The following is a 229,662-nucleotide window of genomic DNA, read 5'->3' as shown; positions in this document are numbered from 1 at the left end:
AAAAGTAAAACGGCACTCCTTCTCTTCCAAGCTCTGCGGTGCACCCTAACAGTGGTTTACCCCCACATATTGGGTATCGATGTACTCAGGAGAAATTGCACTACAACTTTTGTGGTCTAATTTCTCCTGTTACCCTTGTGAAAATAAAAATTTGGGGGCAAAAAGATCATTTTTGTAGAAAAAATGCGATTTTTTTATTTTCACGGCTCAACTTTATAAACTTCTGTGAAGCACATGGGGGTTCAAAGTGCTCACCACACATCTAGATAAGTTCCTTAAGGGGTCTAGTTTCCAAAATGGTGTCACTTGTGGGGGGTTTCCACTGTTTAGGCACATCAGGGGCTCTCCAAACGCGACATGGCGTCCAATCTCAATTCCTGCCAATTCTACATTGAAAAAGTAAAACGGCGCTCCTTCACTTCCAAGCTCTGCGGTGCGCCCAAACAGTGGTTTACCCTCACATATGGGGTATCGACGTATTCAGGAGAAATCGCACAACAACTTTTGTGGTCTAATTTCTCCTGTTACCCTTGTGAAAATAAGAATTTGTGGGCGAAAAGATCATTTTTGTGTAAACAAATGCGATTTTTTATTTTCACGGCTCTACGTTATAAACGTCTGTGAAGCTCTTGGGGGTTCAAAGTGCTCACCACACATCTAGATAAGTTCCTTAAGGGGTCTAGTTTACAAAATGGTGTCACTTGTGGGGGGTTTCCACTGTTTAGGCACATCAGGGGCTCTCTAAACGTGACATGGCGTCCGATCTCAATTCCAGCCAATTCTGCATTGAAAAAGTCAAACGGCGCTCCTTCACTTCCAAGCTCTGCGGTGCGCCCAAACAGTGGTTTACCCCCACATATGGGGTATTGGCGTATTCAGGAGAAATTGCATAACAAAATTGATGGTTACTTTTCTGTTTTTACACTTGTGAAAATAAAAAAAATGGTTTTGAATTAAAATGTTTGCAAAAAAAAGTTAAATGTTCATTTTTTCCTTCCATCGTTTCAGTTTCTGTGAAGCACGTAAAGGGTTAATAAACTTCTTGAATGTGGTTTTGAGAACCTTGAGGGGTGTAGTTTTTAGAATGGTGTCACACTTCATTATTTTCTAACATATAGACCCCTCAAAATGACTTCAAATGTGATGTGGTCCCTAAAAAAAAAGGTGTTGTAAAAATGAGAAATTGCTGGTCAACTTTTAACCCTTATAACTCCCTAACAAAAAAAAATTTTGTTTCCAAAATTGTGCTGATGTAAAATAGACATGTGGGAAATGTTATTTATTAACTATTTTTTGTGACATATCTCTCTGATTTAAGGGCATAAAAATACAAAGTTTGAAAATTGCAAAATTTTAAAAATTTTCGCCATATTTCCGGTTTTTTCATAAATAATCGCAAGTAATATCGAAGAAATGTTACCACTAACATGAAGTACAATATGTCACGAAAAAACAACCTCAGAATCAGCGGGATCCGTTGAAGCGTTCCAGAGTTATAACCTCATAAAGTGACAGTGGTCAGAATTGCAAAAATTGGCTCGGTCATTAAGTACCAAATTGGCTCTGTCACTAAGGGGTTAAATATGAGTGTCTGAGCAAAGGGTCTGACCATGTGATATTTCGTTTTTTCTTTTTTATTAAACTTGCAAAAATTTCTACATTTATGTTTTTTTCAGTCAAGATGGGGGGCTAAGTGTACATTAATGTGAATTTACCAAATGGCTGTAATGAAACAGAGAGTGAAAAATTTAAAGGGGTCTGAATACTTTCCGTACGCACTGTATATGTGTGTGTTGCTATATACAGTTGAAAATAGAAGTGTACATACATTATACATACACCATGTTCCAAATTATTATGCAAATGACATTTTTCTCGGATTTTCCTAAATGGTCGGTGCAAATGACAGTCAGTCGAATAAAAGTCATCACCTGTTAGAGTATACATCACATTTTATTGAGGAAACCTCACAATAATAACAGTATAATCTCCAAAATGAATACAAACTCAAAATGCACAGTTCCAAATTATTAGGCACATTAGAATTTCTAAACATTTGATATGTTGTAAAGAACTGAAAATGCTCATTTGTGGAATTTGCTGCACTAGGAGGTCACATTCACTGAACAAAAAAAACTAACTCCAAAACATCCCAACAGGCCAAGTTATATGTTAACATAGGAACCCTTCTTTGATATCACCTTCACAATTCCTGCATCCATTGAGCTTGTGAGTTTTTGGAGAGTTTCTGCTTGTACGTCTTTGCATGAAGTCAGAATAGCCTCCCAGAACTGCTGTTTTGATGTGAACTGCCTCCCACCCTCATAGATCTTGTGCTGGATGATACTCCAAAGGTTCTCTATAGGGTTGAGGTCAGGTGAAGATGGTGGCCACACCATGAGTTTATCTAATTTTATGCCCATAGCAGCCAATGACTCAGAGGTATTCTTTGCAGCAGGAGATGGTGCATTGTCATGCATGAAGATGATTTTGGTCCTGAAGGCACGTTTCTGCTTTTTACACCATGGGAGAAAGTTGTCAGTCAGAAACTCTATATACTTTGCAGAGGTCATTTTCACGCCTTCAGGAAACTTAAAGGGCCCTACCAGCTGTTTCCCCATGATTCCGGCCCAAAACATGACTCCTCCACCTCCTTGCTGATGTCGCGGCCTTGTTGGGACATGGTGGCCATCCATCAACCATCCGCTACTCCATCCATCTGGACCATCCAGGGTTGCTCGACACTCATCAGTAAACAAGACTGTTTGCAAATTAGTCTTCATGTATGTCTGGGCCCACTGCAACCATTTCTGCTTGTGAACACTGTTTGGGGGTGGCCAAATAGTAGGTTTATGCACCACAGCAAGCCTTTGAAGGATCCTACACCTTGAGGTTCGAGGAACTCCAGAGGCACCAGCAGCTTAAAAAAACTGTTTGCTGCTTTGTAATGGTATTTTGGCAGCTGCTCTCTTAATCCAATGAATTTGTCTGGCAGAAACCTTCCTCATTATGCCTTTATCTGCATGAACTCTGTCCGTGCTCAGTTTCAGTCACAAATCTCGTCACAGTATGATGATCACTCTTAAATTTTCGGGAAATATCTAATGTTTTCATCCCTTGACCAAGGCATTGCACTATTTAACGCTTTTCAGCAGCAGAGAGATCCTTTTTATTTCCCAAATTGCTTGAAACCTGTGGCTTGCTTAATAATGTGGAACATCATTTTTTAGGTAGTTTTCCTTTAATTAGAATCACCTGGAAAACTAATTATCAATATTAGTGATCCATTGAGCCCTGAGACACAATAACATCCACGAGTTTATTTGAAAAACAAAACAATTTAATCTTTATGACACTTAAATACAATTTGCATAATAATTTGGAACACAGTGTATAGACACATTATGCATGTTTTTCTCAATAACTGACATGAAATCAGAACAAACCTTTCCCGTTTTAGGTCAGTTAGGATTACCATAATTATTAATATTTGGCAAATGCCAAAATAATGAGAGAGAGAGAGAGAGAGAATGTTTTAAGGCATGTTTTATTATTCTTACCGCAAAGTCAAAAGTTTACATACATTTCATTAGTATTTGGTACCATTGCCCCTAAACTCAATAACTTAGGTCAAAACGTTTGATATATCCTTGCAAAAGCTTATCACAATTGTTGGTCAGAATTAGGGCCCATTCCTCCTGACAAAACTGGTGTAACTGACTCAGGTTTGTAGGTCGCATTGCTCGCACATGACTTTACAGCTTTTCCCATACATTTTCAATAGGATTGAGATCAGGGCTTTGTGATGTCCACTAAAAAACATTGACTTTATTATCCACGGACCGAAACGTCGCCGCAGGAGGCAGAATAAAGAAAGGTACTGTCTGTCACTTCCTGGTGTGGCGCTATCCTTTTTATATTTCGATTGTGGACTCTTTTGCTGGGACGGACCCCCTGGTGTGGACGAGCGCCCTGATGTCCATGGAGACGGTGTCAGTATTGGGTGCGGTCTAACACATTTGTTGGACACTAAAAAACATTGACTTTATTATCCTTAAGCCACTTTGTTAAGGCAGAAACCTCAATTACGTCACTGCTAGTCACTGAGACTGCGCTCGCAGCAGCTAATACTTCAGTGGTTCTCAGCCTGGACGGTCGCATCTTGGCACCGTCCTGGTTGAAAACTGTTTATCCCCAGATATAGATTACGGCGTGGGACAGAATGACAGTCAGAAGAGGCATATGGTTGTTTTTATTTTTGTTTTATTACAGGTGACCATTGCTTCAGTAAAATGGGTGATGATGTGAGTATGGTTTAATTTAGATTCATTAAAGGAGTTTGTGTCATCCTTTCAATTAAATGACTTTATTCTAGTGGTGTTTTGTTTTCTTATATAATATGACTATGGGGTTAGTAATAGGGGCATCTTATAGACGCCTCTCCATTACTAACCTCTGGGTTTGATGTCACCTGACAATATAAAGGTAATATCAACCCTCAATTATTACCCCACTTGACACCGCACCAGGACAAGTGGGAAGAGTCGGGAAAAGCACCAGAATTGATCGAAATTCATACTGCTTCAAGTTCTTGACACTTTTTCATACACCAGGAAGCAAAGGCATACATAGCAATCATGGCACAACATGGCAAAAGTCCTAATTGGCCCCAGTCCAAAACAAAACAAAAAGTTGGCAGAGTAGGCTGGGTTGCAGCACATAGGCATAATCACAGAAGGGCATAGCTACAAATGTTTAAAGACAGAGCGAGATATATGTTGCAGCACTTTTTAGGGGTAAAGCAATTTTACTCCTATTAAAGCCTCTTAGTGTTCTCACCCACTGCGTTAAACCTTTCGTAACCCCCATAAAGCAAGATGGTAACATGAAAATCCCCCACACACAGTAAGAAACCCAAACAGTAAATTCCCCTGTAGTACCCTCTATATGCACGGTATGATGACCTCCATACCACCCCAACACAGTGATGTCCCCACATTTCCTACACACACACACACACATGCAGCGCCCCAGAGACCTGGTCGTTGCAGTATGGCGCTCTGCTAAGGGGAGCAAGCGGTACGTCTGATGGCACTAAGGAGTTCTCCTGACCAGGTATCACCAGAACACATTACACTTCACACTCCGGCCACTAGGGGGAGAAAAAGACTTTATTTATTGGGCCACTCCTCACACTGGTAAAACTAGGGGCTGGGGAGGAAGTTAGTCAGAAGCTGACTGGGTTGGATTCAGGCAACATCCCGTGGCAGGGGGTGTTGCAGGGAGAAGGCACAGGGGGGCCCCTGTCAGGCGTGGGAACCTGGCAGGTGCCTAGCGAACAGAACAGAACGTAACGGAACCGCGCCTGCACACCCTGCGGCGGTATCCTAAGAAAGAGACACGAAGGGAAGGATATTGTGGAACCGGGTAAACGAGATCAAGCACAAAGGAGAGCCAGTAAGAGTCATGCCGAGAGAGAGAGAGGCAACATCTTACTGAGGCGCGTAGTCGGTGGCCGGAACACCGTAGGAGTAACTGACTTCAGGCCTTACTTCAAACTCCGCTGGACAGTTAATCATAGGTTGGCTATCTACCTTACTACACCTACGAAGACATAGGGGGCAACATTGGGAGAGGGGCGTCTCTAGGGTCCCGGAAGACCTCCAAGCCTTCCCGTCATACGGGTGGCGTCCTAGCCATAACATACCTGGGGGACGTTAGAAACTAGTAACATCTGGAACCAAAGAACGAGAGAGAGAGCTGTAGAGAACGAGTGAACGAGAACAGCAGTTGTGAGGACTATTCCGAATGCTCAGCAGGATAGGACTACAACACACAGGCGCTATTGGTAGGCAACGATTTCCATCTGCGAAGGAAACTCTGGATGTGCCCATCGGACCGGCCGGTCTCTGAGAGCCCTGTTAAACGTACTCTGGATTGAGGATCCTGAAGCCTTCAGTAAAGAGGTAAAGAGACTGCAACCTTGTGTCCTCATTATTGACTGTACCTCACACCGTCACCATCCACCTTACTGGTAAGCCCTGGGGACATACTTCACCTGTGGGAAGGTATACCATCCAGCTGCCATTCCATCACCCCAGTGGACCCCATAGCAGCGTCGGTCACCCTGACCGAACACCACAGGTGGCGTCACGAACCCCTGACAGACTGCTTTACTACCATCATTGGATGCCCCTTAGCAGGGTCGTGGACCGGGCCTAGCCACCGTGACAGCCTCATAACCGAACCAGAGAGGCCCGGTACCGAAACGCGTGGCCCTGTGTCTGGGGGCGATCCACACACACACACACACACACACTTTAAGAGGACCACAGTGACCTTCAACACAGTATGATGACCCCCAAGGTCTCACAACACAGTTTGATGGCCCCCACTGTCCCACAAAACAGTATGATAGCTCCCACAGTCAGAAAACACAGTATGATGGCCACAACAGTCCCAAAACACAGTATGACACCCGCCACAGTCTCACAACAAAGTATCTTGGCCCCTCCAGTCCCCCAACACAGCATAAAGGCCCTCATACTGCTCTTCACACAGTATAATGGCACCCACACAGTCCTCCACACAATATAATAGACACACAGCCCTCCACACAGCGTAATGGTGCCCACAACACTCCTTACAGTATAATGGCTCCACACACAGCTCTCTACACAGTAAAATACACCCTACACAGCCCTCTACATAGTATGATGGACCCCACACATCATAATGACCCTCACACAGCCCTCCACCCATATATAATGGCCCCTAAAGCTCCCCACACTTTGTAAGGGTCCCACAGCCTCTTACACACAGTATGATGGGCCTCACACAGTCCTCCACACATATATGATGTCCCCTAAAGTTCCCCACACTTTGTAATGGTCCCACAGCCTCTTACACACAGTATGATGGCCCCATAATCATTGATAAAATAATAATGATAAAAAAGAAAATGACTTACATTTCCATTTTACCTCACTTCTCTGATCTCTGCAGCATATGTCCTGAAGCTCTGCACAATGGATATGATATAGTGATGTCATTGTGCCTGCTGCCTTGAGATGTCAGACCTCCGCTTCATAGAGATTGATGGAAGAGGGAGATAATGGCTCCCTGTTATAATATTGTCTTCACCAGTATCTGCATCCAGAATGCAAATACCATTGGTAGTGTGGGTGTGATGGTGGAGGAGGCCCTGACTTACAGGCCATATCTTGTTCTCTCACTATTAGGCTGGAGTCACACTCAGCGTAAGACAATACGGTCCATATATTACGGCCGTAATACGCTGAAAAGTCTCCAAAATAGTGGTCCGTAGCTCCTCCGTAGGCAGGGTGTGTCAGCGTTTTTTGCGCATGGCATCCTCCGTATGTAATCCGTATGGCATCCGTACTGCGTGTTTTTATCGCAGGCTTGCAAAACCGACATACGGCTATACAAGGGATCCATGTGTAAAAAAAACAAAAAAACATATATACTGTCTATATATATATATATATATATTGTGGCACCCCTAGGGGTATTTGCCACAAAATAGTTACTGACACTAGACACAAATACTAAAATAGCAAAACTGCACTACCACCTCCGGCCAGAAGGGGGAGCTCCAGAGACTCCCCTTAATCCATTCTGGTCTGAGAGAAGAAATGGCAGTTGGGCCAAGGAGCTGAAAGTGAGAGGTCATACAGTTGAATCTCTAACAGCCCTGTGACTGTTACCAGGCCTAAATCACCGGCCTGAGGAGAAGAGGGATAGAGAAAAAGGATATTGTGAGAACCGGGTAGCATTAATCACTACCCAGAACAGGCGCAAAGACGGATACCAGATCCGTGGCTGTATTCATTATATATAATACAGCAACCGGAAAAACGTGAGGTGATATCAGCTTCACTAGGGTCGGACGCAGCAACAGACACAGAGTTCAGCGGTACTCCCAGAGGGGGTAAACCGATAAAAGGACTCGGGTTGCCCGTCGAACCAGGACCCGGAGGGGACAGATTGGGCCGGTAGCCAGTTCACATACAGCAGCAGGGCCACACAGAAATTGCGCACAATAAGAGGCGAAGACCCCGGCAGGGTCAAAGTAACTCAGAGTTCCCATACAGACTCTGGTGACAGGACTGGTTGTAAATCCTTTTATGTTAAAGTAAACTGGTTAAACGTTTCAGTGCCTCAGTCTTTCATTTGGACAATAGCCATCTATCCAGGATCGGGATCGTCACCGCTGGGAGAACCTGCTGCTGATCAAGTAAGTGCCTGTCCCCTCATGATACCCCTTACACTGTGCATTGCCTGAGGCCACAGCACCGGGTCAAGCCACCCGTGACATCCCCCTCAAGAGACAGACTCCATTGGTCCGGTGCTGGGTATCCCGGTCTCCTGGGCGTCACAATTGGCGTCACGAACAGGATCTAGCCAGCCCGTGTACCGGGTATTGTGTGCCGTGATTGGAGCCCAAAACTGTGAAAACTGGGATGAAAAATGTTGAAAATTGACTTTATTAAAGAAAAATCCATTCCCCATTGAAAACTATTGAAAGTGACTTTTCCCCATTGGTTATAATGGAGTAAAGATGGCCGCCATCCCCTGAGGTAATCACTTCATAACCGTTAGGCACGAGACTGTTAATTGAGCTACGCCATCACCTGAGCCCCAGTCTAACTGAAAAACTTCAGAATCCGCCATTACAGAGCGCGCGGCGGGCGGGAGCAGCAGGGGGCGTGTCATTGTGGGCGGCACCAAGCTGAGCGCTCTGACTTCAGAGCAAGGGGAAAATCGATCCTGCTGCACAGCGGAACGAATCTACACTATCCCGACGGAAGCGGAGGACCGGAAGGGTCCGGATTAACTAAGGGGGCACAGTATGTCGCAGCACGGAGACGCCGCAGCACCCGGCAACGCTAATGCAGCTGAAAGACAGAGTGTCAATAGAGAGTCCGGCAGCGCAGCGGTGCAAGGAGTGGCGCCCATCATGCCGGTGCTGATGCCATATACCCCGGGTGGCCCATGGCTTCCAATGTATGAAGGTGAGCCTAATACCCTTGACGATTTCAGAGAAAAGATGCTGGCCCATTTTGACATGTTCCCTGTGGGTGAAGTTCAGCGTGTTAGTCTCCTGATGATGCAGTTAAGTGGCCATGCTAAGCGAGAAGTCACAGCATGGGCAGCTGATCTAAAAGGCACTGTTGAACGCATATTTGCTGGATTAAAAGCTACATTTGAAACCACGGCCAGCAGCAAAGCTAAAATACGATTCTTTAATTGCAAACAAAAAGCTAATGAGGGCGTGAGAGACTTTGCCTTAAACCTGCAGGAAGCCCTTAAATCACTTACACTGGCTGAACCCATTTTTAACACCGGAGCGGATAAACTGCTAAGAGATCAATTTATTGAGGGACTCTACACCCCTTCTCACCGGGGGCATGTGAGCATGCTTGTTTTTAAGAACCCTGAATTGACATTTGCCCAATTAAAGGAGAGCGCTATACGTCTCCAGCTGGCAGAGGCACCTCGGGATCAGGATCTTGCGCAACCCATGGCAGAGGCACCTCAACAACAGGGAGTGCCAGTGACATCAGCTATGTCTGGGGCCATTGCTAAGCCCCTGGGGCCCAGTACTAATGAGGCTCTTCAACAAAAGCTTGACTCTTTAGCTGATGTTGTTGCTTCAATGGCTAAAACCATGCAGGAGATGAGAGGACACAAGATGGAGTTGGCAAACTGTAGAGAGGATGTTCCATGGATGAGACCCCGGAGATACCCGACATGGAGAGGACGACCCCGCGACCGCTACCAACCGGATGGACAGCCCATTTGCCGCCGTTGCCAGCAGCCGGGCCACTTTGCACGAGATTGTGATTTAAACAGGAATCCCCTGGGAATGCGGGCCGCTTCGCAGGAATGAACTTTCAAGGCCCAACACCCTGGCACGACAGGTACATCGGAGGACGACCCATTATCCCTATCGTGCTGGACGGAATTCCCCTCAACGCTTTGCTGGACACAGGTTCCCAGATTTCATCTATACCGTATATCCTTTATAAGAGGTACTGGGCTGATGCAGATATTGATAAAGGGCCCTCTGATGTTGAACTAGATATATGGGCCAGTAATGGTAAGTTGGTACCGAAACTAGGATTCAGGGAGATGACCATAAAGATTGGTAAAGTACAACTGAAGAAACAGGGTATAATTGTTGTTGATGTTGACCGGCGGAACTGTGAACCAACTGTATTGATAGGAATGAATGTGTTAGAGAACTGCTTTTCCGAAGTCATTTCTGTCTTACAGCAAATTGCTGAAACTGCCCAATCCTGCCAGCAGAGAGTTCTCCGGAGGGAAATAAAAGTATTGATGTTAAGGCAACAGGTAGAAGTTGCAGGTGGAGAAATCGGCAGTGTGAGGGTAAGTGATCCAACGTCTATTGTAATCCCACCAAAAACAGAAATGCTGGTATGGTGTAGAGCAGCCATTGGTACTAAGGGACGAGATTATCAAGCCTTAAAGGGACTCTGTCAGCTGAATTTGGCGGGACTGGTTTTGGGTCATATGGGCGGAGTTTTCGGGTGTTTGATTCACCCTTTCCTTACCCGCTGGCTGCATGCTGGCTGCAATATTGGATTGAAGTTCATTCTCTGTCCTCCATAGTACATGCCTGCGCAAAGCAATCTTGCCTTGCGCAGGCGTGTACTATAGAGCAAGGGTCCCCAACTCCAGTCCTCAAGGCCCACCAACATGTCATGTTTTCAGGATTTCCTTAGTCTTGCCCAGGTAATAATTGCATCACCTGTGCAATGCAAAGGAAATCCTGAAAACATGACCTGTTGGTGGGCCTTGAGGACTGGAGTTGGGGACCTCTGCTATAGAGGACAGAGAATGAACTTCAATCCAATATTGCAGCCAGCATGCAGCCAGCAGGTAAGGAAAGGGTGAATCAAAAACCCGAAAACTCCGCCCATATAACCCAAAACCAGTCCCGCCAAATTCAGGTGACAGGTTCCCTTTAATAGAACCAGTGTACATCGACAGCAGGCCCACTATACTCACAGCACGAGGGATAGTCGAGGTACACCGGGGACGAGTGCCGGTATGACTTTTGAACTGTGGAGAGGAAGAGGTCACTTTGCCAAGGTATGCTACAATGGCAAAGCTATATACTGTTGACAACAATGCCATCACAACCATTGAGCCCTTAGAACCAACCTGTCAGGTGGAAGGCAATGGCTCAGATGGAGAAATGGAGGATTGGTGCCAACAGCTACACGTGGGCATAAATTCAACATCTACCCATCAAAAACAAGGGGTGTATAGGCTAGTGACGGAATATGAACAAGTCTTCAGTAAACACCCATTGGACTTCGGACGGATAGAAGGGGTAGAACACACAATCCCCACAGGTGACCATCCCCCAATAAAAGAAAGATATAGACCCATACCGCCCGCTCACTATCAATGTGCAAAATATATGCTGAGGGAAATGAAACAGGCCGGGGTAATAAGAGACAGCTGTAGCCCCTGGGCGGCCCCTCTAGTGATTGTCAAAAAAAAGGACGGAACCATGAGAATGTGCGTAGACTACCGGAAGATTAATAACATCACCCATAAAGACGCCTACCCCTTGCCTAGGATAGAAGAGTCCTTAACTGCTTTGAAATCTGCTAATTATTTTTCCACCTTAGACTTAACAAGCGGGTATTGGCAAGTCCCTGTGGCTGAGAGAGATAAGGAAAAGACGGCATTCACCACACCAATGGGTCTATGTGAATTTAATCGCATGCCGTTCGGACTCTGCAACGCATCCGGTACCTTCCAGCGGCTGATGGAATGCTGCCTCGGACACAAGAACTTCGAGACCGTCCTCCTGTACCTAGATGATGTGATCGTCTACTCAAAGACTTACGAACAACACTTAATAGACCTGGCAGAAGTGTTCGAAGCCTTATCCAGGTATGGCATGAAAGTCAAGCCATCCAAATGTCACCTTCTCAAGCCAAAGGTACAGTACCTGGGACACATCGTGAGTTCGGAGGGAGTAGCACCAGATCCCGAGAAAATAAGCGCCATAAGGGATTGGCCAAGACCTACCAGCGCAAAAGAAGTGAGACAATTCCTGGGATTGGTGGGTTACTATCGCAGATTTATAAAAGGATTTACCAAGTTGGCAGCACCCTTGCAAGACACCTTGGTAGGGCAGACGAAGAAATCTTCAAACCGAAACCCTCCTTTTCAGTGGAACGACGAAAGGGAAGACTCCTTTGAACAACTAAAGAAGGCACTAACCGGAGAAGAGGTTCTGGCATACCCAGATTACCATAAACCTTTCATCCTCTACACCGATGCCAGTAATGTGGGACTAGGAGCGGTGCTGTCACAAAAGCAAGAAGGTCGGGAGAAAGTCATCGCCTTTGCAAATAGAAAGCTCCGGCCTACTGAAAGAAATTCAGAAAATTACAGCTCCTTCAAATTGGAACTACTGGCAGTAGTTTGGGCTGTGACGGAACGTTTCAAACACTATCTGGCCGCTGCAGAATTTATTGTCTATACTGACAACAATCCGTTGACCCACCTGGATACAGCCAAATTAGGTGCGTTAGAACAGCGATGGATAGCCTGGTTATCTAATTACAACTTCAAGATCAAGTATCGAGCAGGTCGCAAGAATGGAAATGCCGATGCCCTATCCCGGATGCCACACTTGAGAGATGTAGAAGAAGAAACGGGGGAGCTTGAAGAAATTGAACTACCAGCCTTCCATCATCCCAAGGCAAAACATCATCAGTCAAGTACCTATCAGAAACAACAAGAGGCGCATTTTAATCCGTTAGCACACCATAGATGGGCTGACACCCAAGACAGCAATCCGGCTGTGAAGTTGGTGAAGGAACTGTTAACTGAGCAAAGTGCATATCCCGATGAGGATGCCCCAGAAGAGACGCATCAACTCTGGAAAGAGAGAGGCAAAATGTTCCTGTATCAAGGGAAGCTCTGTAGAAGGTACACCAATCCGAAAACACATGAATTGGTTTGGCAGATTATCGTGCCTAAACAAGATGTCAAGATGGTCCTCGAAGCTTACCATAATGGTGCTGGTCACTTTGGTTGGAAAAAGTTAGAAGTACTTCTAAGAGAAAGATTTTATTGGGTCGGGATGAGAAAATCAATCGAACAGTGGTGCAGAAATTGTGGCCCGTGCAACCTCAGAAGAAACGATCAAAAGAACCAAAGAGCACCACTGCAGCCCATAATCACCAAACAACCACTTGAACTTGTAGCCATAGACCACGTGAAGTTAATACCAAGCCGGTCCGGCTATGTCTATGCCTTGACCATCGTGGACCATTATTCACGCTTCTTGGTAGTAGTACCCGTAAAAGATCTGACAGCAAAAACAGCAGCCAAAGCGTTCCAAACGTACTTTTGTAGACCCCATGGATATCTGGAACAGGTTCTCACCGACCAAGGTACAGCCTTTGAATCAGAGATCTTCAGAGAATTCTGTAATATGTATGGTTGCAAAAAGATCAGGACGACGGCCTATCATCCACAAACAAACGGCTTATGCGAGAAGATGAACCATATAGTAATAGACCTACTAAAGACTTTACCTGAGACAGAAAGGAATCAATGGGCAGAGAAATTGCCTGACTTGGTGGATCTGTATAATCATGTCCCGGTGAGCTCCACCAACTGCACCCCAGCTTATCTTATGCGTGCAAGACCCGGCCAATTACCAATCGATCTAGAAATGGGAATTCTGAAACCAGACGCAGAAGTTCAAGACTCCAATTGGGATATCATACGGCAAAAGCAGTATCGCCAAGTGCAAGAGAGTGTGGAAAGAAGCCTTCAGCAAACTAGAGAAAGACAAGAGCGAACTTTCAACCAGAATGCTCTAGCGACCCCATTAAGACCGGGTGACCAAGTGCTCAAGAGAAATCGTCGAACCAATAAACTGGACAATCAGTGGGAAGCCGTACCCTACACAGTTTTACCAACAAGAGTGGATAATCCTAAAATGTGTCTCATTAGCAAAAACGGAGGCTTAACATCTGTACTAGTGTCAAGAGACAATATTAAATTATGTCCGGAAGCATTGAAAGAGCCAGACGTTGTCCAGCCAGAACCGGAAGTTATTCAACCCATACAGGTTCAACCAGTAAAGGAAAAAGAAGAGGAAGTGTATCACACCTGTATAGGAGACTTTCCCAAAACCCTACTAACATACCATGGTGCAGTAGTGGTTCCCATGGTGGCCTTTTATCCAACACCGAACCCAATACCAGAAGTCCCAAGACAGGAAGAGGCTGACCCCGTACTACAGGAGGTTCCAGGCCAGGAAGAACAGATTCCTGAAAAGAGTAATCCCATTCACGGTGGACTTGCCAACTCCATAGTTATGGAATTATCTTTAGCAGAGCGGGCAGATACTACATCCGCAGTAGACAGTAGTACTCCACATGAAGAGATACCGCTATTACGTAGATCACAGCGTAGTACCCAGGGTCAATTACCGGCCAGGTATGCAGATTACCAACTATAAAGCTCATAATGTGAATTGTATATATGTTATGCCGTATATAGTTAAACAGAAAATGTAGTATAGTCATTGTTATCAGTCTGCAACGTTTAAGCCCAGTACCTACAGAGACTTGTCTGTATGAACTTCTTGCATATTCTTGAACTTGTTATCAGCCCGGAGGCACTAAATCAAAGCTCCGGAAAGACTGCTTTTTGAACTTTGCTTTTTGCTCTTTTTGAACTTTCTTTAGACTTTATATTGAGTACCTTCAAGGGTAGAACTGTATTAATGGACGCTATTTGAAGTGACTTTTTACAGAACTCTATTTTTGTTTCCTTGAGTGGTTTTTGTAACTTTTCATTTTTAAGACTCTGTACATATTAATTGTTATTTCAAAATGTTATCGTCCCACAGTCCCGGAGTACTGTTCTTAACTAAGGGGGAATGTGGCACCCCTAGGGGTATTTGCCACAAAAATAGTTACTGACACTAGACACAAATACTAAAATAGCAAAACTGCACTACCACCTCCGGCCAGAAGGGGGAGCTCCAGAGACTCCCCTTAATCCATTCTGGTCTGAGAGAAGAAATGGCAGTTGGGCCAAGGAGCTGAAAGTGAGAGGTCATACAGTTGAATCTCTAACAGCCCTGTGACTGTTACCAGGCCTAAATCACCGGCCTGAGGAGAAGAGGGATAGAGAAAAAGGACATTGTGAGAACCGGGTAGCATTAATCACTACCCAGAACAGGTGCAAAGACGGATACCGGATCCGTGGCTGTATTCATTATATATAATACAGCAACCGGAAAAACGTGAGGTGATATCAGCTTCACTAGGGTCGGACGCAGCAACAGACACAGAGTTCAGCGGTACTCCCAGAGGGGGTAAACCGATAAAAGGACTCGGGTTGCCCGTCGAACCAGGACCCGGAGGGGACAGATTGGGCCGGTAGCCAGTTCACATACAGCAGCAGGGCCACACAGAAATTGCGCACAATAAGAGGCGAAGACCCCGGCAGGGTCAAAGTAACTCAGAGTTCCCATACAGACTCCAGTGACAGGACTGGTTGTAAATCCTTTTATGTTAAAGTAAACTGGTTAAACGTTTCAGTGCCTCAGTCTTTCATTTGGACAATAGCCATCTATCCAGGATCGGGATCGTCACCGCTGGGAGAACCTGCTGCTGATCAAGTAAGTGCCTGTCCCCTCATGATACCCCTTACACTGTGCATTGCCTGAGGCCACAGCACCGGGTCAAGCCACCCGTGACATCCCCCTCAAGAGACAGACTCCATTGGTCCGGTGCTGGGTATCCCGGTCTCCTGGGCGTCACAATATATATATATATATATATATGTCAGTAGACACATATATGTATATATATTATTACTTCATACAGCGCTAGATAGCTTTAAAGCCGGTAATTCAATTACCGGCTTTTGCTATCTCCTTCCTAAACCCGACATGATATGAGACATGGTTTACATACAGTAAACCATCTCATATCCCCATTTTTTGCATATTCCCCACTACTAATGTTAGTAGTGTGTATATGCAAAATTTGGCCGTTCTAGCTATTAAATTAAAGGGTTAAATGTCGGAAAAAATTGGCGTGGGCTCCCGCGCAATTTTCTCCGCCAGAGTAGTAAAGCCAATGACTGAGGGCAGATATTAATAGCCTGGAGAGGGTCCATGATTATTGCCCCCCCGGCTAAAAACATCTGCCCCCTATTCTGGCACTTGGCCACTCTCTTCCCATTCCCGTGTAGCGGTGGGATATGGGGTAATGAAGGGTTAATGCCACCTTGCTATTGTAAGGTGACATTAAGCCAAATTAATTATGGAGAGGCGTCAATTATGACACCTATCCATTATTAATCCAATAGTAGTAAAGGGTTAAAAAATACACAAACACATTATTAAAAAGTATTTTAATGAAAAAATCACAAAGGTTGTTGTAATATTTTATTCTACGCTCAATCCACTCACTGAAGACCCTCGATCTGTAACCAAAAAAAAAAACCAACAATATACATACCTTCCGAAGATCTGTAAAGTCCCACAATGTAAATCCATCTGAAGGGGTTAAAATATTTTGCAGCAAGGAGGTCTGCTAATGCAGCGCTGCTCTTTGCTGCAAAACCCCGGGGAATGAAGGTAAAGTAGGTCAATGACCTATATTTACCTTCATTTGCGGTTAGGCGCCCTCTGCTGGTTGTCCCTAGATCGTGGGAACTTTCCTAGAAAGCTCCCAGGCTCGAGTTCATATGAGGACAACCAGCAGAGGGCGCCTTTTATGAACTCGAGCCTGGGAGCTTTCTAGGAAAGTTCCCACGATCTAGGGACAACCAGCAGAGGGCGCCTCACCGCAAATGCAGGTAAATATAGGTCATTGACCTACTTTACCTTCATTCTCCGGGGTTTTGCAGCAAGGAGCAGCTGCATTAGCAGAGCTCCTGGCTGCAAAATATTTTAACCCCTTCAGATGGATTTACATCGTGGGACTTTACAGGTCTTCGGAAGGTATGTATATTGTTGGTTTATTATTTTGACTTTGTTACAGATCGAGGGTCTTCAGTGAGTGGATTGAGCGTAGAATAAATTATTACAACAACCTTTGTGATTTTTTTCATTAAAATAATTTTTAATAATGTGTGTGTCTTTTTTTTAACTCTTTATTAGTATTTAGTTTTTAGCCAGGGGGGGGGGGCCAATAACCGTGGACCCTCTCCAGGCTATTAATATCTGCCCTCAGTCACTGGCTTTACTACTCTGGCGGAGAAAATTGCGCGGGAGCCCACGCCAATTTTTTCCGCCATTTAACCCTTTAATTTAATAGCTAGAACGGCCAAATTTTGTATATACACACTATTAACATTAGTAGTGTGGAATATGCAAAAAAAATGGGGATATGAGATGGTTCACTGGATGTAAACCAGGTCTCATATCATGTCGGGTTTTAGGAAGGAGATAGCAAAAGCCGGTAATTGAATTACCGGCTTTCTGCTATATCGCGCTGGATGAAATATTAATATATATATATATATGTGTCTCACTGACATTATATATATATATATATATATATATATACGTATTCTATGTGTACACATTTATTATACCTATTCTATTGTAAGCTGTCAGTGTGATTTTACTGTACACCGCGCTGAATTGCCGGCTTTTCTCTCTAACAGCGCTGCGTATTTCTCGCAAGTCACACTGCTGGTCCGTGTGTAATCCGTATTTTTGGGGCTTCCATAGACTTTCATTGGCGTTTTATTTGCGGAATACGTTGACAAACGCAGCATGCTGCGATTTTCTACCGCCGTAGAAAGCCGTATAATACTGATCAGTAAAATACGGCAGATAGGAGCAGGGGCATAGAGAATAATTGGGACGTTTGTTTTGCGAGTTTTACGGACGTATTTTCTGCGCTCATACGTCCGTAAAACTCGCTAGTGTGACGCCGGCCTTAGTCATATACTCTTGTCAAGAAGCCAGAGTAAAAACATTCCCTTATAATATACTTCTTTTGTAGCAAGTTACATCATTTGGAGAAATGCAGTATGCAACTGTGTACATAGGAATGAATTTGGCGGTATTGTTCACTTGCTAAGAGTTAGCATAATATTACTGAATAATAAAACTGAATCATTTTCATTTAGACATAAAAAATATCTTTTACTTTTGCTGCTCTCTATGGACAGAAAGGGTTACTATACAGAGTACTCCGCCTAGTTGCAGGTTTTTTTTTCCCATTGTAGCCTTTTTATTTTCTATCACTTCCTGCTCTCATTCTTCCTTGTGTAGTATGACCGGAGTGTTCCTTACAACAAATTGCAGCAACCTGGAAAAATGGATCCTACTAAGGTTGAATGGACTTCAACTGAATTTAGTCTTCAAGGTTATGCGACCACCTTCCATAATGCGTTTCCCAACATCATCAAGATCACAGAGGGGTTCCTTGGAAAACAGGAGATAGACAGTGTCAGCTCCAGCACGGTGAGAACAGCATAGAATTATATACAGGTGTTATAACCTGCTGGGTATAGCTATATGGTAAAGCTGTCTGGATTTTCTGAACATTAGCTGAACCATGTATGGTTCTATGATCTTCTGTTTCATTGTTGGTGGATGTTCTCATATTATTTCTAATATTTGGGTATAATGTTTTACATTGTTGTTTGCTCACTGCTTCTTCTGTAATGTTTTGTGCTACATATGTGTTAGAGTAGGAGTTCCTCTAGGTAGATCGGTAATTGATGCTATCGGCTACAGACTGGAGTGGTTCTGTAGTCAGTAGAAGTCTGGAAAGCGCCATTATTAATATTATTATTAGTAGTATTTTTAGCAGTTGTTCAATGTTCCTTTTAGTAATCCCCTTTAAATCCCTGTTGTAGGTGTTATTGTATACTTATATTTTTAAGAAGGTTTTTCTTCTGCCTTTTTTTCCAAGAGGGTCCCTATACACATTAGATATTCCAAAATATGTTTGATGGTTATCAGCAGCTCTAAGGGAATCTGCCATCTAAGTTGAGATTATTAAATTAGGAAGCTGTAAATCTCATAAACGCCTTTGTAGATATCCTCCTGTTCATATGTCTACATCATACTCAACTGTTTGTTTCACATTGATACCTATTAATGTGCAATTAAAAACATTTTTTTCCGAGATTTTGATTTCTGTAAATGAGACAACTGTTGCCTTCTTCTAAAAAAGATAACAAATAAGCCTAATTGGCGACCCAATAATCTATTGTCATTGTAATATTGACATAATAATAATAATAATCTTTTATTTTTATATAGCGCTAACATATTCCGCAGCGCTTTACAGTTTGCACACATTGTTTGATGATTCATGTGCTAACTGTGCTGTAATGGTTTCTGGTTGTTTTATGATGTGCGCGGCCACACCTACCCTGCTTTTATCAGGGTTTGAGTGTGCACCTGTGTTGCTTCTACAGCCTATTGCTGAGGAGCAGCTCCTATATATACTTCCTCTTTGCTGCTGAGCGTGGCCCAGAGCATTGCATTGTGTTTCTGTGTCTTGCCCAGTGAGTTAGGTATGCAGCTCCCGTTCTGTCTGCAGTCTGTTCTGGGAGAGCTGATACATGTCTACCACCTGCTCTGGGGGCAGAATACCCATATCCGTTTCTATCTTGTTTTGTCTGCCTGTTCTGGGAGCAGAGTACCCAGATCCCGCCTGCTCTGGGGGCAGAATACCCAGATCCGTTAGTATCTTGTTTTGTCCGCCTGTTCTGGGAGCAGAGTACCCAGATCCACCTATCCTGGAGGCTGCATATCCAGTACCTGATCCTGTCTGAACTGTGTAATTTGTGCAATGTTCCTGTGTCCGATGTCCTGATGTCCTGAGGACCACCCTGTGACGACGTCCTTCTGGGATCGGTGTCTGATGTTCTCCTGCTGAGCCTGTGCTACGCCTGAGGCCTGAGAGAGAGGCCATCCTAGTAAGCCTGTGCCAGATGACCCTGGACTGCATCAACCCGTGTTGACTCCTGCCATCGTCTGACGTTTGTCCAAGGTGTTTTTTTTCCTGATGTCCTGCCTGTGTCCTGAGGTCCTGCCTGTGTCCTGATGTCTAGCCTGTGATCCGATGTTCCACCGGTTTCCCGGGGTTCACCCAGTGACGACGTTCTTCTGGGATCGCTGTCTGATGTTCTCCTGCTGAGCCTGTACTACACCTGAGGCCTGAGAGAGAGGCCATCCTAGTATACCCGTGCCAGTTGATCCTGGACTGCATCAACCCGTGATGACTCCTGCCATCGTCTGACGTCTGAGACGTGTACCCTTCCTTGATGTGTGGAATCGGGATCCTGACATCATTATGTTTTGTTATGTACTGTGCTTTCATTTAAGTAAACTTTGTTTCTTCATACCTGAAGTTGTGCAGTGTAGTCTAGTTCTGCATATTAACATCTTGTTCACATCCTCAGCTGCCACATACCCTGCTCGCTGCCCTTCCCTAGTCTGGGAAGGTCAAGGTTACTCTTTGTGGTCCAGTGGGTCCACATTGCATTCCTTTTTGGGATGCTCGCCCACGTCGTCATGGTCAGGCGACGAGGAGGCGTCGGCTTGGCCGCGTCTGCGGTCGTAGCCATAACAAAAGCAAGGCTGGAGTTTGCCAAAACTTACCTGAGAAAGCCTAAAACGTTTTGGAAGAATGTTCTCTGGTCAGATGAGACAAAAGTAGAGCTTTTTGGGCAAAGGCATCAACATAGAGTTTACAGGAGAAAAAAAGAGGCATTGAAAGAAAAGAACACGGTCCCTACAGTCAAACATGGCGGAGGTTCCCTGATGTTTTGGGGTTTCTTTGCTGCCTCTGGCACTGGACTGCTTGACCGTGTGCATGGCATTATGAAGTCTGAAGACTACCAACAAATTTTGCAGCATAATGTAGGGCCCAGTGTGAGAAAGCTGGGTCTCCCTCAGAGGTCATGGGTCATCCAGCAGGACAATGACCCAAAACACACTTCAAAAAGCACTAGAAAATGGTTTGAGAGAAAGCACTGGATACTTCTAAGGTGGGCAGCAATGAGTCCAGACCTGAATCCCATAGAAAACCTGTGGAGAGATCTAAAAATGGCAGTTTGGAGAAGGCACCCTTCAAATATCAGGGACCTGGAGCAGTTTGCCAAAGAAGAATGGTCTAAAATTCCAGCAGAGCATTGTAAGAAACTCATTGATGGTTACCGGAAGCAGTTGATCGCAGTTATTTTGGCTAAAGGTTGTGCAACCAAATATTAGGCTGAGGGTGCCAATACTTTTGTCTGGTCCATTTTTGGAGTTTTGTGTAAAATGATCAATGTTTTGCTTTTGCTTCACTCTCTTTTATGTTTTTTTCATTTAAGACAAATTAAATGAAGATAATGATACCAAAGAATTTGTGATTGCAATCATTTTCACAAAGAAACTGAGTATTATCTGACAGAATTGCAGGGGTGTCAATACTTTTGCCCATGACTGTAATAAGAGAGCAATGGATGACACCATATATAACAGTGAAGGACAGTATTTAAAAAAAGACAGTGCTATGCATAATAAGGCAGGACACTATGTAATAAGGGATGGCACTATACATAATAAAGGAGAACACTGTAATAATTGACATGCTATACACATTAAGAGGGTACACTATATAACAGTGGACAACACAGTTCATAATAAGAGAGGACACTGTCTAATAAGGGACAGTGCTATACATGATAAGCGTATAGATGGCACTAGCTTAATAAGAGAGATAGTTTAGATCCAAGACTTTAACTCCAATCATCTACCAGTATCTACCAGCTGAGCACATAAACCCATTCAATCGAATGGGGCTGTACTGAATTTCCTGCACAGCTACACAGACTCTCAACAACCATAATATTGTGGCATAACCAAGCGATATGCCATTATATGATCTGTCGAAAATTCCCCTTTAATTCCATACACAATGTTTAGAGAGTGCAACTTTATGATGTTTGACTTCATGATTTGTTTTGTGGTGATCTGCAGAGAACCTGCGTTGTCATTGCAGTCGCATGGTGATGCAAGAAGGTGTAAGAAAGCTGAGATTTATGGCACGTGTGTCATTGGTGCAGAGAGACTAGGAGAGACAGTGCTGGAGAATGTGTGCATGGTCTGTATATAAGGAGTAGTGGTCATGAAGGGAAGAAAACCTTCTGACTTTCTCAGCTGGTGAAAATCTCAGGACCATAAGTATGAGCTACTTGTATTCTTCGTATTGAGAGCCCCATGCCTCTATCTACAAAAGGTCACAAATTGCACTAATGATTGATCTGTAAAGATCACGTTAACCTCAAATAATATGTTCTGTTAAACTGAGTAAAACAATATGAAGCATGGGCTAAATCTGAACCGATGAATCTACTGTTGTCCCCTTATATGATCAAGTGCTTTCGTGTACAATGATGTCTTCCAGTCCTAGAATGCAAGATAACCTTAGGTCATAGCCCAGCCCTAAAGAGGATTGATGTAAATCCTATGTATGCCGCCATTTATTACTCTAAATCCCCCTCTGGTCGTGAAACGTGAAATTCTGACAATGCAATTCATGCAAAGGATTCTGTAGTGTAATTTTTAAAGGGGTTTTCCATAATCACAAAATATGTTACCCAATACTTGTATGCTTGTAAAAATACAAACACAGATGGTACACCCTCTCCAGGTCCAATGCTGGCTCTCCTGTCATTGATTACTGGTTGTAGTGGTGAAGTCACCACTTCAGTGTACATCACCATTACAGCTAATCAGTGGCTCGTTTTGTCTACATTGGAAGAACCAGTGAGTATATTGATTGGCTGCAGCAGCTATGTACATACTACTTGTGATATCACTTCTGCAACCAGTATATAAAGACTGGATTACTGTAAGGGAGCCGGCATTGGACCGGGGGAGGGTGACTACTATGTGTTGTTTTAGAAGTATGCATGTGCCTGGGCACATATTTTTTGATCATGGTAAACCCCTTTAAACAGGTTAAATCAAACCTTTCAACGAGGGGCAACATGAATCAGAGTCTGGGTGCACGATTGCAGCCAAGTAACTATTCCTCTCGAACTCTCCGGTGTTGTAGAAAAAGTATGCTTTAAAGAACCGGATGGGGGCAATAGCCAGAGATGAGACTAGTCGGGATTTGCCCCTGGCTAGCTTCTCCCTGGCATGCTAGAGTAGATTGACAGATCTCTCCCATAGCGAGAAACCTTTCAATCACCTGGAGCAGATATGTGAAGAGCCGGTCGGAGACCTGTCAACTTGTCACTTCTCTATATAGGGGATGTACTGCTCTTACCAGCCAGCAAGACAGTGGTCTCCAGCTGGCTTGTGACTTCTCCTTAGAGCCAGCAAGGAAGCCCACTGTCAGTGCACAATGAAACTAGCAGGAGGAACCATGGACACCATGCTGAGAAAATGCTCAGGATAGCAGAGACTAGCCTCAACCTCCCTGATGACTTCTCATTTGAGAATTCCCAATGTGTGTTGGAAGACTGAAATGAAACGTCATTGGAAATAAGAAGAAAAGCATAGATAGGAATTAGAGTAGAGAGAGAAGGGTAGGCATTTTTTTTATTAAAGTATATTGGAAAAATGATTATTTTTTACATTAAATAGATAGAGCATCATATTAAATGTAGATGCATTTCGCACAACCCCTGTAAGTCAATAAGTTATCACACTACAGGAAAAATTCAGGAACACAATTTAAGCTCTGCTGCGTCAAGTAATGCAGCTAAGTGTATGGGGCTGAATTCTTCCTGTGCTGAGATGACTGTCAGACATAGGACCCAACGGCAGCGTTACAGGCAGAACTACATACCATGCTATCACGAACTATGCTGAATAAACTCAGGACTGTGAGAAATGGTGGACGTAAAGAAACAAAGCAAAGTTTTATGAAGATATCTGCATATATGGACCCTGAAGAGTGCCACTGCTGTCCTGCATGCTGGGTTTAATACCCAGCATCTGCTCTAATTCTGAGTGTATAGAAAAAAAATGCATTAAAAATATAATTGTCCATAGGTTACTTTTCTCAGTTAACAAAATGTAAAGTAACATAGTAACATAGTTTTTAAGGTTGAAGGAAGACTTAAAGTCCATCTAGTTCAACCCATAGCCTAACCTAACATGCCCTAACATGTTGATCCAGAAGAAGGCAAAAAAACCCATGTGGCAAAGAGTAAGCTCCACATTGGGGGAAAAATTCCTTCCCGACTCCACATACAGCAATCAGACTAGTTCCCTGGATCAACACCCTATCAAGGAATCTAGTATATATAACATGTAACATTATACTTTTCCAGAAAGGTATCCAGTCCCCTCTTAAATTTTAGTACTGAATCACTCATTACAACATCTTACGGCAGAGAGTTCCATAGTCTCACTGCTCTTACAGTAAAGAATCCGCGTCTGTTATTCTGCTTAAACCTTTTTTCCTCCAGACGTAGAGGATGCCCCCTTGTCCCTGTCTCAGGTCTATGAGTAAAAAGATAATTAGAAAGGTCTTTGTAATGTCCCCTCATGTATTTATACATTGTAATAAGATCACCCCTTAGTCTTCGTTTTTCCAAACTAAATAACCCCAAGTGTAATAATCTGTCTTGGTATTGCAGACTCCCCAGTCCTCTAATAACCTTGGTCGCTCTTCTCTGCACCCGCTCTAGTTCAGCTATGTCTTTCTTATACACCGGAGACCAGAACTGTACACAGTATTCTAAGTGTGGTCGCACTAGTGACTTGTATAGAGGTAAAATGATGTTCTCCTCATGTGCATCTATGCCTCTTTTAATGCATCCCATTATTTTATTTGCCTTTGCAGCAGCTGCCTGACATTGGCCACTAAATGTGAGTCTGTCATCCACCCATACACTCAGGTCTTTTTCAGTGACAGTTTTGCCCAGTGTTTTACAATTAAGCACACACCATATATATTCGTGAATGAGCTGAGATTTTCAGCAGCGGCAGGAGCTGTCGGCTGTGACATCATACTCACCCTCCTCACGCTGTCGCTGAACGCCCCTGTATCTCCGTTGTCCAGTTGCAGCAGCTATTCCTGTGCTGAGCGGTCACGTGGTACCGCTCATTAAGATAATGAATATGCATGTGCCTCCACTCCCATGGCGCCCATATTCATTACCTTAAAGAGCAGTACCATGTGACCGCTCAGCAAAGGAAAAGAGAGCTGCCAGCGCCGGGACAACGGAGATGCAGGGATGTGCAGCGACCGCGTGAGGAGGGTGAGTAAACGGGGGAGGATGGGGGAAGCCCTGCCATGCATACAAGGACGGAGGAGGATGGGGGAAGCCCAGCCATGCATACAAGGACAGGGGAGGATGGGGGAAGCCCAGCCATGCATACAAGGACGAGGGGAGCCCAGCCATGCATAAAAGGATGGGGGAGGACAGGGGAAGCCCAGCCATGCATACAAGGACAGGGGAGGACAGGGAAGCCCAGCCATGCATACAAGGATGGGGGTAGCCCAGCCATGCATACAAGGATGGGATGGGGAGCCACACAGAGTAGGACAGGGATGAGGGGACAATGTATACCCGGCTTATACTTGGGTCAGTAAGCTTACCCAGTTTTCCGAGGCAAAATTAGGTGCCTCGGCTTATACCCGGGTCGGCTTATACTCGAGTATATACAGTAATTATACATCTTATTTTTTCTGCTCAAGTGCATGACCTTATATTTATCCCCATTAAAGCTCATTTGCCATTTATCAGCCCAAGTATCTAGTTTACATAAATCCTCCTGTAATATAACATTGTCCTCCTCTGTATTGATTACTCTGCAGAGTTTAGTGTCATCTGCAAATATTGAAATTCTGCTCTGAATGCCCCCTACAAGGCCACTAATAAATATGTTAAAAAGAAGAGGGCCCAATACTGACCCCTGTGGTACCCCACTGCTAACCGTGACCCAGTCCGTGTGTGCTCCATTAATAACCACCCTTTGTTTCCTGTCCCTGAGCCAGCTCTTAACCCACCTACACATATTTTCCCCTACCCCCATTATTCTCATTTTATGCATCAACCTTTTGTGTGGCACCGTATCAAAACCTTTTGAAAAGTCCATATACACTACGTCCACTGGGTTCCCTTGGTCCAGTCCGGAACTTACCTCTTCATAGAAATTGATCAGATTAGTCTGACAGGAACGGTCCCTAGTAAACCCATGTTTGTATTGGGTCATGAGGTTATTCCTCTTCAGATACTCCAGTATAGCATCCCTTAGAATGCCCTCCAGGATTTTACCCACAGTAGAGGTTAAGCTTACTGGCCTATAATTACCGAGTTCAGTTTTTGTCCCCTTTTTGAATATTGGCAAATTTGCTATACGCCAGTCCTGTGGTACAGACCCTGTTATTATGGAGTCTTTAAAGATTAAAAATAATGGTCTATCAATGACTGTACTTAATTCCTGCAGTACTCGAGGGTGTATCCCATCCGCGCCCGGAGATTTGTCAACTTTAGTGATTTTTAGACGCTGCCGTACTTCCTGCTGGGGCATTTGACATTTAATGGGGAATTTTTGTTATCATTGATCATGTTATCTGTCATGGAATTTTCCTATGTAAATACTGTTGAAAAAAGGTCATTTAGCATATTGGCTTTTTCCTCATCCTCATCCACCATTTCACCCAGACTATTTTTAAGGGGATAAATCAATACAAGAAAATCTACCAACCCAAATTGAAGTTATAGTTTTATTAATAATTCATTATAAAACCAGATATCAGACAAAATGACAACACACCAACACATACATAAAAAACAGGCTCATAGAACTCTATAGCTATCAAGCCCAAAATATAGCACAATATTTCCTTATTGCACTATCTATCAGCATAGTTGTGCAAGCTAAGTAGTGCCCATAATTGCATTTTATGCCACCAAATAAATCCTATATGTGCATACGCATAAACATATACTCTATGAAACAAAGATCCTGTAAAACAAATGCAACAATCTCACCCGGGTTTGTGTTCATCACTTCGTCACATACAGTGCCCCTGTCTTTGAGATGACTCCAAAGGTAATCCTGATGATTCGGGGGCGGGAAGTGGGTAAACAGGGGTAAATCATAGCCCACCACTCAGAATCTCCGGTATTGGACCATATCCCCAGTGCCTGCCAACGCGTTTCATTTTTCAAATCATCAGCGGAGGGAAAAATAATATTGAGGTTACGGGGGGAGAAGGCGTTCTCTTAAGGTACCATCACATTAAGCAACGCTGCAGCGATCTAGACAACGATCCCGATCGCTGCAGCGTCACTGTGTGGTCGCTGGAGAGCTGTCACACAGACAGCTCTCCAGCGACCAACTATGCGAAGTCCCCTGGTAACCAGGGTAAACATCGGGTTACTAAGCGCAGGGCCGCGCTTAGTAACCCGATGTTTACCCTGGTTACCAGCGTAAACGTAAAAAAAAACAAACACTACATACTTACATTCCGGTGACTGTCCTCTCCGGTGCTCTGCTTCTCTGCACTAAGCGCCGGCCGGAAAGCAGAGCACAGCGGTGACGTCACCGCTGTGCTTTCCGGCCGCTGCGCTTACACAGTGCAGAGAAGCACAGCGCCGGGGGACAGACACCGGAATGTAAGTATGTAGTGTTTGTTTTTTTTTACATTTACACTGGTAACCAGGGTAAACATCGGGTTACTAAGCGCGGCCCTGCGCTTAGTAACTCGATGTTTACCCTGGTTACCAGTGAAGACATCGCTGAATCGGCGTCACACACACCGATTCAGCGATGTCTGCGGGAGTCCAGCGACGAAATAAAGTTCTGGACTTTCTGCGCCGACCAACGATGGCACAGCAGGATCCTGATCGCTGCTGCCTGTCAAACTGAACGATATAGCTAGCCAGGACGCTGCATCGTCACGGATCGCTAGCGATATCGTTCAGTGTGACGGTACCTTTAGAAAAGAATGAACATCCTTCATGTGCAAAGTAATCCTACGGACTGCCGCCCCACATTGTCTCAACTGTTTAAATAAAGTATCCCAGTACCTTCAGAAGTGTCACTTCCTTTGACCCCTGAGGGTTGTGCATCTACCTCTATTGTTTTCAGGAATATGCTAGCACTACAAAACACATGCTGCATGTGTCAGCCGTAGACCAGAAATGCCCTTGTGACGTCTCATCTGCGCTCCAAGTTGGAACGCAGGAGTATATCCGGTATACGTGCCATAGCAACAAACATTCTGCGCTCCAGGCTGGAACGCAGATCACAACTTCCGGTGTATGCGTTCACATTGTCCGGGGACAAACACTCTCTTTATGTTCCAAGCTGTTATGCAGTCCAAAAAGGTGACTGCAACATCCGGCACTGCATCAACAAAATAGTACCCTGGAAAATAGTGAGCTATAGATGTATTCCCATGGAAATTTAGAGACCATACTTAAATAGATGCACCAAAATCCTCTATGAATGGACATTTAATCATTTTAATTCTGCATTCTTCCAGAAGTAAATATCCAATTCTCAAAGGTCCTAAAGAAGCACCCTTTTACTGGTTTTATTTCATTTATTCCTTTCCTACTACCTCAATTAACGAGGGAGGAAATAAAGAAATTATAGCGTGTGATAAATTCACTGGCCAAACGCACAAATAACATCGGGTAGCATGGATCTGGACCAACAGGGAGTGAAAACATCAGGGGTCAGTGGGATCAAAATGCTATTGAACCCTAACTTTTTCTATCTCTTTTACCTTCCTGACAGTGGAGGTTGGCACCCTAAACATACACGAGTTGGCGCCCCCACTCAACGACGGCTATACCCTAATTAACCCTATATTGCCCTAATATAGGAATTTCAAAGAAATTTATAGATAATGGAAGCAAAAGATAAGGATAAAGGATAAAGGAAGCAAAAGAACGGGAGATTTTGGAATTGAGCTAGAGGTAGTAACATATTCAAAAATTCCAAATGACCAAAGTGGGTGCCACAATATATGCCTATTAATTTTTCTAAGAAACACCAAATAATATCCCTAACAGGGTCATGAAGGGAATAACATAACACTACCGAAAAAGAACCTTCACACAATGACCAATAAGTAAAAAAACATATATAATCTTTATTGAAATAATCATTAAAAACATAAAAAATATATAATGCGACAGTAACCACTGATGCAGGACAAAAACAGTGGGACCCACGCAGGAACCAATCTCAAAAAAACAGTAGTACAATAAAGGTAACAGGCTAGGTATAAATCAATGAACATATAAGACTAAGTAAAGTGCACATGAATAGGTACAAGCCCTATATAAAAAATAGGCATGTGTATAACAATAAAAAGAAACACCTATGAGAATCTTTTATAACGCGATAAAGTGCAAATCTAAGGTAAACCCAGCCGGATGGTGGAAATACAGACAACTGCAAAAAAAAAAAAGGTAATATGAGGTATAGTTACCTAGAGGAGGAACCCAGGGACCCACCACACCTGATGCGCTGGAGCGGAGCATGTGGCCGCATAGCAATACATGGAGCCGCACGCTCCGCTTTGGAGTGCTGGTGCTAGAGCTTGGTTTTAACCTGCGAGACTCGGCCGTATCTCGCTGTGTGTGACTCCGGCCTAACTGTCACCCAGCTAGCTGCCTTACTTTCCTGCAGCTCCATACTACCATCCTCTCCCACATCTATCCAATTAAGCGTCTGCTCTGTGAGCAGCAGACTCCTTTCCATATAGCCTATCGATCTCAGTGTTGCCAGCTGCACATTTAGATTCAGTACCTGGGCTTCCAAATGCTCAACGTGCTCACATCTCGCACAGCAGTATGCACCCTCGACCAGCTGCTCAAGGATTGCATACATGTGGCAAGATGCACACTGGATGGCATTAACAATAGTGGAGCACATTTCCTAATGGGGATTGTACAGACAGAAAAGTTAAGTAAAAGGAAATGTAGAGTATTAATAAAATTCAAACAGCAATTCGGTAGTTCCTCCCTTGTAAACTCCCTGAATCCAAAGTCACCGAATAACAAGTCACACACTTATTTCCATTCACACTTACACTCCAGTCACACACAGCGTGTTCACACTCGCTAAGAAAGATTTAAAGAGATTTTTTTTCCTTTATCACCAACCCAACCAACAGCTCAATGCACTTCCAACGGAGTGTATGAACAAAAGAGAAATCTAAATCAAATCAATATTTAGTGTGACCACTATATACTGTACCTTCAAAACTGCATCAATTCTTCAATTTACACAGATTTTAAACTGAACTTGCAAGGAGGTTGCCCCAAACATCTTGGTGTTATGACTAAAGTTACCGTCACACATAACGATATCGATAACGATATCGTTGCTTTTTCTGACGTAGCAACGATATCGTTAAGGAAATCGTTATGTGTGACAGCGACCAACGATCAGGCCCCTGCTGGGAGATCGTTGGTCGCTGAGGAAAGTCCAGAACTTTATTTCGTCGCTGGATCTCCCGCTGACATCGCTGGATCGGCGTGTGTGACGCCGATCCAACGATGTCTTCACTGGTAACCAGGGTAAACATCGGGTTACTAAGCGCAGGGCTGCGCTTAGTAACCCGATGTTTACCCTGGTTACCAGCGTAAATGTTAAAAAAACAAACACTACATACTTACCTTCAGCTGTCTGTCCCCGGCGCTCTGCTTCTCTGCACTCCTCCTGCATCCTGTGTCAGCGCCAGCCAGCCGGAAAGCACAGCGGTGACGTCACCGCTCTGCTTTCCGGCTGACCGGCGCTGACAGTGCAGAGGAAAGCAGAGCGCCGGAGAACAGACAGCTGAAGGTAAGTATGTAGTGTTTGTTTTTTTAACGTTTACGCTGGTAACCAGGGTAAACATCGGGTTACTAAGCGCGGCCCTGCGCTTAGTAACCCGATGTTTACCCTGGTTACCGGGGACCTCGGTATCGTTGGTCGCTGGAGAGCTGTCTGTGTGACAGCTCTCCAGCGACCAAACAGCGACGCTGCAGCAATCGGCATCGTTGTCGGTATCGCTGCAGCGTCGCTGAGTGTGAAGGTACCTTAAGGCCTAACCACAGGTTTGCATTGATGTGAGCAGGTTACTTGGATGCAATAGCCTAGACAATGAGGAGACAGTGGTACGTAACTAACACTATTTGACTAACAAAATGAAATCTTATATTGGGGGTAACAGTAGCACAGCTCCCAACCATCCCGGATTCAGCGAAACTGTCCCGCTTCCAGTTTTTTTTGTTCCTATAAAACTAATAAACAATTACAAAAATGTAATTTTTCCTTTCTTTGTAAGTCTTCCCAGATCTTGAACACACAACGCTCAACATCACATGCAGGAGCTAAAGCTCCTGAACCACAAGCTCTGGTGATGTTAGGGTGAGAATTTTGTGTACTTGATCTGTATTGCAGGCTCTGACTACAGGCAGGTTATACTGATACATTATACACAGCAGAGTATTTCTATGTTTCTGTATTCTAGAGGGAGAATAAAAGTGATTTTTTTCTTCATATAAATTACTTAAAAATAATGAAAAACACTTAAAATATTGTCATTTTTATTGCGCTTTTTAAAAAAAAAAAAAATAATCATCAGAAATCAAATAACATTGACATATTTGGTGTCCCTGTAATCTTAACGACCAGCACAACACAGTGATCAGATTATATAAAGGGATCAGTAAATTACGTAAAAAATGGCATGATTGATATTTTTTCTCTATTAAACCCATAAAAAATGTATGAGGCTGTGTTCACATGTATAGTAAATGCTGCGTTTTTTCTCCCTGTTTTTCTTTCAGGACGTTTTCTGCAGGTGTCCTAACCACACAACACAATAACAATCTTTTCTGATTATTGTGTTTGCTGCATTTCTTTTATGCGTTTTGACCCTTCTTTGATGCAATTTTGCTAAAGATATGAAGCAGAGTTTTTAACACTTTTTTAATAATACAGAAAAGCTTTGATTCTGTATTTAAAAATCTGTGTTTTTTTCATGCTTTTTCTCAGAAGAAGCCAATAGAGAAAAAATGCAGTAAAACCGCAGAGTTCAGCTTTGATGGTGGAGATTTCATGGAATCACAACTACTTTGCTTGGACATTTATATCGTGTTCACATAAATGTTCACGTAAATGCTGCATTTTTTCTGTCTTTTTTGCACAGGAATTCTGCTGTGCTTAAAGGGACACTGTCACCTGAATTTAGAGGGAACAATCTTCAGCCACGGTGGCGGAGTTTTGGGGTTTTTGATTCACCCTTTCCTTACCCGCTGGCTGCAATATTGGATTGAAGTTCATTCTCTGTCCTCCGTAGTATATGCCTGCACAAGGCAATCTTGCCTTGCGCAGGGGTGTACTATGGAGGACAGAGAATGAACTTCAATCCAATATTGCAGCCAGCATGCAGCCAGCGGGTAAGGAAAGGGTGAATCAAAAACCCCAAAACTCCGCCACCGTGGCTGAAGATTGTTCCCTCCAAATTCAGGTGACAGTGTCCCTTTAAGGCATTCTATTGGTGCTGCTTATGCTCTTCTACTGGTGCAGCTTATGGTTTTTCTGGCTCTGGTCACAGATCTTCCTCACAGCACAAACCTTTTTTGGTATCTGACGGCACTCAGACCCTTCTGTGGCAATGGTGGCTGTAAGGCCATACGACCTGCCTGGTGCAGATTCTGGCACTGACTACCATCTTCTCGGCCCGCCCAAGCCTTTTATAATTAGTAACTATGATACAGGTGTCACCTGACCTGGCGTTGTCTTTAATCCCTTCACTGGGAACATGTACTTCCACTCTTGGGGTTCCTACTACTATAACACTGGGGAACACAATTTTTTAGGAGTTAGGTTAGACAACTGTTCTTAACTAATTTTTGGATGCTGAATCCAGAAATGATCTCAGTTTTTCTCTGTCACATCAAGTTTTTGAACTATAGGATTTTTGTCTTCTCAAAAATATGTAAACTACTGTACCTAAAAAGTGTTGTTTTTTTTTAAATAGTACAAATAGGCATTTACGACGAGAGGAACAAGGAGCAGACATGATCTGAAACAAAGGAAATATGTACATATGTAAATAAAACACTGAGATGGAAAGTTACAAGCTTTGAAAACTAACAAAGAAAAAAATCATAAAAGATATATAAATTACAACTAAGCGCCCAATGTAAAGAGAAAAGCTATCACAAATCCTATTTATTCCTACTATGATACATTTTTTTGTGTAAAGATATTAATAATTATGACGTATTGGGAGCTGCACACACCTCTCACCACACTGTCTCAGTTGTGACTACTCTTACAAGTTGCCACGTACCTCTATATGAGTCGAATTGTAATCAGATAACAAGTCTTATTACAGATATCAGTGCAATTGTGCTTCTCTGGCAGGTAAGTTGTGGAGGAAAAAACTTGACGTGCTAGAAAAAAACTGACTACATTTTTGGAATCAGCATGCCAATTTTAGTATAAATCAGCTCAAAAACCTAACTCAACAGAAATTTTTTTCCAAATTGTTCCCCAGTGTAATTTGTTCTTTACTTTGACTTTCGCCTTTGAACAGCAGATGGCGGTGTTCGCTTGCAGTTACTCAATTAGGCATCAACTGTACTCATTTTCTCTCTTGTTCACCTCCTTACTTGCAAAATAGGCAAGTCCCTAAACTTACCCTGATTTGTCCCTGCCTGACCGTAGAGGTTGGCACCCTAAAATTACTCAATGGCACCCCCACTCAACGTTAGCTGATGCTTTGTGTCCTGCACTCTCAACTATACACAGTGTAACCCAAAACCACAACAACAGAATGGAGTGCACACAGACAGAGGGCAAGACACGGGGCATGCTTGAAAGATGGAAGGTATATGTGAAAACTCCTGGACACTGAATGTAACAAAATCGGAAAAGAGCTGAGAAGGGGAATACGCAAACAAACTGCAGAGAGGTATTCGAGAAAACTTCAGCAAGATAATCCTTCACTAGGGAGCTGGGACTCCAAACATCCATCTAACTTGGAATATAGCCAGCACAGACTGCATGTGCCAGGAGAGTATTACTAGCCCCTTCCAAGATGTAGTAGGACAAACCAAAAGGAGGAAGTGAAAACACCTGCATAGAAGCAACACAGCAAAGCAAAGACAAGAGCATTATCAGCAGTTTGACAGGCACAACACTGTGGTCAGAGTGAGAAACCGATCCACAGCAGAGATCATTGGATTGAGTCCTAGAGTTGAGCCATGACAGAACGCCCCTTCTACGAGAGGCCACTGGACCTTCAGAAACCCCATCCTCTAAAAACTCTGATGGAGCTCTCTTATTAGGCGATCCGCATGTAGATTTTCCAAATTAACCAAAGAGTTACGGTATCTTCCAGAACATAATCCTGTCATTGACAAGATACTGACCCACCTGTATCCTAGTACTTGCTATATTTCATACTCCTGATCCCCCTCCAGATTCACCTCAATAATGTCTCAGAGACCAGGTGTCCCTTCAAATTTCTTTAAAAGGGTAGAATGGAAGAAGTTGTTGATTTTTCTAGCTACAGTGAGTTGAAGCTTAACCGTCACGAGATTCTGGATTTTGGTAATCCTGTAAGGGCCTACAAATTTTGGAGTAAACTTCCAAGAAGACACCTTAGGATATAAATTCATCAAAGATAACCAGAGAAACTCCCCCACCTTGAATACAGGCCTTTCTATGGCTACGTTCACATTGGCGTTCCGCCAATGTGCGTCGCTGTTGCGCCGGCGACGCAGCGGCGACGCAGCGGCGACGCGCCCCTATGTTTAACATAGGGGACGCATGCGTTTTTAGGGTGGCGTTTTTCGACACTTGCGTCGTTTCCGACGCTAGCGTCGGACGCAAGAAAATGCAACAAGTTGCATTTTCTGTGCGTCCGATTTTGGTCAAAAAACGACGCACGCGTCGCAAAACGCGCGCGTTTTTGCGCGCGTTTGCGCGCGTTTTTTCGTGCGTCGCGCGTTGCGTCGCCGACGCAGGGCGGCGCAACGCTAGTGTGAACGTAGCCTAAGTCTGCAATTTGCTCCCTTTTTGGCCCAGATACGAGTTATCAAATGAGCCCTTTCGACCTCCCTCCAGACTTATCAATCAGGAAGAAAATTTCTCCTTTTCTGGCACGGATGAACTGCAACCCTGAAAATTAACCAAATACCAGAAAAAAACCCTCACAACAATATAAGGCGAGGTACCAATAGTCATTGTCATGCTCACACCCTGACTCGTGGGTGTGAGCCAGGGGGTTTGTGGCCCCACTGTGCCATGAACCAAACTACCCAGGAAGGGGCGTGACTATTACAGCTGCCTTGGTCTTCTCTGGAACCTCTGATGGTGAGGTCAGACTTGTGCAGCAGGCAGCTGCCAGGTGCTACTCAAGGGTGGTGTCTGGCTGTGGCTGCTGATCCCACTTGGAGAACAGGAACACTAGGACATGTGCGGGCATCAGGCAGGACTGGCAGAAGAGCACGGCTGAAACTCAGACGAGTAGGCTGGCACAGCTGAGACTCGGGCTGGCAGTCATGGCTTAGACACAGGGCTGGCAGGCACGGCAGAGACACAGGGCTGGCAGAGATGGCAGAGACACAGGGCTGGTTGGTGTGGTGTAAGAAGGAGCAGGTAAGGACCTGTTCACACAGGAAGTGCAGATACGGATATGAAGTATGAAGGAACAGGTTGGGACCTGTTCACACATGAGGAGCAGGTACGGATACAAGCAGGAAGGAAAGAAGTATGAAGGAACAGGTTGAGACCTGTTCACACAGGATGAGAACCGCAAGGCTGCAGATAGGAGCGGTAGAGCAGCAAGAGATAGAGCAGCAACAGAAGCTAAGCAGAGCAGAACCGCAAGGAATGCGGAGAGGAGCTGCAGCAAGAGATTTCTGCAGCAGAAGTTAAGCAGAGCGGAACCGCAAGGAATGCGGAGAGGAGCTGCAGCAAGAGATTTCTGCAGCAGCAGGAGTGGAGCAGAGTAGAATGGAGCAGAACCGCAGGAGTGCGGAGCAGAGGTAAAGCTGCAAGAGAGCAGAGCACATGCAAAGCCACTAGAGCTGCAAGAGTGCGGAGCATAAGCAAACAGAGAGGACACAAGGAAAGACACAGCAGGGAAAGAAGCCACAGACAAGGAGACAGAAGTAGGACAAAGTTCAGACAAGGTAATCGGACAAGACAAGGCACAAGAACAAAGACCAGGATATTCTGCCTCCTGGAGGGCGGACAGACCAAAACAAGGCAAAGCAAGGACACAGACACTGAGACCAGGATATACAGCTTCCTGGAGGGCAGACCAACAAGAACAAGGCAAAACTAAGAGTAGAGCCTCCAGAGAAGGAGGAACACAGAGCAAGGCCTGGCAGCTCAGAAGCAAAACACTAACTGAGTTTAGACATTGCACAGGCCCAGTCCACAGGGTGGAGCTGTCCTAAATACTGGAGCCTCTTGGTAATTGGTCAGGAACAGATTAAAAAAGTATGCCCTGATTTCATGAGAACCAGATAGTTCTGGCACTGCCCCCCTACCCCTATGCACACAGCCAGGAAGCATGCAGAGAGCAGAGGCACAGAATATGGAGCCGGCAACAGACAGAACACAACATGACATGGAGCAGTGAGTAAATGGTGTGTGAGGGATGGGAGGCCATGTAGTGATGCCAGCAGAGTTGTTATAGTCATGAAGGTAGAGTTTTTTTAAAGCAAATTCAGCAAGGATCCGAAACTCTAAATAGTCTTCATGATTATAGCAATATTTGAGGTGTTTTGTTTGTTCTATCTCTTGGTTCATCCTTTCAGTCTTGGGACGATACCCTGAAGAAAACGACAATTTGATTCCCAACCTGAAGTTAAAACTATGCCAAATGCTAGCCAAAAACTGAACCACTCTATAGGAGTTCTTGGGAACACCAGTGTCTATATTCCTCAAAAGCTCTTTAAACTGCCTTAAGCTCACATTCACCAATATCATAATTGGGTTCGGCTTGAGAAAACTTCTGGTAGTAAAACGCACAGGGATGAAGGTAACCATCTTTTTTTTTTGCAAAAGCACAGTACCCATCCCGACAGCAGAAGTGTCTGCTTCAACTATGAAAGGCAGATCGATATCGGTTTGACATAGAGCAGGAGCTTTAGAAAAGGCTGTCTTGAGAGCAGAAAAACTGAACCTGTTGTACCTATGCGGCCCTCGCTTACATTATACGGCCCTAGCCCTGGCACTGAGGAATATTATTTAGCAGTAAAAAAAAAATTATAGGCTGCTACACAGGCAGGGCCAGCGTCAGCACCCGGCATACCCGGGCAAGTGCCGGGGCCCTGGCGAGACAGGGGGACCCATTCAGGGCCGGCGTTAGGGGCAGGCAGCTGCCTAGGGCCCCCACTCCCCCAGGGGCCCTCAGCTAGCGGCACATCACGCAGCCACTATGGGGCCTCTGTGAGGCAGGGGGGCCCACCTGTCGCCAGCGACAACTCCCCCGCCGCCGCATTGAACTATACCGGCGTCTGCCGGTAAAGTTCAAAGCAATGATGGAGGAGAGAGCGTCACCTGATGCTCCCTCTCCCATCATTCCCCACTCTGCCTCTGACACTGCCGCTGCGGGTGCGCGATGACGTCATCGCGCACTTGCTGTGTGTCAGGCAGTGCAGCGGCAGACGCCGAGATCGGAACAGGGAGCAGCGCGGGCATGATGAGAGGTGAGGAGTGTTTTTTCATTTTTTTGTAACTATAACAGTGAGTACTGGACTATGGGGCCATTCTTGGGGGGAGGTGGCCTGTGCTATATACTACATGTCTGTGCTATATACTACATGTCTGTGTTATATACTACGTGGGCTGTTATATGCTATGTGGGCTGTGCGATATACTACATGGCTGTTCTATATACTACATGGGCCGTGTTATATACTATGTGGCTGTGCTATATATTATATGGACTCTTATATGCTACGTGGGCTGTGCTATATACTACATGACTGTTCTATATACTACCTGGGCCGTGTTATATACTACGTGGGCTGTGCTATATACTACATGGCTGTTCTATATACTATGTGGGCCGTGTTATATACTACGTGGGCTGTGTTATATAATATGTGGGTGTGCTATATACTATATGGGCTGTTATATGCTACGTGGGCTGTGCTGTATACTACGTGGCTGTGTTATATGCGACGTGGGCTGCTATATACTACATGGCTGTGTTATATGCTACATGGCTGTTTATATACTACGTGGGCTGTGTTATATACTACATGGCTGTGTTATATGCGATCATGAATCGTGGAATGTGTTAAAGGGGGGCCACTGAGACGCTTTCGCCCGGGGCTCTCAAAAGCCTGGAGCCGGCCCTGTACACAGGAATATTATAGCACAACCAGGGAAAACTCAAACATAAGAGACCCAAAGGAGTATATAACAAATATTTATTAATTACAAAATAACAAAGCAGAATAAACACTACCAAGCAGGTAAGAGACAGATACAGGTGGTCCGCATAAATTACAATAGCCCAAACCCTGACCATATACTGAGAAAAAGGGAGAAAAAATTTAACTATACTGAAAAAATGACAAAATGGCAAAACCAACCAGGATTGGTATAATTGTGCAAATATCAAATATAAACTCTAAAGTGCAAATGCTAGCTAAAGTGCTGTAGTAATACAGGTGCTACACTAATTAAGCCACCCAGGCCCCACTCAAAACCTATACTGGGAGCACACCAATCCTTAATAGTATGCAAAGTGCAAGGAGTGCCAGGATAGGGAGAAATGGGATAAAGTGCACGCCATCTATATAAGGTCAGGGGATGCCAAGAATTATGAAAGAGTACGTTAAAGGGGAGAATACCTACATGCGGAAAACCATCTGAAGTCCTAGCCTGCCGCCTCAACGCGCGTTTCGCCGGTCTTCGTCAGGAGGCGTGGCTTAGGTACTGCTTCCAGAGCTCTAAATAGTTGAGGCTGACCAATGAGCGTGGGAGTCGCAAGGAAAGGGAAGTACAGGGAGTTACGTCGGCAGACAAGCGGCGCATGCGCCGGAACATCAGCAACCGTCTGGGCTCTTCCCGCGGCGTCCATGGAACGCACGCAATCCACCGTCGCTAAGCGATGGTGAACACGTGCAGGCCAGAAGGACGCGTCCGGAAGTCCCGGATGCCGTGGTCCCGCGCATGCGCACCAGCCGACACAAGGCCCAGGCGAGACCGTAAAAAAGGGGATAGGGATTCTAATGGACTAGAGACCCTGCCGTAAGCAAAACTGCATGCCTAACATATCCTAATAAGGGCAAAAAAAGGGCAAAAAAGGGGGGGCCCACACATATCATTCTAACATATAAACCTACCTATTCCAAAAACAATTTGTGCTGACGTCCAGCTGTGAAAAAAACCCATATATAACTGGGCTATCCTCATAGAATAGTGCACAGTCACCACAATATAATTGCAGTAACTATAATATAAATACATATATTTCCATGTCATAAAAACCTAATGATGACATATAAGTCACAGGAAAAAGGGGGGTGAAATATAAAATAATATTAACAATATACACAAATATTTAATTAATCAATAAGTGCTAGTGTGATATAATGTAAAAAGGCTAAAATTGATAATACATAAGGTAACCAGTCCATGCTTCATGATAATATGTAGAAGTTCCCTCCTTTCTCATCTTTTCTCTTTCTCCTCTAGATCCCTCATATATCTTTCGATCTCTTGTTAGAAATGTTCGTCCATAATAGATGCCAAGACTACAGTGATCATGCAGCCACACCAGACAAAATCCAAGGACAACAGGACTCCCAACGCCATTGGACATACACAAGGTATGAATTCTAAAAATAAGGATACAGAAAAATATTAAAAACACACAGTACCAACATAGAACCTAAAATTATTAAAAAAAACTAAAAAAGCCCAGAGTAATTAACACAGCTTATAGGAAGGCCCCAAACCCATGGTTTTCATTTAACCCATAGGGTACCAGAGTGTTGAGTCGGTATATCCACCGGCTCTCAACCTGCGATAATGTCTTAAATAAATTACCACCCCGTATACCTAATGTTACCTGATCGATGGCCATGATTTGCAAGCCACGTGCATCGGATCCATGTGCTGCCCTAAAATGTCTTGGGAGAGTTTTTAGTTGCTCCCCTTCCTTGGCTTCTCTTGATTTTTCTATGTCTCGCACATGTTCACGTATTCTTACACGTAGTTCTCTCGTTGTCATCCCAATATATAGCAAGTTACATGGGCATCGTGCTTGGTATATAACACCTTGGGTCGAACACGTCAAGTACTTTCTTATTGCAAATTTCTTAGAGCCATCAAAGTTCACAAATTCCTTGCTTTTAACGGTATTAGTGCATGCTTTGCATTTCTTACACGGAAAAAAGCCTTGCACTTCACCAAAGACATTCGTTTGAATTTTTTGTTGTTTGGGGCAATAGTGGCTCTTCACTAAAAGGTCAGATAAGTTCTTGGCCCTCTTTGCCGTAATTAAGGGTTTGGGAGAAAGTGTTCTCCTCAATATAGGGTCCACCAATAACACGTTCCATCGGTCATGTATAATTTGGACAAACTGCTTCCACTGATTGTTATATGGGGTAATAAGTCTAACATCAGTGTTCTCTGATTTTATTTTTCCACCTTTGTTGTGGTACAGTAGATGATTTCTGTTTGCATTTACTGCTCTATTGTAAGCCTGTCTAATCGGCCTATGCCCATAACCCCTTTCTCGGAATCTGGAATATAGATCTTTAGCTTGTTCTTGGAACGCTTGTTCAGTTGAGCAAATTCTTTTTGCTCTTAAGTATTGGCTAACCGGAATAGACCTGATTGTAGATGGTAAGTGGGAGGAGCTAGCATGTAAAATAACTGTTTTACATTTAAAGATCAAGTCTTTCTTCAAGTTCAGGGTACGGCTATGGGGGCAGCTTGTGCCCCCTCATATGCCAACCTTTTTTTAGGATTATGGGAACGTGATTTGTTTCAATGTTCTTCTATCCCCGGTATTGAAAAAATACATAACTGGCTAAGGTATATAGACGATATTATCTTTGTATGGGAGGGTACTGTTGATGAACTCAATCAGTTAATGACCCAATTAAACAACAATGATATGAACATTAATCTAACATATACCTATGGCCATAGAGTCACCTTCTTGGACATTGACATATCCGTGGATCTAGATGGATCAATTTCTACAACTATCTTTAGAAAACCAACAGCAACAAATTCCATTTTACATGCTAGCTCCTCCCACTTACCATCTACATGTAACTTGCTATATATTGGGATGACAACAAGAGAACTACGTGTAAGAATACGTGAACATGTGCGAGACATAGAAAAATCAAGAGAAGCCAAGGAAGGGGAGCAACTAAAAACTCTCCCAAGACATTTTAGGGCAGCACATGGATCCGATGCACGTGGCTTGCAAATCATGGCCATCGATCAGGTAACATTAGGTATACGGGGTGGTAATTTATTTAAGACATTATCGCAGGTTGAGAGCCGGTGGATATACCGACTCAACACTCTGGTACCCTATGGGTTAAATGAAAACCATGGGTTTGGGGCCTTCCTATAAGCTGTGTTAGTTACTCTGGGCTTTTTTAGTTTTTTTTAATAATTTTAGGTTCTATGTTGGTACTGTGTGTTTTTAATATTTTTCTGTATCCTTATTTTTAGAATTCATACCTTGTGTATGTCCAATGGCGTTGGGAGTCCTGTTGTCCTTGGATTTTGTCTGGTGTGGCTGCATGATCACTGTAGTCTTGGCATCTATTATGGACGAACATTTCTAACAAGAGATCGAAAGATATATGAGGGATCTAGAGGAGAAAGAGAAAAGATGAGAAAGGAGGGAACTTCTACATATTATCATGAAGCATGGACTGGTTACCTTATGTATTATCAATTTTAGCCTTTTTACATTATATCACACTAGCACTTATTGATTAATTAAATATTTGTGTATATTGTTAATATTATTTTATATTTCACCCCCCTTTTTCCTGTGACTTATATGTCATCATTAGGTTTTTATGACATGGAAATATATGTATTTATATTATAGTTACTGCAATTATATTGTGGTGACTGTGCACTATTCTATGAGGATAGCCCAGTTATATATGGGTTTTTTTCACAGCTGGACGTCAGCACAAATTGTTTTTGGAATAGGTAGGTTTATATGTTAGAATGATATGTGTGGGCCCCCCCTTTTTTGCCCTTATTAGGATATGTTAGGCATGCAGTTTTGCTTACGGCAGGGTCTCTAGTCCATTAGAATCCCTATCCCCTTTTACGGTCTCGCCTGGGCCTTGTGTCGGCTGGTGCGCATGCGCGGGACCACGGCATCCGGGACTTCCGGACGCGTCCTTCTGGCCTGCACGTGTTCACCATCGCTTAGCGACGGTGGATTGCGTGCGTTCCATGGACGCCGCGGGAAGAGCCCAGACGGTTGCCGATGTTCCGGCGCATGCGCCGCTTGTCTGCCGACGTAACTCCCTGTACTTCCCTTTCCTTGCGACTCCCACGCTCATTGGTCAGCCTCAACTATTTAGAGCTCTGGAAGCAGTACCTAAGCCACGCCTCCTGACGAAGACCGGCGAAACGCGCGTTGAGGCGGCAGGCTAGGACTTCATTTGGTTTTCCGCATGTAGGTATTCTCCCCTTTAACGTACTCTTTCATAATTCTTGGCATCCCCTGACCTTATATAGATGGCGTGCACTTTATCCCATTTCTCCCTATCCTGGCACTCCTTGCACTTTCATACTATTAAGGATTGGTGTGCTCCCAGTATAGGTTTTGAGTGGGGCCTGGGTGGCTTAATTAGTGTAGCACCTGTATTACTACAGCACTTTAGCTAGCATTTGCACTTTAGAGTTTATATTTGATATTTGCACAATTATACCAATCCTGGTTGGTTTTGTCATTTTGTCATTTTTTCAGTATAGTTAAATTTTTTCTCCCTTTTTCTCAGTATATGGTCAGGGTTTGGGCTATTGTAATTTATGCGGACCACCTGTATCTGTCTCTTACCTGCTTGGTAGTGTTTATTCTGTATGTTATTTTGTAATTAATAAATATTTGTTATATACTCCTTTGGGTCTCTTATGTTTGAGTTTTCCCTGGTTGTGCTATGTTATGTTTTGGAGTTTCTATTATTTTGATCCTGTGGTTTATCTTGTGTTTCTAGGAATATTATGTTGCTCCAAAGAAAATGGTTTTGTATATGCTGGTACTACCTAATATTATTTGCCTCTACAAATAGCTGATTTGTATATTTGGTAGTGGATGAAACCCTCCCTATTTCACCCTAATAACACAGTCTGTTCCTAAGGGCAGAGACAGACTGCTGGCCCGACACCTCTAACCTGAGCAAGACAGTATGATGTACTTCTATGCAGCTGTCAAGCTCAGGTCAAGAGAACTGACAGCCAGTATGAGGTTTACGATGCGAATCTTGCACGAGAAATAGGGCAGTCTGTTTCTGCCCTAATACTAACTATACAACTCACTGGAACATAGCAGAGATTTGCAGCATGTACATGCAATGATGATAAAACACTCAGTGTTCTGTCCTCACTAGCTGAGGCAGGCTCATACGTAGCTATACAGTCAGCTAAACCGCTATACCGGGGTCCAATAAGGAGACTGTGGTTGAGTCTGTGCTTTATTAAACGTAGTGGTATATTGATGCGGTGAAACTGTGAACAATGATATACATAGAATCAGTGCATGGCATAGAACAGATACATAATACACATGATATACATTATGCATAACATTTAGAAAGCTAGTGACTAAACTGGGAGTACAACTGGCTAGGCTAAGCTAATATAGAGCAGGAATATCTATAGGAAGCATAAAGACATACCGGCAATGCAATCGCAAGGGGGATGAAGTGAAGCGTCTTTCCTTGAAGGCAAACTGAAGAAAGTGAAAGGAAAAATGGAGGGAAATGGAGGCTGAGCTACCATAATGCATTGCAAAGGAGGAGGAGAATCAGACATGGAAAATACAAAAACAAGATTGAACTGCTAACATAACTCTGACCGCTAGAGGGAGCCAAAGCATCACAGATGAATAAAGGCATGAATATATCAATACTGTATACTGAGGAAACTGCAATTATGCAAGCAAATAATCAGGGTAACAATATTATATGCCGGAGACAGAACACTCCCCGTCTGGCATCAATGGATGTCACTACTCCTGTCTTCCGAAGGCAACAATAGGACCAGTTCAGATACCGGTCTGGAAAATGTCTTAGGTTCATTCCCTTTGGTCATCCTTAGCTCAACTTTGCGGATGTTGCCGTCCTTGCTCGGGAACGTTGCGGTAACTAGACCAAGTGGCCACTGGTTCCGGTGAATCTGACAGTCTTTCACAAGAACAAGGTCACCTATGTTCAGATTAGGTTTAGTAGATTGCCACTTCGTCCGTGGCTGCAGGGTAGACAAATATTGCTTGCGCCACCTATCCCAGAAAGTATTTGCAAGACTTTGTACCTGTCTCCATTGGCGCTTGTAGAGGTCCTTCGCGTCGAATCCTCCTGGAGGGGCACTGGACAGTCCTGTTTTCTGGGTAAGTAGAGTAGCTGGAGTCAATAACAAGGGCTCCTCCGGGTCGTTAGGAACTGGAACCAGGGGTCTTGCATTGATTATTGTTGCAGCTTCAGCCATGAAGGTGATTAGGCTTTCGTGAGTGAGCCTTGCTGCTCCTTTACATTTTTCCATGTCACGAGTTCTGGTGGTCCCGAATGAGCGAGCTATATGAGTCAGGCAGGTAATGGCTCGAGTAAGTGACTTCCAACTTGAGAATCTGTCGAACCTGCAAGATCCAAGCTGGATAACAGAGGTCATTGTATGTAGTGTAGACACCTGAGGGCGGATTTCAGCATCTGAGTCCTCTCCTACAAGTTCGAAGGTGTCTGGAAAACATTCCTCAATGTACAATAGTTTTGGTCCAGAGAGCCACGTTGTGCTTCCTAGTCGACTTGCGTCAACTGCTCTAGTTGCATGATCTGCAGGATTCTAGTCTGTGGGTATGTAATGCCACTGCTGTGGGTGAACTGATCTCCTGATTCGTAGCACTCTGTTATTGACATAAACGTAGAATTGCCTGGTTTCGTTGTGGATATATCCCAGGACTACTTTGCTGTCTGAGTAGAACTTGGCTTGTGTCAGGTCGATATCCATTTCGGATGCGATGAACTCCGCTAACTCAACGGCTAAGACTACGGCACAAAGCTCTAACCTGGGTATAGTGTGCTCTGGTTGTGGTGCGAGTTTGGCCTTTCCCATGACGAAACCAATGTGAACTGACATTTGGAGTCTACAGTTTTGAGGTAGGCAACAGCGGCAATTGCTTTGACAGAAGCATCTGCAAACACGTACAGTCTTTGGCTCTGTATCTCAGTAGATGGCACAGGGGTGTATGGTCTTGGCACATGCAGGTTGGAGAGTGCTGCTAACGAGTTCTTCCACTCTTCCCACTGGATCCTCTTATCAGGTGGCATAGGTGCATCCCAGTCAGATGTTTCCCTAGTTAAGTTTCTTAGTAGGGCCTTGCCTTGTATAGTAACAGGATCTGCGAAACCCAAGGGGTCGTACAGACTGTTGATGGTAGACAGGACGCCTCTACGTGTGAAAGGCCTTTCTTCCTGGCTGACCTGAAAGGTGAAAGTGTCTGATTGTAGATTCCAGAGAAGCCCGAGGCTGCGTTGCATTGGTGCGGGGTCTGACCCCAGGTCCAGGTCTCTGAGACCATTACATAGGTCTTGAGAAGGGAACGCTTCCATGAGTTCTTGGCTGTTTGAGGCTATTTTATGAAGCCTAAGGTTCGAGTAGGCAAGCATGTCCTGAGCTCTCCTGAGAAGACTGATGGCAGTCTCATTTGAAGGCATGGCTTTTAGACAGTCGTCGACATAAAAGTCCTTTTCTATGAATTGTCTGACATCTGCTCCGTATTCTGGTTCTCCTTCCTGAGCTGACCTTTTGAGTCCGTAAATGGCGACTGCAGGTGAAGGACTGTTGCCAAAGATGTGCACTCTCATGCGATACTCTGTGACTTCTTTAGTAGGATCATTGTCTCTGTACCAGAAGAATCTTAGGAAGTTCCTGTCTCTCTCTCTCACAAGGAAACAATGGAACATTTGCTGGATGTCAGCGATGAAGGCAATGGAATCCTTACGGAAGCGCATAAGTACACCCAGTAGTTTGTTATTGAGGTCTGGTCCTGTCAGCAGAACGTCATTCAGGGAGACATCATTAAATTTAGCACTGGAATCAAACACGACTCTGATCTGGCCTGGTTTCTTAGGGTGGTATACTCCGAACATGGGTAGGAACCAGCATTCTTCAGAGTCTTTGAGAGTGGGAGCTAGTTCTGCGTGACGGTTTTCAAAAATCTTTGACATGAAGGAGAAAAAGTGATCTTTCATCTCTGGTTTCTTTTGCAGATTACGAATGAGAGAGGAGAAACGTTGTAATGCCTGATTTCTGTTGTTCGGTAGACGTGGTCTGTGGGTTTTGAAGGGAAGAGGTGCGACCCAGCTGTTGGTCTCATCTTTAACGAGTCCCTTGTCCATTACCTCTAAGAACAACTTGTCCTCTACCGACATTGCCACTTGGTTGTCCTGCTTAGTTCTCTGGAAGACTGTGCACCCTAACTGATCCTCATAGCTTCCCGACACTATACTGCTGTCGTGAGTAAAGTCTATTAGATGGTCGGGCAGTTGGATGCTGTGTGGCAGTTCCCTGACATGGAACTCATTGTTACAAGGTTGAAACAGAGATGGACATCCTTTCTCCAATGTATTTGTCAGCATGCTTGTCACAGAAGATAGGGCGTGCATGCGTCCCAAGCATACGTAGCCAATTATGACCCATCCTAGGTCTAGCCTTTGGGCATAGGGAGCATTGTGGAGTCCATTGATATGACGTCTCACTTTGTGAACCTGCAGGATATCTCTCCCCAACAGCAGAATTATCTGGGCCTGATGGTCGAGTTCCGGTATAAGGTGCGCTATTCGTTTTAAATGAGCGTGATGGATTGCTACATCTGGTGTAGGGATTTCAGATCTGTTGTCTGGGATCTGGTTACATTCGATGATCGTAGGTAGCGGTAGGCAGAATTGTCCATCTAAAAACTCGATCTGGTAGTCAGTAGCTTTCCTGCCTGCTGTTGTCACAGTACCTGCACACGTCTTTAATGAGTAGGGAGTGCTTGGCCCTTTGATGTTGAATAGGTCAAAGAACGTTGATCTAGCCAAGGATCGATTACTTTGATCATCCAAGATAGCATACAGTCTTACAGCTTGGTCTCTATGGCCCTTCGGGTATACTTTGACGAGGCATATTTTTGAACAGGACCTACTGTCTATTGTCCCTTTGCAGACCTCGGTGCATTGTGAAGTGATCTCTGGCGTAGCTGTATCAGTGTTCCTTTCCTCCCCGCCATGCTCACTGTCAGCTGGCGTGTTTTGTGTACTCCATGGAGCTGGGCCAGGGTGTAGAGCGGTGTTATGGTCTGTGGTGCCACATTCTGTGCATTTTACACTGACCTTGCAGTCCTTGGTGAGATGAGCTGTGGACGAGCAGCACTTGTAGCAGATACCGTTTTCTTTCAGGAAGCTTCTGCGATCTGGCATAGATTTTCCTCTGAAGGCTTTGCATTTCAGGAGAGGATGAGGCTTCTGATGAAGTGGGCACTGCTTGTCAGGGTCCTGCACCTTTGTCTCTGAGTGGGAGCAGCCAGCAGACCTGTAATTAGAACCTGAAGAAGAAACATAAGTCTTGTGTACTGCCACAGATGTTCTGCGTGGATTTGCAGGTGGTGACGGTGTGGCATATGGTATTGCAAAGTCAAAGCTGGGATCGTTTCTAATTCTTGCTTGTTGGTGTATGAAGTCAACAAAAACGGAGAAGGGAGGGAATGGAACGCTGTGTTTGTATTTGTACGTGGAACCATGTGTGAGCCACCTCTCCTGTAGATTGTAGGGCAACTTCTGGACTATAGGGTTAACACCTCTGGCTGTGTCGAGAAATGCAAGTCCCTGTAGGTCGTCCTCGTATTTGGCAACTTGGACTTCCTTTAGCAAGTCGCTTAGCTCTCTAAGTTTCTGGAGACCTTTGTTAGATATTTTAGGAAAGTCATCGATTCTTTTGAACAAGGCTCTTTCTATTACTTCTGCTGAGCCGTAACACTCATCCAGCCTTTTCCAGATCTCTTTGAGGCCAGTCTCAGGGCGGTTTATATTAATGTCTCTGATCCTTACTGCGTGTTTGACTGACTCTTCTCCCAGGTATTTGACTAACAGGTCTATCTCTTCCCTGTGTTGTAGCCCCAAGTCTCTAATGACATTTTGGAAGGAAGCTTTCCAAGCTCTGTAACCTTCAGCTCGGTCAGTGAATTTCATGAGTCCCTTGACAACCAGTTCACGTCGTGTGAAGAAGTTGGCAAATTCTGTCGTGAACCGGTTGTCAGCAGAATATACTGGTGATGGGTCGCCCTGATAGTGATGTGAGGTGCGTTCGTACCTGTTAGAGTCCTCATGGTGGCGCCAGCCGGTGTCGTATTGCTTCGGCCTGATGTACGGTGCGTCAGCAGGGTGATCCACGTTGGTTACCTGATGAGGGGCAAGGTAGTCATTAGCAGAGTTGTTTTGCCTCACATTTTCGAGTTTGTTTCTGTCCTGAGCCTCGTGACGACTCTCGCTCACTTCGCTGGAGGTGTCGTATTCTGGTTTTGGTACTGGTTCAGGGTTATAGTTTGGATCAGGAAGGTCATTAACATACTGAGATGTGCGTTGTGGTGAGTCTTGCAGTGGAAACTCCAGACTCGACGTACTGCTTTGGCTATGCAGCTTGGGATTTTGCGCGGCTTCTAGCGATTCTGCTTCGGCGAGGGCTGCGGCAGCTTCCCTTTTTGCTGCTAGGCTTTCTAAGGCGGCATCCACACGTGCCTTCTCTAACTGCGTTCTTCTCTCTTGGTCGGCTCTCTCTAAGCGTGACCTTCTCTCTTGCTCGTCTCTCTCTAAGCGCGACCTTCTCTCTTGCTCGTCTCTCTCTAAGCGCGACCTTCTCTCTTCGTCATCTAGGCGTGCTTTTTCTAATTTAAGTTGCATCTCTTGGTCAGCAAAGCTCGCTCGTATTTTGGCGGCTTCAGCATTTACGCGGGCAATGGCGACCGCACTGCTGATGGATGTTGTCTTTGAGGAGACGGAAGTAACAGATCTTGTCCTATGTGATTTGTGAGACATGGTGTCTTGGGAAAGTGCTTGGCTGTGCAGATATTGCTACAGCTGTATTCAGTCTCTGTGTAGCCGGTGACTTGAATCCCACTAGTTGGATGGCTGCCGTTTCACTGTTGAATCCCACTAGTTGGATGATTGCCGTTTCACTGTTCTGTCCTCACTAGCTGAGGCAGGCTCATACGTAGCTATACAGTCAGCTAAACCGCTATACCGGGGTCCAATAAGGAGACTGTGGTTGAGTCTGTGCTTTATTAAACGTAGTGGTATATTGATGCGGTGAAACTGTGAACAATGATATACATAGAATCAGTGCATGGCATAGAACAGATACATAATACACATGATATACATTATGCATAACATTTAGAAAGCTAGTGACTAAACTGGGAGTACAACTGGCTAGGCTAAGCTAATATAGAGCAGGAATATCTATAGGAAGCATAAAGACATACCGGCAATGCAATCGCAAGGGGGATGAAGTGAAGCGTCTTTCCTTGAAGGCAAACTGAAGAAAGTGAAAGGAAAAATGGAGGGAAATGGAGGCTGAGCTACCATAATGCATTGCAAAGGAGGAGGAGAATCAGACATGGATAATACAAAAACAAGATTGAACTGCCAACATAACTCTGACCGCTAGAGGGAGCCAAAGCATCACAGATGAATAAAGGCATGAATATATCAATACTGTATACTGAGGAACCTGCAATTATGCAAGCAAATAATCAGGGTAACAATATTAGATGGCGGAGACAGAACAGTCAGGTGCTTGCCTTTTACTCTCCCTCCTATTAAATCTCTCCCTACGCTATCCCCACAGAACAAAGAACTAATCTTCACAATCTTCAGATCTTAAAAGAGCTTTATGGAATGAATAACGCTCCCTATAAGCTCCTATCACTCTCCCTACGCTCACACTATGCTCTCCCTACGCTGTTTTCAGCTGCAATATGCACAGGATGGTGGCCTTTAAATAACCCCTATGACGCTGTAAGGCAGGCCAATTACAGAAATGCCACACCAAATATGGCGCCTGCATTACTGTGATTGGCAAGCCAGCCCAGCATGTACATTGGCTGCAAATAAAGCGCCAAACATGCTGGGCTGGTCACTCGAATATACCGAGGCAAATACTTATTTACTTGCTGAGTAAAGAATAGCCCGATTAGCGTACTATTTGTGCTAGTAAGGAATAGTGCCGAATGTATTCACTCATCACTAATCTTTTTATCTATCTATTCAATGTGTCCAAGTGTCATGCAAGTTTTTTTATCACTCCCATTGACTTGCATTGCCGAGTCTCATCTGAGATACAAGGACAATTGTAGAATGCAGCGATTTTTTTTCTGAGTCCTATATGAGCTGAGAAAAAAAATTGCACATGAACAGGGACTCCTAAATTAACATTGGTCAAGGTGCTATCTGACTTTTTTTTATCAGATTGCACTTGTTCGTTTTCCTCGCAGATGAGTATGAGCTCTAACTCTTGGCTTACCATCGGACATCGGGTGAGTATATTGGGTTGATTTAAATGATTAAAGAATGTGTCTGTTTTATTTCAATTAAAGTGTTTGTGAGTGTTTGTAAGTGTGTGTGTGTGTGTGTGTGTGTAAAGAGGTGGAATGGACGCACTCAGCGCACTGGGTAAGCAGTGGATACTGCGTCCATTCCACCTCTTTACGTCTCCTGACCTGGTGTCACTGCAGCATTACCGGTCAACCCACTAGCATTGGGAATTCTCATATATGACCCTGAGACTTAAAAATAGCTATATGAGGTACATTGATGAAGGTCAAAACTGACCGAAACGTCTACTGTATGTACTTTTTACCTCATTAAATCTTACCGCATCTACGTTTTGTGTGTGCCAAGTTTATCTATCTAAAAGGCTGGAGTCACACTACAGCGAGAAACGGCCGAGTCTCGCAGGTTAAAAACAAGCTCTGGCACTCCAGAGCGGAGCGTGCAGCTCCATGTATTGCTATGCGGCCGCATGTTCCGCTCTGGAGTGCCGGTGCCAGAGCTTGGTTTTAACCTGCGAGACTCGGCCGTATCTTGCTGTGTGTGATCCCGGCCTTATACTTTCCCTCTGACTGTACCATTCCTGGTTTTGGCTTATAAATACTGATGTAAAATACTGACCAAATACTGAACGTGTGAACGTGGAAGTAAAGTGGTTTTCCTGTTTTGGAAAACACATCCCCTGGCTACAGTTCGTTATAAAGAGCAAACAAACTGTGCTGTACTCATACTCACTGAGTCTAGTGCTGTGTCTCGCTGCTGCTTCCAGTGTCTGTTATTGTGTGCAACGTTGACATCATGTTGATAGTTGTTAAAGATAACACCTGAGAGATCATGCAGATCCCACCAGTTTATAAAGGAGAACACCTGGGGATGGAGGTCACAAAGATCCCACCATTGCCACCAGTTGTCAAAGAGACGTAACTCTGGTGCCTCCAATCGCCTAGGACAATTATGCAATTGACTGACAAATGATGGACATGGTGGCAGCTGCTTCCATTACTAGGTCAATTATTGGGGAACTCACAGTGAGGGTATGGTATATACACCTCCAATATCAATGTAATGTGCTGCTGAAGTGCAGTATATAGCAACCTCCACCAGGGGGTGCTGGTTAAGGAAAATAGGTTGTACACACAGCGCAGCAACACTGAACAACAACACAGGTGTCACAGGTAATGAAAGGGACATCAGACAATCCAAGGTCATGCACGGAGATAGCAGCGTGGTTCAGAAGGGGCGAGGAGAGAATAGTCGGGGATAAATAAGCAAGTAGTCAGAGCCTACCGGGAACGTGGTAACCAAAACGTGAGACGTAAGACGGAGTCGGGGTACAAGCCAGAGGTCAGAATAAGTCATAAACGGGTGCAGGCAGACAGAGGCAAAAGGAACACTAGTACAAGTATCCAGGTCAGGTGCTCAAACCGTGCAGCATGAACAATAGCTGCCACTGGCCCACAGGCTGCAGCGGACTTAAATAGCTCAGCCAGCTTCAAAGTGAGGAAGAGGGGATTAACTCCCACATGACCAGACCAGAGATAAGACAGCTGAACATAAACTCAGAACTGGATCATGACAATCAGCTCATGCAATATATATATATACAGTACAGAGCAAAGTTTGGACACACCTTCTCATTTAAAGATTTTTCTGTATTTTCATGACTATGAAAATTGTAAATTAACACTGAAGGCATCAAAACTATGAATTAACACGTGGAATTATATACTTAACAAAAAAGTGTGAAACAACTGAAAATATGTCTTATATTCTAGGTTCTTCAAAGTAGTCACCTTTTGCTTTGATGACTGCTTTGCACACTCTTGGCATTCTCTTGATGAGCTTCCAGAGGTAGTCATCGGAAATGGTCCTCCAACAATCTTGAAGGAGTTCCCAGAGATGCTTAGCACTTGTTGGCCCTTTTGCCTTCACTCTGCGGTCCAGCTCACCCCAAACCATCTCGATTAGGTTCAGGTCTGGTGTCTGTGGAGGCCAGGTCATCTGGCATAGCATCCCATCACTCTCCTTCTTGGTCAAATAGCCCTTACACAGCCTGGAGGTCTGTTTGGGGTCATTGTCCTGTTGAAAAATAAATGATGGTCCAACTAAAACGCAAACCGGATGGAATAGCATGCCCCTGCAAGATGCTGTGGTAGCCATGCTGGTTCTGTATGCCTTCAATTTTGAATAAATCCCCAACAGTGTCACCAGCAAAGCACCCCCACACCATCACACCTCCTCCATGCTTCATCGTGGGAACCAGGCATGTAGAGTCCATCCGTTCACCTTTTCTGCGTTGCACAAAGACATGGTGGTTGGAACCAATCATCTCAAATTTGGACTCATCAGACAAAAGCACAGATTTCCACTGGTCTAATGTCCATTCCCTGTGTTCTTTAGTCCAAACAAGTCTCTTCTGCTTGTTGCCTGTCCTTAGCAGTGGTTTCCTAGCAGCTATTTTGCCATGTAGGCCTGCTGCACAAAGTCTCCTCTTAACAGTTGTTGTAGAGATGTGTCTGCTGCTAGAACTCTGTGTGGCATTGACCTGGTCTCTAATCTGAGCTGCTATTAACCTACGATTTCTGAGGCTGGTGACTCGGATAAACTTATCCTCAGAAGCAGAGGTGACTCTTGGTCTTCCTTTCCTGGGGCGGTCCTCAAGTGAGCCAGTTTCTTTGTAGTGCTTGATGGTTTTTGCAACTGCACTTGGGGACACTTTCAAAGGTTTCCCAATTTTTCGGACTGACTGACCTTCATTTCTTAAAGTAATGATGGCCACTCGTTTTTTCTTTACTTAGCTGCTTTTTTCTTGCCATAATACAAATTCTAACAGTTTATTCAGTAGGACTATCAGCTGTGTATGCACCAGACTTCTGCTCAACACAACTGATGGTCCCAACCCCGTTTATAAGGCAAGAAATTCCACTTATTAAACTTGACAGGGCACACCTGTGAAGTGAAAACCATTTTCGGTGACTACCTCTTGAAGCTCATCAAGAGAATGCCAAGAGTGTGCAAAGCAGTCATCAAAGCAAAAGGTGGCTACTTTGAAGTACCTAGAATATAAGACATATTTTCAGTTGTTTCACACTTTTTTGTTAAGTATATAATTACACATGTTTTAATTTATAGCTTTTATGCTTTCAGTGTGAATTTACAATTTTCATAGTCATGAAAATTCAGAAAAATCTTTAAATGAGGTGTGTCCAAACTTTTGGTCTGTACTATATATATATATATAAATATATATATATACACATATATATATATATATGTACACACATATATATATATATATAGATATATATATAGTACAGACCAAAAGTACATATATATATGTACTGTATATCTCACGCCTGCCTTTTTAGAAAACCTCAGTAAGTGTCTTACCACTGTCTTAAGCATCATGTCACCTCTCTATCTGAAACTGAACCTGTCAAAAACTGGACTCCTTGTGTTTCCTCCCTCTACTAATGTGCCTATGCCTGACATTGCCATCTCCGTGTGTGGTTCTACCATTACTCCCAAGCAACATGCCCACTGCCTTGGGGTTATACTTGATTCTGCGCTTTCATTCACCACCTACATCCGATCACTGGCTCGCTCCTGTTATCTGCACCTCAAAAACATTTCTAGAATTCAACCTTTTCTTACTTTCAACTCTGCAAAAACTCTTACTCTTTCTCTTATTCATTCTTGTCTGGACTATTGTAACTGTCTACTAATCGCCCTCCCTCTTACCAAACTCTCCCCGCTCCAATCTGTCCTGAATGCTGGAGCCAGGATCATATTCCTCACCAATCGTAATACCGATGCCTCTGCCTTGTGCCAGTCATTACACTGGTTACCCATCCACTCCAGAATCCAGCACAAACTTATTGCCCTCATCCACAAAGCACCCCATGGCTCAGCACCACCCTACATCTCCTCCCTGGCCTCAGCCTACCACCCTACCCGTGCTCTCTGTTCTGCTAATGACCTGAGGTTAACATTTTCAAAAATCTGAACCTCCCACTCCCATCTCCAAGACTTTTCACGTGCTGCGCCAATTCTTTGAAATGCACTACTCAGGTTAATTTAATTAATCCCCACAGTTCTAAGCGTGCCCTAAAAACGCATTTGTTCAGACTGGCGTACCGCCTCAATGCATTAACCTAACTATCCCTGTGTGGCCCATTCACAAAAAAAAACAACAACCCTTAAACCATAATCAGGCTCCTCGCATGATGTTCTCATACGCTTTATGCATTCAATAGCCATCTGGGTCTGTACTGTTACATATTTAGGCTGTTAACTAGTTCATGCAGCTTTACATAAACACTCGATGGCTGGTCAGAACCAAGAAAGCAGTTGTTCCCATCCACCTCTCGTGTCTTCCCTTTTTCCTTATAGATTGTATACTGCGAGCAGGGCCCTCATTCCTCTTGGTATCTGTTTTGATCTGTGTTTATTGTTATGCTGTAATGTCTATTTTCGGTACAAGTCCCCTCTATAATGTAAACTGCTGCGGAATATGTTGGCGCTATATAAATAAAATTATTATTATATATTTTAACATCGGTACAGTCTCTGCCAATTTCACAATAACTAAAAGAACTACTAGCTGCCACCACCAATTATTTATACAGGTTAATTGGACATTCATTACAGGTAGCACATGGCTTGAGGAGTGTGGTTTACAGAGCAAGAGAGTAAAAACTATTAAGTTTTATATATTTAATTCAGAAAGGTAGGCAGTGTTTGTAAAGAATATACAAAGATGTTACAAAATGGGAAAAACAGTACGGTATATGCAATTACATAAGAATAAAAAGGAGGAATGAAAGAGAAGTACTAAACCTGTTGTTGCAGGAATGGCTCTTATCTTTATGGAGGAAAGAGATCTGATTAACAAAATGGGACACTCTCACATCGAACTATGCCTTCCAGGAATGAATAATGAAAGACACCGAAACTCTGTTTTCATTAGATCAAGGTTATGCTCACATGTCTCCCCTTGGTGAGCTCATATGGAGGCTGGTTGTAAGATGTGCTATGTCTTTTAGCAGATCATGAGATGCTCAACTCTCAGTATATATTCACCCCTGGAGATCCTAGCAGTAGATATTATTGTCATATTTCCTATTGCGATTTTATCTTTCTACAGAGATGAAACATAGCCTGGATAGCATCATCCATCGGACCAATATTAAGTTGGAGGGGTTAGAATGGTCTTATGGCGATGTGAAGGAATGCTTTATGTTCGTCCCTTCCCTACAACGCTGAAAATATTTCTTCCATAAATATCGAATTGATGCAGACACCAATATTGATCGCTGACTACTGGCTCCAAAAAGCCTGTGAAAAATAATTTGAACAAAGAAAACTGATTTCTTTGCACATAGAAATCCCTGTACTTCTCCGCCTCCGAATAAAATAATCCAAGTCTGGGTGGCTGGTTCCCAGAGTGGATCTCCTATTGTAATTACATAGTCACTGCAGAAGGTCCCTTCTTCAATGGAGGTTGAAGTGTCATCTCCCTCTCACTTCCTCAGTTATAATTAGTTTATCGCTTCCCCAATTATAATTAATCCCATTCGTTCAATGTGAAATCCTTCTTCAATGGAGGTTAAAGAGTCAATTCTTTCTCAATTCCCCAAGTTATAATTAATCCCATATGTTCAAGAGATATCTTGGATTTAAATTTTTGTCTATAACAATAGTGTTGCAGCCAGCCGTCTCTGTGCGGCTCATGTCATCAACTCTTGCAGAATCCAGTTTTCAGCCTGCAGCACTGTCATCATGAAGTCAGCACTCCGATATTAACAGACATCAGGAGCAGCGGCAAAGACTCAGCACTAGACCTGGGAAGGTTGAGTAAAGCAGCTTGTTTTTCAAAAACAAAAGCAGCCAGTGGACAGGAGTTTTCCGAAACTGTAAATACCCTTTAACACCTTTCCGATATTTGTCATAACAATACGTCCCTGTACCCTGGCCCTATCTGACCAGGGAAACATTTTTACTGCATGGCGATTGCCATAATTCTGACAGCTGTCACCCGCGACTAAATGCCAGGAGCGGTCCACACCACTCCCAGCACTTTAACCCCTAAATGCTGCGATTAAAAGCATTGCGAACTTCTGAAAAGAAGGACACCATTCAACAGAGGCCAGACAGAGTCCACATTAACTCTGCTGCCTCATTACAGTGAATGGATCCCTCTGGAGTTTCATCTGAATCACATCGCTCAGAGATTTAGATGGAAACCCCAAAGTAAGTGCTCAGTGTAGAGTGGCTGATAAATGTGATCCCAAATGTTATGTAAAATGTTCCCAATAAAAACTTCAGCTCAATCAACAAAAAAGCAAGTCCCCACTCAGGTCTGTCATCTGTTAACAGAAATATCGGGGGCTTCCACGTTACTGGTAACACAAAGACTCTGGAAAAGCGGAATGGCTCCTCACCCGCCAAAAGAAATTTAGCAAATTCTGTGCTCCCAAATGCAAACGCCCCCTCCATTCTGAGCCCCAGAGTGTACCTAAACCACATATATCGTCCACTTTTGGCATTTCTCAAGCGATGAGAGCCTGCCTATCTTAACGTACTGGTGACTGCAACATATTGGTCACTACAGCAACATTCATTGCTGATTGTTTCTGGAAAATACCCATGGAGTCAAAATAGTCACTACACCTGTAGATAAATTCCCCAAATGGTATAGTTACCATAATGGGGTCTCTTGAGGGGGGATTCTGCTCTTCTAGCAATTAGGGGCTCTGTATATGGAGTCCGCAAACTGTTCTTGGAAAATCTGCATTCCAGGAGGTAAATAGCGCTCTGTTCCTCCTGAGTCTCTCCATATGACTTAATACTGTACAGCCACATATGGGGTATTGCCACGTTCAGTAGAAATTGTGGGACAAATTTTGGTGCCATTTTTACCCACTTCTTGTGTGAAAATGTAAAATCTGGGGCTAAAACAAAATTTTGGTGGTAAAAATGTAGTTATTTCTTCACTGCCAAATGGTATATAATTCTGTGACACACCCGCGGTGTCATTATGATCACTGCACCCCTAGATGAATTCATTGAGAGGTGTAGTTTGTAAAATGGGGTCACTTATGGGGGGTTCTGCTGTTCTGACACCTCATGGACTCTCCAAGGGGGTCATGGCACCTGCAAACCATAGCAGTAGAATTTGGCGCTCCTTGCCTTCTGAGCTTTGCTCTGTGCCTGAAAAATATTTCCTGATTACATGTAAGCTATTGGCTCACTCAGGAAAAAATGGACCTCGGTTTGTTGTAAAAAAATTTCCTATTAGCCCTTAGAAAAATTAAAAACTTGGGGCTAAAACAAAATTTTAGTGGTAAAAATGTAATTTATTCTTTCTTCACTGCTCAATGGTATAAAGTTCTGTGAGGCACATGTGGTGTCAATATGATCACTGCATCACTAAATGAATTCATTGAGGAGTGTGGCTTGTAAAATGAGTTCACATATAGGGGCTGTCTGTTGTTCTGGCACCTCAGGGGCTCTGCCAATGTGACATGGCACCCTCAAAACATGCCAGCAAAATCTGAACTCCAATATGGCGACTCTTCCCTTCTGAGCTTTGCATTGTGCCTCAAAAGTAGTATTCATTACATATGGGGTATCAGCGTATTCAGAAGAAATTGCACAACAAGTTATATAGTGCAATTTCTCCTCTTACCCTTATGAAAATACCAAATTTGTGGCTAAAATTACACTTTTGTGTGGAAAATATGATTTTATTATTTTCACGGCTAAAAGTTATAATCTTTTGTGGAGTCCCTTGGGTTTCAATGTGCTCACCAAATATATAAATACATTCCTTGAGGGGTCTAGTTTCCAAAATTGGGTCACTTGTGGGGTTTTCCACTGTTTAGGCACATAAGGGGCTCTCCAAATGGGACATGACGTCCGCTAATGATTCCAGGAAATTTTACATTCAAAAAGTCAAATGGCACACCATCCCTCCCGAGCTCTGCCGTGCACCCAAACAGTGGTTTTCTACCTCATATGGAGTATTGGCATGCTCAGGAGAAATTACACAACACATTTTGTGGTCTATTTTTTCCTGTTACCATTTTTTCCACATTCAAAAAATTCCTGTGAATCACTTGAAGGGTTAATTAATTTCTTGAATGTGTTTTTGAGCACCTTGAGGGATGCAGTTTTTAGAATAGTGTCACTTTTGGGTATCTTCTATCATATAGACCCCTCAAAGTGACTTTAAATGTGATGTGGTCCCTAAAAAATGGTTTTGTAAATTTTGTTGTAAAAATGAGAAATTGCTGGTCAACTTTTAACCCTTATAACTTCCTAACAAATTTTTTTTCCCAAAATTGTGCTGATATAAAGTAGACGTGGAAAATGTCACTTACTATTTTGTGTGACATATCTCTGTGATTTAACCCCTTTCTGACATATAACGTACTATCCCGTCGAGGTGGGGTGGGCCCGTGTGACCACCGACGGGATAGTATGTTATGACACGGGGGGAGCGCAGCCGATCGCGGCCAGGTGTCAGCTGACTATCGCAGCTGACATCCGGCACTATGTGCCAGTAGCGTTAACGAACTGCCCCTGGCACATTAACCCCTGAAACACTGCAATCAAACATGATCGCAGCGTTCCGGTGGTACAGGGAAGCATCGCACAAGGAGGGGGCTCCCTGTGTGCTTCCCTGAGACCCTCGGTACAAGGTGATGTGCTCACCTTGTACTGAGCGTCTCCTCCCTACAGGCCCCGGATTCAAAATGGCCGTGGGGCTACATCCGGGTCCTGCGGGGAGGTGGCTTACCAGCAACCTGCATGTCAAATCGCTCATCTGACACAGTGCTGTGCAAAGTGTCAGATCAGCGATCTGACCCTATAACATGATGCCCCCCTCGGGGCAATGTTATAAAGTAAAAAAAAAATATTCACACAGGTAATGCAGAGCATCTGGTTTACAGCCTATTAGTAACGCACATACAGGCAGGCTGCCCAGTGCTACAAAATGCATGCTGTGCGAACAGAGGCCCACAGCTTACATATTGAGACCCCAATATAAACTAATACCTTGCATATATTGATATGTGGGTTTTTTTGCACTTTATCTTGCAGAGTGCAGTCAGACCAAGATGGCTCTGTAAACTGTTGGCCTCTGTTCGCACAGCATGCATTTTGTAGCACTGGGCAGCCCGCCTGTATGTGCGTTACTAATAGGCTGCAAACCAGATGCTCTGCATTGCCTGTGTGAATAATGCCACATACAGACTATTATCTCTTATCTTTTTGTGCACTAATACCAAACAGCCAACACTGGATTGAAAGTGGTTGTTTCATCTGTATTTTTTGCACCTGTGTGTTTGCCATCATTTATCGGGTCCGCTGCGCCCTGCTGATGCATTTGGTTGGAGGCTTCAGCAGGTAAACATCTCTGCTTTTTTCTCTGTGACTCCCTTCAGTGAACGCCGTGAAAAAAAAAAAAGAGACAAAAAAACAACGCTTTATTATCATACCGCCGAACAAAAAGTGGAATAACACGCGATCAAAAGGATGGATATAAATAACCATGGTACCGCTGAAAATGTCATCTTGTCCTGCAAAAAACGAGCCGCAATATAGCATCATCAGCGAAAAAATTAAAAAGTTAGGCTAGGTTCACATTGCGTTAATGGGTGTCTGCTAGCGGACTCCGTTACATGGCGCAATTGTCTCAATTAGCGCTATGTAACGGATCCGTTAGCGCACCTACTGACTGCAATGTGCTAACGGATCTCTAACGCATGCCATTTTTGGCATGCGCTAGCGACCATCCCGTTAGTTTCCCGTTAGTTTCGGACGTTCCTCACTAGAGCAGATCGGGTATCTGCGCTAGCGGGATCGCCAAACGCGATCCCTTTTGGGACATTGCATTAGCCCAATCCGCTAGCGTATGTGCTAAACGGATTGCCCTAACGCAATGTGAACCTAGCCTTATAGTCCTCAGAATAAAGCGATGCAAAAATAATTTTTTCTATAAAATAGTTTTTATCGTATAAAAGCGCCAAAACATAGAAAAATAAATGAGGTATTGCTGTAATCGTACTGATCCGAAGAATAAAACTGCTTTATCAATTTTACCAAACGTGGAATGGTATAAACGCCCCCCCAAAAAAATTTATAATAAGCTGGTTTTTGGTCATTCTGCCTCACAAAAATCGGAATAAAAAGCGATCAAAAAATGTCACGTGCCCGAAAATGTTACCAATAAAAACGTTAACTCGTCCCGCAAAAACAAGACCTCACATGACTCTGTGGACCAAAATATGGAAAAATTATAGCTCTCAAAAAGGTGGAGACGCAAAAACTATTTTTTGCAATAAAAAGAATCTTTTAGTCTCCAAACGTGACATGGCGTCTGATCTCAATCATAAAAATCCGCTAAAAAAAGCGCTATAAATAGTAAATTAAACCCCCCTTGATCACCCCCTTAGTTAGGGAAGAATAATAAAATAAAAAAAATGTATATATTTCCATTTTTCCGATAGGGTTAGGGCTAGGACTAGGGTTAGGGTTATGGCTAGAGTTAGGGCTAGGGTTAGGATTAGGGCTAGGGTTAGGATGAGGGCTAGGGTTAGGGGTATGGTTAAGGTTAGGGCTAGGGTCAGGCCTAGGGTTAGGCCTAGAGTTGGGGCTAGGGTTTGGGCTAGGGTTGGGGCAAGGGTTAGGGTTTTAGTTAGAATTGGGAGTTTCCACTGTTTAGGCACATCAGGGGCTCTCCAAACGCTACATGGCATCTGATCTCAATCATAAAAATCCACAAAAAAATGCTATAAATAGTTAATCAAACCCTCCTTCATCACCCCCTTAGTTAGGGAAAAATAATAAAATTTAAACAATGGATTTATTTCCATGTTTCCGCTAGGGCTAGGGCTAGGTTTAGGATTAGGGCTAGGGCTAGGATTAGGGTTAGGGCTAGGGTTAGGGTTAGGGCTTGGGTTAGGGCTAGGGTTAGGGTTAAGATTAGGGTTATGGCTAGGGTTAGGGCAAGGGTTTGGGCTAGGGTTAGGGTTAGGGATAGGGCTAGGGTTGGAGCTAGGGTTAGGGTTGGGGCTAGGGTTATGGTTTCAGTTAGAATTGGGGGTTTCCACTGTTTAGGCACATCAGGGGCTCTCCAAATGCGACATGGCGTCCGATCTCAATTCCAGCCAATTCTGCGTTGAAAAAGTAAAACAGTGCTCTTTCCCTTCCGAGCTCTCCAGTGCACCCAAACAGACGTTTACCCCAACATATGGGGTATCAGCATTCTCAGGACAAATTGGACAACAACTTTTGTCGTCCAATTTCTCTTGTTACCCTTGGGAAAATAAAAATTTGGGGGGCTAAAAAAACATTTTTGTGGGAAAAAAATGATTTTTTATTTTCATGGCTCTGCGTTATAAACTGTAGTGAAACACTTGGGGATTCAGAGCTCTCATAACACATCTAGATAAGTTCCTTAGGGAGTCTACTTTCCAAAATTGTGTCACTTTTGGGGGGTTTCAATGTTTAGGCACATCAGTGGCTCTCCAAACGCAACATGGCGTCCCATCTCAATTCCTGTCAATTTTGCATTGAAAAATCAAACGGCGCTCCTTCCCTTCCAAGCTCTACCATGCGCCCAAACAGTGGTTTACCCCCACATATGGGGTATCAGCGTACTCAGGACAAATTGCCCAACAACTTTTGGTGTCCAATTTCTTCTCTTACCCTTAGGAAAATAAAAAATTGGGGGCGAAAAGATCATTTTTGTGAAAAAATATGATTTTTTATTTTTACGGCTCTGCATTATAAACTTCTGTGAAGCACTTGGTGGGTCAAAGTGCTCACCACACATCTAGATAAGTTCCTTACGGGGTCTACTTTCAAAAATTGTGTCACTTGTGGGGGGTTTCAATGTTTAGGCACATCAGGGGCTCTTCAAACGCAACATGGCGTTCCATCTCAATTCCAGTCAATTTTGCAATGAAAAGTCTAATAGCTATCCTTCCCTTCCAAGCTCTGCCATGTGCCCAAACAGTGCTTTACCCCCACATATGGGGTATCAGCGTACTCAGGACAAATTGTACAACAACTTTTGGGGTCCATTTTCTCCTGTTACTCTTGGTAAAATAAAACAAATTGGAGCTGAAGTAAATTTTGTGTGAAAAAAAGTTAAATGCTCATTTTTATTTAAACATTCCAAAAATTCCTGTGAAACACCGGAAGGGTTAATAAAGTTCTTGAATGTGGATTTGAGCACCCTGAGGGGTGCAGTTTTTAGAATGGTGTCACACTTGGGTATTTTCTGTCATATAGACCCCTCAAAGTGACTTCAAATGTGATGTGGTCCCTAAAAAAAAATGAGAATTTGCTGGTCAACTTTTAACCCTTTTAATTCCCTAACAAAAAAAATTTTGGTTCCAAAATTGTGCTGATGTAAATTAGACATGTGGGAAATATTACTTATTAAGTATTTTGTGTGACATATCTCTGTGATTTAAGGGCCTAAAAATTCAAAGTTGGAAAATTGCGCAATTTTAAAAATTTTCACCAAATTTCAATTTTTTTCACAAATAAACACAGGTAATATCAAAGAAATTTTACCACTATCATGAAGTACAATATGTAACAAGAAAACCATATCAGAATCATCAGGATCCGTTGAAGCGTTCCAGAGTTATAACCTCATAAAAGGACAGTGGTCAGAATTGTAAAAATTGGCCTGGTCATTAACGTGCAAACCACCCTTGGGGTAAAGGGGTTAAGGGCATGAAAATTTAGAGTTGGAAAATTGCGACATTTTCAAAATTTTTGACAAATACCATTTTTTGTTTTCACAAATAAACGAAAGGTAATATCAAAGAAATGTTACCGCTTTCATGAAGCAAAAAATAAGACTGAGAGGAGACTTAATAGCTGTCTACAAAAATCTCAAGGGCTGTCACATTGTGGATCATCTTTATTCTTATTTGCCCAAGGAAAGACTAGAAGCAATGGGATGAAACTGAATGGGAGGAGACACAGATTAGATATTAGAAAAAACTTTTTGACAGTTAGGGTGATCCATAAATGGAACAGTCTGCCATGAGAACTGATGAGTTCTCTTTCAAAGCCTGGGATGATTTAGTGAATCCTGCTTTGAGCAGGGGGTTGGACCAGATGATCCAGGAGGTCCCTTCCAACTCTATCATTCTATGATTCTATATGTCACAAAAAACAGTCTAAGGGTCACTGGGATCCGCTCATGCGGTCCAGAGTTATAACCAGATGAAATGACAGTGGTCAGAATTGTAAAAATTGGCCTGGTCATTCACGTGCAAACCACCTATGAGGGTAAAGAGATTAATATCCAATGAACTATAGAAAATCTGCTTTTCCACATGTGCATGTCACAAAATGATAAAATAACAAACTGAGAGTAAATACAATCACTATACTACTGTATTCAGTTGAAATATGCAATATTTATATTCAATGTTGAAAAACAATTCTTTATCTGCAACAATAAACACAATAAATTCCAAGCACAGATCGTCATGCCTTTTATAGGTCACTCGTAAAAGTAAATGATTAATCCACTCTTTATAGTGACTTGCATTTTCCCATTAGACATTCTCCTTTTCCCATTACAATACATTCTACTTTCATGGTCAAATTGTTATGTAATAAGTATTATTTGTTCACTTTCAGACAGCTAACCATACAATTAGTAGCATTGAGATTTGGACCTTGTTAAAGGAAATGTGTCATCTCAAAATGAACTAATTAGTTTAACACAGGGTTTGTGTTACATGTATGTTTTTATTTTGATAGGATTTTTTTCTATATCACAATCTTTTATAAAAAAAAGGAAATCTTGCAATTTTTCCAATGTCCATTGTGTATATTTAGTCTCATGCTACCTGTTGTTTCAGAAAATTCACATGTACATTAGCCACAATGACCAGGCTGTAACCCTATAGTCTGTATTGAAGCATCTCATGGGCATATGCAAAGATTATCAGGTGTGATATCGTCTATTGTGAATGGTGGATCCTGTGTTATCATCTGTGTTTAGAGGTGTTACCAAACCAATATATAAGAAGGGAATAGCTATGGCATAACGAAAACTCAAATAGTTGGGCACATTAACCCCTTAGTGACAGAGCCAATTTGGTACTTAATGACCGAGCCAATTTTTGCAATTCTGACCACTGTCACTTTATGAGGTTATAACTCTGGAACGCTTCAACGGATCCCGCTGATTCTGAGATTGTTTTTTCGTGACATATTGTACTTCATGTTAGTGGTAACATTTCTTCGATATTACTTGCGATTATTTATGAAAAAAATGGAAATATGGCGAAAATTTTTAAAATTTTGCAATTTTCAAACTTTGTATTTTTATGCCCTTAAATCAGAGAGATATGTCATAAAAAATAGTTAATAAATAACATTTCCCACATGTCTACTTTACATCAGCACAATTTTGGAAACAAAATTTTTTTTTGTTAGGGAGTTATAAGGGTTAAAAGTTGACCAGCAATTTCTCATTTTTACAACACCATTTTTTTTTAGGGACCACATCACATTTGAAGTCATTTTGAGGGGTCTATATGATAGAAAATAATGAAGTGTGACACCATTCTAAAAACTACACCCCTCAAGGTTCTCAAAACCACATTCAAGAAGTTTATTAACCCTTTACGTGCTTCACAGGAACTGAAACAATGTGGAAGGAAAAAATGAACATTTAACTTTTTTTTGCAAACATCTTAATTCAGAACCATTTTTTTTATTTTCACAAGTGTAAAAACAGAAATGTAACCATAAATTTTGTTATGCAATTTCTCCTGAATACGCCAATACCCCATATGTGGGGGTAAACCACTGTTAGGGCGCACCGCAGAACTTAGAAGTGAAGGAGCGCCGTTTGACTTTTTCAATGCAGAATTGGCTGGAATTGAGATCGGACGCCATGTCACGTTTAGAGAGCCCCTGATGTGCCTAAACAGTGGAAACCCCCCACAAGTGACACCATTTTGGAAACTAGACCCCTTAAGGAACTTATCTAGATGTGTGGCGAGCACTTTGAACCCCCAAGTGCTTCACAGAAGTTTATAACGTAGAGCCGTGAAAATAAAAAAATCGCTTTTGTTTACACAAAAATGATCTTTTTGCCCACAAATTCTTATTTTCACAAGGGTAACAGGAGAAATTAGACCACAAAAGTTGTTGTACGATTTCTCCTGAATACGTCGATACCCCATATGTGAGGGTAAACCACTGTTTGGGCGCACCGCAGAGCTTGGAAGTGAAGGAGCGCCGTTTTACTTTTTCAATGTAGAATTGGCTGGAATTGAGATTGGACGCCATGTCGCGTTTGGAGAGCCCCTGATGTGCCTAAACAGTGGAAACCCCCCACAAGTGACACCATTTTGGAAACTAGACCCCTTAAGGAACTTATCTAGATGTGTGGCGAGCACTTTGAACCCCCATGTGCTTCACAGAAGTTTATAACGTAGAGCCGTGAAAAAAAAAATCGCATTTTTTCTACAAAAATGATCTTTTTGCCCACAAATTTTTATTTTCACAAGGGTAACAGGAGAAATTAGACCACAAAAGTTGTTGTGCAATTTCTCCTGAGTACGCTGATACCCAATATGTGGGGGTAAACCACTGTTAGGGCGCACCGCAGAGCTTGGAAGAGAAGGAGTGCCGTTTTACTTTTTCAATGTAGAATTGGCTGGAATTGAGATCGGACGCCATGTCGCGTTTGGAGAGCCCCTGATGTGCCTAAACAGTAGAAATCCCCCACAAGTGACCCCATTTTGGAAACTAGACCCCCCATGGAACTTATCTAGATGTGTGGTGAGAACCTTGAATGCCCAAGTGCTTCACAGAAGTTTATAATGCAGAGCCGTGAAAATAAAAAATATTTTTTTTTCCACAAAAAAGATATTGTAGCCCCCAAGTTTTTATTTTCACAAGGGTAACAAGAGAAATTGGACCCCAGAAGTTGTTGTCCAATTTGTCTTGAGTATGCTGGTACCCCATATGTGGGGGTAAACCACTGTTTGGGCGCACGGCAGAGCTCGGAAGGAAGGAGCGCCGTTTTGGAATGCAGACTTTGATAGAATGGTCTGCGGGTATTATGTTGCATTTGCAGAGCCCCTGATGTACCTAACCAGTAGAAACCCTCCACAAGTGACCCCATTTTGGAAACTAGACCCCCCAAGGAACTTATCTAGATGTGTGGTGAGAACTTTGAATGCCCAAGTGCTTCACAGAAGTTTAGAATGCAGAGTCGTGAAAATAAAAAATATTTTTTTTTTCACAAAAAAGATTTTGTAGCCCCCAAGTTTTTATTTTCACAAGGGTAACAGGAGAATATGGATTGCAATAGTTGTTGTCCAATTTATCCCGAGTACGCTGATGTGCCATATGTGGGGGTAAACCACTGTTTGGGCGCACGGCAGAGCTCGGAAGGGAAGGAGCGCCTTTTTGGAATGCAGACTTTGATAGAATGGTCTGTGGGCATTATGTTGCGATTGCAGAGCCCCTGATATACCTAAACTGTAGTAACCCCCCACAAGTGACCCCATTTTGGAAACTAGACCCCCCAAGGAACTTATCTAGATGTGTGGTGAGAACTTTGAATGCCCAAGTGCTTCACAGAAGTTTAGAATGCAGAGTCGTGAAAATAAAAAATATTTTTTTTTTTCACAAAAAAGATTTTGTAGCCCCCAAGTTTTTATTTTCACAAGGGTAACAAGAGAAATTGGACCCCAGAAGTTGTTGTCCAATTTATCCCGAGTACGCTGATGCCCCATATGTGGGGGTAACCCACTGTTTGGGCGCACGGCAGAGCTCAGAAGGGAGGGAGCACCATTTGACTTTTTGAGCGCAAAATTGGCTGTCGTGTTTGGAGACCCCCTGATGTACCTAAACAGTGGAAACCCCCCAATTCTAGCTCCAACCCCTAACCCTAATCCCAACCTGATCCATAATCCTAATCACTAACCCTAACCATAATCACAACCCTTACCCCAAAACAACCCTAATGTCAACCCTAACCATAACCCTAATCAAAACCCTAAATCCAACACACCCCTAATCCTAATCTCAACCCTAACCTCAAACCTAACCCTAATCCCAATACACCCCTAATCACAACCCTAACCTTAACCCTAATCCCAAACCTAACCCTAATCCCAAGCGTAACCCTAATGCCAACCCTAACCCTAATACCAACCCTAATCCAAACCCTAAACCTAATCCCAGCTCTAACCCTAACTTTAGCCCCAACCCTAGCCCTAACTTTAGCCCCAACCCTAACCCTAGCCCTAAGGCTACTTTCACACTTGCGTTGTTTGGCATTCCGTCGCAATCCGTCGTTTTGGACAAGAAACGGATCCTGCAAATGTGCCCGCAGGATGCGTTTTTTGCCCATAGTATTGCCGACGGATCGTGACGGATGGCCACACGTCGCGTCCGTCGTGCACTGGATCAGTTGTGTTTTGGCGGAGCGTCGGCACAAAAAAACGTTCAATGAAACGTTTTTTTGTACGTCGCATCCGCCATTTCTGACCGCGCATGCGTGGCCGTAACTCCGCCCCCTCCTCCCCAGGACATAGATTGGGCAGCGGATGCGTTGAAAAACTACAGCTGCTGCCCACGTTGTGCACAATTTTCACAACGTGCGTCGGTATGTCGGGCCGACGCATTGCGACGGCCCCGTACCGACGTAAGTGTGAAAGAAGCCTAACCCTAAATTTAGCCCCAACCCTAACCCTAAATTTAGCCCCAACCCTAACCCTAAATTTAGCCCCAACCCTAACCCTAACCTAACCCTACCCCTAACCCTAACCTAACCCTACCCCTAACCTAACCCTAGCCGTAACCCTACCCCTAACCCTAACCTAACCCTACCCCTAACCTAACCCTAGCCGTAACCCTACCCCTAACCTAACCCTAGCCCTAACCCTACCCCTACCCTAACCCTAACCCTACCCCTAACTCTACCCCTACCCCTAACCCTACCCCTAACCCTAACCCTACCCCTAACCTAACCCTAGCCCTAACCCTAACCCTACCCCTACCCTACCCCTAACCCTACCCCTAACCCTAACCCTACCCCTAACCCTACCCCTAACCCTAATTTTAGCCCTAACCGCTGTTCTCCTGCCGGCCGGCAGATGGAGACAGATGGCGGGCGCACTGGGCATGCGTCCGCCATGTTCTTCTGCCGGCGGCCAGGAGGAGCAGCAAGAGGATCCAGGGACCTAGGTGAGTATGCTAGGGTCCCCGAATCCCCCTATTTCTCTGTCCTCTGATGTGCGATCACATCAGAGGACAGAGAATTACACTTTACTTTTTTTTTTTTTTTTTTGCGGTCTCCGGTAAACAGTTAATTACCGGCGATCGCAAAACAGGGGTCGCTAAAACCGACCCCCGATCATGCTCTTTGGGGTCTCGGCTACCCCAGGCAGCCGAGACCCCAAAGATTCTCCCGGTGCCGGCCGGCGGGCGCACTGCGCATGCGCCCGCCATTTTGAAGATGGCGGCGCCCACCGGGAGACACGAGGAGCATCGGGGGAGCTAGGTGAGTATTGGGGGGCCACCTGGGACCCCTTTTCTCTGTCCTCCGATGTGCGATCACATCGGAGGACAGAGAAATTAAAAAGAGATCGCTTTTTTTTTTTTTTTTTTTGCGATCGCCGGTAAACGGTTAATTACCAGCGATCGCAAATGCGGGGAGGGTTAAAAACCCCCCGAATCATGTTCTCTGGGGTCTCGGCTACCCTCGGCAGCCGAGACCCCGGAGAAAATCGGCCTGTGGGGGGCGCTATACACTTTTTCCACAGCGCCGTTAATTAACGGCGCTGTGGTTTAAGTACCCTTAGCGGCCGCCGTTAAAAGGCGTATCGGCGGTCGCTAAGGGGTTAAATAAGATGAATGCCTAACAAAAAAAAACAACCAAGCTGTCACGGGGTTACCGCGACAGAGGTTCCAGAGAACCGCAGCGCTCTGGGCCTCGTTCACACACGATGAACAGAAGCTCTTCTCCTGAATTCTGACCTGGCTGTCTTGTGCCAGCATGGCAGGAGTTAAACCTTGTTACTGAAGTTACTGAGAGCTTTGTCTATCAGCTGATTTGGTTTTGGTAATCTGCGCTCCTATATAGACTCAGCTTTGTCTACAACTGTTGTCAGTGATCAGTTCTGCTGCCTGGCTTGGAGTGTGAAGGAGCGTGGTATTAGGAGCTTGGAGGTTTATTTACAGAGATTGGAGTCTGCTGTTTTGGTTGCGTGTTAAGCCTGTTTTCCTTCCAATTTTTTTCCTTCTCTTCCCTTCTGTGTTTCCTCTGTGGTTGTGTGAGCATTTGGTGAGTTTGAGACTTTTTCGTTACCTTGTCTGTATACCCTGTTTATTGTTGTATTTATACACTGGTGCAGTCCACCTCCCTTGGGGGGAGAGGGGGCCACTGATAGGGCCTGAACAGGAGACAGGGATACGCTGGCGGCTCAGGCCTCCTAACCATCATAGGTACCCCTGAGATAAGGGAAAGCCAGGGCTTCATTATAGTGGCAGGGACAGGTGCGGGTCCCAGTATGCCGTCCTGCCCCTTTATCACCATTAACGGCGTGTCACGGGGGTATTGGGTAGACTAAAGCTGATTACCCGGGCCCCTGTGATATCACTCAGACTAGGGAAAACCCTGTCTGTCCCTCTCCCAGAATTTACACTGATGGTGTGCTTGTCTGGGCTGCCAGGCCTGACCCTGACTCCTGTTTCAGCCCTATGCTGAAACCTCCACCCGCCACCCAGTGATAAGACCACACACCAACCTACACAGAAAGTACAGACAGTGAAAACTAAAAACGCACCACGCCGCAGATACACAGGAAAACACTATAATGTGCACAGGGCAAAAATAAACACAAATATAGGAAGGAGAAATATGACAAAGGATAATACACCACCAGATATGATACTTCAACTCCTAGATCACCACTCCAGACCGAGATCACCAGGCACAAGACACAAGCTATAATCGGCGATGCCCAATGTCCAGAATGACTATTTAAAGGCCACGGGCGTGACCCAGCCTCCAACCAGATTACCAGCCAGATTAACCCTGGATAACCTGGATAAAATCTAGCCGGCGCCACTGAGCGTATAGTGGACAAATGTGGAATTACCGCTGTCTGTCGGATGCCCTAGTGTGAACAGCATCCGACATGACACGGCGTGACAGTATCACTGACCTTAAATTTTCTTGGTCCAATATGGATCCCATTGCTGCTTTAGCTGGACAATTCCAGCAACTCAGTCTAGAGGTGGCTGACCTTCGCTCGGCGGTTGTACAGCGCACTCCAGTGGCCACTGCAGGGGTTGCTACACCTCCACAAGCGTCGCTGGAGCCTAATATTTACCTGACAGGTTCTCTGGGGGGCGTGACAAATTTGTTACATTCAGGGAGGCCTGTAATTTGTATTTTAGGTTGCGATCTCACTCTTCAGGTTCAGAGGAGCAGAGGGTTGGAATTGTAGTATCGCTCCTACAAGGTGATCCTTGGCATTTTCACTTCCTGCTGACGCTTTGTCGTTACTGACTGTGGAGGAGTTTTTTCGAGCCTTAGGTCTAGTGTATGATGATCCTGACCCCGTATCCCTCGCTGAGTCCACAATACGCCATCTTACACAGGGAGACCGCCCAGTAGAGGAGTACTGCTTTGAGTTTCGGAGATGGGCTACTGACACAATGTGGAATGACCCTGCACTCCGCAGTCAATTTTATCAGGGTCTATCTGATAAAATAAAAGATACCTTCGCCCTACAGGAGACACCAACCACACTGGAGGCAGCTATGTCTCTTGCAATCCGTGTGGACCACCGCCTGCGCCAGAGACTTAATGAATCGCCGCTATTCAAGGGTAATTCAGATTTGGACTCACCAGAATCTGAGTCTCTAGGAGAACCTATGCAGTTGGGTGGCGCTTCTCGTTCTAAGGGTGCTGCAGTAGTACGGCGTAAGGGAGGTGCATATTTTTTTGTGGCAGTAGGGGTCATTATGTGACTGTGTGTCCTTCTGGAAGACAACCACCGGAAAACTATTGAGCCCGGGTTGCGGGGAGGTTGGCAACTCGGGTGTACTAGTTTCCTCCTTAGGTAAACCACAATTTTTCCTACCAGCCGAGATTCGTCTTGGTGAAAGTAGGCTCAATATCTCTGCCTTTCTGGATTCTGGGGCATGGTTTAATTTAATTGATGCTGGGTTTGTTCAGGCACATGGGCTTAAAACTCAAGAGTTGTCTAGACCCATACCTATAATTGCTATTGATTCTGCACCTTTGAGCCAGGGGACTTTCACTCAGATCGTCCGTGGGGTGAGCCTACAAATAGGGGAGTTGCACTCTGAGTCAATAGATTGTTATGTGTTGGGGGGTTTGCCGTCGCCTGTAGTTCTCGGTTTACCATGGCTCACGTTTCACAACCCGGTGTTAGACTGGCAGACTCGGGAGATTACTAGATGGAGTGAGTTTTGTCAGGAACATTGCCTGGGCACTCGGCTGGCCGGGTTGAGTTCTCAGGTTTTGCCAGAGTTCCTCTCAGATTTTGAGGATGTATTCTCTGAGGGGAGTCGAGAGCTACCTCCACACCGTCCTTATGATTGCGCCATACGTCTCATTCCTGGTGCTAAACTGCCTAAGAGTAGGCTATACAACATCTCTGCCCCAGAGAGACAGGCCATGAAGGACTATATCACGGAGAGTCTGGCCAAGGGTCATATCAGACCCTCGTCATCACCCATTGCTGCCGGGTTCTTCTTTGTAAAGAAGAAGGACGGGGGTTTATGCCCATGCTTAGATTTCCGTGAATTAAATCAAATTACGGTCCGGGATTCTTTCCCGCTCCCTCTTATTCCGGACCTCTTTAATCAAATTGTGGGGGCTAAATGGTTCTCCAAATTAGATCTCAGGGGGGCATATAATCTCATTCGGATGAAGGAGGGAGATGAATGGAAGACGGCGTTTAATACTCCAGAGGGACATTACGAGAACTTGGTTATGCCTTTTGGGTTGAGTAATGCTCCTGCTGTGTTTCAACACTTTGTCAATGATATACTTAGTCACCTAATAGGTAGGTTTGTGGTGGTATATCTCAATGACATCTTAATTTATTCCTCTGACCTCGAGTCTAATCAGGATCATGTACAGCAGGTCCTTCAGGTACTCAGGGACAATAAACTGTTTGCCAAACGTAAGAAATGCATGTTCGCGGTCAAAGAGATTCTGTTTTTGGGTTATTTCTTATCCTCCACAGGATTTCGTATGGATCCAGCTAAGGTCAAGGCGGTCTTGGAGTGGGAGCGTCCTGAGGACCTTAAGGCCTTACAGAGGTTTTTAGGTTTTGCAAACTACTATCGCAAATTTATTAAAGATTTTTCAGTAGTAGCCAAACCTTTAACAGACATGACCAAGAGAGGCACGGACTTCTCTGTCTGGTCTAGTACGGCCTGCCAGGCTTTTGAGACTTTGAAGAAGTGTTTTTCCACTGCACCCATACTAATACAGCCTGACATCACGCCGCCATTTGTGGTAGAGGTGGATGCCTCTGAGGTGGGAGTGGGAGCTGTATTGTCTCAGGGGATTTCTCCGAGTAAGTGGCGTCCATGTGCATTTTTCTCAAAAAAATTATCTCCTACTGAGAGGAATTATGATATTGGTAACAGGGAACTGTTGGCAACTAAATGGGCATTTGAGGAATAACGCCATTTTTTGGAAGGAGCACTTCACCCAGTCATGGTGATCACAGATCACAAGAATCTGTTGTATCTAGAATCTGCGAAGCGTCTCACACCAAGGCAAGCTAGGTGGTCTCTGTTTTTTGCCAGGTTCAATTTCTACAATATGTATAGGCCAGGAAGCAAGAATGTCAAGGCTGATGCGTTATCCCGTTGTTTTCCAGGGGGTGGGGATAATTGTGAGCCAGGTCCTATACTTCAGAAGGGTGTAATTGTCACTGCAATTAATTCGGATCTTGAGAGAGAGGTCCTAGAGGCGCAGGGGGACGCCCCAACAGCCTGTCCTTTAGGTAAACTTTATGTTCCTGCTAATCTTTGTCTTAGGGTCATTATTGAACATCATGATTCGGTCCTGGCCGGACACCCTGGAAGTAAAGTTACTACGGACCTTCTCACTCTGCGTTTTTGGTGGTCTGAGGTAAATCATGATGTACAGGAATATGTCGCTGCCTGCGGTGTGTGTGCGCGTTCCAAGACCCCTCGTACTCGCCTGTCTGGGTCTCTCCAACCTCTGGAGATTCCCAGTAGACCTTGGACCCATTTGTCAATAGACTTCATCACTGACTTACCAGTTTCTGAGGTTAATACAGTTATTTTAGTCGTAGTTGACAGATTTAGCAAGATGTTACATTTTATTGCCCTTCCTACCTAATGCCAAGACTCTGGCACAGATCTTTAGCAAGGAGGTTGTGAAATTACATGGTGTTCCTTCAGATATTGTGTCAGACCGTGGGGTGCAGTTTATTTCTAAGTTTTGGAGGGCTTTTTGCAGCCGGCTGGGGATTCATTTGTCGTTTTCTTCAGCTTTTCATCCTCAATCTAATGGTCAAACAGAACGTGTAAATCAAAATCTTGAAACTTATCTCAGGTGTTTCATTTCAGAAAATCAGGAGGACTGGGTTAAATACTTACTGTTGGCAGAGTTTGCTATAAACAACCGTACTCATGAGTCTACTGGTAAGTCCCCATTTTTCGGGGCATATGGTTTTCATCCTCAATTCAGTTCATTTAATAGGAAGGATTCCTCGGGGGTGCCTGAAGAAGAGAGGTTTTCTTCGTCCATCATGTCCGTATGGCAAGGGGTTCTGGATAAGTTAAAGAGGATGAGTTCCAGATATAAGAATGTGGCTGATCGGAGACGTATGAAAGTGGGTGATTGGGTTTGGTTGTCCTCAAAGAATATTAAACTGAGAGTTCCCTCGTGGAAATTAGGCCCTAGGTTTATTGGCCCTTATAGGATTGTGGCCGTCGTCAATCCTGTTGCATTTCGGCTGGCTTTAACTCAGTCGTTTAGCATCCATAATGTTTTTCATCGCTCCTTACTCAAGAGGTTTGTGGCATCACCTAATCCATCACCTTTACCTCCCTCTCCAGTCCTTGTTGATGGAAATCTCGAGTTCCAGATAGCCAGGGTCATGGATTCTCGATTTGTTCACCGGTCTCTACAGTATCTTATACATTGGAAGGGGTACGGTCCTGAGGAGAGGATGTGGGTACCTGCAACTGATGTCCATGCGGTTAGGTTAGTCGGGGCATTTCATACAGCTCATGATGAGAAACTTGGTCCTGAGGTTCCGGAGGTCCCTCATAGAAGGGGGGGTATTGTCACGGGGCTACCGTGACAGAGAGGTTCCAGAGAACCACAGCGCTCTGGGCCTTGTTCACACACGATGAACAGAAGCTCTTCTCCTGAATTCTGACCTGTCTGTCTTGTGCCAGCAGGGCAGGAGTTAAACCTTGTTACTGAGAGCTATGTCTCTCAGCTGATTTGGTTTCGGTAATCTGCGCTCCCATATAGACTCAGCTTTGTCTACAACTGTTGTCAGTGATCAGTTCTGCTGCCTGGCTTGGAGTGTGAAGGAGCATGGTATTAGGAGCTTGGAGGTTTATTTACAGAGATTGGAGTCTGCTGTTTTGGTTGCATGTTAAACCTGTTTTCCTTCCTAGTTTTTTCCTTCTCTTCCCTTCTCTGTGTTTCCTCTGTGGTTGTGTGAGCATTTGGTGAGTTTGAGACTTTTAGTTACCTTGTCTGTATACCCTGTTTATTGTTGTATTTATACACTGGTGCAGTCCACTTCCCTTGGGGGGAGAGGGGGCCACTGATAGGGCCTGCACAGGAGACAGGGATACGCTGGCGGCTCAGGCCTCCTAACCATCATAGGTACCCCTGAGATAAGGGAAAGCCAGGGCCCCATTATAGTGGCAGGAACAGGTGCGGGTCCCAGTATGCCGTCCTGCCCCTTTATCGCTGTTAACCATGTGATTGGCACCTGTGGATAGCAGTAAAGCTACCGCTATGGACAGGTGCTTGCTGATAAATACTCTCATCAGTGTCGTCTGCTCTCACTGCTATCAGAAAGACCAGGAGACTCTGACAGTAGAAGTCATCAGCTGGCACCTGACCGGCAGTAACCTTGTCATCGCTGGTCACACCTCTGTGTGATAGTGTGGCGCCCCAAGGTCCTGGTCGTCACAGTAGCATTGCTTTCCTCATGGGGAGAGTGATGTTATGCTTGAAGGCAAGAAGGGATAACTGCAACCAGGTACCACAAACATGCAACACATTCACACTCCAAGCCACCAGGGGGAGCTTTTGATCCTACTTGCTAGGTGACTCCCCATATATATAACTGGTAGTCTGTAGGGAAAGTTAGTTAGTTCCTGACAGAGCTCCAGTGAGTGAGTTCTTGCCAGGAAACAGACTGGATCAGTCTGAAGCAGAAGAAGGTTTTATGGAGCTGTGTAGCAGCAGTGCAGCAGTTTCTGAAAAGAGACATTTAGAAAGCCAAATATATTGCAGAGAGCATGCAGGAGAGCAAAGCACAGGAGAAGATATCAGGGGGAGATCAGCCCCGAGCAGGCTGCCTCCTTCTGAGGTGCAGAAACTGGTAGCTGGAACACCGAGGATCGTAAGGCCCTCCACGACTTACATCAGAGACCGGCAGGACAGCTGAACTCTACGTTACCTGTCCGACCTAACACCCAGGAGGCACGGTGACACCCCTCAGAAGCCAGGGCATGCTAGAGTCCCTATAAACGGCCTCAAGCCACCAGTCATACGGGTTATGTCCTATCCTACCCGGGGGACAGAGAGAGAGATAACATCTGTGAGGACCTTATGTGAAGCTTTAAGCAGTAAGGGACTACACCACCATGGTGCTAAAGGAAGGCTTTTGATTTCCACCTGGGTAGGGGGACTCCTAACTTGCCTTCAAGCCGGCCGGACCCTGCCTGCCCTGTGATCTGGTGCTCTGGACTGTGGATGCTGAAGTCTTCAGTAAACCAAGGTAAAGAGACCTTGTGTCCTCATTCTTTACTGCACTCCTCACCATCTTCCATCTACACCACGGGAGCCCTGGGGATATACTTCACCTGTGGGAAGTTATACCATCTAGCTGCCATAACATCACCCCAGAGGACCCCTTAAAGCAGCGTCGGTCCCCACTGACCGAATACCACAGGTGGCATCACAAACACAAACTTTATTCCCCTTAAAGACCTTCCTCTTTAACGTTGATGCCCAGGGCCACCGTGACATCCCCCTGTGAACCGCAGGACCCGGTACCGAGTACCCCATGGCCCTGTGGGTGCGTCAACTTCAGCTGTTAACCGCGGTAACTTCAGTAAGGTTAGCGCCAGTCAGAGCCACTGTTTCCAATGCTGTCACACAGAGAACAGCGTGGGAACTGCTGGATGTTCGCCCCTCCCCATTAACTTGAAATATAAACTTGTTTCTCAAGTTCGTTCAAACCTGATGAACCCGCAGATCCACAGGTCCACTCATCACGTTTGTATTTTTGTTTTATGATTAACTTTTTCTGTATATATCAAAAAGTATGAACGTTGTTGCAACAAGGAAATGTAAAACTGGCTATACAACTACTCAACTAATTTGGCCAGCAAGTATTTTTCCATCTCTATAATGAAGAATACAAGTTTTCGTAATGGGAAGAGAGATATAAGCCTCTACCAGACACCTTGACAGTGACTTTTCTCTCACTGGAACAAGGAATTAGGCATGTGAAAATCTAATATGCTTAATCTTTCATCTTTTGATAGTGGAGATTAGATGGTTGCCTGTTTTCACACGAGTTGGAATGTTTGGCTGACTTTATTATGTTTGGCTTTCCCAGGGACCAAACCAAGTTTGCTACCATATGCTCATCCACTATGCAGGCCACATGGTAAATAAATGAATACCATAAGAGCTTTAGAATAATTGATTGAAGCTCTCTTTCCTCCTTGCAGGTTATCAGAGTCCACTCTCATTGCACACAGCAAAGAATAGCTGCAGAAACCAAGAGTGGGAAGCTTTTTTCCTTACCCTCTAATCTGACAAGGCTGAAATTCATTGTTGGACAAGACAGTGGCACTATGAAAAGTAAGTGACAATTTGATACCTTTCCTTTTAGCTGCAAATAAGAAGGGCTTGTTTCTGTGACTAATTAGGACTTATATTGGTTCCTTTATTATAATTAATTTCAGATAATCTTTTAAACAATACAAGAATAACCTCTATAATAGTGTTATCATAATCATAGTAGTTAACTCTGCGGCCTGAAAAAATTCAGTGTGACTTCTTTGCTACAGTCAAAACTGTTTTATAGGAAAGGAAAAATGGCAATTGTCCAGCAGTTCATCCCTACCATGCTATACAGGGTAATTTGCAATAGGGACTAGCACTTTATAGCATTATTATACTATATGGCTCCATTATTTTAGAATTGTATTAACATTATTTGGTGCAATGTTTGACAGTGTTATTTGAATATGTCAAACAAAAAAAATTAGCATGGTAAAGCTACACATTTTGAAAGCAATACAGTGTTTTCTGTCAAAGTTTGATGGGATTTTTTCCCACCAGCCCTAAATATCCCAGCACACTAATGGGGAGCAGGACATTATGGACACATTATGAAATTAATTAAAACATCAATGTGAAAATATTAAAAAAAAAGTATGACACAAATCCATTCCAGAAAGAAACATAAAACATTTGATTGCATTCGAAACGCGTAGTTTTACCTCTTTCCACCATGCCGTCTTTTCCAAAGTGTTTTTAATTAATGTATATTAATAAAATTACGGTATACTTTTTATTATGAAATATTTTTTATTTATTTGGTTTTATTTGCCCTATTGGTAGGATTTTTAAACCATTCCATTGTAGCTCTGGCAGTATGTGTAGGGTCGGTGTCATTCTGGAACGTGAACCTATGCCCCAGTCTCAAGCCTTTTGCAGGTTTTCCTCCAGGATAGCCTGTATTTCGTGCCATACATCTTCCCATTAACTCTGACCAGCTGAAGAAAAGCACCTCAACAGCATGATGCTGCCACCACTATGCTTGATGGTGTGGATGGTGTATATGGGGTGATGTGCGGTGTAAGTTTTCCGCCACACGTAGCATTTTGCATTTGGCACCAAAATTTCTACTTTGGTCTCATCTGACAGCAGCATTATTTTCCACATGCAAGCTGTGTCCTCTACATGGCATGTGGAAGAAGATGTTTTGGTCAGATGAGACCAAAGTAGATCTTTTTGGGCTAAATGCATATTCAAGTTTTGGGTCCAGTCAAAGTCTAGACATAAATCCCATTGAAAATTTGTGGTCAGACTTGAAAATTGCTGTTCACAGACACTCCTGTTCCTATCTCACTGAGCAAGAGAGAGTGTGCAAAGAATGGACAAAAAAGTCAGCCTCTAGATGTGCAAGACAGGTAGAGACATACCCCAAAAGACTCTGCAGCTACATCAGACCAGGGCATCTTGGTTGCTTTTCGAATTAGTGTTCTTTTTTCTTAGGATGTCCGTTTAGGTGGATGGCCATGTCTTTGTAGGTTTGCAGCTGTGGTATACTCCTTCCATTTATGGATTATGAGTTGAACAGTTCTCTGTGAGATATTCAGAGCGTAGGCTATGTTTTTTCTTATCACCTGACCCTGCTTTACTCTTCTCGGCTTTATCCCTGACCTGTCTTGTGTGTTCCATTGGTTTTCATGATGCTGTTTGATCTCTAATGTTCTTAAACAAATCTCTGAGGCCTTCACAAAACATCTATGTAGTTATATTGTGAATAAATTACACACAGTTGAACTCAATTTACTAATTATGTCACTTCTGGAGGCAATTGGTCACTCAGGATTTTATTTTGGAGTATTAGATTACAGTGGGCTGAATACAAATGCACATTACAATTTTCAGATTTTTATTTCTAAAACCATGTATCATTTCTTTTATACTTAACAAATACTTGCTACCTAGTGTTGGTATATTACTTAAAATCCTAATAAAATAAATTTAAGTTTGTGAGTGTAGTGTAATGTAAAAAAAATTGTGGAAAAGTTCATGGGGTATGAATACTTTTTGAAGGCAGTATGTTTAGAGCACCTACCTGTGTTTATTCCTACTGCAGGCACGTATTTAATATTTATTTCTATACATTATTTTTTTCTACAGCTACCAGGCTGCCTATGACTCTGGAAGACATACTGTCTAAATACGCTCTCCCCCTTACTGTGCGGTCAGCTTCTGCTTTATCCTATAAGCAAAAAGGAGACATGAGGTCACAAGATGAACTACTTAGCGAGCTAACATTGCAAGACAGATATGAGGAAAATTTCCTGTTTGGGCATCCAATTGACAAGGGTAACTGAATGCAACAAAGCATCATAAAATTTGGTATTAGAAATGGTAAAACCTTTCTGCCATGTTTGGCTCACTAATATTTTTGAGAATTTAAAAAAAATAAATAATGTATTTACTGATAACGTCCTTATTAGTGATGTCGAACAACTGTGAAATATATAGACACGGAGACTCGAAGATATTATTCAAGCACGTCAAAGACACTCAGCACACCAGCATGCTCAGATAACACCTTATTCGAGCATGTTCGCTTATCACTGGTGTTTATCCTTCTCATGTTCCATGAGGCTCAATGTTCACATTGTCAACAGAGTTCATGTTGATACAAGACTTTGACCTCTTTAAAAGAAAACAATCTCAGGTCAATATAATTCAAGATTTGACATAAAACTCAAAAACCTTATAGTATATTTTTGGCCAGGAGTGCACTCGTATACCTCCCCCAGTACTATAGTCCAAATCCTCAGGACAAATCAGGGAGCTCCATAACAAACACAACACAAGAGAACGGAGCAACAAAATCCCAGAAACCATGATCATAAAATCATACAAATTTTATTTAGACCAATAATAACAAATTGTAACATAATAATAAATACAGAGCAGGCATATAGCCAAAACAGGTGGAGTGTAGAGGAAACTAGTGGTATACCTGGGGAATATAAGGGAGTAAACTATATAACATCCAGGGTACAGTCAACATGGGTCGCCACGTCACATTACCGACTCATAGAGTCGTTACATAATTTCAGGGACCTCAGTATAAATGTCCATAGTATTGTAAATACAAGGCGCCACCATATCAACCAACATGGACATAAGTATAACGCAAACAGGCTTACCCATAAATCAGGATGACTACCTTAGGTTCCACAAGCGGCCCCCTGACGCACGTTTCGCGGTCTGCTTTTTCAAAAGGGGTGTAACAATTGGTCGCTCTTAGGAGTTTAAATGGGGAGAGAACCGGAAATGACACTGGCGTATCGGCGCATGCGCACTCGGGATCTGGCCCGCATCACTCTGGTGGCCGTCATCGCAGCGCGCGCATAGGGCGGAAATCCACCTACTGACGTCATATTAATATGCGCGCGCAGCTCATTAGACGGACCAACAGAAGGAGGGAGACCAAGATCCAGAGCGCACGCGCGCACAACCGGTGGCGATCTTGCCGCAGACCATGAAGGTAGCCATCTTCCAGAGGGACTGTAACAGGGTAATGATATCGCGATACCAACATAGATTAACAAAAAGTGCTAAATTTAAGTGCGATTACGATATAAGAGAAGAGCAGCATACTGTAAATGTGCCGCAATTGTGGTATCAATAAAAGGTTGGCAGAATAATAGGCACTGTAATCTGGTAAGTGGAAACGCAGCTATAAGTCAAGACCCAGCACTCTCAGCCCTTTAGAAGAGTAACTAAAACAAAGAACAACAAAAGTTAAAAACTAATTAAAAACAAGAATGTCAGGGGGCCGCTTGTGGAACCTAAGGACATTTATACTGAGATCCCTGAAATTATGTAACGACTCTATGAGTCGTGGTGACCCATGTTGGCTGTACCCTGGATGTTATATAGTTTACTCCCTCTACACTCCACCTGTTTTGGCTATATGCCTGCTCTGTATTTATTATTATGTTACAATTTGTTATTCTTGGTCTAAATAAAATTTGTATGATTTTATGATCATGGTTTCTGGGATTTTGTTGCTCCGTTCTCTTGTGTTGTGCAATATAATTCAAGAGTCCAGCTTTTTTTTAAGACAGCTGCAAATATATTGGCATGCTTTTTTGGATTACTGACACCTTAGGAAGCACAATGAGCTTAGAGGGAATCTGTCAGCAGGTTTTGCAGCCTCATCGAAGAGTAATATGATGTAAGAAAAGACACTCTGAATCCAACGATATACTACTTAGTTTACTGGGTGCAATAGTTGTGACCCAGTCAGAGCCTTTATCTTTAGCATGCAGCAGAGCTGAGAAATCTAACTCCGCCCACACCAGGCTCTCTGTTTACATTGTCTATTGACAGTGAGCTGCTTATCACAGGAGGGGGCAAAGTCACACTAACATGTGAGCATCAGACCTGACAGTGGTAATAAAACCTTCATTGTAAGTAAACAATAGCACACAGCTTGATAAGTGACACATGTTTGAATTCTGTGTTTCAACCCTACCTCATTTTGTCCTTATATTACATAGCGATTCCCTTTAATGATTTTAATTATCCATTAAATTCTCACACTTCTCCAGCGGATGGTACACAATAGTAGAGAGTTATGGGCTAACCTTGCATGCCATTGTGACTGTGAAAAGCAGATTATTAAATATAATGACCCTGGTTGCAGTTATCATACACAAAGGAGAAATCAAATTTATGGAAGTTTGGGACGTAGATAGAATTTGTGGGATATTGGACAAAATGATAAAAAGTGTCTTACATAATTTGATTTTTGTTTCTTTTTATATTTAAAGGTAAAATATTTATTGAAGACCCAATAATTGTCCCAATGTACATGACGGAGCTGAAATTAGTGGTGGCTGTTGGATTTCAAAATGGAGACAACACAAAATGGAATGAATTGTGTGACTTGTTCACTAAACAAGTGACAACCCAAGGAAAAACTGTAAATGTTACTTGTGCAGGTAAGTTGTGTTTGGTGGATGCCCAGTTTAATGTATCTGAGAGATTGCACATACAGTAGGTTGGCTGATACATTCACATGCGATTACAACAATTACCAATCTATGATAATAATATAATTCTTTCTTGCCACAAAAGATACCAATCTCATATAAAACCATATTACACAAGGATATCGGAAGGAGATATAAAAGGGGAGACAAGGGGCGCAGAGTCTAAGTGGAGGTGTATATTCACAGCAAGAAATATATATTGTTGCACTCACCCTTTAGATGTCTTGTATGTACATTCAATTGATCCGTATGATGGATCCACGCCTTATAATATTCCGGTATGCAGCACTATTGCAGGAACTATGCCAGCCTTGATCCAAGGATTGCATGTGAATACAATGGTTAGAGAAAAAAAAAATTCCTTTCTTGGCGCTTCCGGAAGACAAGGATAGTTTGAAGGTTGAGATAATTTGCTCAGTACCAAATTTATTAAGACACTTTTCAGCCCACAACGGCCTTCATCAGGTATTATATGTGCTTTTAAAAATTTTTTAAAAGAAAGTTATCTTTATAGACTGGTGACTGTTTTCCCCGGTTTTTTTTTATTATTTTAATCACCCAAAAGGAACTACCCTTAAGCTACAGTACATTTGTGTACTTGTTTGTAGTGTTTGGATTTTGGTTGTCCTACAAATTGTCTTTTAATGTAATAGACACGATTCTTCATCCTGATGCACAATGCCCGTTTAATTCGTCCTACATATAATTTTTGACACCAGAATTTAATGCAATTGACTACTACTTTACTATGTGAAGTTATGTCACCCCTATGACATAACTATGTAACAGAAAATAATCCTTGCGACTATATGTCGGATTGTGATCCCCACAATCACAACACATCCTTCAATTTTTTCAGGGAAAAAAATGCACTTACAGTATACATACAAAACGGTGATGATTCGGAATAAGATTCCTTATAACTTTATCCTGTTGTAGAAAAGACCATTTTTTTTTACTATTTGTTAATCCCCTTAAAGGGAAGGTGCCGCGTTTTAATATTGTAAAAAAAAAAAAAACCTCTTTAATTCCTTATTTTCATAAGTTATTTTCAAGTGCATAGTATTTATTGTTTTTTTTTTATTCATTTTTTTTTCTGCCACTGGGCGCCGCCATTTTCATTTGCAGGACTGTAAGTGTAGCTGCACGACACTTACAGTCTTCACATACGGCTGCCCTGGGCATAGAGATCAGTAGTCGGCGTCCGACCCCATAGCTACCATTATAAGCTTCTCTGCTCTGATGTGGCCACGCCCCCTGGGCTGTCTCCACATCACAGCAGAGGCAGGAGGTCGGCGCCATCTTGCTTTAGCCCACAGTGGAGTGTACCTGTGAGCTCCACTGTAGAGCCGTGCTGTTGGAGGGGCAGCTCCATCTGTCTCCTCTCACACTCAGCGGCCATTCCCTGTCCTCTGCTGCCTGTAATCTCTAGAATCGCTAGAGAGGGTGAAGTGCTGGGGTCTGATGTCATCTTATCAGGAGCTGCAGAGAGGTAACAGAGGGGGATGGGGGAGAATCTCTGTGCTGCTCGGACCTCACTGCAGCTCCTCACAGGACATCAGACCCTGCATCTATCACTATACTGTGCTGAGCCAAGTATCTAATCCTCTCCTGTGCTGAGCCGTGTATCTAATCCTATCCTGTGCTGACCTGTGTATCTAAGGCTATGTGCACACGTCCGGATTTTTAGCGTTTTTTTTTTGCGGAATTTCGCCATAAAAACGCTATAAATCCACTTAAAAACGCTAACATTATGCATCCTATCATTTAGAATGCATTCCGCATTTTTTGTGCAGATGTTAGCGTTTTTTTCCGCAAAAAAAACGCATACCGCAAAAAATCCTGACATGCTCTATCTTTTTGCGGATTTCCTATCAAAAAGGACATTCCGGAAAATAAAAAAAAAAAGCAAAAAAACCGCAAAAAATCCACGCAAAAAACGCGCAAATTCCGCAAGAAATCCGCGCAAAAAAAGCACGCGGATTTCTGGCAGAATTCTCAGGATTATGTCAGGAAAAAATCCTGACGTATGCACATAGCCTAATCCTGTGAAATACTGACTGCTGAGCCGTGTATCTAATCCTCTCCTGTGTGATACTGTCTGGTGAACCGTGTATCTAATCCACTTCTATGCACTCCTCTCCCCCCTGCATATCTTTCCCCATTGCACACGCAACTCAATGTGTACGATAACAGGAGCTGCGAGCGTCATGCTGTATTATGGCATTATGTGAGATCTATATGACGGTATTATGTGATCTGTATGGTGGTATTATGCTTGATCAGTATTGTGAGAATTATATGGTGGTATTGTGTGTGATCTATATGGCGGTATTATGTGAGAACACTAGCAGCATTATGTGTGATCTATATGGCGGTATTATGTGAGAACACTATGGCAGTATTATGTGTGATCTATATGGTGGTATGTGAGAACACTGGCAGTATTGTGTGATCTATATGGTGGTATGTGAGAACACTGGCGGTATGTGTGATCTATATGGCGGTATTATGTGAGAACACTATGGCAGTATTATGTGTGATCTATATGGCGGTATGTGAGAACACTGGCGGTATTATGTGTGATCTATATGGCGGTATGTGAGAACACTGGCGGTATTATGTGTGATCTATATGGCGGTATGTGAGAACACTGGCGGTATTATGTGTGATCTATATGGTGGTATTATGTGAGAACTGTATGACAGTATTGTGTGATCTATTTGATAGTATTGTGTGTGATCTATATGGCGGTATTATGTGAGAACACTATGGCAGTATTATGTGTGATCTATATGGCGGTATGTGAGAACACTGGCGGTATTATGTGTGATCTATATGGCGGTATGTGAGAACACTGGCGGTATTATGTGTGATCTATATGGTGGTATTATGTGAGAACTGTATGACAGTATTGTGTGATCTATTTGATAGTATTGTGTGTGATCTATATGGCGGTATTATGTGAGAACACTATGGCAGTATTATGTGTGATCTATATGGCGGTATGTGAGAACACTGGCGGTATTATGTGTGATCTATATGGTGGTATTATGTGAGAACTGTATGACAGTATTGTGTGATCTATTTGATAGTATTGTGTGTGATCTATATGGCGGTATTATGTGAGAACACTATGGCAGTATTATGTGTGATCTATATGGCGGTATGTGAGAACACTGGCGGTATTATGTGTGATCTATATGGTGGTATTATGTGAGAACTGTATGACAGTATTGTGTGATCTATTTGATAGTATTGTGTGTGATCTATATGGCGGTATTATGTGAGAACACTATGGCAGTATTATCTTCAGAAAGCGGACCCATTCTATGGTGGTTCTGGCTGAACACCTGCACGCGGGTCTGGGGTAATAGAGGGGACAGCATGACCTCCAGTTAGGTGTAGTCAGGGCTGGTGAGGCAGCTGAAGAGAGGGGTCTCATTTTTATTGTTACTATATGGCTACATTTCCTTCCCAGCGTCACCCCGTACTTCGCCTGTCGCCTCCCTTTCACACATCGCCAGGACAGGATGGAGAAGACAGGATCTGAGGAGGGGAATGGGGTCTGCATGCAAAGTCTGGATCAGACCAGGCCATCAATCCGCAGAAATGTTTCCTGGATTTCTGTGGAGCAGACGGTCCATCCATGTGTATAAAAGACAGCGCTCTATGTACAATCCCTGGCTGCTCCGCGCACCAAACAGGGGGCCCCCCCATAGACCAGCACACTGCTCTCCTGAAATACTCTGTGCTGCTGTCACCCTGCTCCCTCCACCACATATCTCCCAGAATCCTTGCTGCCTGCCATCCTCGGTGACTGTCTACTTGTCAGTATAAGGCTGCTTTCACACTAGCGTCGGTACGAGCCTTTCGCAGTGCGTCGTACCGACGTATGCTGTGAAAGAAATGTCCGATGTGGGCAGCAGAAGCAGTCTTACGACGCTTCCGCTGCCCCATTGTTAGGTCTGGGCATGAGGGGGCGGAGTTTCGGCCGTGCATACGCGGTCGAAAATGGTGGACTCGACGCACAAACGTTACATGTAACTTTTTTTGTGGCGGCGGTCCACCAAAACATGACGCAACCGTCGCACGACAGTTGTGACGTGTGGCAATACGTCGCAATGCGTCGGTAATTTTAGTCTATGGGGAAAAAACGCATCCTGCAGACAACTTTGCAGGATGCGTTTTTTTCTCCTGAATGACGCATTGCAACGTACAGCCAACAACGCTAGTGTGAAAGTAGCCTAAGGCTGCCGTCCACTATCAGTATTTGACCTCAGTATTTGTAGCCAAAACCAGGAGTGGGGGATAAATGCAGAAGTGGTGACATGTTTCTATTATACTTTTCCTCTAATTGTTCCACTCCTGGTTTTGGCTTACAAATACTGAGGTAAAATACTGACCAAATACTGATAGTGTGACGGCAGCCATACTCTGCAGTCACAAACAAAATGGCTGCTCACTGGGTTCCTGAATATCATCCTCTCTAATCCCTTAGCAAACACCCAGAAGGAGAGGAGAGGAGACATCACATGTCAGCAGACTCCGCCCATAATTACTGCAGTGCTGTAATGTGAGCTATTTCTACACTAGGTTTTTCTGAAATTTCAGCAGCTGCTCCCCCTAGTGTTGAAAAGTGGAAATTCCAAAACTTTTCAAATTATTTTTCATATTTTACTAAATTATAAACAAATGATAATATTTTTTAAGAAAATGTAATCATTAATTCTTTACATTTTTACAATTTCTGAAAAAAATTTTTTTTTGATGGCACCTTCCCTTTAAGCTCCAAGGGTGGTTTGTACGTTAATGACCGGGCCAATTTTTACAATTCTGACCACTGTCCCTTTATGAGGTTATAACTCTGGAATGCTTCAACGGATCCTGATGATTCTGACAATATTTTCTCGTGAAATATTGTACTTCATGATAATGGTAAAATTTCTTTGATATTACCTGCGTTTATTTGTGAAAAAACAGAAATTTGCGAAAATTTTGAAAATTTTGCAATTTTCCAACTTTTAATTTTTATGCCCTTAAATCACAGAGATATGTCACATAAAATACTTAATAAGTAACATTTCCCACATGTCTACTTTACATCAGCACAATTTGGGAACCAATTTTTTTTTGTTAGGGAGTTATAAGGGTTAAAAGTTGACCAGCAATTTCTCATTTTTACAACACCATTTTTTTTAGAGAACACATCTCATTTGAAGTCATTTTGAGGGGTCTATATGATAGAAAATAACCAAGTGTGACACCATTCTAAAAACTGCACCCCTCAAGGTGCTCAAAACCACATTCAAGAAGTTTATTAACCCTTCAGGTGCTTCACAGGAATTTTTGAATATTTAAATAAAAATGAACATTTAACTTTTTTTCACACAAAAGTTACTTCAGCTCCAGTTTGATTTATTTTACCAAGGGAAACTGGAGAAAGTGGACCCCAAAAGTTGTTGTACAATTTGTCCTGAGTACGCTGATACCCCATATGTGGGGGTAAACCTCTGTTTGGGTGCATGGCAGAGCTCAGACAGGAAGGAGCGCCGTTTGACTTTTCAATGCAAAATTGACTGGAATTAAGATTAAGATGTTGCGTTTGGAGAGCCACTGATGTGCCTGAACATTGAAATCCCCCACAAGTAACACAATTTTGGAAAATAGACCCCGTACGGAACCTATCTAGATGTGTTGTGAGAGCTTTGAACCCCCAAGTGTTTCACTACAGTTTATAACGCAGAGCCGTGAAAATAAAAATTATTTTTTTTCCCACAAAAATTATTTTTTAGCCCCCAGTTTTGTATTTTCCCAAGGCTAACAATTTGTCCTGAGTACGCTGATACTCCATATGTGGGGAAACCACCATTTGGGCGCCTGGCAGAGCTCGGAAGGAAAGGAGCGCCATTTGGAATGCAGACTTAGATGGATTGGTCTGCAGGCGTCACACTGCGTCTGCAGAGCCCCTAATGTACCTAGACAGTAGAAACCCCCACAAGTCACCCCATATTGGAAACTAGACCCCCCAAGGAACTTATCTAGATGTGTTGTGAGAGCTTTGAACCTCCAAGTGTTTCACTACAATTTATAACTCAGAGCCGTGAAAATAAAACATCATTTTTTTTCCACAAAAATTATTTTTTAGCCCCAGTTTTGTATTTTCTCAAGGGTAACAGGAGAAATTGGACCCCCAAAAGTTGTTGTCCAATTTTTCCTGAGTATGCTGATGCCCCTTATGTTGTGGTAAGCCCCTGTTTGGGCGCACGGGAGAGCTCGGAAGGGAAGGCAGTGTTTTACTTTTTCAACGCAGAAATGGCTGGAATTGAGATCAGATGCCATGTCGCATTTGGAGAGCCCCTGATGTGCCTAAACAGTGGAAACGCCCATTTCTAACTGAAACCCTAACTCTAGCCCCAACCCTAACCCTAGCCCCAACCCTAATCCTAGCCCTAATCCTAGCCCTAACCCTAGCCCTAACCCTAACTCTAGCCCTAACCCTAACCCTAGCCCTAACCCTAATGGGAAAATGGAAATAAATAATTTTTTTAAATTTTATTATTTTTCCCTAACTAAAGGGGTGATGAAGAGGGGTTTGATTTACTTTTATAGCGTTTTTTTAGGGGATTTTTACGATTGACAGCCGTCACAGACCAAAAGACGCTTTTTATTGCAAAAAATAGTTTTTGCATCTCCACATTTTGAGAGCTATAATTTTTCCATATTTTGGTCCACAGAGTCATGTGAGGTCTTGTTTTTTGCAGGACGAGTTAACGTGTTTATTGGTAAAATTTTTGGGCACGTGACATTTTTTGATCGCTTTTTATTCCGATTTTTGTGAAACAGAATGGCCAAAAACCAGCTATTCATGTTTTTCTTTTTTTTTTTTGGGGGGGGGGGGCATTTATACCGTTCCATGTTTGGTAAAATTGATAAAGCAGTTTTATTGTTTGGGTCAGTATGATTACAGCAATACCGCATTTATATTTTTTTATGTTTGGTGCTTTTATACAATAAAAACTTATAGAAAAAAAAATTATTTTTGCATCGCTTAATTCTGAAGACTATAACATTTTTAATTTTTTGCTGATGATGCTGTATGGCAGCTCGTTTTTTGCGGGACAAGATGCTGTTTTCAGCGGTACCAAGGTTATTTATATCCGTCTTTTTGATCGCCTGTTATTCCACTTTTTGTTTGGCGGTATGATAATAAAGCATTATTTTTTGCCTCGTTTTTTTTTTACCGCATTCACTGAAGAGGTTAACTAGCAGGACAGTTTTATAGGTGGGGTCGCTACGGACGCGGCGATACTAAATATGTGTACTTTTATTGTTTTTTTATTATTTAGATGAAGAAATATATTTATGGGAACAATATTTTTTCTTTATTTAGGAATTTTTTTTTAAATTTTTTTTTACACATGTGAATATATTTTTTTTCACTTTACAACATTTCCCCAGAGGGGGGCATCATGTTATAGGGTCAGGTCGCTGATCTGACACTTTGCACAGCACTGTGTCAGATCAGCGATCTCACATGCAGGGCTACAGGCTTACCAGCTCTTGCTCTGAGCAGGCGCTGGTAAGCCACCTCCCTGCAGGATCCGGATGTAGCCCCGTGGCCATTTTGGATCCAATGCCTGCAGGGAGAAGAAGATAGGAGACCCTCGGAGCAACGCGATCACATCGCTTTGCTCCGAGGGTCTCAGAGAAGCCCGCAGGGAGCCCCCTTCCTGCGCGATGCTTCCCTATGCTGCCGAACACTGCGATCATGTTTGATCGCAGTGTGCCGGGGGTTAATGTGCCAGGGGCGGTCCGTGACCACTCATGGCACATAGTGCCGGATGTCAGCTGCGATAGTGAGCTGACACCCGGCCACGATCGGCCGCGCTCCCACCGTGAGCACGGCCGATCGCATATGACATACTATCCCGTCACTGGGAATTAAATCCCAGGTCACCTTGATGGGTAGTATGTCATATGGGATTAAGGGGTTAAGCAACCCACAATTCTTTGTGTATTCAGTTATAATGGGGATATTGATGTCAACATGCATATTATTTATTTACTAGATGGAGGCCCGATGCTATTGCATCGGGAGGGTGGCAATGTCACCGGGGCAAGCTTTGCAGCATTGAGAACCTCTCCCCCTATGTGCTCATCCACCTATCCACTCTCTCTTTCCCCATGTGCTGACTTCTCCCATCTGTGCTCTCTTCTTTGACCTGTCTACCTCATGTGCTATCCCCCTTGTCTTCTGTCTTTCTCCTTCCTGTGCTGTATTCTCCCCTCAAGTGCTGTCTCGTTTGAGCTGTCTCCCCCTGTGCTCTGTCTCTCTCACCCCTGTGCGCTTTCGGAAGCAAAAGACAATACTGACATTACAGCAGGAGATCACAGAGGATACATTTTGTGAGGTAAAATATTGGTTACAAACAGTCAGTGAAATATTTTACCTGACAAAATGAATCCTCTGTCATTCCTCTGCTGTAATGTCAGTACTGTCTTCTGCTTCCTCCCCTGCCCAGGAGATGTGGTATGCTCCATACATGGTCAGACACAGACAATTTTTAAAATGAACTTTTGTTCGTGGGAAAACCCCTTTAATGTGACCAGCTTCCTCTGCCTGTAGACACATTGCGCATCTGCTGCCGGGATCAGCCGAATGATTCACTGCACCTGCGCGGAATTCGCACAGGCGCAGGAAATCAGACTGCCACCATCTTTTGTGCAGACAGATAGTGGAGGTCACATTAAAACTGTGCACGCGCTCCTCCTGTACAAAGATGGCAGCGGTCAGTGAATCATTAGTCTGATCCCGGCGGCAGCGTGTTCTCGATGGTCTCCTGCTGGTTGTACTGCGCAAGAGGCTGTGTACGGCATATACAGTGTGTGTGTGCGGTGCGTACGATGTGTACACTGTGTGTGTGGTGCGTACGGTGTATACAGTATGCGTGTGTGTGCGGTGCGATGGCGCAAGAGGCTAGTACCACCAGCAGTTTCCATATTGAGACACCCATCACTTGGGTGTCCCAATATGGCAATCGGTGAACTTCTGCCGCTTGGAATTCTGGGATCCGGACACATCTGGACAGAACAGGATGTGAAGACATTACAATGTAAGCATATATTAAGATTTGGGTTTTTTTACTAATTAAAAGGGATTTCCTCCACAATTTTTCTTTCTTCTTGTAAGTTTTTTTTCTTATATCCCTTCTGTATAATTTTTTATCATATTTTCTGATTCTTCCCCGTAATCAACTATATGTGTTCAAAGAGACAAAAAATGCAGTGTCAAAAATGCGATAAAAATGCTGAAGTGTATACCTCGCATCTGGCATTCATAGAGGAAGCACATAACGGAGAAATCTCCAGGTGACATCATGGACATGCGCTCTCTATATTAAACCCATCAAGGAGGGTAACACTTGGAAGTTGGGAGGTGCATGCACGCATTGACAACCATTTTACAGAAACCCAATTCAAAGTTACAGTGGGGAAAATATGTATTTGAAACACTATCGATTTTGCAGGTTTTCCCACCTCCAAAGAATTGAGAGGTCTGTAATTTTTATCACAGGCACAATTCAGCTGTGAGAGACGGAATCTAAGAAAAGAAACAGAAAATTACATTGTATGATTTTTACATACCGTATTTTCTGACTATAAGATGCACTTGTTTCCACCAAAATGTTGCAGGAAAGTGGTGGGTGCGTCTTATAGTCTGAATGTACCGTATCTTATAGTCTGGCTATGGCTGTGGATGGGTGTGGGGGCCAGCAGTAGCAGGTTACTGGAGGCAGGAGCATCTTCAGCCGGTAATAAGTGTGCCTACTGGTAAAGAAAATTAATATTCATTGGTCTACACACCATAGTACCTCCCATCTCTATGCACTGAAGCCGGCGCCAAGTAGTGGAAAGGACTATGATGGGAAGCTTCCCTGTTTATCACACCAAACAAAGTGCTAAGTTTTCTTACACAACACTTCCGGCTATGACTATATGGTTTTATACAGAATCTAAAAAAATCCTATTACCTGGAATTGTCTTTCAGATTCTGCGAACATCTTAAAAACACAGTGGACATCGCCAAGGAAACATGGGAAGCTGAGGTCACGCCACACCGGAGCATCATAGAGCATGTCGCCCAGCTGCAGGAGAGAATGGCAAAAGTGATGCCTATTGTGAAGGAAGGAACAATGTCTCCAGGCACAGGCAAGGGAGTATAACCGATCAGCATGGCTGAGGCAGTTCCAGCCAGGGACCGCGTGCTAGCGCTTATTCCCACAGTGGAGAAATAGTTCCTAGCCAAGTGGCAAGGCCCATATGAGGTGGTGGAAAAACTGGGAGAAGTTAATTACAAGGTACACCAGCCGGGGTGAAGGAATCTGCACCAGGTCTATCATGTGAACTTTCTCAAACCCTGGCGAGACCGAGAATTGCTGGACACGCGTTACCTGGGAGCCAGTCCCAAAGTCACAGTGGACAATGTCACCATTAGAGAGACTATGACGATGGCCCAGAGGCAACAGTGTCGGGAGCTGTTGCAAAGAAACCGGAACCTCTCATATGCAGGTGGTTGAGCATGGCGCATTGACAGAACCACATGTAAGAGTGAACCTCAAGCCCTATAGAATTCCGGAAGCACGTAGGGAGGTGATATCCGATGAGGTGAAGTAGAAGCTAGACCTCGGGGTGATAGAGGAGTCGAAAAGTGGATGATCGAGTCCCATCGTCCTAGTACCAAAGCCTGATGGTGAGTGGTGTTTCTGCAACGACTACCGCAAGCTGAATGAAGTCTCTAGTTTTGATGCTTACCCGATGCCTCACGTGGATAAACTCATTGAGAGACTTGAGGCTATTGGCAGATCCCCATGTCCCAGAGTGCCTTCTTGATGCCTGATGTGTGTTTTCAATACACCAGGATGCCGTTCGGTCTGCTGGGGCCCCCAGCCCTATTCCAGAGGGAGATGAATAAGATCCCAGCCCTGCATAAGAAGTATACTGCAGCGTACCTCTATGACATAGTGGTCTTTAGCTCCTACTGGGCTAGTCATCTGCCAAAGATGCAGGCGGTTCTGTATGCTTTAAGAAATGTGGGGTTCACAATAAATATGAAAAAAATGTGCCATAGGGATTAAAGAGGCCAAGGACCTAGGCTATGTCATCGGGAGAGTCAAAATTAAGACGCAAATCAATAAGATTGAGGTGATTCAATAGTGGCCGGAACCACTTTCCAAGAAGCAAAAGTGAGAGCATTTCTTGGAATTGTGGGGTACTATCGGCGATTTATTCCGAGTTTTACTATAATCGCTGCGCCATTGACAGATCTTCCTAAAGGCACCAAATCGACGATGGTTAAATGGACTGATGACACAGAGATGGTGTTCCAGGAACTGAAGAGAACTCTGTGTAGACATCCGTTTCTGGTCGCACCAGACTTCTGTAAAGTGTTTGTGGTCCAAACGGATGCGTCAGAAGTTGTCTTGGGAGCCGTGCTGTCTCAAGTAATAAATGAAGAAGAACATCCCATCCTGTATTTGAGCCGGAAGGTCTCGTCATGTGAGAATTACACCATCGTCGAGAAGGAGTGTCTAGCCATAAAATGGGCCGTGGATACATTGAGGTATTATCTACTAGGCCGGATGTTCAAACTTGTGTCCAATCATGCCCCTCTGAGACGGTTAAGGGAGAAAAAGGGTACGAACACCTGGGTGACTAATTGGTTCTTAGGCCTCCAGGATTTCAAGTTCCAGGTAGAACACAGGCCCTGGAACCCAGATGCCCTCTCCTGAATTCCCTGTTTGGTGTCTGAATGTGCAAAAGTCCCCCGCTTTGGGTAGAGTGGGGGGAATATGTGACAGGGTCACTGGCACTGTCTGTAAAGGGAAATATATGTCACAGAGATTGCTTTCCTCTGAGATCTAGAAACTTAAAGTTTCTTTTTAGCATGCTATGTGCTGAAGGAGTTATGGGCGGGTTTTCAGGTGAGTAGGTAAAGAGCTGGGCGGGACACCTACTCACCATATGGGGGAATAAATGTCCAGCCAGTTTTTTTTTTCCTCGGTCTGTGTTGTGTGGAGTGAAGGAAGTCTCCATACTTAAGCTCCTGTTGGACCTGCTATATGTGTTGTCCCGGAGGACCTGGGCAGGACTGTGAGCAGCTAAGTGAGCCGACCTTCTACACAAACGTATAGTTTTTTAAATTTATGTGGTGAATTTTTTTTAGAAATTTGGAAAAATAAATGTTGCTTTTGTAGTCATTTTCAGAGACCTGTAGCATTTTCATTTTTTGGGATATGGGGCTGTGTGATTACTTATTTTTGGGCCCTGAACTGACATTTTTACTGATACCATTTTAGGGTAGATACAATTTTTGATCTTCTGTTATTGCATTTTATTGCAATGTTGTGGTGGCCAAAAAAATTTAATTCTTGCATTCTGATTTTTTCTCATTGCTCTGCTTTCCAATTATTATTATAATTAATTTATTTTATATTTTGACATCTGACTTTTGTGAACATGGTGATACCAAATATTAGTGTTTTATTTTAATTGTTAATGGGGCAAAAGGGGTTGAGTTGAACTTTAGTTTTTTTTTATTCTTTTTGTAGCAATATGTTATATGTTCATGTGGCCTCTAGGGGTCTCACTACTTTAATGTGTGTTCTATATTCTTTGTTTGGAACTTGTTGGATGTTGTTGTACTCGGAATTCATGTAATGGAGGTTGAGACATGATGTGAATAAAGAGCCTGGAGATACTCAGAGTGTGATTTATGACAGGATTCATCAAACAGAACATGGTGGCAACCGGGCACAGAACCTGCAAATTCTTAGAGCTTATATGAGGCTGGAACTGCACAGATCACTGCAACTGTAAGTACAGATTCCCTGACAGTACAGAAAAATGGAGACTGGTCTGAAGCCCCCTCAGAGACTGGATGTCACTTCATGTAATCTGTCCCAGACTTGGAGACATTGGAAGGAAGAGTTTACACTGTATGTGGATCTGACTGTGGGCCCCACTGATGACAAACGGAAAGTAAAGCTGTTTTATTACCTAATTGGGGAAAATGGCAGAGAATTAGCCCACACCTTGCTCCCAGACACAGACAACCTCCTCCTAGCAGACATTGTGCAGGCATTTGATAAACACTGTGACCCAAAGAAGAATGAGACAGTGGAAAGATATAAGTTTTTCACAAGACATCAGGAGGATGGTGAAAATGTGGACAGATATCTGACAGAGCTGAGGAGACTTGCAGAAACATGTGGCTTTGGAGAGATCAGGGACAGTCTAATCAAGGACAGAATGGTGTGTGGCATAAAGGACAGTCATCTCAAAGAAAGATTACTGAGAGAGGAAGGCATGACTTTAGAGAAATGTATGCAAATCTGCAGGGCTGCGGAGCTCACAAAGCACAGCCTGAAGATGATGGCAGGCACCAGTGAGAATGATGATGACAAGGTACATGCAGTATCTATGAAAGGAAAGACAGGACCAGACTACCCTATAAACACTGTCCACTGCAAGTATTGTGGGAAAAGACATGAGAGAGACAAAACCAAGTGTCCAGCATATGGGGAAACCTGCAGGTCATGTGGCAAGAAGAATCATTCCTCTGCTGTATGCAGGCAAGGAAGAGGCAAACAGTACAGACAGCTCCACACTGTGACACCAGACACTGACAGTGCAGAGGACATTACATGGCTACAAATGCAGTCTACAACAGAGAAAGTCAATGTAGTCGGGCAGTCAGTAGTGAAGGATGCCAAGCAGCTTTATGCAACATTCTTGTTGGATTAGAAGCCCATTAGATTTCAGCTGGATTGTGGAGCAAGCTGCAATGTAATTTCATTTGATCTGCTAAACAAACAGGTTTCTATTGAGCCAACTGACAAGGTACTGGTGATGTACAACAAAAGTGTTCTGAAACCAATGGGGACATGTAAGCTAAAAATACGAAACCCATGTAACAGAAAGAGTTATAGAGTTGAATTTACCGTGTTACGGGGTGGTAACCATGTACCATTACTGGGAGTAAAAGCAGTTCAGGCAATGGACTTAGTAAAAGTACAGTCTCAGAACATTATGACTGTTGAAGTTGCCCAGGATATACAAAATCCAAAACTAAATGCAGAGCACAACTTGGACATGCAGAAAATAAAAGCAGAGTATGCTGATGTATTTGAAGGTGATGGATGCTTTGAAGGTAAATATAGGCTAGAAATTGACAACACAGTGCAGCCCACCAGATTACCTACAAGAAGAGTGCCTGTAGCGTTAATGCAACCGCTGAAAGTAGAACTGCAAGATCTACAGAGAAGAGGCATGATAGCACCAATCCATAAGAGCACAGATTGGATCAGCAGTTTGGTCATAGTGCAGAAACCATCAGGCAAGTTAAGAATATGTATTGATCCTAAGCCACTCAACAAGGCGCTGAAACGAAATCATTACCCAATGCCAACATTAGATGATGTTCTACCAGATTTATCAAAGGCTAAAATATTTTCTGTATGTGATGTAAAAAATGGATTCTGGCACGTGGCCCTGACTGAAGATTCAAGTTTATTGACAACATTTTCTTCACCATTTGGACGCTTTAAATGGCTGAAAATGCCCATGGGACTAAAACCTGCTCCAGAGATATTCCAGCAGAAATTGATGCAGGCTTTGGAAGGACTTACTGGAGTGAAGACAATAGCGGATGATATCCTAGTAGTGGGAGAAGGTGAAAATATGGAATCTGCAATCAAGGATCACGATCAGAAGATGATACAATTTTTGGACAGATGCAGAGAAAAAAACATAAAGCTGAATTTGGACAAATTCAAATTGAAAATGACAGAAGTGGCCTATATTGGTCATCGACTGACTTCAACTGGGGTCAAAGTGGATCCTGAAAAGGTGAGAGCAATACAAGATTTGCCTACCCCTACTGATGTTTCTGGAGTACAACGATTTTTGGGCATGGTGAATTATCTCTCAAAATTTTGCAGACATCTGTCAGACATGTGTGAGCCACTGAAACAGCTAACCCACAAAGATGTGCGCTGGGAAAGGACAGAAAGCCAGGAGACTGCTTTCCGAGCAGTAAAGAATGCCATTGCAGATACAGCAACCCTAAAGTATTTCGATCCAGATCGAGAAGTGGTGGTACAATGTGATGCTTCGGAAAAAGGCCTTGGAGCCACATTAATGCAGAACAAACAGCCAATTACATTTGCAAGCAGAGCCCTTACAACAACAGAGCAGGGATATGCGCAGATTGAGAAGGAACTACTGGCTGTGGTATTTGGGATGGAGATGGTTTCACCAGTACACCTACGGTCGACTGGTAACAGTGCAGTCGGATCACAAACCATTGGAGAGCATTACAAAGAAACCATTACTAAATGCCCCAAAGAGACTGCAGCGCATGCTGTTGCGACTTCAGAAATATGATGTTGACATCGGGTACTGTCCAGGAAGAGACTTACTGATTGCAGATACGCTAAGCAGAGCTTACCTTCCTATCACAAATGATGAGGAGGAAGACATTGAAACCATCAATATGTGTAACTACCTTGCAGTGTCAAAAGAAAAGGTCAAGCAAATCCAGACTTTTACAGAGAAGGATAAAAGTCTCCAGAGTTTAAAGACTGTCATCTTGCAGGGCTGGCCAAAATACAAGCAGCATGCTCCGAGGGAAGTCTCACCATTCTTCCACATAAGAGATGAATTGTCAGTGCAGCAAGGAATCATCTTTAAAGGAGACAGGGCTGTTATACCTGAAGTTCTCAGAAGAGGCATATTGAAGACATTGCACTCTTCTCACTTAGGCATGGAAGAATGCCTACGTCGTGCACGAGAATCAGTTTATTGGCCAGGAATGAATGACCACATAAAAAATTACATAGCACAATGTGAAATATGTGCATCCTGCAATGATAAGCAACCAAAGGAGACATTGCAACCTCATGAAATTCCACATAGGCCTTGGTCAAAAATAGGAACAGACTTGTTCACATGGAATGACAAAGAATACCTGATTACAGTGGACTATTTCTCTAACTTCTGGGAGGTTGATTTGGTGCAGGACACAAAGGCGAGAACAGTGATTAAAAAACTCAAGGCCCATTTTGCCAGGTATGGCATTCCAGATATCGTTTTCTCTGACAATGTGGCACAGTTTACGTCGGAAGAATTCAAAACTTTCAGTAAGAAATGGGAATTTGAACACCAGACGTCTTCTCCAAGATATCCTCAGAGTAATGGGAAAGCAGAGTCCGCAGTAAAAACGGCCAAAAGAATCATGCAGAAAGCAAACCAGGCGGGTGCTGATGTATATCTGTCTATACTGGATCATAGAAACACACCCACCCAAGGCCTAGACAGCAGTCTGGCACAGAGGCTCATGAGTAGGCGTACAAAGACACTAGTACCAACTGCGTGTCATCTGTTAGAGCCAAAGCTGCTGGGAAACATCGAAGCTAAATTACAGAAGAATCAAGCTAGGCAAGCTTTCTATTACAATAAATCTGCAAAGGATCTGCCTGAGCTCCAGAGTAATGACAACATTCGGCTGCAGCCAAGCACCACAAACACTGGCAAAAGGCAAAGGTTGTCCAGAAACTGGGACCTCGGTCTTACGAAATTCTAACAGACGACGGAAGAAGACTAAGGAGGAATCGAAGATATTTGAGGAAAACGCAAGAAAGAGATGATTCATGGCCTTTTGAACAGTATCCAGACACCCAAGACAACGAGGCAGCAAGTACAAGTCAGGCACCAACAGTGACAGCTGACCATCAGGGTGAGGACTCTGGCCAGAGACAGACAATATCAGAAGAACTACCAGATGTACCAGATGTAGAAAGTGACACATCTTATATTACCAGAGCTGGCAGAATTAGCAAAAAGCCGGCGCACCTCAAAGATTATATCTAACTGGACGTACTAAGTTAATTTCTAACTTTGTCATAGTATGCATTAGTTTAGTATCTTTTATTGTTCCTCTAGTTAAAAGAGAAAGGATGTAGCAATATGTTATATGTTCATGTGGCCTCTAGGGGTCTCACTACTTTTATGTGTGTTCTATATTCTTTGTTTGGAACTTGTTGGATGTTGTTGTACTCGGAATTCATGTAATGGAGGTTCAGACATGATGTGAATAAAGAGCCTGGAGATACTCACAGAGTGTGATTTATGACAGGATTCATCAAACAGAACACTTTTCATATATAAAAACTTTTTTTCTCACATTTTACTGTATTTAATAGTCCTCTGAGGGGACTTGAAGCTAAAATCATGATCTCCTATGAACTCCAGCTAAATGCTGGCTTTCACTGCATGATTGTAATGACAGGCACAGGGGCCTTCAGCAGACCCCCAGCTGTCATAGCAAACCATCGGTGCCCCAATCATGTCACGGGTGCACCGATGGGCACATGAAAACATGCCACCCTGCCCATGCATGTTAAATGCTGCTGTCAGTCTCTAATATTATTAAGGACCTGTAGAAGCACTAGTGAAGAGCGAAACAGTCATTGTCCGCCATATCTCACATTTCTTTCTGAAATTCCTGCACCTGTATTGCAATATTAGCACTACCGCACTTTATATTATTGTCCAGGATGTTAAGAAAATAAAAATGGACCGATTTACCTGCAGACTGGGTGAGCGCTGACATTTCTTCCTCTCCTTGAAAGTTTAATATATGTTTTGGATCTTACACCATCCTGAAAAGTTCTGTGCTTGAGGTTGTGAAATAGCTATATAGGTCATTCAGACACTAAAAAAGCCTTCAGAAATTGGTTACCGGACATTCTTCTATACATACAAACAGAATTAATATGATCGGTAAACAATCGGGCTCCCCTGAGGGAGCGACACTACAAGTACGCGAAACGCGCGTTGGGGTCCCTGACCGTGGTTGGAACGTGATTTGGATATTATTATGGGTAATTATTGCCTCTATTGAATTGCATATATAAGGGAACTATGAGCATGTGATTCAACATTCAGGATGATGAGGTTATGCTAGCATGAGGAATTGCAGTTGCAGTCCATAATATAGTAATTGAACTGGCATACCATTCACCTGTTGTGACTTGTTATGTGGATTATAGGCGCTCATTTTTTCCGTCCTACACGTCCTCTCCTGGGTCATTTATTACACTTTTGGGAGTTAATCACAATATATTGGATGAGACCCTGTTAAGGACCGGCGGAACGCACCAAGTATAGATAATATGAAACTAGGTGCGTTCGCAGTCCGAGGTCCACCGTGCAGGTAAAAGACCCTGCTGCTAGTAAGACGGACTATATGGCGGTACTAAGTATACACACATGGGTTAACTTCACCCTGCGTGAAGGAAGCGATCCTGTTGCGTCACAGGACCGCAGTACCGCACATAGAGCGCGAGCAAGAAGTCAGCGAACTCAACCCCTACACAGGATTGAAGTCCGATTAGACACTTGCTGGCACAACACCGCAACTGGGTGTGTAAGGAAACTTATAAAATAGAATCTATAGGCACGAGAGTGCGTGTGGTGCCGCACTGACGGATGCCACTAACCACCCAGGCTTGGGTAAGGAAAGCGCAGAGGAAGCGCACGGCGCCGTACTGGCGGGCACAGCAACAGGACACTGTGATGTGTGTTACATGCAGATGGCTTGTCGGGCGCTAGATAGCTACCATCATCCGCGAGCAGTCAACAACTCTAGGGAGGGATACTTAGGAGCTTTCATCCATCAACATACATCCATCTACACACACACATAATATCAAGACAATACTAGCGCATGGCCGTGCGGTCATGCGCAGTTTATATAGTTGCAGCACAGGAAACAGCTACAGAAGTTTTGCCCTTTCAGGACCTGCCAAAAGGACCAATGTGATGTGCTGCAGTACCTGAGCATGTGGCCCTCGATCTCCAACGGGAGATCTTGCCCTGGGCATGCTCAGTTTGTGCAAATAAGGACTTAGTCCCAGAGAAGCCCGCTCGCCGCAGATCAGTGCAGGGTACAACAGGAGAGCCAGAAAAGGCAGCAGTAACCCTTTGCATAGAATCAGTCGCAGCAAGCCGCTGGGAGCGACGCCTCCGCTGAGCAGAGCCCACTGCGGCCGAAGCAGAATGGGAGACCGCAGCAGACATGGATCGAGATTCCCCCTGTGCAGCAGAGGAAACTTGACTCCTAACATTACCCCCCCCCCTCCTAGGGCCCCCCTCCTTGGGCCTCGCTACGTTCGAAGGCAGCAATAAGCTGCGGAGCCCGAATGTGCTCAGCAGGCTCCCAGGACCTATCCTCAGGACCGTAACTCTTCCAGTCCACCCAAAAAATTTTTTTGCCACGTACCACCTTGCACCCCAAGATAGCGTTCACCTCGAAATCGTCTGTAGACGAACCCGATGTCTCGGCAGATGACTCAGAAAACCGGGACATGTATACGGGCTTAAGGAGGGACACATGAAAGGTGTCGGTGATACCAAGGCGTGGAGGAAGGGCCAGACGGTAGACCACAGGATTAACCTGTTCGAGGACCTTGAAGGGGCCCAAGTAGCGAGGAGCAAACTTAGTGGACTCAACTCGCAGCCTGATGTTACGGGCGGAGAGCCACACCAAGTCGCCAGGAGCAAAGGTCGGAGCGGGGCGCCGATGAGCATCGGCGGAGGACCTCATTCTCTCCTTAGAGGCCCGAATGGCATCGTGAGTGCGGTCCCAAATATCCCATGCCTCCACAGCCCAGTCTGCCACCTTGGAGTCTGCGGAAGACACGGGCATAGGCACAGGTACCTGTGGATGCTGACCATAGTTGAGAAGAAATGGGGTTTGTCCAGTGGAGTCGGCTACAGCGTTGTTCAGCGCAAACTCTGCCCATGATAGCAAGGATGCCCAGTCATCCTGCCTGGCTGAAACAAAATGTCGCAGGTATGTGACCAAGGTCTGGTTGGCCCTCTCTACCAACCCATTCGTCTCGGGATGATAAGCGGAAGAGAGATTCAACTTGATACTGAGAAGACGACAAAGCTCTCTCCAGAACCGAGACGCAAACTGGGGACCCCGGTCACTGACAATTTTGTCAGGCATACCATGTAGGTGGAAGATGTGTTTAATGAACAACGCTGCCAAGGCCCGTGCAGAAGGTAACCGTGGTAGCGGCACCAAATGCACCATTTTTGAGAAATGATCGGTGATGACCCAAATGATGGTACAGCCGCGAGACTTGGGTAAACCGACGACAAAGTCCATCCCGACCATCTCCCAGGGTCTATCTGCCACCGGCAAGGGATAGAGCAACCCAGCTGGCCTTTGACGCGGAGATTTATTTTTGGCGCAGGAGACACACGCCAGAATATAATCCCTGACATCCCAGACCATATGCGGCCACCAGTACGTCCTCGCCAGTAGCTCAGATGTCCTTTTGGCCCAAAGTGTCCACCCACCCTGGACGAATGAGCCCAGGAGAGAACCTCCGGTCGCAAATTAATGGGCACAAAAGTCTTGCCCGGAGGCACAGACTCTAGCGAAACCGGCACGACAGTTCTCAGGCTCTCAGAAGGGACAATAAGCCGAGGCTCCTCTTCCTCCTCCTCAGTTGACATAAGGGAGCGAGAGAAAGCGTCGGCACGAATATTCTTCTCCCGGGCGAGATAATGCAGAGTAAAATGGAACCGGGAGAAAAATAAAGACCATCTGGCCTGACGAGAATTCAGCCGCTGGGCTGTGTGTAAATACACCAAATTTTTGTGGTCCGTGAAAACCTGGAAGGGAAACCGTGCACCTTCCAGAAGATGTCTCCACTCTGAAAAGGCCAACTTCATTGCTAGCAACTCCCTATCCCCGATGGAGTAATTTCTCTCCGCTGATGTGAAGGTCTTAGAGAAGAAGAAGCATGGATGCTTCCGACCTTGAGCGTCCTTTTGATAGAGGACTGCTCCAGCACCAACGGATGAGGCATCCACCTCCATTAGGAATGGCTTATCCACATCGGGGCGATGTAAGATGGGAGCGCTAGCAAAATGAGACTTAACAGAAGTGAAGGCCTTGGAGACCTCTTCCGACCACAATTTGGGATTCGCTCCCTTCTTGGTGAGGGCCACCAAGGGAGCTACCAGAGTTGAGAAGTGGGGAATGAACTGGCGGTAATAATTAATGAACCCCATAAAGCGCTGCACCGCCTTAAGAGAATGGGGCTCTTGCCAGTCCATCACAGCCTGTAGTTTGGCAGGATCCATAGCCAATCCCTGGGCGGAGATGATATAGCCCAGGAACGGTAAAGACTCCTGCTCAAACATACACTTCTCCAACTTTGCATAGAGAGAGTTTGCCCGTAAGAGGTCGAAGACTCTGCCAACATCTCTCCGGTGGGAGTCAATATCTGGAGAAAAGATGAGAATATCATTCAGATAGACTACAACCGAGGTGGAAAGCATATCCCGGAAGATGTCGTTGACAAAGTCTTGGAAAACGGCTGGGGCATTACAGAGCCCGAAGGGCATCACCAGAAACTCATAATGCCCATCTCTGGTGTTAAACGCCGTTTTCCATTCGTCCCCCTCACGGATGCGAATCAGGTTGTAAGCACCCCGCAGATCTAATTTAGTAAACACTCTAGCTCCCCGAAGCCTATCAAAGAGCTCGGATATCAAGGGCAAAGGATACTTGTTCTTAACGGTGATAGCGTTAAGACCCCTGTAGTCTATGCATGGACGTAGTTCCCCATTCTTCTTCTGCACGAAGAAGAACCCTGCCCCAGCAGGTGACACTGACTTCCTGATGAACCCTCTTGCCAGATTCTCTTGAATGTACTGAGACATGGCCTCCGTCTCCGGGAGAGATAATGGATAAACTCGACCCCGGGGAGGCTCTGCACCAGGCAAGAGATCGATAGGACAGTCATAAGGGCGATGGGGCGGAAGGGTCTCCGCCGCCTTTTTGGAGAACACGTCTGCATAAGACCAGTATTGCTTGGGGAGAGAGGAAAGATCTGCGGATACCTCAGTAGTAGCAACCTGAACACACTCTAGGTAACACCTACCCCCACATGATTCACCCCATCCCAGAATTCTGCCTGAGGACCACTCGATGTGAGGAGAGTGGAACTGTAACCAAGGTATCCCCAACAGGACCTCATCAATCCCCTCGGGAATGATGAGCAGAGATATAATCTCCTGATGGGATGGTGACATGGACAGAGTAAAAGGGATGGTCTGATGTGTGATCTGTGCGGGGAGTGTCGACCCATTCACCACTCGTACCGTTACTGGTTGAGATAGCATAATCAGGGGTATTGCGTGACGCTGGGCGAAGGCAGAAGACATGAAATTGCCTTCCGCCCCAGAATCCACGCAGAGCTCTACCGAGTGGGAGGATGAGCCAAAAGTTATTGTCCCCTTAAAGGACAATTTGGAGGCAAACGTCGCCGTGTCTAGTGCACCTCAACCTACTACCACTAGACGCTGACGTTTCCTCGACCGCTAGTGACATCTGGTGGCAAGATGTCCTGACTGTTGGCAAACATGGCAAACCTGGAGTGCACGAGTGGTCCGGGACTTAGATCCCGCTCGAGACACTACCTTAGGTTCATGGGACTCAGGAGCCTGGACTGGAGATTCCAAAGGTTTGGCGAAGGTGGGAGCCAGCCGAAACCTCTGCCTACACTGGGCTCGCTCTAACCTCCGCTCGTGAAAACGGAGGTCAATACGAGTAGACACTGTTATTAATTCTTCCAGTGTGGCGGGAATCTCCCTAGTGGCCAGGGCGTCCTTAACGTGGTCAGCCAGCCCCCTCCAAAATATAGGAATAAGAGGTTTATCCGACCACTCCAGCTCAGATGCTAGAGTGCGGAAGCGGACGGCAAAATGGCTGACCAAGGACGAGCCCTGAGTCAATGCCAACAGTTGGAGCGCCGTATCATGGGTGACACGAGGTCCTAAAAAGACCTGTTTCAGAGTGCTCAGGAATAACGGAGCACTCTGCACCACATGATCGCCACGCTCCCACAGCGGCGTAGCCCACTGCAACGCCCTGTCCGACAGTAAAGATACGATAAAGCCCACCTTAGCCCGCTCTGTAGGGAAATGAGAGGTCAGAAGCTCGAGATGTATTGAGCACTGACTCACGAAACCCCTACAGGACTTACTGTCACCAGAAAATTTCTCTGGTAGCGGGAGGCGAGATAGCGTCGGTACAGGGGCGGCAGTGGACAAGGTAGCTGCAGCCACACTTGCAGCCTGAACAGCGACAGCAGTAACATCCACAGCTGAGGTTGAACGCTCAAGAGCCGCCAACCTTCCCTCCAGCTGCTGGATGTACCGCTGTAAACGCTGATCGTCCGTCATTACTAGCCAGACCTTGGCGCTAGTATTATGTTAAGGACCGGTGGAACGCACCAAGTATAGATAATATGAAACTAGGTGCGTTCGCAGTCCGAGGTCCACCGTGCAGGTAAAAGACCCTGCTGCTAGTAAGACGGACTATATGGCGGTACTAAGTATACACACATGGGTTAACGTCACCCTGCGTGAAGGAAGCGATCCTGTTGCGTCACAGGACCGCAGTACCGCACATAGAGCGCGAGCAAGAAGTCAGCGAACTCAACCCCTACACAGGATTGAAGTCCGATTAGACACTTGCTGGCACAACACCGCAACTGGGTGTGTAAGGAAACTTATAAAATAGAATCTATAGGCACGAGAGTGCGTGCGGTGCCGCACTGACGGACGCCACTAACCACCCAGGCTTGGGTAAGGAAAGCGCAGAGGAAGCGCACGGCGCCGTACTGGTGGGCACAGCAACAGGACGCTGTGATGTGTGTTACATGCAGATGGCTAGTCGGGCGCTAGATAGCTACCATCATCCGCGAGCAGTCAACAACTCTAGGGAGGGATACTTAGGAGCTTTCATCCATCAACATACATCCATCTACACACACACATAATATCAAGACGATACTAGCGCATGGCCGTGCGGTCATGCGCAGTTTATATAGCTGCAGCACAGGAAACAGCTACAGAAGTTTTGCCCTTTCAGGACCTGCCAAAAGGACCAATGGGATGTGCTGCAGTACCTGAGCATGTGACCCTCGATCTCCAACGGGAGATCTTGCCCTGGGCATGCTCAGTGTGTGCAAATAAGGACTTAGTCCCAGAGAAGCCCGCTCGCCGCAGATCAGTGCAGGGTACAACAGGAGAGCCAGAAAAGGCAGCAGTAACCCTTTGCACAGAATCAGTCCCAGCAAGCCACTGGGAGCGACGCCTCCGCTGAGCAGAGCCCACTGTGGCCGAAGCAGAATGGGAGACCGCAGCAGACACGGATCGAGATTCCCCCTGTGCAGCAGAGGAAACTTGACTCCTAACAGACCCATGTAATTAAGTATGACTATGTAATTTTTGAGTATTAAATAAAAATAAAATTCTTTTGCATAATTTTTGGTATTTTCTGACTCTATGTCCTCCTATAAAAAGGGTCTCGAAAACTGTTGCAATTTTTTTTTTAGTAAACTTTGAATTTTTTTTTTCACCACTTAAATAAAAAAGAACCTAGACATATTTGGTGTCTGTGAACTCGTATTGACCTAGAGAATCTTAATGGCAGGTCAGTTTTAGCATTTGGTGAACATGGTTTAAAAAAACCTCAAAAAACAGTTGTTGAATTGCATTTTTTTGCAATTTCACTGCACTTAGAATTTTTTTCTTGTTTTTCAATACATGATATGATAAAACCAATTGGGTAGTTAAAAGTTAGCAAAAAACAGAAAGGCAAAAATTAAAATGGGCTGCGGCATGAAGGGGTTAAAAGACTGTTGAGAGACAGTGCTGCATACTAGTTAGAACTCTGTAGGTATCCTGTGAATCAGAAATGAGTGATATTTACAGGCCCTGTAACAGCAATGTGAATTTGAGCGGTGCAGCAAAACTCTTAAATTTATAATTTATGTTGATTGAACTTAATTTAGTGGAACCACATGTCCTAGTGTGGTCAGGAAGAATTTTATTTTATCAAGGTGTCTTTGCCAGAATTTTGGTACAGTTTTACGCCAATTTGGGTTAGCTCTGCTAAAACGGGTGGAGCTGGGACTAGCCCCTAGCAAAGCCCACATGACAAATGAATGAAAAGTTGTGGTGTATCTTACACCAGATATTTTACTCCAATCCCAATATTTTGGTGCCAGTGCAAGCCAATTGAAAAATGTGTCTTACCCCTTAATAAATTTGGGGTATCTTATTTCAGCATGTTCATGACTGTGACTGGCATGCACAATTCTTCAGGCCCATAATGTTTGTTGGTATTTCTCTGTTTCAAGCTCTGTGACTACATAACTTATACTTTAGCAGAGTGTTCCTCCACTCCAGTCCTGAAGGCCCAACACACATCATGCTTTCAGGATTTCCTTAGTATTGCAATAAATAAGCAACACAGCATGAATCAAAAATTATTGATCCCTCGAAATCATAGAAAATCAGCAGAACAATGGAGAACTTAAAACTTAACATTTAATATTACCATTAAAATATCATGACACAACACACATAGAAATCATAACTCCCAGCAAGGCACGCTGCCGAAACGCGCGTAGAGGAAGTGGCACCATCGCATGGTGAGGTAAGATATGTTTAGCACATTCATTATATCAATGTAGGATACTATGGTTTTGACATCTATGCTCCAGTTTTCTATCCAATGTGTATTGCAGGCACTTTAGCTGTAATTTTGAGGGTTATGGGCATATAGTCAATACACTACATGATTTGTTTCTAGTCTCTGGATGCAAGTTTTATTTTTGTTGGTACTTATTTGTGTATTTTCAATCTTTGACTACGTTGTTTATCAGCATTACATCTTGCTCTTACCTGCCATTTGGTGGTGCCACTTTCTTTTTTTTTGGCTCATCACCTTGCACTATATTGGCACTTTTTAATTATTTCTAATAAAATATTCTAATTTTATTGGCATAGATATATAGACATCTAAGACGTGAATTGATAATATGTATGCACTTTACATTGTCATGTCTTTTTTCTTATTCACAGAAATATATATGCTAGATAAAAAGGATTTCTCTCCACAAGATCATAGCTACAGCACCATCGAGCCAATATACATTGACATTAGTGAATTAAATGAAAGCAAGAAAACGCCTCTGGAAAACAAACTGAAATGTAATGTTTACCAAATGCCTCCAGTACCATTGCCAAAGCCGAATGATAGGAATTCTTCTCAAAAGGCCACGAAAACTGTGATTCCATCTGAAGCCACCTTCTCATCCATCAATGATATCCCAAAGGATTTGAGGAATCTCACTGTCAGCCAAGTGTGCCAATGTCTGAAATTACTGAACATGAGTCAGTACGAGGAAGCCTTCAAATCAGCACAAGTTGATGGTCAATTGGTGTACGACCTTAACCATGAAATGATGACCAGCTGCTTGGGCATGAATAGACTTAATGTTGTTAAGTTTATGAAGTTCCGAGATGGATGGAGACCTAATGTGCAATTCTAGCCAAAACCAAGGTGTCTCTTTGAGGTATATGCCATAATAACAGGCAAATCACTAATTGCTTACAAATAAAACTACAACTGAAGTGAAGAGCTTTCAAATGAAGTGTACATTACTCTTCTGACATGTCTTGATCATTTTCTGTTACATTTATGTTGATTCTCAGATGATTTTACACAATACAAAACTAAAATGAGGAAGAGAAAATTGTAATGATAATACTGTATATATTGTAATACTAGATAGATAGATAGATAATTTACCAGTAGAAGCTTCTGAGATATCAGTCAATAACTATATATCGATCTAAACTGGCAATAAACATACATGAATGTCACGCCAGAAACAGTTGTTAAAAACACCTAAACAGAATTAATAAAGCATAAATGTCAGCTATAGCCTACCATGATGCCAAATGAAGTAAAAATAAATACAGTATCAAGTCAATGAGGCCCCTCAGTAAGTTGAGTTACCAGCTATACGCGTGGGATCTTTTCTGTCCCCTTGATCTTTTGAAGTATACTCAAGTATATATGAAGTTTGTGGTGTCATCTTCAGGTATGTTTATTTTCAAGAAAGATTGATATATGTGTGTTTATTGTATGTACCAGAAGCTTTTCTGCTTTATGTTGGGGGGTCTTTTCTGCTTTCTGTATTTGATTATAGTGACATCAGTTTTTGTGCACTCCTGTACATTTGTCAATGGTGCCCTCCAGTATTCTTTGGCTGGTTTGTATTAATATATGTGATTTGGTGGTAAGCTGTCTTTGCTTTGAGTTGCACAGATTTGTCAATATTTTGGTAGAAAAGCTTTGTGTAGCTAAGTACAGAGCTAAAATAAACAATAATTCAATTTGAAACTGATAGAAAGCTTATTCCTAGCTTCATTCAGCATTTTACAGTTTCCATATAGAGCAGAGGCACTGCTAGGGTTTTGAAAGCTCAGGGCCACAAACTCCATGAGATAGGCCTCCCATTATGTCCCCCCACCACAACTATCTAAACTAAATTTATATGCATATATACAGTAGTTCTAACAACATTGCTGCTATACAAGGACTAAATACTACCCACATATACAGTTAGGTCCATATATATTTGGACAGAGACAACATTTTTCTAATTTTGGTTATAGACATTACCACAATGAATTTTAAACAAAACAATTCAGATGCAGTTGAAGTTCAGACGTTCAGCTTTCATTTGAGGGTATCCACATTAAAATTGGATGAAGGGTTTAGGAGTATCAGCTCCTTAACACGTGCCATCCTGTTTTTAAAGGGACCAAAAGTAATTGGACAATTGACTCCAAGGCTATTTCATGGACACGTGTGGGCAATCCCTTCGTTATTTTATTCTCAATTAAGCAGATAAAAGGCCTGGAGTTGATTTGAGGTGTGCTTGCATTTGGAAGGTTTTGCTGTGAAGTAAACATGAGGTCAAAGGAGCTCTCCATGTAGGTGAAACAAGCCATCATTAAGCTGCGAAAACAGAAAAAACCCATCCGAGAAATTGCTACAATATTAGGAGTGGCAAAATCTACAGTTTGATACATCCTGAGAAAGAAAGAAAGCACTGGGGAACTCATCAATGCAAAAAGACCTGGGCGCCCACGGAAGGCAACAGTGGTGGATGATCACAGAATAATCTCCATGGTGAAGAGAAACCCCTTCACAACAGCCAACCAAGTGAACAACACTCTCCAGGAGGTCGGCGTATCAATATCCAAATCTACCATAAAGAGAAGAATGCATGAAAGTAAATACAGAGGGTTCACTGCACGGTGAAAGCCACTCATAAGCATCAAGAATAAAAAGACTAGACTGGACTTTGCTAAAAAACATCTAAAAAAGCCAGCAGAGTTCTGGAAGAACATTCCTTGGACAGATGAAACCAAGATCAACCTCTACCAGAATGATGGAAAGAGAAAAGTATGGTGAAGGCGTGGTACAGCTCATGATCCAAAGCATACCACATCATCGGTAGAACACGGTGGAGGCAGTGTGATGGCTTGGGCATGCATGGCTGCCGATGGCACTGGGTCACTAGTGTTTATTGATGGCGTGACACAGGACAGAAGCAGCCGAATGAATTCTGAGGTATTCAAAGACATACTGTGTGCTCAGATCCAGCCAAATGCAGCCAAACTGATTGGTCGTCGTTTCATACTACAGATGGACAATGACCCAAAACATAAAGCCAAAGCAACCTAGGAGTTTATTAAAGCAAAGAAGTGCAATATTCTTGATTGGCCAAGTCAGTCACCTGATCTCCACCCAATTGAGCATGAATTTCACTTGTTAAAGACTAAACTTCAGACAGAAAGGCCCAGAAACAAACAGCAACTAAAAAACACCACAGTGAAGGCCTGGCAGAGCATCAAAAAGGAGGAAACACAGTGTCTGGTGATGTCCTTGTGTTCAAGATTTCAGGCAGTCATTGCCAACAAAGGGTTTTCAACCAAGTACTAGAAATGAACATTTTATTTAAAATTATTGAATCTGTCCAATTACTTTTGGTCCCTTTAAAACAGGGTGGCACATGTTAAGGAGCTGAAACTCCTAAACCCTTCATTCAATTTTAATGTGGATACCCTCAAATGAAAGCTGAAAGTCTGAACTTCAACTGCATCTGAATTGTTTTGTTTAAAATTCATTGTGGTGATGTCTATAACCAAAATTAGAAAAATGTTGTCTCTGTCCAAATATATATGGACCTAACTTTAGTTCTAAACCAGGGGTGCACATTTTTTGGTCCAAGGGCCGCAAAAACTTTAAGGAGGTATTTACATCAATACATCACCACAACCAAGTTTTGAGTGTTTGAGGAGGATTTGGAAAGATTCTGCTCAGTTTTTGCTCCAAAAAATAAGTGTGATCATATGCTAACTTAATAACTATAATGATAATAATAATAATAATTTTATTTCTATAGGGCCAACATATTCCGCAGCACTTTACATTTTAGAGGGGACTTGTGCATACAAAAGACATTACAGCATAACAATGATCACATAAATCACAGATACCAGGAGGAGTGAGGGCCCTGCTCACAAGCTACAATCTATGGGGAAATAGGGGGCACAGGAGAGGTGGATGGTAACAATTGCTTTAATTGTTTGGACCAGCCATAGTGTAATAAATCGAGTGTTCATGTAATGCTGCATAAACTGGTTACCAACCAGAATATGTAACAGTACAGACACAGATGGCTACTAAATGCATAAGGCATATGAGAGCATGATGCAAGGAACCTGGTTATGGTAAAAATTTTAGGCAACACAGGGATAATAAGATTAATGTGTTGAGGCGGTAGGCCAAGTTTGAAGAAAAGCAATTTTAGGGCACACTTAGAACTGTGGGATTAATTGAATTATGCTGGCTAGTGCATTCCAAAATAATGGCACAGCACGTGAGAAGTCTTGGAGACGGGAGTGGGAGATTCTGATTACTGAGGATGTTAACCTCAGCAGAACGGAGAGCATTGGTAGGGTGGCAGATTGAGACGAGGGAGGAGATGTAGGGTGGTGCTGAATGTGCAGTGCTTTGTGGGTGAGGGTAATAAGTTTATATTGAATTCTGGAGTGGATGGGTAACCAGTGCAATGACTGGCACAAGGTAGAGGCATCGTTGTAGTGGTTGGTGAGGAATATGATCCTGGCTGCAGCATTCAGGACAGATTGGAGAGGGGAGAGTTTGGTAAGAGGGAGGGCGATTAGTAGAGAGTTACAATAGTCCAGACGAGAATGAATGAGAGAAACAGTAAGAGTTTTTACAGAGTCAAAAGTAAGAAAAGGTCGAATTCTAGAAATGCTTTTGAGGTGCAGATAACAAGAGCGAGCCAGCGATCGGATGTAGGGGTGAATGAAAGCTCTCAATCAAGTAAGTTTTTGTGTGCACTTTACATAGTTTTCAGGGTGAAGTTGGGCCCAGATGGCTCTGTAAACTGTGGCCTCTGTCCACACAGAATGCATTATAGTAAGCGCTGGTGAGCCCGCCATATGGCGTCATTAATAGGCTTTGAGCCATATGCTCTGCATTTCTGTGTGAACATGCCACATACAGATTATTTTTTTTTGCCAGATGTACCAAGCGGCCAATTCATGATTGTAGGGTGGCTGCCTTATCGGTATTATTGCACCTGTGCATTTGCCATCTTAATTAGGGTCTGCTGCACCTTGGATAGCGCAATTCTTTTGGAGGCCTTGGACAGGTAAGCATCTCTGCCTGTGTACTGGTGTTTTTTTGTTAAGAAAGTATTCGGCCCCCTGGAACTTTTCAACCCTTTCCCACATATCATGCTTCAAACATAAAGATACCAAATGTCAATTTTTGGTGAAGAATCAACAACAAGTGGAGCACAATTGTGAAGTTGAATGAAATTTATTGGTTATCTTAAATTTTTGTGGAAATTCAAAAACTGAAAAGTGGGACGTGCAATAGTATTCCGCCCCTTTACTTTCAGTGCAACAAACTCACTCCAGAAGTTCATTGTGGATCTCTGAATGAACCAATGTTGTCCTAAATGCCTAATGATGGTAAATATAATCCACCTGTGTGTAATCAAGTTTCCGTATAAATGCACCTGCTCTGTGATAGTCTCAGGGTTCTGTTTGAAGCACAGAGAGCATCAAGAAGACCAAGGAACACAACAGGCAGGTCTGTGATACTGTTGTGGAGAAGTTTAAAGCTGGATTTGGATACAAAATGATTTCCAAAACATTAAACACCCCAAGGAGCACTGTTCAAGCGATCATATTGAAATGGAAGGAGTATCATACCACTGCAAATCTACCAAGATCCGGCCGTCCCTCTAAACTTTCATCTCAGACAATGAGAAGACTGATCAGATGTGCAGCCAAGAGGCCCATGATCACTCTGGATGAACTGCAGAGATTGAGTTCATCTCTCTGGATGAACTGCAGAGATCTACAGCTGAGGTGGGACAGTCTGTCCATAGGACAACAATCAGTCGTAAAAGTGTTGTTTAAAGTTTGCAACAAGCCACCTGGGAGACACACCAAACATGTGGAAGAAGGTGCTCTGGTCAGATGAAACCAAAATTGAACTTTTTGGCAACAATGCCAAACGATATGTTTGGCGTAAAGGCAACACAGTTCATCACCCTGAAAACACCATCCCCACTGTCAAACATGGTGGTGGCAGCATCATGGTTTGGGCCTGATTTTCTTCGGCAGGGACAGGGAAGATGGTTAAAATTGATGGGAAGATGGATGGAGCCAAATACAGGACCATTCTTGAAGAAAACCTGTTGGAGTCTGCAAAAGACCTGAGACTGGGATGGAGATTTGTCTTTCAACAAGACAATGAACCCAAACATAAAGCAAAATCTACAATGGAATGGTTCACAAATAAACATATCCAGGTGTTAGAATGACCAAGTCAAAGTCCAGACCTCAATTCAATAGAGAATCTGTGGAAAGAGCTGAAAACTGCTGTTCACAAACGATCTCCATCAAACCTCACTGAGCTCGAGCTGTTTGCCAAGGAAGAATGGGCAAGAATTTCAGTCTCTCGATGTACAAAACTGATAGAGACATACCCCAAGTAGCTGTAATCGCAGCAAAAGGTGGCACAACAAAGTATTAAGTTAAAGGGACCCAATAATATTGCACGCCCCACTTTTCAGTTTTTGATTTTCCACAAAAATTTAAAATAACCAATAAATTTCGTTCAACTTCACAATTGTGCTCCACTTGTTGTTGATTCTTCACCAAAAATTTACATTTGATATGTTTATGTTTGAAGCATGATATGTGGGAAAAGGTTGAAAAGTTCCAGGGAGCCGAATACCTTCGCAAATAAAAGATTTGTAATTGTTTTCTATTAACCATTTTCTACCATTTGGCTTTCAGCGCTTGCAAGTAAATCACTACAATGATTCGTGTTCTGTCTACCTTGTCTCGGATAAGCTCTCCTGAAGCTTATCTAAGTTCTAGTGATGAGCGAGCGTACTCGTTGCTCGGGTTTTCCAAAGCACGCTCCGGTGATCTCCAAGTATTTGTTAGTGTTTGGAGATTTAGTTTTCATCGCGGCAGCTGTATGATTTACAGCTATTAACCAGGCTAAGTACATGTGGGGGTTGCCTGGTTGTTATGGAATTCCCACATGTAATCAAGCTGGCTAATAGCTGTAAATCATTTAGCTGCCGCGATGAAAATCTCCGAACTCTAAACAGTGTTTGAAATGATATGCAAATAAGTCTGAAGGACAATGGTAGATCTGAATTCTCTATCACTCCAGCTGTTTTCCTTGCCCAATGATGAATCTTTCTGCCTGACTGACGGCTCCTTTGCTTGAAGTCACACTACATAGAGTCTGTCAGTCAAGCAGGAGGAGGTGTTGCTTGGATGGAAATTAAGCTGGAGTGACTGGAAATTGAGCTGGAGTGACAGAGGCTTCTGATTTACCATAGTATTTCAGTCTCATTGGCTTATGTATTCCAACACTGATTTGGAGGAATGGACTGGCCTTGTAAAGATTTTGCTAAACTTGTCTTTTTAAAGAGCAACATGCGCATGGACAGGGATATTTCTTCAATAATGTACTGGAAAAACAAAAGGTTGCATAGTTTTTCTAAATAATTGCAATTAATGGCTGTAATCAACTAAAATGTTCAAACCTTGTATATAAGGGGGAAAAAATCACATGCATTATTGACTGATAAACACAAGATGGCGATCAAGGTTTGGGTTATAGGCAATATGAACATTTTGTCCTTAACATGATATATCATGATGATACATATGTATGTGCAGTATGAGATATAGGCTGTCAAGGTTAATGTTTCTCCTTGTGGAGAGCCTCAAGATTGCATATGGAGACTTACAGGACATTCAATGCTCCTCTGGGAATTTAAATATGCAAATAGATGCTTAAGAGAGGAAGAGAACTGGACCACTAAAGCCACCTATTGGAAGTAGTAATCCAAATTGTCAATATGGTCTCTTAAAAAGGGCTTTGCCACATGACTTAGGATAAGAAGTCAAATCAGAAACTCAATTTACAGATTTTTTTTAGGGTATGTGCCCCATATCAGTTCAAAGCAGCATTGCATGACTTATAAGTCTCCTTAAACTAACTTGGCACTGTCTAAAGTGCTGCTCCAGCAGAGAAACTTCACTTTTTGAAGTAGTGTCAGGCTGTGCATTGTTGTGTCAAAAGTAAAAATTTCTAATAGGTTCCTTTTAAAAGGTCGATTTTAATTTTTAGGAGTGCTACATCCAATAGGTGGCACTACAGTTCCAGTCCTCTTTCTCTCACGATAGGATATTTGCATAAGACACATAATCATAGTCACAGTTTTAAGGCCTCATTCAAACATGTGTACTTTTTCCCGGTATGCAAAAAATTATCCAAGTTTCATTTGTATTTTGGATCTGATTTTCATTACTGATTTTCATCAGTATTTACAGTTGTGCTCAAGAGTTTACATACCCCGGCAGAATTTTTACTTTCTTGTCTTGGCCTTTTTTCAAATTATATGAATGATAACACCTAAAACTTTTTCTCCACTCATGGTTAGTGGTTGGGTGGAGCCATTTATTGTCAAACTATTGTGCTTTCTCTTTTTAGATCATAATAATAATCTTTATTTATATAGTGCCAACATATTCCGCATAATGACAACCCCATACATACAAATGACCCTGATCAAAAGTTCACATACCTAATTTCTTAATACCGTGTGTTGCCCCCTCTAACATCAAGGACAGCTTGAAGTCTTTTGTGGTAGTGGTGGATGACGTTCTTTATTTTCTCAGATGGTAAAGCTACCCACTCTTCTTGGCAAAAAACATTCAGTTCCTGTAAATTCCTGGGCTGTCTAGCTTGAGATCTCCCCAGAGTGGCTCAATGATATTGAGGTCAGGAGACTGAGATGGCCACTCCAGAACCTTCACTTTGTTCTGCTGTAACCAATGACAGGTCGACTTGGCCTTGTGTTTTGGATCGTTGTCATGTTGAAACGTTCAAGTACATGCCATTCGCAGCTTCTGGGATGATGAGTGCAAATTTGCCTCCATTATTTGCTGGTAACATGCTGCATTCATCTTTCCTTCAACTTTGACCAAGTTTCCTGTGTCTTCGTAGCTCACACATCTCCAAAACATCAGCAATCCACCTCCGTGCTTTGCAATAGGAATGGTGTTCCTTTCATCATAGGCCTTGTTGACCTCTCTCCAAATGTAACTTTTATGGTTGTGGCCAAAAAGTTTAATTTTGATCTCATCACTCCAGAAGGTTTGAGGCTTTTACTCTGTGCTGTTTTGCGTATTGTAGGTGAGATACTTTGTTGTATTGTGCAGTAATGGCTTTCTTCAGGTGACTCGACCATGCAGCCCATTTTCTTCAAGGGCCTCCTTATTGTGCATCTTGAAACAGCCACACCGCTAGTTTTCAGAGAGTCTGGTATTTCATAGAAAACTTATGGAGGGAGTTGAAGCTCTGAGTTGCCAAGCGACAGCCTCAAAATCTTAATGATTTAGAGATGATCTGCAAAGGTGAGTGGACCAAAATTCCTCCTGACATCATCAACTCCAAAAAACGTCTGCTGTGCTTGCCAACAAGGGTTTTGCCACCAAGTATTAAGTCTTGTTTGCCAGAGGAATCAAGTGCTTATTTCTCAATGCAAAATGCAAATAAATGTATATAATTTAGACCGTGATTTTCTGGATTTTATTTTTGATATTCTATCTCTCAATGTTAGAAATTAACCTACCCTTTAAAAGTATAGACTGTTCACATCTTTGTCAGTGGGCAAACTTACAAAATCAGCAAGGGATCAAATAATTATTTCCTTTCCTGTACATGGTGTGGAGTTGGCTTCTGAGCCCACTCTAGATAACCTGCACACAGCCTGTGATTAAAATGCACAGTGACTTGTGAAAGTATTCACCTCCCTTGGCATTTTTTGTGTTTTGCTACCTGATAACCTGGAATTTCACTTTTTTTTACAAAAACGCAGGTGAAAAATGCAATGTGCTCTGTTTAAAGTTAGTTGGAAAAAAAGGAAAAAAGGCGTTAAAAAGATAGAAATTGGGATTAGATAGATAATAGATAGATTAAATAGATAGATACAATGAGACAGAGAGATATCCATCAGCTTTCTGGGAATAAATAGATAAATAAAACAAATGGAGTGGGGTCCCCCTATTTTTATTTACCAGCTAAGGGAAAGCACACAACTGTGGGCTTCTACAGTATTATCAGGGTGGGGAGGCCCATGGTTATAGTGCTCTCCCAGCCTAAAAATCCTGCAGTTGCCCCAGAAGTGATTCATCATATTTGATGTGCCAATTCTGGCACTTAGATGTAGCATATTCCCATGTGGCTTATAGCGGATCCATTGGACTACAGCGGACTGGTGTGAGATTTTTTTTTGGGGAAAAAATTGGTGAAAGAACATGTCTGGGTTTTTTTTAAATGTAACACCCCTTTAGGGCTACCACGGTATACTGGGTGTTATGGGAGGTCTCACCTCTCCAGGGCGCAGTGCCTCCACCCGAATCTTGATTGGAGTTCTCTCTCTGGGACTGCAGAAGGGCTATTATCTTCTGCCAGGGGCTGATTCGGGAAACCCCTGCCATTCTCAGTACACACTCACAGGGATCAGGAGTAAAACAGTTTAACAGGTTTATTGCTATGCAGCATAAATTAGATGGATTTAAAAGAATAACATGAAATACAAATAACTGTGCTCTGTCAAGGTCATATACACATCTCACTCTAATTCTACTTCAACCCTGCAAGTATAACGTAGTAGGGTTTTTTGTTTGTTTCTTCTAGTTTAACTCAGTCCAAACGTTGGGGCCCAGTTGCCGCGGATGCAGGCGCGCAAATTAAAACAGTTGGTGCACTTAGACGAATATAACTGGCAATAGTCTGAGCTGTAATGTACTCACTGTAAATAACGCTGGTAGGACCACAAGTCTCAGAAAGTCACTCACGGCACGTCTCTAACGGTCGGATGGTTCTCTGGACACCAGCTGGGGGCGGCCGGATTCAGTCCTTTATACGGTGGGAGTGCAGGCAGAAATCTCCAAGTTCTTGATGCAACTTGCTCCAGAGGGTAACACAAAGTCGCACTCTCTCCAGCAACACGAGTATATCTGGGAGGACAGCAACCCTGCAGCATGGGGCCAGGCAAGTCCCCCGTGCTCCGTCTCTCCCAACAAGATACCACGCTCTTTTCTTCCTCTGAATTCTTAGTTTCACTTTCTCCCCAGCTCCTGCCTCCAAGTCTCTCATCCTCCAATCCAAGCTGTGTCATCTGACTCAAACAAGGATCCCTGGGAATTGTAGTCCAGGGGTCCTTGGGAATTGTAGTCCACTGCAGCTCAGAGGAAAATCTGCTAATGTCTGTAGGTCCTGGTATAACAGCAGCTGCAAAGCTCTTCTTAGTGTCTGGAAATCCCAGTATACCAGTAGCTGCCCTAACAGTTCCCAGTGCAGGTGTTACATAAATAAAGGACTTTTCTATGTGTGTGTGTTTATTGATTTTTACTTATAGGGTTAGTAATGGGGGTGTCAGACTGACACCTCTCCATTACTAACCCAAGGGCTGGATGGCATCTGTGATTTTTGACAAATCACAGCTGTCATCAACCCTATATATTCCCCCGATTGCCACCACACCAGGGAAATCGGGATGAGCTAGTTAAAGTGCCAATGCGCCAATCCTGGGGCACCTGCAGGATTCTATTTTTTTGGCAGGGACCGGCCAATAACCATGGACCTCCCCAGCCTTATAATGGAAGCCTGCAGCTGTCTGCAGCCACGACCAATCAGCGACGGGCACAGTGCGGCCGCGAAATGGCCGCTCCCTACTATCCTGCCATCAGTGCCCGCTCCATACTCCCCTCCAGTCAGCGCTCACACAGGGTTAATGGCAGCGTTAACGGACCGCTTTATGCCGCGGTGTAACGCTGTCCGTTAACGCTGCTATTAACCCTGTGTGACCAACTTTTTACTACTGATGCTGCATAGGCAGATCTAATGTTAAAAATAATAGAAAAATAAAAAATCATTATATTCTCACCTTCTGTCGGCCCCCGGATCCAGCCCAGGCCTTTCCCGCTCCTCGCGACTGTCCGGTCCTTGCATTGCGGTCTCACGAGATGATGATGTAGCGGTCTCGCGAGACCACTACGTCATCATCTCGTGAAACCGCAATGCACTCTTGGGACCGAAGCGTGGCGAGGAGCATCGGTAAACGCCTTGCCTGGATCTGGGGGCTGACGGAAGGTGAGTATATAACTATTTTTTATTTTAATTCTTTTTTTAACAGGGATTTGGTGCCCACATTGCTACATACTACGTGGGCTGTGTTAGATACTGCGTGGGCTGTGTTATATACTACATCTCTGTACTATATACTACGTGGGCTGTGCTATATACTACATGGCTGTGGTATATATTACGTGGCTGGGCAATATACTACATTGCTGTGCTCTATACTACGTGGCCTGGGTTATATACTGCATGGGCAGTGTTATATTCTACGTCTCTGTGCTATATACTATGTGGCTGTGTAACATATTACGTGGCTGGGCAATATACTACGTGTCTGTGCTATATACTACGTGTCTGTGCTATATACTACGTGGCTGGGCAATATACTACATGGCTGGGCAATATACTACGTGGCTGGGCAATATACTACGTGGCTGGGCAATATACTACGTGTCTGTGCTATATACTACGTGGCTGTGTTATATACTACATGGCTGTGTTATATACTACGTGGGCTGTGTTATATACTACGTGGGCTGTTATATACTACGTGGGCTGTTATACACTACGTGGGCTGTGTTATATGCTACGTGGGCTGTGTTATACGCTACTTGGCTGTGCTATATTTCTTTGCTGTATCTGTGCATCATGAATCGTGGTATGTGTTAAAGAGGGGGACCCACTGAGACTCCTTCGCCCGGGGCCCTCAAAAACCTGGAGCCACCCCTGGCTTCACTGATTGGTCATGCCTGGCCGCGAACAATCAGTGACATTCGCAGCCAGCCCCGCGAATTGGCGTGCTATTTGAACCACGCTAAGCTAATTGGTCTCGCCCGACTGGCCGAATCCTTTGTATAAATTGCATTATTCTGAAAAATTCATAAATAAGCTACATACATATTCTACAATACCCGATGCATTAGAATCGGGCCACCATCTAGTAAGGTATAAACAGCATTCATGGCTGTACAAAAACGCATGAAAAATGGAAAGGAGGAAGACCAGGCTGTGGGTACCTGTGTGGAGCTGGTTCCGGAACTGTAGAGGCTGCATCCCATGTTGCCCGGAAAATGGAATAGGGCCCGACAGGTCACACCTGGCCCTGGGAAGAGGGGGTGTGCTTAAGCCTGAAATAAAGGATAAGGTGTAACAGTATGCAGGTACTGAGTATGTCACCACGGAACGGACAGACCAACAGCTGAGGGGTTTAACCCCTTAGTGACAGAGCCAATTTGGTACTTAATGACCGAGCCAATTTTTGCAATTCTGACCACTGTCACTTTATGAGGTTATAACTCTGGAACGCTTCAACGGATCCCGCTGATTCTGAGATTTTTTTTCGTGACATATTGTACTTCATGTTAGTGGTAACATTTCTTCGATATTACTTGCGATTATTTATGAAAAAAACGGAAATATGGCAAAAAATTTTAAAATTTTGCAATTTTCAAACTTTGTATTTTTATGCCCTTAAATCAGAGAGATACGTCATGAAAAATAGTTAATAAATAACATTTCCCACATGTCTACTTTACATCAGCACAATTTTGGAAACAAAATTTTTTTTTGTTAGGGAGTTATAAGGGTTAAAAGTTGACCAGCAATTTCTAATTTTTACAACACCATTTTTTTTTAGCGACCACATCACATTTGAAGTCATTTTGAGGGGTCTATATGATAGAAAATAATTAAGTAAATAGAGATAGAGACAGGTAGAGGGCACCACCAAATGCGTATGACTAGGCAATAATACACTGGGGCTCACCAAGGACTTGACAAACTGCAGCGAAACCAAGAAAAAGAAAAAAAGATCATGTCCATAGAAATGGGAGCACCTCAGACAAAAATCAAAAAATACAAAGTTCTTTATTAATCAGTATGACTATATACCACACACAAAAAAACAGAATTAAAAACATTTAAAAATACAGCACCAAAAAACACAGCAGTCATATCCTAGTATAGGGAAAATGACAACCCACAACCCAATCCCCTCCCAACAGACAGAGATATATAGGCAATAAACAAATGCAATAATCCCAAACAAGATGATATATTAACATGCACTATATGAGAAAATATAAAAATATATATATAGCAGAACTCTCAACCTCAAATGGAGCGGTACAAAGTATACACAAGCAGCGGACTACTAATATCACAGTACCATACAGCCCTAAAAGGACAATAATAATGTGCTGACCGATGCGTAACAACCAGGTCTAGGCAGCTGTGATAAGAGGGAACTCAATCCACAAGAGTAATAAGCATGCCGGACATGGCAGTCACACATATATCAAAGTATGGCAAGAATACAAATAGAATACCCACGCCCGAAAACAGGTCCATCTGCGTGTGGGCGACCAAATCATATGCAAATTAAAGAGGGAGAGGTATGGGAGAGAGGGAGAAAAGGGCTGTGGGGTGCAACCCACGCGTATCGCCGCAGCTGTGGCGGCTTCCTCAGGGAAAAGAATAGCATACTGTGTAGGACGAAACACACGAATTTAAACTAAATCATAATGACATAAAAGGTATTCACCTGTAACAGAATGTGACGCTAGCGAGAGGCACACATGGAGCCGTTTGTTCGCGCAACTTTATTAGTCAGATGCCATGGTCCTGGACTTACAAGATGGCCGCGGCCTCCTCGCTCCATGTGTGCCTCTCGCTAGCGTCACATTCTGTTACAGGTGAATACCTTTTATGTCATTATGATTTAGTTTAAATTCGTGTGTTTCGTCCTACACAGTATGCTATTCTTTTCCCTGAGGAAGCCGCCACAGCTGCGGCGATACGCGTGGGTTGCACCCCACAGCCCTTTTCTCCCTCTCTCCCATACCTCTCCCTCTTTAATTTGCATATGATTTGGTCGCCCACACGCAGATGGACCTGTTTTCGGGCGTGGGTATTCTATTTGTATTCTTGCCATACTTTGATATATGTGTGACTGCCATGTCCGGCATGCTTATTACTCTTGTGGATTGAGTTCCCTCTTATCACAGCTGCCTAGACCTGGTTGTTACGCATCGGTCAGCACATTATTATTGTCCTTTTAGGGCTGTATGGTACTGTGATATTAGTAGTCCGCTGCTTGTGTATACTTTGTACCGCTCCATTTGAGGTTGAGAGTTCTGCTATATATATATTTTTATATTTTCTCATATAGTGCATGTTAATATATCATCTTGTTTGGGATTATTGCATTTGTTTATTGCCTATATATCTCTGTCTGTTGGGAGGGGATTGGGTTGTGGGTTGTCATTTTCCCTATACTAGGATATGACTGCTGTGTTTTTTGGTGCTGTATTTTTAAATGTTTTTAATTCTGTTTTTTTGTGTGTGGTATATAGTCATACTGATTAATAAAGAACTTTGTATTTTTTGATTTTTGTCTGAGGTGCTCCCATTTCTATGGAGAAAATAATTAAGTGTGACACCATTCTAAAATCTACACCCCTCAAGGTTCTCAAAACCACATTCAAGAAGTTTATTAACCCTTTACGTGCTTCACAGGAACTGAAACAATGTGGAAGGAAAAAATGAACATTTAACTTTTTTTTGCAAACATCTTAATTCAGAACCATTTTTTTTATTTTCACAAGTGTAAAAACAGAAATGTAACCATAAATTTTGTTATGCAATTTCTCCTGAATACGCCAATACCCCATATGTGGGGGTAAACCACTTTTTGGGCGCACCGCAGAACTTAGAAGTGAAGGAGCGCCGTTTGACTTTTTTAATGCAGAATTGGCTGGAATTGAGATTGGACGCCATGTCATGTTTAGAGAGCCCCTGATGTGCCTAAACAGTGGAAACTCCCCACAAGTGACACCATTTTGGAAACTAGACCCCTTAAGGAACTTATCTAGATGTGTGGTGAGCACTTTGAACCCCCAAGTGCTTCACAGAAATTTATAACGTAGAGCCGTGAAAATAAAAAAATCGCTTTTGTTTACACAAAAATGACTTTTTCGCCCACAAATTCTTATTTTCACAAGGGTAACAGGAGAAATTAGACCACAAAAGTTTTTGTGCAATTTCTCCTGAGTACGTTGATACCCAATATGTGGGGGTAAACCACTGTTAGGGCGCACCGCAGAGCTTGGAAAAGAAGGAGTGCCGTTTTACTTTTTCAATGTAGAATTGGCTGGAATTGAGATTGGACACCATGTCGCGTTTGGAGAGCCCCTGATGTGCCTTAACAGTGGAAACCCCCCACAAGTGACACCATTTTGGAAACTAAACCCCTTAAGGAACTTATCTAGATGTGTGGTGAGCACTTTGAACCCCCATGTGCTTCACAGAAGTTTATAACGTAGAGCCGTGAAAAAAAAATCGCATTTTTTCTACAAAAATGATCTTTTTGCCCACAAATTTTTATTTTCACAAGGGTAACAGGAGAAATTAGACCACTAAAGTTGTTGTGCAATTTCTCCTGAGTACGTCGATACCCAATATGTGGGGGTAAACCACTATTTGGGCGCACCGCAGAGCTTGGAAGAGAAAGAGTGCCGTTTTACTTTTTCAATGTAGAATTGGCTGGAATTGAGATCGGACGCCATGTTGCATTTGGAGAGCCCCTGATGTGCCTAGACAGTAGAAATCCCCCACAAGTGACCCCATTTTGGAAACTAGACCCCCCATGGAACTTATCTAGATGTGTGGTGAGAACTTTGAATGCCCAAGTGCTTCACAGAAGTTTATAATGCAGAGTCGTGAAAATAAAAAAATTTTTTTTTTCCACAAAAAAGATTTTTTAGCCCCCAAGTTTTTATTTTCACAAGGGTAGCAAGAGAAATTGGACCCCAAAAGATGTTGTCCAATTTATCCTGAGTATGCTGGTACCCCATATGTGGGGGTAAACCACTGTTTGGGCGCACGGCAGAGCTCGGAAGGAAGGAGCGCCGTTTTGGAATGCAGACTTTGATGGAATGGTCTGCGGGCATTATGTTGCGTTTGCAGAGCCCCTGATGTACCTAACCAGTAGAAACCCTCCACAAGTAACCCCATTTTGGAAACTAGACCCCCCAAGGAACTTATCTAGATGTGTGGTGAGAACTTTGAATGCCCAAGTGCTTCACAGAAGTTTAGAATGCAGAGTCGTGAAAATAAAAAATATTTTTTTTTCCACAAAAAAGATATTGTAGCCCCCAAGTTTTTATTTTCACAAGGGTAACAGGAGAAATTGGACTGCATTAGTTGTTGTCCAATTTATCCCAAGTACGCTGATGCGCCATATGTGGGGGTAAACCACTGTTTGGGCGCACGGCAGAGCTCGGAAGGGAAGGAGCGCCTTTTTGGAATGCAGACTTTGATAGAATGGTCTGTGGGCATTATGTTGCGATTGCAGAGCCCCTGATGTACCTAAACAGTAGTAACCCCCCACAAGTGACCCCTATTTGGAAACTAGACCCCCCAAGGAACTTATCTAGATGTGTGGTGAGAACTTTGAATGCCCAAGTGCTTCACAAAAGTTTATAATGCAGAGTCATAAAAAAAATATATATATATATTTTTCCACAAAAAGGATTTTGTAGCCCCCAAGTTTTTATTTTCACAAGGGTAACAAGAGAAATTGGACCCCAGAAGTTGTTGTCCAATTTATCCCGAGTATGCTGATGCCCCATATGTGGGGGTAACCCACTGTTTGGGCGCACGGCAGAGCTCAGAAGGGAAGGAGCACCATTTGACTTTTTGAGCGCAAAATTGGCTGTCGTGTTTGGAGACCCCCTGATGTACCTAAACAGTGGAAACCCCCCAATTCTAGCTCCATCCCTAACCCCAACACACCCCTAATCCTAACCCGATCCATAATCCTAATCACTAACCCTAACCATAATCACAACCCTTACCCCAAAACAACCCTAATGTCAACCCTAACCATAACCCTAATCAAAACCCTAAATCCAACACACTCCTAATCCTAATCTTAACCCTAACCTCAAACCTAACCCTAATCCCAATACACCCCTAATCACAACCCTAACCTTAACCCTAATCCCAAACCTAACCCTAATCCCAAGCGTAACCCTAATGCCAACCCTAACCCTAATACCAACCCTAATCCAAACCCTAACCCTAATCCCAACTCTAACCCTAACTTTAGCCCCAACCCTAGCCCTAACTTTAGCCCCAACCCTAACCCTAGCCCTAAGGCTACTTTCACACATGCGTTGTTTGGCATCCGTCGCAATCCGTCATTTTGGACAAGAAACGGATCCTGCAAATGTGCCCGCAGGATGCGTTTTTTGCCCATAGACTTGTATTGCCGACGGATCGTGACGGATGGCCACACGTCGCGTCCGTCGTGCACTGGATCAGTGTTTTGGCGGACCGTCAGCACAAAAAATGTTCAATGTAACGTTTTTTTGTACGTCGCATCCGCCATTTCTGACCGTGCATGCGTGGCCGTAACTCCGCCCCCTCCTCCCCAGGACATAGATTGGGCAGCGGATGCGTTGAAAAACTTCATCCGTTGCCCACGTTGTGCACAATTTTCACAACGTGCGTCGGTATGTTGGGCCGATGCATTGCGACGGCCCCGTACCGACGTAAGTGTGAAAGAAGCCTAACCCTAAATTTAGCGCCAACCCTAACCCTAAATTTAGCCCCAACCCTAACCCTAAATTTAGTCCTAACCCTAACCCTAATCCTAGCCCTACCCCTAACCCTACCCCTAGCCCTAACCCTACCCCTAACCCTACCCCTAACCCTACACCTACCCCTAACCCTACCCCTAACCCTACCCCTAACCCTAGCCCTAACCCTACCCCTAACCCTACCCCTACCCCTAACCCTAACCCTAACCCTAATTTTAGCCCCAACTGCTCTTCTCCTGCCGGCCGGCAGATGGAGACAGATGGCGGGCGCTCTGCGCATGCGCCCGCCATTTTCTTTTGCCGGCGGCCAGGAGGAGCAGCAGGAGGACCCAGGGACACAGGTGGGTATGGCAGGGTCCCCGTATTCCCCTATTTCTCTGTCCTCTGATGTGCGATCACATCAGAGGACAGAGAATTACACTTTGACTTTTTTTTTTTTTTTTTTGCGGTCGCCGGTAAACAGTTAATTACCGGCGATCGCAAAACAGGGGTCAATAAAACCGACACCGATCATGCTCTTTGGGGTCTCGGCTACCCCCGGCAGCCGAGACCCCAAAGATTCTCGCGGGGCCGGCCGGCGGGCGCACTGCGCATGCGCCCGCCATTTTGAAGATGGCGGCACCCACCGGGAGACACGAGGAGCATTGGGGGAGATAGGTGAGTATTGGGGGGCTACCTGGGACCCCTTTTCTCTGTCCTCCGATGTGCGATCACATCGGAGGACAGAGAAATTAAAAAGAGATCGCGTTTTTGTTTTTGTTTTTGCGATCGCCGGTAAACGGTTAATTACCGGCGATCGCAAATGCGGGGTGGGTTAAAACCCCCCCGAATCATGTTCTCTGGGGTCTCGGCTACCCTCGGCAGCTGAGACCCCGGAGAAAATCCGACTCTGGGGGGCGCTATTTACTTTTTCCACAGCGCCGTTAATTAACGGCGCTGTGGTTTAAGTACCCTTAGCGGCCGCCGTTAAAAGGCGTATCGGCGGTCGCTCAGGGGTTAATAACAGGAATCAGGTTCTCCTCGCAGGGAGGAAGCAATGGAAAATATCTAGCAATAAAACAGTGCAAAAATATGGGAGTCAAACAGTGTAACAGAATTAAGCAGGATTTTCTTGAGAAAAGAACACTTATCAGTCTGATGAGGACTTGCTTGAAGGGTCATCTTCTCCAATGTAGGTGCCGAGAAACAGCGTCACTTGTCGTCCCTCTGTTGTTCGTGGGCTGAGTAGTCTCTAGGAGCCCGCTGCCTGGGGTTTCAGGAGTTATTGTGATATGCACAGGCTCTGAGTCTTTAGCTTATACAGCACAGCCAGGAATCAGGGGCTCTGCAATGTTAAGTCTCTCACCAGGAATCAGTCTCTGTACTGATACCGCAGGTACCAGGGGGTCGCAGTCTCTACACGGGCCAATGTCTCTACACGGGTCTCAAAGCGCCCCTCACCAGTCAAAGCAGAGTCTGCTTTCATGTACTCACAAGATGCAGTCTTTCTGGGCAATCTCCCTTTACTTGTCCTCTGACCGGGAGCTCTCTCTCTCTCCCGGAGCGCAGCTGCACCCTGCTCTGACCGCTGCTCACGCTGCTCTGTCCCTTGCGTGCGTGCCTTTCCCGCTCTCTGCCTGGCTTTCTTCCTGTCCCAGTCTCTAAATCTGCCCCCTGGGGAACCTGCAGCACAGCCCAATGGTTCCAGGCACAGAGCCGAGAAGGTAACCACCCCCAGACTCTCCTTGTGCTTCACCTCCTTACAAAAGCGCGCAAAGCAACAGTTAGTGTCCGGCCGTCAGGAAGAGGATGGCAGGGTGAGAAGCGCACTACACACCCTGAGCCCTGGCGCTGCAACTTAAGGCAGCCGACATCTCCTGAGCGCTCCAGTGAGACAGTGACTGTGGGAAGCGCCGTGCTCGTGCAGAGAAACATGGGCCGGTTACAGGACATTGAGGTGCGGTTCCCTTTTCTGGCTAGCGTGTATCAGCCCACGCTTGGTACGGAAACTTCTGCAGCTTTTCCCGCTTTGATTGCACGGGCTTATGGACTGGGGGCTCAGATGATAAAACCGGAGACCGCCCGCTGCCGCCAGAAGACGTATTGCTAATCTTGGACCCCAACGGAGGACCCTATATGGGCTGTTGCAGGTACTACTACTCCTATCAAACTGTGGACTAAGGAACACCAGCAGGAGCTACGATAAGTGTTATTTGAAACTCAGACTGTCACACTCATTCTGCTTATTTCATGTATTTCTTGTTGTTCTTTTAACCGTTTTCTTCACTGCTCATTAATTCCCTGTGAGATTACCTTACCTTTACTGTTAAAATAAATAATATTGTTATACTGTAACACCCCAGGTATCCGGTTGTTACAGTGATGTTGCTTTCCCTTCGGGGAGGGTGATGTCATGCCTGGAGGCAAGGAGGATTTCCTTTACCAGGTAAAGCACCTACATGCAACACATTCTGAATCCAGGCCGGACAGGGGTAGCTCTGAACCTATATTCTGGTCTGGAGGAGGAGTTAGTGAGTGGTTGAGAGGAGTTGGAGGAAAGAGGAGTGAGAGTAGAGAGTGGGGCCGTGCAGCCACGTGTGTGCTGCAGCTCTAGGACATAAGAGAACCAGAAGGTTTGCAGTGATAGTGAGCACTTGAGGGGAGAAGCAAAGAAGAAGATTGGAGCTTGGAGGGGGACTGTGATTGGGCACCCTCTGAGCTGAAGCGCAGAAACCGGGCACTGGGAGCCCGAGGCTGTGTCGTACTTCACATCCCGCAGGAGAACCAGAAGGATAGAAGATTGTATGTCGTCTATCCGCACCCACACCCAAAGGTGCAGCAGTACATAGAGCCCGGGTCATGATAGAGACCTTGTAAAAAAGCTCGTATTGCCCACCATACGGGGTACTGTCCCAGGACAGGAGAGAGAGGACTTTGTAAGGGAGCCAAAGGCAGCAAGGACCTCGCATAAGAGCGTGAGCAGGAAGGCTTACAAACCTCACCTGGGAGAGGGATCCACCATTGCCTCCAGGCCGGCTGGACCACATCACCACCTTTTGCTGGTACCCTGGACTGTGGCTTACTACAACCAGTAAACCAGGTAAAGAGACTGCAACCGTGTGTCCCCCGTTTATTTCCGACACCACACCATCCTTGCCCAAACACACTGGGAGCCCTGGGGACCCAGCTTCACCTGTGGGAAGTGATACCATCTTTGCTGCAGTACTATCACCCCAGAGGACCCCTTTAACCCCTTCCCGACCTGTGACACAGCGTATGCGTCATGAAAGTCGGTGCCAATCCGACCTGTGACGCATATGCTGTGTCACAGAAAGATCGCGTCCCTGCAGATCGGGTGAAAGGGTTAACTCCCATTTCATCCGATCTGCAGGGACAGGGGGAGTGGTAGTTTAGCCCAGGGGGGGTGGCTTCACCCCCCCGTGGCTACAATCGCTCTGATTGGCTGTTGAAAGTGAAACTGCCAATCAGAGCGATTTGTAATATTTCACCTAAAAAACTGGTGAAATATTACAATCCAGCCATGGCCGATGCTGCAATACCATCGGCCATGGCTGGAAATACTAATGTGCCCCCACCCCACCCCACCGATCGCCCCCCCAGCCCCCCGATCTGTGCAGCGCTCCCCTCCATCCTGTGCTCCGCTCCCCCGTCCTCCTGTCCGCTCCCCCCGTGCTCCAGTCAACACCCTCCGCACTCCGATCACCCCCCCCGCACAGCGATCCCCACGTGCTCCGATCACCCCCCCTGCACAGCGATCCCCCACCACGTGCTCCAATCCACCCGCACTAACACCGATCCTCATCCGTGTTCCGACGCCCCCCACCCCGTGCTCCGACGCCTCCCCCCCCGTGCTCCGACGCCCCCCCCGTGCTCCGACGCCCCCCCGTGCCCCGATCTCCCCCCCCTTATACTTACCGAGCCTGCCGGTGTCCGTCTTCTTTCCTGGGCGCCGCCATCTTCCAAAATGTGCATGTGCAGTGCGCCCGCCGAATCTGCCGGCCGGCAGATTCGTTCCAGAGTGAATTTTGATCACTGAGATATAACCTATCTCAGTGATCAAAATAAAAAAAATAGTAAATGACCCCCCCCCCCTTTGTCACCCCCATAGGTAGGGACAATAAAAAAAATAAATAATTTTTTTTTTCACTAAGGTTGGAGTTAGAACTAGGGGTAGGGTTAGGGTTAGGGGTAGGGTTAGGGTTAGGGTTAGGGGTAGGGTAAGGGGTAGGGTTAGGGGTAGGGTTAGGGGTAGGGTTAGGGGTAGGGTTAGGGGTAGGGTTAGGGTTCGGGATATGCACACGTATTCTGGTCCTCTGCGGATTTTTCCGCAGAGGATTTGATAAATCTGCAGTGCTAAACCGCTGTGGATTTACCGTGGTTTTTCTGCGCATTTCACTGCGGTTTTACAACTGCGATTTTCTATTGGAGCAGTTGTAAAACCGCTGCGGAATCCGCAGAAAGAAGTGACATGCTGCAGAATGTAAACCGCTGCGTTTCCGTGCTGTTTTTCTGCAGCATGTGTACAGCGATTTTTGTTTCCCATAGGTTTACATTGAACTGTAAACTCATGGGAAACTGCTGCGGATCCGCAGCGTTTTCCGCAGCGTGTGCACATACCTTTAGAATTAGGCCATGTGCACACGGTGCGGATTTGGCTGTGGATCCGCAGCGGATTGGCCGCTGCGGATTCGCAGCAGTGTTCCATCAGGTTTACAGTACCATGTAAACATATGGAAAACCAAATCCGCTGAGCCCATGGTGCGGAAAATACCGCGCGGAAACGCTGTGTTGTATTTTCCGCAGCATGTCAATTCTTTGTGCGGATTCCGCAGCGTTTTACACCTGTTCCTCAATAGGAATCCACAGGTGAAATCCGCACAAAAAACACTGGCAATCCGCGGTAAATCCGCAGGTAAAACGCAGTGCCTTTTACCCGCGCATTTTTCAAAAATGGTGCTGAAAAATCTCATACGAATCCGCAACGTTGGCACATAGCCTTAGGGTTGGGTTGGAATTAGGGTTGTGGTTAGGGGTGTGTTGGGGTTAGGGTTGTGATTAGGGTTACGGCTACAGTTGGGATAAGGTTTAGGGGTGTGTTGGAGTTAGAATTGAGGGGTTTCCACTGTTTAGGCACATCAGGGGGTCTCCAAACGCAACATGGCGCCACCATTGATTCCAGCCAATCTTGTATTCAAAAAGTCAAATGGTGCTCCCTCACTTCCGAGCCCCGACGTGTGCCCAAACAGTGGTTTACCCCCACATATGGGGTACCAGCATACTCAGGACAAACTGCGCAACAATTACTGGGGTCCAATTTCTCCTGTTACCCTTGAGAAAATAAAAAATTGCTTGCTAAAACATAATTTTTGAGGAAAGAAAAATGATTTTTTTATTTTCACGGCTCTGCGTTGTAAACGTCTGTGAAGCACTTGGGGCTTCAAAGTGCTCAGCACATATCTAGATAAGTTCCTTGGGGGGTCTAGTTTCCAAAAATGGGGTCACTTGTGGGGGGTTTCTACTGTTTAGGCACACCAGGGGCTCTGCAAACGCAACGTGACGTCCGCAGACAATTCCATCAAAGTCTGCATTTCTAAAGTCACTACTTCCCTTCTGAGCCCCGACGTGCGCCCAAACAGTGGTTTACCCCGACACATGGGGTATCGGTGTACTCAGGAGAAACTGGACAACAACTTTTGGGCTCCAATTTCTCCTGTAACCCTTGGGAAAATAAAAAATTCTGGGCTAAAAAATTATTTTTGAGGAAAGAAAACGTATTTATTATTTTCACGGCTCTGCGTTATAAGCTTCTGTAAAGCACTTGGGGGTTGAAAGTGCTCACCACATATCCAGATAAGTTCCTTTGGGGGTCTAGTTTCCAAAATGGGGTGACTTGTGGGGGGTTTCTACTGTTTAGTCACATCAGGGGCTCTGCAAACTCAACGTGACGCCCGTAGAGCATTCCATCAAAGTCTGTATTTCAAAACGTCACTACTTCACTTCCGAGCCCCGGCAAGTGCCCAAATAGTAGTTTACCCCCACATGTGGGGTATCACCGTACTCAGGAGAAACTGGACAACAAATATTGGGGTCAAATTTCTCCTGTTACCCTTGGGAAAATTAAAAAATTCTGGGCTAAAAAATTATTTTTGAGGAAAGAAAACGTATTTATTATTTTCACTGCTCTGTGTTATGAACTTCTGTGAAGCACTTGGGGGTTCAAAGTGCTCACCTCACATCTAGATAAGTTCCTTTCGGGGTCTAGTTTCCAAAATGGGGTCACTTGTGGGGGGTTTCTACTGTTTAGCCACATCAGGGGCTCTGCAAACGCAACGTGACGCCCGCAGAGCATTCCATCAAAGTCTGCATTTCAAAACGTCACTACTTCACTTCCGAGCCCCAGCATGTGCCTAAACAGTGGTTTACCCCCACATATGGGGTATCAGCGTACTCAGGAGAAACTGGACAACAACTTTTGGGGTCAAATTTCTCCTGTTACCCTTGGGAAAATAAAAAATTGCGGGCTAAAAAATCATTTTTGAGAAAAGAATTTTTTTATTTTATTTTCATGGCTCTGCGTTATAAACTTCTGTGAAGCACTTGAGGGTTCAAAGTGCTCACCACACATCTAGATTAGTTCCTTTGGGGGTCTAGTATCCAAAATGGGGTCATTTGTGGGGGATCTCCAATGTTTAGGCACATAGGGGCTCTCCAAACGCGACATGGTGTCCGCTAATGATTGGAGCTAAATTTCCATTTAAAAAGCCAAATGGCGTGCCTTCCCTTCTGAGCCCTGCCGTGCGCCCAAACAGTGGTTTACCCCCACATATGGGGTATCTGCGTACTCAGGACAAACTGGACAACAATATTTGTGGTCCAATTTCTCCTATTACCATTGGCAAAATAGGACATTCCAGGCTAAAAAATCATTTTTGAGAAAAGAAAAATTATTTTTTATTTTCATGGCTCTGCATTATAAACTTCTGTGAAGCACCTGGGGGTTCAAAGTGCTCAGTATGCATCTAGATAAGTTCCTTGGGGGGTCTAGTTTCCAAAATGGGGTCACTTGTGGGGGAGCTTCAATGCATAGGCACACAGGGGCTCTCCAAATGCGACATGGTGTCCACTAACAATTGGAGCTAATTTTCCATTCAAAAAGTCAAAAGGCGCGCCTTCCCTTCCGAGCCCTGCCGTGTGCCCAAACAGTGGTTTACCCCCACATGTGAGGTATAGGTGTACTCAGGAGAAATTTCCCAACAAATTTTAGGATCCATTTTATCCTGTTGTCCATCTGAAAATGAAAAAATTGAGGCGACAATAATTTTTTTGTGAAAAAAAAGTACTTTTTCATTTTTACGGATCAATTTGTGAAGCACCTGAGGGTTTAAAGTGCTCACTAGGCATCTAGATAAGTTCCTTGGGGGGTCCAGTTTCCAAAATGGGGTCACTTGTGGGGGAGCTCCAATGTTTAGGCACACAGGGTCTCTCCAAACGCGACATGGTGTCCGCTAACGATGGAGATAATTTTTCATTCAAAAAGTCAAATGGCGCTCCTTCCCCTCCGAGCCTTACCATGTGCCCAAACAGTGGTTTACCCCCACATGTGAGGTATAGGTGTACTCAGGAGAAATTTCCCAACAAATTTTAGGATCCATTTTATCCTGTTGTCCATCTGAAAATGAAAAAATTGAGGCGAAAATAATTTTTTTGTGAAAAAAAAGTACTTTTTCATTTTTACAGATCAATTTGTGAAGCCCCTGGGGGTTTAAAGGGCTCACTATGCATCTAGATAAGTTCCTTGGGGCGTCTAGTTTCCAAAATGGGGTCACTTGTGGGGGAGCTCCAATTTTTAGGCACACGGGGGCTCTCCAAACGTGACATGGTGTCCGCTAAAGAGTACAGCCAATTTTTCATTCAAAAAGTCAAATGGCGCTCCTTCCCTTCCAAGCCTTGCCGTGCGCCCAAACAGTGGTTTACCCCCACATATGAGGTATCAGCGTACTCAGGACAAATTGGACAACAACTTTCGTTGTTCAGTTTCTCCTTTTACCATTGGGAAAATAAAAAAATTGTTGCTGAAATATCATTTTTGTGACTAAAAAGTTAAATGTTAATTTTTTCCTTCCATGTTGCTTCTGCTGCTGTGAAGCACCTGAAGGGTTAATAAACTTCTTGAATGTGGTTTTGTGCACCTTGAGGGGTGCAGTTTTTAGAATGGTGTCACTTTTGGGTATTTTCAGCCATATAGACCCCTCAAACTGACTTCAAATGTGAGGTGGTCCCTAAAAAAAATGGTTTTGTAAATTTCGTTGTAAAAATCAGAAATCGCTGGTCAAATTTTAACCCTTATAACTTCCTAGCAAAAAAAAATTTTGTTTCCAAAATTGTGCTGATGTAAAGTAGACGTGTGGGAAATGTTATTTATTAACTATTTTGTGTCACATAACTCTGGTTTAACAGAATAAAATTTCAAAATGTGAAAATTGCAAAATTTTCAAAATTTTCGCCAAATTTCCGTTTTTATCACAATTAAACACAGAATTTATTGACCTCAATTTACCACTAACATGAAGCCCAATATGTCACGAAAAAACAATCTCAGAACCGCTAGGATCCGTTGAAGCGTTCCTGAGTTATTACCTCATAAAGGGACACTGGTCAGAATTGCAAAAAACGGCAAGGTCTTTAAGGTCAAAATAGGCTGGGTCATGAAGGGGTTAAGCAGCGTCAGTCACCCTTGACCGAGTACCACAGATGGCGTCACAAACTTTTATTATTTTTACAACCCCTTTAACGACCGTCTTTTACTTGGGCACCCAGGGCCACAGACTGGGTCACCGTCACCGTGACCACCCCTTTAATAATGACAGGACCCAGTACCGAGTACCCCACGGCCCTGGCAAGCGTTCCAATAACATACTGCTCTGCAATCCTTGCGTACTGCATCTTAACACCTGCTTACAAACACACTAAAAATGTGTGTATTGTACACTGTGTTTTTCCTACCAAGAGATGTAGCAATGGTGCAGAAATTTCTGCATCCAAATACTCAACTTGTGCACATACCCTATGTCTGCAAAGATATGTTTTTGCTGCAGATTTCACATAGGCCACATGCACACATTGAGTATTTGGTGAGTTTTTTTTACATCAGTATTGTTAAGCCAAAACCAGAAGTGGAACAATCAGAGGAAAAAAATAATAGAAACATGTGACCACTTCTGAATTTTTTACCCACTCCTAATTTTGCCTTATTAATACTGAAGTAAACAACTCACCAGATACTCAACATGTGCACAGTGACTTTTACTAATGAGTGGGGAAATCTGCACCAAAGCGAACCTGTCAACATTATTTTGCTTAGTAAACTACAGACATTGTCAGGTTGGCAGTGTTAAACTGATTAAAATAATATCTGAGGTGAAGAAATCCATCTTGTTGTTCTTGTGTAATCAATGTTAGAAGTTTTCAGTTAAAGGGACACTGTCACCTGAATTTGGTGGGAACAATCTTCAGCCATAGGGGCGGGGTTTTGGGGTTTTTGATTCACCCTTTCCTTACCCGCTGGCTGCATGCTGGCTGCAATATTGGATTGAAGTTCATTCTCTGTCCTCCATAGTACACGCCTTGCGCAGGGCAAGATTGCCTTGTGCAGGCATGTACTACGGAGGACAGAGAATGAACTTCAATCCAATATTGCAGCCAGCATGCAGCCAGCGGGTAAGGAAAGGGTGAATCAAAAACCCCGCCTCTATGGCTGAAAATTGTTCCCTCCAAATTCAGGTGACAGAGTCCCTTTAATGAGATGCTCGTGCTCCGGGGTGGCACTGTAGGCAGAGTCTTATTTTCTTGCTTTAAGCCAGAGTAACCAAGGAAAGACCTGCCCACAGACCACCATGAAACACAATAGGCTGTCTCTATGATGAGGAACATGTTTGTGCATTGGGGCAGCCTGTGGGCAGGGCTGTCCTTGGTTTCTCTGGCTTAGAGCAGGAAAATAAGACACTACTTTCAGTTCTGTCCCAAAGCACGAGCATGTCATTAGCTGAAAACCTCTAACACTGATTACACAAGACGGATTTCTTCACCCCAGACCTAACTCTTCAAACAAGCCTATAATCTGCAGTAACCCTGATTCCGCCATACCGCTGCATGACCACTTCTGCCCTCTCCTACTGTATGCTCACCCATCTCTTGTAGACTGTGAGCCATCGAGGGCTGGGTCCTTTCTCCTCTTCTACCAGTCGGTAGCTTGTTTTGCTCAAGATTATTATAGATGTTTTTATTATGTATACCCCTTTCCACATCTAAAGTGCCATGGAATAAATAGAGCTATAATAATAATAATAATAATAATAATAATCTAGATAGATGATAAAGACATAGATAAATATAGATAGATAGAAACTGCTTTCTAATTATTTTTATTGTTATAAATAATTAATTTTAAAAAATGATGTGCGGTACGGTATATTTTCAGTAATCAGCTCCAACGTTAAAATTCATTTTCTTCATTTACAATGAGAAGGGACACCAGGATATTACTGCTCATAGTGGCTGACCATGTAGACCCTATGGGCCAGTGAGCTGGAGGGAGGCCAGATGCATATCACCCACTAACATTACTTTGCTGGGCATTTAGATTTTAACAGTATCTGCAGGTAGAATCATTTATCACGTGTAGAGTAGAGATGAGCGAACCCGAACAGTAAAGTTCGGCGTCCGTACCGAACACCTACTGTTCGGGCACAGACACCGGACACAGACTTCATCTGTAAGTCTGTGTTACTGTTTGGGTTTGGCTGCCTGAACACTGGGTGTTTGTCACGCTGTCATGTGCATGAAATCGCGGCAAACACCACTTCTGATCGGCGGTGAAATTAACCCCCTCGGTTCAGATGCTGTCAAAAGACTGTATGAGTGTGCAGCTGTGATCGGAGGTATAAAGTTTACCTCCGATCACTGCTGTCAGTGGGAGAGACTACAGCTCCCATTATCCAACACCTGTTTCCACTAATAGCAGCAAGAGCAGGAGCACAAGATGGGTGTATTCATTAGCCAGCTCCTGCGCTGTAAATAAATCATTTAAAAAAACACGGCGTGGGTTCCCCTGTATTTTTGATAACCAGCCAGGCAAAACTCACAGCTGGGGGCTGCAATCTTCAGCTGTCAGCTTCAGCAAGATTGGTTATCAAGAATAGAGGGGAACCCACACCGTTTTTTAAAAAATTAATAAATAATTAAAAAAACAACAACATGGGTACCCCCAATTTTTGACAACTAGCCTTGCTAAAGCAGACAGATGGGGGATGGTATTCTCACGCTGGTAAGAGGCCATGGATACTGCCCCCCCACAGCATAAAAATAGCAGCCCGAAGCTGCCCAGAAAAGGCACATCTATTAGATGTGCCAATTCTGTTGCTTTGACCAGCTCTTCCCACATGCCCTGTCGTGGTGGCAAGTGGGGTTCATATTTGTGGGGTTGATTTCACCTTTGTATTGTCAGGTGACATGAAGCCCACCACTTAGTAATGGAGAGGCGTTTATAAGACACATCTCCATTACTAATCCTATAGTTATATGGTAACTAACACATAGCAAGAATAAAGTTCTTTATTAGAAATAAAACAAAACACACTTTTTCTTTTTTATTTAAAAATAACAAACACAGTTATACTCACCAAATGCCTATTCCACTGAAGCCCTCGTTCTCCTGTAATAAACCAAAAATCAAAATCAACAATATCCCTCACATATCCGTCGTTCGTTCTGTCCCACGCTGTAATCCATATCCGGGGGAAAAACAATTTTCAATCTGGACGGTGCCAAAATGCGACTGTCCAGGCTGAGAACCACTGGTGATTGAACTGCTGCGAGTGCAGACTCAGTGACCGGCGCTGACGTCATCGAGGTTACCTCCGATCACTGAGGCTGCGTTCCCAGCCGAGCTGAATTACGGTAACCTCGGTAAGATCCCCACTATCACCGTGAGTGCAAGCAGCCCGATTGACTGATGAGTTTACAGGCAATCGACCCCGCTGGAGACCCGATTTGCCCAATGATTCCAGGAGACCCCTAAACCAAGGATTTGACCGACCACCAGCCACATGAGCAGGACTATCCTGCTACCCAGCAGAAATGCCACCAGGACAAAGGTTTACAAGCAAGACTTGTGATTTGCCCAGCTTATGGTGCTGTTATACATGAGCGTGCCTTGGATAAATGGCCAAAGATTGTCTCCAGGGCCGGGTCGTCATGTCTGGACCACATCTGCTTGTCAAAGTCTGCCAAGATGAGTCAGCAGGGTCTTAGAGACTGTTGTGAATTCCGTTCTTGGGCTCCCTCCGGTGGTTGTAAATGGCACTTTTGTGAATTCTGCCCTTGGGCTCCCTCTGGTGGTTTTGAGTGGAACTGCTGCTCCTTGGGTTTAGCTTTAGCAGCTGCTTTCACTAATCGTCTCTCCTGGCTCTGCTATTTAACCTGGCTCTAGTCTTCAGCCTATGCAACTTGCCAATGTTTTCTGCTGGATTCACATCTCTTCTTGGATTCTCCTGGTTTCCTGACCAGTTCTGCTAAGATAAATTCTGGCTTTGCTCATTTCAGTCCTCATGTTGTGGACTTATTGTTCTGTGCATTCTATTTTTGTCCAGCTTGTCATTATGGATTTTTTCTGTTAGCTGGAAACTCTGGGAAGCAGATTTACCCTCCACACCTTTAGTCAGGTGTGGAGATTTTGTAAACTCTGTGTGGATTGTTTTGTAGTTTTTATACTGACCGCACAGTATCCTTTCCTGTCCTATCTATCAAGCTAGACTGGCCTCCTATGCTAAAATCTGATTTCATCTCTGCGTATGTTATTTTCCCCTCCTCTCACCGTCAATATTTGTGGGGGGCTATCTTTCCTTTGGGGATTTTCTCTGAGGCAAGATAGATTTCCTGTTTCCATCTTTAGGGGAAGTTAGATCTTAGGCTGTGCCGAGGGGTCTAGGGAGCGTCAGGTACCCCCCACGGCTATTTCTAGTTGCGCTGCTAGGTTCAGGGTCTGCGGTCAGTACAGATACCACCTCCTTCAGAGCTTGTCTCATGTTGTTCCTAAACCACCAGATCATAACTGTACAAGTGGCCAAAAATGAATTAAATGTATCTCAAAAGAAGGAAAAGAAAGTTCTGAACCATTTTTTTTTCTGTGCTCTGGTTTGCCTCTTTTTTCCTCTTGATATCTGGGTGGTGCAGGATATATGCTCTGGCATGGATGCTCAGGGTTTGTTTTCTCGTGTGGATCAACTGGCTGCAAGAGTACAGAGTATCCAGGACTATGTTGTCCAGACTCCAGCTTTAGAGCCCAGAATTCCTACTCCGGATTTGTTCTTTGGGGACAGATCCAAGTTTTTGAACTTTAAAATTGACTGCAAATTGTTTTTTGCTTTGAAACCCCGTTCTTCAGGTGATCCCATTCAGCAGGTGAAAATCATCATATCCTTGCTGCGTGGTGATCCGCAAGACTGGGCTTTTTCTCTTGAAACAGGGGATCCGGCATTATTGAATGTAGACGCATTTTTTCAAATGCTCGGATTATTGTATGACGAACCTAACTCTGTAGAGCATGCTGAGAAAACACTGTTGGCCCTGTGTCAAGGTCAGGAAGCGGCAGAGTTATACTGCCAGAAATTTAGAAAATGGTCTGTGCTCACTAAATGGAATGAAGAGGCTCTGGCTGCTATTTTCAGAAAAGGTCTTTCTGAAACCCTTAAAGATGTTATGGTGGGCTTTCCTACGCCTGCCGGTTTGAACGAATCTATGTCTCTAGCCATTCAGATTGATCGGCGTCTGCGCGAGCGCAAAGCTGTGCACCATATGGCAGTATCCTCTGAGCATAGTCCTGAACCTATGCAATGTGATAGGATTTTGACTAGAATAGAACGGCAGGAATTCAGACGTCAGAATAGGCTGTGTTTTTACTGTGGTGATTCGACTCATTTTATCTCTGATTGCCCTAAGCGTACTAAGAGAGTCGCTAGGTCTGTTACCATTAGTACTGTACAGCCTAAGTTTCTCTTGTCTGTGACCCTGATTTGCTCATTGTCGTCCTTTTCTGTCATGGCATTTGTGGATTCAGGCGCTGCCCTGAACTTAATGGACTTAGAATTCGCCAGGCGCTGTGGTTTTTCCTTGCAGCCTTTGCAGAGCCCTATTCCTTTGAGGGGCATTGATGCTACACCCTTGGCCAAGGATAAACCTCAGTACTGGACACAGATGACTATGTACATGGCTCCTGCACATCAGGAAGATTGCCGTTTTCTGGTGTTGCATAACCTGCATGATGTTGTTGTGCTGGGATTTCCATGGTTACAGGAACATAATCCGGTCCTGGATTGGAAAACTATGTCTGTGACTAGTTGGGGTTGTCAAGGGGTACATAGTGACGTTCCTTTGATGTCAATTTCCTCTTCCCCCTCTTCTGAGGTCCCTGAGTTTTTGTCGGATTTCCAGGATGTATTTGATGAGCCCAAGTCCAGTTCGCTTCCTCCACATAGGGACTGTGATTGTGCTATTAACTTGATTGCTGGTTGTAAGTTCCCTAAGGGCCGACTTTTCAATCTGTCTGTGCCAGAGCATGCCGCCATGCGGAGCTATGTTAAGGAATCTTTGGAGAAAGGGCATATTCAGCCCTCTTCATCACCATTGGGAGCAGGTTTCTTTTTTATTGCTAAGAAGGATGGCTCCTTGAGACCCTGTATTGATTATCGTCTTCTTAATAAGATCACGGTCAAATTCCAATACCCCTTGCCTTTGCTTACTGATTTGTTTGCTCAGATTAAGGGGGCTAGTTGGTTTACTAAGATTGACCTCCGAGGGGCATATAATCTTGTTCGTATTAAACAGGGTGACGAATGGAAAACTGCATTTAATACGCCCGAAGGCCATTTTGAATACCTTGTGATGCCATTTGGGCTCTCTAATGCTCCATCTGTGTTCCAGTCTTTCATGCATGATATTTTCCGCAATTATCTTGATAAATTCATGGTCGTATATTTGGATGATATTTTGATTTTTTCCAATGATTGGGAGTCTCATGTGAAGCAGGTCAGGATGGTGTTCCAGATCCTTCGTGATAATGCTTTATTTGTGAAGGGGTCTAAGTGCCTATTCGGAGTTCAGAAGGTCTCTTTTTTGGGTTTTATTTTTTCTCCCTCGTCTATAGAAATGGATCCTGTTAAGGTCCAAGCTATTCATGACTGGATCCAACCCACATCTGTGAAGGGTCTTCAAAAATTTTTGGGCTTTGCTAATTTCTATCGCCATTTCATTGCCAACTTTTCCAGTGTGGTTAAGCCCCTTACTGATTTGACGAAGAAAGGCGCTGATGTGACGAATTGGTCCTCTGAGGCTGTTGAGGCCTTTCAGGAGCTTAAATGCCGAATTACTTCTGCCCCTGTGTTGCGTCAACCGGATGTTTCTCTTCCTTTTCAGGTTGAGGTCGACGCTTCTGAGATTGGGGCAGGGGCCGTCTTGTCTCAAAGGGAGTCTGATGGTTCTTTAATGAAACCGTGTGCTTTTTTTTCCAGAAAGTTTTCGCCTGCGGAACGCAATTATGATGTCGGCAATCGGGAGTTGTTGGCTATGAAGTGGGCATTTGAGGAGTGGCGACATTGGCTTGAGGGAGCTAAACACCGTGTTGTGGTCCTGACCGATCATAAGAATCTGATTTACCTCGAGTCGGCCAAGCGGCTGAATCCTAGACAGGCTCGATGGTCCCTGTTTTTCTCCTGTTTTGATTTTGTGGTCTCGTGTCTTCCGGGATCTAAGAATGTTAAGGCTGATGCCCTCTCTAGGAGTTTTTCGCCTGATTCTCCTGGAGTCCTTGAGCCGGTTGGCATTCTTAAGGAAGGGGTGATTCTTTCTGCCATCTCTCCTGATTTGCGCCGGGTGCTTCAGGAATTTCAGGCTGATAGGCCTGACCGCTGTCCAGTGGGGAAGCTGTTTGTTCCTGATAGATGGACAAGTAAGGTAATTTCTGAGGTTCATTGTTCAGTGTTGGCTGGTCATCCTGGGATTTTTGGTACCAGAGATTTGGTTGCTAGGTCCTTTTGGTGGCCTTCCTTGTCTCGCGATGTACGTGCTTTTGTGCAGTCCTGTGGGACTTGCGCCCGGGCCAAGCCTTGCTGTTCCCGCACTAGTGGGTTGCTTTTGCCTTTGCCGGTCCCTGAGAGGCCCTGGACGCATATTTCCATGGATTTTATTTCGGATCTTCCTGTTTCCCAGAAGATGTCTGTTATCTGGGTTCTTTGTGACCGGTTCTCTAAAATGGTCCATTTGGTATTTTTGCCTAAGTTGCCTTCCTCCTCAGATCTGGTTCCATTGTTTTTTCAGCATGTGGTTCGTATGCATGGCATTCCGGAGAATATTGTGTCTGACAGAGGTTCTCAGTTTGTCTCTAGATTTTGGCGGGCCTTTTGTGCTAGGATGGGCAGTGATTTGTCTTTTTCTTCGGCGTTTCATCCTCAGACTAATGGCCAAACTGAGCGAACTAATCAGACCTTGGAGACCTCTTTGAGATGCTTTGTATCTGCTGATCAGGATGATTGGGTGTCTTTCTTGCCATTGGCCGAGTTTGCCCTTAATAATCGGGCTAGTTCGGCTACTTTGGTTTCACCTTTCTTTTGTAATTTTGGTTTTCATCCTCGTTTTTCTTCTGGGCAGGTTGAGCCTTCTGATTGTCCTGGTATTGATTCTGTGGTGGACAGGCTGCAGCAGATTTGGACTCATGTGGTGGACAATTTGACGTTGTCTCAGGAAAGAGCTCAACGTTTTGCTAACCGCCGTCGGCGTGTTGGTCCCCGGCTTCGTGTGGGGGATTTGGTTTGGTTGTCTTTCCGTCATGTTCCTATGAAGGTTTCTTCTCCTAAGTTTAAGCCTCGGTTTATTGGTCCTTATAAAATTTCTGAAATTATTAATCCGGTCTCTTTTCGTTTGGCTCTTCCAGCCTCTTTTGCCATTCATAATGTTTTCCATAGACCTTTGTTGCGGAGATATGTGGTGCCCGTTGTTCCCTCGGTTGACCCTCCTGCCCCGGTGTTGGTTGAGGGAGAGTTGGAATATGAGGTTGAGAAGATTTTGTATTCTCGTTTTTCGAGGCGAAGGCTCCAGTATCTTGTCAAGTGGAAGGGTTATGGCCAGGAGGATAATTCTTGGGTTGTTGCCTCCGATGTCCATGCTACCGATTTGGTTCGTGCTTTTCAGTTGGCTCGTCCTGATCGGCCTGGGGGCTCTGGTGAGGGTTCGGTGACCCCTCCTCAAGGGGGGGGGTACCGTTGTGAATTCCGTTCTTGGGCTCCCTCCGGTGGTTGTAAATGGCACTTTTGTGAATTCTGCCCTTGGGCTCCCTCTGGTGGTTTTGAGTGGAACTGCTGCTCCTTGGGTTTAGCTTTAGCAGCTGCTTTCACTAATCGTCTCTCCTGGCTCTGCTATTTAACCTGGCTCTAGTCTTCAGCCTATGCCACTTGCCAATGTTTTCTGCTGGATTCACATCTCTTCTTGGATTCTCCTGGTTTCCTGACCAGTTCTGCTAAGATAAGTTCTGGCTTTGCTCATTTCAGTCCTCATGTTGTGGACTTATTGTTCTGTGCATTCTATTTTTGTCCAGCTTGTCATTATGGATTTTTTCTGTTAGCTGGAAGCTCTGGGAAGCAGATTTACCCTCCACACCTTTAGTCAGGTGTGGAGATTTTGTAAACTCTGTGTGGATTGTTTTGTAGTTTTTATACTGACCGCACAGTATCCTTTCCTGTCCTATATATCAAGCTAGACTGGCCTCCTATGCTAAAATCTGATTTAATCTCTGCATATGTTATTTTCCCCTCCTCTCACCGTCAATATTTGTGGGGGGCTATCTTTCCTTTGGGGATTTTCTCTGAGGCAAGATAGGTTTCCTGTTTCCATCTTTAGGGGAAGTTAGATCTTAGGCTGTGCCGAGGGGTCTAGGGAGTGTCAGGTACCCCCCACGGCTATTTCTAGTTGCGCTGCTAGGTTCAGGGTCTGCGGTCAGTACAGATACCACCTCCTTCAGAGCTTGTCTGAGATACAACAGCAGCTGAGGAAGTGACATATCCCATCCTCACTCTACAGTGGCCTAGCAAATAGATCATTGGCTGCACTCAATTGTACTAAAGCAAGGGAATGTGCGATACATGAAATGTGAATAGCATAATGGCTTGTGAAATCAATGAAAAAACACATGAGATGCTTAGCACAAAATTTGGCCAAAAAATGTGAGCATATCCACCACCGTCAAGGTAATCTCATGGACGGGATGGGTCCCTGACCTGTCTACCTAGTGTGAACACTTACCTCTGGCTAATAACATGGTAAAGCCTGCATTTATAGGAAGGTCAGAACCAATTGTGTTTGGATGTAATTAAAATCACAGCATGGTGAAGGGCGGAATGTTCAAGTCAGAAAAAAATAGTACATCTATATATATAATTGTCTAAGGGTTTTTCCGTCTGTCTGTCTGTCTGTCTGTCTGTCTGTCCTGGAAATCCCGCCTCTCTGATTGGTCGAGGCCGCCAGGCCTCGACCAATCAGCGACCGGCACAGCGACGATGATGTCATAAAGGACGTAGATATCCCGCGTCTCTGATTGGTCGAGGCCGCCAGGCCTTGACCAATCAGCAACGGGCACAGCGACGATGATGTCATAATGGTTGCCATGGCGACGATGATGTCATAAAGGTTGCCTCGACCAATCAGCAACGGGCACAGCGACGATGATGTCATAATGGTTGCCATGGCGACGATGATGTCATAAAGGTTGCCTCGACCAATCAGCGACGGGCACAGTCTGCCGCGAATTCTGGAATCATCATTGTCCATATACTACGGGGACATGCATAATCTAGAATACCCGATGCGTTAGAATCGGGCCACAACCTAGTAGCAAATAATGGTAAATTGACTGAATAGAGAACTAGTCTGAACTGGTGCATAACCAAAAAAGACTTACATAGCAAATAGATCAATGGCTGCACTCAATTGTACTAAAGCAAGGGAATGTGTGATACATGAAATGGGAATAGCATAATGGCTTGTGAAATCTATGAAAAAACAATTGAGATGCTTAGCACAAAATTTGGCCAAAAAATGTAAGCCCATCCACCACCTTCACGCCACCAGTGCTGCTGCTTCACCACGTGCTGACCTCCGGATCTCTGTAGCACCACTGTGCACTACACACCCCAGATGTACACATTGCATTTAGTGTGGTGATAGCCAGTACATTGTCAGAGGGATCTCCCTACTGGCCATACGCATTATCCTTCCATTCCAGATAAATTGAACTGTTCTGAAGACGGTCCATCTGGGACCGAAAACGTTCAACAAACAAACTGGTTCTATGTCTGGATAATAATAAACTGTGATTGTAACTTTTCACAATTTTTGAGTGCCGGGTGATTCTTGAATACTTGTGACTGAGGGTTGGATACCCTACTCGAGCACCAAAACTCATATCCTCACAGAGTGCCGTGTTTATCTACTTTTATTTGCATTTATAGGAAGGTCAGAACCAATTGTGCTTGGATGTAATTAAAATCACAGCATGGTGAAGGGCGGGGCGTTCAAATCAGAAAAAATAGTACATAGCAAATAATGGTTAACTGACTGAACAGAGATCTGGTGCATAACCAAAAAAGACTTACATAGCAAATAGATCAATGGTTGCACTCAATTCCCCACAACGGAATGTGCGATACATGAAATGTGAATAGCATAATGGCTTGTGAAATCTATGAAAAAACACATCAGATGCTTAGCACAAAATTTGGGTTTTCATTGGTTGTAAACCATAATCATCATAAACAGAAATAAACACTTGAAATAAATCACTCTGTTTTTAATGACTCTATATAATATGAGTTTCACTTTTTTGTATTGATGAACTGAAAAAATGTCACTTTTTGATGATATTCTAATTTAGTGAAAAGATCTTGTACAATTTTTCATAATAGTGTGCTTAAATCGAGCACCCAGGTAGAATTCTACAAACCAATATTGACACTGTAAGGCTGGTTTCACAGTTGCAGTTGTGTCTGCATTTGTGGCTGGGCGCGGCTAACACACCATGTTGCATTTTTTGTGGTGGCAAATTTCCACTGCCATACGCATGCGGATGCTTCCAGGAGTGTGTCATATAAATTCATTACAGTCTATGGGAACGCATGCGTACGCAAGTACATGTGTACTATTGCCTAGGAACTTGTTTTAAGCCACCCCCCAAACAAAGCTTATAAAAGAAGATGTGGGCAGTGGAAGTCTATTGCTCTCAAGACTCTACTAGGATTGGAAGATTTTTTTGAAAGCATTGGAAGACTCTGACTATAATGTGAGTATACAGTAAAAGCTATATGTCAGCCTGTCTGTTTTCCCCCCTGCAGTCTGTAGTCATTTCTGTCTCTCTTGCAGCTTTCCTCACCATGTCCTCCAGTGCAGATCAGACCTCACAGAGTGGACAGGAGACTGATGTGAGTACATTTGCTACTGATTGGTACGTAATCACTGTCACTATTACACATGTGGCAAAATATTTATCTTTCTTTTTACAGAACCATTCCAGTGCAGAGGAGCAGCAGGCTCAGGCTCAAGTTCCGGTGGCAAGACGGCATGTAAGTATTCTTGACTGCTTTAATTTATTCTTGACTGTTTTTTTCTTTTGACTGTTTTTGTTTTAAGTGTTTTATCTTTCCAACATTATTGTCTTTGCTTCATTTCCTGTTGTGAATTCTGCTTTTGGGCTCCCTCCGGTGGTTGTAGGTGGTAATGCAGTTGTCTCTGGGCTGCAGTCCTGGACAGGTGTATCTGCTAATTGCAATTCTGACTGGGGTATTTAGGTTTGCAGGACTCATTAGTCCTTGCCAGTTGTCAATGTTTCTTGGGAAGTATTGGATCTCTGTCTGGCTTCTCCTGCTTAGCTGCCAATTCAGCAAAGATAAGTGTCTGTTTCTTTTTCCATGGCACACAAGCTGTGTGCTTGTTTGTTAATTATATTCCTGTTCTGAGTGTATTAGTCTCTGGAGTTGCAGATATACGTTACACGTCTTTAGTTAGATGGAGGAATTTTTTGTATAATCTGCTGTGGATATTTTTGGAAGGGTTTTAATACTGACCGCACAGAACTCTGTCCTATCCTTTCCTATTTTAGCTAGAGTGGCCTCTTGTGCTTAATCCTGTTTTTCTGCCTGTGTGTGTCTTTCCTCTCCTACTCACAGCCAATATTTGTGGGGGGCTGCCTATCCTTTGGGGTTCTGCTCTGAGGCAAGATAGTATTCCTATTTCCATCTTTAGGGGTATTTAGTCCTCCGGCTGTGATGAGGTGTCTAGGTTGTTAGGTACATCCCACGGCTACTTCTAGTTGCGGTGTTAAGATCAGGATTTGCGGTGTTAAGATCAGGATTTGCGGTCAGTATAGTTACCACTTACTCCAGTGAAAGTTTTCATCTAAGCATCGTATTGTGGTCTTGACCGATCATAAGAATTTGATTTACCTCGAGTCGTGGTCTCGTACCTTCCGGGTTCTAAGAACATTAAGGCTGATGCCCTCTCTAGGAGTTTTTTGCCTGATTCTCCTGAGTAGGGTTGAGCGACTTTTACTTTTATAGGATCGGGTCGGGTTTCACGAAACCCGACTTTTTCAAAAGTCGGGTCGAGTGAAATCGGCCGATCCTATAAAAAAGTCGGGGTCGGGGTCAGCCGAAACTCGAAACCCAATGCAGTGCATTGGGTTTCCAATGGTTCCCAGGGTCTGAAGGAGAGGAAACTCTCCTTCAGGCCCTGCGATCCATATTTAAGTGTAAAATAAAGAATTAAAATAAAAAATATTGCTATACTCACCCTCGGACGCGCCCTGGTACTAACCGGGAACCTTCCTTCCTTCCTTCCTTCGAATCAGTGCTTGCAGGACCTTGCGATGACGTCGCGGCTTGTGATTGGTCGCGCGACCGCCCATATGACCGCTTGCATGACCAATCACAAGCGACTTTTACTTTTATAGGATCGGGTCGGGTTTCACGAAACCCGACTTTTTCAAAAGTCGGGTCGAGTGAAATTGGCCGATCCTATAAAAAAGTCGGGGTCGGGGTCAGCCGAAACTCGAAAACCAATGCAGTGCATTGGGTTTCCAATGGTTCCCAGGGTCTGAAGGAGAGGAAACTCTCCTTCAGGCCCTGCGATCCATATTTAAGTGTAAAATAAAGAATTAAAATAAAAAATATTGCTATACTCACCCTCGGACGCGCCCTGGTACTAACCGGGAACCTTCCTTCCTTCCTTCCTTCGAATCAGTGCTTGCAGGACCTTGCGGTGACGTCGCGGCTTGTGATTGGTCGCGCGACCGCCCATATGACCGCTCGCATGACCAATCACAAGCAGCGACGTCACCGCAAGGTCCTGTAAGTGCTGATTCTTAGGAAGGAAGGCTGCCGGAAAGAAGCAGGGCGCGTCCGAGGGTGAGTATATTCCTATTAGGTATATACTCACCCTTGGACGCGCCCTGCTTCTTTCCGGCAGCCTTCCTTCCTAAGAATCAGCGCTTGAAGGACCTTGCGGTGACGTCACGGCTTGTGATTGGTCGCGCGAGCGGTCACATGGGTGGACGCACGACCAATCACAAGCCGCGAGGTCATCTAAGGCCCTTCACGCGCTGATTCGAAGGAAGAAAGGCTGCCGGTTAGTACCAGGGCGCGTCAGAGGGTGAGTATAGCAATATTTTTTATTTTAATTCTTTATTTTAAAATTAAATATGGATTCCGATACCGATTTCCGATATTGCAAACATATCGGAACTCGGGATCGGAATTCCGATACCAGATTCAGAAGATCGCCGACTTCATGGCCGACCCCACACAGGGGTCGAGTCGGGTTTCATGAAACCCGACTTTGCCAAAAGTCGGCGACTTCTGAAAATGGCCGACCCGTTTCGCTCAACCCTACTCCTGAGGGCTTAGAACCGGTCGGTATTCTGAAAGAAGGGGTGGTCCTTTCTGCCATTTCCCCTGATTTACGATGGGTTCTTCAGGAATTTCAGGCTGACAAACCTGACCGCTGTCCTGTGGGGAAACTGTTTGTTCCTGACAGATGGACTAGTAGAGTGATTCCTGAGGTTCACTGTTCCGTGTTGGCTGGTCATCCTGGCATTTTTGGTACCAGAGACTTGGTTGGTAGGTCCTTTTGATGGCCTTCTTTGTCGCGTGATGTGTGTTCTTTTGTGCAGTCCTGTGGGACTTGTGCGCGGGCCAAGCCTTGTTCCTGTGCTAGTGGGTTGCTTTTGCCATTGCCGGTCCCTGAGAGGCCCTGGACGCATATTTCTATGGAATTTATTTCCGATCTTCCGGTTTCCCAGAGGATGTTGGTTATCTGGGTTGTTTGTGACCGGTTCTCTAAGATGGTTCATTTGGTGCCTTTGCCTAAATTGCCTTCCTCTTCGGATTTGGTTCCATTGTTTTTTCAGCATGTGGTCCGTTTGCATGGTATTCCGGAGAATATTGTGTCCGACAGAGGTTCCCAGTTTGTTTCTAGAGTTTGGCGGGCCTTTTGTGCTAGGCTGGGCATTGATTTGTCTTTTTCTTCTGCGTTTCATCCTCAGACAAATGGTCAGACCGAACGAACTAATCAGACTTTGGAGACTTATTTGAGATGCTTTGTGTCTGCTGATCAGGATGATTGGGTGGCTTTCTTGCCATTGGCCGAGTTTGCCTTTAATAATCGGGCTAGTTCGGCTACTTTGGTTTCACCTTTCTTTTGTAATTTTGGTTTTCATCCTCGTTTTTCTTCTGGGCAGGTTGAGCCTTCTGACTGTCCTGGTGTGGATTCTGTGGTTAACAGGTTGCAGCAGATTTGGGCTCATGTGGTGGACAATTTGGTGTTGTCTCAGGAGGAGGCTCAACGTTTTGCTAACTGTTGTCGGCGTGTTGGTTCCCGGCTTCGGGTTGGGGATCTGGTCTGGTTGTCTTTCCGTCATGTTCCTATGAAGGTTTCTTCTCCTAAGTTTAAGCCTCGGTTTATTGGTCCTTATAGGATTTCTGAGATTATTAATGCGGTGTCTTTTCGACTGGCGCTTCCGACCTCTTTTGCGATCCATAATGTCTTCCATAGATCTTTATTGCGGAAATATGTGGAGCCCGTTGTTCCCTCTGTTGATCCTCCGGCCCCTGTGTTGGTTGATGGGGAGTTGGAATATGTTGTTGAGAAGATTTTGGATTCCCGTTTTTCGAGGCGGAAGCTTCAGTACCTTGTCAAATGGAAGGGTTATGGCCAGGAGGATAATTCTTGGGTTTTTGCCTCTGATGTCCATGCCGCTGATTTGGTTCGTGTCTTTCATCTGGCTCATCCTGATCGGCCTGGGGGCTCTGGTGAGGGTTCGATGACCCCTCCTCAAGGGGGGGGTACTGTTGTGAATTCTGCTTTTGGGCTCCCTCCGGTGGTTGTAGGTGGTAATGCAGTTGTCTCTGGGCTGCAGTCCTGGACAGGTGTATCTGCTAATTGCAATTCTGACTGGGATATTTAGGTTTGCAGGACTCATTAGTCCTTTCCAGTTGTCAATGTTTCTTGGGAAGTATTGGATCTCTGTCTGGCTTCTCCTGCTTAGCTGCCAATTCAGCAAAGATAAGTGTCTGTTTCTTTTTCCATGGCACACAAGCTGTGTGCTTGATTTTTGATTATATTCCTGCTCTGAGTGTATTAGTCTCTGGAGTTGCAGATATACGTTCCACGTCTTTAGTTAGATGGAGGAATTTTTTGTATAATCTGCTGTGGATATTTTTGGAAGGGTTTTAATACTGACCGCACAGAACTCTGTCCTATCCTTTCCTATTTTAGCTAGAGTGGCCTCTTGTGCTTAATCCTGTTTTTCTGCCTGTGTGTGTCTTTCCTCTCCTACTCACAGCCAATATTTGTGGGGGGCTGCCTATCCTTTGGAGTTCTGCTCTGAGGCAAGATAGTAATCCTATTTCCATCTTTAGGGGTATTTAGTCCTCCGGCTGTGATGAGGTGTCTAGGGTGTTAGGTACATCCCACGGCTACTTCTAGTTGCGGTGTTAAGATCAGGATTTGCGGTCAGTATAGTTACCACTTACTCCAGTGAAAGTTTTCATGTTGCTCCAAGGTCACCGGATCATAACAATTTCCAGGTTCCACAACGGGAGGATGAATTAGTTGAAACAACCTCCTCATCACCTTGGTGCAGGAGCGAGTTGCATTGTGGGACACCCGAGAGCAGCAGTACTCTCTTTTAATAGAGCCATTCCAGTGCAGATGAGCAGGAGCAGCAGGCTCATGCCCCAGTTCTGGTGGCAAGATGACGTGTAAGTATTCTTGGCTGTTTTTATTTATTCTTGACTGTTTTTGGTACTCTTAACTTTTTTCTTTTTGACTGTTTTTGTTTTAAATGTTTTATCTTTCCAATATTAATGTATTTGTTTCATTTCTACAGTAGGTTCAACAACGGGAGGAGGAATTCGATGACAACAACCTCGTCATCTCCTTGGTGCAGGAGCGATTTGCGTTGTGGAACACCCGGGAGCAGCAGCACTCGGACACTGTGGTGATTTGCCGGCTGTGGAATGAGGTGGCCCAAGCGCTGATGGATGACTGGGACAACTTGTGTGATGCGAGAAACTCCTCTGAGGTTCTCACATCACACACGGTTGTGTGATTCCGGCCTAAAGTGCATTGTTTAACAATTTTTTTTACTCTATTCACAGTGAAAGAAGTCAAAACCCGTCGCTTCAACAAGGACCTGAGACAGAAGATTCATGTTCGCAGTGGTGCTGCAGCAAGGATCGGGAAATACAAATACCACTGGGTGCTGTCTTTCTTGAGGCCTGTCCTTGCTCAGAGAATGTAAGAATTTTTGTGCTGTATTCCATTGTGTTGTATTCACTAATCTGAATTGTTCAATTCCACAGGAGTTGGCGCTTTTACAATTGTTATTTTTTGGTAAAAATGTTTTACTTTTCTTTTCACAGAACCTGTAGCAGCACCCTCGAACCTGGATCGTCCTCTGGAGCGGTCCCTCATCGAACAGCCACAGACCAGTCCCAGCCATCCACCAGCGAAGCAGCAAGTGTGCCGGCATCATAGTCTGGAGAACAGGCAGCTGGTCCTTCAGGTGTTCACCCTGTCCTAGTCCTATGCCTCTTTTTAGGGGGATTCTTCCCACCAGCGGCAGAAGGCCTCAGACAGGTCACTCATGCCAGAGTTTTTTCACTGGACCTCGGTCTTCCAGAATGGCTTGAAGTCACAGGGAGATAAAAACGCATGCAAACGTGTGCAAATGTTGTTTTTTTTCACCCATTATGCGTAAGCTGATGTGGATAAAAAAATGCTGCTCTATCATGCGCTTGCATGCTTTTTTGCATGCGTTCGCGATTGCGGACGATACGCTGCGGACTCAACTACAAATGTGAACCTAGCCTAAGAATGAGTACAGAGACTAAATAGGATATAAAGTGCTATGTGCAACACAGACAAGACAGATAACACAAATTGTTCACAATTAAAAGAGTAGATAGATAAACACCAAATTCTTTAGCAGCATATATTAATATTAGTTGATATTAGTTAATATCAACATTTGTTGAGTAGAGTTTCCGCAGGAGATATTGACCGACTAGGGGACCCAGTTCCAAAGCGAGCAGATTTAGACCCATTGAGAGAAACATGGGGTCCACCCCATGCAAATTACCCCCTACAACTAACAGGTTGTGTGACCACTTCAATGGAATGCTCAAACAGCTCATTAGCCAGTATGTGGAGTCTGAGGTTGGGGACTAGAAGAAAAACCTGCAGCAGATCCCCTTTGCCTACTGGGGGGTGCAACAGGATTCTCTCCCTTCGAATTGCTGTATGGCTGAAAAGTAAAATGGTCATTGGAGCTGGTACAAGAGAGTTGGGAGGGCACTTTCCCCACACAAGAGGTTCCCATTCTGGATTATGTCCAAAAGTTTAGGGAAAAGATGATGTGCCTCATGGCCTTAGCACACAAGAATTTAGAAGTAACTCAGGAAAGGCAACAACGGTATTACATCTGTGCAGTCATACGCCCAGAATTTGCCTGTGGACAGAGGGTTCTAGTACTAGTAGCAATTTTCAAAAACAAGCTTCAAACGATGTGGGTGGGTCCATTCACTACTACCAGTAAATGCAGGAATACTGACTACAACATGGCCTTGGAACAATTCGGTGGTCATGAATGGATCCATCATGTCAATAGGCTAAGATTTTATAAGGAAAGGGAGGTCACCAAATTAGAAGTTTGTTGTCGCCATTTAGATTACCCAAATATTGGCTTATTGGTGGAATCCAAAAGGGGAGTGGGCTTAATGATTGTCCCACTGGGGGAGCTGCTTGGTCCATCACAGAAACAGCAGTTAACAAACCTGCTTTGAACATATGCACCCTTGTTCACAAGTCGACCTGGTCGAACACCCCTAGTCTAGCATCTTGTCAACACAGGAGTAGCCACTCCACTCAGGCAACCCACCTACCAGATGACACCTCCAGTGTTGGCACTGACGATGGCCGAGGTGGATAAAATGTTGATTATGGGGGTCTCAGTTCCTTCCCATAGCTCATACGCTACCAGTGTAATGTTGGTACCCAAGAAAAACAAGAGTACTCACTTCTGTGTGGACTATAGGAAACTCAATGAGGTCCCCGTTCCTGACACCTACCCCATGCCTTGGATGAACTACTAGACAGGTTAGGAGGGTTTCAGTTAATATTTTCCATTGATCTGAGCAAAGGATACTGGTAGATCACATTCACAAAAGAGGCAGAAGAGAAGTTCGTGTTCAACACCATCACACCCTTTTGGCCTGTATGAGTTCACCAGCATGCCATATGGGATGAAGAACGCCCTGGCTACTTTCCAAAGGATGTGGACCAGTTACTAGAGAGATGTCAGTGGTATGTCCAGTCCTACTTGGATGACTTCGCTATTTTCAGCGACACCTGGGAAGAGCATCTGCAGCATGTATCCAAGTGCTGCAGAGGGTAGCCAAAGTCCAGCTCACCATCCAACCTGACAAGTGCCAAATGGGAATGTCCAAGGTGCTATACCTGGGACATCAAGTGGAAAGTGGGCGCATTCATCCAGAACCCGCAAAAGTGGAGGCCATTACCCGTGACCCACCCAGTCAACGAAAAACATGTCCAAGCATTCTTAGGGATTGCAAAATATTATCAAAAGTTTATTCCAAATTACAGCAGAGCAGTGAAGTCCCTCGCTGTCCTCACCACCAAAGGGTATGCTCGCAATCTAATCTGGACTCCAGAATGAGAGTCCACATTCCTCCAGTTGAAAACCCAGCTATCCCAGAGCCTAGTCCTGACAGCTCCTTACTTCCTCTGGTTCATTGTCAAAACAGACTCTACAGCCTGGAGTTCACGGTCCTAACTGCCCCCTATCCCTTAAGTTGGCTAAATTAGACTGATGGGGACAACGGATGGTTACTCAGATGGAGTCTAGCCTTACAGTCCTATAATTTTTTGGTCTCGTATAAAGAATGCAAATATCATGGAAATTCCAATGGACTGTCCCAACAAGCAGAGAAGAATGGGAGGAAGCCTATCACGTCTGGCAGGCCCATCAACCGCAACCCACAACTACCGTAATTAAGAAGGGGGAGGAATGTGACGACACTGCATCAGTCTGACTACTGTTATGCGGGAGAATTATTCTTTATTATACCAGAGGTACTGTTCCTTTGTTCAGTAGGTCAAGGGACATGAGCACCCACTGACCCACATGACTCCACAATGGAATTTACTGTGGGGTTTCTAACTGTGTATGTGGTGTATTAAAGGCTTACCATAATGGTGAGGACATCCGAGTGCAGGCCGATGTTTCACACGCACCCATAGACTTGTGTGGGTGCATGTGAGCTGAGTCTCGCAGCCAAACGCAGTTCTAAGCTGCCCCATAGAATAGCATGGGACCAAGTGCTATCCAATAAAATATCGCATAGCACTCGGCAGTGTGAGTGAGCCCCTTCAGGTTGAGAAGTATGCTCTTATGTCACTACTTTTTCTGTGACTTTTTTAGGAGGGGGGACCGAATAAGGACTCTTGTTTTGGTGCCCCATGTTTTTGATGCAGTATTAGGCTACGTTCAGCAGTATTTTGGACTGTATTTTACATCAGTTTTTACAACCCAAAAGCAGGAGTGGGTGAAAAATGCAGAAATGTTGCACATGTTTCTGTTATACTATTCCTCTAGTTGTTCCATTTCTTGTTTTGGCTCACAAATACTGAAGTAACATACTGACCAAAATACTGCCATATGAACATAGCCTTAGGCTACTTTCACACTAGCGTCGGAATCTCCCCGTCGCAATGCGTCGGGCATGGATTCCGACGCTAGCGTTTAACGCACTGCACAACGGAGGCAGCGGATGCATTTCTCCGGTGCATCCGCTGCCCCATTGTGAGGTGCGGTGAGGTGGGGGCGGAGTTCCGGCCACGCATGAGCGGTCGGAAAAAGCAGTCCGTCAGGAGCAAAAAACGTTACATGTAGCGTTTTTTGCTCCCGACGGTCCGCCAAAGCACGACGCATCCGTCGCACGATGGATGCGACATGTGGCAATCCGTCGCAATGCGTCGTCAATACAAGTCTATGGGGAAAAAACGCATCCTGCAAGCACTTTTGCAGGATGCGTTTTTTCTGCAAAACGACGCATTGTGACGGATTGCAGTTAACGCTAGTGTGAAAGTAGACTTAGTCTGATGCCTGATCCTTGCCATGGTGGAGGGACCCTTTAGATTACTGAGCTGGGAATATGTGCTTTCACAATGGTAGGTAGTAACAAGACACTATGAGATAATTATGGAGAGATGGGGGAAGCATGTCTTCTCCTTTAGGTCATCTCAATTAGCCTGTGTATTTCTGTGTAATGAATAGTTTATTAAAGGGAACCTGTCACCCCGAAAATCGGGGGTGAGGTAATCCCACCGGCATCAGGGGCTTATCTGCAGCATTCTATAATGCTGTAGATAAGCCCCCGATGTTACCTGAAAAAGGAGAAAAAGACGTTAGATTATACTCACCCAGGGGCGGTCCCGCTGCTGGTCTGGTCAGATGGGCGTCTCCGGTCCGCTGCGTCGCCTCCCATCTTCTTTCCATGACGTCCTCTTCTGATCTTCAGCCACGGCTCCGGCGCAGGCGTACTTTGCTCTGCCCTGTTGAGGGCAGAGGATAGTACAGCAGTGCGCAGGCGCCGGAAAGGTCAGAGGCTCGGCGCCTGCGCACTGCAGTACTTTGTCTGCCCTCAACAGGGCAGAGCAAAGTACGCCTGCGCCGGAGCCGTGGCCGAAGATCAGAAGAGGACGTCATGGAAAGAAGATAGGAGGCGCCGCAGCGGACCGGAGACGCCCATCTGACCAGACCAGCAGCGGGACCGCCCCTGGGTGAGTATAATCTAACGTCTTTTTCTCCTTTTTCAGGTAACATCGGGGGCTTATCTACAGCATTACAGAATGCTGCAGATAAGCCCCTGATGCCGGTGGGATTACCTCACCCGCGATTTTCGGGGTGACAGGTTCCCTTTAAACAAAATACTCAGTTTATCCACGATACAAGGAAAGTAAACTGCTTTTAAATTATATTGCATGATGAGATCCAGTTTATTTCTTGATATGTCATACTGAACTCTCACAGACATTGTGTAACACATCTGTGACTACTGACTGTATCCCAAAATGTTTATCCTGTGCTTCCTAGTAGTGCTGACCTTATTCCTTACTATGTGGACATATTTTATATTCGTGTGCCCCAATGTGAGTATCCATGTAAATGTGCATGTGTTCATAGCTTCCTTCCGTCCCGCATACAGCATGACAAACCCAATTTGGAGGAACAATCCTGTGAGATAAGAACTATGTCCAGACTTTCACTCAGCTTCTGTGATGTCCTTCTGCTCCTCGGATGGGGTTATTATTATTATAGCGCCATTTATTCCATGGCACTTTATATGTGAGGAGGGGTATACATAATAAAAATAAGTACCGTATATACTCGAGTATAAGCCGAGATTTTCAGCCCACTTTTTTGGACTGAAAGTGACCCTCTCGGCTTATACTCGAGTCAGTGCCGGCGGGGGGTTCGGCGGGTGAGGGGGAGCAGCGCGGTGACATACTCACCTGCTCCTGGCGCGGTCCCTGCATGTCCGAAGGTCTCCGGGCAGCTCTTCCTGTGTTCAGCGGTCACGTGGTACCGCTCATTTAAAGTTATGAATATGCACGCATATTCATTACTTTAATCAGCGGTACGTGACCGCTGAACACAGGACGATGCCGCCGGCTCCCGGAGACCATCTGACAGTGAGACGCTGCCAGGGACCGCCCCGGGAGCAGGTCAGTATGATGGGGGAGGGGGAGCATTGCGCGATAGTCACCTGTCCTCCGTTCCATCGCTGCGCGCTGCTCTGTCTTCCGTCCTCTGGCTGTGACTGTGCAGGTCAGAGGGCGCGATGACGCGACTAGTGTGCGCGCTGCCCTCTGCCTGAACAGTCAGTGCGGAGGACGTGGAAGACAGAGCAGCACGCAGCGATGGAACGAGGAAGGTGACTATCGCTGGTGCCGGGGACCTGAGCGAAGAGAGGTGAGTATGTGATTTTTTTTATTTTAATCACAGCAAATGGGGCAAATGTATGGAGCATCTCATGGGGCAAATGTATGGAGCATCTCATGGGGCAAATGTATGGAGCATCTCATGGGGTAAATGTATGGAGCATCACATGGGGCAAATGTATGGAGCATCACATGGGGCAAATGTATGGAGCATCTCATGGGGCCATAATGTATGGAGCATCTCATGGGGCAAATGTATGGAGCATCTCATGGAGCAAATGTAAGGAGCATCTAATGGGGCAAATGTATGGAGCATCTCATGGGGCAAATGTATGGAGCATCTCATGGGGCAAATGTATGGAGCATCTCATGGGGCAAATGTATGGAGCATCTCATGGGGCATAATGTGTGGAGCATCTCATGGGGCCATAATGTGTGGAGCATCTCATGGGGCCATCAACCTTTATGCAGCACTATATTGGGCAAATGTTTCTATGGAGCATCTTATGGGGCCATTATTAACCTTTGTGCAGCATTATACGGGGTATATTTTAATATGGAGCATCTTATGGGGCCATCATAAACTTTATGGAGCATTATATGGGGCTCCTGATTCAATATGGATATTCAAAAACACTTAACCCGATGTCTCAATTAATTTTACTTTTATTGGTATCTATTTTTACTTTTGACATTTACCGGTAGCTGCTGCATTTCCCACCCTAGGCTTATACTCGGGTCAGTAAGTTTTCCCAGTTTTTTTGTGGCAAAATTAGGGGGTCGGCTTATACTCAGGTCGGCTTATACTCGAGTATATACGGGTACAATAATCTTGAACAATACAAGTCACAACTGGTACAGGATGAGAGAGGACCCTGCCCGCGAGGGCTGACAATCTACAAGGGATGGGTGAGGATACAGTAGGTGAGGATAGAGCTGGTCGTGCAGTGGTTTGGTCGATCGGTGGTTACTGCAGGCTGTAGGTTTGTCGGAAGAGGTGGGTCTTCAGGTTCTTTTTGAAGGTTTCGATGGTCGGTGAGAGTCTAATATATTGTGGTAGAGAGTTCCAGAGTAGGGGTGATGCGCGAGAGAAATCTTGTACGCGATTGTGGGAAGAGGATATAAGAGGGAGTAGAGAAGGAGATCTTGTGAGGATTGGAGGTTGCGTGCAGGAAAGTACTGGGAGACGAGGTCACAGATGTATGGAGGAGACAGGTTGTGGATGGCTTTGTATGTCATGGTTAGGGTTTTGTACTGGAGTCTCTGGGTAATGGGGAGCCAGTGAAGGGATTGACAGAGGGGAGAGGCCGGGGAATAGCGGGGGGACAGTTGGATTAGTCGGGCAGCTGAGTTTAAAATAGATTGGAGTGGTGCGAGAGTGTTAGAGGGGAGGCTGTTATGACCTGGTGGTTAGGACAATAATGGACCTGGTGGTTAAGAGCACACGGAATGACCTGATAGTTACTAATAATACAGGACAAGCTCTGGGACGTGGGAACTCTGCTGACCGCAATCCCTAATCCTATCACACACACTAGAAATAGCCGTGTACTGCTCCTAACGCTCCCTATGCAACTCGTCACAGCCTAAGGAACTAGCTAGCCCTAAAGATAGAAAAATAAAGCATACCTTGCCTCAGAGAAATTCCCCAAAGGAAAGGCAGCCCCCCACATATAATGACTGTGAGTTAAGATGAAAATCACAAACACAGAGATGAAATAGATTTAGCAAAGTGAGGCCCGACTTACTGAACAGACAGAGGATAGGAAAGGTAACTTTGCGGTCAGCACAAAAACTACAAAAAAACCATGCAGAGGGCGCAAAAAGACCCTCCGCACCGACTCACGGTGCGGAGGCGCCCCTCTGCATCCCAGAGCTTCCAGCAAGCAAGACAAAAATCAAAATAGCAAGCTGGACAGAAAAATAGCAAACAAGAGAAAAACAAGCAGGAACTTAGCTTCTGCTGGGAAGACAGGTCACAAGAACGATCCAGGAGCGAACTAGACCAATACTGGAACATTGACAGGTGGCATGGAGCAATGATCTAAGTGGAGTTAAATAGAGCAGCCAGCTAACGAATTAACCTCGTCACCTGTGGAAGGAAACTCAGAAGCCGCAGCCCCACTCACAACCACCAGAGGAAGCCCATGGACAGAACCAGCCGAAGTACCATTCATGACCACAGGAGGGAGCTTGACAACAGAATTCACAACAGTACCCCCCTTTGAGGAGGGGTCACCGAACCCTCACCAGAGCCCCCAGGCCGACCAGGACGAGCCAAATGAAAGGCACGAACCAGATCGGCAGCATGAACATCAGAGGCAAAGACCCAGGAATTATCTTCCTGACCATAACCCTTCCACTTGACCAGGTACTGGAGTTTCCGTCTCGAAATACGAGAATCCAAAATCTTCTCCACCACATACTCCAACTCCCCCTCAACCAACACCGGGGCAGGAGGATCAACGGATGGAACCACAGGCGCCACGTATCTCCGCAACAGCGACCTATGGAATACATTATGGATGGCAAAAGAAGCTGGAAGGGTCAAACGAAATGACACAGGATTGAGAACCTCAGAAATCTTATACGGACCAATGAAACGAGGCTTACACTTAGGAGAGGAAACCTTCATAGGAACATAACGAGACGACAACCACATGAGTCCAAATCTGCTGCAACCTATCCACCACAGTATCTACACCAGGACAGTCCGAAGACTCAACCTGCCCTGAAGAGAAACGAGGATGGAAACCAGAATTGCAGAAAAACGGCGAAACCAAAGTAGCCAAGCTGGCCCGATTATTAAGGGCGAACTCAGCCAAAGGCAAAAAGGACACCCAATCATCCTGATCAGCAGAAACAAAGCATCTCAGATATGTTTCCAAAGTCTGATTAGTTCGTTCGGTTTGGCCATTTGTCTGAGGATGGCAAGCCGAGGAAAAAGACAAATCAATGCCCATCCTAGCACAAAAGGATCGCCAAAACCTCGAAACAAACTGGGAACCTCTGTCCGAAACGATGTTCTCCGGAATGCCATGTAAACGAACCACATGCTGGAAAAACAATGGCACCAAATCAGAGGAGGAAGGTAATTTAGACAAGGGTACCAAATGGACCATCTTAGAGAAGCGATCACAAACCACCCAAATGACCGACATTTTTTGAGAGACAGGGAGATCCGAAATAAAATCCATAGAAATATGCGTCCAGGGCCTCTTCGGGACCGGCAAGGGCAAAAGCAACCCACTGGCACGAGAACAGCAGGGCTTAGCCCGAGCACAAGTCCCACAGGACTGCACAAAAGAACGCACATCCCGTGACAAAGACGGCCACCAAAAGGATCTAGCCACCAAATCTCTGGTACCAAAGATTCCAGGATGACCAGCCAACACCGAACAATGAACCTCAGAGATAACTCTACTAGTCCATTTATCAGGGACAAACAGTTTCTCCGCTGGGCAACGGTCAGGTCTATCAGCCTGAAATTTTTGCAGCACCCGCCGCAAATCAGGGGAGATGGCAGACAAAATTACCCCCTCTCTGAGAATACCCGCCGGCTCAGGAACACCCGGAGAGTCGGGCACAAAACTCCTTGACAGGGCATCAGCCTTCACATTCTTAGAGCCCGGAAGGTACGAAACCACAAAATCAAAACGGGAGAAAAATAGCGACCAACGAGCCTGTCTAGGATTCAACCGTTTGGCAGACTCGAGATAAGTCAAATTCTTGTGATCCGTCAAGACCACCACGCGATGCTTGGCTCCTTCAAGCCAATGACGCCACTCCTCGAATGCCCACTTCATGGCCAACAACTCTCGATTGCCAACATCATAATTGCGCTCAGCAGGCAAAAACTTTCTAGAAAAGAAGGCACATGGTTTCATCACCGAGCCATCAGAACTTCTTTGCGACAAAACAGCCCCTGCTCAAATCTCAGAAGCGTCAACCTCGACCTGAAACGGGAGCGAAACATCTGGCTGGCACAACACAGGGGCAGAAGAAAAACGACGCTTCAACTCCTGAAAAGCCTCTACAGCCGCAGAGGACCAATTGACCACATCAGCACCTTTCTTGGTCAAATCAGTCAACGGTTTAGCAACACTAGAAAAATTAGCGATGAAGCGACGGTAAAAATTAGCAAAGCCCAGGAACTTCTGCAGGCTCTTCACAGATGTCGGCTGAGTCCAATCATAAATGGCCTGAACTTTAACAGGGTCCATCTCGATAGTAGAGGGAAAAAAATGAAACCCAAAAATGAAACCTTCTGAACTCCAAAGAGATACTTTGACCCCTTCGCAAACAAAGAATTCGCACGAAGGACCTGGAACACCATTCTGACCTGCTTCACGTGAGACTCCCAATCATCCGAGAACACCAAAATATCATCCAAATATACAATCAGGAATTTATCCAGGTAGTATTCTCGGAAGATGTCATGCATAAAGGACTGAAATACTGATGGAGCATTGGAAAGCCCGAATGGCATAACCAGGTACTCAAAATGGCCCTCGGGCGTATTAAATGCTGTTTTCCATTCATCGCCCTGTTTAATACGCACAAGATTATACGCCCCTCGAAGATCTATCTTGGTGAACCAACTAGCCCCTTTAATACGAGCAAACAAATCAGACAGCAGCGGCAAAGGATACTGAAACCTGACTGTAATTTTATTAAGAAGGCGGTAATCAATACAAGGTCTCAAAGAACCATCCTTCTTGGCCACAAAAAAGAACGAATAGAAGAAAGGCGTTCCAGCTCCTTTAAAAATTTCTAAAACTTTATTTCTCCATTAAAATGCGAAACAGCAATCCTTGCCTTAGTGTGAAAATGTGAGTGCAGAGTACATGCGACGCGTTTCGATCTAAATGATCTTACTCAATGCATCGAGGCAAGGATTGCTGTTTCGCATTTTAATGGAGAAATAAAGTTTTTGAAATTTTTAAAGGAGCTGGAAAGCCTTTCTTCTATTCCTTCTGCTATTCACTCATCCTTGTCCGAGATGAAGTTCCGTGCACCTGCGTGGATCGGTGAGCTGGCTGTGGCTATTTAGTCACAAAAAAGAACCCTGCTCCTAACGGTGATAACGACGGGCGAATATGACCTTTCTCCAAGGATTCCTTTATATAACTCCGCATAGCGGCGTGTTCTGGCACAGATAAATTGAACAGTCGGCCCTTAGGAAACTTACTACCAGGAATCAAATTAATAGCACAATCGCAATCCCTATGAGGAGGTAGGGCACTGGATTTGGGCTCATCAAATACATCCCGGTAATCCGACAAAAACTCCGGGACTTCAGAAGGGGTGGATGTCGAAATAGACAAAAATGGAACATCACCATGTGCCCCCTGACAACCCCAGCTGGACACAGACATAGATTTTCAATCCAATACTGGATTATGGACCTGTAGCCATGGCAACCCCAAAACGACCACATCATGCAGATTATGCAACACCAAAAAGCGAATATCCTCCTGATGTGCAGGAGCCATGCACATGGTCAATTGGGTCCAGTACTGAGGCTTATTCTTGGCCAAAGGCGTAGCATCAATTCCTCTCAATGGAATAGGATACTGCAAGGGCTCCAAGAAAAAACCACAGCGTCTAGCAAGCTCCAAGTCCATCAAATTCAGGGCAGCGCCTGAATCCACAAATGCCATAACAGAATAGGATGACAAAGAGCAAATCAGAGTAACGGACAAAAGAAATTTCGACTGTACCGTACCAATGGTGGCAGACCTAGCGAACCGCTTAGTGCGCTTAGGACAATCGGAGATAGCATGAGTGGAATCACCACAGTAAAAACACAGCCCATTCCGACGTCTGTGTTCTTGCCATTCAGCTCTGGTCAAAGTCCTATCACACTGCATAGGCTCAGGTCTATGCTCAGATAATACCGTCAAATGGTGCACAGCTTTACGCTCACGCAAGCGTTGATCGATGTGAATGGCCAAAGACATAGACTCATTCAGACCAGCAGGCATGGGAAATCCCACCATGACATCCTTAAGGGCTTCAGAGAGACCCTTTCTGAAAATTGCTGCCAGGGCACATTCATTCCACTGAGTGAGTACAGACCACTTCCTAAACTTCTGACAATATATCTCTACCTCATCCTGATCCTGACACAGAGCCAGCAAGATTTTCTCTGCCTGATCCACTGAATTTGGTTCATCATAAAGCAATCCAAGTGCCAGAAGAAACGCATCAACATCACGCAATGCCGGATCTCCTGGCGCCAGGGAAAATGCCCAGTCTTGAGGGTCGCCACGTAACAAAGAAATAATGATTTTCACTTGTTGAACAGGGTCACCTGAGGAGCGAGGTTTCAAAGCAAGAAACAATTTACAATTATTTTTGAAATTCAGAAACTTAGATCTATCCCCAAAAAACAAATCAGGAATTGGAATCCTAGGCTCTGACATCGGATTCTGAACCACAAAATCTTGAATGTTTTGTACCCTTGCAGTGAGATTATCCATACAAGAGGACAGACCTTGAATGTCCATATCTACACCTGTATCCTGAACCACCCAGAGGTAAAGGGGAAAAGAGAGACAAAACACACTGCAAAGACAAAAAAAATGGTCTCAGAACTTCTCTTATCCCTCTATTGAGATGCATTAATACTTTGGGCCACCTGTACTGTTATGACCTGGTGGTTAGGACAATAATGGTCCTGGTGGTTAAGAGCACACGGAATGACCTGATAGTTACTAATAATACAGGACAAGCTCTGGGACATGGGAACTCTGCTGACCGCAATCCCTAATCCTATCACACACTAGAAATAGCCGTGGACTGCTCCTAACGCTCCCTATGCAACTCGTCACAGCCTAAGGAACTAGCTAGCCCTAAAGATAGAAAAATAAAGCTTACCTTGCCTCAGAGAAATTCCCCAAAGGAAAAGGCAGCCCCCCACATATAATGACTGTGAGTTAAGATGAAAATCACAAACACAGAGATGAAATAGATTGAGCAAAGAGAGGCCCGACTTACTGAACAAACAGAGGATAGGAAAGGTAACTTTGCGGTCAGCACAAAAACTACAAAAAAACCATGCAGAGGGCGCAAAAAGACCCTCCGCACCGACTCACGGTGCGGAGGCGCCCCTCTGCATCCCAGAGCTTCCAGCAAGCAAGACAAAAATCAAAATAGCAAGCTGGACAGAAAAATAGCAAACAAGAGAAAAACAAGCAGGAACTTAGCTTCTGCTGGGAAGACAGGTCACAAGAACGATCCAGGAGCGAACTAGACCAATACTGGAACATTGACAGGTGGCATGGAGCAATTATCTAAGTGGAGTTAAATAGAGCAGCCAGCTAACGAATTAACCTCGTCACCTGTGGATGGAAACTCAGAAGCCGCAGCCCCACTCACAACCACCAGAGGAAGCCCATGGACAGAACCAGCCGAAGTACCATTCATGACCACAGGAGGGAGCTTGACAACAGAATTCACAACAGGAGGCCACAGAGCAGGAGGTTACAGTAGTCGAGGTGGGAGATGATGAGGGCATGGACTAGGGTTTTTGCAGATTCTTGGTTTAGGAATGAATGGATCCGTGAAATATTTTTGAGTTGAAGGTGGCAGGAAGTGGAAAGGGCTTGGATATGTGGTTTGAAGGAAAGATCAGTGTCGAAGATTACCCCGAGACAGTGAACTTGTGGGACTGGGGAGATAGGGCAGCCGTTTACTGTAATAGATAGGTTCGTTGGGGGGGTCGTGTGAGATGGGGAAAGACGATAAATTCTGTTTTGTCCATGTTAAGTTTTAGAAATCGAGCGGAGAAGAAGGATGAAATAGCAGATAGACATTGAGGGATTCTGGTTAGTAGGGTGGTGATGTAGATCTGTGTGTCATCAGCATAGAGATGATACTGAAAACCGTGAGATTCTATAAGCTGTCCCAGGCCAAAAGTGTAAATGGAGAAGAGCAGTGGCCCTAGAACTGAATCTTGCGGGACTCCGACAGATAGGGGGCGAGGTGAGGAGGTGGTGTGTGAGTGGGAGACGCTGTTAGGTATGACGAGATCCAGGATAGGGCCATGTCAGTGATGCCAAGGGATGAGAGGGTCCGCAGCAACAGGGAATGGTCCACTGTGTCAAAGTCAGAGGACAGGTCCACGAGGAGGAGGATAGAGTAGTGTCGCTTGCTCTTGGCGGTTAATAGGTCATTGGTGACCTTAGTTAGGGCAGTTTCAGTGGAGTGGTGTGACCGGAAGCCTGATTGTAAGCGGTCGAAGAGGGAGCAGGAAGATAGATGAGAGGACAGTTCAAGATGGACATGTTGTTCCAGTAGTTTTGAGACATAGGGGAGAAGTGATATAGGGCGATAGCTCGATACAGAGGATGGATCAAGAGAGGGCTTTTTGAGGATAGACATGTTTAAAGCTTGAGGGGAAAACACCAGTTGTGAGTGATAGGTTGAAGAGATGGGTTAGAGTTGGGATGAAGACTGTTGCGAGGTTTGGGATGAAGTGGGAAGGGATCGGGTCAAGTGCACAGGTGGTGAGATGCGATCTTGAGAGTAGAGTGGAGAGTCCATCTTCTGTAATGGTGGAGAAGTTGGTTTTGGAGGTGGAGGACTGGGTAGTTGGGAGAAAGGGCTCTGGGGGTTGTCGATTAAAACTGTCTCTGATGTTCTCAATCTTCTGCTTGAAAAATAAGGCAAAGTCTTCAGCTGAGATGAGTGAGGAGGGAGGAGGTGCTGGGGGATCGAGGAGAGAATTGAAGGTGTTGAATAACTGTTTAGGGTTCTGAGACAGGGAGGATATGAGAGATGAGAAGTAGGTTTGTTTTGCTGTGGCGAGTGTGGTCTTGAAAGTAGTGAGGGACTGTTTGAATGCAAGGAAGTGCTTGTTGGAGTGGGATCTTTTCCATCTCCGCTCAGCAGCCCTGGAAGCTTGCCTCAGTGCTTTGGTCAGGCTGGTGTGCCAGGGCTGTCTGTTGATTTTGCGAGCTTTGGTATTTTAGAAAGGGGTGAAAGTTGGGGGGTAATCTCTGTGTGCTGTAGAGACTTATAGCCTTTAACTCATTCTTCTCATGAAATTCTTATCTTTTAGAGAAATTTTAAGCAGGCATGAGCCACAGACTGCACTGTGAAGTATAGTAGAATTTGATGTACATGAAAGTTCATAGTATTCATCTTCTTCACAGGTACATTGTACTGGTACATAGAGCTACATCTTTATATACCACTTCATTTCTATGTACCTATAGAATAAAATTAAAATAAACGTAAGATTTTTCTCTTCGTATAAAACAGCTAAAAAAATGAAAAACAATTACAACAATGTTTACTGCAAATATCACAAATCAACAAATAACAGATATATTTGGTATTCCTGTAATCATAATAACCTATACAATACAGTAAATGGATTATTTATCGCGATGAGTAAGTGGAGTAAAACAAATGCCACATTTTATGCATTTTCCTCTTTATGTGATTGATTGGAAATAATGTTTCAAAAGTTTATTTTATAGTACAGAAAAGCTTTGATTTTGTACTTTAAAAGTAGTGTTGAGCGACCTTGACCTTTTTAGAGTCGAGTCGTGTTTCGCGAAACCCGACTATCTTAGAAGTCGAGTCGAGTGGAATCGGCCGATTATGGCGAAAAGTCGGGTATCGCCCGAAACACGAAACCCAATGCAAGTCAATGGGGGAGCATAGTCGGCAGTGAGTGGAGGCCAGGAAAACACCTACACTGCCCATTTTAATGGCAAAAACATCCATTCTTGTTACAGAAGCTTGTCAATCGTAATTTAGCTTATAATAATTGGAAGGCATTTTAAATTGGGGGTCATTTGGCTACAGTTGTGGGGGGTAGGGCTGGTTCAAGTAATTAGTGGGCCCAGTAAATCTGGAATACGTCACGGCAGTGGAGCAGGGAGAGGTAAGTATTTCAACTTTGCAAGTGCTGTGATCCTGAGCAAGCAGGGGGGGCCCACTCGTTGGCATTGGCACTGGCACAGGGCCCCTCAAAGTACAGCGGTGTGTTTGCACGGCGGGGTTGCCTCCCACCGGCAGCAACACTTTTGCGTACTATGAGAGGCCCTGTGCCAGTGACGTCGCCAACTAGTATTCCTCCCCCCACCTGATGAAGGAACCTGCACTTTCATCTGCACCTTCCTCTTTGTAAGGTGGTATGGTATGCGGGAAGAGGAACCTGACTTTCAGCAGGGTCACAATCTTGCTGTGTAGCGTGCACGGGGAATTTTGCGTTATGGGTCAATGTACCAGCAGACTCATCTATCACTGGTAGTGTTGAGCATTCCGATTCCGCTAGTATCGAGTATCAGCCGATATTTGCGGTATCGGAATTCCGATACCGAATTCCGATACTTCCCGCGTATCGGATACCGGAATCGGAAGTTCCCAGAATTCAAACTGAACGCAGCAGCCAATGAGGAATGATTGGAAGTGTGGGCACATCCTGTTTAGCATGGTGGGCATGTAAGTACTGGCAAGGCTTGGATTGGCTGCTGAAATGATGTCACTCTGCACTATAAAAAACGCTGCCGCCATTTTGCGCTCACTCTGCTGTGATTTCAGTTAGGGACAGGACGCTGTGTTCTAACTGAGGGCCAGTCGAGCTAGCTAATTGCTTTATTTTCCTTTCCAAAGGCTAATTTAGCAAAACGCTGTGTGTTCTTCACTGTTCACCTTGCTCTTGCCTTGCAGCGCTGTTTTAACAGCGTTCTGCAAGGTCTCTGTGTGTGTGTGTGTGTGTGCAGCTCACTCTGTAGTCTGTGTGCAGCCATATACCCGGTTGTATTCAGCTCAGGGGGGGTTCACACTGCCTCACACAGTTGTCCTTTTTTGCTCTTAGTGCAGCCTGCTGCACATTTTTTCTCAAATTTCCTATTAGTGTTTTTCCACCAGTCTCCAGCTCTATTGTGGAAAAACACTACATAGGATAACCTAGAGGGGGGTTTTTGGGCCTTGCAGCGCCGTTTACGGCTGTCTGCACGGTCTCCGTGTGAGCCCAGCTCGCCCTGTAGTCTGTGTGCAGCCATAGCCGGTTGGATTCAGCTCAGGGTTCGTTACTGGCTCATACCTTGAGAAAAATTTTACTTTTTTTCAAATAGTGCAGCCTGTTTAAAATTTGAAAAAAAAAAATTCCTATTAGTGTCTTTCCACTCGTATCCAGCTAAATAGTGGAAAAACACTATATAGGATAACCTAGAGGAGGGTTTTTTGGCCTTGCAGCGCCGTTTACGGCTGTCTGCACGGTCTCCGTGTGAGCCCAGCTCGCCCTGTAGTCTGTGTGCAGCCATAGCCGGTTGGATTCAGCTCAGGGTTCGTTACTGGCTCATACCTAGAGAAAAATTTTACTTTTTTTCAAATAGTGCAGCCTGTTTAAAATTTGAAAAACAAAAATTCCTATTAGTGTCTTTCCACTCGTATCCAGCTAAATAGTGGAAAAACACTATATAGGATAATCTAGAGGAGGTTTTTTTGGCCTTGCAGCGCCGTTTACGGCTGTCTGCACGGTCTCCGTGTGAGCCCAGCTCGCCCTGTAGTCTGTGTGCAGCCATAGCCGGTTGGATTCAGCTCAGGGTTCGTTACTGCCTCATACCTTGAGAAAAATTTTACTTTTTTTCAAATAGTGCAGCCTGTTTAAAATTTGAAAAAAAAAATTCCTATTAGTGTCTTTCCACTCGTATCCAGCTAAATAGTGGAAAAACACTATATAGGATAACCTAGAGGAGGGTTTGTTGGCCTTGCAGCGCCGTTTACGGCTGTCTGCACGGTCTCTGTGTGAGCGCAGCTCGCCCTGTAGTCTGTGTGCAGCCATAGCCGGTTGGATTCAGCTCAGGGTGCGTTACTGCCTCATACTTTGAAAAACAATTTCCTTTTTTTCAAATAGTGCAGCCAGTTTAAAATTTGAAAAAAAAATTCCTATTAGTGTCTTTCCACTCGTATCCAGCTAAATAGTGGAAAAACACTATATAGGATAACCTAGAGGAGTTTTTTTTGGCCTTGCAGCGCCGTTTACGGCTGTCTGCACGGTCTCCGTGTGAGCCCAGCTCGCCCTGTAGTCTGTGTGCAGCCATAGCCGGTTGGATTCAGCTCAGGGTTCGTTACTGCCTCATACCTTGAGAAAAATTTTACTTTTTTTCAAATAGTGCAGCCTGTTTAAAATTTGAAAAAAAAAAATTCCTATTAGTGTCTTTCCACTCGTATCCAGCTAAATAGTGGAAAAACACTATATAGGATAACCGAGAGGAGGGTTTTTTGGCCTTGCAGCGCCGTTTACGGCTGTCTACACGGTCTCCGTGTGATTTAAACTAGCTCTGTAGCCCGATCTGCACCCAAAAAAAAGTTAAGTTCACCAAACACAACTTAACACTTGTGTAGGCCACATTTGAAAAATAATAAAGTTTAGTCCACAATTTACAACATTAGTGTTTCTTACACCTGTTAGGAGGAGCATTTCAGGAATAAGCACACTAAGGCCTTAGTACTTTTCTGCTTATCTTTATCTGTCAACCAAGATGAAGAGGGCAGGGAGTAAGGCACGTGGGCGTGGGCGCGGAGCAGGGAGAGGAGCAGGGAGAGGACGTGGTGATTCTGTGCCTGCTGCGGGCGCCGGTGACTCGTCGTCACTCAGTTTCAGCAGGGAACAGTCCTTCATGCGCAGCTTTGTCGGAGAGCGCCGTGCACCGCTGCTACGTGAAGACCAAATTGAAGCCGTTGTCGGGTGGATGGCAGCTAACGCCTCGGCATCGACTTCAGTTAGTGCCACATCCTCTCAGGCACAGAGCACTGGAGAGCAGCCATCTGTCTCTTCACCACCTGCCAAATTGGCCAGGCAGTCAGAGAGCCCAGGACAGGAGCCGTCTCTACTTCTGTTCTCTGAATCTCTTGGCTTGGAAACAGGGGGCCAGCCAAGCAGCAGTGGAGAAATGGAAGAAGAGGCAGTGTGCAGTGATGCCCAAAAGCTTTATCTCTCTGACTCTGAAGAGGCAGGTGGGCCAGTGCCTCCGGTGACCACAGCGCAGTACGCATCTGATGATGAAACTCAGGTGCCGCTTTCTCATGCGTACTGTGCTGCCGAGACTACCCAGGAGGAGCAGTTGGTGGCAGAGGGTAGTGGAGATGATGAGGTCCTTGACCCATCGTGGCGTGAGGAACAGGAAGGTGGTGGGAGCAGCTCTGAGGAAGAGCTTCCCCTTACGGGCCAAAGAGGGAGAGGGAGGGGGAAGACTGCGGAGCCTGTAGCCTCCACTTTGGCACCCGTTAGGAGCCTGTCTCTTTCCAAAGCCAAAAAGGGCGCTCCCAAGACTTGCAGTGCCTGGTCCTTTTTTGACACAGTTGCAGATGACATTTGTTTTGTCAAATGCAAGCTGTGTCATCAGAAAGTAAAAAGAGGTAAAAGTGTCAGCAACCTCAATACCACAAATATGTGGAAACATGTGCGGAACAGGCACGCGGTGGAGTTACAGAAACACAGTGAAGACGTAGGCCAACCAACAGCGGCAGCAACCACCTCTTCATCTCGTGTTGCCTCTTCCTCCACTGTTGTCCAGAGACCTAGTGTAATTCCACCCACAGCACCACCTTCCCAGTCATCCTCACACTCCCAGTCTACTCTACAGCCATCGGTAGTCCAGGCATGGGAGAAAAAGCGGGCATTCTCGGCCAACCACCCCCGAGCACAGGCTCTGAATGCAGGCATTGCCAAACTGTTGTCCCTTGAAATGCTCTCGTTCAGGCTGGTGGAGACTGACAGCTTCCGTGACTTGATGGCATTGGCAGTCCCACAGTACAAGGTGCCCAGCCGCTTTTACTTCAGCAGGCAGGCTGTCCCTGCCCTGCACAGGCATGTTGAGGCAAACATAAAACATGCGCTACTGAACGCCATCAGTAGCAAGGTCCACCTCACCACCGATGCGTGGACCAGTCAGCATGGACAGGGGCGATATGTTTCCCTCACTGCCCATTGGGTTAATGTTGTTGAGCCAGGTACAGATCGTGCGAGTGGCGCAGGACGTGTCCTGCCCACTCCAAGGATTGCAGGAATCCAGTCTGTACGCATCGACTCCTCCTCTTACACCAGTTCCTCTGATTCCTCTCTGCAGGATCCATCACAGTCCACCTCCACATGGACCCGTGAACGTTTACCTATGACCGACATGAGCACAGCCGTGGCCAAACGTCAGCAGGCCGTCTTGAAACTAGTTTCATTGGGGCATCGAAGCCACACAGCGCAGGAGCTCTGGAATGCCATCAAGCAGGAGAGCGATGTGTGGTTACTGCCAGCGAATCTCCAGCCAGGCATGGTAGTGTGTGACAATGGCCGAAATCTGGTGGCAGCTTTGGCCCTTGGCAACCTCACTCACATCCCATGTCTGGCACATGTGCTCAATTTGGTTGTGCAGAGTTTTCTGAGGGACTATCCGGATCTTGATGCCCTGCTGCACAAGGTCCGCCTAGAGTGTGCTCACTTGCGGCGTTCCAGCTTGGCCAGATCCCGCATTGCTGCTCTGCAGCGCCGATTCCGCCTTCCGGAACACCGCATCATATGTGACCTACCCGGTGGAATTCCACGTTACATATGTTGGAGCGGTTGTGTGAGCAGCAGCAAGCAGTTATGGAGTACCAGCTGCATCAGGCGCAAAGAAGTCGCAGTCAGCGCCGATCAGACTTCACAACCACAGAGTGGGCCACTATGAAGGACGTCTGCCAGGTTTTGCGTCCTTTTGATTATTCCACGCGGATGGCAAGTGCAGATGATGCACTAGTCAGCATGACTGTCCCCCTTATCTGCCTGCTTCAGCAAACTTTGCAAGGGTTAAGGGATGATGTGGTGGAAGAGGTGGAGGATGAGGAGTCACCTTTTCCATCAGCTTCTGGAGAGTCAGCGCCACGTGGTTCCTCACAAAGGGGTACGCAGGGGCCAATTTGTGAGGAGGATGAGGAGGAGTCAATGGAGGAGGAAGAGCTCCGTCCAGAGGAGGGAGCGACACAATTGTCCAGTGGTCAGTGTGTACAGCGAGGGTGGGGTGATGACGAGCGGGCAGAGATCATGTCTCAAGCAGGGGACAGCGTTTCTGGGCCAGTTGGCACTCTGCAGCACATGGTGGATTTCATGCTGCAGTGCCTGAGAAACGACCGCCGCATCGACCACATTCTCAACATGCCTGATTATTGGGTGTTCACCCTCCTCGATCCTCGCTACCGGGACAACGTCCAAAACCTCATCCCTGCGTTGACCCGGGAGCGTAAATTGCGGGAGTACCACGACACACTGGTGAATTCCATCATCTTCTCCTGTCCAACTGAGAGGAGTGCTGCTAGTGCTTTACAAAGCAGCTCAGTGCGTCGAGGCAGTGGGGGAGGCTCTGCCCAAAGAGGGAGCAGAAGCAGTGCCTCTGCCCAAGGCAAGCCCAGTATGGCACAACTCTGGCACACTTTTGTGTGCCCGCCCCAAATGTCTACACCATCACCGGCGGCTCCAGTCAGCAGGAGGCAACGGTTCCGTCAGATGGTGACAGACTACATGGCTTGCCCTCTTACTGTACTCCCAGACGGCTCTTCCCCGTTCAAGTTTTGGGTCTCTAAGCTGGATACATGGCCAGAGCTAAGCCAGTATGCATTGGAGGTGCTGGCTTGCCCTGCGGCTAGTGTCTTATCGGAACGTGTCTTTAGTGCCGCAGGTGGTGTACTAACAGACCGTCGCATGCGACTATCCTCCGATAACGTTGACCGGCTTACTTTCCTGAAAATGAACCAGGCCTGGATCTCGCAGGAATTTGCCACTCCTCTGCCTGATTAAGTAATTGGGTGTCATCCAGGTCTCCTGCTGTGTTCATCTTTCTACCACCTGAACTGCTATTCCTGGGCTCCAACACCGCCAGTTGCGGCTCAGAAGTGCAGGCTGCACAGTAAAAACATACGACCCAGTGTTATTGGGTTTCAGTAACGTCAGCTGATCCCCAGCTGTGTAGCCGGCAATGTGTCCTGCGACCGCCACGCTGGCACAACAACCTAAATGTAAGGGAACCTGTCCCCCCCCCCCTGTCGTTTGTTACTGAAAGAGCCATCTTGTGCAGCAGTAATGCTGCACAAGGAAAAGGTAGCTCTTTTTTTTTAGCTCTTTGCACACGCAGAACTTAACACTTATAAAATGTGTTCACTGATACCGTTATACCGTCCCGGAGCTGGGACTTTCCTTCGTAATGTGACGCAGCACAGCCGTCATTCCTACCCCCTTGGTGCCATGCGCTGCCTCCTCAGCGTTGTTTTAAGCTGTCACGGAGCCTGCGCTGTTCTGTTATCCCTTGGGCATGCCCTATTTGCGCTGCCTGTCTTCTGACATAATTTGGTGTCAGGCTGGCTGCGCCTGTGCGGCCGCGCTGCCCGAGATCCCGCCTCGCAGTGTCTTCTGATTGAGTCACACTGCGGGCCTGGGATCCATGGGCATGCGCAGTGCATATCTTCCCCTCGGGCTCTCGCTCATTTCCCTCCGCCTTCTTTAGACTGTGCGCCGTCAGCTGATCCCTAGCATGCCACGGCCGTGACACCGCACAGTCTGAAGAAGAGGGAAGGAGGGGAGTGAGAGTCGAGGTTATGCACTGTGCATGCCCATAGTTCCAAGGCCCGCAGTGGGATTACGTTAGACGAGACTGCGAGGTGGGATCTGGAGCAGCGTGGACGCACAGGCACTGACAGCCTGACACCAAATTATGTCAGAAGACAGGCAGCGCTAATTGGGCATGGCCAAGGGCTAACAGAACAGCGCAGGCTCCGTGACAGCTTAAAACAACGCTGAGGAGGCAGCGCACGGCATCAAGGGGATAGGAATGACAGCTGTGCTGTGTCCCATTACGAAGGAAATTCGCACCTCCGGAACGGTTTAACGGTATAAAGGGACACATTTTTAGTGTTTACTTCGGTGTTTGCAAGGAGCATAATTAAAAGAGCAACCTTTTCCTTTTGCATCCTTAGTGCTGCACAAGATGGCTCTTTCAGCTACAAACGTCTTGGGGGGGGGGGGGTTAAAGGTTTCCTTTCAACTTGCTCCAATCAGGCTTCGGCCTACACTCTGTTCCTCTGCTCCTCCTGCTGTCCCTGGGCTCTAACACCGCCAGTTGGTGCCTGGAAGTGCTGTGTGCACAGTCAACAGTCGCTCCTCTGTTATTGGGGTTCAGTAACGTCAGCTGATCCCCAGCTGTGTGTGCGGCAATACCTCCAATCTGCTCCTCCTGCTGTCCCTGGGCTCTAACACCGCCAGTTGGTGCCTGGAAGTGCTGTGTGCACAGTCAACAGTCGCTCCTCTGTTATTGGGGTTCAGTAACGTCAGCTGATCCCCAGCTGTGTATCCGGCAACGTGTCATGCGACCGCCACGCTGGCACAACTAAAATGTAAGGGGACCTGTCCCCCCCCCCCCCTAGGCGTTTGTTACTGAAAGAGCCACCATGTGCAGCACTAATACTGCACAAGGGAAAGGTCGCTCTTGAAATTATGCTCCTTGCAAACGCTGAACTACACACTCATGTAATGTGTCCCCTCACACCGTCCAACCGTCCTGGAGGTGGGACTTTCCATTGTAATGTGACGCAGCACAGCCGTCATTGCTACCCCCTTGGCACCGTGCGCTGCCTCCTTAGCGTTGTTTGATTCCGTCATGGACCCTGCGCTGTTATGTTATCCCTTGGCCATGCACAGTTTGCGCTGCCCGTCCTCTGACATCATTTGTTGTCGTCCTGGCTGCGCCTGTGCGTCCACGCTGCCCGAAATCACACCTCGTAGTGTCGTCTAATGTGATCCCACAGTGGGCCTGGTATCCATGGCCATGCGCAGTGCATATACTAGCCTCTCACTCCCCTTCTTCACGCTTCTTCAGACTAGGCGGCGTCAGCTGATCCCTAATAGCATGCCACGGCCGTGACGCCGCACAGTCTGAAGAAGCAGGAAGGAGGTGAGTGAGAGGCGATGATATGCACTGCGCATGCCCATGGATCCCTGGCCCGCAGTGGGACTACATTAGATGACACTGCAAGGTTGGATCTCGGGCAGCTTGGACGCACAGGCACTGCCAGCCTGACACCTACATGATGTCAGAAGATGGGCACCGCTAACTGTGCATGGCCAAGGGATAACATTACAGCGCGGGCTCCGTGACAGAACCAAACAACGTTGAGGAGGTGGCGCCCGGCACCAAGGGGGTTGGAATGACGGCTGTGCTGTGTCACATTACAAAGGAAAGTCCCACTTCCGGGATGGTTTGACGGTGTGAGGGGACACATTATATGAGTGTGTACTTCAGCGTTTGCAAGGAGCATAATTTTCGGAGCCACCATTTTCCATGTGCAGTATTACTGCTGTACAAGATGGCTCTTTCAGCAACAAATGCCTGGGGGGGGGGGGGTTAAAGGTTCCCTTTCAACTTGCTCCACTGCAGGCTTCGGCCTACACTCTGTTCCTCTTTGATTCCCTGGGTTTCAACACTGTCAGTTGCCACCTGGAAGTGTTGTCTACACAGAAAAAACACTAGGTGATGTGTCAGTGGGGTTCAGCACCGCCAGCTGTTCCCCTGCTGTGTAGTCGGCAACGTGTCCAGCACAAGCCACGCTGGCACAACAGAACAAAAGCTGCCACCAGTGCAGGCTTCAGCCTACACTCTGCTCCTCTCCTCCTCCTGCTGACCCTGGGCTCAAACACCGCTAGTTTTTGCCCGGAAGTGCTAGCTGCACAGAGAAAAACACCAGCCAATGTGTTAGTGGGGTTCAGCAACGCCAGCTGTTCCCCTGCTGTGTAGCCGGCAACGTGACCTGCAAACGCCACGCAGGCACATGAACTGAAATTAAAGGGAACCTGGCCCCACCCCCCCAGGTGTTTCTATGTATAACAGCCACCTAGTACAGCAGTACTGCTGCATTTGTACAAGGTGGCTGACTTTTTCTCCTTGCCCACGTGGAACTCAACACGTACAAAATGTGTCTCATTGAGACCATTCCACTGTCCCTGAGGTGTGACTTTCCTTTCTAATGATACGCAGCACCCCCCTTGGTAGCGTTTCCCGTCTTTTGTCATCATGGTTAGCTGGCTGCGCCTGTGCATCCGCCCTGCTAGAAACAACGCCCCTCGTTGTCATATTTATTTTGTCAGCGAGGGTGTGGTTTATGGGCACGAGCAGTGCATATGTTCGCCTGTCTTAACTCATCTCCTTCCGCCTTCTTCAGACTGTGCGGCCTCCTGGCCGTGGTAGGCGATAAGGGATCAGCTGAGGCCGCCCAGTCTGGAGCAGGTGTAAGGACATGTGTAAGCGGCAAACCTATTTACTGCACAAGGCCACGAATCACAGCCACGCAGTGTGATTTTTTGAAAACACACTGTGGGTCTGGGATTCATGTCCATCGCTAACAGCAACGGCCGAAATGAAATGAGGTCAGAAGACAGGAAGCGCTCACAGCGCATGGCCAAGGGATCACAATAGCGCAGACTCCTGTACAGCAAATAACAACGCTCAGGAATCTGCGCCCAGTACCTAGGTGCAAATTTTGACACCTGTGCTGCGTCTCCTTAAAAAGACAAGTCACGCCTCCACAACTGTTTGACAGTATAATGGGCTAAATAGTGTACGTGTTTTAGTCAGCGTGTGCAAGGAGCAAAACAAATAGAGCAACCTTTCACTTGTGCAGCATTAATGCTGCACAAGGTGTGGCTCTTGTACCTTGCAACACCTGAGGGGGGTTAAAGGTAACCTTTGAAATTGGTTCAACTAGGCTTCGGCCTACACTCTGCTCCTCTCCTGCTGACCCTGGGCTCAAACACCGCTAGTTTTTGCCCGGAACTGCTAGCTGCACAGAGAAAAACACCAGCCAATGTGTTAGTGGGGTTCAGCACCGCCAGCTGTTCCCCTGCTGTGTAGCTGGCAACGTGTCCTGCAAACGCCACGCAGGCACATGAACTGAAATTGAAGGGAGCCTGCCCCCCACCCCCCCAGGTGTTTCTATGTATAACAGCCACCTTGTACAGCAGTACTGCTGCATTTGTACAAGGTAGCTGACTTTTTCTCCTTGCACACGTGGAACTCAACAAGTACAAAATGTGTCTCATTACAGACCATTACAATGTCCCTGAGGTGTGACTTTCCTTTTTAATGACACGCAGCACCCCCATTGTTAGCGCTGCCCGTCTCCTGACATCATTGGTTGGCTGGCTGTGCCTGTGCGTCCCCCCTGCCCGACACAACGCCCCCCGTTGTCTCATATATTTTGACTGCGAGGGTGTGATTGATGGGCACGAGCAGTGCATATGTTCCCCTGTCTTCACTCCCCTCCTTCCGCCTTCTTCTGACTGTGCGGCCTCATGGCCGCGGCATGCGATAAGGGATCAGCTGAGGCCGCCCAGTCTGAAGCAGGTGTAAGGACATGTGTGAGCGGCGAACATATTTACTGCACAAGGCCACGAATCACAGCACCGCAGTGTGACTTTAGGAAAAGCCACTGTGGGTCTGGGATTTATGGCCATCGTTAACCGCACCGGCCAACATGAAATGAGGTCATAAGACGGGCAGCGCTAACAGGGTATTGCCAAGGGATAACACAAGAGCGCAGTTTCCTGTACTGCAAATAACAATGGTAAGGAATCTGCGCACAGCACCTAGATGTAAATTTGTACACCTGTGCTGCGTCTCCTTAAAAAGACTAGTAGACTAGTCACGCCTCCACTACTGTTTGACAGTATAATGGGCTAAATAGTGTACGTGTTTAATTCAGCGTGTGCAAGGAGCAAAATTAAATAGAGCAACCTTTGACTTGTGCATCATTAATGCTGTTCAAGGTGTGGCTCTTGTACCTTGCAACACCTGAGGGGGGGGTTAAAGGTAACCTTTGAAATTGGTTCAACTAGGCTTCGGCCTACACTCTGCTCCTCTACTCCTCCTGCTGACCCTGGGCTCAAACACCGGTAGTTTCTGCCCGGAACTGCTAGCTGCACAGAGAAAAACACCAGTCAATGTGTTCGTGGGGTTCAGCACCGCCAGCTGTTCCCCTGCTGTGTAGTTGGCATCGTGTCCAGCACAAGCCACGCTGGCACAACCGACCAAAAGCTGCCACCAGTGCAGGCTTCGGCCTACACTCTGCTCCTCTCCTCCTCCTGCTGACCCCGGGCTCAAACACCGCCAGTTTCTGCCCGGACATGCTAGCTGCACAGAGAAAAACACCAGTCAATGTGTTAGTGGGGTTCAGCACCGCCAGCTGTTCCCCTGCTGTGTAGTCGGCATCGTGTCCAGCACAAGCCACGCTGGCACAACTGAACAAAAGCTGCCACCAGTGCAGGCTTCGGCCTACACTTTGCTCCTCTCCTCCTCCTGCTGACCCTGGGCTCAAACAACGCCAATTTCTGCCCGGACATGCTAGCTGCACAGAGAAAAACACCAGCCAATGTGTTAGTGGGGTTCAGCACCACCAGCTGTTCCCCTGCTGTGTAGCTGGCAACGTGTCCTGCAAACGCCACGCAGGCACATGAACTGAAATTGAAGGGAGCCTGCCCCCCACCCCCCCAGGTGTTTCTATGTATAACAGCCACCTTGTACAGCAGTACTGCTGCATTTGTACAAGGTGGCTGACTTTTTCTCCTTGCACACGTGGAACTCAACAAGTACAAAATGTGTCTCATTACAGACCATTACAATGTCCCTGAGGTGTGACTTTCCTTTTTAATGACACGCAGCACCCCCATTGTTAGCGCTGCCCGTCTCCTGACATCATTGGTTGGCTGGCTGTGCCTGTGCGTCCCCCCTGCCCGACACAACGCCCCCCGTTGTCTCATATATTTTGACTGCGAGGGTGTGATTGATGGGCACGAGCAGTGCATATGTTCCCCTGTCTTCACTCCCCTCCTTCCGCCTTCTTCTGACTGTGCGGCCTCATGGCCGCGGCATGCGATAAGGGATCAGCTGAGGCCGCCCAGTCTGAAGCAGGTGTAAGGACATGTGTGAGCGGCGAACATATTTACTGAACAAGGCCACGAATCCCAGCCACGCAGTGTGATTTTTTGAAAACACACTGTGGGTCTGGGATTCATGTCCATCGCTAACCGTAACGGCCGACATTAAATGAGGTCAGAAGACAGGAAGCGCTCACAGCGCATGGCCAAGGGATCCCAATAGCGCAGACTCCTGTACAGCAAATAACAACGCTCAGGAATCTGCGCACAGGAGCTAGGTGTAAATTTTGACACCTGTGCTGCATCTCCTTAAAAAGACTAGTAGTCACGCCTCCACTACTGTTTGACAGTATAATGGGCTAAATAGTGTACGTGTTTTATTCAGCGTGTGCAAGGAGCAAAATTAAATAGAGCAACCTTTGACTTGTGCATCATTAATGCTGTTCAAGGTGTGGCTCTTGTACCTTGCAACACCTGAGGGGGGGGTTAAAGGTAACCTTTGAAATTGGTTCAACTAGGCTTCGGCCTACACTCTGCTCCTCTACTCCTCCTGCTGACCCTGGGCTCAAACACCGCTAGTTTTTGCCCGGAACTGCTAGCTGCACAGAGAAAAACACCAGTCAATGTGTTAGTGGGGTTCAGCAACGCCAGCTGTTCCCCTGCTGTGTAGTCGGCAACGTGTCCAGCACAAGCCACGCTGGCACAACAGAACAAAAGCTGCCACCAGTGCAGGCTTCGGCCTACACTTTGCTCCTCTCCTCCTCCTGCTGACCCTGGGCTCAAACAACGCCAGTTTCTGCCCGGACATGCTAGCTGCACAGAGAAAAACACCAGCCAATGTGTTAGTGGGCTTCAGCACCGCCAGCTGTTCCCCTGCTGTGTAGTCGGCATCGTGTCCAGCACAAGCCACGCTGGCACAACTGAACAAAAGCTGCCACCAGTGCAGGCTTCGGCCTACACTTTGCTCCTCTCCTCCTCCTGCTGACCCTGGGCTCAAACAACGCCAGTTTCTGCCCGGACATGCTAGCTGCACAGAGAAAAACACCAGCCAATGTGTTAGTGGGGTTCAGCACCGCCAGCTGTTCCCCTGCTGTGTAGCTGGCAATGTGTCCTGCAAATGCCACGCAGGCACATGAACTGAAATTGAAGGGAGCCTGCCCCCCACCCCCAGGTGTTTCTATGTATAACAGCCACCTTGTACAGCAGTACTGCTGCATTTGTACAAGGTGGCTGACTTTTTGTCCTTGCCCACGTGGAACTCAAAACGTACAAAATGTGTCTCATTGAGACCATTCCACTGTCCCTGAGGTGTGACTTTCCTTTCTAATGATACGCAGCACCCCCCTTGGTAGCGCTTCCCGTCTTCTGACATCATTGGTTGGCTTGTTGCGCCTGTGCGTCCGCCCTGCCTGAAACAATGCTCCTCGTTGTCTTATTTTGACTGCGAGGGTGTGATTGATGGGCACGAGCAGTGCATATCTTCACCTGTCTTAACTCATCTCCTTCCGCCTTCTTCAGACTGTGCAGCCTCATGGCCGCGGCATGCGAGAAGGGATCAGCAGAGGCCGCCCAGTCTGAAGCAGGTGTAAGGACGTGTGTGAGCGGCCAAAATATTTACTGCTCAAGGCCACGAATCACAGCACCGCAGTGTGACTTTATGAAAAGGCACTGTGGGTCTGGGATTTATGGCCATCGTTAACCGCACCGGCCAACATGAAATGAGGTCATGAGACGGGCAGCTCTAACAGGGCATTGCCAAGGGATAACACAAGAGCGCAGACTCCTGTACAGCAAATAACAACGCTCAGGAAGCTGCGCCAAGCACCAAGGCGTTATTTGGGACACCTGTGCTGCGTCTCCTTAAAAAGCCAAGTCACGCATCCACTACAGTTTGACTGTAGAATGGGCTAAATTGTGTACGTCTTTCATTCAGCGTGTGCAAGTAGACAAATTAATAGAGCAACCTTTCACTTGTGCAGCATTAATACTGCACAAGGTGTGTCTCTTGTACTTTGTAACACCTGAGGGGGGGTTAAAGGTTTCCTTTGAAATTGGTTCAAATAGGCTTCGGCCTACACTCTGCTCCTCTACTCCTCCTCCTGCTTCAACACGGGCTCTAACATCGCTAGTTTTTGACCGCAAGTGCTAGCTGCACAGAGAAAAACACACGCCATTGTGTTAGTAGGGTTCAGCAACGCCAGCTGTTCCCCCACTGTGTAGCCGGCAAAGTGTCCTGCAAACGCAACGCAGACACAAAGCTGCCTCCAGTGCAGGCTTCGGCCTACACTCTGCTCCCCCTGCTTACCCTTAGCTCCAACACCGCTAGTTGGGGCTCTAGGAAGACAATCTTTAATAGGCAACGCATCTGGGTTCCAGCACCGCCAGCTGGTTCTCGGCAGTGTTCTTGTCACAGGTACTCCCTCGTGCCAAGCCTGGTTTCAGCACCGTCAGCTGTTTCCGGGTTGTGTCAAGCTCACTGAGACGCCTATGCTTGCCCCGTCGTGGTGCGGTCGGGTTAGCCAACTCCAGGGTGCCTCCAGTTTAGGAGCTTCCTATGTGGGCTGCGTGAACTGGTAGTCAAGGCTGGTTCTGTAGTGCCAGTAGGCCCAGCTCCCCCTGTAGGACTGTTGGGGTTTGGTAACTGCGGCTGCCTCGCAGCCTAGCTGTTCTCTCCTCTCCTGTGGACCTTCAGGTCCACCACCTGGTTCCAGCACCGTCAGCTGGTTCCAGGCCGAGCCTTTGGCTTAGGTGCCTCCTCCTGGGTATCCGAGTTCCGCCAACGTCAGGCGGTCCTTGGTAGTGCTTTTAAGCGCGGGCACCTACAGCTTAGTAACCGGGTTCCAGCACCGCCAGCTGGTCCTCGGTCGTGCCATTGGCTCTTGCACACTGGGGCAACGCATCTGGGTTCCAGCACCGCCAGCTGGTTCTCGGCAGTGTTCTTGTCACAGGTACTCCCTCGTGCCAAGCCTGGTTTCAGCACCGTCAGCTGTTTCCGGGTTGTGTCAAGCTCACTGAGATGCCTATGCTTGCCCCGTCGTGGTGCGGTCGGGTTAGCCAACTCCAGGGTGCCTCCAGTTTAGGAGCTTCCTATGTGGGCTGCGTGAACTGGTAGTCAAGGCTGGTTCTGTAGTGCCAGTAGGCCCAGCTCCCCCTGTAGGACTGTTGGGGTTTGGTAACTGCGGCTGCCTCGCGGCCTAGCTGTTCTCTCCTCTCCTGTGGACCTTCAGGTCCACCACCTGGTTCCAGCACCGTCAGCTGGTTCCAGGCCGAGCCTTTGGCTTAGGTGCCTCCTCCTGGGTATCCGAGTTCCGCCAACGTCAGGCGGTCCTTGGTAGTGCTTTTAAGCGCGGGCACCTACAGCTTAGTAACCGGGTTCCAGCACCGCCAGCTGGTCCTCGGTCATGCCATTGGCTCTTGCACACTGGGGCAACGCATCTGGGTTCCAGCACCGCCAGCTGGTTCTCGGCAGTGTTCTTGTCACAGGTACTCCCTCGTGCCAAGCCTGGTTTCAGCACCGTCAGCTGTTTCCGGGTTGTGTCAAGTTCACTGAGACGCCTATGCTTGCCCCGTCGTGGTGCGGTCGGGTTAGCCAACTCCAGGGTGCCCCCAGTTTAGGAGCTTCCTATGTGGGCTGCGTGAACTGGTAGTCAAGGCTGGTTCTGTAGTGCCAGTAGGCCCAGCTCCCCCTGTAGGACTGTTGGGGTTCGGTAACTGCGGCTGCCTCGCGGCCTAGCTGTTCTCTCCTCTCCTGTGGGCCTTGGGGTCCACCACCTGGTTCCAGCACCGTCAGCTGGTTCCGGGCCGAGCCTTTGGCTTAGGTGCCTCCTCCTGGGTATCCGAGTTCCGCCAACGTCAGGCGGTCCTTGGTAGTGCTTTTAAGCGCGGGCACCTACAGCTTAGTAACCGGGTTCCAGCACCGCCAGCTGGTCCTCGGTCGTGCCATTGGCTCTTGCACACTGGGGCAACGCATCTGGGTTCCAGCACCGCCAGCTGGTTATCGGCAGTGTTCTTGACACAGGTACTCCCTCGTGCCAAGCCTGGTTTCAGCACCGCCAGCTGTTTCCGGGTTGTGTCAAGCTCACTGAGACGCCTATGCTTGCCCCGTCGTGGTGCGGTCGGGTTAGCCAACTCCAGGGTGCCTCCAGTTTAGGAGCTTCCTATGTGGGCTGCGTGAACTGGTAGTCAAGGCTGGTTCTGTAGTGCCAGTAGGCCCAGCTCCCCCTGTAGGACTGTTGGGGTTTGGTAACTGCGGCTGCCTCGCGGCCTAGCTGTTCTCTCCTCTCCTGTGGACCTTCAGGTCCACCACCTGGTTCCAGCACCGTCAGCTGGTTCCAGGCCGAGCCTTTGGCTTAGGTGCCTTCTCCTGGGTATCCGAGTTCCGCCAACGTCAGGCGGTCCTTGGTAGTGCTTTTAAGCGCGGGCACCTACAGCTTAGTAACCGGGTTCCAGCACCGCCAGCTGGTCCTCGGTCGTGCCATTGGCTCTTGCACACTGGGGCAACGCATCTGGGTTCCAGCACCGCCAGCTGGTTCTCGGCAGTGTTCTTGTCACAGGTACTCCCTCGTGCCAAGCCTGGTTTCAGCACCGTCAGCTGTTTCCGGGTTGTGTCAAGCTCACTGAGACGCCTATGCTTGCCCCGTCGTGGTGCGGTCGGGTTAGCCAACTCCAGAGTGCCTCCAGTTTAGGAGCTTCCTATGTGGGCTGCGTGAACTGGTAGTCAAGGCTGGTTCTGTAGTGCCAGTAGGCCCAGCTCCCCCTGTAGGACTGTTGGGGTTCGGTAACTGCGGCTGCCTCGCGGCCTAGCTGTTCTCTCCTCTCCTGTGGGCCTTGGGGTCCACCACCTGGTTCCAGCACCGTCAGCTGGTTCCGGGCCGAGCCTTTGGCTTAGGTGCCTCCTCCTGGGTATCCGAGTTCCGCCAACGTCAGGCGGTCCTTGGTAGTGCTTTTAAGCGCGGGCACCTACAGCTTAGTAACCGGGTTCCAGCACCGCCAGCTGGTCCTCGGTCGTGCCATTGGCTCTTGCACACTGGGGCAACGCATCTGGGTTCCAGCACTGCCAGCTGGTTCTCGGCAGTGTTCTTGACACAGGTACTCCCTCGTGCCAAGCCTGGTTTCAGCACCGCCAGCTGTTTCCGGGTTGTGTCAAGCTCACTGAGACGCCTATGCTTGCCCCGTCGTGGTGCGGTCGGGTTAGCCAACTCCAGGGTGCCTCCAGTTTAGGAGCTTCCTATGTGGGCTGCGTGAACTGGTAGTCAAGGCTGGTTCTGTAGTGCCAGTAGGCCCAGCTCCCCCTGTAGGACTGTTGGGGTTTGGTAACTGCGGCTGCCTCGCGGCCTAGCTGTTCTCTCCTCTCCTGTGGACCTTCAGGTCCACCACCTGGTTCCAGCACCGTCAGCTGGTTCCAGGCCGAGCCTTTGGCTTAGGTGCCTCCTCCTGGGTATCCGAGTTCCGCCAACGTCAGGCGGTCCTTGGTAGTGCTTTTAAGCGCGGGCACCTACAGCTTAGTAACCGGGTTCCAGCACCGCCAGCTGGTCCTCGGTCGTGCCATTGGCTCTTGCACACTGGGGAAACGCATCTGGGTTCCAGCACCGCCAGCTGGTTCTCGGCAGTGTTCTTGTCACAGGTACTCCCTCGTGCCAAGCCTGGTTTCAGCACCGTCAGCTGTTTCCGGGTTGTGTCAAGCTCACTGAGACGCCTATGCTTGCCCCGTCGTGGTGCGGTCGGGTTAGCCAACTCCAGGGTGCCTCCAGTTTAGGAGCTTCCTATGTGGGCTGCGTGAACTGGTAGTCAAGGCTGGTTCTGTAGTGCCAGTAGGCCCAGCTCCCCCTGTAGGACTGTTGGGGTTCGGTAACTGCGGCTGCCTCGCGGCCTAGCTGTTCTCTCCTCTCCTGTGGACCTTCAGGTCCACCACCTGGTTCCAGCACCGTCAGCTGGTTCCAGGCCGAGCCTTTGGCTTAGGTGCCTCCTCCTGGGTATCCGAGTTCCGCCAACGTCAGGCGGTCCTTGGTAGTGCTTTTAAGCACGGGCACCTACAGCTTAGTAACCGGGTTCCAGCACCGCCAGCTGGTCCTCGGTCGTGCCATTGGCTCTTGCACACTGGGGCAACGCATCTGGGTTCCAGCACCGCCAGCTGGTTCTCGGCAGTGTTCTTGTCACAGGTACTCCCCCGTGCCAAGCCTGGTTTCAGCACCGTCAGCTGTTTCCGGGTTGTGTCAAGCTCACTGAGACGCCTATGCTTGCCCCGTCGTGGTGCGGTCGGGTTAGCCAACTCCAGGGTGCCTCCAGTTTAGGAGCTTCCTATGTGGGCTGCGTGAACTGGTAGTCAAGGCTGGTTCTGTAGTGCCAGTAGGCCCAGCTCCCCCTGTAGGACTTTTGGGGTTCGGTAACTGCGGCTGCCTCGCGGCCTAGCTGTTCTCTCCTCTCCTGTGGGCCTTGGGGTCCACCACCTGGTTCCAGCACCGTCAGCTGGTTCCGGGCCGAGCCTTTGGCTTAGGTGCCTCCTCCTGGGTATCCGAGTTCCGCCAACGTCAGGCGGTCCTTGGTAGTGCTTTTAAGCGCGGGCACCTACAGCTTAGTAACCGGGTTCCAGCACCGCCAGCTGGTCCTCGGTCGTGCCATTGGCTCTTGCACACTGGGGCAACGCATCTGGGTTCCAGCACCGCCAGCTGGTTCTCGGCAGTGTTCTTGTCACAGGTACTCCCTCGTGCCAAGCCTGGTTTCAGCACCGTCAGCTGTTTCCGGGTTGTGTCAAGCTCACTGAGATGCCTATGCTTGCCCCGTCGTGGTGCGGTCGGGTTAGCCAACTCCAGGGTGCCTCCAGTTTAGGAGCTTCCTATGTGGGCTGCGTGAACTGGTAGTCAAGGCTGGTTCTGTAGTGCCAGTAGGCCCAGCTCCCCCTGTAGGACTGTTGGGGTTTGGTAACTGCGGCTGCCTCGCGGCCTAGCTGTTCTCTCCTCTCCTGTGGACCTTCAGGTCCACCACCTGGTTCCAGCACCGTCAGCTGGTTCCAGGCCGAGCCTTTGGCTTAGGTGCCTCCTCCTGGGTATCCGAGTTCCGCCAACGTCAGGCGGTCCTTGGTAGTGCTTTTAAGCGCGGGCACCTACAGCTTAGTAACCGGGTTCCAGCACCGCCAGCTGGTCCTCGGTCATGCCATTGGCTCTTGCACACTGGGGCAACGCATCTGGGTTCCAGCACCGCCAGCTGGTTCTCGGCAGTGTTCTTGTCACAGGTACTCCCTCGTGCCAAGCCTGGTTTCAGCACCGTCAGCTGTTTCCGGGTTGTGTCAAGCTCACTGAGACGCCTATGCTTGCCCCGTCGTGGTGCGGTCGGGTTAGCCAACTCCAGGGTGCCCCCAGTTTAGGAGCTTCCTATGTGGGCTGCGTGAACTGGTAGTCAAGGCTGGTTCTGTAGTGCCAGTAGGCCCAGCTCCCCCTGTAGGACTGTTGGGGTTCGGTAACTGCGGCTGCCTCGCGGCCTAGCTGTTCTCTCCTCTCCTGTGGGCCTTGGGGTCCACCACCTGGTTCCAGCACCGTCAGCTGGTTCCGGGCCGAGCCTTTGGCTTAGGTGCCTCCTCCTGGGTATCCGAGTTCCGCCAACGTCAGGCGGTCCTTGGTAGTGCTTTTAAGCGCGGGCACCTACAGCTTAGTAACCGGGTTCCAGCACCGCCAGCTGGTCCTCGGTCGTGCCATTGGCTCTTGCACACTGGGGCAACGCATCTGGGTTCCAGCACCGCCAGCTGGTTATCGGCAGTGTTCTTGACACAGGTACTCCCTCGTGCCAAGCCTGGTTTCAGCACCGCCAGCTGTTTCCGGGTTGTGTCAAGCTCACTGAGACGCCTATGCTTGCCCCGTCGTGGTGCGGTCGGGTTAGCCAACTCCAGGGTGCCTCCAGTTTAGGAGCTTCCTATGTGGGCTGCGTGAACTGGTAGTCAAGGCTGGTTCTGTAGTGCCAGTAGGCCCAGCTCCCCCTGTAGGACTGTTGGGGTTTGGTAACTGCGGCTGCCTCGCGGCCTAGCTGTTCTCTCCTCTCCTGTGGACCTTCAGGTCCACCACCTGGTTCCAGCACCGTCAGCTGGTTCCAGGCCGAGCCTTTGGCTTAGGTGCCTTCTCCTGGGTATCCGAGTTCCGCCAACGTCAGGCGGTCCTTGGTAGTGCTTTTAAGCGCGGGCACCTACAGCTTAGTAACCGGGTTCCAGCACCGCCAGCTGGTCCTCGGTCGTGCCATTGGCTCTTGCACACTGGGGCAACGCATCTGGGTTCCAGCACCGCCAGCTGGTTCTCGGCAGTGTTCTTGTCACAGGTACTCCCTCGTGCCAAGCCTGGTTTCAGCACCGTCAGCTGTTTCCGGGTTGTGTCAAGCTCACTGAGACGCCTATGCTTGCCCCGTCGTGGTGCGGTCGGGTTAGCCAACTCCAGAGTGCCTCCAGTTTAGGAGCTTCCTATGTGGGCTGCGTGAACTGGTAGTCAAGGCTGGTTCTGTAGTGCCAGTAGGCCCAGCTCCCCCTGTAGGACTGTTGGGGTTCGGTAACTGCGGCTGCCTCGCGGCCTAGCTGTTCTCTCCTCTCCTGTGGGCCTTGGGGTCCACCACCTGGTTCCAGCACCGTCAGCTGGTTCCGGGCCGAGCCTTTGGCTTAGGTGCCTCCTCCTGGGTATCCGAGTTCCGCCAACGTCAGGCGGTCCTTGGTAGTGCTTTTAAGCGCGGGCACCTACAGCTTAGTAACCGGGTTCCAGCACCGCCAGCTGGTCCTCGGTCGTGCCATTGGCTCTTGCACACTGGGGCAACGCATCTGGGTTCCAGCACTGCCAGCTGGTTCTCGGCAGTGTTCTTGACACAGGTACTCCCTCGTGCCAAGCCTGGTTTCAGCACCGCCAGCTGTTTCCGGGTTGTGTCAAGCTCACTGAGACGCCTATGCTTGCCCCGTCGTGGTGCGGTCGGGTTAGCCAACTCCAGGGTGCCTCCAGTTTAGGAGCTTCCTATGTGGGCTGCGTGAACTGGTAGTCAAGGCTGGTTCTGTAGTGCCAGTAGGCCCAGCTCCCCCTGTAGGACTGTTGGGGTTTGGTAACTGCGGCTGCCTCGCGGCCTAGCTGTTCTCTCCTCTCCTGTGGACCTTCAGGTCCACCACCTGGTTCCAGCACCGTCAGCTGGTTCCAGGCCGAGCCTTTGGCTTAGGTGCCTCCTCCTGGGTATCCGAGTTCCGCCAACGTCAGGCGGTCCTTGGTAGTGCTTTTAAGCGCGGGCACCTACAGCTTAGTAACCGGGTTCCAGCACCGCCAGCTGGTCCTCGGTCGTGCCATTGGCTCTTGCACACTGGGGAAACGCATCTGGGTTCCAGCACCGCCAGCTGGTTCTCGGCAGTGTTCTTGTCACAGGTACTCCCTCGTGCCAAGCCTGGTTTCAGCACCGTCAGCTGTTTCCGGGTTGTGTCAAGCTCACTGAGACGCCTATGCTTGCCCCGTCGTGGTGCGGTCGGGTTAGCCAACTCCAGGGTGCCTCCAGTTTAGGAGCTTCCTATGTGGGCTGCGTGAACTGGTAGTCAAGGCTGGTTCTGTAGTGCCAGTAGGCCCAGCTCCCCCTGTAGGACTGTTGGGGTTCGGTAACTGCGGCTGCCTCGCGGCCTAGCTGTTCTCTCCTCTCCTGTGGACCTTCAGGTCCACCACCTGGTTCCAGCACCGTCAGCTGGTTCCAGGCCGAGCCTTTGGCTTAGGTGCCTCCTCCTGGGTATCCGAGTTCCGCCAACGTCAGGCGGTCCTTGGTAGTGCTTTTAAGCATGGGCACCTACAGCTTAGTAACCGGGTTCCAGCACCGCCAGCTGGTCCTCGGTCGTGCCATTGGCTCTTGCACACTGGGGCAACGCATCTGGGTTCCAGCACCGCCAGCTGGTTCTCGGCAGTGTTCTTGTCACAGGTACTCCCCCGTGCCAAGCCTGGTTTCAGCACCGTCAGCTGTTTCCGGGTTGTGTCAAGCTCACTGAGACGCCTATGCTTGCCCCGTCGTGGTGCGGTCGGGTTAGCCAACTCCAGGGTGCCTCCAGTTTAGGAGCTTCCTATGTGGGCTGCGTGAACTGGTAGTCAAGGCTGGTTCTGTAGTGCCAGTAGGCCCAGCTCCCCCTGTAGGACTTTTGGGGTTCGGTAACTGCGGCTGCCTCGCGGCCTAGCTGTTCTCTCCTCTCCTGTGGGCCTTGGGGTCCACCACCTGGTTCCAGCACCGTCAGCTAGTTCCGGGCCGAGCCTTTGGCTTAGGTGCCTCCTCCTGGGTATCCGAGTTCCGCCAACGTCAGGCGGTCCTTGGTAGTGCTTTTAAGCGCGGGCACCTACAGCTTAGTAACCGGGTTCCAGCACCGCCAGCTGGTCCTCGGTCGTGCCATTGGCTCTTGCACACTGGGGCAACGCATCTGGGTTTCAGCACCGCCAGCTGGTTCTCGGCAGTGTTCTTGACACAGGTACTCCCTCGTGCCAAGCCTGGTTTCAGCACCGCCAGCTGTTTCCGGGTTGTGTCAAGCTCACTGAGACGCCTATGCTTGCCCCGTCGTGGTGCGGTTGGGTTAGCCAACTCCAGGGTGCCTCCAGTTTAGGAGCTTCCTATGTGAGCTGCGTGAACTGGCAGTCAAGGCTGGTTCTGTAGTGCCAGTAGGCCCAGCTCCCCCTGTAGGACTGTTGGGGTTCGGTAACTGCGGCTGCCTCGCGGCCTAGCTGTTCTCTCCTCTCCTGTGGACCTTCAGGTCCACCACCTGGTTCCAGCACCGTCAGCTGGTTCCGGGCCGAGCCTTTGGCTTAGGTGCCTCCTCCTGGGTATCCGAGTTCCGCCAACGTCAGGCGGTCCTTGGTAGTGCTTTTAAGCGCGGGCACCTACAGCTTAGTAACCGGGTTCCAGCACCGCCAGCTGGTCCTCGGTCGTGCCATTGGCTCTTGCACACTGGGGCAACGCATCTGGGTTCCAGCACCGCCAGCTGGTTCTCGGCAGTGTTCTTGTCACAGGTACTCCCTCGTGCCAAGCCTGGTTTCAGCACCGCCAGCTGTTTCCGGGTTGTGTCAAGCTCACTGAGACGCCTATGCTTGCCCCGTCGTGGTGCGGTCGGGTTAGCCAACTCCAGGGTGCCTCCAGTTTAGGAGCTTCCTATGTGGGCTGCGTGAACTGGTAGTCAAGGCTGGTTCTGTAGTGCCAGTAGGCCCAGCTCCCCCTGTAGGACTGTTGGGGTTCGGTAACTGCGGCTGCCTCGCGGCCTAGCTGTTCTCTCCTCTCCTGTGGACCTTCAGGTCCACCACCTGGTTCCAGCACCGTCAGCTGGTTCCAGGCCGAGCCTTTGGCTTAGGTGCCTCCTCCTGGGTATCCGAGTTCCGCCAACGTCAGGCGGTCCTTGGTAGTGCTTTTAAGCGCGGGCACCTACAGCTTAGTAACCGGGTTCCAGCACCGCCAGCTGGTCCTCGGTCGTGCCATTGGCTCTTGCACACTGGGGCAACGCATCTGGGTTCCAGCACCGCCAGCTGGTTCTCGGCAGTGTTCTTGTCACAGGTACTCCCTCGTGCCAAGTCTGGTTTCAGCACCGCCAGCTGTTTCCGGGTTGTGTCAAGCTCACTGAGACGCCTATGCTTGCCCCGTCGTGGTGCGGTCGGGTTAGCCAACTCCAGGGTGCCTCCAGTTTAGGAGCTTCCTATGTGGGCTGCGTGAACTGGTAGTCAAGGCTGGTTCTGTAGTGCCAGTAGGCCCAGCTCCCCCTGTAGGACTGTTGGGGTTCGGTAACTGCGGCTGCCTCGCGGCCTAGCTGTTCTCTCCTCTCCTGTGGACCTTCAGGTCCACCACCTGGTTCCAGCACCGTCAGCTGGTTCTCGGCAGTGTCTTTTGCTCTTGTACCTTCTGCTCCCCATCCTGGTTCCAGTACCGTCAGCTGGTTCCGGGCAGAGCCTTTGGCTTAGGTGCCTCCTTCTGGGTATCCAAGTTCCACCAACGTCAGGTGGTCCTTGGTAGTGCTTTCGGGCACGGGTACCTCCTGCTTAGTAACCGGGCTCCAGTAACGTCAGCTGGTCCTCGGTAGTTCCATTGGCTCTTGGACCTTCGGCTACCCATCTGGGTTCCAGTACCGTCAGCTGGTTCTCGGCAGTGTCTTTTGCTCTTGTACCTTCTGCTCCCCATCCTGGTTCCAGTACCGTCAGCTGGTTCCGGGCAGAGCCTTTGGCTTAGGTGCCTCCTTCTGTGTATCCGAGTTCCGCCAACGTCAGGCGGTCCTTGGTAGTGCTTTTTAGCATGGGTACCTCCTGCTTAGTAACCGGGTTCCAGTAACGTCAGCTGGTCCTCGGTAGTTCCATAGGCTCTTGAACCTTCGGGTAGCCATCCGAGTTCCAGTTCCATCAGCTGGTTCTTGGCATTTTCTCAGCCTTCTTGTACCTTCTGCTACATTTCCAAGTTGAAGACCCTAAAGTCGACGACCCGGAAAACCACCCCGATGACGACGACGACGACCCGGAAGACCACCCCGATGACGACGACGACGACGACGACGGCGGAGACGACGACGGCTGAGACAACGACGGCGGAGATGACGACACTGGAGACGAAGACCCTGGAGACGACGACATGGAAGACCGAGAAGCAGAAGAACAAGAGGCTGCAGAACAAAGAGCAGAAGAACATTAAGCATAAGACTTAATATCAGAGCAAAAGATATTATCTAAATTATATGCAGAAGAAGACTAAGCAGTGTATGGGAGTGAGTCCGTTCCTCCTCGTGGTGCCCCTGGATAAAGCCTGATGCTGCAGGCCAAACTGAACGCGGACAAATGTAACTTTTGTGACTGGCAGAACGGAAGGTGTAATCTTCCAACTTTTATAGATAACAACTACGGGAATGCCTGTCACAAATGAGAATATGATGAAGAAGTAGAATAGGAAGAATAATAACAGTGGAATAAAAAGAATATGTAGAATAGGAAGAATAATAATAGTTGAATAAAATGAATATGAAGAATGTAATAAAAAAAAAAAATAGGTAGAAGATGAAGAAGAAGATGAATAAGGTGAAGAAGAAGTTGATGTCAAAGATGCTGATGATGATGAAGATGAAAGTGTGGGAAAAGTAAAAAAAAAAAAGAAAAAAAAAGAAGGGGAAGGGCGTGGAATAGTGAAACATCAATATCTGACAAAATAAATAAAAAAATAAACATACTCAATATCTTTTTCACTCCGAACGTCTTAAAAAAAAAAAAAAAACATGCTATTCTATTTGATTGGGCTAAACCTCATTGCCTTTAATGTCTCCGCCACCTCCCACAATACATCCTACATTATTCTTAGTTGTTTTCCTTCATGTAGAATGAACCTACAAGGCAAGAAAGGGTTTATTTTAATTCCGATATTTTGGTCCCATTGACTTGCATTGGGATCGGGTATCGGTATCGGCGATATCCGATATTTTTTGAATATCGGCCGATCCTATCCGATACCGATACTTTCCGATATCGGAAGGTATCGCTCAACACTAATCACTGGCTGGGCAATGGGCAGGATGAGGAGGAAACACAGATATAGGCCCAAAGAATAAAGTTGGCTAAATGCAGTTCAAAATTGGTAACACAGGACTAACCAGGGGGCATTGCAGTGGAGGACAACTGGAATGAGAGGCTGACACAGAGAGTAGGCCCAAATCAGTAAGTAGTCGAAATGCAGTTCAAAATTGGCAACCGTAGTAAGCAGGCGGCACAGCTTTGTTCAGTGGAGGAGAACAGCAAGGAGTGGCAGACACCGATAGTAGGCCCCAACCCAACTAGTAGGCCAAATGCAGTCTAACATTAACAACTACTTAACGAGAGCCTGAAAATGGAATTTCAGGACAGGAAATCAGGAGAACAGCAAGGAGTGGCAGACACCGATAGTAGGCCCCAAACCAACTAGTACGCCAAATGCAGTTGTTCCATTTAACCACAATTTAATGAGAGCCTGAAGATAGAAGTTCAGGAAAGGCAACCTGGAGAACACCTTGGAGTGTAACACACCATCTCTCTACACCCCATACCCAATTTGTAGGCCTAATGCAGTGTAGTTTTCTACAACTACTAAACGAGAGTCGGAAGACCGAAGCAATGTGGACGAAACCTGGGGAACACCTTGGAGTGGAACACACCATCTCTCTACACCCCATACCCAATTTGTAGGCCTAATGCAGTGTAGTTTCCAACAACTACTAAACGAGAGCATGAAGATCGAAGCAATGGACAGGAAACCTGGGGAACACCTTGGAGTGGAACACACCATCTCTCTACACCCCATACCCAATTTGTAGGCCTAATGCAGTGTAGTTTCCAACAACTACTAAACGAGAGCATGAAGATCGAAGCAATGGAGAGGAAACCTGGGGAACACCTTGGAGTGGAACACACCATCTCTCTACACCCCATACCCAATTTGTAGGCCTAATGCAGTGTAGTTTCCAACAACTACTAAACGAGAGCATTAAGATCGAAGCAATGGCGAGGAAACCTGGGGCACACCTTGGGGAGGCAGACACCGTTAGTAGGCCCTACCAAAGTTGTACCCCCAATGCAGTTTTAAAATTCCTAGAGGCTGAAAACAAGACTATTGACGCTCAGCTTTTTTCAAAGGAACACAGCTGAATTGAGTGGCGCAGACAGACACAGGTAGTAGGACTTAAACTAAAAATGTGGCTCACTGCAGCTTAAAAAAGTACAGGGGTACACAAGCAGCAGTGCTCTGGGCAGTGGAGGACAATTTCAATAGTGGACCGCAGACAGACTTTGTACGCCTACTATTAAAAAAAGGATGCTCTATGCAATTAAAAATAGGTTCCAGGGGTCCACGGGCAGCAGTGGTGTGGTCAGTGGACGAGTATTGGAAGGAGGGACCGCAGACAGGCGTAGTAGGCCTAACATAAAATTAGGCTGTAGACACTGTAAAATTGGTTCCAGGGGCACACGGGCAGCAGTGGTGTGGTCAGCGGAGGAAAATTGGAATTAATGACTGCAGACAGACTTTGTAGGCTGTCCCCTGTGGACCATGCATCCAACACATTAACCCAGTGCGCCGTAATGGACACGTAACTTTTTGTGGACATGCCTACTGGTCCATGCGTCTCTTGTCAGGTGCACCTTTCTACTGTTTGATTGCCTGAGTGCTATGACAATGCAGACTTTTTCATGCCGGTGGAGGGCTGGGATGGCTTTTCTCGCAAAAGAAATGTCGACTGGGTAGCTTGAATCGTTGCACAGCGTAGTTCATCTGGGCTTTCTAAATATAAAACAAAGAAAAAAAGGAGGCTACATGCACTTTCAGCTGGGTTCCAGGGGTACACGGCCAGCATTGGTCTGGTCAGTGGAGAACTATTGGAAGGAAGGACCGCAGACAGGCATCGAAGGCCTAACATAATAACAGATGGCTGTAGGCAATTTTAAATTGGTTCCAGGGGTACACGGGCAGCAGTGGTGTGGTCAGTGGAGGCCTAGTGGAAGGAGTGACCGCAGACAGGCATCGAAGGCCTAACATAATAACACATGGCTGTAGGCAATTTTAAATTGGTTCCGTGGGTACACGGGCAGCAGTGGTGTGGTCAGTGGAGGCCTAGTGGAAGGAGTGACCGCAAACAGGCATCGAAGGCCTAACATAATAACACATGGCTGTAGGCAATTTTAAATTGGTTCCGTGGGTACACGGGCAGCAGTGGTGTGGTCAGTGGAGGCCTAGTGGAAGGAGTGACCGCAAACAGGCATCGAAGGCCTAAAATAAAAAAATTGGGCTGGCTGTAGGCAATTTTAAATTGGTTCCGTGGGTACACGGGCAGCAGTGGTGTGGTCAGTGGAGGCCTAGTGGAAGGAGTGACCGCAAACAGGCATCGAAGGCCTAACATAATAACACATGGCTGTAGGCAATTTTAAATTGGTTCCGTGGGTACACGGGCAGCAGTGGTGTGGTTAGTGGAGGCCTAGTGGAAGGAGTGACCGCAAACAGGCATCGAAGGCCTAAAATAAAAAAATTGGGCTGGCTGTAGGCAATTTTAAATTGGTTCCAGGGGTACACGGGCAGCAGTGGTGTGGTCAGTGGAGGCCTAGTGGAAGGAGTGACCGCAGACAGGCATCGAAGGCCTAACATAATAACACATGGCTGTAGGCAATTTTAAATTGGTTCCGTGGGTACACGGGCAGCAGTGGTGTGGTCAGTGGAGGCCTAGTGGAAGGAGGGACCGCAGACAGGCTTCGAAGACCTAACATAAAAAAATAGGGCTGTTGGCAATTTAAAATTGGTTCCAGTGGTACAAGGGCAGCAGTACAATGGTCAGTGGAGGCCTAGTGGAAGGAGGGACCGCAGACAGGCTTCGAAGGCCTAACATAAAAAAATAGGGCTGTTGGCAATTTAAAATTGGTTCCAGGGGTACACGGGCAGCAGCACAATGGTCAGTGGAGGCCTAGTGGAAGGAGGGACCACAGACAGGCTTCGAAGGCCTAACATAACAAAAATGTCAATACAATGGTATTGTCAGTGCCAGGCATTGAAGAATGTCAGCGCATAGACTAAACATTGGTGGAGCTGTGAGAGATAATTTTGCAAGTGGTAGAGCACTGTTTGAGCTGGGGGGGGGGGGAACTGTCTTGTGGCCGGCGGTACAGGCCCAGGGCCCCTCATATTGCAGCGGTGTGTCTGACGTTGGGTGCGCACCACCACCGCCAGAGACACTTTATTGTACTATGAGGGACCCAGTGGCAGTGCCGTCGACCAAAAGCGGGCACACCCACCTCTTCAGACAAACAGCACTCTCACGGGTGCTGGCGCCAAGTGGCGATACCACGGCCCCGTTTGGGGAGTTTGGCCATTTAGTGAGGTGTAAACATGTCGTATGCTGGACAATCAGGTGCAGAAAATTAGGAGATTGGAAAAGTCATTTAGAATAGTCCACAGGCAAGACCTTTTCATAGGAAAGCTAGGTGTCAGCCGGGCAAGGTGAGCCAAAAGATTTCGAAATCCAGTTGTGGTTCATTTTAATGAAGGTTAGATCATCTACATTTTGGGTAGCCAGACGAGTCCTTTTTTCTGTTAGTATTGAACCTGCAGCACTGAATACTCTTTCTGATAGGACACTAGCTGCCGGGCAAGCAAGCTCCTGCAATGCATATTCTGCCAATTCTGGCCTGGTGTCTAATTTGGATGCCCAGTAATCAAATGGGAATGACGGTTGAGGGAGAACGTCGATAAGGGATGAAAAATAGTTTGTAACCATACTGGACAAATGTTGTCTCCTGTCACTTTGAATTGATGCTGCAGTACCTGTCCTGTCTGCGGTCATAGCAAAATCACTCCACAACCTGGTCAGAAAACCCCTCTGGCCAACGCCACTTCTGATTTCTGCCCCTCTAACACCTCTGGTCTGCTGGCCCCTGCAGCTCGTGTGAGAACGATCACCGGCGCTGTGTGCAGGGAATGCCAGAAGCAAACGGTCAACAAGAGTTGATTGTTTGGTTGCTAATATTAGTTCCAAGTTCTCATGTGGCATTATATTTTGCAATTTGCCTTTATAGCGAGGATCAAGGAGGCAGGCCAACCAGTAATCGTCATCGTTCATCATTTTAGTAATGCGTGTGTCCCTTTTGAGGATACGTAAGGCATAATCCACCATGTGGGCCAAAGTTCCAGTTCTCAAATCTGCGGTTGTGCTTGGTTGAGGGGCAGTTTCAGGCAAATCCACGTCACTTGTGTCCCTCAAAAAACCAGAACCCGGCATTGCCGCGCCAACAATTTCCAGTGGCCCCGGAAAAGCTTCCTCATTAAAAATATAATCATCCCCATCATCCTCCTCGTCCTCCTCCTCCTCTTCGCCCGCTACCTCGTCCTGTACACTGCCCTGGCCAGACAATGGCTGACTGTCTTCAAGGCTTTCCTCTTCCTCAGCTGCAGACGCCTGATCCTTTATGTGCGTCAAACTTTGCATCAGCAGACGCATTATTAGTCTATGATTAGGCGATGCTGGGGAAGGTTCAAAGAACGCTGATAGGTCTGCATACGGCTGGAGTGTACGGTCGAACGGCGGATATGTGAGCAAAGTCCACGCACTTTGAGGAGCAGGTCGGATAACCCCGGATAACTTTTCAGGAAGCACTGCACCACCAGGTTTAAGGTGTGAGCCAGGCAAGGAATGTGTTTCAGTTGGGAAAAGGAGATGGCAGCCATGAAATTCCTTCCGTTATCACTCACTACCTTGCCTGCCTCAAGATCTACAGTGCCCAGCCACGACTGCGTTTCTTTCTGCAAGAACTCGGACAGAACTTCCGCGGTGTGTCTGTTGTCGCCCAAACACTTCATAGCCAATACAGCCTGCTGACGTTTGCCAGTAGCTGCCCCATAATGGGAGACCTGGTGTGCAACAGTGGCAGCTGCGGATGGAGTAGTTGTGCGACTGCGGTCTGTGGACGAGCTCTCGCTTCTGCAGGAGGACGAGGAGGAGGAGGAGGGGGTGCGAACGGCTACAGCCAACTGTTTCCTAGACCGTGGGCTAGGCAGAACTGTCCCAAACTTGCTGTCCCCTGTGGACCCTGCATCCACAACATTCACCCAGTGTGCCGTGATGGACACGTAACGTCCCTGGCCGTGCCTACTGGTCCATGCATCTGTTGTCAGGTGCACCTTTGTGCTCACAGATTGCCTGAGTGCATGGACGATGCGCTCTTTAACATGCTGGTGGAGGGCTGGGATGGCTTTTCTGGAAAAAAAGTGTCGACTGGGTAGCTCGTAGCGTGGTACAGCGTAGTCCATCAGGGCTTTGAAAGCTTCGCTTTCAACTAACCGGTAGGGCATCATCTCTAACGAGATTAGTCTAGCTATGTGGGCGTTCAAACCCTGTGTACGCGGATGCGAGGCTAAGTACTTCCTTTTTCTAACCATAGTCTCATGTAGGGTGAGCTGGACTGGAGAGCTGGAGATCGTGGAACTAGCGGGGGTGCCGGTGGACATGGCAGACTGAGAGACGGTGGGAGATGGTATTGTTGCCGCCGGTGCCCTAGATGCAGTGTTTCCTACTACGAAACTGGTGATTCCCTGACCCTGACTGCTTTGGCCTGGCAAAGAAATCTGCACAGATACTGCAGTTGGTGCGGAAAATGGTGGCCCTACACTGCCGGAAGGGATGTTGCGTTGATGACTAGCTTCATTGGCCGAGGGTGCTACAACCTTAAGGGACGTTTGGTAGTTAGTCCAAGCTTGCAAATGCATGGTGGTTAAATGTCTATGCATGCAACTTGTATTGAGACTTTTCAGATTCTGCCCTCTGCTTAAGGTAGTTGAACATTTTTGACAGATGACTTTGCGCTGATCAATTGGATGTTGTTTAAAAAAATGCCAGACTGCACTCTTTCTAGCATCGGATACCTTTTCAGGCATTGCAGACTGAGCTTTAACCGGATGGCCACGCTGTCCTCCAACAGGTTTTGGCTTTGCCACGCGTTTCGGGCAAGATACGGGCCCGGCAGATGGAACCTGTTGCGATGTTGATGCCTGCTGCGGCCCCTCCTCCTCCGCTTCAGAACTGCTGCCGCCTGCACCCTGTTCCCCCAATGGCTGCCAATCGGGGTCAAGAACTGGGTCATCTATTACCTCTTCTTGTAGCTCGTGTGCAACTTCGTCTGTGTCACCGTGTCGGTCGGTGGTATAGCGTTCGTGATGGGGCAACATAGTCTCATCAGGGTCTGATTCTTGATCATTACCCTGCGAGGGCAATGTTGTGGTCTGAGTCAAAGGACCAGCATAGTAGTCTGGCTGTGGCTGTGCATCAGTGCACTCCATGTCAGATTCAACTTGTAATGGGCATGGACTGTTAACTGCTTCACTTTCTAAGCCAGGGACGGTATGTGTAAAGAGCTCCATGGAGTAACCCGTTGTGTCGCCTGCTGCATTCTTCTCTGTTGTTGTTTTTGCTGAAGAGGACAAGGAAGCGACTTGTCCCTGACCGTGAACATCCACTAACGACGTGCTGCTTTTACATTTACCAGTTTCACGAGAGGAGGCAAAAGAGCTAGAGGCTGAGTCAGCAAGATAAGCCAAAACTTGCTCTTGCTGCTCCGGCTTTAAAAGCGGTTTTCCTACTCCCAGAAAAGGGAGCGTTCGAGGCCTTGTGTAGCCAGACGACGAACCTGGCTCCACAGCTCCAGACTTAGGTGCAATATTTTTTTTCCCACGACCACCTGATGCTCCACCACTACCACTACCCTCATTACCAGCTGACAATGAACGCCCCCGGCCACGACCTCTTCCACCAGACTTCCTCATTGTTTTAAAAACGTAACCAAACTAACGGTATTTGTTGCTGTCACACAACTTACACGGTGAGCTATAACTTCAGTATGATTTAGCTACCCCTTTACAGGTGGGTGAGACCGCAAGGAAAATCAGGCACAATGTTACACACTCTGTTTTTGGTGGCAACAAATGAGAGAGATGCCACACACGCAGGACTGTCACTGAAGCACAAATGTAAATATTTATCTCCCATTGATTGATTTAGTGATTTTTTCAGGTAGATTTTGGAACCCAAATCAAGCAAAAAAAAATAATAGGCTTTCTATGGCCCACAATTGGAGAGAGAGAGAGAGATGGCACACCCAGGAGTCAAGACTGGCACACAAGCAGAAAGGGCAATATTAACCTCCCACTGATTTTATTTATTTTTTTTTTTTCAGGGAGACTTTAGAAAAAAAAAATAATAAAAAAAAATGATTTTTTCAGGAAGAATTTAGAAACCAAATAAAATAAAATGATTTTTTCAGGGAGAATTTAGAAAACAAATAAAACAAAAAATAGGCTTTCTATGGCCCACTGAGTGAGAGATGACGCACACAGGAGTCAGGAGTGGCACACAAGCCCAGAGGCCAATATTTATCTCCCACTGATTGATTTAGTGATTTTTTTCAGGTAGATTTTGGAACCCAAATCAAGCAAAAAAAAAATAATAGGCTTTCTATGGCCCACAATTGGAGAGAGAGAGAGAGATGGCACACCCAGGAGTCAAGACTGGCACACAAGCAGAAAGGGCAATATTAATCTCCCACTGATTTTATTTATTTTTTTTTTTTCAGGGAGACTTTAGAAAAAAAAAATAATAAAAAAAATGATTTTTTCAGGAAGAATTTAGAAACCAAATAAAATAAAATGATTTTTTCAGGGAGAATTTAGAAAACAAATAAAACAAAAAATAGGCTTTCTATGGCCCACTGAGTGAGAGATGACGCACACAGGAGTCAGGAGTGGCACACAAGCCCAGAGGCCAATATTTATCTCCCACTGATTGATTTAGTGATTTTTTTCAGGTAGATTTTGGAACCCAAATCAAGCAAAAAAAATAATAGGCTTCCTATGGCCCACTATTTGTGAGAGAGATGGCACGCTCAGGACTGGCACACAAACCCAGAGGCCAATATTAATCTCCCACTTTTTTTTTTTTTTTTCAGGGAAAATTTATAAACCCAATTAAAAAAATAATAAATAGGCTTTCTATGGCCCACTATCTGAGAGAGAGAGATGGCACGCTTAGGACTGGCACACAAGCCCAAAGGCCAATATTAATCTCCCTTTTTTTTTTTCAGGGAGAATTTATAAAACCAAAAAATAAAAAATAAATAGGCTTTCTATGGCCCACTATTTGTGAGAGAGATGGCACGCTCAGGACTGGCACACAAGCCCAGAGGCCAATATTAATCTCCCACTTTTTTTTTTTTTTTTCAGGGAAAATTTATAAACCCAATAAAAAAAATAATAAATAGGCTTTCTATGGCCCACTATCTGAGAGAGAGAGATGGCACGCTTAGGACTGGCACACAAGCCCAAAGGCCAATATTAATCTCCCACTGATTGATTTATTGATTTTTTCAGGTAGAATTTAGAACCCAAATAAAGCAAAAAAAAAAAATAGGCTTTCTATGGCCCACTGAGTGAGTGATGATCCACACAGGAGTCAGGAGTGGCACACAAGCCCTGAGGCCAATATTTTTCTCCCACTGATTGATGTAGTGATTTTTTCAGGTAGATTTTGGAACCCAAATCAAGCAAAAAAATAAATAGGCTTTCTATGGCCCACTGACTGAGAGATGGCACACACAGGAGTCAGGAGTGGCACACAAGCCCTGAGGCCAATATTTTTCTCCCACTGATTGATGTAGTGATTTTTTCTCCCACTGATTGATGTAGTGATTTTTTCAGGTAGATTTTAGAACCCAAATCAAGCAAAAAAATAAATAGGCTTTCTATGGCCCACTGAGTGAGAGATAGCACAGACAGGGATGGCACTCTAGCAGAAATGCCAATCTTAATCTCCCACAAAAAAAAAAAAAAAAAAAAAGGAACTGTCCTTCAATTACTATCTCCCTGCAGTAATCTCAGCCAGGTATGGCAGGCAGCAATAAGGAGTGGACTGATGCACAAATTAAATAAAAAGTGTGGACAAACAAACAAGATAGCTGTGCAGAAAGGAAGGAACAAGAGGATTTGTGCTTTGAAAAAAGCAGTTGGTTTGCACAGCGGCGTACACACAGCAATGCAGCTATCAGGGAGCCTTCTAGGGCAGCCCAATGAGCTACAGCGCTGAGGAAAAAAAAATGTAGCTTCCACTGTCCCTGCACACCGAAGGTGGTGTTGGACAGTGCAAATCGCTACAGCACAAGCGGTTTGGTGGTTAATGGACCCTGCCTAACGCTATCCCTGCTTCTGACGAAGCGGCAGCAACCTCTCCCTAAGCTCAGATCAGCAGCAGTAACATGGCGGTCGGCGGGAACGCCCCTTTATAGCCCTTGTGACGCCGCAGACAGCAAGTCAATCACTGCAATGCCCTTCTCTAAGATGGTGGGGACCAGGACCTATGTCATCACGCTGCCCACACTCTGCGTTTACCTTCATTGGCTGAGAAATGGCGCTTTTCGCGTCATTGAAACGCGACTTTGGCGCGAAAGTCGCGTACCGCATGGCCGACCCCGCACAGGGGTCGGATCGGGTTTCATGAAACCCGACTTTGCCAAAAGTCGGCGACTTTTGAAAATGAACGACCCGTTTCGCTCAACCCTATTTAAAAGTGCAACAGCTACCCATAAGTCTATAGAGAAAAAATGCACCAAAACCACACAGTTTAACATCATCTTTAAATGCACAGTGGCCAGGAGTTTTCATAAAATCACATACACTTTGCTTGGCCTGTAAGCCTGTGCCTAATAATGAACTCATCTCTGCTAATACTTATAAACCTCTGTTATAAGAGTGTTAAAGAAGTGTTCTCTGCTAATAGCATAGCTACCACCCATCCCAGTTTCAGCAGGACTGTCCCTATTTGAGAGGGCAGTCCCGCTGTCCTGGCAGTTCAGGGAATTCTTCTGACTTCTCCTCACTCTGTGTGATATCTTCACTTGCATTTTCATCGCTCTATACCATAGTTCCTCCTCCTTACAGTGGGCAGGGTCAATATCTCTCTGCACAAACGTAGAAATCATTTTAACCCCTTAATGACCGCCAATATGTCTTTTAACTGACCTGAGACATAAGAGAACAGAATCCCCATACAGATGACAATCCAGCAGTTGTCATCTGTATACTATAGCTGACAACTTGCTGCTTTAGCCACGATCACTGTTTGCACCATCCATATTTCTTTAACCCCTAAGGCTTTGTGCGCACGTTTCAGATTTGCTTGTGTATATGTGACACCCCAGGGTCCTGGTTGTCAAAGTGGCATTGCTTTCCTCACGGGGAGAGTGATGTCATGCTTGGAATCGAAGGAAGATCTTCTTATCAGGTAATCAAAAAGCACACAACATGTTCACACTCCAGGCCAGAAGGGGGAGCTCTGATCCTGCTTATGAGTGGCTCCACTATACTGTAAATACATTCTGGTCTGAGGGAAAGTTATTTGGTGAGAGAAGGGCGTTCGTGCCAGTCAGCAGACTGAAGCAGTCTGAGGCAGAGAGTAGTGTGAGGGGCCATGCAGCCTGAGGTGCTGCAGCTCCTGGATAGTGATATACAGAAGGAAAAACAGCATTTAGTGAGCATGCAGGAGAGCGAAGCACAGGAGAGTGACAATTGGGGAGGACAGCTGCAACTGGGCTACCTCCCTGGCAGAGCACAGATTCCAGTAGCCGGAAGACCGAGGTTGTGTCGGACTCTAGGAGGCACAGCAGAAACCGGCAGGACAGTTGGATTACACATCACCTGTCTGCCCTAATACCCAGGAGACACAGTGGCGCCCGGGTTGTGATAGAGACCCTGTAAAAAGGCTTGAGCCACCTGTCAAACGGGTTTGTGTCCCACCTTTAAGGAGGACAGAAAGAACTGTGAGGACCTTGCGAGAAGCCATAGGCAGTAAGGGACTACAACACCACCACGCTAATAGGAAGGCTTTTAACTCCACCTGGTAAAGTGGACTCTGAATTTGCTTCCAAGCCAGCCGGACCCTGCCTGTACCTGTGATCTGGTGCCCTGGACTGTGGCTGCCTGAAGTCTTCAGTAAACCAGGTAAAGAGACTGCAAACTCTTCTTCCATTCTTTTCTGCACCACTCACCATCTTCACCTACATACCGGAAGACCTGCGGACCTACGTCACCTGTGGGAAGTTATACTATCTCAGCTGCCTTAACATCACCTCAGTGGACCCCTTTAAGCAGCATCGGTCCCCACTGACCGAATACCACAGGTGGCATCAAGAACACAAACTTTATTCAAAAACCCCTTTAAAAACTGTCCCTTTAACATGGGTGCCCAGGGCCATGGACCGGGTCGCTGCCACCGTGACATCCCCCTTTAAGCCGACCGGACCCGGTACCAAGTACCCCACGGCCCTAGCAGGTGACTCATTTTTGGCGTCACAAACAGGATGGACTTACCCTTTTGAAATAGATCGTGTGCGCCTCAGAGACTGATTTGTTGTGATACTGTGAATTGCCGCCCACACTGCCGCCATTATAGTGCTACGAGTAGTGCAGGAGAAAGAAAAGTGTGCCATCGTGGGCAGGGACTAGCTGTAGGACGCGAAAACAATGGCCGCCCATTCCAAATACTTTGCACCCTGAGGACATGCCCATCAGCCAGCGAGATCCGCCTCCTGATCCTGAATGTCGGGAGAAGGAGGAAGAAGAAGCTCTGCTCCCAAAGGAGAGAGCGGTAACCGGACGGCGAGACCGGGAACCAGACGGCGAGACCGAGAGGAAGCGGACCTTGATATGATTCTGTCTCTCTTGGCAGAAAACGCAGTTGAAATTCCGTGCGGATTTGATCCGTATTTTATGCGGATTTGATGCAGATTTTCATGCGGATATTTATGCGGATTTGTAAGCTAAATAAAGATATATTATTATTAAAAAAAATGCGATGTCCTTTCTTTGTTCAACCTCTTCAGCCAGATTCCCTCATTAATATTAACCCCTTTACCCCAAAGGGTGGTTTGCATGTTAATGACCAGGCCAATTTTTACAATTCTGACCACTGTCCTTTTATGAGGCTATAATTCTGGAACGTTTCAACGGATCCCAGTGTTTCTGACAATGTTTTCTCGTGACACTTCACATTGTAATTCATGATAGTGGCAACATTTCTTTGATATGACTTGCATTTATGTGTGAAAAAAACTGAAATTTGCCAAATATTTTGAAAATTTCACAATTTTCCAACTTTGAATTTTTATGCCCTTAAATTAATGTCAAACAAAATACTTAATAAGTAACATTTCCCACATGTCTACTTAACATCAGCACAATTTTAGAATCAACATTTTTTTTTCTAGGGAGTTATGAGGGTTAAAAGTTGACCAGCGATTTCTCATTTTTACAACACCATCTTTTTTAGGGACCACATCACATTTGAAGTCATTTTGAGGGGTCTATATGATAGAAAATACCCCAAAATGACACCATACTAAAAACGGCACCGCTCAAGGTGATCAAAACCACATTCAAGAAGTTTATTAACCCTTCAGGTGCTTCACAGAAATTTTTAGAATGTTTAAAAAAATGAAAATGTAACTTTTTTTCACAAAAAAGTTAATTAAGATCCAATTTGCTTTATTTTACCAAGGGTAACAGGAGAAATTGGACCCCAAACATTGTTGTGCAATTTTTCCTGAGTACGCTGATACTCCATATGTGGGGATAAACCACTGATTGGGCACATGGCAGAGCTCGGTAGGGGATGAGCGCCGTTTGACTTTTCAGTGCAAAATTGGCTGGAATTGAGATCAGATTCCATGTCGCGTTTGGAGAGCTCCCGATGTGCCTAAACAGTGGAAACCTCAACAAGTGACACCATTTTGGAAAGTAGACCCCCTAATGAACATATCTAGATGTGTGGTTAGCACTTTGAACCCCCAAGTGCTTCACAGAAATATATAACGTAGAGCTGTAAAAATAAAAAATCATATTTTTTTCACAAAAATGATCTTTTCGCCTTTAATGTTTTTCCCAAAGGTAACAGGAGAAATTGGACAACAAAAGTTGTGCAATTTTTCCTGAGTACACTGATACCCCATATGTGGAGGTAAACCACTGTTTGGGCGCATGGCAAATTTTGGAAGGGAAGGAGCACCGTTTGACTTTTTCAACACAGAATTGTCTGGAATTGAGATCGGACACCATGTTGCATTTGGAGAGCCTCTGATGTGCCTAAACAGTGGAGACTCTATAATTCTAACTCTAACCCTAACCCCAACACCCCCCTAACCCTAATCCCAACCCTAAGCGTAACCCTAACCCCACTCCTATCCCGAACACACCCTAACCCTAATCCCAACCCTAACCACAACCCTAAGACCAACAAACCCCTAACCCCAACACACTCCTAACCTTAATTCCCACCCTAACCATAACCCAAACCACACCCCTAACCCTGACACACCCCTTACCCTAATTCCAACCCTAACCCTAATCTCAACCGTAAACGTAATCCAACCTTAACTCTAATCCAAACCCTAACTTTAGCCCCAACCCTAACTTTAGCCTCAACCCTAACTTTAGCCCCAACCCTAACCCTAACTTTAGCCCCAACCCTAACTTTAGCCCTAACCCTAACGGGAAAATGGAAATAAATGCATTGTTCATTTTATTATTTTTCCCTAATTAAGGGGGTGATAAAGGGGGGTTTGATTCACATTTCAGACTAATTTGATCAGTTTCTATGAAGAGGTAAGTTTCGGATTGGACCAAGGGAACCCAGTGGATGTAGTGTATACGGACTTTTCAAAAGCTTTTGATACGGTGCCACACAAAAGGTTGATACATAAAATGAGAATAATGGGGATAGGGGAAAATATGTGTAAGTGGGTTGAGAGCTGGCTCAGGGATAGGAAACAAAGGATGGTTATTAAAGGGAACCTGTCACCCCGTTTTTTCAGTAGGAGATAAAAATACCGTTAAATAGGGCCTGAGCTGTGCTTTACAATAGGGTATTTTTTGTCCCCTGATTCCCCACCTATGCTGCCGAAATACCTTACAAAAGTGTCGTTTTTCGCCTGTCAATCAGGCTGGTCAGGTCAGATGGGCGTGATCATTCTCCCCCACATCTTGCTTATGTTCCCGTTGGTGGCGTAGTGCTTCTCGCATGCGCAAGTGCCGAATGCACTGCGCAGCTGTAGAAAAAGAGCGCGCTCGCCGCTATTCAGCAGTTTCTCGGCGGGCGCGGCCATCTTCCTGAGGCCGCGCGTGCGCAGATGGAGTCTCCTGCTTCCCGGGGCTTCAGGAAAATGGCCGCAGATGGACATCGCGGCGGCCATTTTCCTGAAGCCGAGATTCGAACTAGTTCGACCACACTTAGACCTTTCTGATGATCTTTTTAATCATAGACCTGAAACAGGGACAAGGGGGCATCCTCTACGTTTGGAGGAAAAAAGGTTTAAGCATAATAACAGACGTGGATTCTTTACTGTAAGAGCAGTGAGACTATGGAACTCTCTGCCGTATGATGTTGTAATGAGTGATTCGTTACTTAAATTTAAGAGGGGACTGGATACCTTTCTGGAAAAGTATAATGTTACAGGGTATATACACTAGATTCCTTGATAGGGCGTTGATCCACGGAACTAGTCTGATTGCTGTATGTGGAGTCTGGAAGGAATTTTTTTCCCCAATGTGGAGCTTACTCTTTGCCACATGGTTTTTTTTGCCTTCCTCTGGATCAACATGTTAGGGCATGTTAGGTTAGGCTATGGGTTGAACTAGATGAACTTATAGTCTTCCTTCGACCTTAATAACTATGTAACTATTTATAGCGGGTTTTTATGTTTGGCAGCTGTCACACGCTAAAAGACGCTTTTTATTGCAAAAAATAGTTTTTGCGTCACAACATTTTGAGAGCCATAATTTTTCCATATTTTGAGGTCTTGTTTTTTGCAGGATGAGTTGACGTTTTTATTTATACCATTTTCAAGCACATGACATTTTTTATTTTTTATTACGATTTTTGGGAGGCAGAATGAACAAAAACCAACAGTTCGTGAACTTATTTTTTGGGGGGCGTTTATAGCATTCTATGTGTGGTAAAATTGATTAAGCAGTTTTATTCTTTGGGTCAGTACGATTACAGCGACACCTCATTTATATCTTTATTAAAGTTTTGCCGCTTTTATACAATAAAAACTATTTTATACAAAAATAATTAATAATTTTTGCATCGCTTTGTTCTGAGAGCTATAACTTTTTTATTTTTTCGCTGATGATGCTGTATTGCAGCATGTGTTTGCGGGACAAGATGACGCTTTCAGCGGTACATGTTTATTTATATCCGCCTTTTGATCGCGTGCTATTCCACTTTTTGTTCTGCGGTATGATGATAAAACATTGCTTTTTTGTTTTTTAATTAAGTTCTTGTTTTTTGCCGGATGAGTTGACGTTTTTATTGGTACCATTTTCGGGCACATGACATTTTTTATTTTTTATTACGATTTTTGGGAGGCAGAATGAACAAAAAGCAGCAATTCGTAAATTAATTTTTGGGGGGGGCGTTTATACCGTTCTACGCGTGGTAAAATTGATAAAGCAGTTTTATTCTTTGGGTCAGTACGATTACAGCGACAACTCATTTATATCTTTTTTATGTTTTGGCGCTTTTATACAATAAAATCTATTTTATACAAAAAATAATTATTTTTGCATCGCGCTTTGTTCTGAGAGCTATAACTTTTTTTATTTTTTCACTGATGATGCTGGATTGCAGCTCGTTTTTGCGGGACAAAATGACGCTTTCAGCGGTACCATGTTTATTTATATCCGCCTTTTGATCGCGTGTTATTCCACTTTTTGTTCAGCAGTATGATGATAAAGCATTGCTTTTTTATGATGTTTACTAAAGGGGTTAACTAGTAGGGCAGTTTCATAGGTCGGGTCGTTGTGGACGCGGCGATACTAAATATGTGTACTTTTATTGTTTTTTTTTATTTACATAACGAAATGTATTTATTGGAAAAATGTATATTTTTTTTCTTTATTTAGGAATTTAAAAAAAATATTTTTGCACATGCTAATATTTTTTTTAAACTTTTTTACATTGTCCCAGGATGGGTCATAACTAGTGTTGAGCGATACCGTCCGATACTTGAAAGTATCGGTATCGGATAGTATCGGCCGATACCCAAAAAATATCGGATATCGCCGATACCGATATCCGATACCAATACAAGTCAATGGGACACCAAGTATCGGAAGGTATTCTGATGGTTCCCAGGGTCTGAAGGAGAGGAAACTCTCCTTCAGGCCCTGGGATCCATAGGGATGTGTAAAATAAAGAATTAAAATAAAAAATATTGATATATTCACCTCTCCGGCGGCCCCTGGACATCACGCTGGTAACCGGCAGGCTTCTTTGTTTAAAATGAGCGCCTTTAGGACCTGCGAATGACGTCGCGGCTTCTGATTGGTCGCGTGCCGCTCATGTGACCGCCACGCGACCAATCAGAAGCCGCGACATCATTCGCAGGTCCTAAAGGCACTCATTTTAAACAAAGAAGCCTGCCGGTTACAAGTGTGATGTCCAGGGGCCACCGGAGAGGTGAATATATCAATATTTTTTATTTTAATTCTTTATTTTACACATCCCTATGGAACCGATACCGATACCCGATGCCACAAAAGTATCGGATCTCGGTATCGGAATTCCGATACCGCAAGTATCGGCCGATACCCGATACTTGCGGTATCGGAATGCTCAACACTAGTCATCACTATACTGTATAAAGTATAAAGCTGTTTGTGGATGGATACCATGCTTGGCATAGGTGGTTTTCCTTTATTGGATGTTTTCCTTTATTGGATGCTGCCCTTCCCTTGGTTGTTCCTTCCCGGTGAAAGGCCTGGCTATTCACTGCCTGCGTTGAGAAACACGTGATGGTGTCTCCGCAGCTCCTCTACTTGCATTTGCATATTTGGGGGCAGTGTTCTGGATCACTGCGTTGAGAAACACGTGATGGTGTCTCCGCGGTGTTGGATGTTTTGGTCTCCACGAGGTCAATCATCCGTGCCTTTAAAGATGAAAGTCACAAACACAGAAATGAAACAGGTTTCAGCAAAGGGAGGCCAGACTTACTAAACAGACTGAGGATAGGAAAGGTATCTTTGCGGTCAGCACAAAAAACTACAAAAAGACCACGCAGAGTGTGCAAAAAGACCTCCGCACCGACTCACGCTGCGGAGGTGCCACTCTGCATCCCAGAGCTTCCAGCTAGCAAGAAAAAATCATGATAGCAAGCTGGACAAGAAAACAATGAACAAATAATAAACAAGCAGGGACTTAGCTTCTGCTGGAGTAGACAGGTCACCAGAAAGATCCAAGACCGAACTGAACCAGTACAAGAACATTGACAGCTGGCATAGAGTAACGATCTGAGTGGAGTTAAATAGAGCAGCCAGCCAAAGAATAAACTAAATCACCTGTGGAAGGAACCTCAGAAGCAGCAGCTCCACTCACAGCCACCAGAGGGAGTCCATGGACAGAACTCGCCGAAGTACCATTCATGACCACAGGAGGGAGTTCGATAACAGAATTCACAACAGTACCCCCCCCCCCCCCCCTTGAGGAGGGGTCACCGAACCCTCACCAGAGCCCCCAGGTCGATTAGAACAAGAACACCCACAACCAAGCTATAGACTAGTACCAGATAAAACACCAGGCAGAGAATAGATATAAAATGCCTTTATTATATATGACTGGCAATTAAATATATTTTAACAATCCATAATTTGTGCGCACAAAAAAACAAAGGGAATTATTTATCAATAAAAACAATATAAAACCAATGTATGTATACAATAAAAGATGGAATATTATAACGGACTGACCCAGAAAATAATATAATGTTGTTTATATATAGGTAGGAGCAACCACTAGAAATAGCCTCATGTCTAAAAAATACATGTCAGGTGACCAAAATTGAAAAAATGGAAAAAACCTATATAAAAAAGAGCCAAAAATAAAGAATAAATATAAAAAAATGCCAAAGGTGGTATATGAGGAACAACTGTCCTACTAAAGTGCCATGTGATAAAAAAATATATATCAGTGCACAAAGAATAATGTGCAAAATAAGCAATATACAATAATAAGTGCAATTTTAGCAAAAAGTGTATACAATGGTAGTGCATAAAAACCACATCTAAACCATTTGGCTCCAAAATATATGGTAGTGTATCCAGTAATCAATTATGAAAAAATATATAGAGCTGTAGAACAAGGTGCAATCATCTGTACAATACTGGAATTTCAATCAGAAGTATATATTGTATCAAAGAGGTTTGCCCCACAAATGTACTACACAGTACTAAGTGAATAGAGGTGCTTCAAATCCCATCCACTATGCTGTAACATCTGGCCGCTGTGGGTTGAACACTGGGGATGTACACAGTATCCAACCTGCAGCATTTACTGACCGTGGGAACATACCCACAGAAATCTGCGCGAAATGCAATATCTGTTTATTTTAAAAAATAGTTTTATTGCGTGGGCTCCCGCATAATTTTAATAACCAGCAGAGGGAAAGCTGATGGCTGATGTTAATATTCTGAGAAGGAGCAAATAGCCATAAAGGTACCCAGGCTATTAATATCAGCTCACATATGTTTGCTTAGCCTTTACTGGCTAGTTTACAAGGGAACCCCCCCAAAAAATTGACATGGGGTCCCCCTATAAAATTGAACCAGCAAAGGCTAGGCAGACAGCTGAGGGATGATATTTATAGCCTGGGAAGGGGCCATGTATATTGGCACCCCCCCAGGCTTAAAACATCAGCTCTCAGCCGCCACAGAAATGGCGCATCTCATAGATGCGCCAATTGTGGCAATTAGCCTCGCTCTTCCCATTTACTCTGTAGTGGTGGCAAGTGGGGTAATATTTGTGACGTGGATGTCACATTTGTATTGTCCGGTGACATCAAGCCCATGGATTAGTAATGGAGAAACCTCAATAAGACACCTATCCATTACTAATCCTATAGTTACATGGTAAATAAAGACACAGCCAGAATAAAGTCCTTTAATTGAAATAATCACACAGACTCCTTTATTCATCTTAATTTACCATATTCCTGCAACAAAAATAAAATAATGAACCAACCTAAATACTCCCTGTTGGCCGTAGTCCATTTACCGAGTGTCCCACGTCGATCTCACGTGTAGAACAGTCACATCTTCCGATGTGACTGCTCTACCAGGCCTCTGGTGATACACTAACAGGAGATAATCACTCCTGCAGTGCATCACTGAGAGTTCACCGGAGTTCGTGCTCTCGCTAACGGCACCGCTGTTTGAGAATTTTCTCACGCAGCGGTGCCACAAGCGACAGCACGAACTCCAGTGAACTCTCACAGCGGCGCAATGATATATTACGGGAGGGATCACCTCCTGTCAGTGTATTGCTGGTGGCAGGGTAGAGCGGTCACTTCTCCAGATGTGACTGTTCCGCACGTGAGATCGTCGTAGGACACTCATTATTAAATGGACTATGGCAGAGAAGGAGTACTATATATGTTGGTTTATTATTTTATTTTTGTTGCAGGAGACACGGGCATTGGGGATTAGGTGTTTAGCAAGTATGAATGTGTTTTTTTTTTGCTTTACAACTGTACAGTCTCCGGATGATTGTACTACTGTCCCATCATCGGCTCATACTGTCACTGTTATTTATAACTGGATGGGAGCAGTAGTCCCATCAGATGATGCCTGGCTACACACCCAAAGACATCCACACACACACCCAAATACGCAGACACCCGCACACACACAGACACCCTCACCCACCCACAGACACCTGCAGACAGACCCAGACAGAACCGCACATATTCTCCACTCACACATAGTCTCCGCCCACACATGTTCTTTGCCCACACACTCTTTGTCCTTCTTTTCTGTAGCGTTTTTGGCAAGCAAATCCACAGCACATCTTTTTATACCTGCGGTTTAGCTGCGGATTTGACTAACTCAATGTAAGTCAATGGATGCAGAAACATTGCAGATCCGCAAAAATAATTGACATGCTGCGGAAAATAAAAAGTTACGAATCAGTGCGGAATTTTCCGCAGCATATGCACACCAATTCTGGATTCCCATCGATTAACATTGCTTGAGCTACCCTTTGCGGATTTGGTGCAATTCTGCATGGAAAAAAAGCTGCGTATGCACATAGCCTGAGATGCTGCAGTCAATAGTGACTATGTCATATAAATAGTTAACAGAGTGTGTGGCTTCCTCTTTATCCTCATCGGCATCCTAAGATCATGATTGTGTAGTCTTTATGTTTGCCATTGCAATTCATGACCAAATAGCGGCCTAAGGGTATGTTTCCACGTTCAGGAAACGCTGCGTGTTTGACGCTGCGTAGAGCCGCAGCGTCAAACACGCAGCGTCCAGATATTACAGCATAGTGGGGGGATTTCATGAAATCCCGTCTCCACTATGCATTAAAAGACGCATGCGGCAGATCCGTGGAAACGGACATGCGGCGCGTCTTTTCAGAACGCAGCATGTCCTTACAATGCTGAAACCACGCAAGGACAGCGCAGGTGACCTGCCAGTGACCTCAGGTGCAGATTTGGTGCAGATTTTACCTGCGTAAAATCCTGACCAAATCCTGATGCAATCCTGAACGTGGACACATACATACCCTTAGAGTCTGGCGGCTATAGCAGCCTGTTCAGATGTTAGCGGGTGGTAAAAATACACTTTTTCATTCCTGTCATGTGACTTTGCATTAATTCCTGAAACGTACCTGAAGGGTTAATAAAGTACCCAACAGCAGTTTTCAATATGTCAAGGGGTGCTGTTTTTAAAATGGTATCACTTTTGGGAGGTTTTCAATATATATGACCACCAAAGTCACTTCAAAACTGGATAGGTCCCTAAAAAATTATTTTGCAAATTTCCTTGGAAAAAGAAAAAAAATGCAGCTACATTTTTAAACCTCCTAAAATGCTAACAAAATAAAATAACATTTTACAAATTGTTCTGATTTAAAGCAGATGTGAGGGAAATGTTATTTATTAATGTTTTGCTATGGTATAACTATCTAGATTAAAGGGAGAATCATTCAAAGTTTGAAAATTGCTATTTTTTTTACAGTTTTGCCAAATTTCTGATATTTTTTTATAAATAAACACAAAACATATTATTAACCTAAATTTATCATTAATTTATCATTATCTTAAAGTATAATGTGTCACCAAAAAAAACAGTCTCAAAATCACTGGGATTTGTTGAAGTGCTCCAGAGTTATTACCACATAAAGTGACACTGGTCAGATTTAAAAAATTTGACACTGTCACTAAGGGGTTAAAAAAATTCTCTTATTCAGGCAAAGTAGCTCTTTGCATGGGCAACATCCTGAATTTAATTGTACATTTCTTTCAAATATACCCACTTGAGGGTCCTAGCGGCTATAGTCAGGAAATTGTCAGCTCATATAAATCATTCTTAAAGGGACTCTGTCACCTGAATTTGGCGGGACTGGTTTTGGGTCATATGGGCGGAGTTTTCGGGTGTTTGATTCACCCTTTCCTTACCCGCTGGCTGCATGCTGGCTGCAATATTGGATTGAAGTTCATTCTCTGTCCTCCATAGTACATGCCTGCGCAAAGCAATCTTGCCTTGTGCAGGCGTGTACTATGGAGGACAGAGAATGAACTTCAATCCAATATTGCAGCCAGCATGCAGCCAGCGGGTAAGGAAAGGGTGAATCAAACACCCGAAAACTCCGCCCATATGACCCAAAACCAGTCCCGCCAAATTCAGGTGACAGGTTCCCTTTAAGGGGGAAAGCATGTCTGGAACACCCGCTAGGACCTTGGGGTACTCGGGCTGGGTCCGGTGGTCATTAGAGAGCTAGTTACGGTGGCGGTGACCCGGTCCGTGGTCCTGGGCATCCAAGTTAGAGGGAAAATCTTTAAAGGGGATGTTTTGTGAGAAATAAAGAATGTTTGTGATGCCACCTGTGGTATTCAGTCAGGGATGACCGATGCTATTTAGAAGAGGGGTCCACTGGGGGCTGATGGAATTGCATCAATGTTGGAATGGCTTCCCACAGGTGAAGCTTAGCCCCCTGGGCTCCCGATGTAGTTGGCAAGAATGATGGGTGTTAGGGTGCAGAAAGGAATTGCAAGACACAGGTTTTGCAGTCTCTTTACCTTTTACTGTTGCATTCACTGTCCAAGACACAGGTTACAGGTTATCTTGGGATCCGGGCAGCCTGGAAGCGATTTGGAGTTCTCTTATCCAGGTGGGGATGGAAGCCTTCTTTACTGCGCTGAAGTGTGAGTCCCTTACTGCCTGAGGTATCTCACAAGGTCCTCTCTCTCTCTCTGTCCTAAAAGTAGGACAGAACCTGCATGGCAGGCAACGCAAGCCTTTTTACAGGTGTCCCTACTTGCGGCGATTCCAGGCTCTATATGCTGCTGTGCCTTTGGATATGTTTGTGGACATGAAACTTGGAATCTCCTGCCCTCCTGCAGCATCCTAAGAAAGAGACATCAGAAGGGAATTGTCTTGTATTGAGTGAGAAACGAAGTCATAGCAAAGGAGAGGAATATCAGATGGAGACCAGCCAGGAGCAGGCTGCTTCCTTCTGAAGCGCAGAAGCCAGTAGCCAGAACACAGAGAGTAAGGATCTCTATGCTTTACTTCAGAGACTGGTAGGACAGTTGATTCCACATTGGCTGCCCGACCTTATACCCAAGAGGCACGGTGGCAACTTGTGGGGGCTGGGGCGTCATAGGGTCCCTGTAAAAAGCCTCAGGCCATCAGTCATACTGGTTTGTCCTATCCTATCCATCAGGGGGACAGAGAGAAAGAGACATTACATCTATGATAGTTGTGAGCACTCAGGCGCTAGAGGAAGGTTACTGATTTCTACCTGGATAAGGGGGACTCTGGAGTTGCCTTCAGACCGGCCGGACTCTGCCTGCCCTGTGGTTTCTGCTCTGGACTGTGGACACTGAAGCCTTCAGTAAAGGTAAAGAGACTGCAACCTTGTGTCCTGCAGTCACTGCGCCTTACAACATCCACCATTCTCCATCTACACTCTGGGAAGCACTGGGGATACACTTAACCTGTGGGTAGGTATACAATCTAGCTGCCATAACATCACCCCAGCGGACCCCTAAGCAGCGTCGGTTATCCTGACCGAATACCACAGGTGGCGTCACGAACATTATCCTATTAACTTTCGTCCTTTTATTGGACGCCCCTAAAAGGGCCACGGACCGGGTCAGGCCACCGTGACATCCCTGACGAGAACCGAAGGGCCCAGCTCCGAGTACCCCATTGCCCTAACGTGGGGGCGATCCATATACAAACAACACTCTGGCAGGTATACATGCAATACTATAGCAGGTATACATACATCCACACACAGGTCTGTAGCAGATTTCTCCAGCTCCCATACTCTAGTAGACTGTCCTCCATTAAATGGTCCTTTTTCTCTCTAAGACCAAAGACTTCTCAGCTCCTCAGCTGACTCCTCATTCACTCTATTGAGAGAGAGGCCTTCAGTTGTCAGCTACAACTCACATCTTGGCTGGCCACTCACAAGCTTTAACACACTCACCACTGTCTCAATGTCCAGTAGACTCGGGTTTACAAGCAGCAACACACTGAAACCATTTCCTGGTTATTAGCAAAACACTGGGTTCACTCCTAATCAAGACCTGCAGTGCTAGGACTTAACCCTCACCTACCTGACCTTGATACAGAGTCCAAACTAGTATAATACCAGGATATGCTGTGATAACTGCTTTGTGAAGTTTTGAAAGAGTGGATTTCAACAGACTGACCAGCATACCCCACTATGAAAACTGGAGACCCGACTCCCAAACCTGTGCCCACATTAGGCGTACATGTACAATAAAAAGCTTACCGCGGGTTCTGCCACTACTACTGAACAACCACATGAGACATACATCTACTGACTGCACACTGTGTTTCTAAGGGCTCATACTCACCTGTGAGAAACTCGGATGAGTCTTGCACGTCAATACCCGACGCTGCTGCCGTCACTCAGGAGCGGAGTGTGCGGCTCCATGTATTCCTATGTGGCTGCATGCTACCATCTGAGTGCCGGGTGCAGTGCCGGGTATTAACATGCGAGACTCATCCAAGTTTCTCGCAGGTGAGTATGAGCCCTTAGGCTACTTTCACACATCAGTTTTTTGCCTTCAGGCATAATCCAGCTATTTAAAAAAAAAAAAACAGATCCGGAGCAAATTGTGAAAAACTGATGTGCCGCATCTGTTTATTTGCTGGATCCGTTTTTGTTTACCGGGCCTAGAGTTTGGACTTCCTGTTCCGGGGAAAGGAGAGAGAGAGAAAGAATCAGTAGCCGGATCCAGTCATTTCACCTCACGTTTCATCTGTTTATCGCTGGAACCGTCGCTGCGCGTTTTTCGACAGACAGAAAAACGTTCTTCTGTACGTTTTCTCCGTCCGCCGGAAAAATAATTTTTGATGGATCCAGCAAAAAACGGATGAAAAGTGTGGCAATCAGGCGCAATCCGGCGCTAATACAACTCTATGAGAAAAAACAGATCCAGAGGAAAAAAAAAACGGATCAGTTTTTTTTACAAAACTCGCCGGATTGTGCCTGACTGCAAAAACCTGATGTGTGAAAGTAGCCTTAGTGTTAGACTGTATTGTTTCTGTCGGGGCTACCTTTGCTTGTCCTACACCTAACAAACATCTCCTTTCTCAACCTAATTCTATACCAATCAGCTTCTGCCGCTACCACTGAACAGCCAAGCCAGCCAAACATCTCCTGGCTGCACACTGCGTTTTATAGTGATAGACTGTACTGCAAGTGTGAAACTTACTTTCTTGAGGTACAGAAACATTAAACAGCTCACAAAGTAGGGCTAATAGTTTGAAAGGCTTGTTGACAAAAAGCTATTCCTTCTTCACTCTTAAAACAGCTAGCCTGTTACAACTCACTTAACAATAAATAATTTTTTGAAGGCTTAATAAAAAGAATTTGCAATTGTTTATTAATATTGAGAATAGCCAACCTGTTGTGGAGTCCAAAAAAAGGATAATTTTTCACTACTAGTTGAGAAGCCATTACTTCTTCACTTTCAAATGTGCTGAACACAACAGTTTTTGCTCTGTAAATACATGGATCAATTTTGGATGCCTTGTGAAAAAGCTTTTTTATTCAGTAAAGAGAAAGGCTATTGAAACTATTTTTGCATCACCCCATGTGAAAAAGCCACTGCTTCTTCCCTTTGCAACACCTGTGTATAATCACCAGTAAGGCAGGCTATTGCTCTCTAAAAGGGATAATTTTTAGACCATTTGTATGCAAATTGCCTCTTCTGAGAAAAAAGAGGACTTAAACTTTATAGCGCCACCTGTTGGAAGTAGCGATCCTACAAGTCACAATCAACCCTTTAACGAGTCGTGCAATATGACTTAGGATAAAAGCCAAATGAATATCTCAATTCGCAGACACGGTGTTTCGGGCTGTTGGTCCTCGTCAGTGCGAAGCTTGAGAACTAATTTGGCTAGGTGAGAGGCTCTGGACTGGGGTCTAAGGGGTATTGTTTCTCCTTATTGAGAGTGACATACCATCTCTGGCTTGTCAAGGTAAGGAGGCTTATTCGCCGTGCAATGCTCCTCTGGGAAATATAATATGCAAATTGCCTCTTCTGAGAAAAAGAGGACTTAAACTCTATAGCCCCACCTTTTGGAAGACCATTTGTACAATTTAAGTAGCCTGACAAGTATGATAGTGTAATGTGTTATTTTACACTAGTTACAATCCGTTTTCACTTAGCCAGATAGGTGGCGATCACTTGGACATTAATAAGGCTGTTTTTGCATTAAAGAGCTTAAAAAATGTTCAATACAGTTCTAGTAGACCTCCAATTAGTATACACCTATTTTCAAGGTAAATTAGAGGTTGACAAATTTTAGGGAAAATTCAGTGAAGACGGTGACTGAATTTCAAACAGTTCAATCATCTCAACAAAGCAGTTTACATTTATAAATATATTCTATATAGCATTAATGAAGCTAAAAATTCATATATTCAATGCTTCCACATGTCTTGACGCACAAAGTGTGCTACTGCACTTTTTTGTATCTATCTATGTTCAGTAGAATAGTTTTTCAAACAAATATTACATATACAGTTGAATTAGGTTAGTAGCACAAGTCTTTAACTGTTTTGCATATAAAGACTCATTAATTATTGTTGCTGCTGAATATAATTATTCCGTTAACCTAATAAACATACTGCTGTCATTAGGTCACTTTGGTCTGTTGTGAGACAGATGAGGATCAATGTGTTTCTGCTTCAAAGCTTTAGGATCAAAGCCTCATGACTCTCGGATGTTGGCTGAAGATCTGATCACGTCTGCTCTTCTATTCTCTCTGAACTTTGGGATGCGCTGTCTGACCTGACAGGGCCAGCAGACAGTGCACATTTATTTTGTGCTAGGGACAATGTCAACTGACAGGTTCAGTCCCTGCAGACAGTGACAACGACAAATGGCTAGACAAAGTCCTATATGTAAGCATAAATCTGCTCCTGCGTCAATTCATGTGGTCATTCTGTGAATGCAGAATACACAGGTACAATATACTAATTGTGAAATACATAAATATATGACCCCTTGAAGTGACCCTCTTACTCCTCAAAAATCACAATCTACTATATAATTGTCTAAGGTTCACTTCCGTCTGTCTGTCTGTCTTTCTGTCTGTCTGTCACGGATATTCATTGGTCGCGGCCTCTGTCTGTCTTGGAAATCCAAGTCGCTGATTGGGCACGGCAAAACAGCCACGACCAATCAGAGACGGGCACAGTCCGGAAGAAAATGGCCGCTCCTTACTCCCCGCAGTCACTGCCCGGCGCCCGCATACTCCCGCAGTCACCGTTCACACAGGGTTAATGTCGGCGGTAACGGACGGCGTTATGCCGCGGGTAACGCACTCCGTTACCGCCGCTATTAATCCTGTGTGTCCCCAACCTTTTTACTATGCGGCATCAATAGTAAAAAAAAGTAATGTTAAAAATAATAAAAAAACAAAAAACCTGCTATACTCACCCTCCGTTGTCCGCTGAGCTGCTCGCGCCGGCCGCCATCTCCCGTTCCCGGCGATGCATTGCGAAATTACCCAGAAGACTTAGCAGTCTCGTGAGACCGCTAAGTCATCTGGGTAATTTCGCAATGCATCCTGGGTCCCAACTCTCCCACCGTACAACTGACTGTACAGAACAACAGATGGTTGAGTCTGAAGAGCTGTTCACACATTCTATGCCATGGTCATCAGAAGCTGCAGCTCGCAGGGGTGGCAAGGGTTGCCTAGCCTGCGCCTTTTTTTACACTGCAAAGGATGAACCAACTCGAGTACTCTGCCAACTGTGGAAGGTCGGCTCACTTAGCTGAGCCTCGAGGTAGACACAAGCACACGTGGGGTTAAAGTCTCTGGGTGGTTTATTGCATTGTGGCGCCCCAGGGTCCTGGTCGTCACAGTAATGTTGCTTTCCCCACGGGGAGAGTGATGCTACGTTTGGAGGCAATGAAGGAGAACTCTTTGTCAGGTAACACAATGCATGCAACATGTTCACACTCCAGACAAGAAGTTGGAGCTCTAAGCCTGTTTAAGGTGAACTCCCCTATAAGAACATCCTGATCTGGAGGGAAAAGGTTCCGTTCCTGTCAGGAAGACAGAGGGAGAGGAAGCATAGGAGCCCTGTGGCCTGAAGTGCTGCAGCTCCTAGGAATCAGACGGATAGAAAGCTGAACAGATTGCAGCAAGTGTGAAGGAAAGCAAAGCTAAGGGGAGGATATCAGAGGGAGATCAGCCAGGAGAAGGCTGCCTCCTTCTGAGGCACAGAAATCTGGTAGCCGGAACACAGAGAGAGGAACGATCCTTTATGCCTTGCTCCAGAGACCGGCAGGACAGCTAATTTCACGTTACCTGTTTGCCCCTACACCCAGGAGGCAAGGTGGCAACCATTAGAGGCTGGGGCATGATAGAGTCCCTGTAAAATGCCTCAAGCCACCGGTCATACGGGTTTGTCCTATCCTATCAGGGGGACAGAGAGAGAGTGAGACAACATCTACAATATCTGTGAGGACCATATGAGATGCTTAGCAGTAAGGTACTACAACACCAAGGCGCTAGAGGAAGGCTACTGATTTCTACCTGGATAAGGGGACTCTGCATTTGCCTCCAAACCGTCCGGACTCTGCCAGCCCTGTGATCTGTGCTCTGGACTGTGGATGCTGAAGCCTTCAGTAAAAAGGTAAAGAGGCTGCAACCTTGTGTCCTCGTTCTTCACTGCGCCTCACACCATCCACCATCTACACACTGGGAAGCCCTGGGGACATACTTCACCTGTGGGAAGGTATACCATCTAGCTGCCATAACATCACCCCAGCGGACCCCTTAAAGCAGCGTCGGTCACCCTGACCAAATACCACAGGTGGCGTCACAAACATTTCCCCTTTAAAGACCTTTCCCCTTTTTCACGGACGTCCCAAGGGCCACAGACCGGGTCAGCCACCGTTACATCCCCCTTGAGAACCAAAGGACCCGGTACCGAGTACCCCTTGCCCACGGGGGCGCTCCAGTTTCTAAACCAAAAACCCAAAATGGTAACAGAAAAACAGCCTTTCTTGCTCAAAAGAAAATAAACAGTTCATATACAGTCCTGCCCAGTACTTCGGGGACAATACATATGGCAGCTCTCACAGGAGCTTCAGTATGGAGACTTCCTTGCCTCCACACAACACAGACCGATGAAAAAAAACTGGCTGGACATTTATTTCTTCAGCCACACCCTTGAGGTGGAGATATGGTAAGTAAGGACCCGCCCATCTCTTTACCTACGCACCTAAAAACACGCCCATAACATGGCCGCTTATCTCCTTCAGAACATAGCATGCTGAAAAGAAACTTATGGGTTTCTAGATCCCAGAGGAGAGCAATCTCCGTGACACAAATCTCCCCTCACATACAGTGCCAGTGACCCTGTGACCCTGTCACACAACTTTGCAAAAAAACTGAGTAGAGATAAAAAGTGCAATAATTTGACTACTACATGTATGTATTGTAACAACTCTGCTGGCATCATGGCATGGCCTCTCATCTCTCACAGGCACAGAATATGGAGCTGGCTAGAAACAGAAACCACATTGTGACCTGGAGCAGTGGGTAAGATAGTGTGAGAGATGAGGGGCCATGCTGTGATGCCAGCAGAGTTGTTACATGTATCTTTACATGCGCAATCAACATGCATTGCTGTGGGAATCCCATTGCGCAAAAATGCAAAGCAGCAGACCTCAACAACCATCAGCTGCTGTCAATCACATCTGCTGATCTGCTGCTTCTTCCTCCTTCTCTGTTACCGTGCCAACTATTGAGATGCAGACCTTTGACCGCAGAACCTCAGGTTCTTTACCTGCTCCAGTCACGCTGACTGACAGCCCATCGTCAGCTGGAAATGAAGCGGACATACCTGCTGTTTTTGGCCAATCTCAGAGAACTAACACATCAAACTTCCTCAATCAACCATAACATTTCCGATTTGTCCAGTTCACCATACTTTGCTCTCTCAGCATTGCAACCAGCCCACGGTACTGCAGTTGTGGTCATGGAAAAGATTATTTCCTCCTACACATGACAAAGCTAAGAGGTTGAACTCCACCATCTCCAATCTGTTGGCCACGGAAATGCTGCTTTTCCAACTGGTAGATACAGACGGTTTCTGAAAGCTGATGGCCGCTGTAGTCCCCCAGTACCAATTGCCCAGTCGCCATTGCTTTTTTAAGAAAGCTGTGACTGCGCTACACCAGCATGTGGCAGACAACAATACCCATTCCTCGACTAAATCTATGTCTGATAGGGTGCATATCACCACAGACACTTGGACGAGTAAGCATGGCCAAGAGCGTTACATCTTGCTGACCGGGCACTGGGTTACTCTGGTGGCTGTGGGGGGCAGGTGCTACTCCACAAGTCTTGGAATCCCCAAGGCTTGCAGGACAAATCTCTACATTTAACACTTCCTCCACTGCTTCTGCCTCCTCCTTTATCTCCTCTAGAGCCTCCACCTGCTCCCTCAACCTCTGCCTTAATGAGACATGTGTTCCAACAATGCAGAGCGAATCTCCACCATCTACGTACTACGCAGCCAGGGCTCACCACAATCAAGCAGTGTTAAAATTGATATGTCTTGAACATCGCAGTCATACAGCAGAAGAGTTGGGGATAGCTTTCCAGGTTGAGTTGGATCAATGGTTGTCTCTGGTGAACCTGCATCCAGGGAAGGCTGGGTCCGATAACGGTGCGAACCTGCTGGGGGCCCCACGGTGAGGCAAGCTCACACACGTGTCTTGCATTTCTCACATCCTCAACCTGGTGGTACAGCGTTTTCACCACCACTATCCTAGCCTGGGTGAGCTGCTCCAGAAAGCATGTAAGCTGTGTGCTCATTTTTGCCATTTAGATCTCTGAGGTCATCAATCTGCATCAATACAGAGGTCTTTGTCCATGCCAGTTAACAGGTTGATATGCGATGTGCCGATATGGTGGAATTCCACTCTGCACATGTTGCAGCGACTGTGGCAGCAGCAACGAGCCCTGATGCAGCATGTCATGTCGTATAGCCTGGGCTAACACAGTACAGACGTGGCGCGTATCACATTTACAGAGCGGGCTCACATTAAGGCCCTCTGCCCCATTCTGCACAGTTTTGAAATGGCTACTAAGATGATTAGTGCTGACAACACTGTCATCAACATCACTATTCCGGTCAGCTATATGCTAGAACAGACTTTGAATAGCCTGCGGGAGGAGATGGTGGTCCCAGAAGAAGAGGAGGAAGCAGAGGAGGATGCGGAAGGGATAATATTGTCGTCACACAGGCGGGTGTCAAGGAAGGGTGGATTACTGCGATCGAGGGGGGCTGGTGATAGCAAACAAACTGTTATCGAAGGTGCAAGATCCAAGGAACAAATGGAGTAGGAAGAGGTGATGGGCGAGCAACTATCAGATAAAGAGGATAATCCTCCCCTCTCTGTTATTCGTGGCTGGTGGAAGAGGATGGAGGAAACAAGCATCATTGTTACTCAGCTACCAACACAGCATGGGCTTGGACCTCATGGTAGGGCCTGACATATGAGTGCCTTCTCGCTGCACTATCTGTAACATGATCCCTGTATAGTTATTATTAGGAATACTGCTAACTACTGGGTTGCCACTCTGCTAAATCCACATTATAAAACCAAATTTTGCCAGATGCTTCCCGCCCTGCTACCTTTGTGAAAATGAAAAATTGGAGGATAAAGCAACATTTTTGAGGGAGAAATTAAAATGTTCATTTTTTCCTTACAAAATGCTTCAGTTCCTATGAAGCACTTGAAGAGTTAATAAGCTTCTTGAATGTGGTTTTGAGAACTTTGAATAGTGCCGTTTTTAGTGCGGTGTCATTTTGGGGTATTTTCTGTCATATAGGCCCCTTAAAGTCACTTCAAATGTGATGTAGTCCCTGCAAAAGTTGGTTTTGTAAATTTTGTTGGAAAAGTGAGCAATTTTTAACACTTCTAATTTCTAAACAATAAAAAATTCTGTTTATACCAAAGTGTCATCAAAATTTATGCCACTTTAGTGGTGTAAATTATGGCAGAAATGTACTTCAGTCCCTGTTTGGAATAATATTTCTCGCACATGATAGTTATGAGATGTGCCCAATTCATTAACAGACATACTCTTAATGAATTAGGTGCATATTGCACCAGTGGTGCATTCTTTAACACTGCTGTGCAAAACACAATTCTAAATGAATAATACCCTATAAGTAAGGCTTCCTTCATGTATGACCAGCTCACCTCTTTTGTCTCCAGTCAAGTGTAAGGAGGTGACCGAAGCTGTCACATGCCTCCGTAGTAGTGTGCGGGCCTCTGATGCTAATAAGCTGAATAAGATTATTAGCCAGTAAGTCTAACCTCTATTGTTGGTAAAATATTTGAAGGGTTTCTGAGGGATGTTATTCTGGATTATCTCAATGAGAATAACTGTTTAACTCGATATCAGCATGGGTTTATGAGAAATCGCTCCTGTCAAACCAATCTAATCAGTTTTTATGAAGAGGTAAGCTATAGGCTGGACCACGGTGAGTCATTGGACGTGGTATATCTCGATTTTTCCAAAGCGTTTGATACCGTGCCGCACAAGAGGTTGGTACACAAAATGAGAATGCTTGGTCTGGGGGAAAATGTGTGTAAATGGGTTAGTAACTGGCTTAGTGATAGAAAGCAGAGGGTGGTTATAAATGGTATAGTCTCTAACTGGGTCGCTGTGACCAGTGGGGTACCGCAGGGGTCAGTATTGGGACCTGTTCTCTTCAACATATTCATTAATGATCTGGTAGAAGGTTTACACAGTAAAATATCGATATTTGCAGATGATACAAAACTATGTAAAGCAGTTAATACAAGAGAAGATAGTATTCTGCTACAGATGGATCTGGATAAGTTGGAAACTTGGGCTGAAAGGTGGCAGATGAGGTTTAACAATGATAAATGTAAGGTTATACACATGGGAAGAAGGAATCAATATCACCATTACATACTGAATGGGAAACCACTGGGTAAATCTGACAGGGAGAAGGACTTGGGGATCCTAGTTAATGATAAACTTACCTGGAGCAGCCAGTGCCAGGCAGCAGCTGCCAAGGCAAACAGGATCATGGGGTGCATTAAAAGAGGTCTGGATACACATGATGAGAGCATTATACTGCCTCTGTACAAATCCCTAGTTAGACCGCACATGGAGTACTGTGTCCAGTTTTGGGCACCGGTGCTCAGGAAGGATATAATGGAACTAGAGAGAGTACAAAGGAGGGCAACAAAATTAATAAAGGGGATGGGAGAACTACAATACCCAGATAGATTAGCGAAATTAGGATTATTTAGTCTAGAAAAAAGACGACTGAGGGGCGATCTAATAACCATGTATAAGTATATAAGGGGACAATACAAATATCTCGCTGAGGATCTGTTTATACCAAGGAAGGTGACGGGCACAAGGGGGCATTCTTTGCGTCTGGAGGAGAGAAGGTTTTTCCACCAACATAGAAGAGGATTCTTTACTGTTAGGGCAGTGAGAATCTGGAATTGCTTGCCTGAGGAGGTGGTGATGGCGAACTCAGTCGAGGGGTTCAAGAGAGGCCTGGATGTCTTCCTGGAGCAGAACAATATTGTATCATACAATTATTAGGTTCTGTAGAAGGACGTAGATCTGGGGATTTATTATGATGGAATATAGGCTGAACTGGATGGACAAATGTCTTTTTTCGGCCTTACTAACTATGTTACTATGTTACTATGTATTAAGAAGGCAAGTTCTGCTGTGGGCTGCAATCTGGACTCTTTTGGGGAGGTAGTGGAGAAAAGAACTCTGAAAAAGTGTATGACAATTATGAACAATAATGCACATCCACTATATGAGCTATTCATGAGACAGAAGAGCACCTTCAGTAACCGGCTAATACTTCTGAGGTGTAAGAAGGAAAAATATAGGAAATCGTTTGTGCCAACTGCCATGGGAATGTACAACAATAACATTAGGGTTAAACCACCAAGGTGAATGTCTACTTATTTCTCTACATTTCAGTTCACTCGTTGTGTATGTCCTATTCTAATGTATAATGTTCTTCTGTCAACAAACTGTCATGTCAACTATGTAATTCTTTTATGATTTTTATGTTTTAAGTCGTGCTGCTGTGATACCATAATTTCCCACGGGATCAATAAAGTGTATCGTATCGTATCGTATCCTCCTCTTTGGACCCTGTTCACAAGGGGCCCTGGATTAGGTGCGGCCCCTTGTCGTTTAAAAGTGCTAATGTGTTCCTGTAATGTTGCTGTATTGTGTATGTACTGTTTACAAGCTTAAGGCCCCTTCACATTAAGCGACGCTGCAGCGATACCGACAACGATCCGGATCGCTGCAGCGTCGCTGTTTGGTCGCTGGAGAGCTGTCACACAGACAGCTCTCCAGCGACCAACGATGCCGGTAAACATCGGGTAACTAAGCGCAGGGCCGCGCTTAGTAACCCGATGTTTACCCTGGATACCATGCTAAAAGTTAAAAAAAACAAACACTAGATACTTACCTACCGCTGTCTGTCCTCCAGCGCTGCGCTCTGCTTCTCTGCTCTCCTCCTGTACTGTCTGTGAGCTGGAAAGCAGAGCGGTGACGTCACCGCTCTGCTTTCCGGCTCACAGCCAGTACAGGAGGAGTGCAGAGCGCAGCGCTGGAGGACAGACAGCGGTAGGTAAGTATCTAGTGTTTGTTTTTTTTTACTTTTAGCATGGTAACCAGGGTAAACATCGGGTTACTAAGCGCGGCCCTGCGCTTAGTTACCCGATGTTTACCCTGGTTACCAGTGAAGACATCGCTGGATCGGTGTCACACACGCCGATCCAGCGATGTCTCCAGGGAGTCCAGCGACGAAATAAAGTTCTGGACTTTATTCAGCGACCAACGATCTCCCAGCAGGGGCCTGATCGTTGGTCGCTGTCACACAGAACGATTTCATTAACGATATCGTTGCTACGTCACAAATAGCAACGATATCGTTAACAATATCGTTATGTGTGAAGGTACCTTTTGGGATAGTATAGGGTAATTAGGGTAATAGCAAAGGACAATAGTGGGATTAGAATAGAGGGGACATTCTAGAGATAGGGAATAGGAGTATTAGTTTAGGTATGGGCAGCATGGGGGTTTTCCAGACTGGGAGAAGTCACAGAGTAGTGCAGTGCAGAGCAGGGGAATGTAGTGAGGGAGACAGTCTGACAGCCGTTGTGATAAGGTTGCTTCGGCAAGAAGAGGCCCCAGGCTGAGTGTCGTGCAGGCGGTCACCAGCTTAATCAGGACCATTCTAAAGCGGATCCGAAGCTTACGGAAGGGATTGAGTGAAGCTGAGACTACGAGTCTGTTACACTAACTCGAAGCCGGACCAGGTGAATGGCAGGAAGCTGGTGGGCCTAAAAACACGGACGGGACAGAGATTGTCCGGGAAGAGCAGAGATAGCTGGAAAGAAGCAGGGATTGCCGGAAGCGAGGCAGGGATTGCCAGAAATGAGGCTGGGATTGCCAGAAGTGAGGCAGAGACTGCCAGGAAGAATAGAGGTTGCCAGGAAAGCAGGGAAATGTCACTCTGTAAGCACTGTGCCACATCTGTACTGCAAACGTCCATGACCGCATATCAAGCCATAAATCCACAATTAGGTGCAAAAAGACGTGGCTACCCATTTCAGAACATTTCATATCAGCCAAACACTCAGTTTCACAACTAAGATTCCAAGTTGTGGAACAGGTCGAGAGACCCAGAAGGGGCGGCAATCACAACAAATTACTCAGGGAGAGGA

The 229,662-nt window shown here is 45.6% G+C and overlaps 1 protein-coding gene across 1 annotated transcript; it reads left to right on the top strand.

Annotated features, from left to right (window-relative positions):
- Positions 1–18,323: 18,323 nt before the first annotated feature.
- On the top strand, positions 18,324–110,290 carry LOC138676360 (uncharacterized). The gene is made up of 5 exons (XM_069765563.1): positions 18,324–18,526; positions 77,848–77,980; positions 80,057–80,245; positions 82,720–82,890; positions 108,964–110,290. The coding sequence occupies exons 1-5, from the start codon at positions 18,380–18,382 to the stop codon at positions 109,431–109,433; spliced, it is 1,110 nt and encodes a 369-aa protein (XP_069621664.1). The 5' UTR covers positions 18,324–18,379; the 3' UTR covers positions 109,434–110,290.
- The last annotated feature ends 119,372 nt before the right edge of the window (positions 110,291–229,662 follow it).

This window comes from Ranitomeya imitator, chromosome 4, assembly GCF_032444005.1.
Source record: "Ranitomeya imitator isolate aRanImi1 chromosome 4, aRanImi1.pri, whole genome shotgun sequence".
Classification (NCBI taxonomy): domain Eukaryota; kingdom Metazoa; phylum Chordata; class Amphibia; order Anura; family Dendrobatidae; genus Ranitomeya; species Ranitomeya imitator.
Note: the sequence above shows the minus strand (reverse complement) of the source record. Positions and strands in the feature narration are given on the sequence as shown.

Bases quoted from the DNA above. Each gene is read 5' to 3' on its own strand.
- LOC138676360 (XM_069765563.1), top strand. From the start codon at position 18,380: ATGGATCCTACTAAGGTTGAATGGACTTCAACTGAATTTAGTCTTCAA. The intron at 18,527-77,847 runs GTGAGAACAGCA...TCCTCCTTGCAG, and splicing joins ACAGTGTCAGCTCCAGCACG to GTTATCAGAGTCCACTCTCA. The intron at 80,246-82,719 runs GTAACTGAATGC...TTATATTTAAAG, and splicing joins TGGGCATCCAATTGACAAGG to GTAAAATATTTATTGAAGAC.